General features: G+C 45.7%; 2 protein-coding genes across 7 annotated transcripts; both read right to left on the reverse strand.

The window, feature by feature from the left end:
• Positions 1-11,167: 11,167 nt before the first annotated feature.
• On the reverse strand, positions 11,168-106,410 carry ccdc17 (coiled-coil domain containing 17). 2 transcript variants are annotated; one of them, XM_072510816.1, is made up of 15 exons: positions 106,055-106,407; positions 105,328-105,620; positions 84,984-85,142; positions 70,737-70,799; positions 69,858-69,987; positions 56,171-56,324; positions 53,621-53,737; positions 40,017-40,144; positions 39,740-39,862; positions 29,054-29,259; positions 28,075-28,160; positions 23,509-23,724; positions 17,418-17,640; positions 12,123-12,233; positions 11,168-11,666 (listed from the first exon to the last, which is right to left on the reverse strand). In XM_072510816.1, exons 2-15 carry the CDS (start codon positions 105,544-105,546, stop codon positions 11,511-11,513), a joined length of 2,091 nt encoding a protein of 696 aa, XP_072366917.1. In that variant the 5' UTR covers positions 105,547-105,620; positions 106,055-106,407; the 3' UTR covers positions 11,168-11,510. The 2 variants fall into 2 exon arrangements, with proteins under 2 accessions (XP_072366917.1, XP_072366918.1); XM_072510817.1 differs by lacking the exon at positions 53,621-53,737 and having other exon boundaries at positions 106,055-106,410.
• Positions 106,411-110,958: 4,548 nt separating this feature from the next.
• gpbp1l1 (GC-rich promoter binding protein 1-like 1) lies at positions 110,959-241,686 on the reverse strand. Of its 5 annotated transcripts, none has more exons than XM_072510819.1 (13): positions 241,471-241,686; positions 228,188-228,303; positions 208,394-209,218; positions 201,662-201,780; positions 196,598-196,733; positions 185,985-186,280; positions 185,789-185,861; positions 182,755-182,942; positions 158,445-158,585; positions 151,581-151,736; positions 144,223-144,344; positions 127,889-127,988; positions 110,959-111,814 (listed from the first exon to the last, which is right to left on the reverse strand). In XM_072510819.1, exons 4-13 carry the CDS (start codon positions 201,722-201,724, stop codon positions 111,659-111,661), a joined length of 1,431 nt encoding a protein of 476 aa, XP_072366920.1. In that variant the 5' UTR covers positions 201,725-201,780; positions 208,394-209,218; positions 228,188-228,303; positions 241,471-241,686; the 3' UTR covers positions 110,959-111,658. The 5 variants fall into 5 exon arrangements, with proteins under 5 accessions (XP_072366920.1, XP_072366921.1, XP_072366919.1 ...); XM_072510820.1 differs by lacking the exon at positions 241,471-241,686 and adding an exon at positions 241,324-241,340; XM_072510818.1 differs by lacking the exon at positions 228,188-228,303.
• Between the last annotated feature and the right edge of the window lie 2,107 nt (positions 241,687-243,793).

The following is a 243,793-nucleotide window of genomic DNA, read 5'->3' on the forward strand; positions in this document are numbered from 1 at the left end:
GTCCTGCTCGAGGCTATACCGTTGCTGAGCAGGAACTGGCGCAGCTCGTCACTCATGAAGGAGGACCCCCTGTCGCTGTGGACGTATGCGGGGCAACCGAACAGTGTGAATATGGTGTTCAGGGCTTTAATGACTGTGGCCGCGGTCATGTCAGGGCAGGGGATGGCGAATGGGAAGCGGGAGTACTCGTCCACCACATTAAGGAAGTATGTGTTGCAGTCGGTGGAGGGGAGGGGTCCTTTGAAATCCAGACTAAGGCGTTCAAAGGGGTGGGAAGCCTTAATCAGGTGCGCACCATCCGGCCTGAAAAAATGCGGTTTGCACTCTGCGCAGATGTGGCAGTTCCTTGTGACTGTACGGACCTCCTCCAAAGAGTATGGGAGGTTGCGGGACTTAATAAAGTGGTAGGACCGAGTGACCCCCGGGTGGCAGAGGTCCTCGTGGAGGGTTTGGAGGCGGTTAATTTGTGCGTTGGCACATGTGCCGCGGGATAGGGCATCGGACGGCTCGTTCAGCTTTCCGGGACGATACAAGATCTCGTAGTTGAAGGTGGAGAGCTCGATCCTCCACCTTAAGATCTTGTCGTTTTTGATTTTGCCCCGCTGTGCATTATCGAACATGAAGGCTACCGACCGTTGGTCCGTGAGGAGAGTGAATCTCCTGCCGGCCAGGTAATGCCTCCAATGTCGCACCGCTTCCACTATGGCTTGGGCTTCCTTTTCCACTGAGGAGTGGCGGATTTCTGAAGCGTGGAGGGTTCGGGAGAAAAAGGCCATGGGTCTGCCCGCTTGGTTAAGGGTGGCCGCTAGAGCTACGTCGGAGGCGTCGCTCTCGACCTGGAAGGGGAGGGACTCGTCGATGGCGCACATCGTGGCCTTTGCGATATCCGCTTTGATGCGGCTGAAGGCCTGGCAAGCCTCTGTCGACAGAGGGAAGGTCGTGGTCTGTATTAGGGGGCGGGCCTTGTCTGCATACTGGGGGACCCACTGGGCGTAGTATGAAAAGAACCCCAGGCAGCGCTTTAGGGCTTTTGAGCAGTGCGGGAGGGGAAATTCCATGAGGGAGCGCATACGTTCGGGGTCGGGGCCTATTATCCCATTGCGCACTACGTAGCCCAGGATGGCTAGCCGGTTGCTGCTAAAAACGCACTTGTCCTCGTTGTACGTGAGGTTCAAGGCTTTAGCGGTCTGGAGGAATTTTTGGAGGTTGGCGTCGTGGTCCTGCTGATCGTGGCCGCAGATGGTTACATTGTCGAGATACGGGAATGTGGCCCGCAACCCGTGTTGATCAACCATTCGGTCCATCTCTCGTTGGAAGACCGAGACCCCGTTTGTGACGCCAAATGGGACCCTTTGGAAATGGTATAATCGCCCGTCTGCCTCGAAGGCTGTGTACTTGCGGTCACTTGGGCGGATGGGGAGCTGATGGTAGGCGGACTGGAGGTCCACGGCGGAGAAGACCTGATATTGGGCAATCTGATTGAACATGTCGGATATGCGGGGGAGAGGGTACGCGTCTAGTTGTGTGTACCTGTTGATGGTCTGGCTATAGTCTATGACCATCCTTTGCTTCTCCCCTGTCCTTACTACTATCACCTGTGCTCTCCAGGGACTATTGCTGGCCTGGATTATGCCTTCCTTCAGTAGCCGCTGGACTTCGGACCGAATGAAGGTCCGGTCCTGGGCGCTGTACTGTCTGCTCCTAGTGGCAACGGGTTTGCAATCCGGGGTGAGGTTTGCAAACAAGGATGGGGGCTGAACCTTGAGGGTTGCGAGGCCGCAGATAGTGAGTGGGGGTATTGGGCCGCCGAATTTGAAGGTTAGGCTCTGTAGATTGCACTGGAAGTCTAATCCCAGTAATGTGAGGGTGCAGAGTTGGGGAAGGACGTAGAGCCTATAGTTTTTGAACTCCCTCCCTTGCACCGTTAGGGTAACTATGCAGAAGCCTTTGATCTGTACGGAGTGGGATCCTGCAGCTAGGGAAATCTTTTGTGCGCTGGGACGGATGGGCAAAGAACAGCGTCTTACCGTGTCGGGGTGGATAAAGCTCTCCGTGCTCCCGGAGTCGACCAGGCATGGTGTCTCGTGCCCGTTTATCAGCACCGTTGTCGTTGTCGTCTGGAGCGTCCGGGGCCGTGCTTGGTCCAGCGTCATTGAAGCCAGCCGTGGTTGTAATGGTTGAGCGTCTTCTTCGAACCCCATGGAGCCGTCGACGCTGGGGTCCGTTGTTGCCGTCCAAGATGGTTGTTTCGGCCATGATGTGGAGATGCGCCGGCATCTCCACATCATGGCTACCATCGACACCGCAAACTGCCGGCTCTTAGTGGAGAGGATCTCCAGGAAGATCGCGCATATAGACACTGATATTAAGTTTCTACAAAGATGCAAGAAAGCAGACAAGATCCCGAAAGGGCTACAGATCACAAACCCACTCAAGTCGACAAACAACCACGCAACCTCAAACGATCCATTGTTTGCAGCAAACTACCCAGTCTTCAGAACAGTGACCTCGACACCACACAACCCTGTCATGGCAATCTCTGCAAGACGTGCCAGATCATCGACATGGATACCACTATTACACGTGAGAACACCACCCACCAGGTACGTGGTACATACTCGTGCGACTCGGCCAACGTTGTCTACCTCATACGCTGCAGGAAAGGATGTCCCGAAGCGTGGTACATTGGCGAGACCATGCAGACGCTGCGACAACGAATGAACGGACATCGCGCAACAATCACCAGGCAGGAATGTTCCCTTCCAGTCGGGGAACACTTCAGCAGTCAAGGGCAGTCAGCCTCTGATCTCCGGGTAAGCGTTCTCCAAGGCGGCCTTCAGGACCCGCGACAACACAGAATCGCCGAGCAGAAACTTATAGCCAAGTTCCGCACACATGAGTGCAGCCTCATCCGGGACCTGGGATTCATGTCGCATTACATCCATCCCCCACCATCTGGCCTGCGAAATCCTACCAACTGTCCTGGCTTGGTACAATTCACACCTCTTTAACCTGGGGTTACCCCATCTCTGGATCTGTAAAGATTTAATCACCTGCTAATGGTCGCATTCCAAGCATTGTCTGGCAGCTTTGAATTTGTCTATATATTTGTTTCTGGAACAGACCTCTTCATTCACCTGAGGAAGGAGCAGTGCTCCGAAAGCTAGTGACATCGAAACAAACCTGTTGGACTTTAACCTGGTGTTGTAAGACTTCGTACTGTGCTCACCCCAGTCCAACGCCGGCATCTCCACATCATTAATAAATTGTAGCGCACAAAGACTCCGAGACACGAATAGAGTGAAGTCGATGAGGCTTTATTAAGCGTGACTGTTCCCCCGCAGTTCAGTAGTAGACTGCCTGCGGGGGAGGACTCCTGGTTCTTATACTCCACCTTCAGGGCGGAGCTAGAGGTCAACGGCCAACCAGGACCCGGGATCTGTCAGCCAATGACATCACGGCTTCACAGTCCCACATGACCCCTAATGCATACTACCACAGGCAGATTTTGGTTTGGGGAGGAATTCGTAGGGTGGGTCAAATTGTTGTATCAGGCCCCGGTAGCGAGTGTTTCGATGAACCGGCGGCGGTCGAGGTACTTTAGACTATATCGTGGAACAAGGCAGGGGTGCCCCTTGTGTCCCCCTGCTGTTTGCCCTGGCGATTGAGCTGCTGGCCATGGCGATGAGTGAGTCCAGAAACTGGAGGGGGTTGGTTCGGGGGGGGGAGCACCGTGTTTCACTGTATGCGGATGACCTGCTTCTGTACATTGCGGATCCGGTGGAGGGGATGGAGGAGGTCATGCAGATATTTAGGATTATGGAGACTTCTCGGGATACAAGCTAAATGTGGGAAAAGGCAAACATTTTGTGGTGCATGCGAGGGGCCAGGAAAAGAGGTTGGGAGAGCTACCGCTCAAGATGGTGGAGAGGAGCTTTCGGTATTTGGGCATCCAGGTGGCCAAGAGCTGGGGGGTCTTGCACAAGCTCAATTTAGCGCGGCTGGTGGATCAGATGAAGGGGGACTTTACGAGATGGGACATGCTGCCACTCTCCCTGGCGGGCAGGGTGCAGTCCGTAAAGATGACGGTCCTCCCTAGGTTCTTGTTCGTCTTCCAGTGTCTGCCCATCCTCATCCCCAAGTCCTTTTTCAAGCGGGTAAATAGGAGTATTACGGGATTTGTGTGGGCAAATTTGGATTTGGGGGGGGGGGGTAGGATAGACGGCGGGTTCCTAAGCTGGCACAGGGCGGGAATCAAAAGGATGGGGGACTTGTTTATCGATGGGTCTTTTGCCAGTCTGAGGGCGCTAGAGGAGAAATTTGGGTTGCCCCCGGGGAACATTTTTGAGTACATGCAGGTTCTGGTGTTGGTGAAAAAACAGTTGGGGGAATTCCCGCTGCTACCTGCCCGGTAGATACAGGACAGGGTGGCCTCGGGCGTGTGGGTGGAGGATGGCAAAGTATCGGACATATGCCAGGAGCTGCAAGAGGCGGTGGAGGCCTCGGTGGAAGAGCTGAAGGGCATGTGGGAGGAGGAGCTGGGTGAGGAGCTGGATGAGGGCCTGTGGGCTGACGCCCTGGGCAGAGTCAATTCCTTCTCATCTTGCACCAGGCTGACCCTGATTCAGTTTAATGACAGGGGCGAGAATGAGTAAGTTCTTTGGGGTCGAGGACAGGTGAGTGAGATGTTCAGGGAGCCCAGTGAACCATGCCCATATGTTTTGGACATGCCCGGCACTCACGGAATTTTGGCAAGACTTTGCAAAGGCTATGTCCAAGGTCTTGGACACTCGAGTAAAACCGAGCTGGGGGATAGCGATATTTGGGGTATCGGATGATCCGGAGTGCAGGAGTCGAAAGAGGCGGGAGTTCTGGCCTTTGCCTCCTTGGTAGCCCGGAGAAGGCTCTTGTTAATGTGGAAGGACGCAAAGCCCCCAAGTGTAGAGGCTTGGGTCAGTGACATGGCGGGGTTTCTCAGTTTGTAGAAGATGAAGTTTGCCTTGCGAGGATCCTTTGCAGTGGTTCTCCAAGCGGTGGCAACCGTTCCTTGACTTTCTCGCAAAACGTTAGATGGAGGTCAGCAGCAATCCAGAGGGGGGTGGGGTGGGGGGTTGATTTCATTTTATTTGTAAGGGGCAAATGCCACACCCTGTTTTATTTTGTTTGTTAAATTGTTAATTTGTTAGAGGGTTAAGTTGTTTTTGTTGGCATATTGTTTTGTTCTCTTTGCATTATATTTTCTTTTGTGGTAGTTTGTAAAAATTATTGAAAGATTTTGAATAAAAACATTTTTAAAAAACTGTTGCAAGTTTTCTATTTTACGATAATCGCTATTTTCTGTGCGATTATAATGTGTTGTTCTTAATTGGGTACTGTATAAAATGTCACCCACTTTCTATTTGCACCTCAACAATTAGGAAAGGAAAGAAGGATGAGGGTTGTCACGATCTTGCAATTTGACAATAACACAGAAATATACTAAATGTTTCCATGATGGGAATGACTTAAAGCTACTGTTAATACCAATTGGGGATAATAGTTTAGAACGTTTTATTTATTCTTTAGATCATATATACAAATTAAGATAAAGTAAACGGCAAAGAGCCAAAGGCTTGGCAGTCTTCATAATTGTAATATCCTGAATCGGTTCATTGCCAACTTTTTAAAGTTTTGAATTTCTTCTTTTTGTCTAAGATCTTCCTCCAACTTGTACTATTCCTCAGGCAAGAGGTTGGGGGCATGGGGGGCCTGCGGTGAGTGGTCTACTTTTAGGTCTCTGTGTTGCTTCGCATTTGTTTGCTCGGGGCGACCAAGTGATCTAAGGTGACTTGCCTGCTGATTTTCCTGTACTTTTTGTTAAAATTATGTTTTTATCAAATAACAGAATGACAATATCATGTCTAAGGATTTCTGAATGCAAAGCATTCTATGCCAGAATTTTGCAGCTATTGCTGACGATAGTAATGGGTAGTCACCAGACTCTTTTTGACCTTTCAGGATCATTAAAGCTATGAGCAAGGTCGTGATTCAATCTACGACATTTACTTTCCAGTACCGTAATATCATGTTATTTAACATTTACAATTTTCCCCCTCACACTATTTAAGTATAAAGGTAATTCCAGCCCCATGTCTTATGCTGCAATTACTTTAAAATGTAATGCAAAAGTTGCATATTTATGCGTACTTTATATCTGATAAGTAAATATAAAGAAGTGATTCGGAGGTACTTTATTTCAACAGCAAACATAAAAGAAAAAGAAATGGATACATCATTGTGACTCATGCAGAAACTAATCAAAAAGTAATATGGACCGTCATCATTCCTCTATTTCATTAGCAACATAACTTTAACTCACCCACAGATACACAAATGTGTTATTTGGCTCATTAAGTCTGTTCTACTCATGTGTTAGTGGAGTTATTTCTCTCCAATCCAGCTCTTATATTCTTTAATCCCCCAAAATATACAGGGCTTTGGTTGAAAATGGCAGTGCAAAACAACTTGGGAGACATGTTTTTGTTGTGAGGAATCAGTTCCACCATATCCCTGGCCATTTTTTTTTTCCAGATTCCCAAAAGTTTCCAGTGAATCCTGTGAAAGGTCCCCAGTTGCTCTGCTGCTTATTCTCACAATTGCAATTTTGAAGTCTTGTGAAAATGAGGGAATCCTTCCGTTAGATATCAATTGAAAAATCTGATGAAAAGCAGTGAAAAACATGACTTACCTGCTGTGCTTCCAGATACCTATTACTACATCACATTGCTGCAGGCTTTCAAAGACTGTAACAGGAAGTTTCCTACCACAAATCTCTCTTCTATCCCACAATGATTAATTCACATGTTAGACCCGAGTGGCACTTCTGGCCTCCCAAGACATAGTTAGATATTTTGTCCCAATGAATTTCTCCGGGGTCAGTGGCACAAATCACCACTGGATTTAGTCACAACCAGCTGGAACAACAAAACAGATTTTAGGGTCTAAGTAATTATCTGTCTCCCTTTTAACCAACAAAATGTATTCTTCCATTCATGGCCTTCTGGACAGTATATTGCATATTTTCAAAATCCTTTGTGTGATGTTTTTCTTTGCCAGTTTATTCCTAATTTTAAGATTACGTCTTTTTATTCTGGATTGAATTTAGGGGAAAGAGTCTTTTCCAATCTGGTTTGTCTATTAAAACTCAGTTCTAGTCAGTCTCCAGAGGGGAAATGATAATTTTGTTGCGTCACCTTCAGTAAAGTGTTCATCTTACAATGATGTGCTTCATTTTAAAATGGGGGCTGGATAGTTGGTTTGTGAAGCAAACAGAACAGTTGTGGATAGCACAATTGCTTCACAGCTCCAGGGTCCCAGGTTCGATTCCGGCTTGGGCCACTGTCTGTGCGGAGTCTGCACATCCTCCCCGTGAGTGCGTGGCACTCCTCCCACAGTCCAAAGATGTGCAGGTTAGGTGGATTGGCTATGATAAATTGCCCTTAGTGTCCAAAAGTGCCCTTAGTGTTGGGTGGGGTTACTGGGTTATGGAGATAGGGTGGAGGTGTTGACCTTGGGTAGGGTGCTCTTTCCAAGAGCCGGTGCAGACTCGATGGGCCGAATGGCCTCCTTCTGCACTGTAAATTCTATGAAATAAATTCTATGAAATTCCCATACCAGCTGAGGTTATTCATGAAGACCTCGCCTTCTCAACCTTGCCCTTCGCCTGAGGTATGGCGATTCTCAAAGTTAAATGTTAACTTTACCTTTCTTTAAAAGGAAATTCTCTCAGACGGGGCTCAGAGGTAAAAGTCTAAAGCACTGGCCTGCAGTTGTAGACTTCTATCCCAGATGTGTTAGTATCTTCAGGAGAAGCTGAAAATTAAAGGCCCACAAAAAGCTAGAATAAGATTCCTTTCCCCCCTGAGACATGGAAGAAAAACTGCGTGTTGATATCATTGCTTCCTTCTCATATTAGTAGTATAACCTATATTTAATGTCCGAGTTTTGGAGCCACACAATCCTTAACAGGAATTGATTTGCTGACCCAATTAACCTTATTGGTACTTTAACCCACGTGATGATTTTATCAGAGCACCTGCTAAGGTTGTGGATGTCTTCCCACAATTCTCTCCTGCACTTTCAACTGCGAGGCGTCAAGAAATGGCAAAACAAAAAAAGAAAAACTGCAAATGCTGGAAATCAGAAATAAAAACAGGACAAGTTGGGAATGCAAAGCAGATCAGGCAGGATCTGCAAAGAGAAAAGGCAGTTTATGACAGTTCAGTGATGTACCCTTCAACAGATTAAAAACTAGGAGATTAACAAGCCTTTTATTAAGGTTGGAAAAATAGAGATAAATGGGGGGGGTGAACATTGGAGAACAGAACCAACAGATACATCACTTAGAGTGTGGGAGTTAAGTGTTATCTAACATGAAAAGTTCTTATTAAAAAACAGGTGGCAATATAAATGATCAGTGAGATGACGCTGTCATAGGGAAAGAACAAAAGAATGTGCAGATGCATTGGGTGTGGTGAAATGGCAGCAAAACCATATTTAACTAAATCATAAGAAATTGAGGAAAAAAACATTTAAAAAAAGGTTAAACTTGATAACAATGATTGAAGCTGACAAAAACAGTATGGCAGTTTAATAAATAGCCCACAGTGGGCAAAGATGAGCAGGGAGGACAGGATCAGTACATGTTTCAAGCATATCATTATATTTTAGAGTGTTTTCTATGGTCTTCTGATTAGTCAGGAATAACATAAGACAATGTTCAGCAAACCTTGTGGTAGTCATTTGGCCAAAAGCTATCTTCAAAATTTAAATTGATAACAATCTATCAATATATATCAATGGAAAAAAAACATTTCTGTTGTACCTTGATACATAGAATCACAGATTCACAGAATAATACAGTGCAGAAGAGGCCCTTCAGCCCATCGAGTCTGCACCGACGCATGAAAATCACCTGACCTGCCTACCTAATCCCATTTGCCATCACTTGGCCCAGAGCCTTGAATGTTATGGCAAGACAAGTCCTCATTCAAGTACTTTTTAAAGGATGTGAGGCAACCCGCCTCTACCACCCTCCCAGGCAGTGCATTCCAGACCGTCACCACCCTCTGGGTAAAAAGGTTTTTCCTCAAATCCTCCCAAAACTTCCTGGCCCTTACCTTGAACCTGTGTCCCCTCGTAACTGACCCTTCAACAGTTACTCCCTATCCTCATCCCTCATAATCTTGTTCACCTTGACCAAGTCACCCCTCAGTCTTCTCTGCTACAATGAAAACAACCCAAGCCTCTCCAAACTCGCTTCATAACTTAAATGTTCCATCCCAGAAAACATCCTGGCAAATCGCCTCTGCACCCCCTCCAGTGCAATCACATCCTTACTATAATGTGGCGACCAGAATTGCAAACAGTACTCCAGTTGTGGCGTCACCAAAGTTCTATACAACTCCAACATGACTTCCCTGCTCTTTTAATCTATGCCTCGATTGATAAAGGCAAGTGTGCAGTATGCCTTTTTCACCACCCTATCAACCTGCACTTCTGCCTTCTATGGACAAACACGCCAAGGTCCTTTTGTTCCTCAGAACTTCCCAATGTCAAGACATTCATTGAATACTTCCTTGGCATGTTATTCCTTCCAAAGTGCATCACCCCACATTTTTCGGGGTTAAATTCCATCTGCCATATTTCTGCCCATTTGACCATCCTGTTTATAGCTTCCTGTCAGTTGAGACACTCAATCTTACTTTTAACCACCCAGCCAATCTTTGTGCCATCCGCCAACCTACTGATCCTACCCCGACCCTCGTCCCCCTCATCCCCACATAGTCAACTATGTCATTTACATAAATGACAAATAAGAGGGAACCCAGCACAGATCCCGGTGTTACATCACTGAATGCTGGCTTCCAGTCACTAAAGGAGCAGACTGTCATCACCCTCGAACTCCTACAGCTAAGCCAAGTTTGAACTCACCTTATCAAGTTGCTTTGTGACCCATGTGCATTTGCCTTCTATACAAGTGTCCCATGTGGGACCTTGTCAAAGGTTTTGCTGAATTCCATATAAACTACGTCAACTACACTAACCTCATCTGCACACCTGATTAAATGCTCAAAAAATTTAATCAAATTTGTTAGGCATGACCTCCCTCTGACAAAACCATGCTGACTATTCCTGATCAAACCTTGCCTCTCCAAGTGGAGATAGATTCTCTCCTTCTGAATTTTCTCGAATTGTTTCCCTACCACTGACATGAGACTCACTGGTCTGTCGTTCCCTGGCTTATATCTACAACCCTTCTTAAATAGTGGAACCAAATTAGCTGTTCTCCAGTCTTCTGGCCCTACTCTTCCCCTGGCTATCCTCTTCTCATTGATATACTGAGAAAATGTCTTGGGATTTTCCCGACCAGAGCTTTCTCATATGCCCTCTTAATTGCTTTCTTAAACTCCATCCTGCACTTTCTGTATTCCACTAATGCCTTTGTTGATTTGCTTCCCTTGTACTTGCTAAAAGTCTTTCTTTTCTCCTCATCGAATCCTGAATGTCTCTGGTCAGCCATGGTTCTCTAGGCTTGTTCCTCCTTCCTATCACCTATCATTTTGGGCCGGTATCCTTCCCATTTCCTTTTTGAATGCCCACCACTGCTCTTCTGTAGATTTCCCCAGAAGCAACTCTTTCCAGTCTACCGTGGCCATATCCTGCCTTATTTTATTAAAAGTCCGCTCTCCCCCAATCCACAATCTCAATGTCAGAATAAGAATCTGAGGAAAAATTTCTTAGCTCAAAGGATTGTGAATTTTGGAATTCTCTACTCTCGAGTGCTGTGGATGTTCAGTCACTGAGGGTGTATTGCAGACAGAAGTCGATAGATTTAGATTAGGAAGAGAATGGAGGAATATTGGGATGTTGTGGGAAGATGCAGTTGAGGTGGATGATCAGCCTCTGTAATTATTTTGTTGAATGGTGTAGGAGACCCAAAGTGCCAAATGATCCAGTCCAACTCCTATTTCTTATGTTTAAATGGTGGATTTTACTGTAGAGGGATATCATAGTTAAGGTCTCAGTGGGTTTAAGACATTCAAACAGTTTTTTCCAGAAATATTTGCTTCTTGTTATTTTGTCGATTACAACCACAACATTTTTCATGCAGGTTTTTAAAAACATTTTTTATTAGGACTAAAATCAGATACAATAAATCTGTAGCAACTTCAAACAGGGCAAGGTTTTTCTGAGAGACTACCTTTATAATGCTCTTCAATTTAGTGTAATGAACATCTACAAAATAGATTACTGACGTTCTATATACTCACTGGAAGCACAAAATGTAAGTCGGTCTATCAGTAGATTGTCTCTTATGAGAGTGTCTTATTTGCAATGCTCATGGAAAATGGTTCCTTCATTAAGTCATTTTGATCTTCAATGAAATTAATCTTTCTAGTTTTAGTACTGTCATATGTTTAGATCATGACAGCTCTGTGGGGAGTAGTCAAGGAAAGGATCGATCTCTCTCACCTTTGATTGGGTTTGTGGAGGTCAGCGCGGCCATCATTAGGAGGAAGGTCAATATGAGAAGGAAGTGAGAGATAATGCGCTGTCGGACGATGATAAGAGGGGTGTTGAGGGGGTGGTAGATTTTCAGAAGGAGAAACACTGTGGCCTGCCATCTGCAAATGAAACACAAGGGTTAACATTGACTTTATAAAGAGCACAGTCTTAGTGATGGTCCAATTAGCCTTTCAACACAGATATATGATCTTTACCAATGGACTATTATCTTCAAATGTAAGCTGTGTTACGTAGAATGGAAACTAAAGCTAAAATGGTCCAAATGACCAGATCTACATAACTGTTAACTTTTTGATTAGAACTTGAATTTAAATCCGATTAAGTTAAAACGGAGGACAACAGGAAGTTTAAAATTGTACACACAATTCCATAGGCTACATTTTCCTTTAACCTCCCATATCAGGTCCACGCAGAACCTTCACCCTCTGGTCCAACTCCAATGACATCAAATCAGTTTCCCAGGTTGCAGTCAAATCCAAGACTGGCAGAATTCCTACCAACACTCCTAGCGAAAACACCCAGAAAAATCCATGCTGTGCTGCAGCAGGACTTACCAATGGTGGATATTGATACATGGAAGCATTGTGAGGATCAATAGTAGCCATTGATTGCACATCAGCATCTCTTGCATTTAACACTCTTAAGTAGACTTCAGCACTGCCAACCTAAAATTTGAAAATTAAATCAAATCATCTATTAATTCCTCAAGAACATAAATAATTTTATTCTGCTTATTCCCCTCCATAAAGCACAATAATTGTTGGAAAGTGTATTACTTCAGTACACATGCTCATGTAAGAAATACATGCCCTTCTTCACAATCCCCCATGCCAATACTCATTATGAACTTCTCACAATTATGAATAGCCCATAAACTGATTTAAAAAGTCAGAGATGAATCAATAATAACATTGTTTAGTGGTCTCTTTGGGCCACATTATAACTGAAACTTTCTTAGAAAAGACAACACTTTCCAAAATTGCCATTCAGATGTGCAACATAAATGCATAGAAATATCTCAAATATGGAAATCAAATTGGAGCAATGTCTGGAGTGCTTCTCATGGTAATAGAGATTAGATTATTAGAGGAAGAAGCTGGATTTCTGGTGGGACAAGACCTCAAATTTGCTACATAATGCAACATAAGGAAATTAGACAGTGAAAGATATCTGATGTCAGAAGAGTATAAACTGGTCATATTACATTTTTATTTAACTTATGCACTGGAGTGCTACTTTGGGCTGCAGTAGAGTGCTTAAGTTGGAGTTTTGTGACTGAGGGAAATTAAGGGTTGATTGCAATATAAAGTCTAGTATTTCTTTGATTTAATAATTAACTAAAAATTGCTCTTTGAGTTGGAAGGAGGTGAATTTTAGGCCACCTTTAAAACAGGGCACGGTGGCATGTAAATGCAGTGCTTAGCACTGCTGCCTCACGATGCCAAGGACCCGGGTTTGATCCTGGCCCCGGGTCACTGTCCATGCGGAGTTTATATTCTCCCAGTGTCTAAGTGAGTCTCACCCCCACAGCTCAAAGATGTGCAGGGTAAGTGGATTGACCACCCTAAATTGTCCCTTAATTGAAAAAGAAAGAATTGGGTACTCTAAATTTAATTTTTAAAAAGCTTTCAAACTGGATTCATTCAGACTCTGCTTTCAGCTGCAACTAGTTAATTAGATAACTTTATTTAACCGGTTTACAAAGGCTAGATTCAGGCAGTATAAACCAGGCTATCTTACAGTGCTGACTTTGTTTGCACTGGAGTGCTACTTTGGGCTGCAGTAGGCTGCTTAAGTTGGGGTTTTGTGGCTGAGGGAGTGCAGCGAGGAGGGATTTGATTTGATTTATTGTCACGTGTACCGAGGTACAGTGAAAAGTATTGTTCTGCATACAGTCCAGACAGATTGTTCCATACATGAAAAAACATAATACATAAATACACAATGCAAATACATAGACACAGTTATTGAAAGAGGTGGTCCTTTCATTTTCTACCTGTCCTCAAAGGCAAGTGCCAGCCTTGCAGTGGGAACCATCGGGGCCACAAATAACGGCTTTCAGAGGTGATGTCATGATGTCACAGTTCAAAAAGTGACGTGGTATCAACAGGTGTAGCTGATTGCGGAGTATGGCCTGGTGGGCATTTATCAAACTATATTAAATTGGAAGTAATTTTTTTAGCAAGGGTAGAGACTTAGTTGGTTAAGTTTTTTTTTTAAATATAAAAGTCTTCTAAAGTTTTTAATTTAAAGGGTTTGTCATGGCATGAGAGCTCAAAGCCGTGGTATGCTCTTCCTGCTCTATGTGGGTAGCGGGCACATTTCCAGTCCCCAAGACTAGCATGTGTGCAGGAAGTGTGTCCAGCTCAGCTCCTAGAAGCTTGGGTTTCGGAACTGGAACAGGAACTAGGGACACTGTGGAGCTTCCGCGTGTATGAGAGAATCATAGATAGCACGCTTAGGAAGGTGGTCACACCGCAGCTGAAGGGACTTGAGGAAGGAAGTGAATTGGTGATCACCAGATAGTCCAAGAGAAACAGGCAAATAGTTTAGCAGTCCCGCCAGCAAATCTGTATTCCATTTTGGAGGCTGATCAGGGCATTGGTTCCTCCAGGGAGTGCAGACAGAGTCAAGCTTCTGGCGCCATGATAGTAATCAACTATTTTCTGATAGGTACAAAAAGGCTATTTTAATGTAAATATTAAAGCCCAGTTTTAATACCCATTTTAAAATAAGGATTTCAGCACTCATAACCTCAGGCCATGACAAAACACATAACTTCAACAGAAGTACAAAAACCTGACACATGCATAAACTAATTGTAGATTAAAACAACATTTTAGAACAAGCTATTGTTCTAATAAACAGATTTTCAAAGTCAGTTTGACATTAAGAAATGAGCTGTACCAGTAATCTCGATCAAGGTCGAAGTAAGCACCACAGCAATATGAAGGCACCATTGTTCATAATGTGGATAAAGTAAAGTCAGCAGAAAACCAGTAAAAAACAGTCTTGATAATAACACAAAATTGCATTCCATAGCATGCACAATATTCAAACATGAAATATTCAGAACTTATGTTGCACATTGAGGATTGACAGTTAACCATCTAATCAAATGTATTTGATTCTCACCCAAACCAATTAGGACAACATAGAGGTGTAGACAGATGGTGAAAGACTGATAAAATTTTCCTTAAACATGATGGTCTGTACGGCCATCTTTATCCAGGATCATTCTATACTTTGATCTAACTACTCGCTATCTCTATTTTCATCTTTTCACTTTTCCACTCTGACTCTTGAAGTAGATGCAAGCTGTTTTGCCATAAGCAAGAAACCATTTCTGCATTATTTCAAAAGTAAAATTGTTTATAAGTTACTTCTTTAAGTCCTTTTGCTAGCCGGACTTTATTGAGAATAGATTTAACTTTCTCTTAATTGCAATGAAATAGAGGCAATAAAAAATTCTTGTTTGCATCCGAGAAGTGTAACTCACATTTCTACTGAGTTTCTGACTTCACTAGATCCGCATGGTAGATCTCTACACACCACAAACAGCTTGTCAGATTAATGCGCTGCTTAAGAGTTGGTGCAGGAGGGGAAGATATTAGAATCCTGGATTACTGGGATTGTTTCTGGGGAAGGTGGGACCTATACAAGTGGGATGGTCTACATCTGAACTAGGATGGGACTAACATCTTTGCCAGCAGGTTTGCTAGTGTTGGGAGAAGTTTAACTTGGGAGAAGGCTAATTATCTAAATGGAAAGCAGATTCAAAATGCGTCTGGGCAGAGGGATCTGGGTGTCTTGGTTCATGAATCGCAGAAAGTCAGTATGCAGATACAGCATGTAATTAAAAAGGCAAATGGAATATTAATGTTTATTGCAAAAGGACTGGAGTATAAAAGTAGAGTAATGTTGTTGCAATTGTATAGGGTGTTGGTGAGACCACATCTGGAGTAGTGTGTCCAGTTTTGGTCTCCCTATTTGAGGAAGGATGTGGTGGCATTGGAGGCAGTTCAGAGGAGGTTCACCAGATTGATTCCGGGATGAAAAGATTGACGGATAAGAAGGGATTGAACAGTTTGGGCTTATACTCGCTGGAGTTTAAAAGAATGAGAGGGGATCTGATCGAGGTGTACAAAATACTAAGAAGGATTGATAAAGTAAATGTAATCCAAACGAGAGGTCACAGATATAGGTTGGAAGTTGGTTGATTTCGAACTCAGATGAGGGTGTGTGTGATGAATTTGTGGACGTCGCTGCCCCATAGTGCATTGGAATCTGAATTATTAGTGGTTTCAAGAAGGAGATAGACATATTTTTGATTTTAAAAATGGGTTAAAGGGATATGGGGAACAAGCAGGGAAGTGGATTTGAGACCAGGAAGCTCTCAGCCATGATCTGATTGAATGGCAGCGCAGGCTTGAAGGGCTGAATTGCCTACTTCTGCTCCTAATTCCTTTATTGTAGGTTTAAACCGAGGAGCAAATTTAGAACGGAGGGTGGAATTCAGTCATTTTTAACACAAAATATTATCAACTGGATTTTCAGAGAGAATGGTTTCAAAAGTGGTTTAGAGTCACAGGTGGGAAGGAGGAGGGGTGGATGTTGGGGTGGGGAGAAGAGACATTGCAATCTGGACACATCAACAATGATGGGCTGAATGACCTTCTCCATCTAAATGCATTTTGCAATCACCAGAATTAAACCTGCATTCATCAGCTGTCCCTCGATTTGAGGAGGACGTCAACTGCCTTGAGTCTTCATGTTACTGAACAAACCAGTTCCTATCAGCAGATCTTTGAGCGCAGAGGGCTATAGAATTCTCTCAGCGCAGAAGGAGGCCATTTGGCTCATCGAGTCGGCAACAACCTCAGAAAGAGCACTCTACCAAGGACCACACCCCCATCCTTGAACACTAAGAGGCAATTTAGCATGGCCAATCCACCTAACCTGCCCAGGTTTGGACTGTGGGAGAAAACCCATACAGACATGGCGAGAAATTGCAAATTCCACAGTCACCAAAGGCTGGTATTGAACTTTGGTCCCTAGCGCTGTGAGGCAGCAGTGCTGAGCACTGCGCCACCTTGCTGCCCATTTGGAAAGATGACCTGTGTTGTGAGATCCTTTACTTTGCCTCTCTGCCACTCCTCCCAGTCATCAATTACAAAGCTGGCACACTTCAAGGAGAACTTCTGATGACAGGGAAGCATTTGCTTTTGTCTTGCTCGGGAAAACTGGTCATTTTAGAGTTGAGAAAACTGGACCTGGATCATGGGAGACGCTTTTCACCCATCCTGATAATGTCCAGTCGATCAAAGTTGATTTTGCAGGAGTTTTGCCTGAATGCAAAATCACAAGCATTTATCAACAGTCCTCCCATTGAATCCAGAGGATGCCGTGGTGGTATTGCTTATGGAATTTCACTAGCGCTCTTGTCTGTCTCTGATAAGACAGGTCATATCTCAGGACAGTACAGGAGTGTGTGACGGCAAATGCTCTGTATACTTGGACTCTTGTTGACATATGTTGTCAAACATTTACTTCTGTTGTTTGTAGAAGGCTGAACTGGCGCAGCTGATCCAATGTTAAGATCCCCTAGTTAGCCTGCTGAGGCTAGTTACTGAGTTTAAGAGAGATAGCCACCAAGGCATGTGAGGTTGCTCAATATATTCCAGAGTCTCTCTTTAACATTATATGGGAGATGGAATATTTGGCTGTCCAGGTGTGGGTTGATATTTTGTTTGCACATCATTCAACCTGCAATCCAGACTGTAAAGAGGAAAATATAACCTGTTAAACCTTTGACTTGATAAATGTATCCATGTGTCATTTACATATACCTGTGGAATTCCGTTGAGCTGGCCCATTGTGAGGGATGGTTTAACTGGTAAGGATCGTATCGGAACTTTCCAGCGCCCACTATAAACCTGATTGTGATTATCAAATATATCAATCTTTGCCCAGCCTCTGGAAACCAGGCGCTGAACTTCTTGGCCGTATGGATCAAAGCCCCCTGCAGCTTGAAGTTCAATTACCAGTGAGATTCCAGGGGAAGGGCGGACTCTATCAGCAAATGAAACAAAAAAAGTTAGAAGACATCTTTGATCTTTTACTGTTTACGGTCTTTGAACATATTGTTGTTTTCCATAATCATGTCCATCTCTCCTACAATCCCCATCTGAGCCCTGCCAATTACGTTTCAGCATCTTGTACAGCATTAGAATAACTCTAACCAAAGTAATAAATGAGATTCTCTGTGAATGACCAAAGTGCAGTAGTCCAATTCATCCTCCTCAACCTCTTTGCAACCTTCAACAAAGTCAACACATCATTCTCTTCCAGCTATTTTCCTCTCCTTGCCCAGCCCTATGTGACTTCACTCACTTTCTTCTTCTCCTACCTCTTTAGATGTAGTCAGAACATCATCAGCAATGGTTTATCTTTCCACTGATGGGTGTCACCTCAAGTCTCCCTCAAGGATCTATTCTTGATTCTCTCTTCTTTCTCATCTACATGTCATATCTTGGTGACATCACGGTGGCACAGTGGTCAGCACTACTGCCTCACAGCACCAGAGGCCCATGTTGAAATCCGTCCTGGGGTGACTGCGTAACTGCACACAGACATTCTCCACATGTCTGCACACGTTTCCCCCGGGTGCTCTGGTACACTCCCAAGTCCAAACAAGTGTAGGTTAGGTGGATTGGCCATGCTAAATTGCTCCTTAGTGTCCAAAGATGTGTAGGTTAGGTGGGTTATGAGGTTACGGGGATAGGGCGGGACAGTGGGCCTAGGTAGGCTACTCTTTTAGAGGATCGGTGCAGACTCGGTGAGCCAAATGGCTTCCTTCTGCACTGCAGGAATTCTATGGTTCTATGAGATCAGCATTTGGCTTTAGCTCTGTATTTATATTATGGCCTATAACAGATGCAGGATGTCTTGGGCACAGTGGGTAGCCTTCCTGCCTTAGAGCCAGAAGCTCAGTGTTTGAGGCCCGCCCAGGACTTGATGGCCAAGGAAGTGGTGTTCAAAATGTGGCTGAACAGGTCGCGTGTCAACATATAAATCATCCAACGCATGCCAATGGCAGGCAGCAAGAACAGGAGAAATTCCTGGTCAGCCATGTGATGGAGCCTCTAACATCACACCAGACTACAACAAGCACATAAAAGTGCATGGTGCTACAGAAACCTGAACTCCCTAAGTGAACTGTAAAACACCATACACCATAACAGGTGCAAGAATAACAATATTGCACGACAGATACAGGTGTTCAGGTCACTGATAATCTGGTTTTCGCTTGAATTTATTTTTGATGCCCCTGGTGGATTCCTGAACTGAATTGCAGGAGTCTCATTTTGATGAATTTACTTTCCTGTACTTATTTCAGACCATGATTTCTATATTTATTTGCCCAGTTGGAGCTTGTAATGCATCTTTTCTGGGTCTTGAACAGTTTAACCAGCAGCCCTAAAGACATCCCCCATATATTCAGGTTAGATGGGTTAAATTGTGAGGTGGAGGAAAGTGCATTGTGTAGGCAGACACTACTTGATCAGGAACAGGTATTAATATAGCATTAGATACATGGGCATTCATGGACTGAATGGTCAACCTGTGTGCATTTTACACTCTAAAATGATTCAAAGCTCATATGGTCTGTATTTAAAACAATGCTTTAGCAGCACAGAATAATACAGTAATTGAAGAGTCCCCAATTCTGCCTGCAATTGACAGTAAACAGAGTATTATTTGCATTTGTGCAATGGTCAAGAATAGACTCCCCAACACCACAAACCCTGTCAGAATATATTTTGTGAACATGCATAGTGCTTGTATTATTCCTCGTGTCTGAATAAAACTCGTAGTCTTACAGTTGAAGTAGATGCTTTATTTCTATGAGTTTGTTCTCTCTCCAGCGCTTATACTATGTTACATCTGAGCTGCCCGTCTGTGTCCTGCTCACCAGCTGCCGTTCCTGTGAAGAGTGTATTGACTTCCGGTTTGTTTATGTATATATATATATACACACACACACACACACACATTTCTGGTGCTCCCTCTAGTGGTTACTTAGTTGTAGTGTATTTACATGAACCCCTTGTGTATATACAATGATGCATATAACTATATCCCCACTTTTTTTTTTTTAAAACATATTTTCTGTGCATTGTTCAAGAAAATTGTACAAAACAGGTAGATAGATGATGATATGTACAAGTTGTGATGATATTGATGATTATACAAAGCCAATTAATATTTGAGTCCAATCTTAATTTTAAAAAATGAGTCCAAACTTTATGAATTTGTTCGGTTGAGTTTTTTTTCTGTTGTTGATGTGGTGATATTGATTTTGTAATTTCTTTGTGAATGTCATCAGTGTTCTTGTTTTCAAGTTAGCAACAAATCATCACAGGGGGTCAGAGTTGTCGAACCACTGATGTTGACTGACGTGGACGTTTTTCTGTGCTTGAGGTATCAATTTAGTGTGTCATCTGTCTTGAAAGCTGGTGTGCTCGTTTGTTCTGGAGCAAATGTGAATTTGTGAGATACGTTGTCATGCCATGGTATGTTTGTAGTCTTGTCATTGTTTTGGAGTGTGCTGTTGCATTGTCCTTCATATGCAGAGTTGTACCATGTTGTACAGGTCGTTGTCTCATTGTTGTTGTTTCTTTGTTGTTTTCGTTGTCGTAGTTGTTGTTTTTGTCATGCTTGTTGTTTCTGTTTTTGTTGTTTTTGCTGTTGTTCTTGTTGTTGTCGTGCTTGTTGTTGTCTTTGTTATGCTTCTTGTTGTTGTTTTTGTTGTTGTGCTTGTGCTTCTTGTTGTGCTTCTTGTTGTGCTTCTTGTTGTTACTGTTTCTGTTGTGCTTCTGGTTGTTCTTGTTGCGCTCAATGACTGTTCCATGTGGATAATTTGAGTCATTCTCAAAATTATTGGTGTCAGTGTCCTTTGTGGTATCTGATGTTTCATTGAGCATTTCTTCTTGAGGATTGTGGGAATGATCTGATGTTGCATTGATGTTGCTGTCATCAGTCATTTGTGGTGGATTGGATTCCTCTTCTTTGGTTTCTTGGTGCTCCTCTTCTGGAGTCAAAATCTTCAAGATTTCATTTTCTTGTGGGTAGTTTTGAGTAGATGAGGTTTCAATTGATGTGGTCTCACTAGACTCATGAGTGGTTGTGCTTTTATTGCCAAGTTCTTTTGTACAGACGAGCTGAGATCTATCAGTCTCACTGTGATCTTGCACATCTTGTATGGGAATTGTGATTTCTTCGTCACTTGTCTCACATACAGTGGGGAGACGTACATTTGTCTTCTTGTTGATTATGTGAGCTTGGTAGACATTCATAGTCTGCTTCTGGTTGCTCACATAAGGTTGATAGACCTTCATGGTCTTGTTCATGCATGGACTTCGCTCTGGAGTCTTTAGTTGCTTCCATTTTGGAGTCTGTCAACAAGCTCTCTGTGGAGGCTTGCGTCGCTCTGTGTGTGGAGTCTTTCATCGCTCTGTGTGTGGAGCCGTGCAGTGTTCTCTGTGGAGTCGATCTGTGCTCTCTCAACAGAGTTGTTCAGTACTTTCTGTCTGGCATTGTTTTCTTCTTGGGTATTTGACAGGTTGCTGTGGTCATCCAATGTATTGATGATTTGCCACTGCATCATGGTATTGGATTCATCTACCATGAGTAGAGACGTGTTGAGCTTTTCAACCTTGTCGCTGATGCTATGATTAGCATATATGAATAACTCAGACATGGCTGAGTAGTATTTTTCAATAAACATAGAACATAGATCTTTTTTTGTTTCGGATTTGTTACTGTCCTCTTCATGTTCAATGAACAAATCATCATCTTTGGTTTCAGATTTGGCATTGTGCTTCTTCACTTTGGGTGGTGCAAACTGCTTGTTCCAGGGTGCTGCGAAAGTTATGTTCAATTGCTGGTATAAGTTCAGGCATTGTTGTGCCTTTTGAGGTTAAATTTGTTTATTTTGTGCCTTTAACAGCCTTGTTTGTGATTTTTGGGCATTTCCCCTTTAAGTGGGCATAGTCTGTATTGTCCGACCTCATGACGCTCGTGACGTAAAGCATAGGAATCGATTGCCCATGCTCAAATCGATTTTCCTTTACTGTGCGCTTTTTTGTAAACTGCACATGCGTGACTTGCGCATGAGCAGATCCCTCTTCGAGCTGTGCGCTCTTTTTGTTCAACCCGCGCATGCATAGAACGATCTGCGCCCAAAACTTCTTTTTTCAATTGCGCATGCGGTTTCCTGCGCATGCGCAGACCCAGATTTGCGACTTTTGTTCCCCGGGCAGTTTAAAATGTGCTCAGATGCCATTTTAACTTCTTCAGACCCGTGGAAAAGAACTTTTTTGCCGTTTTCCTTGTTTAAACACTATTTTTTTTCTTGTGATCTGCACTTATCAATCACGATTTCCAGCATTAAACCTTTCTGTTCTGATGATTGTTTGAGTTTCGCAACACTCATTCCCTGTGCAATTTGGTCTCTAAGCATTGAATGTCTTAAAGCAGCATTGTTACTGGTGTTACAGTAATCTTCAAATTTTTTAAGTATTACTTCTACTTTGGTGTTGTCTTCACTTTTCAAGTAATTAAAGCAGTTATAGATTTCTCTAGCTTCATGTCCTGCCAGTAGAAGTGCTATTTTCATTTCTTCTGAGGCCGTGCTCAACTTATTAGCTGTGATATACAGATTGAACGTTTGTTTAAAAATTTTCCATCTATTACTTAAATTACCGATTGTTTTCACCTGCGGTGGAGTTCCAACAAGTTGCATCGAATCAGCGAAGTCTCCCCACATAAGAGTTTTCTTCTGTTTTTGATCATGCTTTGTCTGCATATTGTGTAACCTTCGAGTAAGCGTTCTGAAGTCACCTGGTACCATGTATTATTCCTTGTGTCTGAATAAAGCTCGTAGTCTTACAGTTGAAGTAGATGCTTTATTTCTATGAGTTCGTTCTCTCTCCAGCGCTTATACTATGTTACATCTGAGCTGCCTGTGTCCTGCACACCAGCTGCCGTTCCTGTGAAGAGCGTCTTGGCTTCCTGTTTGTCTATGTATTTATACATCTCTGGTGCTCCCTCTAGTGGTTACTTAGATGTAGTGTATTTACATTAACCCCCTGTGTATAGTGTACAGTGATGCGTATCACTACAGTGCTGTCATTGAAGTCATGTGTTCTAATACGGGTTGGGCTTTTTCCCTTTTGGCTTTGACAGCCCTGAGGATTGGATTGAGAGAACCATGATGTAATGACGTCATGATAGCAAAGAACAGCGCAGCACAGGAACAGGCCCTTTGGCCCTCCAAGCATGCACCGGTCATGATACCACCCTTGGCCAAAACGTACAGCACTTCTGGGTGCAGTATCCCTCTACACCCATCCTATCCATTTATTTGTCAAGATGCCTTTTGAACGCAACCTCCCCTGACTGCGCATTCCAGGCACTCACCACCCTGTGTAAAAAAACCTGCCTTGCACATCGCCTCTAAACATTGCCCCACGGACCTTAAATCTATGCCCCTTAGTGACTGACCTCTCCACCCTGGGAAAGAGTACCTGCCGATCCTTGCCCCTCATAATCCATGCCCCTCATAACCTCTATCGGGTCACTTCTCAAACTCTGTCATTCTAATAAAAACAGTCCGAGACTATTCAGCCTCTCCGCATAGCTAACACCCTCCAGACCATGCAACATCCTGGTAAACCTCCTCTGCACCCTCTCCAAAGCCTCCACATCCTTCTGGTAGTGTGGCAACCAGAATTGTGCGCAATATTCCAAGTGCGGCCTTACCACTTTTCTATACAACTAGCGTGACTTGTCAGTTTTTATACTCGATGCCCCGTCCATTGATTATGGGCAGTACTAGAGCACATACATTCTGTCCGTAATGCATATCGCTATTACCTTGGCACTGGCTGCTTTGCAGATAATATTCCAAAGGTGCCTTTGACTCCTTCAGACATGTAGTGAGGCCCGGCTCCCATTTCACAGTACACTGCAGGTAAGGCAGATGGCTTCCCCATCTCCTGTCCATTATTATACAAACCAGTAACCAAGCGGATAAGGCGATATGTTGGGACAAGGCCAAGGAGAAAATCATAAAAGACAACAAATCCTGCCCTGTAAACAGAAATATTAGTTATGAAACAATGTGTTTTTTTTACATATCAAGTTCAAGAATAGCTTTGGAGCCAAAATACCAATCCTGTGGCAGAAGGAAGGCAATGTATTACATCTGGAGGTGTTATTTTAAAGATTCTGCTTTGTGATGAAAAGTCTCATTTTAAGTGCCCCTAGTGCCTTAATATTCGTTTCCAGTATGCTTTTGAGTTGCCATGATGGCACTTAAGAGATGGTCTTGTCTTTTATTGTGCTGTATAAACAGTATAATAATTTCTTTTATAAAATTATGAAAAAATTTTGAGCAGAAGCAATTTTTGGTCTTTGAATGGATTTATTACTTTAAAATTTTCACACATGCTGCAGCAAAGAATGGGAAAATGCCTCTTTGCTTCAAATCACCGAGCAGAAACTTCTAGCCAAGTTCCGCACACGAGTATGGCCTCAACCGGGACCTTGGATTCATGTCGCATTACATTCATCCCCCACCATTTGGCCCGGGCTTGCAAAATCGTACCAACTGTCCTGCCTTGAGACAATTTACACCTCTTTAACCTGTGATTACCCCTATCTCTGGATCTGTAAAGATTTAATTACCTGCAAATGCTCGCATTCAAAGCATTGTCTTGCATCTTTGGCTTTGTCTATATATATGTTTCTGGAACCTATCTCTTCATTCACCTGAGGAAGGAGCAGTGCTCCAAAAACTAGTGATTCGAAACAAACCTGTTGGACTTTAACCTGGTGTTGTAAGACTTCTTACTCAAATAATTTGGATACTGGAGCCTCTAGTGGATGGCATCATTTATTGCATGCTGCAAAAAAGTTCGATGGGGGATATGTGATGGAACCTTTAACTACACACATGCAATTCAAACACACGTTTATTGAGCTAATCCAATACCAATTTGATCTGAAGATGAACTAACCCCATTTTGTTTTTGTTTTAATTGAATTTTCTCTTTTTTAAAATTGCTGTAAGGGCAACCAAAGCACCCATCAAATTTACTTCCTCGTCTACTTCTCTACATGGCACTCTAAAGTCAATTGATAAAAGGTATGCCAACTTCTCATGCACATATTTCTGTTCCCCGTTAAGAAGCATTGGGCTCAAATACCAAAGTACAAACCAGGAGTAATAGGCCATTCAGCCCCGAGAACCTGCTCCACCATTTAATAGGATCATGGCTAATCTGATAGTAATCTCAAATCTGCAATCGGTTTTCCCTCAATAACCTACCACACCCTTGCTTACCAAGAATCTATCAATCTTAGAATATTCAAAGTCTCTGCTTCTACCACCTTTTTCTGGAAAAGAGTTCCAAACACCTGCTACCCTCAGAAAGAGAATTTCACTTCATCTCCATTTTAAATGGGTGACTTCTTACCTTTAAATGGTGATCTCGAGTTATAGATTCTCCCGAAAAATTAAACATTCTTCCTATATCCACCGTGTCAATACCTGTCAGGACCTTTTATGTTTCAATCAAGTGACCTCCTACTCTTTTAAACTCCAGCAGATACAAGACTAGCCTGTCCAATCTTTCCTCATAAGACAACCCACCCCACTCATTCCAGGCATCAGTCTGGTAAGCCTTCTCTGAACTGCTTCTAATGCATTTACATCCTTCCTTAAATAAGCTGACTAACAGTGTACACAATACTCCAAATGTGGTTGCACTAGTACAACTAAAGTATAACCTCCCTAAATGATAACATTCCATTAGCTTTCCTAATTACTTGCTGTACCTGCATACTAGCCTTTTGCAATTCATGCATTAGGACACCCAGATCCCTCTGCACCACAGAGCTTTGCAATTCCCACCATTTAAATAACATGCTTATTTTTTAAATTATTTCAGCAAAAATGGAGAATTTATCATTTTCCCACATTTTTCTATTTGCCAGATCTTTGCCCACTCACTTAACCTATCTATATCTTTTTGTAGCCTCCTTTTGTCTTCTTCACAACCTACTTTCCTACCTATCTTGGGGTCACCAGCAAATTTAGCAACCATCCCTTCATCCAAGTCATTCATATAAATTGTAAACAGTTGTGGTCCAAGCACTGATCCTGTGGGCACACAGCTGTCAACCTGAAAAATACCTATTTATGCCTACTCTCTGCTTCTTGTTAGCCAAACAATCTTCCATTCATGCCAATATATTATCCCCTATACTATGTGCTTTTATTTTCTGCAATAACCTTTGATGTGGCACTTTATCAAATGCCTTCTGGAAATCGAAGTACCATGGGTGGGATTCTCTGATCCTGAGGCTAAGTGTTGACGCCGTCATAAACGGCATAGCATTTTACAATGGCGTAAACAGGCACACAGGATCAGCGATCCTGCGCCTCACAGGGGGCCAGCACAGCACTGGAGCGACTCATACAGATCCAGCTGCCGATACCGGCGTCAAACGGGCGCCGTGGGTCTGCACATGCGCGCTGCAGCCGGCACGAATTCGCGCATGCGCTTCATGATCTGCGCGAACTCACGCATGCGCGTTTGTTGCCTTCTCCACGCCGGCCCCGACGCAGCACGGCGGAGCGCCCCCCCTCCCCCCCCCCGCAAACCAGGCTGCCCCCCCCACCCCCACAGGATGAACGCCAAGGTCCCGCCGGGTAGGACCACATGTGAACGGCGGCGGCGGGACTCGGCCTATCTCGGCAGCCACTCGGCCCAACGCGCGCGGAGAATCGCCTACGTGGCCCCCGACCGGCGCCGATTCTCCGGTGACTGGAGAAATCGGCAGAGCGGCGTTGCATGAATCGCGCCCCCCCCCCCCCCCCCCCACCCCCCGCCCGACACACACCCAACCGATTCTCCGACCCGGCCCGGGGTTAGAGAATCCCGCTCCATAAATACATCCTCCAGTTTCCCTTTATCGAGAGCACATGTTACTTCTTTAAAGAAATCTAATAAATTGGTTAAACATTATTCCCCTTTCTCAAACCATGTTGCCACTGCCTGATTACCATTAACTTATCCAAGTGCCCTCTATAAATTATTTAACAATAGCATTGAACATTTTCCCTGCGACTAAATGGTAGTTTCCTGCTTTCTGTCTCCCTCTCTTATTGAAACATTGAGCAAATTTGCTACCTTCCAATCTAATGTGACCTCCCCTGGCAATTCAATGCACCAACTATCTCACTGGATCTTTCGTTTAAGATCCTAGGATGAAATCCATTAGGATCCAGGCTCTTGTCAGCCTGCAGCTCCAACAACCTGCTCAATACCATTTCTCTGGTGACTGTAATTTTCGTGAGTTCCTCCCTCCCTTCCAATTCCTGGCTTACAGCTGCTTTTAGGATGTTACTTGAATCCTCCATAGTGGATTAGACAATTAGAATGTTCCTGATGCCATGGCCACTTCAAGAACTTAAAACATTTTTTGCGTGGGAAAGGAGAGGTAGAGAGATATAAAAGCCGAGGTTAGGTGGGGGTTAAGCTGCAAAGCACTCTGCAGCTAACAATATCCAACACCTTACAGGGCAACTTCATGAAAAATCATTGATGCCAATTAAGCTTTTCCTTTCAGGATTTATTGCCCTGTCAGGAGTCAGTAGGCCCATATTCGGCATGTTAAATACAGCAGAGCAATTGAAGCAAAGTAAATTTCACCGTACATGTGAGTTAGAGAGGAGGAGGGAGGGGATTCTGAGGTTGCGCAAGGCAAAGCAGAAAGGTTTAAAAACTTATTAGTTGTCTGTGTTTTCATGGCAGTTAAAGGGAAAAGAGAAGAAAGGTTGAGGGTGAGCAGGAGTTGACCCCAAAGTGGATTGGAAATACAATTCAGTTGAGGCACAGTATGGAAGCAGAGCGGGCTGGCAGGTGGTCAACCACCAAGTCCACAACAATCATAGAAGAAAATACAGATCACTGGGTCATAGGTAGCTCTCAAAACAGAAAATCTTGATCCAGTGGCAGAAGTAGCCATTAATTACTCACAAAGGAAAATTAAAATATACTTCTTTGTTGTAACACAACAGCCTGTAGCTGAAAAATTAACTCCCAAGTGTAAAGTAAAGTTGCCATAGTCGCAGATGACCATAGGCTGCTATTTCTTCGAGTGGGGAGAACTGACTGGAGGTGATTTAACCTGACAGTCACCACACCTCAGGCGAGGGGCAAGGTTGAGAAGGCGGGGCCTTCATGGGTAACCTCAGCCGGCACGGGAATTGAACCCGCGCTGCTGGCCTCGCTCTGCATCATGAACCAGCTGTCTAGCCAAGTGAGCTACAAGTGCAGGACATTAGGTAAAAATGGTGTGCAATGTACTAACTGGGTGCTTCAGGGAATATAAATAATTGAATCTGCAAGATGCAAGAATGTTGGTACTTACGCTGGGTCATAGGGTGCAGGTCCTAAAGCATCTGGAGGATCCAGTAAATGTTTGGCAATCATTGGTGTCTGTGGTCTGACATTGTCCTATAAAACAGTCCGTCAATGGGATTTGTTTAAAGTGTTCACATTTTTTTGTGAATGGTTTAATTTCATCATAGTGTGAAACACGAGCACGGAGACAACCAATTTGGGTATCTAACGCTAGAGCATCAACATTTTTTGTTATGTTTAACACAAATTTGTTACATTGCAAACATGTCTCTCCTTTGTCAGCACCATGTGTCTTAATCCTAACATCCACCTGTTTTTAAAAAAAATTGTATCATAGTAAACCAGGTGGTCGCTGAACAATACTGAAAATATTATGAACTGTGGGCAGTTTTGTGCTGTGTTCCTTTGCCCGGTTGGATGCAGGATATCAGCTGTTGGTGATCAAACTTTCTTTCATAAGGAGAGATTTTCATCCCACCATTCTGGGTTGGGTGTAAATTAAGATTTCTGGTAAAAGTTAGTGGAAAGGACCAAGGTATAGGATAAGTTACAAGGAAGAAAGTACATAATAACTATAATTTTCAGAAAACTTATTTTTTGGGATAGGATGGTGGCTCATGTTCATGCACACACTTCTATGGAAAATATCCACAAATAATGTGCCGCCTTACACAATGGATTATGATTCAATCAAGTAAATTAACAGAAATCAAAAGAACACCAGAACCAATGTGAAAATAGTGTGAACGTTTAGTGAAAATAATAAAAATGTCCCATTATTATTCTAAATGGTGTATTCTGTGAATATCTGATCAACTCCCCTGTTATGAAAAAAGGTTCTTTTAAACGTATGCACAAATTTACTTAAATCATAGCTACTCAAACTCTCTACTGGTTCCACCAAAATCATCAAAGAGGCAGGAAACCTTAAAACTTGACATGAAATTAAACAAATTTTCACCAGCAAAGCGAAGAGCTGCTCTTACCATGTGAGGCACCGGAGTGTGTTGGTTCAGTGCCGGATGTGGGGGAGGGGGTGGGGGTGGAGGTGGGAGCAGATGTGGAGGTGATCTTAACCCTCTTCGCATTCGCCTTCTGTTGGCTTCACTTTTCAGCATCTCAATTTCTCCTTGCAGGTCATTCACTTTGTTTATATGTTCGCGGTGCATCGCTTGCATTTCCTTTTCCAATTCTAAACCAAAACAGAGAAACCTTTTATAAGCATTCAAATACAGTACTCTGGTAAGTGAACTTTCCTACAACAGCATTGGAATTTCTATAGCGCTCCTCTCACATACATGATCATCTTAGAGCACTTGGTGGACAAGGATTGTGACATGTGGGAGAGAGAAACTAAATTTGATCGTCTTAGCTCCTGGAATGCTATACAAATACTTACTAAAAATAAAAATAATTTCCATCATTGTTTGCAAACTCCCCAACAACAAAACAAGTTATTTTAAATAAACTGGATAGATTTGCTCAAAAGCAGAAGTTACCAATTGATTATTTGCTCAATCAGAAACATTAAACAGACAGGAAGACTCAATTTCTTTCTTGAAATTAAATACTTTTTTCCTATAACAGCAATTAGCAGTCCTTACCAATGAGAGACATGCGGGTGTGTTGGTTCAGACCTGTCGTGGTGGCAATGGAGTAAAACATTCAACATCTTATGATTATTAAAAACCTTCACAGCACATCTCCTGAACCTTAATGCTAAATCCTGTTGTCACATTTTTGTCTAAGGTGGAAATGTGTAAAATTGACAGGGAATCTATTGCTCAAGAGGAGATTGGAAGCATATTCAAAAACTTGCAAAAGGGAAGTATAATTTAAAAATGTAAAATTTGCAAGCTATGGCAAAAGAGCAAGGAAGTAGGTGGCCATTCAGCCCATCTTGTCTGCACTGCCCCATGGAAAAACACCCTACTTAAGCCCACACCTCCACCCCATCCTCGTAACCCAACCTAACCTTTTGGACACTAAGGGGCAATTTAGCATGGCCAATCCACCTAACCCGCACATCTTTGGACTGTGGGAGGGAATCGTAGCTCCCGGAGGAAACGCATGCAGACATGGGGAGAATGTGGACCCGAGGCCCAAATTGAACCCGGGGCCCTGGAGCTGTGAGGCAGCAGTGCTAACCACTGTACTAACTGGGTAACTTTGTCAAGGGACCGGAACAGACACAATTGGCTACGTGTCCTCCATCTATATTTACACCATTCCCACCTGCAGTGAAGCTGCAAAGCATCAATTTTGTGCCTCCAAATTCCCCAGCCTGTAGTGTAGACGAGGTCCTATACTTCAGCCAACTCTCCTTCTCAAATTGCTATTTAGCTATAAACAAATAATAATTAGTTGATTCCCTGTGGTATTGTACATGGAGAGTTGAGCCCAAGTGTAGTCTTGGTGCCAAGTGGCGTTAGAAGGCCCAGAATAACTGGACAGATGTAATAGAGACACTATTTTAAAGTCATGTATTCTGTCAATATTGTCAGCTAACAGTTAATGCACTAGATAATCTCGAGTTCAATTTATTTAAGCTGTTGCATAGAAACCCCAGTGTCCCTTATGATCAGTTATTTATCTTAACAGCCCGATAACTAGCCGTACAATAGACCAATGAGGAGAGAGGAGCAATAAGATCCCTCATTCTACATACTGCCCAGATGAGACCAATTCTAAATGAGATTTATTTTATGTACAAATAACCTCCCTTTCTTTCTTCTTGGCCTTTCTTGGTTCATCTCTCTCCTCTCCCCCTTGTCACTTGGCCATGGTATGTTTCTTTTCTCCTCGGGTACTCTGCCATCTTGATCCTTACCCCCAGTTCATTAGTGCTGCTCTGCTTCCTACTTCTGCCATGGTCCCATGAATTAATGTATTAAATTAACCCACATAAACTGTTTCTCTTACCAGTTTCAGGAATGGCAGTAGCACAAACTTTCTTTGTGGATCCAAAAGGAGCACTCCTTCTCTATTGGGCCTCACAAAGATGGGTTTTACACTTGCCTTACAGGACGCTGCTGAGTGCCTTCCAGGTGTCATCAAGCAGTGCATTTTCAGTTTATCTCAGTATTCTCTTGCTGTGTTACAACCTCCAGTACAATCTCCATTCCTCAGATTCCAACCTCTTGAGCAACCCCCCCTACCCGCTTCATTTACTCTCTATTACGATCCATGTTCTGTGACTCCCGAAACTGAATCCTTCTTCCAGAACCTCCTCTGAACCCAGTTCTAAATCAGGTTTTAGTCACCTGATTTAATATCTTCTTCTTTGGCTCTGTCAATGTTTTCTTATAGCCTCTGAAAATTCACCTCGATTGTCGTTTGATAAAGTGCAAGGGGTCCTCATAACTCTACATTTAATTGGTCTCGTAAATTTTACTGGTGCAGGAATGTCATCAGAATCTTGCTTTTGTTACAAGTTAGTATTAGGGGGAACAAAAATAAGAAAGCAATACTTTTAGAAACAGAAGTTTGCACAATGACTGCTCTTTTAAATGGACTTCAGAAATCAAAAATAAAACTACCATAGGGTCAGAACAAGCATCTAAAGTAAAGCCTTGCTGAATTCATGACTCAGCCAGCTACCATCTGCTGTACTGCTATGCAGGTCATTTGTCCTTGAAATTCGTTTAGAGGTAAAGAGAATTCTAGGGAAAAAATACCGGTATCTGGATTTCTTAACAAATATTATTGTTTAAAGGTATCACTATGATACTTATGTTTACCTTTGTTATATTTAATTTAAAACAGACCATATGAAGAATGAATCATGCAATGGACAAAAGAATACCTCAGAAATATATTTTTTAAACAATGTACTTCATGAAGCAATAAATATCTGTTTTGACCTTGAGTAATGAGTGGAATGTGAAAGGGTCAGAAAATGTGAAGTTTAGTCTCAAAGAGAGTTTGCTTCAAAGTGTCGTCACCATTAGTTTCTTGTCTAAAATGAATACCTGTGCGAAGTCTATTCAAGGTGGCACATTTGCACTAATTGTTGGAAAATTGAGTTTCTGGCCTTTGACGCATTTAAGCAGCCAATTCCATGGCGCTGAGGACCCGGGTTCGAATCCCGGCCCTGGGTCACTGTCTGTGTGGAGTTTGCACATTCGCCCCATGTCTGGGTGGGTTTCACCCCCAGAACCCAAAGAACTGCAGTTTAGGTGGATTGGCCACATTAAATTGCCCCTTAATTGGAAAGAAGATAATTGGGTACTCTAAATTTATGAAAAATAAATAAATAAGCAGCCAATTGGCCCCAAGTCTCTGTATCAGAGAGATGAGGCATTTATGGATCAGATCTCCAGAATATAGCTACACAAGGTATGAGGTAACCAATTACACAGATATCAAACATTAACTCCATATCATCACCTCAAAGTGTCCCACATTTGGAGATTGTGAATGATTGTAGAAGTATCCATTGCCAGAGTTTGGCTGGAATATTTGGTTACATAGATACCATGAAATTGGTAGTTTATTCATGCAGATTGCTTTACATACTAATTGAGCATAACCAGTGCCAAGAGGGTTATTGACAAGCAACTTAGAAAAAACAAAATCAGGATGAAGCAGCCTACAGCCAATGTTAGCAGTCGAGCTCTTGTAATTGTAGAAGTTGCTGACCAAATTTCTTAAGACATATGTGAAAAGACTCGGTGGCCCAAAATGATTTCAGGCAGAAGACTTGTTTGGTTAGCTCTGAGCACCAACGTGTGGCGCATCAAATAATTCTAGTGGTTCACAATCCAGGAAAGGCCTATATTGTACAAATTAAATGGGAAGGAGGAAGTGCAGCCAGCGAATCAGCTCAAGAGGATAACATGGTAGGCCATGAGATACACTGCCTGGGGACAGGGTGAGCTGTTCATTGAGCTTGGTCGTTTCTTTTAAGTGGTGAAATGGCAAATCAAAGCAGCCTGTGACAGAACCCAGAAAAAGTGCTCTCGTCACAGTTGCTACACAGGCAACTCATGCCCATCAAGGCACAGATGTACTTCGCCAAACTAGATGTGGAATTGTAATTACTGCAAATAGAGGAACATGTAAGACAAGTTGCACATCTCTCAGGCAGGTATTCATGTAGCTCATGGGCTCCTGGGTTTCAGCAAGTTTGGCAATTATGGTGGTGCAACTGGTGATGAGCATCACAGGTGGGAAAACACATCACATTTTGGGAATTCTTGTCCATTTTCCATGGAAAGGATTTGCAAGAAAAGTTATATTCAAGGATTGTGGTTTAAAGCAAAAGGGTGTACAAAAATAAATACATAAATATCTGAATCAGATGACATAAATAATTAATAAAAACAGAAAATGCTGCAAATACTCAGCAGGTCAGGCAGCAACTGTGGAGAAAGAAACAGAGTTAAAATTTCAGGTTGATCAATTGTTCAAGCACTCTACAGCCTTCTGCATACGTACGAAGTTCAACAATTTTAGTTGATAACCTCTGCCTCCATCTTGTTCCAGGTGATTTTGTATTTTTTTTTGCTGGCTTCTTTTTTTAATCTTTTCATGATGCATTCAGATGGTTGCTATATAACCATTCATTTGTCTCTTTGCTGTACCCATTGCCATTCTCTTTGGCATCATGAACTCTGCTGTTACTTAATTTCTTCTGCCCACCAACCTATCACACACCTCCCCTTTTTTCTTCCTGCCCCCTCCTCCCTTCAAATGGCTTAAAAATTCTTCAATTTCATCTTCCTTCTATTCTGATGAAAGATCATTGACTTGAAATATACTCTGCTTCAGATGCTGCCTTACCTGCTGAGTATTGCCCACATTAATTTGCTTTTGCAGAAATTACAGAATGCTTGTTTGAACATGATCATTCCTCAGTTCAGAGGAGCATGAAAATGTCATGTCATGATGACAACTGACCAAAATAAGTAATATAGAATGCAATTTACCTTAAGGAGAGGGGACAGGGAAACACTTTGTGGAATTTCTCCTTATGAAATTAAATAGTTTGGGTAAAGTCTGATACGGAGGATTGTGCACGGTCTGCAGCGACCTGGGTTCATGGATTGAATGCTATTCTCTCAAACAACGCTTCCTTAAGTCACTGATATTTTTCTTCATATTGAATGAAATATTATCTTATTAACAACAGACAATTTTTCCTATTCCAATTATATTTTTATTAAATGTTTCTAAAATTACAATCATTAGCAACATATAATATATATTTTTTTACATTCTTTTTCTGGATTTACGAACAAGGTTTAAGGTGTGAAAATGACAGTAAATGAAATTACAACATTTAATTTGATGCATTTCCAAGCACAGCACATACACGATTAACAAGCAAGAGTTTTAACATTAAGACCAGTGCATTGACACTCTCAGTAACTGCGCATTCCTAAATTCAGGATCACTCTGTTCAATTATAGGCTTTGTTTTCATGCACAGTTTTTGACTGGAAAGATTTATTTTTTATTTTTTGTAAATACACTGGTGCAAGTATATTTCAGTAACTTCAAAATTTAGTCATTATTTAATCACACCGGACTTCCGGTTGCAGCCATGCCTGAATAGGTCGCACGTTCGAAAGCTCCCGCCAGGAACGGACTTTAGGGCTCTCTAGAGGGGCCCCAATGGCACTTGTTTGACGGCTTCCAGTGTGGGAAGGTGACAGTAGGGTCCCCCCGACAGTATATGGATTGGACCAGGAGTGGAGCAGTGAAAAAAGGGATCTTGGAGCAGTGAAAACTGAGAGGAAGAAAAAGCAAGATGGCGGCGGGTGGAGACCAAGCAGCATGGGTGCAGTGGTCGCAGGAGCAGCAGGAGTTTCTTAAACGCTACTTTGAGGAGCTGAAGACAGAAATGCTGGCGCCAATGAAGGCGGCGATTGAGAAGCTAGAGGAGACCCAGAGGGCGGCGATTCGGGAGGTGCGGCAGAAAGCCTCGGAGAACGAGGATGAGATCTTGGGCCTGGCAGTGAAGGTGGAGGCACACGAGGCGCTGCACAAGAGGTGGGCGGAAAGATTTCAGGACCTGGAGAATAGGTCGAGGAGGAAGAATCTTTGGATTCTGGGTCTCCCTGAAGGAGTTGAGGGGCCCGATACTGGGGCATATGTGAGCACGATGCTCAATTCGGGAGCCTTCCCGAGCCCCCTGGAGCGAGATGGGGTTCATCGGGTCCTGGCAAGGAGACCCAAGGCCAACGAGCCACCAAGGGCTGTAGTGGTGAGGTTTCATCGCTTTATGGATAGAGAGTGTGTCTTGAGATGGGCCAAGAAAGAGCGGAGCAGCAGGTGGGAGAACACGGAGATCCGAATCTACCAGGACTGGAGTGCAGAGGTGGCCAAGAAGAGAGCTGGCTTTAATCGGGCCAAGGCGGTGCTCCATCGGAAGGGGGTGAAGTTCGGTATGCTGCAGCCAGCGCGATTGTGGGTCACATTCCAAGATTGGCACCACTATTTCGAAACGCCTGAGGAGGCTTGGAGCTTTATACAGACTGAAAGGTTGGACTCAAATTGAGGGTCTGTGGTTGTGGGGGGGGATGTCTGTTGTATATATGGTTTTAACTACGTGTAGGGAATGTTCCCTTGGTTGGGTGCTGGATGGGAATGGGTGAAGGGATTTGATTGGGAGGCTGTGGGAGAGTGTGGGCGCCAGTGTTGGAGGGAGGGGAGGCCCGGGGATGGGGGAATTGAGATAAGGCTGCAAAAGGAGCTGCGCCAGAGGGGGGCGGGGCCGGCTCAGGAAAGCGCGGGCTTTCTCCCGCGCTAGGGAAGGACGGCGGTGGGGGTCGGAGAAGCGCACACTGACTGAGGGGGAGGGGGGATTCCCACACTGGGGGAGGGGGGGGGGGGGGTGTCGATGGGAAGGTGGGATGGGCCGGGGGTCAGCAGGAGTCAGCTGACTTACGGGAGTGTTATGGGGGAGCAAAAGAGCTAGATACGGATCTAGCGGGGGAGGGGGGGGGGGGGTATAGGGTTGCTGCTGCATTGGCCAATGGGGAACTGGAAATAGGAGAGGTGGTCGGGGCGGGGGTTCACCGGCTGGGGAACTGGAGTGTGTGGGAGGCGCGGGCACATGACTGGCCTAGAAAAGGAGATGGCTAGTCGGGGGGGGGGGGGGGGGGCAGGGAGGAAGAGAGAAGCCCCCCCAATCCGGCTGATAACGTGGAATGTGAGGGGCCTGAATGGGCCGGTTAAGAGGGCCCGAGTGTTCACGCGCTTAAAGGGACTGAAGGCAGACGTGGTCATGCTTCAGGAGACACATTTGAAGGTGGCAGACCAGGTCAGGTTGAGAAAGGGATGGGTAGGACAGGTATTCCATTCGGGGCTGGATGCGAAGAACAGAGGGGTTGCAATACTGGTGGGGAAGCGGATGTCGTTTGAGGCCAAGAATATAGTAGCGGACAATGGAGGTCGATACGTGATGGTGAGCGGTAGGTTGCAGGGGGTGTGGGTGGTACTGGTAAACGTATATGCCCCGAACTGGGATGATGCCAGATTTATGAAGGGCATTCTGGGTCGTATTCCGGACCTGGAGGCAGGAAGCTTGATAAGGGGGGGGGGGGAGATTTCAACACGGTGCTGGATCCAGCATTAGATCGTTCCAGATCCAAGACGGGAAAGAGGCCGGTTGCGGCCAAGGTGCTTAGGGGGTTTATGGACCAGATTTGGGGGGGGGGGGGGATCCATGGAGGTTTGCTAGGCCCCTGGCCAGGGAATTCTCATTCTTTTCCCATGTACATAGAGCCTACTCCCGGTTAGATTTCTTTGTGTTGAGTAGGGCGCTAATCCCGAAAGTGGAAGGAACGGAGTATTCGGCCATAGCCATCTCAGACCACGCCCCACACTGGGTGGAGCTGGAGTTAGGAGAGGAGAGGGACCAGCGCCCGCTGTGGCGTTTTGATGTGGGATTACTGGCGGATGAGGTGGTGTGCGGGGGTGGTGCATTGAGAGATACTTGGAGGCCAATGACAACGGAGAGGTGCAGGTGGGGGTAGTCTGGGAGGCGTTGAAGGCGGTGGTCAGGGGAGAGTTAATCTCCATTAGGGCCCACAGTGAGGCAAGGGAGGGGGGGACCCTGCCCGCGACAATGTCCGGGGCGCTGATCTCACTGATTCTGAAGCGGGAGAAGGACCCACTGCAATGTGGGTCGTATAGACCGATCTCGCTCCTCAATGTGGATGCTAAATTGCTGGCAAAAGTGCTGGCTACGAGAATTGAGGACTGTGTCCCTGGGGTGATTCATGAGGACCAGACGGGATTTGTAAAGGGCAGGCAGATAAACACTAATGTGTGGAGGCTCCTCAACGTGATTATGATGCCCTCGGTGGAGGGAGGGGCGGAGGTAGTGGCAGCTATGGACGCGGAGAAGGCCTTCGACCGGGTGGAGTGGGAGTATCTTTGGGAACTGTTGCGGAGGTTTGGGTTCAGGGAGGGGTTTATCAGTTGGGTCAGGCTCCTATATAGAGCCCCGGTGGAGAGTGTGGCTACGAATCGGCAGAGGTCGGAGTATTTTCGGCTGTACCGAGGGACGAGGCGGGGTGCCCCCTGTCCCCCTTGTTGTTTGCACTGGCAATCGAGCCTTTGGCCATGGCACTAAGGGAGTCCAGGAAATGGAGCGGGTTGGTCCGAGGGGGTGAGGAACATCGGGTGTCGCTGTAAGCGGACGACCTGTTGCTGTATGTGGCAGATCCAGTGGAGGGGATGGTGGAGGTCATGCGGATCCTAAGGGAGTTTGGGGACTTCTCGGGCTATAAGCTCAACGTAGGGAAAAGTGAGCTCTTTGTGGTGCATCCAGGGGACCAGGAAAGGGGGATAGACGACCTACCATTGAAGAGGGCGGAAAGGAACTTTCGGTACTTGGGGATCCAGGTGGCTGGGAGCTCGGGGGTCCTGCACAAGCTCAATTTGACGCGGTTGGTGGAGCAGATGGAGGAGGATTTCAAAAGATGGGATGTGCTGCCACTCTCGCTAGCGGGCAGAGTACAGTCAATTAAAATGATGTTCCTCCCGAGATTTCTCTTTATGTTCCAGTGCCTTCCCATTATGTTTACCAAGGCCTTTTTTAAACGGGTAGGTAGGAGCATCATGGGTTTTGTGTGGGCAAATAAGACCCCAAGGGTAAAGAGGGTGTTTCTGGAGCGTAGCAGGGACAGGGGAGGGTTGGCGCTGCCGAATCTGTGCGGCTACTATTGGGCAGCCAACGTGGCGATGATCCGTAAGTGGGCAATAGAGGGAGAGGGGGCGGCGTGGAAGAGGTTGGAGATGGCGTCCTGCAGGGGCACGAGCCTGAGGGCGCTGGTGATGGCACCGCTGCCGCTCTCGCCGACAAGGTACACCACGAGTCCGGTGGTGGCGGCAACGTTGAAGATCTGGGGGCAGTGGAGACGGCATAGGGGCGAAATGGGAGCCTCGGTTTGGTCCCCGATTCGGGAGAACCATCGGTTCGTCCCGGGAAGGATGGATGGAGGGTTTCGGAGCTGGCATCGGGCAGGGATCAGAAGAATGGGGGACCTGTTTATAGATGGGACGTTTGCGAGCCTAGAGGCGCTGGAGGAGAAGTTTGGGTTACCCCCGGGAAATGCTTTCAGGTACATGCAAGTGAGGGCGTTTGTGAGGCGGCAGGTGAGGGAATTCCCATTGCTCCCGGCACAGAGGATTGAGGACAGGGTGATTTTGGGTGTATGGGTCAGAAAAGGCAAGGTTTCGGCGATCTATCAAGAGATGAAAGAAGAGGAGGAGGCTTCGGTAGAGGAGCTAAAGGGCAAGTGGGAGGAGGAGCTTGGGGAGGAGATTGATGAGGGCCCGTGGGCTGATGCCCTGAGTAGGGTTAACTCCTCTTCCTCTTGCGTCAGGCTCAGCCTAATACAATTCAAGGTTACTCACAGAGCGCATATGACAGGGGCGAGGTTGTGTAGGTTCTTTGGGGTGGAGGACAGATGTGGGAGGTGCTCGGGAAGCCCGGCAAAACATGTCCACATGTTCTGGTCGTGCCCGGCACTGGATGGGTTTCACGAGGACTATATCCAAGGTGGTGAAAGTCCAGGTCAAGCCGAGTTGGGGGTTGGCATTATTTAGGGTAACGGACGAACCGGGAGTGCAGGAGGCGAAAGAGGCCGGTATTTTGGCCTTTGCGTCCCTGGTAGCCCGGCGGAGGATCTTGCTATTATGGAAAGACGTGAAGCCCCCCCAGTGTGGAAGCCTGGACAAATGACATGGCAGGGTTCATTAAGCTGGAGAGGATAAAGTTTGCTTTGAGAGGGTCTGTGCAGGGGTTCTTCAGGTGGTGGCAACCGTTCCTAGACTATCTCGTGGAGCGCTAGGAGGAGGTCAGCAGCAGCAGCAACCCGGGGGGGGGGGGGTTCCCCCAAGGGTACTTTTGAATATCATATGGGGGGCTTAATATATGCGGGAGAAACCCAATGTATAAGTAGTTTATTATTTTTGATTGTGGGGTTTGTGTTCTTTCTTCTTTTTGTTATGGGGGGGGGGGGGGTTTGTTTGTTACAAAAATGTTGTTGGAAAAATTTAAATAAACATTTAAAAAATATATATATATTTAATCACACCTGCAGTTTTCTGTACAGTAGGCTGTTCATCTATAGCTACTTACTAACATTGTGTTAAAATCCTTTTGTAATGAGTAACCATATGCAGGAGGGTCATCTCTGAGAGCCCAACACCTACCATCATCAGGATTCCTCCTTTCTCGCTGAAGCTTTAGTTTCAAAATGTCATCTTCCAGGCGCTGGTTCTCAAGTTCCACAGCTAAGAGTTCAGCATCCAGTGACCTGTGGGGCGACTCGTGTTCTGTAATGTATGAGCAATGTCACAGATCCCAGTTAGAATGTCTGTATTTTTTTCTCTTTGACAACAAGCATTATTTCTTCTAGAACAGTCACTTTCCAAAAATAGAACAAAACATAGTTCTAGTTCTATAAATTTGATCCTGATCGCTACATACTTTTTTTTTTCTCCTTTGGTGGTCGTGTAGACTTTTCCAGGCGGTGAGCCTCTGCCTGAAGGCCATGTATTTGTGCAAGAATAGTCGGATCATTGCCACCACTCTGAAGATAGACTAGTTTCAGTGCACTGGAAAGAAAGGTAGAAACCATGATATGGACATATAGATTTTACATTAATGTAGCAAGTTAAATCTCCAGCTTTACTATTCCTTAAAGGCCAAGAAAGCGCCAGGGTCCCAGGTTCGATTCCCCGCTGGGTCACTGTGCGGAGTTTGCACGTTCTCCCCTTGACTGCATGGGTTTCCTCCGGGTGCTCCGGTTTCCTCCCACAGTCCAAAGACGTGCAGGTTCGGTGAATCGGCCATGATAAATTGCCTCTAGAGACCCCCCCCCAAAAAAAGGTTAAGAGGGGTTATTGGGTTACGGGGATAGGGTGGAAGTGAGGGTTTAAGTGGGTCGGTGCAGACTCGATGGGCTGAATGGCCTCCTTCTGCACTGTATGTTTTATGTATCTATGTATCCAGAACAACATAATTCATTTTTTTCTCATTACAAAAGCTGATCTGCTATATTTTCAAAATTTTCTGTTTTTATTTCAAAAATAATACAATTAGTAGAATCCTGAAATTTTACAGGGCAGGAGGCCGCGATTGAGCCCACCACACCTCTGCCATCTCTTTCAAAGCTTATTGATTAATTTCCAATTCCCTGCTCTACTCCCAAACCCTTTTACACTTTTCTTCTTCAAATCTTTAGCAATTTGTATGGTAGGGAATTCCATCTTCAAATAAATCTGTGTCAAAAAATATTGCTCTAATCTTTCTCTTTAACTTTCTACTAGTAGTTAATAAGCAATAACATGGTTTCCGGGTGCGGCGATGACCAGCTAAGTCGCACGTTTCGGCAGCTCCCGGTGGAACGGACTTTTGGGCTCTTGATAGGAGCCCCAACGGCAATTTTAACGGCTAAAAACACCGTGCGGTAAACCAGAAGGGTATTCCCCCTGGACACGGATGGAAAAAGGAGGGGAAAGTGGCCGGATTGCAGCGGATCCTTTGGAACAACGGCAAGGAAGGCAAGCAAAAACCAAGATGGCGTCGGAAGGTGGCAGTTTCATATGGGGCCCTGAACAACAAGAGTTCTTGAAATGCTGCGTGGAGGAGATAAAAAAGGAAATGAAGAAAGAGTTGTTGGCCCCGATACTACAGGCGATCGAAGGGCTAAAGGAGGAACAAAAGACCCAGGAGCAGGAGCTTCGGGTCGTGAAGGCGAAAGCAGCCAAGAATGAGAACGATATACAGGGCCTGGTGGTGAAGACGGAGATACAGGAGGCACATCAGAAACGATGTGTGGAGAGGTTGGAGGCACTGGAAAACAACGCAAGGAGGAACAACCTGAGGATTCTTGGCCTTCCTGAAGGTGTGGAGGGGGCGGACGTCGGGGCATATGTGAGCACGATGCTGCACTCGTTAATGGGAGCGGAGGCCCCGACGGGTCCGTTGGAGGTGGAGGGAGCGTACCGAGTTATGGTGCGAGGATCGAGAGCAGGAGAAACTCCCAGAGCCATAGTGGTGAGATTCCTCCGTTTTAAGGATAGAGAAATGGTCCTTAGATGGGCGAAGAAAACTCGGTGCAGTAAATGGGAGAACGCGGTGATCCGCGTTTATCAAGACTGGAGTGCAGAGGTGGCGAGAAGGAGGGCGAGCTTTAATCGGGCCAAGGCGGTGCTTCATAAAAGGAAGATAAAATTTGGAATGCTGCAACCGGCAAGACTGTGGGTCACATATCAAGGGAGGCACCACTACTTTGAGACGGCGGATGAAGCGTGGACTTTTATTGTAGAAGAAAAACTGGAATGAGTGGATTATTAAAAAGAACGTTTGGACAAAGTGGTGGGGCGAATGTGGGGGGCGAAGAGGGGTTTTATGTTCTAATCCTGCGGTATGGTAACTTTTCTTTCTCCCACAGGTGGTGATGGGGGGAGGGGGGGGGGGGGGGAGGGAGAGGAGATGGGGCGTTGGCCATGGGAGGCGGGGCCGAGGGAGAAGCGCGGGCTTGGTTCCCGCGCTATGATAATTATGGCGGGAATAGAGAAGCAGGAAGGAGGGGGCGTCGCACGGTGCGAGCCGTGGTCACGGGGGGAAGCCGAGGTCAGCCAGAGTTTGCTGACTTCTGGGAGCAACATGGGGGGAGTAATTACGCTAGCGGGGGGTCTAGCGGGGGGGGGGGGGGGGGGGGGGGAATTACTGGGTTGCTGCTGCTGGGGAAAGGGGGGAGTGGGTACGGGAGAGGATGGGCGGGGGGGCACCGCCTGGGGGAGATACAGCTGCGTGGGAACTGGGTGAGAAGCTGGAAAAAGATGATGGCTAACCGGCAAGGGGGGGGGGGGGGGGGGGGGGGTGGGAAGCCCCCCAACTCGGCTGATCACGTGGAACGTGAGAGGGCTCAACGGGCCGATAAAGAGGGCACGAGTACTCGCACACCTTAAGAAACTTAAAGCAGATGTGGTTATGTTACAGGAAACGCACCTGAAACTGATAGACCAGGTTAGGCTGCGCAAAGGATGGGTGGGGCAGGTGTTCCATTCGGGGCTGGATGCGAAAAACAGGGGGGTGGCTATATTAGTGGGGAAGCGGGTAATGTTCGAGGCAAAGACTATAGTGGCGGATAACGGGGGCAGATACGTGATGGTGAGTGGCAAATTACAGGGAGAGATGGTGGTTTTGGTAAACGTGTATGCCCCGAACTGGGATGATGCCAACTTTATGAGGCGAATGCTAGGACGCATCCCGGACCTAGAGACGGGAAAGCTGATAATGGGGGGAGACTTTAACACGGTGTTGGAACCAGGGCTGGATAGGTCGAAGTCCAGGACTGGTAGGAGGCCGGCAGCAGCCAAGGTGCTTAAAGATTTTATGGAGCAGATGGGAGGTGTGGACCCGTGGAGATTCAGTAGACCTAGGAGTAAGGAGTTCTCGTTTTTCTCCTATATCCATAAAGTCTATTCGCGCATAGACTTTTTTGTGTTGGGTAGGGCATTGATCCCGAAGGTGAGGGGTACGGAATATACGGCTATAGCCATTTCGGATCATGCCCCACACTGGGTGGACTTGGAGATAGGGGAGGAAACAAGAGGGCGCCCACCATGGAGAATGGACATGGGACTAATGGCGGATGAGGGGGTGTGCCTAAGGGTGAGGGGATGTATTGAAAAGTACTTGGAACTCAATGACAATGGGGAGGTTCAGGTGGGAGTGGTCTGGGAGGCGTTGAAGGCGGTGGTTAGGGGGGGAGCTGATATCAATAAGGGCACATAAAGGGAAGCAGGAGAGTAAGGAACGGGAGCGGTTGCTGCAAGAACTTTTGAGGGTGGACAGACAATATGCGGAAGCACCGGAGGAGGGATTGTACAGGGAAAGGCAAAGGCTGCATGTGGAATTTGACTTGCTGACTACAGGCACTGCAGAGGCACAATGGAGGAAGGCGCAGGGTGTACAGTATGAATATGGGGAGAAGGCGAGCAGATTGCTGGCACACCAATTGAGGAAAAGGGGAGCAGCGAGGGAAATAGGGGGAGTGAGGGACGAGGAAGGAGAGATGGAGCGGGGAGCGGAGAGAGTGAATGAAGTGTTCAAGACATTTTATAAAAAATTATATGAAGCTCAACCCCCGGATGGGAGGGAGAGAATGATGGACTTTTTGGATCGGCTGGAAATTCCCAAGGTGAAAGAGCAGGAAAGGGTGGGACTGGGAGCACAGATCAAGGTAGAAGAAGTGGTGAAAGGAATTAGGAACATGCAGACGGGAAAGGCCCCGGGACCGGACGGATTCCCAGTTGAATTTTACAGAAAATATTTGGACTTGCTCGCCCCGGTAATGACGAGGACCTTTAACGAGGCAAAGGAAAGGGGACAACTGCCCCCGACTATGTCTGAAGCAACGATATCGCTTCTCTTAAAGAAGGAAAAGGACCCGCTACAATGCGGGTCCTACAGACCAATTTCCCTCCTAAATGTGGATGCCAAGGTCCTGGCCAAGGTAATGGCAATGAGAATAGAGGAATGTGTCCCGGGGGTGGTTCACGAGGACCAAACTGGGTTTGTGAAGGGGAGACAGCTGAACACGAATATACGGAGGCTGTTAGGGGTAATGATGATGGCCCCACCAGAAGGTGAAACGGAGATAGTAGTGGCGATGGATGCCGAGAAAGCATTTGATAGAGTGGAATGGGATTATTTGTGGGAGGTGTTGAGGAGATTTGGTTTTGGAGAGGGGTATGTTAGATGGGTGCAGCTATTGTATAGGGCCCCAGTGGCGAGTGTGGTCACGAATGGACGGGGATCGGCATATTTTCGGCTCCATAGAGGGACAAGGCAGGGATGTCCTCTGTCCCCATTACTGTTTGCACTGGCGATTGAGCCCCTGGCGATAGCGCTGAGGGGTTCCAAGAGATGGAGGGGAGTACTTAGGGGAGGAGAAGAACACCGGGTATCTTTATATGCGGATGATTTGCTACTATATGTGGCGGATCCGGCGGAGGGGATGCCAGAAATAATGCGGATACTTGGGGAGTTTGGGGATTTTTCAGGGTATAAATTGAACATGGGGAAGAGTGAGCTGTTTGTGGTGCATCCAGGGGAGCAGAGTAGAGAAATAGAAGACCTACCGTTGAGGAAGGTAACAAGAGACTTTCGTTACCTGGGGATCCAGATAGCTAAGAATTGGGGCACATTGCACAGGCTAAATTTAACGCAGTTGGTGGAACAGATGGAGGAAGATTTCAAGAGATGGGATATGGTAGCACTGTCAATGGCAGGGAGGGTGCAGGCGGTTAAGATGGTGGTCCTCCCGAGATTCCTCTTTGTGTTTCAGTGCCTCCCGGTGGTGATCACGAAGGCTTTTTTTAAAAGGATAGAAAAGAGCATCATGGGTTTTGTTTGGGCCGGGAAGACTCCGAGAGTGAGGAAGGGATTCTTACAGCGTAGTAGGGATAGGGGGGGGGCTGGCACTACCGAGCCTAAGTGAGTACTATTGGGCCGCTAATATTTCAATGGTGAGTAAGTGGATGGGAGAGGAGGAGGGAGCGGCGTGGAAGAGATTAGAGAGGGCGTCCTGTCGGGGGACCAGCCTGCAGGCTATGGTGACAGCGCCATTGCCGTTCTCACCGAGGAACTACACCACGAGCCCGGTGGTGGTAGCTACACTGAAGATCTGGGGACAGTGGAGACGACATAGGGGAAAGACCGGAGCATTGGGGGGGTCCCCGATAAGAAACAACCATAGGTTTGCCCCGGGGGGAATGGATGGGGGATATGGAATGTGGCAAAGAGCAGGAATAACGCAACTGAAAGATCTATTTGTGGATGGGAAGTTCGCAAGTCTGGGAGCGCTGACCGAGAAATATGGGTTGCCCCAAGGGAATGCATTCAGGTACATGCAATTGAGGGCTTTTGCGAGGCAACAGGTGAGGGAATTCCCGCAGCTCCCGACACAAGAGGTGCAGGACAGAGTGATCTCAAAGAAATGGGTGGGGGACGGTAAGGTGTCAGATATATATAGGGAAATGAGGGACGAAGGGGAGACTATGGTGGATGAACTAAAAGGGAAATGGGAAGAAGAGCTAGGGGAGGAGATCGAGGAGGGACTGTGGGCAGATGCCCTAAGCAGGGTAAACTCGTCGTCCTCGTGTGCCAGGCTAAGCCTGATTCAGTTCAAGGTATTACACAGGGCACATATGACTGGAACACGGCTCAGTAAATTTTTTGGGGTGGAGGATAGGTGTGCGAGGTGCTCGAGAAGCCCAGCGAATCATACCCATATGTTTTGGTCATGCCCGGCACTACAGGGGTTTTGGGTGGGGGTGACAAAGGCGCTTTCAAAAGTAGTAGGAGTCCGGGTCGAACCAAGCTGGGGGTTGGCTATATTTGGGGTTGCACAAGAGCCGGGAGTGCAGGAGGCGAGAGAGGCCGATGTTCTGGCCTTTGCGTCCCTAGTAGCCCGGCGCAGGATATTGTTAATGTGGAAAGAAGCCAAGCCCCCGGGGGTGGAGACCTGGATAAATGACATGGCGGGGTTCATAAAGCTAGAGCGGATTAAGTTCGTCCTAAGGGGGTCGGCTCAAGGGTTCACCAGGCGGTGGCAACCGTTCGTCGAATATCTTGCGGAAAGATAGATGGGGGAAAAAAGAAGGCAGCAGCAGCAGCCCAGGATTGGGGGGGGGGGGGGGGGGGGGGGGGGGGGGGGGGGGGAGGGGGGGGAGGGGCGGGGGGGGTGTAGCCTGTGACAAGGCAGTTGCCAATTAGGGCTAGTTTTCATCTTTGTTATTTAATATTTATTTATTTTTTGTTTTTTGTTTATATAAAAAGGGTCATTGTTATCTGTATTGTTATAATGTTGTGTAAAGGATGCACAATGTACTGTGTTGGTTGACCAAAAATTTTCAATAAAATATTTATTTAAAAAAAATAAGCAATAACATATTATTATTAGTTAATGATTAACATTAGTTTATGCTTAACATCCCAGGCCCAAAACACTAATTCCAAGTTAAGCAACGTTTCACTTGCATTTCTTCCAATCTGGCCTATTGCATTCGCTGCTCCCAATGTGGTCTCCTCTATGTCAGAGAGACCAAACGCAGACTGGGTGATCGCTTTGCTGAGCACCTTCGGTCTGTGCGTATTCAGGACCCTGACCTTCCCATTGCTTGCCATTTTAAACAAAAGACCCTGCTCCCATGCCCACATGTCTGTCCTTGGCCTGTTGCAATGTTCCAGTGAAGCTCAATGCAAACTGGAGGAACATCTAATCTCCCGGTTAGGCACGCTACAGCCTTCCAGTCTCAACATCGAATACGATAACTTCAGATGATTAACTCTACCCCACCTCGACCCCTTTGTTTTCATCCCATTTCATTTTAACTTTCCTTTATCATTTCTTTCTTTCTTGTCTTTCTTAATATATATTTAGCCCCCCCCCCCCCCCCAATCTTATCCACCTTTCCTTACCCTTTCTCCCCTTTGCTTCCCCCTTCCCCACATCTACATCTGTCACAGTTTACCCTCTGATGTTAGTTTCTCTGCTGTTTGGCCTTTCACACCTTTTGTCCTCTCTGGGGACTGCCATTAGCACTCTTTCCCCTTGCTTTCTGTGGCTATTAGCACCCCGTTTCCATGGGTTTCTGTGGCTATGACTCATCTTTCATTCTTAGTCCACAGTATAAATATTTTCCACTTTCTCTGTCTGTTAGCTTTGACAAAGAATCATTGGACTCGAAACGTGAGCTCTTTTCTCTCCCTACAGATGCTGCCAGACTTGCTGAGATTTTCCAGCATTTTCTCTTCTGTTTCAGATTCCAGCATCCGCAGTAATTTGCTTTTATCATTAGTTAATTGGTGGTTTGGGGAAATTCATTTACTACCTGTCCTTTCATCTCCTTGGTCGTCTTCTACTGGAAATATGAAAGCAAATTTTCATTGTTTGGCTCCAAATAAACACTAATCCAGGTCCACTGCATTGGCTTAAAGTTCAGCTGTAATTGACAATGCTTCTGTAACCCCCAACGAGAAATTAAAAGTGCACAGAAATCATGCAAGGTGGAATATCAAACTGATGTGACCCAAAGAGTTTCATTACCCACTTGGAAGTTTTAAATTTGCTTTTAGTGCTTTGTTGCAAAGCAAAGTAGGAAAATGAACTCGACAGATTAAATGGCCATCTGCAATTTAGATACCAAACAATTTAAGGCATTTGTCATCAAAAATACTGAAGCAAGATTTTTCTCTCTCTTTCTGCTGATTCCAAATGGATCTGGGACAGACAGAAGACATTATACTAGCTCCTTGCTAACGAACACCCCATCAGGGAATTTGTGCTGGAGCTGACGTGTCTGACAAACAAATCAGAACATTCCAAGAGTGTGGTGTCATAAATCATAGTTTTGCATCATTATAACCACAACATCATTGGATGGCAGCATGTTATTGCTCTGTAGCGCACAATGACTTACGAGAGACGAGAAGTGATGAAGTCGATCCACGCTTTATTAAGCGATGCTTGTCCCCAGCAGCTCAGCAACAGAATGAAGCTGCGGGGAGAGGCTCGGGTTCTTATACTCCGCCTTCAGGGCGGAGCCAGGAGTCGGCAGCCAACCAGGACCCGGGATCTGTCAGCCAATAGCATCTCGGCTTCACAGCCCCACATGACCCCTAATACATACCACCACATTCACCCCTTGTTAAAAATAGAACCCGGCGGGGTGGTGGTTCGCATGGTGGTAGGGGTTTACAAGGCTGGCCCTGGAACAAAATTTCGGACAGTGTTACTACAGCTTTAGCCCTACACTGGGCTATGTACAGGTTTGTGAGAACTATTTACAATATTATCAAAAAAATTTTTTTTTTGTTACAACAACATTCTTGGTGTCACGCGGATTCCACGAGTCGAGCGGGCGGTCTGGTCTTCCTCGTCGATCGCCTCAGCCCCGGTGGTGGGTGCAGGTGCTTGCTCAGGCGATGTCGTCTCCGGGAGCGTTTCGGTATTTGTTCCTGTTTTACTCCTGGGCGGGCACGGGAGGACCACCGATCCCCCCGGGAAGGGGGCGGTCGCGGGGTGCGCCGGTGGCAGGGAGGGGGTGATCGGTGTCGGGGGTCTGTGTGTGTGTTGCCGGCGGGCGCCAGGTCCCGCAGGGAGACCGTGTCCTGTCAGCCGTCGGGGTACGCCACGTAGGCGTACTGCGGGTTCGCGTGGAGAAGGTGAACCCTCTCGACCAACGGGTCCGATTTGTGCACCCGCACATGTTTCCGGAGCAAGATGGGTCCTGGGGCCGCCAGCCAGGTCGGCAGTGACGTTCCGGAGGAGGACTTCCTGGGGAAGACAAGGAAGCGCTCATGAGGCGTTTGGTTAGTGGTGGTACACAGCAGCGATGGAGAGGAGAGCGTCCGGGAGGACCTCCTGCCACCGGGAAACTGGGAGATCCCTGGACCGTAGGGCCAGTAGGACGGTTTTCCAGACCGTGCCGTTCTCCCTCTCTACTTGCCCGTTCCCCCGGGGGTTGTATCTGGTCGTCCTGCTCGAGGCTATGGCCTTGCTGAGCAGGAACTGGCGCAGCTCGTCACTCATGGAGGAGGACCCCCTGTCGCTATGGATATACGCGGGGCAACCGAACAGTGTGAATATGGTGCCAAGGGCTTTAATGACTGTGGCCGCTGTCATGTCGGGGCAGGGGATGGCGAAGGGGAAACAAGAGTACTCTTTCACCACGTTCAGGAAGTATGCGTTGCGGTCGGTGGAGGGGAGGGGCCCTTTGAAATCCAAACTGAGGCGTTCAAAGGGGCGGGAAGCCTTGATCAGGTGCGCTCTATCCGGCCTGAAAAAGTGCGGTTTGCACTCTGCGCAGATGTGGCAGTTCCTGGTGACTGTACGGACCTCCTCCACGGAGTAGGGGAGGTTGCGGGACTTTAGGAAATGGTAGAATTGAGTGACCCCCGGGTGGCAGAGGTCCTCGTGGAGGGCTTGGAGGCGGTCTATTTGTGCGTTGGCACATGTGCCGCGGGATAGGGCATCGGACGGCTCATTCAGCTTTCCGGGATGATACAAGATCTCATAGTTGAAGGTGGAGAGCTCAATCCTCCACCTTAAGATCTTGTCATTCTTAATTTTGCCCCGCTGTGCATTATCGAACATGAAGGCTACCGACCGTTGGTCGGTGAGGAGAGGGAATCTCCTGCCGGCCAGGTAATGCCTCCAATGTCGCACAGCTTCCACTATGGCTTGGGCTTCCTTTTCCACTGAGGAGTGGCGGATTTCTGAGGCGTGGAGGGTCCGGGAGAAAAAGGCCACGGGTCTGCCCGCTTGGTTAAGGGTGGCCGCCAGAGCTACGTCGGATGCGTCGCTCTCAACCTGGAAGGGGAGGGACTAGTCGATGGCGCGCATCGTGGCCTTTGCAATATCCGCTTTGATGCGGCTGAAGGCCTGGCGAGCCTCTGTCGACAGGGAGATGGTAGTGGACTGTATTAGCGGGCGGGCCTTGTCTGCGTACTGGGGAACCCACTGGGCGTAATATGAAAAGAAACCCAGGCAACGTTTCAGGGCTTTGGAGCAGTGGGGAAGGGGGAATTCCATAAGGGGGTGCATGCGTTCGGGGCCTATTATTCCATTGCGCACTACGTATCCCTGGATGGCCAAACGGTTTGTGCTAAAAATGCACTTTTCCTCGTTATATGCGAGGTTCAGGGCGTTGGCGGTCTGGAGGAACCTTTGGAGGTTGGCGTCGTGGTCCTGCTGATCGTGGCCGCAGATAGTTACTTTGTCGAGATACGGGAACGTGGCCTGCAACCCGTGCTGGTCAACCATTCGGTCCATCTCCCGTTGGAAGACCGAGACCCCGTTTGTGACTCCAAATGGGACCCTTAGGAAGTGGTATAGACACCCATCTGCCTCGAAGGCGGTGTACTTGCGGTCACGTGGGCGGATGGGGAGCTGGTAGTAGGCGGACTTGAGGTCCACTGTGGAGAAGACCTTATACTGGGCAATTCGATTGACCATGTCGGATATGCGGGGGAGAGGGTACGCATCTAGCTGCGTGTACCTGTTGATGGTCTGACTATAGTCTATGACCATCCTTTGCTTCTCCCCGGTCTTTACTACTACCACCTGGGCTCTCCAGGGACTATTGCTGGCCTGGATTATGCCTTCCTTCAGCAACCGCTGGACTTCAGACAGAATAAATATCCGGTCCTGGGCGCTGTACCGTCTGCTCCTAGTGGCGACGGGTTTGCAATCCGGGGTGAGGTTTGCAAACAAGGACGGCGGTTCAACCTTGAGAGTTGCGAGGCCGCAGATAGTGAGTGGGGGTATTGGGCCGCCGAATTGGAATGTTAGGCTCTGCAGGTTACACTGGAAATCTAATCCCAGTAATGTGGGCGCGCAGAGTTGGGGAAAGACGTAGAGCCTGTAGTTCTTAAACTCCCTCCCTTGCACCGTTAGGTTCGCGGTGCAGAAACCTTTGATCTCTACGGAATGGGATCCTGCAGCTAGGGAAATCTTTTGCGTGCTTGGATGGATGGTCACAAAACAGCGTCTTACTGTGTCTGGGTGAATAAACCTTTCAGTGCTCCCGGAGTCGATCAGGCATGGCGTCTCGTATCCGTTGACCAGCACCTTTGTTGTCGTCGTCTGGAGCGTCCGGGGCCGCGATTGATCCAGTGTCACCGAAGCCAGTCGTGGTAGTAGTGTCGCGGCGTCTTCTTCAGACCCCGTGGAGCTGTCAATGCTGGGGTCCTTTGTTGTCAACCAAGATGGTGGTGTCCATGAATCGCACGCGGCCGGGGGTGGACAAAATGGCCGCCCCCATGAATCGCACGTGGCTGGGGGGGGGTCACAAGATGGCAGCGCCCATCCTCCTCTCGTGGTGCCCAGGACCCAAAATGGCGGCGCCCGCGGGTCGCTGGGGAGCGTTTGGGATGTGCTGGGCTCGTTCTTCTCCTGGGATTGCGGCGACCCCCCGGGACCGGCACACTGCCGCATAATGGCCCTTCTTGCCGCAGCTTTTACAAATAGCTGCGCGGGCTGGGCAGCGCTGCCGGGGGTGTTTCGCTTGCCCGCAGAAATAGCAGCGGGCCCCCCCGGGATGGTCTGGCGCTTTAACCGCGCAAGCTTGCGAGGGGGGGGGGGTTGTCGCGACGAGGGTCCACGGAGCCCAAGGGGCTGCCGCGCGGTCGGGGCCATAGGCACGGGCGTTTTGCGAGGCCACATCTAGGGCCCATGCCTCTGAGTGTCCTAGCGACTCTCTTTCTAAAAGTCTTTGGCGGATTTGGGGAGAGTTCATACCTGCCACAAATGCATCGCGAATTAGCAGGTCCGTGTGTTCGATCGCGTTTACCGGCGGGCAGCTGCAGCCCCGTCCCAAAATTAGCAGCGCGGCGTAGAATTCCTCTAGCGATTACCCGGGACTTTGCCGTCTCGTCGCGAGTTGGTGGCGCGCGTAGACCTGGTTAACGGGCCGAACGTAGATGCCCTTCAGCAATGCGAGCGCCGTCGGGAAATCCTCTGCGTCTTCTTTGAGAGGGTAAATTTCCGGGCTTACCCTCAAATGCAGGACCTGCATTTTCTGGTCTTCTGTGATCCGGCCGGGGGCTGTTCGGAGGTAGCCTTCAAAGCATGCTTGCCCGTGTTTGAATACTGCTGCCGAGTTCGCTGCGTGGGGGCTGATCCGCAGGCATTCCGGGGCGGTCCGGAGCTCCATAGTCTTTTAAGCTCACTTGATAAATTGTAGCGCACAATGACTTACGAGAGACGAGAAGTGATGAAGTCGATCCACGCTTTATTAAGCAATGCTTGTCCCCAGCAGCTCAGCAACAGAATGAAGCTGCGGGAAGAGGCTCGGGTTCTTATACTCCGCCTGCAGGGTGGAGCCAGGAGTCGGCAGCCAACCAGGACCCGGGATCTGTCAGCCAATAGCATCTCGGCTTCACAGTCCCACATGACCCCTAATACATACCACCACAGTAGGGCCCCCCAACTCCTGGCTATCTGGATCCCCAGATACCGAAAGCTCCCCTCCGCCCTCCTCAGCGGTAGGTCCCCTATCCCTCTTTCTTGGTCCCCTGCCTGTAATATAAAGAGCTCACTCTTCCCTACATTGAGCTTATAGCCCGAAAACTCCCCAAACTCCCTTAGAGTCTGCATGACCTTGGGTGGGGTTACTGGGTTATGGGGATATGGGGGAGGTGTTGACCTTGGGTAGGGTGCTCTTTCCAAGAGCTGGTGCAGACCCGATGGGCTGAATGGCCTCCTTCTGCACTGTAAATTCTATGATAATTGAATCCCCTCCATTGGATCCGCCACGTACAACAACAGGTCATCCGCATATAGCGACACCCGATGCTCTTCACCCCCCTCCATTTATTTGACTCCCTCAATGACATAGCCAAGGGTTCGATCGCCAATGCAAACAACAGGGGAGACAGGGGGCATCCCTGCCTCGTTCCTCGGTACAGTCGAAAGTACTCCAACCTCTGCCGGTTCGTCACTACACTCGCCACCGGGGCTCTGTAAAGGAGCTTAACCCAAATGATAAACCCTCCCCTGAACCCAAACCTACGCAGCACCTCTCAGAGGTACTCCCACTCTACTCGGTCAAAGGCCTTCTCCGCATCCATAGCTGCCACTATCTCCGCCTCTCCCTCCTCCGATGGCATCATTATCACGTTTAAGGGCCGCCGCACATTAGTGTTTAATTGCCTGCCCTTTACGAATCCCGTCTGGTCCTCGTGGATCACCCCCGGGACACAGTCCTCGATCCTCGTGGCCAGCACTTTTGCTAACAACTTAGCATCCACATTGAGGAGCGAGATCGGCCTGTACGATCCACATAGAATTTACGGTAATTACAATATTTCTGATCAGATGTGATGTTAAATCAGAACAAGCTGTGACTTTTAAAAAAGTCATTCAAATAATGGCTAGATCAACACACTCACAAGTATAATGTGTAATTGAATGTATAATAGAAATCTGAATTTGATTCAGGGTAGACACAATTTGGTAATTTACCAATGAGTAATATTATTCTATTTCTATTTTAAAAATATGTTCTGCTCACTCTATTTCAGTAGATAGGCTGTCACCACCAGCAAATGATACAAAAGTTAGTGGCACTTTTTCTTCCTTTTTCTCTGCTGGAGAGTTGTCTGTAACTTTGACGGAATCCTGTTTGGCACTAGGGCAAGGATATATTTACAAGTCAGTAGAATTATTTGGAACTTACAACACCACTGTAATGTATTTTATTCTGGCCAGAATAACAATGGTTAGACTAATAGTCTGGTGTAATGGAATTAGAGCATCCCCCCCCCCCCCTTGCCTCACATACAAAGTTTCAAATTTCAGCATCCTACTCCTTGTTTTCCTAATCAAATATCTTCACAGCTATAGTGATTCAATATCAAAGAAATAACAAATTACATTTGGGCGGCTCAGTTTTGGGGACTAGCTTTAGCCATGACCGGAATTCCAACTGAACTCCTAATGTAGAAAATATAATCTGGCTATCAAACTGGATGACGTGGAAAATGCTTGAATGCTCCAAAATTACCACAAACTAAATTATACGTCATTGACCCCAAGTACTGTGTGACACAGGAAATATTTTTGCCGACAATTGCATTCAAACAGTCCTTCACTTTTTGAAAATTAGTTGAGGATACAATGAATTAGACTGCATTCTCAAGCAATCACACTACTTCTACAGAGCAATATGAAGCAAGTTGTCATCTTCCAATGCTGTAAACTGATTAATGCAACTAGGTCACAATGAAGTTGCAGCATTTGCACGTGCTGCGGCTCTACACTATTCTGGCATGAGACAGTGGCAATCTAACACAAATGTGCCAAAATCTGATACAAGTATATCTTTCAACTTCAGTTTGCTGTCATTGGATTGATTTGTAAATGTAATTTGTTGTTTCTTTGATATTCCGATATTAAAACTGCGAAGCTATTATCATACAGTTACAATCAAAGTCATACCAGCACATAGAATATTCGCAAAGTATTGTATACAACTGATCTTAAAAAACATTCAATCAGTTAATCGATGACAGAAACAGAATATATTTTATTTTAGATATATCTGCTGTCCTTCATGGATACAGTGACATAGTGGTTATCTTACTACATTAGTAATCCAGGAGTCTGGATTAATGATTCAGGTACATCATTTCAAATCCCACCAGAGCAACTGGGTAATTTAACTTAAATTAAATAAATCCGGAATTAAAACATGGTATCAGTAAAGATGGCCTTAAAAATACTGGATTGCAGGGGCAGCACGGTGGTGTAGTGGTTAGCACTGCTGCCTCATGGCTCCGAGGTTCCAGGTTCGATCCTGGCCCTGGGTCACTGTCCGTGTGGAGTTTGCACATTCTCCCCATGTCTGCGTGCGTTTCGCCCCCATAACCCAAAGATGTACAGAGTAAGTGGATTGGCCATTCTAAATTGCTCCTTAATTGGAAAAATGAATTGGTTACTCTAAATTTTAAAAGAATTACTGGATTGTTGTAAAAACAAAAAACACCTGATTCACTAATGTCCTTTAGGGCAGGAAGTCTGCCAACCTTACCTAGTCTAGCCTGTAATGTGGCCCACAACATTGTGGTTCACTTTGAACTTCCCTGTGAAATGGCTTAGCAAACTATTCAAGGGAAATAAAGGCTGACCAGTGACCCCAAATCCAATGAATAAAATTAAGACCATAAGACACAAGTGAAGTAAGCCATTTAGCCCATCGAGTCCGTTCCACCATTCCATAAGATCACGACTGATCTGATATGATCCATAATCCTATATTTCCTTACTGATTAACAATTTGTCTATCTCAGCCTTGAACATACTTAATGACCCAGCCTCCAAAGCTCTTTGCGGTAAAAAACCCCACCACAGATTACACTACCCTCAGAAGAAATTCCTTCTCAACTCTGTCTTAAATCACCGACCCACTACTCTGAGAATATTCCCTTTAGTCCTAGTCTCTCCAACAAGGAGAGACCCCTCTCAGCATCTACCCTGTCAAACCCCTTGAGAATCCTATATGTCTCAACAAGGTCGCCTCTCATTCTTCTCAACTCCAGTGACTACAGGTTCAATCTACTAAATCTCTCCTCATAAGAAAATCCTTCCATATCTGGGAACAACCTAGTGAACTCATTTAACCTGTCTATATCCCTCTGTTGACCCTTTGTGTCATCCGCACTACTTGCCTTCCCACCTATTTTTGTGTTATCCGCAAACCTGGCAACAGTACATTCACTTCCCTCATTCAAGACATTAATACATACTGTAAACTAATTGTGGGCCCTGCACCGATCACTATGGCACTCCATTAGTTACAGACTACCTTCATGAAAATTCCCCTCTTAGCCCAACTCTTCTTCTATCAGTTAACCAATCTCTATCTAATATATTAGCCTGAAACACCTCATCTTATTAAGTAGCCTTTTATGTGGTACCTTATCGAATGCTTTTTGGAAATAATATAAAGGAAGTACTGAGCCCTCCAGAGAAAGCATTCTTTAAATTTATATTAGACTCGCTTCTGTCCAGTTTGCTACGACCTTTCTACTCTTTTATTGGTATTGTATATTTGTATACGTACATGGATTCCATCTGCAGCAGTTCAATTTGTTCTCGGAGTGCATCTAAAGCACGTTGATTCTTCTCCTCCTGTGCCTTAAGTTCCAGCAACATCTGCTCAATATGGGCTGTGAAATGTTCTCTCGATGAAAGCTCCTCTAGACGTAGGCGAATTTCTTAAAAAAAATATAAAGTCCAATGATCCTTGAAAACTTGAATGGCGGTCTAAAAATATGGAACAATCCACCCCAGACATCAGTAAAATGCATTTTAGACCCAAAGTTGCAAAACTCGTAGCATAAAATTGGACAATCAAGGGCCAGGGTTTAGAAACTCCAAAGTGAAGTGTGAAGTTCACCTGACCTACAACCTTTATGTTGAATTTGGCTAAGATGAGCACAAGAGCCTTCACTGCAGGTGTGATTCATCAGACTTCATAGACACTTTAATCAAAACAAGGTTTATTCGAAGAATTTGGTTAATATATATATATATTTTATGTATATAGAACATATAATTTACAGTGCAGAAGGAGGCCATTTGGCCCATCGAGTCTGCACTAACCGTTGGAAAGACCACCCCACTTAGCCCACACAGTAATCTAAGTATATAACACTTAATGAATTCCCCCTTAGCTGTTCCAATTCAGCAACAAAATCCAATTAAACCAAAACCCTTTTTAAAGGGCGTGGCCCAACACACTGTAATCTCACTTGAATGGGACTGGTCCTTCTCCTGAAATACTGATCCAGTTTCAACCAGCAAATTCACATCCTTTCAGAAAGCAACTATATCTTTAAAGTTACCAAGATAGTTAGCCACAACCAATGGGCGTTTTACTGGAACAGCTTTTAAAATGAAAAGAGAAAAAAACAGGGAAAACACTTCTTTCTCCTTCTGCAGTCCAAAGCAGTCAAACTGAAACGGAACCCCCCACCCCCCCCCCCCAAAAAAAAACCCCTCTCACTTGACAGCCACAGCCCAATGTGCTACAAGTCCCGTGGTAAGAGACTAAACCTTTCTTAAAGGGACACGCACATGACATATATCAGACTCAATAGGCTTGATTTACAGAACTTCCAATTTTCTAACTAATAAAATCAGGAAATTGGCAGCCCTGTGAATTGGATGGTCTGACCACCAGGTAATATGCTCCATTCCATGTTTCTGTTGAACAGAGCCTCTGTTTTGGAAATTATGGCCCCAATATTCATGAAGAGAGTAGACCGAACAAAAATGGTGGAAGTTCAAATCAAACTTAACAGCTGAACCCATCGGTTTTTGGATTCATTAACAACCCGGGAGCAACCCGGTTGCCTGCCAAATTCTGGTGTGGTATGTGGGCTTGGCGCAGAGATTATAGAGACCATTGAAGCTGGAGATTCTGCGGGAGTGGGGGGGGGGGGTGAGTAATTAAACCAGGGGGTGGCCAAAGGCTTCCATGTACCTCATGGCCCACAAAGAGCAGAAAAAGGCACTTAAGCTTTGACAAAGTGTCACCCAGACTCAAAACGTTAGCCCCCTTCTCTCTCCATAGATGCTGTCAGACCTGCTGAGATTGTCTAGTATTTTCTGTTTTTGTTACTTAAGCTTGCGGAGCTGGCAATTCGCATCTTCCTTGCAATGCAGCATCAGGTAATTTTAAAATCAGGCACCCAGTTGAAAGTGAGAGTGACTGTACTTGACATCAATGTTGCACTTGACCAAATACAGCATCAGGAGTCTAGCAAAACTAGAGTTAATGGGAATCAGTGGGGAAACCCTCCACTGGTTGGAGCCATACCTAATACAAAGGACGATGGTTGTGGTTGTTGGATCAATCATCATCAAGGTGTCGTCCTAGGCTCCACCATCTTCAGCTGTTTCATTTCCTCCATCATAAGGTCAGAAGTGGGGAAATTCACAGATGATTGAACAATGTTCAGCACCATTCTCGTCTCGTCTCTTCACATACTGAAGCAGTCTGAACCCATATGCAGCGAGACCTGGACAATATTCAGGCTTGGGCTGATAAGTGGTGAGTAACGTTCACGTCACACAAGTGCCAGGAAATGACCATCTCCAACGAGAGGATCTAACCACCCCCCACCCCTATGACATTCAATGGCATTACATTGCTGAATCTGCCAAAAATCAACATCCTGGGGGTTATCACTGACCAGGAACAGAACTGGGCTAGCCATATAAATAACGTGGCTGCAAGAGCAGGTCAGAGGCTAGGAATTCTGCGGTGAGTAACTCACCTCCTGACTCCCCAAAGCCTGCTCACCATTTACAAGGCACAAGTCAGGATTGTGATGGAATACTACTCAATTTCCTGGATGAGTCAGCTCCATAAAAACGCAAGGATCTCAACACCATCCAGGACAAAGCAGCCTGCTTGATTGGCGCCCCATCCATCACTTGCAACATCTACTCTCTTCGCACCCCCCCACCAACGTATAGTGGCAGCTGTGTGTGCCATATACAACTCACCAAGGCTCCTTGGACATCACCTTCCAAACTCGCAACATCTACACCTAGAAGGACAAGGGCAGCAGATGCATAGAAGCACCACAATCTGCATGCTCGCCAACTTTTATTTTTGCAAAAAATATACTGTATTCGTAAAAGAGCTGAAAGAACATTCTAAACATTTCAAAATGACCATCACACAAAAGTGGAAAAATATTCAGTTTCGCTACACAGGGGCACAGTGGTTCCTACAGCACTGAGGACCCAGATTCGAATCCCGGCCCTGGGTCACTGTCTGTGTGGAGTTTGCACATTCTCCCAGTCTCTGCGTGGGTTTCACCCCCACAACCCAAAAATGTGCAGGTTAGGTGGGTTGACCATGCCAAATTGCCCCTTAATTGGAAAAAATAAATTGGGTATTCTTTCAAAAAAAAAAAATCATGTTGCACTCTGAAGTGCTTCAATACACTCAAAGAAACATTTTAGACACTTCAAAATGGTCATTACAAAGGGTGCATCTGGAGATGTTTTCATACAATTGCAATCCATGTTACATTCATTGTACACATTCAAGGTGAGTGAGATGGAATGAAAGGGTAATGCTGAAAAGGTCTTAGACAGTGACCTTCCCCCATTGCACCTCTGCGCTAGCTGCCCCAAGCTTTATTGCATTCCTCAGCACATAGTCCTGGGCTTTGGAATCTGTCAATGTACAATACTCGGTTGGGGACAACTCTTTGCACTGGAAGACCCTCCCCTCAAAACCCCACACCATTCGGACTTGGAACTACATTGCCGTTCTTTTGTGAGGGCCACAAAGAATCCAGCACGAGTTTTAAGGATACAAAGAAATAACATTTATTTACAATAACATATATATACACAGCAGCAGCAGCAACTTCGCTTGCTGCTCACTCCTTCCTGCCGGTTCCAAACTGGCCAGTTTTATTTATGCAGGGAGTCTGCTAATGATTTCCCGGCCCCCCTCATTGGGGAAGCTCATACTCCCACAGGATTGTGGGATTGTCATTAGTCCCCAGCCAGTGGTAAGCAGGCAGGTTATAACATCCCTCCCCCCCAAAGTCCAAGGAATCCACCAAAGACCCGGGAAAAGGAGGGCGTCGGACTAATTTTGCCGCAGGTCGGACACCATTTGCACGAGGCGCTCGATCGGGCGGCGTGTAACGAGACAGAGACCGGCGCATCCGTGATGGACGGCGTAACGGGTGTACATCCACGGCCCATGGGCCCGAGGATTCCCCCTCTGAGGAGTCCTGTGTCTCCATCTCTGAGTCGGAGTCTGCTGCCTCCATCATCTCAGCGTCTCTATCTCCACGCGGTTCTGTAATGACCAGCGCAGGCTTTGAGTGAGGCACCAGAGGAAGATTGTGATGAATACTTTCCATTGTGTCTGGTCTCGGTGACTGTACAAATGAACTCCGGGGGCGGGGAATCTTTGGAAGGGATAGTTTTCTGGATCTACATGTGGTCTACATGTTTGCGCTGGAGACGACCCTGGGCTTGCACCTGGTAAGACATAGGGCCCGTTTGGCAAAAGATTATGCCAGGGACCCACTGGGCACCACCAGCAAAATTCCAAACGAACACTGGGTCACCGGGCGCAAACTGCCGAAGCGGCCGATGCCAAGAAAAAACATGTCCCTGCCGTTCTTGTGTGCGGCGTACTCGTGTCCATCGACCTGGAAGACTGCTTCTTCAGGCCTCGTTTGAATGTCTGCACTGCGCGCTCCGCCAACCCATTTGAAGCCGGGTGGTACGGGGCAGTGCGGATAGGGCAACCTCGCAAACTCCTCACTTGTGAACGAAGTGCCGTTGTCCGTGGCCAGCATCTCGGGGAGGCCATGCGTACTAAAAGACAAACGCATCTTCTCGATTGTTGCGCAGGACGTTGTGCCTACCATCTTATGCACCTCTAGCCATTTAGATTGGGCATCGATTAACAGAAGGAACATGGATCCTTGAAAAGGGCCGGCGAAATCCACATGCAAGCGCGCCCAAGGCCGCCCTGACCATTCACAGTGATGTAGGGGCACGGCCGGCGGAAGCTTCTGATGCTCCTGGCAAATGGAGCAGTTTTGGGCCACCTTCTCAATGTCGGTGTCGAGGCCTGGCCACTAGACATAACTCCGGGCCAACATTTTTATTTTGGTCACACCTGGATGCCCATTGTGCAAGTCTCTTAGTATCAGCTCCTGTCCTTTTTCCGCGTCCCCCACAAGAGGATGCCGTCTTCCACGCTGAATTCTGGCAGCTTGGAGGAAAATGCCCTCAACTCGCCTGGGAGCTGTCTATGCTGCCCACCATACAGGACTATGTGCCGAACCTTTGACAGGACTGGCTCCGTCTGGGTCCACTCATGGATCTGTGATGCCGTGACAGGCAAGGTGTCCATAAAATTTAGGGTTGCAACCACCTCACCGGTCATGGGGGTCGACATGGGGCCGGTCGATAAAGGCAATCGGCTCAGTGCGTCGGCATTCGCTATCTGGGTTCCTGGTTTGTGCTCCAGAGAATACTCGTATGCAGCGAGCAACAAAGCCCAGCGCAGGATCCGTGCGGAAGCAATGAGCGGTATTGGCTTATCCTCTCTGAAAAGTCCCAGCAGAGGCTTACGATCAGTCACGATAGTGAAATGGCGGCCGTACACATACTGGTGGAAGCGTTTCACCGCAAAGACCACCGCCAGGCCCTCCTTCTCGATCTGCGCGTACTTTTTTTCCGCTGCAGTCAATGTGCGGGAGGCGAAAGCTATCGGTCGCTCGGCCCCGTTCTCCATCTTGTGGGACAGGACGGCCCCAATACCATACGGGGATGCATCATGTGACGAACAAAGGCTTTCCAGGATCATCGTGGATTAGTAACCCAGACGACAATTGTTGTTTTACCCGCCGGAAAGCGGTTTCTTGCGGCTGACACCAAACCCAGGTGTGATTCTTCTTTAGCAGAAGGTGCAACGGGGCCAGCGTAGTTGCCAGATTTGGGAGGAACTTCCTGTAATAGTTTAAGAGGCCGAGAAAAGAACGAAGATGCGAAGTGTCAGTCGGGGCGGGGGCCTGTTGAATCGCGTGCACCTTCTCTGCGACGGGGTGCAAACCTTCGCGGTCCACCCGATAACCCAGATAGACTACTTCCTTCGCCAGAAAGACGCACTTTGTGTGACGTAAATGGAATCCAGCCTCCGAAAAGTGTCTAAGGACAGCCACCAAATTTTCCAAATGTTCCTTCTCCGACATCCCTGTGATCAAAACGGCATCTAAGTAGACAGCAACGTGGTAAACTTCTCAAAATGCCCTCCATAACGCATTGAAAAATAGTGCAGGCAGAGGATACTCCAAAGGGCAAACGTGTATATGCATACAGGCGCCTGTGTGTATTAATCGTTACATATGGCCGGGAGGCAGGGTCCAGCTCCAACTGTAGGTAGGCACGACTCGTATCTAATTTTGTGAACGAGAGTCCGCCTGCAAGCTTCGCGTAGAGATCCTCTATGCGAGGAATTGGATATCGGTCGAGTCGGGAAGCCGTATTCACTGTAAGTTTACAGTCGCCACACAAGCGAACTGTGGCATCTGGCTTCATTACAGGTACTATTGGTGCTGCCCAGTTAGCGAAACTAACGGGCCTGATAATACCCAAAGTCTCCAAATGAGTAAGCTCCCCTTCTACCTTCTCGAGCAAGGCGCAAGGCACCGGGTGCACCGGGAAATAGCCGGTTCATGACTTGCCACTGCCTGGACCTGCCTCCACGGGGTAAGTCCGATTGGTTTATGACTTGCCACCATCTCCACCAGCCTCCACTGGTTCATGACTTGCCACTGCCTGGACCTGCCTCCACAGGCTAAGTCCGATTGGGCGTGGCTCCTGGTTAGACTTGGATACGTGCTACGGTCTCTTTTATTTTCCCCAAACCGGGTTGGAATACATCTGAGTATCGTCCTAGCACCTCAGTCAACCCTCCAGAACATGTATGGAGGATGTACTGCCACTGCAACCGCAAATGGCGCAACCAGTCCCAACCCAACAGGCTGGGCCCATGGCCTCGCACCACGATAAGTGGGAAACGCCCCTCCTGTGTCCATAAACAACAGGGGTCATCATAGTTCCTGCAATGTCCAATGGTTCACCCGTGTAGGTGGCCAACCTGGCCTGTGCATCGGTTAATGTAAGGGTCGGTATACCCTGCTTGATGCGGTCAAATGTCCTCTGGGCGATCACGGAAACCGCTGCGCCAGTGTCCAACTCCATCTCAAGCGGGTGACCATTGACCCGTACTGTCACCTTAATGGGGGCCACATGGGGAGCTGCCACACAATGCAGCTGCAGGCAGTCGTCCTCCGTCTCCACGTCCTCGGGAGTAGTCGCCGCAGGTTCATCCACATGGAAGGTACGGCCTCTGCGCTGGCCCCAGTTTCGCCTCTGGCGCCCCCAGGACCGGTGTCCGCGACAGGGAATACAAAAAAGCACGAAAAGACAGAACTCAGGAGAGGTTACGATAGTCCCCATCTCACAAAATATGACAGTGTATGGAAAGACTCAGTAAACCAAGGCCCACCACACTAAGAAAACAAAAAGGGACAGTCAATAAAGAATTAAAGGGGCTATATTTAAATGTGCGCAGTGTACGGAACAAGGTAGATGAGCTTGTGGCCCAGATTGTGACTGGCAGGTATGATGGTAGGCATCACAGAGACGTGGTTGCAGGGAGTTCACGACTGGCATTTAAACATCCAGGGATTCACAACATATTGAAAAGACAGAGAGGTGGGAGAGGGGGCGGGGTTGCCTTGTTAATTAGGAATGAAATTAAATCAATAGCACTAAACGACATAGGGTCAGATGATGTGGAGTCTGTGTGGGTAGAGTTGAGGAACCACAAAGGCAAAAAAAAATAATGGGAGTTATGTACAGGCCTCCTAACAATGGTCAGGACCAGGGGCACAAAATGCACCACGAAATAGAAAGGGCATGTCAGAAAGGCAAGGTCACAGTGATCACGGGGGACTTCAATATGCAGGTGGACTGGGTAAATAATGTTGCCAGTGGACCCAAAGAAAGGGAATTCATTGAATGTTTACAGGAGGGCTTTTTGGAACAGCTTGTGATGGGAGCCCACGAGGGAACAGGCCATTCTGGACTTAGTGTTATGTAATGAGCCAGACTTGATAAAATATCTTAAAGTAAGGGAACACTTAGGAGGCAGTGATCATAATATGGTAGAATTCAGTCTGCAATTTGAAAACAAGAAGGTAGAATCAGATGTAAAGGTGTTACTGTTAAATAAAGGTAACTACAGGGGCATGAGGAAGGAACTGACAAAAATCGACTGGGAGCAGAGCCTAGTGGGAAAGACAGTAGAACAGCAATGGCAGGAGTTTCTGGGAGTGATTGAGGACACAGTACAGAGGTTCATCCCAAAGAAAAGAAAGGCTATCAGAGGGGAGATTAGGCAGCCAGGGCTGACAAAGGAAGTCAGGGAAAGCATCAAAGCAAAAGAGAAAGCCTATAATGTGGCAAAGAGTAGTGGGAAGTCAGAAGATTGGGAAGGCTACAAAAACAAACAGAGGATAACAAAGAGAGAAATAAGGAAAGAGAGGATCAAATATGAAGGTAGGCTAGCCAGTAACATTAGGAATGATAGTAAAAGTTTCTTTAAATACATTAAAAACAAACGGGAGGCAAAAGTAGACATTGGGCCGCTCCAAAATGACACTGGTAATCTAGTGATGGGAGACAAGGAAATAGCTGAGGAACTAAATAAGTACTTTGCGTCAGTCTTCACAGCAGAAGACATGAGTAATATCCCAACAATTCAGGAGAGTCAGGGGCAGAGTTGAATATGGTAGCCATCACAAAGGAGAAAGTGCTAGAGAAACTAAGAGGTCTAAAAATTGATAAATCTCCGGGCCCAGATGGGCTACATCCTAGAGTTCTAAAGGAGATAGCTGAAGAAATAGTGTAGGCGTTAGTTATGATCTTTCAAAAGTCACTGAAGTCAGGGAAAGTCCCAGAGGATTGGAAAATCACTATTGCAACCCCCCTGTTCAAGAAGGGAACAAGAAAAAAGATGGAAAATTATAGGCCAATTAGCCTAACCTCGGTTGTCGGCAAGATTCTAGAATCCATTGTTAAGGATGAGATTTTGAAATTCTTGGAAGTGCAGGGTCGGATTAGGACAAGTCAGCATGGATTTAGGAAGGGGAGGTCGTGCCTGACAAACCTGTTAGAGTTCCTTGAAGCGATAACAAATAGGTTAGACCAAGGAGAGCCAATGGATGTTATCTATCTTGACTTCCAAAAGGCCTATGATAAGGTGCCTCACGGGAGACTGCTGAGTAAAATAAGGGCCCATGGTATTCGAGGCAAGGTACTAACATGGATTGACGATTGGCTGTCAGGCAGAAGGCAGAGAGTTGGGATAAAGGTTCTTTTTCGGAATTGCAACCGGTGACGATTGGTGTCCCGCAGGGTTCAGTGTTGGGGCCACAGCTGTTCTCTTTATATATTAACGATCTAGATGACGGGACTGAGGGCATTCTGGCTAAGTTTGCCGATGATACAAAGATAGGTGGAGGGGCAGGTAGTATTGAGGAGGTGGGGAGGCTGCAGAAAGATTTAGACAGTTTAGGAGAGTGGTCCAAGAAATGGCTGATGAAATTCAACGTGGGCAAGTGCGAGGTCTTGCACTTTGGAAAAAAGAAGTGGGGCATGGACTATTTTCTAAACGGTGCCAAAATTCATAATGCTGAAGTGCAAAGGGACTTGGGAATCTTAGTCCAGGATTCTCTAAAGGTAAACTTGCAGGTTGAGTCCGTAATTAAGAAAGCAAATGCAATGTTGTCATTTATCTCAAGAGGCTTGGAATATAAAAGCAGGGATGTACTTCTGAAGCTTTATAAAGCATTAGTTAGGCCCCATTTAGAATACTGTGAGCAATTTTGGGCCCCACACCTCAGGAAGGACATACTGGCACTGGAGCTGGTCCAGCGGAGATTCACACGGATGATCCCAGGAATGGTAGGCCTAACATACGATGAACATCGGAGGATCCTGGGATTATGTTCATTGGAGTTTAGGAGGTCGAGGGGAGATCTAATAGAAACTTACAAGATAATGAATGGCTTAGATAGGGTGGACGTAGGGAAGTTGTTTCCATTAGCAGGGGAGACTAGGGCCCGGGTGCACAGCCTTAGAATAAAAGGGAGTCACTTTAGAACAGAGATGAGGAGAAATTTCTTCAGCCAGAGAGTGGGGGGTCTGTGGAATTCATTGCCACAGAGGGCGGTGGAGGCCGGGACGTTGAGTGTCTTTAAGACAGAAGTTGATAAATTCTTGATTTCTCGAGGAATTAAGGGCTATGGAGAGAGAGCGGGTAAATGGAGTTGAAATCAGCCATGATTGAATGGTGGAGTGGACTCGATGGGCCAAATGGCCTTACTTCCGCTCCTATGTCTTATGGTCTTATAGCCTACAAGTCTGACACGGACATGCCTCCTCATCCATTGGTTCTGGAGAAGGCTCCCTTCGGGGAGAAATGTCCAACGGCCACTGGCATCGATCCGGACGGCGCCTCGCCCAAGGTACCGCAGGGGTGCCGGGGGACATTTTCGGACAGAAGGGATTGCGCCCCAAGGCATACACCTCCATTCCCTGTAGCTCCTGCACTCCTCGTTCTGCACTCTCTCAGGACAATACTATTTGAATGGCCTGTTGAAAAGTCAATGTTGGCTCAGCTAACAACTTTCTCTGGGTGGCCGCATTGTTAATACCGCAAACCAAACGGTCACGTAACATTTCTGACAAGGTCTCACCATAGTCACAGTCCTCCGCAATCCTGCGTAGCCTGGATAGAAAATCAGCAAGAGATTCTCCTGGGGTCCTCTCAGCGGTATTAAACTGGTAATGTCGGACTATCGTGGACGGGGTTGGGTTAAAATGCTGCCCCACTAAGTTCATCAAACGTTTTGGTGTCCGTCGCAGCTGGGTACGTAAGGCTCCTAATCACCCCAAACGTATGCGGGCCACAGGCGATGAGCAATATGACCACCTGGCGCTCGTTTTTGGTGATGTTGTTTGCCTGGAAATAGTAACGCATCCGTTGTGCGTACTGGTTCCAGCTTTCCAGCGCAGCATCAAAAACATCCAAACGTCCGTACAGAGGCATGGTGTAATAGAAAACAACTTCCAACCTGTATCCAACAAAAATCCAGGGAGGTGGCTTCAGCAGTGTAGACAGCTATTCACTTTAACCCTCGTCGCCAGTTTTGTGAGGGCCACGAAGAATCCAGCACGAGTTTTAAGGATACAAAGAAATAACATTTATTTACAATAACATGTATATACACAACAGCAGCAGCTTCCCTTGCTGCTCACTCCTTCCTGCTGGTTCCAAACTGGCCAGCTTTATTTATACAGGGAGTCTGCTAATGATTTCTCCGCCCCCCTCATTGGGGAAGCTCATACTCCCACAGGATTGTGGGATTGTCATTAGTCCCCAGCCAGTGGTAAGCAGGCAGGTTATAACACGTCCCTTCGCTATTGTTGAGTCAAAAACCTGGAACTCCCTCCCAAACAGCATTGTGGGTATGCCAACAGACATGGACTGAGGTGGTTCAGTGGGTGGCTCACCACCACATTCTCGAGAGCAATTAAGGATGGGCAATAAATGTTGGCCTGTCCACCAACACCTACATCCTTTGAAATAATAAGATAAATTACATTTTGGGTCTCCTATTTAATATGTTAAAGTGGTGTCCTATCTATCCATGCCAGTCAACTCAGATGCCACAAAACTCACTGCTGTAAAAACAGCCATGAGTGTGTTTGCAACTGTTTAAACCATAGCTCTTTCCCACCATCAAGAACTTCTCACACCTGTGCCCTGGATGTTTATACATTATTAGCATTACAGTCAGTACGTGTGCTACTTGTGTGCATACATGAGGGAAGGGTTTTGAACAAATGAGGGAAAAGGGAATTAAGGGATACTGGGACAGAGTCAGAAGGCATAATTAGAGTGCTAGGAGGTCTACCGACTATAGTCCATAAACTATACTTTGTCTCTGCGTTGTAGATCTATGATATGTGTATGCCTTTTCATTTTGAATTTAACTTCAACTACTTGATCATCAATATTAGCATATTTCCAAAAATATTGCTTTTGATAAGTCAGAATGTATTGTTATTTAACAAATTTAGGATCATTAGGCCCTGTAAATATATAGTGTATTTTTCTGTTCAAAAGGCACTACCACCATTATGTAACCTAGCATTTCCCTTTAAAGCAAAATGCTCTAATGGCTGTAAACTTCAGCTCATCTGAAACTCTACTGTCCCTTGCACCAGATACACTTACCCATCACCCTCATGTTTGTTGACCTACATTGGCTCTTAGAGCATGAAAAGAGATTGGGGAACTAAGTCCATCCTTAAAACCCACATCTCTGATCAAACTTTTGGTTACTCTTCCAAGTTGTTACACTTCAGTGATACACTTTGATGTTTCCTACATTATAGAGGTAAATGCAAGCTGATTGTTAATGGCTGTCTTGTGAATTGACATTTCAGTCAATCCTGAAACTTGTGTATGTTCATATGCCCACTAGAGGTGTTAAATATATCTTTCAAATGTACCTTGCTCCAAATTCTAACCACTTTTGGGTAACAAAGTCTCTCCTGAATTCTACATTGGATATATGAATGACTCTCCTTTATTCATGATTGAAACCCACTTTGCACATCTCCAGAATTTCACTAATCCTCAGTTTTTCCCTTAGAAAGTGCTGCCAAGTCTCAGCAACTGCACACTAGAACAATCGCCCAAATTGGCACAGGTGGCTTCAGCAGGAACGGAGCAGCAGGGGAAAACAGCGGAGAAAGGAAAGAAACGTTGTCCCTGGGACAATTTTAGGAACTGCAAAATAGAGGTGCAAACAAGTAAGCAAGCAACACCATCATTTACCTTAAAGGACTTGTGGCAAAGTTTAATTATGGTAGACTGCGCAACAGAGATAGCTACAACAAAAGTGTTACTTCACAGGGAGTATGCAATTATGAAATCAATTTTATTTTATACCAGTAGCTTTCATGTGAGATTGCTCAGGAAGAGTTGCAGACATACTGTTGAACTTCATTCACACCAGCCTTTTCGGCAAATGTTCTTGTGCTATCCACCATAAAGTTGAAGTTATAGACTCGTCTCATTGCATTGATCTGAGAATGCAGTAAGTCAGTAAACTGCAGAAAAGAGCTGGTTGGAGAACCATGTTAAACCTGAAAAGGTGGCAAAGAATTTGGTTTAAAAAAAATGAAAATGACATGTAGACCTGGGGCATGCAACTGAGAAACGTAACAACGCCACCTATAGTTTGTGACAGCTAAGTGACGTCATATATTTTAATATATTTCACATTGTCAGTGTATGTAGATATCAAGCTTGGCTGAAAAACATGACATGCAACATATCATAGTTAAAATTAATTTTTCTGTTATCTAACCGTTGCCCACCTTTCATATTGCCCTACTTCAATTGCCCGACACTACTGGCTAAGGCAATTTTCACCCCAAGTTCACTAAAGAACATGATTGAGTTTTCATACAACCTTCCTGTGCTGTATTGTTCCTTGTTCTTTAGTGTTTTGGCCATGTAGCATCATGACCAGTACAGGCTTGGAGGACTGAAGGACCTGTTCATGTGCTGTATTGTTTTTGTTCTAGCAACAGCAGTTTATGGAGTATTAGTTGGGCCACCGTTACTTTCCTTAAAGCGACGTGTTTCGTGGCAAGCACAATATTTAACATGCCATTTTACGCATCAAGACATAGCAAAAACTCACTTGTATTATTAGCCCAGTCCAAGATTGAAACTGAACCATAGTATGATATTGATTAAACACAACCTTTGTGAATAGGATACTAATTGTGGAACTTTCTTGCTCAATCGGCGGTGGAAATAGAGTTGTTGAATATTTTTACGGCAGAGGTAGATAGATTCTTGATAAGTAAAGAGGTGAAAGGTTATCGGGGGTAGGTGAGAATGTGGAGTTGAGGCTATAATCTGAACTGCCATGATCGTACTGAATGGCAGAGCAGGCTCGAGTGGCCAGCTTCCGTTCCTTATTTAATGTTTGTATGCATCTTCAAATGTACCTTAAGTAACTGAATAACGTAACACATTTTATTAAGGCAAAGTCTCAACCATTGTGCAGTAGAAAACAGGATGATATAAAGCTTCCTACCGTCTCTTTGCTGCTCCAGATCCCTGTTTCGAACTTGAATATCTGCCAGCTGTCGACCATGCACCTCTGCTATTTCTCGCATCCGTTCCTGGTGTTCCCAGTCCCTCTGGATTCGGGGGCTTATCTCAAGCTGTTCAATATTGACAATTCAAAATTTAGTGTGACAAGTATTGACACAGTTTTAAGAAGTGACTTTCAAAGATTAACCCAACTGACATGGCGAATCAAAATTAATTTTCCTCTTCGATTCGGGCTATCTTGATTTAATAAAGGGAAGCATCCACTTTTCCATTAACAATGCAATGGTGGGCACCACTGTGACGCAGTGGGTTAGCCCTGATGCCTTATGGCACCGGTCCCAGGTTCGATCCTGGCTCTGGGTCACTGTCCATGTGAAGTTTGCACATTCTCCCCATGTTTGTGTGGGTTTTTCCCCCACAATCCAAAGATGTGCAGGGTAGGTGGGTGGGCCACGCTAAATTGCCCCTTAATTGGTAAAAATTAATTGGGTACTCTAAATTTATTTTACAAAAAAACAATGCAATGGTATTTGCATAATTTACTCCATGTACCATATCTAACAGATCTCTGCATAAATACCTTCTCTTTTTATTTATTCTCTGTGGTAATTTTAAGTTGATAATGATTTCAACCAAAGGAAGTAGTCGTTCACCTTTCATCAAATAGCTAGGCCTGAACTTTAGGTAACAAAATGGTATGGTATTTTCTTCAGTTTCTGTTTTTAAAAGCCCACATATTGGTGGCTTAACCTGATATAGCTTAGTAAGATAGTCCGTTCGGATCCGGAATACCTAAAACCTGTCACAATATACACTGGTAGTAAGTAACTAACTAGGTAAACTATAAACTTGCACATACCTCTCCTTGCCAGGATTTATATGTGGGTAAACTTTCTTCAATCGACATCCTCAATTTGTGAAACTAAATGAATATAAAAATAAAGAAACCATTAGAATGTAATGTTACAGATCTATTGTTAAAAATTCCCTGCATGGAAAAAGATTTTTTTAAATGACACACACACAACACAATGTCGGGTTGCATCTGTGGAGAGAATTTATATGCTAATGTTTCAGGTGTAGACATTTCATCATTTATCTTCATAGATGCTGACTGATCGCCGGAGTGTCACCAGCATTTTGTTCAAAACAACATATTTTATTTTTCTCCTCACACCAATTTTTCCCCCACCTTTCCCAATTGCGTTTCGTCTTTTCCAGGGTTCCAAAGGCACCAGATGCTCCCCAATCTGTCATCAATGTAACCATTGTTCCTTGACAGTGAATGTCAACACACGCAATCCTGAGAGGCATAATAACCGAGCACAATTCTGCCCTGGTCCACCATCTGGGTAGCTACAGTTGCAGTTAATGGGGTCAATGGATAACAAGCAGGAGCAAGAAATCTAGCCAATTTGCTCCTACCCAACATAGCTGCCACCTGTCTGACAGAAATCAGCTAATTCAGCACAAAACAGGAATTAAGCCCATCTTTCTTGGTTTGCTAAATTCAGCAATGCAATGAATATACTCACAGTATAGTAGCTCTGGATGAAGTTTAAGCTTCTCTATCCTTTGGTCATATTTCTAACTGATCCAGTTGAAAAGGAACTGGATTGTTTGGAATTATACTGGTCCAGTATTTTATAAGAAATTACCATGCAAGAGCTGATTGTCGGCACAGATTTCAATAGTAAAGTGTCCCTGGCACTTTCAGGCAAAGACTCTCCCCTAAAATTCTCCGTGTGAAACCAATGTCTACATCACAAAATTTCCAGAAACTCCAAGGAGCCATTTTCTATGTCATCAAACCACATCCCATTCAGTCTCAAGTAACATTCCAATGGATTAAAGCATACTACATTCATTACCATTTCATGGAATTTCAAAATACCAAGCTACGAATTTTCTGTGCACAGAATTTCAATAAGCATCTTGGCCTGGCTTTTAAATGCCATCTGAAGGCCCAGCAAGTAACTTAGTTATATCAAACCACTAGAAAGACTTGAAAAAAGGAATGAAACCAGATGAACCACCCAGTATTGACCTAGACACTGGAAACAACAACGGCAAACACAGCCCCGTCAACCCTGGGAAGTGTTCCATACTAATATCTGGGAGCTTGTGGCAAAATGGGGAGAGGTGTTGGGAGACCACAGACTAGTCAAACAGCAGTCTGACATAGTCATACTCATGAAATCAGTCCTCATTGAGACAATGCACCATCATTATCTCGAAGGCTGCAACACACTGGAATAGAAGTTGGGAGGTTCTTAATATTGACTCAAAACCCCATGAAATTTCGCATCATCAGGTCAAACCTCCTTGTGATGATTTGGAACAGCCTAGATTTTAGGCCCGATAAAATTGGACACTTTAAATCAAACTGCAGTCAACATCCAGGCAAGCTGATGGGCATTTGAACGTGACCAAAAATTTGAATACATTGAAACCCAGACAAGCTGCCAGGACATGTTTGGACCTGCCCTCTCAATCACCCATTGAAGGCGAACTGGCTCTATTCATATGGTTGAGTGAATCAATCACCTATCAAGATAGTATTGGCTATATTCATGGGTATATTGTTATTAGTCAATAAGGTTACATACAAACAATGCACTAGAAAATGGACCCCCGATATTCTGCTGAGCGGTTATTAGTAACTCCATAGGGTGGTGCCACTCCCACCTGTGACTTCACCGGCAGAGGGCTGAAGAACATTGTGGAAAGGCACAGGGTAGGGTATAAGAATCAAACCCCCGGATCTCCCAGCAGCAAATCTATAAAGATACGTGGATAAAACGTTTGGTTAATAAACTGGTCGAAAGAAGAAAGGGAAGGGTCTTGGATTGGTTTCGGCAGGTCAGGGCAGGTTGAGGAGACAAGATGGCGCTGCAAACAGCTATTTGGAAGGTCCCTAAACAAAGGGAAACCGCAGAGTGCAGGGGCACATCCACGTGCCGGAAGCACAGTTGCCGGCCATGTTGGGAGCCCCTTGGACAAAGGGAAACCCTCAGTGCAGGGCGTGTCCACCAGGTAAGTATGGTTGAACCCGCAGGAAAGTGGGGGGGGGGCCGACAAGGTCTTCTGCCAGAAACATAACAGGCCAGAGGGGAGTATGTTATGAACAACCGGAACGGGGAAGTCTCACCTTCCACGTTCCGGGAGGCACTGAAGGCTGCGATTAGGGAGAGATTATAGCCTACAAGGCACATAGAGACAGGGAAGAGAGGGCGACTGGGCAACAACTGATCGACTCCATCCTGAAGGTCGACAGATGGTACTCCAAGGCTCTGATCGTAGAGCTTCTGGCAGAGAAGAAAAAGCTACTAATGGACTTAAACCTGCTATTCGCCAGGAAGGCAGTACACCAACTCCATCTAACAAAGGGGACCTTGTACGAGCATGGAGACAAGGCTAGTCACCTGCTGGCTCGCCAACTGAGAAAGCAGGCAGCCACGAGGGAAAAAGCACAGATAAAGGATAGCATAGACAGACTGGTAGCCAAACCAAAAAAGATCAACCAAGCATTCGAGGCCTTCTACCAGGGTCTGTATACCTCCGAACCCCCCAACAGGGATTTGGGAATTAAACAGTTCCTCGATGGGTTGGACATGCTAGTCGTGAGGGACAACAGATGGAGGGGGCTGGAAGCACCACTAGGACTGGAGGTCATGGAGAGCATCAACTCCATGCAGGCAGGGAAGGTGCTGGGGCCTGACGGTTTCCCAGTGGACCTTTGCAAAAAATGTGCGATGGCACTGGCCCCGCACCTGCAGGAGATGTTCTCAGGCTCGCTAACTAGGGGCACCCTGCCTCCAACACTAACACAGGCCACAATATCGCTGATACCCAAAAAAGGACAAAGACCCAACGGAACGCGGATTCTACAGACCCATTTCACTGCTCAATGTGGACACGAAAATACTCGCAAAAATTGGCTAAGCGGCTGGAGAATTGTGTACCAGAGGTGGTCGCAGAAGAAGGGGAAGACACCGCACACGTGAGCAGATAACTGCCAATTGTACAATAAGCAACGCGGGAATGGACTCGGAATCAACAAATGAAGGGGGCGGGGGAGGGGACATCGATACAGAGGAAAATGACTTGTACAGTATAACCGACACATATCCTTTTCGAATGTACACTGTGTAAAGTGTAAAAGCTTAAATAAAAACATATTTAAAAAAAGACCTGGACAACATTCAGAGTTGAGTTGATAAACGGTAACAGTCACACGACACAAGTGCCAAGCAATGACCACCTCCAACAAGAGGGAGTCCAACCATCTCCCCATGACATTCAATGGCATTACCATTGCTGAACCTGCCACTGTTTGTAAACTCCTGGAGTTGGCATTGACCAGAAACTGACCTGGAACAGCCAAATAAATACTGTGGCTACAAGGGCAGGTCAGAGGCTGGGAAGTCTGTGCAGAGTAACTCACCTCCTGGCTCCCCAAGTCCCGTCTACCATCGACAATTCAGGAGTGCGATGGAATACTTGCCCCTTTCCTTGATGAGTGCAGCTCCATCAACACGCAGGATCCAGAACAAAGCAGCCCGCTTGATTTGGCACCCCATCCATCCTCTCAAACATCCATTCCCTCCACCACTAAGCAGTGTGGCAGCGGTATGGACCATCTACAAGGTGCATTGCAGCAACTCACCAAGACGTCTCAACAGCACCTTCCAAACACGACCTCTACCACATAGAAAGACACCACTACCTGCAAGTCCCCCTTCTAGTCAAACACCATTCTGACTTGAAACAATATCGCTGTTCCCTTCACTGCCTCTGGGTCAAAGTCCTAGAAGATCCTAACCAGCAGTAGTGTTTGACGTACCTGCACATGGGCTGCAGTGCTCCAGGAAAGTGGCTCGCCACCATCTTCTCATGGGCAATTACTGATGGACAATAAATATTGGCCGAGTCAGCAATTCTCACATGCTGTGTACGAGTAAATTTTTTTAAAATGACATCAAAAAGCACCCATTTGTAGTTATCACAGAAAAAAAGGCATGGTGATAGAATGCAATCGCCAGAACACCAAATTAAGTTCTTAACCATCATGTGCTAAACATGGAATTTGAATTATTCACCAAAAGTAAGAATCCCAGGTGACATCTTATTTATTCTAGACTTGATGTGGAGATGCCAGCGTTGGACTGGGGCGAGCACAGTAAGAAGTCTTACAACACCAGGTTAAAGTCCAACAGGTTTGTTTCGATGTCACTAGCTTTCGGAGCGCTGCTTGCGCTCAGGACGCAGCAGACCAGCTGCAGAACACCGCCAAACAGATGAGACAACAATACTATGCCACCTATATGCACACCAAGAACAGGAAGCTTGAGAAACTCGGCATCACCACCAGCAGCAACCAAGCCACCTCTGGTACCACAGTAGAAAACAATACAGGGAAATCTATTGTCAACTTGTCAGACTACACCCTTCAACCAGACGAAATCGAAGTCCTCAGCAGAGGGCTCAATTTCTGCACTACCACCAAAATGGACCCCATCAGTCTCGCGGCAGACACGGAGGAATTCATCAGGCGAATGAGGCTCCGGGAATTCTTCCACAGACCCCAAGAGGCCAACAGCAAACCCAAGCAGACTATCAATGAACCGGAACAGCAGACCGAGAGATCTGCGGTGCGGCAACCGAAGAGGAAAGAGTCGAATTGGACCCCTCCGGAAGGCCGCTGCCCTAGACTCGACAAGTATGCTCAAGCCATCAGGAGTTGCGACAATGCCAGATTCATCAGTCGCATTCACAAGACAGCCCCGAACGTCACCCAAGCACAACGCAATGCCATCCGCGCTCTCAAGACCAACTGCAGCATCGTCATCAAACCAGCAGACAAAGGAGGGGCCACTGTCGTACTGAACAGAACGGACTACTGCAAAGGAGTATACCGACAACTGAACAACCAAGAACACTACAGACAGTTACCCGCAGATCCGACCAAGGAACCCATCCGCCAACTTAACAGACTGATCAAGACCTTGGATCCAGATCTTCAGACCACCCTACGTGCTCTCATCCCACGTACTCCCCGCATTGGAGATCTCGACTGCCTCCCGAAAATACACAAGGCCAACACACCAGGCCGTCCTATCGTTTCAGGCAATGGGATCCTGGGTGAGAACCTCTCTGGCTACATCGAGGGCATCTTGAAACCCATCGTACAAGGTACGCCCAGCTTCTGTCGCGACACGACGGACTTCCTACAGAAACTCAGCACCCATGGACCAGTTGAACTAGGAACATTCCTCGTCACAATGGACGTCTCGGCACTCTACACCAGCATCCCCCATGACGACGGCATTGCTGCAACAGCCTCAGTACTCAACACCGACAACTGCCAATCTCCAGACGCAATTCTGCAACTCATCCGCTTCATTCTGGATCACAACGTCTTCACCTTCGACAACAAGTTCTTCATCCAGACGCATGGAACAGCCATGGGGACCACATTCGCACCCCAATACGCCAACATCTTCATGCACAAGTTTGAACAAGACCTACCCACCGCACAGGACCTTCAACCGACGTTATACACCAGATACATCAATGACATTTTTTTCCTTTGGACCCACAGCGAAGAATCACTGAAACGACTACACGATGACATCAATAAGTTCCATCCAACCATCAGACTCACCATGGACTACTCTCCAAAATCAGTTGCATTCTTGGACACACTCGTCGCCATCAAGGACGGTCACCTCAGCACTTCGCTTTACCGCAAACCCACGGATAACCTCACGATGCTCCACTTCTCCAGCTTCCACCCTAAACACATTAAAGAAGCCAGCCCCTCTGGACAAGCTCTCCGTAAACACAGGATCTGCTCAGACAAGGAGGAGCGTAACAGACATCTACAGACGTTGAAAGATGCCCTCGCATGAACGGGATATGGCGCTCGACTCATCGATCGACAGTTCCAACGCGCCACAGCAAAAAACCGCACCGACCTCCTCAGAAGACAAACATGGTACACAACCGACAGAATACCCTTCGTCGTCCAGTACTTTCCCGGAGCAGAGAAACTACGACATCTTCTTCACAGCCTTCAACAAGTCATCGACGAAGATGAACATCTTGCCAAGGTCATCCCCACACCCCCACTACTTGCCTTCAAACAACCGCGCAACCTCAAACAAATCATTGTTTGCAGCAAACTACCCAGCCTTCAGAACAGTGACCACGACACCACACAACCCTGCCATGGCAATCTCTGCAAGACGTGCCAGATCATCGACATGGATACCACCACTACACGCGAGAACACCACCCACCAGGTACGCGGTTCATACTTGTGCGACTCAGCCAACGTTGTCTACCTCATACTCTGCAGGAAAGGATGTCCCGAAGCGTGGTACATTGGCGAGACCATGCAGACGCTGCGACAACGAATGAACGGACATCGCGCGACAATCACCAGGCAGGAATGTTCCCTTCCAGTCGGGGAACACTTCAGCAGTCAAGGGCATTCAGCCTCTGATCTCCGGGTAAGCGTTCTTCAAGGCGGCCTTCAGGTCGCGCAACAACGCAGAATCGCCGAGCAGAAGCTTATAGCCAAGTTCCGCACACATGAGTGAGGCCTCTACCGGGACCTGGGATTCATGTCGCATTACATTCATCCCCCACCATCTGGCCTGCGAAATCCTACCAACTGTCCTGGCTTGACACAATTCACACCTCTTTAACCTGGGGTTACCCCATCTCTGGATCTGTAAAGATTTAATCACCTGCTAATGCTCGCATTCCAGACTTCCGGTGACGGCAGGCGGGAGGCAGCCGCACATTGGAGGGGTCCCGTTCGGGAACGGCATTTTCGGGAAGCAACGCCCGGTCCTAGGGCCAGCGATGGCAGTAAAAGTTGGGAGATAGCGCAAGGAGAAGAAGAATGTCGAAAACCACCAAAACAACGGCCGGGAAAAAAGTGGCTGAAAGTCCGTTGGAGAGGGGAAAGGTCACTGCGGGGTCAACAAAGAAAATGGAGGCTGGAGCACCAGGGGAGGCCGCAGTGGTTACGGCTGAAGAAATAACTAAGGTGATGGCTGCGGAATTCCAAAAGCAGTTGGCGCAGACTGAGAAATGTATGGAGATGGTGAGGAAGGAGATGAGGGAGGTTTGGAATGTGCTGGTGGAGGAGGCGGTTTCCCCGGTGAAGACGGCGGTGGCGAACGCAGTGGCGGAGGTGCGAGAGCAAGGGGAGGCACTGAAGGAAGTGGGGGAGATGGTATTGCAGCACGGTGATCAACTTGCCTCGATGGGGAAGGAGATGTGGAAGGTGATGGACACGAACAAGAATCTGCGAGGAAAAATAGAAGATCTGGAAAACAGATCCAGGCGACAGAATTTGAGGATTGTGGGGCTGCCCGAAGGAGTTGAAGGACCGAGGCCAACTTGAGTATTTTGCCGCGATGCTGGCGAAACTATTGGGGGAGGGGGAGGATCCCTCCCGATATGAACTGGATCGGGCTCATCGGTCGTGGAGGCCTGTACCAAAGGCGAGTGAGCCGCCAAGGGCAGTGACTCTGTGCTTCCGTAGGTACAGTGTGAAGGAGAAGGTCCTGAGCTGGGCTAAGCAGAAGCGGGTGGTGCAGTGGGCTGAAGCTGGTATACGTGTATACCAGGACTTTACGGTGGAGATGGCAAGGAGGCGGGCTGCCTTCAACTGGATGAAGAGGGCACTGTACATTAGCAAGGTGCGGTGCGGCATTGTATATCCAGCGAAGCTGAGGGTGACTTACAAGCTCAGGGACTTTTATTTTGGAACGGCGGAAGCAGTGGAGGAGTTTGCTAAGGCAGAAGGACTGTGGCAGAACTGACAAATTGAGGAATGGTCATGTGCCGATGTAACCTCATGACTGTATTTTCTTCTTTTTTTTGTATCACTGCGCGCGGGTGTAGAGGCTAAAGGAGCCAATGTTGCATATATTTGGACAAGGGAAGGGACGGGACTTTCACTCAAAAGGAGGGCTCTTTGGGGTGTAGGTGGATATGCGGGGTTTGTGTGCTAAAAGGGGATCTCTGGGCTTTCCTAGGGCCGGGCAAGGGGGAAGGGGACCCGGGCGGGGGCCTCCACGCTGGCCGGTTTAAGCCGGCCAGTGAATGGGAGTTGTTTCTGGAGCATACCTCTTCATTCACCCGAGGAAGGAGCAGCACTCCGAAAGCTAGTGACATCGAAACAAACCTGTTGGACTTTAACCTGGTGTTGTAAGATTTCTTACTGTTATTCTAGACTGGCACTGGATGAGCAATTATGGGTGTATTAAGTGCATAATTTAAAAATAATCTCCAGGTTCAGGAAATTCTTCACTCTGCCATTCTCTTGGACCTAGAATTACTAGCTGTACCTTTTGTTACCAAAGCTCTGAAATATCCCTTCTGAACCTCTCCATCTCCATCTTTATCTTTACGTTTTTAATTGCCCTTCCAGATATCTTTCTTGGCTTAGCACTGCTTTGGCGACCATCTTCTGTTCTCAATGAATGCAAGTTGTCATCATTGCTACAATTATGAAGTTATGTTAATTACAAGATTATGATGTTTTAGGACTTTAAATTTAGAGTAAATGAAGGGAGTGATGTTACCTGTTCGGAGGTTCATATGACAGTAAACCTAGGTAGTTTGATTGGAAGAGATAATAGGAAGGCTGAGATTGTTTACGAAGAAGGAGGTGTAAGGTATTTATGTTTGGAGATGGCAGAAATCTCTGATCTCACAATAAGTAGACTCCTGAATCTCCCAAAGTGCCAGAAAGGTGATGAAGGTACCGGATTGTGAACAGTTGTGCTGTGTTTTCCATTTACTTCCAATGTGAAAGATAGTTGGACTTTCAAGGAACTAATCAGCATTTCAACCTAGATACAAGGCTAATGTGTTCCACACCAAAGGAAGAGGGCAGACTAGTCTAGAATAACAGAATAACAGAAGCCATTTCTGAGATCAGGTTACAGGCTTCTCTACAAATCAAAGATTATGGCAGACAGCAGTTCATGTGGTCAACAGAGAAGAGAGGCTACTTGGCTTTGAGAGATACCACAATGATAGAAATCAGATTTTGTGGTTAGCTATAGATAAGATCGATAAAAGGTTTAATGAAGAAATCCTGGTTGGAAGAATCCTCTAATCCCTAAGAGTATTTAACTAAAATAAAATATATTAACCATGAGAGTGAGGAAAAAAGCTGACTAGCTGTGAACTGATCAGATAAGACACATCATTCTCACATTTTGCAAGTTGTTTGAAAACTGCTAGCGAGTGCAAGGCCAAATAGCAGGAAAGACCCTTTGTGTTATGGAAAACTGGGCTGACATCCCAGTTCCGTTTCGATGGTAACGGTTGGTCAGCCCATAGTGATAATTTCTTGTGGGAAACGTATTTCGCTCAGACCATCATGGAAAATTACCGCAAATCGTTTAGCTCTTAAATTTGCCAGACAGACACTTTGGTCAAATTACGTGAATTATAAATTAGTTAAAACCAATCACAGCTGTAAAGAGGATGGAACTTTAAAGATACTAATCTCCTTAAAAAGTTCAGTTGTCGGGGTGAGAAACCACCCCTTTTTTCTATTCCTGAATCAATCTATCACTTTCTGAAACCTATGCTCTGCTTACTTCTGCTAAATCGCCAGTTCTTTTTTGTTTAAATCACTCAGTCATTTTAATAGTGTGTATTTGATTTGAAGAATTACCGAGTTGTATTTTAGAACTCAACCACTGTATTTGCTAAAGGCAATCGATCTGACTAGCTTGTTGCTGGGCTAGTTGGAACTTCCTAAATTCTGTATTGAAAAATTAACTTTATCAGTAGCCACTAAAGCTGACGAATAAAGTTTCAAATAACTTTACCAAGAAGCGAAGTCTGGAATCTCTGCTATTTGGGAACTAAGAAGGAATAACGCATATTCAAAATAGACAGCGAGATCAGTCACACACCCAGATATAAGGGGAAAACAGTTCTGAGTTGAAGGGATGCATCCTGCCAACCATCTGACGAATCCAGGAAATTTGTCCTTGCATGGTCGGAGAAAAAAAAAAATCATCGGAACAGGCTTTACTGCTGGTGGTGGGTTTAAGAAAAACTGAGGAAAATACCTGGAGACGGCCAATCAAAGTTGCTACATGGTGAAACGGAGATATGGAAACACAGAAAGCTAGAAACAACGGTGGATTGCTTGCTATAAGGACTGTATTTCCCTGGAGATTGCAATATGCGATATGTATAAAAGGGGACCATTCCTATCTGCCATTTCAAGTGTGAATAACCTACAAAAATGTATTTCGTCAATCGTGCTTTTTGTTGTCTGTTACATTAAAAGTTTTAAAAATGTCAAGTCTTGCCATGTTATTCTTTCAGCTAGGAAACTATGTTCATTTCTGTTTTTCATTAAAGTTATCAGTCTCAACAGAGGTTGTAACATTATTCTTCCTTTTTGTTTTTACACAGAGGTGGTGAGTGCCTGGAATGCGCTACCAGGGGAGGTTTTGGAAGCAGATACATTAACGACATTCAAAAAGCAACTTGACAAATACATGGATAGATGGGTTCAGAGGGATAGAGCACTAGGAAGTGCTGAGGGCTTTCACCAAGAGTGGTATCATGCCCAGTACAGGCTTGGAGGGCTGAAGGACCTGTTCCTATGCTGTATTGTTCTTTGTTACAATTCCAGCTGATGTTACCACTGGACAGACAGATCCCAGAGTAGAACCCTGGCTGAATAGATCATAACTGTTATTTCTTGTTTAGAGATGTGGATGAAGAGAGTTGCAGAACTGTTGATTAACTATTTTTAAAAAAAATAAACATTTTATTGAGGTATTTGTTGGTTTTACAACAACAACAAAATGAACAATGTACATGAATCTATAAACATAGTGCAAATGCCGCCTTCCTCCCTTACAGGTCCCACCTTTATTAACCCCCTACTCAAAGCTAAACTAACCCATCCCACCTTCTGCTGACGATTAATTTTCCACAAAGAAGTCGAGGAATGGTAGCCACCTCCAGGCGAACCCCAACAGTGACCCTCTCAAGACGAACTTGATTTTCTCCAAACAGAGAAAGCGAGCCATGTCAGATAGCCAAGTCTCCGACTTCAGGGGCTTTGAGTTCCTCCAAACTAATAATATCCGCCTCCAGGCTACCAGGGAAGCAAAGGCCAGAACGTCTGCCTCTTTCTCCTCCTGGATTCCCGGATCTTCCGACACCCCGAAAATCTCCACCTCTGGACTCAGCTCCACCCTTGTTTTTCACACTGTGGACGTGACGTCCGCAAACCCCAGCCAAAATCACCTGAGCTTTGGACATGTCCAGAACATGTGGACATGGTTCGCTGGCCCTCCCGCACACCTTACGCGCCTCTCTTCGACCCCAAAGAACCTGCTCATCCGGGCCACTGTCATGTGATCCCGGTGAACGACCCTGAATTGTATCAGGCTGAGCCTGGCACATGTTGCGGACGCGTTGACTCTACTCAACACGTCCGCCCATAGACCATCCTCTATCTCTCCTCCCAACTCTTCTTCCCACTTGCGCTTCAGCTCCTCAGTCTGCGTCTCCGCTGACCCATAAGTTCCTTGTAAATGTCAGAGACCCTCCCTTCACCCACCCACACTCTAGAAACTACCTTGTCCTGTATCCCCCTTGGTGGTAGGAGCGGGAAGGTTGAAACCTGCCTACGTAGGAAGTCCCGCACCTGCAGGTACCTGAAGTAGTTTCACCTCGCCAATCCAAATTTCTCCTCCAGCTCCCTCAAGCTAGGAAAGCTCCCTTCTATGAACATATCCCCCTTCCTCTCAATCCCTGATCTCTTCAACTCCACGTCCATCCTTCCCAGGGCAAACCGGTGATTATTACAGTTTGGAGACCAAACCGATACTCCCTCTGCTCCCACATGCCTCCCCCAGACTCTCAGGGCTGCCACCACCACGGGGCTGGTGGAGTACTGTGTCGGCGGGAACGGCAGATGCGCCGTTATCAACGCCCCTAAGCTGGTGCCCTTACATGAAGCCGCCTCCATAAGCTCCCATGCCGACCCTCCCCTCATCACCCACTTCCTGATAATGGCTGTATTCACCGCCCAATAGTAGTTACTGAAGTTTGGCAGCGCCAGCCCATGCTCTCCCCAACTCCACTCAAGCATCCCTCTCTTCACACGTGGGGTCTTGCCCGTCCATACAAAGTCAATGATCACTTTGTTGACCCGTTTAAAAAAGGACTGCGGAATAAAGATGTGGAGACACTGAAACACAAACAGGAATCTCAGGAGGACCGTCATCTTCACCGTCTGCACCCTTCCAGCTAGTGGCAACGGGAGTGCGTCCCACCTCCGAAAATCACCTTCATTTGGTCTACTAGTCTATATCTTAAACCCGGATGTTCTTAGAAACACGCAGTCCATGTAAACCAACAGGCCAACCGTGGTCAAACACACCACCCTCAGAAACCAAGTAGTAGATGCCACCCAATACGACTTCTGTGGATTTTTCATCAAATACCTCCAGATGCTTATCACACTGAGCCAACTGGTCTCACTGGAACTTTTAGACTTGCCAATGAGTGTTTCAGAACTCCACTCTTGGGGGGGGGGGGGGGGGGGGGGATATTTTTTTTAAAAAATCACACCTTGGAATCTTCTCCCAAACAACACTTTCTCTCGAATGCCTTCACCAAGAATCCACTTTCAATCATTCCTTTCAGTATTCCTGTCCTTGGATTGAAACGTGCATTCAAGCTTCCATACAAGCTCAGGTTCCCAGCCAGGTCAGCAGAACATGACTCCTTCACAGGCTGTATTAATATGTCACCAAATTTTTGATTTACCTCAGATGTCTGGTCTTTCACCTAGCTAACTTTAAACCTGGTTCTTGCATCTGTCTCTTCAACTCATAGCATTTTCTCTGCTTTTTACTTGAATTCTCCTGAACAGGAACTTTATTTCCTGTTATGTGTTCCTTTAATTATATGTCTTCCTGAAACATACTCCGATTGCGGTCCCCCAACTCCGATTGCGGTCCCCCAACTCCGATTGCGGTCCCCCAACTCCGATTTCTGGACTATCTTTTGCTCCTTTGGCAAATCTGCTCCCTGCACCTCTCTTGTCCGGTCCAGCTTCACCTGGTTCAAGCTTAAAAACTAACCCAAAAGTTATTTCTAGCCTAGGATGACTCTTGGTTGCTAAGCAACAGCCTAATTTCTCTTTTATCCATATTTTCTTTCATGCTGTAAACCGTCTTGCATGTATCAAAATTAAACTGAAGTCATTAACATTTTAAAATCAGATACACAAAATTGTAAAACTATACCCTTTTTCTAATACCCACAAATACAAATATAGATTATTTAGAACTCCCTCAGTTTCCTGATACCATTACACCATAAACCACAACAGACTACTTTCATCACCTATACCCAAGAATGCATTATCTTTTCCAATTTACTTAAGATTGCACCACCACCCTTTCTGACGGTGAAATAATACAAATGAATTGACAACAGTTGCACCAATGCTAATAAGGAAACTTAAAGGAACTTCAGACAGATGTCACAAGAGTAAGTTATGCATTCAAAATTACAAGAATGCTGAAGCAGGAGTGCTCAATTGCTACATTTCTAGCATTTTTCAAAAATATTACTGATGAACGTGTTGTGAAATTCAGGATACATGGCAAATTTCATAAGGTGCTTTAAACAGTAACATAAATAGGAGAGAGGATAAGTTAGAAATAGATCTGGAATTTGAAAGCATTTTTCTCAGAGACAGAAGTGCTCATAACAAAAATGTGATTTAAAATAACATATTGGAACCCCACAAGGCCTTAAGAAGAAATTCTCTCTCATGGTACAGGAAATGCTAACTGGAAGAAAGTGGGGGAAGACAATCCTGTTTGCTGTTTGCAGTTCATCAGACCAGGTTTCAAAATAATTAGTGTAGGGACCAAACTGGTGAAAATGATACAGTAGTACCACATCTTCCAGATTGTGTAAACACACTAATCTCCACAGTGCAGACTGCTTCGGTCCCTATTAATTCCCATATCATCCCTCATCCATTTATTGTTTCCCATTCATTCAAATGCCTTACCTCATCAGTTAATCTTCTAAAGGCACGACCGTCAGACAAACTGATTTCAGCTTGCTGGCCCCTCAAGAGATTCCATTCTCTTTCATTCAGTGAATTGACGTAAAGGTGCTTCTGTTCTTCTGGGTGCTGTTGGAATTTTTCCCTCTTACTTTTCTTGTCCTGAATATGAAGCATCCATATCAGAAAACAAATTATGCTCTCCCTTTGTCAGAATACCCACCAAATGAATAAATTAGCAGTGTCTTACTGAACTTCAGTATTTTGCCTATGTCAATTCAAGTGATCTGTTGTTTTTTTTAAGCACACTGCTTTGCAAGATATAGAAGTATACTTTAATGTGGGAGAATCTGGCTGTATAGATTCTTAGCCAGTAAGCAAGACATTAGACTCTCAATTAGTGTTGGATTATAAAACATTTTACAGTATAGATGATCTGAAGTGACCCCAAATTCATCTAGGATTGGGGAGAAAGCTAAAAATTGGGCTTAGCACTCTGAGGAATAATACCTATGGTACACAGAAGACCAGACAGAGTAAGATTAGGCAACTCGGCTCAAAATGTCAGTAAGTAAACCACGAGCATTTCCATTACCTCTACAAATTTCAAAGATTCTACAGGCATTAGAAAAGAGTTGTAAGAATTAATGCAGTTATGTGGATAGATTGGTGAAGCTGCTCTTAGAAAAAAGTTGAGGGGAGATTTGATAGTGGTGTTCTGAACAGAGAAGACAGGGAGAAACTGTTCCTATTGGCAGAAGAGTCAAGAACAGAGATTTAAGGTGATTAGAAAAAGAACCATGAGGAAAAACATTTTTATGGAGCTAGTGGTTAGAATCTGGAATGTCCTGCCCAAATGTGGTTTTTAAAATGGGAATTTGATAAGCTGCTGAAGAGAAAACAAAATTGCAGAGCAACGGGTAAAAGGCAGGAAACAACTGAGCAGCTCTTAATAGAACTGGTAGGGACACAACAGGCACACAGTAATTTACTTTTATGACAGAATTACAATGGTTCATGTAGTTCCAAACCCTGGGCTCATATCCCAGGAAATAGTTTAGAGTTGGATTTGGCTAGGGCAGCACTGTGGCACAGTGGTTAGCATTGCTGCCTATGGCACAGAGGACCCGGGTTCGAATCCCGGCCCTGGGTCACTGTCTGTGTGGAGTTTGCACGTTCTCCCAGTGTCTGCGTGGGTTTCACCCCCACAACCCAAAGATTTGCAAGTTAGGTGGATTGGCCACACTAAATTGCCCCTCAATTGTAAAAAATAATTGGGTATTCTAAATTTATAAAGAAAAAAGAAAAATAAATTGGATTTGGAAAGATCGGAAATATCTGCCCGATCTAAAGGAATGCCTTTTGAAGTCAATTAGTCCACAGTTATGGAAATTTCATGTACACAAATGGCTGGAAGGTTTAAAAATCAATCAATCAATAACCAAGGCAAGGCAACTGGTGCACCTGCAAATGGCAGCTTTGACCCATGTAGTTTTAAAGGGTTAGTCTTGATAGGTTTTAAAGACTGCCACCAGCCATCCTAGTGTTTAACCTGGTTAGTTGCAGTATCATTGACTGCCCCTTCTCCCGAACTAGCCCAAATGGTGCACCCAAGATGGTCATGGATTCATCAGTTTCAAAGTGGTCTTCCACTTTCCTGTTGCCATACCGCCTGGCACACACAGATTTTACATTGCACTTCCCAGCTCAGCAATCCCTTTCTCCTGTCACTGACCCAGAGGAAATCCAATGGTACAACGCAAATTTAATTATGGAACACAGTCTTGGCACCACTGGCCTGACACCAGAGGTACTGTTTAACCCCCTTGCGCCATTATGGCCACTGTGGCCAAATCATTCGCAGAAGCACTTTCTAACGAGTCATTCCTCAAGGAAATTAGACTCAGATCTCCAGAACAAAAGTCTCTCAAAATCAAAAGAAATGCACATTGGGAAATTATTCACCAAGCTAATTCCAGGCCCTTCCCTGTATGTGGCAGCACGTTTATTTCCAGGATACTTTCCCCACTATGGATGGCGCGGAAAATTATTTTCAACTTTGGTTAATTATTTTCCCTCCCTTTACTAAATTCTGCATGTTTTAGTTTATAATTTTCCTGCTTTTTGGTGGAGAAAACCATGTATAGCTGTCCCAATTTTAAAACCAAACTTGTATTGCTGGGTTCAAGCCAAGACTCCAAACTTATCTTCCAGGTGGCTCATACGTGCGCTGCTAGGCCTTCTCGTACAATATGTCCCACGATATACCTGTGTCAACCACGTGCTCTTATAATCATGTCCATGAAAAGGGAAGAGTTGGAGGCTGCACCACCAGAAGACCATGTCGGTCAGGTCATGAACTGTTTTTTCCAGATCCTATTCTAGACTCTGGTCAAAGACGAGGTAGGAATGCGCCAAAAACATTTTCTTGAATCTCACGCTGCACCAAAACATTTAGCAGCATCAGAAGCCAGTAGCATCCAAGTCTTAGAAAATATCATTTCCACAAAACATTGGTAATCGACTGAAGACTGAATCCAGCCACCGAGTATGCATGCCTTCTGGATGGGCAAGACCCTGTGTGGTTTCCAATATCAAAACACAATATTTTCTACCACGTATGAGACATTCTTCTTTATTTTTTGACCACATAGGAAGTACTGAAAACCTTCTTGTCCATTATTTCCTTTGTTACGACACCCTGAGCAAGTGCATGGACAATCCCAGCTCCACTCATCCCGAGTCCCAACACAAGTGAATTAACCAATAATTCTTATAAAAAATATCCGAAGTCTTTGGCCCTTGGCTGCCCAATAACTCCAGTCACCATGTTTATAAATGTAAACACAATTACTGTTTATTTATAACCAAGAACGATGATGAAATACACAGCAGATACATTTGGTTAATGATTAAGTAATACATAACTCCCACATTTGCCCCCCTGCCTCTACAGTCACACATTCCAGGCAGACAAACACAGAGGGGTGGAAAGGGGTAAAAATCATAAGTGAAAGGAAGAGAGACTTTGTTTCAGGTGACAGTTCTTAGCACACTTTTCTCCACAGCAAGCATGCAGATTAAAGTCTTTATTACTGGTTTCTCTGTAGATTCATTCGTTCAGGTTTGCTGTAGTTTAGAAATATAGTACTCACAACATTTCTGGAGAAGCCCCTTACTTCTCATCAAACTTTGCTTTCAATTCATGGTTTGTCTTCAGGCCTCTAGTTCCAGATAGACAGTACCCACAGGCTAGAGGAGAGAGAGTCTCACAGCAGGCTTTCTGGAGTTAGCTGGAATTTTCTGGCGAATTAGCTGGGTCTGTTCGCCGTGCTGCCAGAATCAAAACTGAAATCTCCTTGGGTCTCTGAACCACCCCATTTGGATAAGACCCAATCGCTCACCTGTTACAGGGCAAGGCCACTTCATTGGCTACCAAATCAATCAAATCGGGTGCCATAACATCTCTCTCACTGCTGCCGGCCAGTCTGCAAATCCAGTTTAAACCAGCACAGGCTTCTGGATTCTTCTCCTTGAATTAAAGATACAGACTGCTTGCCTTAAAGACATGTGTCCATTAATCATCCATGGATCAAATATATAATGGGAAAAATAAAAGAAAGGGGAAAATAAGGGAATAAACAGGAAGGGCTCTGACATACACATCTCCCTATGAGAATAAAACTTCAGGGCATCTACGTGGATTATGAGGTATGCAAGACATAAATCAGAGACACATATCAATCCGCATTGTACAAGTTCCCTTCCCAATGTATACATTGGTAACTAGTCAGCCTTTAAGCACATTATCCTTTCCAGAAATGTGCACAATTTGAACATTGAACTGTTGCAATAATAAACTCCGACGGAATAACCTTGCCTTCCAGGTTTTTTAACTTCCAAAAACACAAGCGGAATATGGTCTGTGCAAACTAAACTTTGTTTATTGTCATATCGGACATTTACTTCAAAGTGCAGAAGGGCTAGTATCAAGACAAAGGCTTCCTTTTCAATGGTTGAATACTTCTCTGGCACGGATTTAGTTTTTGAAAAATACCCGATTGGCATTCTATCAATGCATTGTTGTCTTTTAGTAGGCCTTGCCCCTATCCCCAGGTCACTAGCATATGTGGCTACTTTAAATGGTCTGGAAATGTCCGCGGTGGCCACCAACATGGCCTTCAGCCTCAAATTCTACTTAGCGTTCCAGGCACCACAGAAATTTTGCTTGTCTGCAACATGTCCAACATGCACTGTATTTCAGCCTCTAACTGAGCCAGTCACAGTGGTTTTAGTCAAGATGGATGTGGTTTTACTGGTTCAGAGTTTTTTACGTCTACATCAAGAGTGCCCCCTGGTGTTTCCCTACAAATCCTTCGATACTCTTTCTGTCTCTTGTTGTAATGCAGTCAGTCTTTTCCGACTGAATGTTTAGCCAAATTTTGAGGATCTTCTGCAGCCAAGCTGGAAGTAGGTCGTCAATGCAGAGGGAAACATTTGGTTCATTTTTAACCAATAAACACTCCAACTCCTTTAGCTTTACATTATCTCTTTCCCTGCTCATGGTTACCTTCATCAAGTGCAGCTGAGGGTTCAATTCTGAGTTGATTGACTTTATGTGTACCATTCTTTGTGTTACAATCTTCACCACCTCATCGCAGTTTCACAGCCCTCATCTCTATTTGGTAACGTGAACTGAAATAATATGTGCTTTCAAGATTTCAATTTTTCCTCTTTACTTTCAGAATCAGAGGATAGCACTTTATTGGCTCTATGAATTTTCTGTTTTTTATTGACAGAAGCGGTGGCAGAATCACTCCTTGATTCTCCATCCACCTTCTATGTTCCTCTTAATTTTATAAGGAATTGATTACTGATTATTTCATCTCCTTTGCTATTTGCTTATTTTACCTTAAAGGGGCACGGTGACCTTTAAAAGGATGTGGGTTAACTAGCCATTTAGTTGCCGTTACTTTGCCGTCCTTACTCTCCTTGTCCTGACTAATTGATGCCACGCTATCATGTATATTTTCCTTCCATGCAGGCATGCTGTGGGACATATTTGCACCTGAAGTGAATGGAAATGGGTTTACTGCAAGCTGTAACAAATCACTTTTAGAAAAGTCCAAGTTACTTTCTGTTCCAATTTGCTCTTTCCTTCCCTAGCTTTGGAAGAATTACTTGCCATTCATTCATGAGAAGTTAGTGACAGGTCTATTCAGTAACGGCTGTTCATCATTACTTCATAATCAGAACCAAAATCGAATTCAGAATTCTCATCTGACTATTCATCACTGTTATGGGCTTCTCTTTCGTATGGTCATCTTTGGTCTTGGGGGTTCTCAGAATTTGGTTCTCTACTAGATTTTATGTTTGACAGACCATCTAGATGTGATTAATGTCCATCAACATTTCTTTCTTGGAGTTATTTACTACCCAATGAGTTTTCCCAAGTACCACATGCCCTACCGTTGGTATCTCATGTGCCATCTGCAGTACTACGTGTACTACGGGCATCATGGTAGCACAGTGGTTAGCACAGTTGCTTCACAGCTCCAGGGTCCCAGGTTCATTTCCCGGCTTGGTTCACTGTCTGTGCGGAGTCTGCACGTTCTCCCCGTGTCTGTGTGGGTTTCCTCCGGGTGCTCCGGTTTCCTCCCACCGTCCAAAGATGTACAGGTTAGGTGTATTGGCCATGGCAAATTGTCCTTAGTGTCCAAAAAGGTTAGGTAGGGTTAGAGAGATGGGGTGGGCTAAAGTGGGGTTCCTTTTCCAAGGGCCAGTGCAGACTCAATGGGCCAAATGGTCTCCTTCTGCATTGTAAATTCTATGATTCTATTATTTCTTCAGACTCTCTGTAACCATGGATGAAGTTACCACCTTCACTCCTGCCAAATCATTCCCCAAAAGTCTACTCCATCCACTGGGAATTTCGTAACCACTCCAACAACTACTGGACCTCACACTAACTCGCACTCCAATTGTACTTTATACAATGGAACTGGCATACAATCTCCACCTATCCCATTCACTATTTCTTCAGCTTTCATTGAGCTCTGGAGGGGAAACTAAGCCCTTCTGCAGTAACAGTTTGAGCAGCACCGGTGTCCCTTCAGATAGTTACAAGTTTGGCTTCATCATTTCATGAAAATGGGGTAATCTTCCCCTTAGACAAAATCCCTGCACATCCCTCCTCTACCTCACATCAGCTCCCACAACGCAAGGTTACTAAGTCCGTTAAAGTTACAGTCTGCCCTGTAGCATTCTCCACTTTTGCTCCCTTTTCGGAATCCTTCGCATGAACTCCCACAAGTCTAGGACAGCATGGTGGCAGTGGTTAGCACTGCTGCCTCACAGCGCCGAGGTCCCAGGTTCGATCCCAGCCTTGGGTCACTGTCCGTGTGTAGTTGGCACTTTCTCCCCGCGTTTGCGTGGGTTTCACCCCCACAACCCAAAGATGTGCAGGGTAGGTGGATTGACCACGCTAAATTGGCCCTTAATTGGAAAAAATGAATTGGGTACTCTGAATAAAATAAAAATGTACTCCCACAAGATCCATGGGCTTTCTTTGCAACAGGCTGAACAAACGTTTCCCACCATATTACAATGGTAACACCTGGGCTTTCGAGTCCCACCTTCACCCTCAGTACCTTCCTTCTTGGGCTGAGATCATAGATCATAGAATTTACAGTGCAGAAGGAGGCCATTCGGCCCATCGAGTCTGCACCGGCTCTTGGAAAGAGCACCTACCCAAGGTCAACACCTCCACCCTATCCCCATAACCCAGTAACCCCACCCAACACGAAGGACAATTTTGGATACTATGTCATGACCAATCCACCTAACCTGCACATCTTTGGACTGTGGGAGGAAACCGGAGCACCCGGAGGAAACCCACGCACACACGGGGAGGATGTGCAGACTCCGCACAGACAGTGACCCAAGCCGGAATCGAACCTGGGACCCTGGAGCTGTGAAGCAATTGTGCTATCCACAATGCTACCGTGCTGCCCACAGATCTCAGAGCATTCCCAGTTGTCCATTCTTTACCTAGACTAACTGCCTTCCTTTCACTTCTTATCCTTTTCAAAATTATGGAGGTGATGGAAAAAAGGTTTAAATTTAAGTATTAGCTCATAAGGGTCAGCAATAATTGTTGCCCACCTCGTAGTCTTCACCGTCTGGTCTTCAACATGGGTTCTTAATACAGAAGGTAGGGAATTCTTAAATTCCTCTAGAGAATAACCTTTCTCAGAGCCTCATAGGTGTTGCAATTCCCAATGCTCGTACCCACCTATCAAAATTGATCTGCTTAATCCTTGCAAATTAGCATACATCTGTCCCGGCTGTCTCCTTAAATTCAGAAACTTTTGACTATATGCATCGGGGACCAATTCACATACATCCAGGATAGCTCTTTGTTTAAAAAAACCCTGCCATAATCCTTAGACACAGAAGCATAAATGTCCTGTACCCTCCCCATCAATTTACTCTGCATGGGTAATGTCCATTTTTATTTTGGCCACTGAATTTGGGTTGCTATTTTTCCCAAAAGACCTAAATAAATAAAAATGTTTTTACCTTCTCATCAAATTTTGAGAGGATCTGCATAAATTTAAACATATCACCACTGGGTTCTGTTCTAGGATTAAGCCCTCTTCGAATTTGTGGCAGTTCCCTACTAATTTCTAGTGCTTTAATAACAAAGAACAAAGAACAAAGAAATGTACAGCACAGGAACAGGCCCTTCGGCCCTCCAAGCCCGTGCCGACCATACTGCCCGACTAAACTACAATCTTCTACACTTCCTGGGTCCGTATCCTTCTATTCCCATCCTATTCATATATTTGTCAAGATGCCCCTTAAATGTCCCTATCGTCCCTGCCTCCACTACCTCCTCCGGTAGTGAGTTCCAGGCACCCACTACCCTCTGCGTAAAAAACTTGCCTCGTACATCTACTCTAAACTTTGCCCCTCTCACCTTAAACCTATGCCCCCTAGTAATTGACCCCTCTACCCTGGGGAAAAGCCTCTGACTATCCACTCTGTCTATGCCCCTCATAATTTTGTATACCTCTATCAGGTCGCCCCTCAACCTCCTTCGTTCCAGTGAGAACAAACCGAGTTTATTCAATCGCTCCTCATAGCTTATGCCCTCCATACCAGGCAACATTCTGGTAAATCTCTTCTGCACCCTCTCTAAAGCCTCCACATCCTTCTGGTAGTGTGGCGACCAGAATTGAACACTATACTCCAAGTGTGGCCTAACTAAGGTTCTATACAGCTGCAACATGACTTGCCAATTCTTATACTCAATGCCCCGGCCAATGAAGGCAAGCATGCCGTATGCCTTCTTGACTACCTTCTCCACCTGTGTAGCCCCTTTCAGTGATCTGTGGACCTGTACTCCTAGATCTCTTTGACTTTCAATACTCTTGAGGGTTCTACCATTCACTGTATATTCCCTACCTGCATTAGCCCTTCCAAAATGCATTACCTCACATTTGTCCAGGTTAAACTCCATCTGCCATCTCTCCGCCCAAGTCTCCAGACAATCTAAATCCTGCTGTATCCTCAGACAGTCCTCATCGCTATCCGCAATTCCACCAACCTTTGTGTCGTCTGCAAACTTACTAATCAGACCAGTTACATTTTCCTCCAAATCATTTATATATACTACAAAGAGCAAAGGTCCCAGCACTGATCCCTGTGGAACACCACTGGTCACAGCCCTCCAATTAGAAAAGCATCCCTCCATTGCTACCCTCTGCCTTCTATGGCCTAGCCAGTTCTGTATCCACCTTGCCAGTTCACCCCTGATCCCGTGTGACTTCACCTTTTGTACTAGTCTACCATGAGGGACCTTGTCAAAGGCCTTACTGAAGTCCATATAGACAACATCTACTGCCCTACCTGCATCAATCATCTTAGTGACCTCCTCGAAAAACTCTATCAAGTTAGTGAGACACGACCTCCCCTTCACAAAACCGTGCTGCCTCTCACTAATACGTCCATTTGCTTCCAAATGGGAGTAGATCCTGTCTCGAAGAATTCTCTCCAGTAATTTCCCTACCACTGAAGTAAGGCTCACCGGCCTGTAGTTCCCGGGATTATCCCTGCCACCCTTCTTAAACAGAGGAACAACATTGGCTATTCTCCAGTCCTCCGGGACATCCCCTGAAGACAGCGAGGATCCAAAGATTTCTGTCAAGGCCTCAGCAATTTCCTCTCCAGCCTCCTTCAGTATTCTGGGGTAGATCCCATCCGGCCCTGGGGACTTATCTACCTTAATATTTTTTAAGACACCCAACACCTCGTCTTTTTGGATCACAATGTGACCCAGGCTATCTACACCCCCTTCTCCAGACTCAACATCTACCAATTCCTTCTCTTTGGTGAATACTGATGCAAAGTATTCATTTAGTACCTCGCCCATTTCCTCTGGCTCCACACATAGATTCCCTTGCCTATCCTTCAGTGGGCCAACCCTTTCCCTGGCTACCCTCTTGCTTTTTATGTAAGTGTAAAAAGCCTTGGGATTTTCCTTAACCCTATTTGCCAATGACTTTTCATGACCCCTTCTAGCCCTCCTGACTCCCTGCTTAAGTTCCTTCCTACTTTCCTTATATGCCACACAGGCTTCGTCTGTTCCCAGCCTTTTAGCCCTGACAAATGCCTCCTTTTTCTTTTTGACGAGGCCTACAATATCATTCGTCATCCAAGGTTCCCGAAAATTGCCGTATTTGTCTTTCTTCCTCACAGGAACATGCCTGTCCTGTATTCCTATCAACTGACACTTGAAAGCCTCCCACATGTCAGATGTTGATTTGCCCTCAAACATCCGCCCCCAATCTATGCTCTTCAGTTCCCGCCTAATATTGTTATAATTAGCCTTCCCCCAATTTAGCACATTCATCCTCGGACCACTCTTATCCTTGTCCACCAGTACTTTAAAACTTACTGAATTGTGGTCACTGTTACCGAAATGCTCCCCTACTGAAACATCTACCACCTGGCCGGGCTCATTCCCCAATACCAGGTCCAGTACCGCCTCTTCCCTAGTTGGACTGTTTACATATTGTTTTAAGAAGCCCTCCTGGATGCTCCTTACAAACTCTGCCCCGTCTAAGCCTCTGGCACTAAGTGAGTCCCAGTCAATATTGGGGAAGTTGAAGTCTCCCATCACCACAACCCTGTTGTTTTTACTCTTTTCCAAAATCTGTCTACCTATCTGCTCCTCTATCTCCCGCTGGCTGTTGGGAGGCCTGTAGTATACCCCCAAATCTGGAAGTCTTTCTCTAATTCCAACTTTCTCATTTCCATTTATTTTTCCTTGTGCCTCGGCTCCATTTCTTTCTCTTTTTGCTGAATTTCCAATTGTTTCATTTGTGGCTGGATGTTTGCTAATTCTACTGATTGTTGCCCTGACCCAGTCTTTGTTTCTGGCATTTTTCCCCAAGTTTAAATGCTGAGCAATCATGTCAATTATCTCCACCTTCTTAGGTCTAACTGGTACCTTGATTTCTAATTTGCCTACTAATTCAACTAGCTTGTCTTTGCAAAGCTCTTTTAAATAAACTAGTGATAGGTCATCCACCTGAATAAAATACTTAGCAGCTTCCAGATCCATCCCTTTATATCACTACAAACCTAGTGTCTCTTTTTAATTTACACTGTAACCCCAATTTCGCCGTCGACCATTCCAAAGATTCTGGGCGAGCCCCCAAATTGTGTTACGACACCCTCGACAATCCCAGTCCCACTCACAACACAAATTAATTCTTCTATAAAATAATTGAAGTCTTTGGCCCTTGGCTGCCCAATAATTAGTCATCAGGTTTGTAAATGTAAACACAATTACTGTTTATTTATAACAAGATCTATAATGAAATACAGTGGATACAGTTGGTTCATGATTAACTAATACGTAACTCCCACTAACTAACACACACACGTACATAAGTGAAAGAAAGAGTCTGTTTCAGATGATGGTTCCAAGCACACTTCTCTTAACAGCAAGTGATCAGAATAATAGTTATTCTGAAACCTCACTGTATTGCAGGATAGTTTTTAAAAGGCAGTTTTGTACAGACTTTACTGGCCTCTCTGTAGATTCAAGCATTCACATTTTCTGTAGTTTAGAAATACAGCATTCATAACTGTTCTGGTGAGGCCTCTTACTTCTCATCAAACTTTGCTTTCAATTCATGGTTTGTCTTCAGGCCTCTTGTGTTTCCAGGAACATAGCACCCAGGCCACTGGAGAAAGAGACAGCCTCATAGCAGGTTTTTTGGAGAGAGTTAACTGGATCTTCCTATAGAGAAGTAAGCTGTGTCTGTTCACCGTGCTGCCAGAATCAAAACTGCAACCTCTTCAGGTTCCTGAAACATTCCACTGGGGTAAGATCCAATCACCACACATTACCGAGCAAAGTACAGCCTTTTGGGTCAATTCATTGACCACCAGCCAGATCAATCAGAGTCCCAGAACATTTCTCTCACTGGTGCCAGCCAGTCTGCAAACCAGCACAGGCTTCTGAGATTCCTCTGCTTGAATTAAAAGATACAGGCTGCTTGCCTTAAAGACACATACCCATCAATCATCCATGGATCAAAAATAAAAGAAACGGGAAATAAGGGAGTGAACAGAGAATATACAGGACCCTTACACTTCCAAACATCAAACTCAAAAACTAGAACTGTATACCAACCCACTTCCCACCTTTTACGACCACCCGGTCAACAGGAATTTCAGGTTTGAAGCCAAATACCACAGAAGATACAGTATTTCATTGTGTTTCCAAAAGTTGAGAAACAAAAATGGGCGCTAGGTTTTCATTAAGGTGAAAAGTTCACAAATGCATATATATCATTTACCAAGCAGTCAACTATGTAATCACTTGAGTAGATCTCAGAACAAAACAAAACGTTAATCACTTAGCAACATGTTGTTTTCATTCCATATTGGTCGGGAGAAAATCAGGCCTCAAACAACTGTTGCAATTAGAGTTTTCCAAGGTTGGAATGACCAATTATAGTTTAATTTTATTTCCTGAAATCAACCTTTCCTCACACTCACTGAGTGATCAGAATAATAGTTAGTCTGAAACCTCACTGTATTGCAGAATTGTTTTTAAAAGAAGCAGTTTTGTTCACAGGAAGTTGCTGCTGCTGTAAAAGCTTTCATATCACATTTCTGGGTGGATGCAGCAGAGCAAGAATTATGCTTGCACAATCTTGATCATGTGCAACTGACTTGGATTTTTGGTTGCAACTCATTAATGTATCTGGGAGAGGTCTGTACAAGCAAGGAGTACAAGGTAATAATAATAGCTAATTGTCACAAGTAGGCTTCAATGAACCCTAACCCTAATGAAGTTACTGTGAAAAGCCCCTAGTCGCCACATTCCAGCACCTGTTCGGGGAGGCTGGTAGGGGAATTGAACCCGTGCTGCTGGCATTGTTCTGCATTACAAGCCAGCTATTTAGCCCACTGTGCTAAACCAGCCCCGTTGGCCAATATTAATGAGCAGAGTGATATGACCACCCAGCTTGTGTTTATGTGCATGTGCATAAGGGAGAGAGTGTGCGTGTGTGGGGGAATGAGAGATAGAAGAGAATCTGGATTGCCATCAACAGCAGTCGAATTTAGAGGAGATTTGGAGTGATGTGGTGGAGATGTTTAAAATCCCATTTCATCTTTCAAACTCAATTACAAACTCAACTAGACTGATGGGATGCACATCTCCTCGGAGGTAATTAGTGTTCAAGATGCAGAATCTGAGGATTTACTGAGTTTGGCAATGTTCTTCTATCAATCCTGCTAAAAGATATTTCAGTTCACATATCGATTTTCCAAACATTGTGGGAAAACTAATGGCGAAACACACAACATTGTGATGTAATATGAGCATGCGATCCACAAACTGACTTACAATTGGAGCAGCCAGTTTCAAAGGTTGCTCATAAAGAAGTAACATATTGTACTGAATCAATTAGCTACTGTAAGTCAGGTGGGCGCATCCTAGGCCAGGGGGTTCCTTCCCCACAATGCATTCGTAGATATTGACCTATATAGATCAACAGTTTCAACATTTGCTAAGAATTTGAAGAGAGGTGGTTTGATTTTGCTTTCCTATAGATTTACATAGAATTTACAGTGCACAAGGCCATTCAGCCGATCGAGTCTGCCCTTGGAAAGGACACCCTACCCAAGCCCACACTTCCACGCTGTCCCCATAACTGTTAGGTAATTTGGACATTCTGAATTGTCCCTCTGTGTACCCGAACAGGCGCCGGAATGTGCCGACTAGGGGCTTTTCACAGTAACTTCATTGCAGTGTTAATGTATGCCTCGTAACAATAATAATTATTAACCCAGTAACCCCACCTAACCATTTTGGACATCCAAGGGCAATTTAGATGGCCAATCCACCTAACCTGCACATCTTTGGACTGTGGGAGGAAACCGGAGCACACGGAGGAAACCCATGCAGACACGGGAAATTGTGCAGACTCCACAGACAGTGACCCAAGGCGGGAATCAAACCTGGGACCCTGGTGCTGTGAAGCAACAGTGCTAATCACTGTGCTACGGTGCCACCCTTTATATGCTGTGGTGTCTTTCTAAACCCCTCGTTTCAATGTGATCCAACTTCTGTTAATAACTTCACAGCAAACTCATAATTGTCAGTTTTGCACATTTTTGTATATTTGCACACATTGAAATGCGGGGGAGGGGAGTGTTTCCTTTTCAATCATGCAATAATAGAGAGCGACAGAAAAAGATAGATTTACAGAGCAAAGACCACAGGCAAAAAAAAAAAAAATTGTTTCACTGGAGTCCAGAATCGAAATTCAATGGTACATTCTTGAAAACCGATGCTGGATATTTCACTTTTCCACTAGACATAACTTCTACGATGAGATGGGCACACAAAGATGAATTTATTTGTTGGTGATGATACAGAGATTCCAATAGAAAAGGTGTAGATGGGTCCTGGCTTTCACTTTGAACCCCTTTTCTGTGCTGCTGGTTGGTAGATGGAAAGAAGATGAATTGGGCTTTGCAGCTCCACAAGGCAATATCATCCATTCTGCCAGCTAGGGGGTCATGTCACATGACTCCCACCTCCCCATGTTGGCTTTGACAACGGGTGTTTAGTCCTTTAAAAAAAATAAAAAAATTTAGACAACCCAATTCATTTTTTCCAATTAAGGGGCAATTTAGTGTGGCCAATCTACCTACCCTGCACATCTTTGGGTTGTGGGGGCGAAACCCATGCAAACACGGGGAGAATGTGCAAACTCCACACGGACAGTGACCCAGAGTCGGGATCGAACCTGGGACCTCGGCACTGTGAGGCAGCAGTGCTAACCACTGCGTCACCGTGCTGCCACGGGTGTTTAGCCCTTTGTCTGGGTTCCTGAAATTGTTGATGTTCCAACCATCAGGAATTTCAATTAAAAGTTAGAGTTCTTTGTCCTAGAAGACTACTAGGTTCTATTGGTCAGCCTGGGTTCTGAAATGCAGATGGACTTGGTATAGTTCCCTTTGAATTTGGTCTCTGTAGCCCAGAGGCTGTTTGGGTGTCTTCAGAGATAATGAGGTGCAACATTCCCCAATAGAGCCAGATGAGCTCCTATTGTTTGAAGGCCACAAATAGACATAGCTTCATCAGTTTTAAAAGGTCATCATCAAGACTAATATTTTAAATTAGCCATGATTTTTGTTAAAAGCCCTGGTCTTAGTACTGTTACAAACCCCACAAGCCTTCTGTGGCAGATACTATCAATTGGATTTTGAAAATCCAGATGCAAATTTACTGCATTTCCTTTATGGACGGCAGTAACTTTTGACAGAGAAACTAGCCGTTTAGGTATCTTCTATGTCCTTAAAATAAACCATGCTCTTGAAATTATTGTTACTTTCTCTGGCCATTTAGCCTAAAGTAATGGAGTTGATTATCTTTATTTCATGAGATGGGGGTCTTACTAGCTAGGCCAGCAGTTGTTGCCCACCCCGTCCTCTCGAGAAGGTGATGAGTTGCCTTTTTGGCTTGCAGCAATCCATGTGATGGAAGTATACCCACAGTGCTTTCAGTTTGGGGATTTTGACCAGTGAAGGAATGGTGATATAGTTCAAAGTCAGGATGGTATGTAGCTTCGAGGGGAACTTGCAGGTGGTGGTATTCCCATGCATCTGTTGCCCTTGTGCTTATAGGTGGTAAAAGAACTATGTTTAAACAGTGACCTCAAAAGGAGGCTTAGTCGGTTGCTGCAGTGCACCTTGCATATGGTACACACCATTGGGTTGGTGATGGTAGATGGGGATCTGATCAAGCAGGATGCTTTGTCTTGGATGGTGTCCAACTTAAGTATTGTTGGAGCTGCACTCATCCCGACAAGTAGGGAGTATGTCATCACACTTATGACTTGTGCCTTGTTGAAGGTGAGCACAGTAAGAAGTCTTACAACACCAGGTTAAAGTCCAACAGGTTTGTTTCGATGTCACTAGCTTTCGATGTCACCCGAAAGCTAGTGACATCGAAACAAACCTGTTGGACTTTAACCTGGTGTTGTAAGACTTCGTACTGTGCTCACCCCAGTCGAACGCTGGCATCTCCACATCATTGTTGAAGGTGGCTAGACCTTGGGGAGTCAGGAGGAGAGTTACGTGCAGCAGAATTCCCAGTCCATGATCTGCTCTTGCAGCCACAATATATACTTGATTGGTCCAGTTCAGTTTCTTGTCAACGGTGACCTTCAGGATATTGATAGTGGGGCATTCTGTGATGACAATCCCATTGAGTGTCAAGAGGTGATGGTTAGGTTCTAGCTTGTTGAAGATGGTCATTGGTTGAAACTGGTGTGGCACAAACGCTACTCGGCACAAGATGTTATCCAATCTTGTGGCATATGAATATGGTCTATTTCTGTAATTGAGGAGTTGCAAATGGTATTGAATATTGTACAATCACCTCACTTTTGACCTTGCATGGACAAAGGAGTAGGCCATTCGGCCTATCGAACCTGCCTGCTCCCCCATTTGATAAGATCATGGCTGGTCTGCTGGTGGCCTCTACTCTACTTTCCTGCCTGCCCCCTGTAACATCTGACTCCTTGTCAATCAGAAATCTAACTCCGCCTTCAAAATATTCAATGACCCTGCCTCCATGTGGAACAGGACTCCACAACAAACTCGGACAGAAAAAAGTTCTCCTTTCTATCTTAAATTGGACAACTGTTATTGTAAACTGCGTCCCCTAGTTATAATCTTTCCTTAAGGGGAAATACCCTCTCAGAATCAACCTTGTCAAATCCCTTCAGGATTTTACATTACAATAGGATCATTTGTCAATCTTCTAAATCTCAAATGGAAACATGTCCAACTGTTCTTCATAAGACAGGTTTGATTCCCGGCTAAGGTCAGGGTCTGTTCAGAGTCTGCACGTTCTCCCTGTGTCTGCGTGGAATTCCTCCAGGTGCTCCAGTTTCTTCCCAAAAGTCCCGAAAAATGTACTGTCAGGTTCATAGATTATCATAGAATTTACAGTGCAGAAGGAGGCCATTCGGCCCATCGAGTCTGCACCGGCTCTTGGAAAGAGCACCCTACTCAAGGTCAACACCTCCACCCTATCCCCATAACCCCACCCAATACTAAGGGCAATTTTGGACACAGGGCAATTTATCATGGCCAACCCACCTAACCTGCACATCTTTGGACTGTGGGAGGAAACCGGAGCACCCGGAGGAAACCCACGCACACTGGGAGGATGTGCAGACTCCGCACAGACAGTGACCCAAGCCGGAATCGAACCTGGGACCCTGGAGCTGTGAAGCAATTGTGCTATCCACAATGCTACCGTGCTGATGGGAGGAAGGTCATTGATGAAGAAGCTTAAGATGGTTGGGCCTAGGTCACTACTGCAGATATCCTGGGACTGAGATGATTACCTCCAGCAAATAGAACCATCTTCCCTTTGTGCTAAGTACGAGTGGAGTGTGTTCATCCCAATTCCCATTCATTTTGCTAGTGCTCCTTGATGCCACACTTGGTCAAATTCTGCCCTGATGTCAAGGGCAGTCGCTCTCAGCTCACCTCTTGAGGTCAGCTCTATTGGCAATATTTGGATCAAGGCTGCAATGAGGTCAGAAGCTGAGTGACCTTGGCAGAACAAAACTTAGAGTCAGTGACTCGGGGATCACTGTGTAAGCACCACATGATTGCACCGTCGACCACATCTTTCATCTGTTTGGTGATTGAGTAGAATGATGGGGCAATCATTAGCCAGACTGGATTTGTCCTGCTTTTGTGAACAAGACATACCCAACAATGTGGAAGATTGTACAGGTAGGTGAAAGTGGCATAGCCGCACTGGAACAGCGTGGCTTGGGGCACAGCTATTTCTGTAACATGGGTCTTCAGTACTCCTGTTAGGATGTGGTCAGGGCTCATAGCTGTTGCAGTATCCTGTGTTTTCAGCTGTTTCTTGAAATCACTTGGAATGAATAAAACTGGTTGAAGACTGTGATACTGGGGACCTCAGGAGGGTGCCAAGCTGGATAATCCACTCTGCACCTTAGGTTGAAGCTGCTTGCAGATGCTTCAGCATTGTCTTTTGCAGGGATGATTTTAGGTTCCCCCATTTTTGAAAATGGGGATATTTGTGGAGTCGCCGCCTCCTGATTATTATTTAATTGTCCACCACATTCAAGACTGGTTGTGGCAGAACTGCAGAGTTTAGATCGGATAGTTGGCTGTGGGAGCGTTTAGATCAGTCTCTCCCATGCTGCATCAGCTGCTTGTTATGCAAGCAGTCAAATGTTGTAGTCCAGATTGATGCCTAATGTTCTTAAGTATGTCTGGAGCTGTTCCTGGCATACTCCCCAGCATTCTTTATTGAGCTCGAGTTGACCCCTTGGTTTGAGTGAGGGATTAGATGGCATGGTGGCACATTGGTTGGCACTGCTGCCTCACAATGCCAGGTATCCTGGTTTGATTCCAGCCTTGGGTGACTGTGTGGAGATTGCACATTCTCCCAGTGTCTACGTAGGTTTATTTTGAATGCTCTAGTTTCCTCCCACAGTCCAAAGATACCCCCAAGTGTAACAAAGATGTGCAGGCTGGATGGAGCTACAGTGGTAGAATGGGGCTAAGTGGGGTTCTCCTTCGGGGGCGTCGATGCAGACTCGATAGGCCAAATGGGCTCCTTTTGCACTGCAGGAATTCTATGGAGATGCCAGGCCATGGAGGTTACAGGTTGAGGTTGAATACAATGCTGCTGGTGGCCATCCATGAGGCACTATGGGCTAAGTTTTGCATTGCTAGATTTGTTTTGAATCTAGCCTATTTAGCATGCTGTTCATGCCGAACAACACAATGCACGGTATCTTCAGTGTGAATACAAGATTTCAGCTCAACAAGGACTGTGCATTGGTCACTTTTACCAATACTGTTCATTAACGTGCATCTGTGATACAATTGGTGAAGACAAGGTCGAGTGGGTATTTCCCTCTTGTTCATTCCCTCCCCATCTGCCACAGGCCCAATCTGGCAGATGTGCCTTTCAGCACTCATCCAGCTGGGTCAGTAGTGGTGCCACTCAGCCACTCTTGTGATGGACATCAACGTCCCACACACGAGTACATTTTGTGCCCTTGCCACTCAGTGCGTCTTCCAATTGGTGTTCAACATGGAGGGATACTGAAGTACTCCTCAGCAGAGGAACTGGAGGGGGTGGGTGGGCCAAAAAGTGGAAATCAGGAGATTTCCTTGTCAGTGTTTGACCTGGATGTTTTGACACTTCATGAGGCTGAGTCGTTGTTGAGTACTCCCAGGGTAACTCCGGACTGATTCTATACCACTGTGCTGCTACTTCTGATGGGTCTATCCTGCCGATGGAATGGGATGATGGTGATGTGTCTGGGTCATCAGCTGAAATTATTATTTGGTGAGCATTATCTTGCCTGACTAATTAGGGGGGACAGCTCTCCTAATTTTGACATAAGCTCCCAGAGCACTGCAGGAACAGGACTGGGTACATTTGTGCAGTTTCCAGTGCGTGGGTCGATGGTCCATTGGCTTTTATTCCTTCTCAATTTTTCTGTAATAGTTTGATACCATTGATGGTTTGCTCGCCCATTTCAGAAAGCAGTTAAACATTAACTACATTACTGCTGGCCTGGAGTTGCATGTCTGGCCAAATAAGGTAAGAATAGCATCTGGAGTTGCATGTCTGGCCAACTAAGGGAAGAATAGCAGATTTGTTCACTAAAGGATATTAGTGAAACAGATGGGTTTTTAAGACAGTCAATGATAGTTTCACAGTCACAATTACTGAGACTAGATTTTCAATTCCAGATTTATTAACTAATGCAAGTTAAATTCAATCGATAAATTCAATCAACTGCCATGGTGGGATTTTAATCCATGTCCATTGAGCTTGGGCCTCTAGAATAATATGATGCCATTCCCACTACGCCACGTTCTCGGTTCTTGAACAGAAATGTTATATTGATGGCTCCAAGACACCTGACACAATTCCCACATTCTTCAAGGGGTACATCTTAGTTGAACCGACTGAGAAATCACCATGTGAAAGAGCGCCTAATTTTTATAAGCTTAAGTCTTCAAAATAAAAACATAGGTATTGTCACAACACCCTGGGCTAGTAGCGGTCAATTCCAGCCCCACTTGACCTGGGGTTGCAACACAGGTGAAATTAAAATTACTTAAATATCCAATGTCTTTGGTTTGATCCTGATTAAGTACAGGCATTAGGTTTGTAAATTTTAACACAAAAGCCTTTTATTATTTAACAGTACACGCACGCGCGCACACGCTCTACCACCTGGGGTTCCCCTCAAAATCGCTCACCATCCTGACTTGGAAATATACTGCTGTTCCCTCACTGTAGTTAGATCAACATCCTGGAATTTCCTCCACAACAGCACTGCTGGTGCGCCGACACCTCAGGGACTACAGTGCTCAAGAAGGCAGCTCACCACCACATTCTGAAGGGCAACTCGGGAAGGGCAATATTTGCTGGCCTAGCCAGCAATGCCCACATTGCGTAATTTAATTAAAAAGCATTATGGACCAATATGCTCATGGTGCAGTGCCTTGCAGAATGTAGAGGGTAACATGACAGATGTGTAAGATCACTGATGCATGCAAGAGAGGAAATGTGCAGGAAGTCACAATGCCCAAGGAGAAATTGAAAACTAACAGCTAGCATTTACAGGAAAGATTTGGAGGATGCACAAAATTGATAAACAAGCATGTGTAAACCACTGATGAAATCCTTGATGTGTAGCACAAGCATACAGACATATATTATGCTTACCGTTTGATCGGGAGTACTTGTTTCTTTTGGCTCATTTATTCTCCACCTGTTAATTCCGTTTCCAGGATTTTTAGGCAGGCAGTCTCTTAGCTCTGGATTTAACAATGAAGGATCTCCAACATAACTGCCAATGCAGAACTTGTCCTTGTGTTTTTCTAATAATGCTAAAGATCTGAAGTTCATGTTACAAAAGTGACAACGGAAATTTCCAAAATCCATACTTCTGAAGTCAGCGAAGTAATCCTGAGTCTTTCAGTTGACACAAAGGCTTGGAACAATTCAAACTCAGAAACCTGCACACGATCAGATAAGTTTTCAGCTTGCACAACAATTAACATGGCACATTATCATAAGTACTCTCAAAACCTTTTATCTATTTAAAATCTACAACAACTTTTAAAACACTGCCGTTCTTTTTAATTGCCAGAATTTTCACTTTCTTGAAGCACTGAGATTTACATTTCCTCTGCATGTTGTGTTTCCATAACACAAAAAAACCCAAAATACACAATTGAAGTAAATTTAACACATTTAGCAACACAACTGAACACTGCACTCAGTTTAAACAATGAATCTGAACAAGGTGTTACTTTAAATTGTCTTCCGATATCAACTTGACAACGTCAACATTCAAAATCCTTAACAACCATTACATTGCATAAAACTCATACACTACAATTATGCTTCAACACAAGGGGATCAATTCCAATTTTTTCCTGCAACAGACCTGTTACTCAAGTACTCGGAGGCATTCCGTCTTTTACATTTCTTCCAATATATCTCTATTTAGGTAGTTTGCATTTTTTGAAGCACTTGTTTGGTTTGAATGATCGTTTTGATTGTTGCTAGGAAACTGTGGGAGGGAAGGGCACTTTGATATGACAAGTTAATCTCTATAAAAAATGACCGTTGTTAAAGGGACATTGTTATCTTGTTGAATTGTGTGCAACATTTTTTAACCACATTGACATAGCATTTTGCTGAGCCCATTAAGGGAAATAATGCACTGTCTATGGCACTTCAGTTTAGAATTGCGAATCAGTTTTTCTTAATTTGGTTTTCATAAAATATCAATAACAAAATGAGAAAGAAAAAAGAAGCCAACAGGGTTAAGTACAAAATACAATCTAAAAAATCAACCCCCCAAACCCCGATACATAAATAATAAATTAACATCCCGACTTAACACAACAGGTGTATACACCCCCTCAAACCCTCCAGTGTAAATAACATAAACAAAAATGAAGTTAACCCCCCCCCGAGCTGCTGCTGCCATTGGCCAATGTCTATCGTTCTGCCAGAAAGTCTAAGATCGGTTGCCACCGCCTAAAGAACCCTTGTACCGACCCTCTCAAGGTGAATTTCACCCTCTCCAATTTAATGAACCCTGCCATATCGCTGATCCAGGATTCCACGCTTGGGGGCCTCGCATCTTTCCACTGAAGGAGCATCCTTCGCTGGGCTACCAGGGGGACACAGGCCAGAATTCCAGCCTCTTTCGCCTCCTGCACTCCCGGCTCCTCTGCCACTCCAAATATTGCGAGCCCCCAGCCCGGTCTGACCCTGGATCCTACCATCCTCGACACCGTCCTCGCTACGCCCTTCCAAAATTCCTCCAGCGCTGGGCATGCCCAGAACATATGGGTGTGATTTGCTGGGCTCCCTGAACACCTAACACAACTGTCCTCATCCCCAAAGAACCGGCTCATCCTTGTCCCGGTCATGTGTGCCCTGTGCAGCACCTTAAACTGTATGAGGCTGAGCCTCGCGCACTAAGAGGAAGAATTCACCCTCCCTAGGGCATCTGCCCACATTCCCTCTTCGATCTCCTCTCCCAACTCCTCCTCCCACTTACCAGGTGATGCAGGAGGAGGCCTCGGTGGCCACAAATAGGAGGAGGTCCGAGTACTTTTGAGTCCGAGTTGAAAGGTAAGTTTACGAGATCTCTTTCCCCCCCCTCCCCCCGAGAGCACCCTGTCCTGTACTGTGTGTGGCAGTAGCCGCGGGAATTTCACCACCTGCCGTCTGGCAAACACCCTTACCTGCAAGTACCTGAAGGTGTTCCCCGGCAAGGGGGGGAAAGAGCCCGTACTTCTCCTCCAGCTCACGAACTTCCAGTCCACAAACAGGTCCCCCAACCTTCGTATCCCTGCCCTGTACCACCCCGAAAACCCTCCACCTGTTCTTCCTGGGGTAAACCGGTGGTTCCCCCGTAATGGGGTCCACGCCGAGGCCCCAACTTCCCCCCCTATGCCACCTCCACTGCCCCCAAATTTTGAGGGCCACCACCACCACCGGGCTCGTGGTATACCTCCTTGGAGGGAGCGGCAGCGGCGCCGTTGCCAGGGCCCCCAGATTTGTACCCACACAGGACGCCGTCTCCAGGCTCTTCCGTGCAGCCCCACCCCCCCTCCATCACCCACTTGTGCACCATCGTCGCATTACCCACAGAGGTTGGCCAGCGCCAGCGCCTCCCCCCCCTATCTCTACTCCGCTCCAGGAACACCCTTCTCACCCTCTTAGTCCCTCGCGCCCACACAAACCCCATTATACTCCTGTTAACCCGCCTGAAAAAAGCCTTTGGGATAAACACGGGGAGGCACTGGAACAGGAACACAAAATCTTGGGAGCACCGTCATTTTGATTGACTGCACCCTACCCGCCAAGGACAGCGTCAACGCGTCCCACCTATTGAACTCCTCCTCCATTTGCTCCACCAGCCTTGTAAAGTTAAGCCTATACAGGGCCCCCCAGCTCCTGGCCACCTGGACCCCCCAAATACCTGAAGCTCCTCGCCGCCCTTTTTTGTGGGAGCTCGCCAATCCCCCTCTCCTGGTGCCCTAGCTGAACTACGAACAGCTCGCTCTTTCCCCATATTGAGCTTGTAGCCTGAAAAGTCCCCGAATTCCCTGAGGATCCTCATTTACCTCTGGCATTCCTCCCACCGGGTCCGCCACATACAGCAGCAGGTTGTCTGCATAAAGCGACACCCTATGCTCCTCCCCACTCCGCACCAACCCCCTCCAGTTCCTCGACTCCCTCAATGCCATAGCCAGGGGTTCAATCGCCAGTGCAAAGAGCAGGGGGGGGGGACAGGGGACACCCCTGTCTCGTCCCTCGGTGCAACCGAAAGTACTCGGACCTCCTCCTATTTGTGGCCACATTCGCCATCGGGACCTCATACAACAGCCTAACCCACCTGACAAACCCCTCCCCAAACCTGAACCTCTTCAGCACCTCCCACAGGTACCCCCACTCTACCCTATCGAAGGCTTTCTCAGCGTCCATCGCCACCACTATCTCCGCCTCCCCCCTCCCTCGTCGGCATCATGATAACGTTCAAAAGCCTCCGCTCATTCACGTTCAACTGTCTCCCCTTCACAAACCCCGTCTGGTCTTCATGGATGATCTGCGGCACACAATCCTCAAGGCTAAGATCTTCGCCAGCACCGTGGCATCTACATTTAGCAAGGAAATCGGTCTGTAAGACCCACATTGCAGGGAATCCTTGTCCCGCTTCAGGATCAAGGAGATCAGTGCCTGGGACATCGTCAGGGGTAAAGCCCCACCCCCCCCTCCCCTCCCTTGCCTCATTAAAGGTCCTTTCTTTTAGCATTTTAGGTAACACAGGAAAAAAAAGTACCCCAAGGACTTCTGCAGTTGCTTACTCCCAATCATTGATGCAAAAAATTGAGACTACTTGAAAACACTCCAAAGGAGATGCCAGTTCCGTTTAAAGAGATACCATCAAGTATCAAATTATTTTTGAAGATAATCGAATAGATTTTAATTTGTCCATATATAAAACTCAATCTCAAAGTTCAGCTTCAATTACAATGTGAAAGAGACAGTGGATTGTGCACTTACTTCCCATTTCAAACTGTGATGGAAGCTTATAATGCAAGGAAAGGAATCTACCTACAAAGTCTGTTTTTAATTTTAACAGTAGTTATGGCAACACCATTTAGACAGAACAATTTGCTTGATCAGCAGCTCAGCCACTAGATTAATATCCTTAACAATACAGTGGGTATGATCTGCAAGATGCAATACACCATCAGCCTCCTTTGACAGCACCCACGATCTAGAACAATAAGGGTAGCAAAAGCATGGGAACACCATCATCTGCAAACTGCCTTCCCAGTCAAATGCCCTCTGACTTGGGGCTATATTACTGTTCCTTTAGTGTTGATGGGTCAAAACCTGGAACTCCCTTCTCAACAACACTGTGGCTGAACTGCAATGATTCAAGACTGTGGCTCACTGCCACTTTCTGAAGGCCAATTAGGGATGAACAACAAATGCTGGTCCAGCCATCAACACCCACATTCCATAAGACTTTTTAAAAAAAACATACTATGGTTTTTATTAAAAAAAAATCATAGAACATAGAAAAATACAGCACAGAACAGGCCCTTCGGCCCACAATGTTGGGCCGAACCTTTGTCCTAAATTAATCATAGATTATCATAGAATTTACAGTGCAGAAGGAGACCATTCGGCCCATCGAGTCTGCACCTGCTCGTGGAAAGAGCACCCTACCCAAGGTCAACACCTCCACCCTATCCCCATAACCCAGTAACCCCACCCAACACTAAGGGCAATTTTGGACACTAAGGGCAATTTATCATGGCCAATCCACCTAACCTGCACATCTTTGGACTGTGGGAGGAAACCGGAGCACCCGGAGGAAACCCACGCACACACGGGGAGGATGTGCAGACTCTGCACAGACAGTGACCCAAGCCGGAATCGAACCTGGGACCCTGGAGCTGTGAAGCAATTGTGCTATCCACAATGCTACCGTGCTGCCCATCACTACCCTCAACACTACCCTCCCTGCAAACTTTCATATTAAGAACAAAAGCAGCAATGTCACAGGGAAATGTCCACCTCCAAATTTCCCAAGTCTCACACTTTATTTTTCCCAATTAAGGGGCAATTTAGTGTGGCCAATCCACCTAACCTGCACATCTTTGGGTTGTGGGGGTGAAACCCACGCAGGCACGGGGAGAATGTGCAAACTCCACACAGACAGTGATCCGGGCCCGGGATCAACCCCGGGTCCTCAGCGCCATAGGCTGCAGTGCTAACCACTGCACTACCATGCTGCCTTTACACACCATTTGACTTGACATACTATCACTTCATCCATTGTCACTGGTTCAATAATCTAAAAATCCACATCTCACATTATTGTAGGAGAACCGCGATGCAGAAATTCTCAAAGTAGGACCACCATCGCCTTCCCCCGGCAACAAAGATGAGCCACAGGCTCAATATTATCCACATCTCAAGATCAAATAAATAAAATTACAGATTTCCAATGAAAAAGAAACTATTCAGACTATATGTGAACAACATTCAATATTTACAGATAAGAGAATATTTCAATGGAGAAGAGTACAAATAACAGTTTTTGGGCTACTTCTAGAAAATAAGAATTGTTAATTATAACTATTTATACTTCACTTCGATGTTCATTCGTGTTATGCATCTTTGGCTGACTACCAGCATATGCTTATGCTGTTGATTGCTTTTTCTTGCAGTAAATGGTTCAATTATAAAGAAACATTTTATTCAGAAATGATCTTTCAAATCTGAAAGTTCTATCAAAGAATACAACACCAATCATTTTGGCAAACTGATGCAAAATATTTATTCCAAGTTATTTTAATGCAGTAGTTTTCCTCATACAGATATTCATATGTGATAGCCACTTTAAATTTGTAAATAACGTTATCAAAATAATCTTAATCTTTGAAATTTCACAAAATTTATATTTTACAATCCACCCTGAATATCAAGGCTGTTTGAAGAACTCAAAGCTCCTATTGTGAATATTTTACAACTGTACCAAAGAAGTGGAGATAAACCTCTGGTGACAAATCTGGTTTTCTTCCCAAAATGTCACGACATTGAAAAACATGTTAGCATTATTCTTGACAACCTATCATCAGTATTTAGAATTTGTCTCTTACACTGCTTGTTCTATCACACTGCTATTCCTACTAATTGTCTGCAAATGTTTTTTTTCAAGCTTTCAAAAAAAAAAAAAAAAAAACCCATTTTCTCCTTGCAAATGATTACTCAGAATGTGCTTTGCCCCCTTGTCTTCTTTATTGACTCATATTTCATTCTACGAAGCATTCAACAGGACCAGCTGGTCAAAAAAAAAAAAGAAAAAAGCTCAACAAGCAAATTTTCTTCTTTGGGATATGATCAACTCCCTTGTGCATGGAAAAATATAACTCTGTGCCAAAAGAGCTTTAGTAAGTTTAGTCCTCCAGCTATAAGAAAACATATAACGTGAATTCCACTTATACCAAGTTTAGGCATCATCATCAGAATTGGTACTACTGCTGGTTTCAGAATCTGAGTCTTCATGAAGCCCTGTACTGAAAATGCCTCCGCAATGGGCAAAATGTAAAGCTGTACATTGGTTCTTGAACTGAAAACCATTTTTCCTAAAGCCATTTTTCTTGAGCTATAAAGGAGAGAGAAGAGAGAGAGATTATTTTGGGTTAGCCAGTGTTGCTTCCTAACAATCACATTTGAACCTGTACAAAAGTGAATCAAAATCAATGAATGTGTGATACTATTGGACCATTTACTCTATGAACATGACAGCAATTGTTTAATGTTTACTATATACATATATTATATTTAAAAGCTGTTGAGCCAAATTAAGCAGACAGTCCCAGTCCTCAAGATTGAAAAGAAACTATAAACTTCACATACTTGGGACTGAGGTACGGCGCAATGGAGATTGAAGGAGGCTAGGTGTCGGAAAAGAGTTTGGGATTAATGTTGTGCTCGGATAGTTCTAGAGTATAATTGCACGGCAATGGACAGGACACGAACACTGATTGAGCTCACACAAGTCAAATATGGTCTTGGATAGCTATACAGTTGAATATCAGTCATATTGACATTTGTGGCCTTCATATTTGCAGACAAGGGAACCCGAATGGAACCAGATGGACTATTGAAGTGACTTGGTAGGGGGTAAAGTCATGGAACCAAAACCAAACTTTGGGCAGAAAAAAAAAAACTTATATCACAGACAGTGTAACAATTATGATAGAGATTTATATAATAATCTTATTGTCACAAGTAGGCTGGCATTAACACTGCAATGAAGTTACTGTGAAAAGCCCCTAGTCGCCACATTCCGGCCCCTCTTTGGGTACACAGGGAAAATTCAGAATGTCCAAATTACCTAACAACACGGCTTTATAGAACAATAGGTCTTTAGAACAAGCCACCATACTCATTTAAATCTTATTTGAAAATAGGAACCATTGCTATGGATAACAGCAAGCAGCAGATTCAATGTTCTGCCTATTTTTTTCTTGGTTTGCTGGTTTTAAAATAAATTACATTTAAAACACAATAGGAAACCACACAGTCCAAAATAAGTGATTTTTGGAACATAGCAATCTCTTAATGTAACAACGAAAGATGATTTAAATCTGATGAGTCATATTTGATTCAAACATTAACTCTGTTCCTCGCTCCACAGATATTGCCAGGCCTGCTAAATTATTCCGGCATTTTTGATTTTACTTGTAATTTAAACTGAGATTGCGAACTATTTTATATGGCAGTAATCAAAATTGCATCATAAATTATAAGTAACATAAATTGCACTGAATTCTCATGCATTACTGTGCTGAGAATTTTACCCACCACTTTTTCCATAATGGTAACGTTTGTTCAAAAAAAGCTTTTAACCTATATTGAGCCAAGTCACAATTTGACCATAATCATACATCTACACCCATTCCCAGCCGAAGAACGAATCCTCTCAAGTACCAGACAAGTGTTGAATAATACTGAATCCAAAGGGAGCACCAAATATGCTCCATCTGTAAGGTGGCATTGAAACAAGATGCCACATCATCTTTATCTCGGCACCAGAATACTTCTCAGGAGTTTCATGCAAAGTGGACCGGAGGTTAGAGGAAGCCAAACTTGTGATAAGCAAATGACAGGTCTTCATTGATGCTAAGCCTCCCTCCACCCAAGTGTGGGATTCCAGTCCTTTAGTGGAAGGTGTCCCCAAATTAAAAGGGCATGAAATAATGCTCTGTGTCTACTGCTGCAGCATTGGAAGGAGGTTGCAAACTATTTAGCAGAAGCAGAACAATGCCATTGGGAGATTTCCATCAATCAATGTAGGTGCAAACTATGCTGTTGAGAGATCACGAAGAGGTCCTGGCTGGTATATCCAGTACACCCCACACACTGAGCTACCACCCCACTAGCAACGCAACAATGTAGATAGGAAGATGGTTAATGGCTAGAAAAGAAAAAAAGTTGTTAATTTACAACTGCGAATTGGAAAGATTTAAAATGCCCAGTGGGATCACTGTTAAGACTGCTCGACTCGTTAAAGAAAAGTAGTGCAAAGACACGTTTGGAGAGTTCCAGCAGACGAGTCTTTCAAAGTGAGAGCACAAGTTGGTTAAACTTATTTTTTAAATGTATACGATGTACGATGTTTTACAAATGGTGGCCATTGTGTGGCAAAGGAAAGATGCTAAACCTAATCACAATCATTGGCTAGGCTGGAATTAGATTAATGCATCTAGTTTTGGGTGCCATACTTCATGAAAAATATCATGGCACAAGTCAAGAGTACAGAAGACATTCATCACGATGGCTACGAATCTAGAGAAACCTGGATTCTTTCAACAGGAAGAGAGAGAGAGATTAGATTGAGACATGCAAAATTATACAGTGTATTTTGGTAAGGAAAATGGGGGAAAAAAACTGTTGCCACTACTCAACAGTCAAAACATTATTTATGAACTGGACTGGATAAAATTATCAAAAGAACAAGGTGTTTACGGGAATCTTTTGTTTAAGCCAGGGCAATTGTTGCGATCTCAGTAGGGATCGGTAATTTTTTTTTAAAGAATCTGAAAACTCAGATATTTACTAATAGAATGAAGCCACAAGGTTCGCAGTTTAAATCAAAAGATGTTTTCTACACAATAATCAAAGAACACAAACAAATACACTGTCCTAAATTGTCAGATAAGTTTAAAGCATCAAAAGTGCAATTAATGGAGTTACTTCGAATCTAAACCTTCAAATACATTTCCTGCCACACCCGATAGACTTAGACACCAATAACTCAAGTCAGATGCTTAGCAGAAATTGGAATATCAATCACTTGGTTTTGTACGGTTGCAAAAAAATTCATACATATTTTGGAGATTCCTTCTGTTTACTTCTGGCAAGATTGTCCCTTCAAATCTCCTCCAACCATCCTGATTGCAAATACCTCATTCAAAACAGACTTCTGTAACGGATCCCCTACAGTCATAATTCTTCTCGTTAGAATATGCTCTTGAGTCTTGCATCAAAACTCTTTTACTTGCTCACTCCTCAGAGCTTGGCTTTACCAGACGTCCAACACACTGTTGGAATCCTTCAGTTAACAAAACATTTTTAAGCTTTTTAAAAAAATATATATTTTATTCAAGATTTTTTGGGCAAACATAACAGTACATGGTTTTTCTTTTAAACAACAATAAAGCAAAATAAATAACAGTGGCCAGTTTTAAACAAGTAAATAAATAATAAACAGAAACAAAAACAAAACTAAATGGCAACTGCCTTGTCGAAAATAGTTACTCTCCAAAAATACAATCCAACAGTCCAATATACATTACCTATAACAAATGTCTATACATGTACAATGACATCCCTAAGAGCCCGCCCCGATCCTCCACCCCCCCCCCCCCCCCCCACCCTCCCCCCTGGGTTGCTGCTGTTGTCTTTCTTTCTTTTCATTCCCTCTATCGTTCTGTGAGGTAGTTGACGAACGGTTGCCACCGCCTGGTGAACCCTTGAGCCGAACCCCTTAATACGAACTTGATCCGTTCTAACTTTATAAACCCTGCCATGTCGTTTATCCAGGTCTCCACGCCCGGGGGGTTTGGCTTCCTTCCACGTAAGCAATATCCTGCGCCGGGCTACGAGGGACGCAAAGGCCAAAACATCAGCCTCTCTCGCCTCCTGCACTCCCGGCTCTTCTGCAACCCCAAATATAGCCAACCCCCAGCTTGGCTCGGCCCGGACCACCACCACCTTCGAAAGCACCTTCGCCACCCCCACCCAGAACCCCTGTAATGCCAGACATGACCAGAACGTGTGTGTGATTCGCTGGGCTTCTCGAGCATCTCCCACACCTATCCTCTACCCCGAAAAATTTACTGAGCCGTGCTCCAGTCATATGCGCCCTGTGTAGAACCTTGAATTGTATCAGGCTTAGCCTGGCACACGAGGACGATGAGTTTACCCTACGTAGGGCATTAGCCCACAGCCCCTCCTCAATCTCCTCCCCCAGCTCTTCTTCCCATTTCCCTTTCAGCTCATCTACCATGATCTCCCCCTTGTCCCTCATTTCCCCGTATATGTCCGACACCCTACCATCCCCCACCCATGTCTCTGAGATCACTCTATCCTGCACCTCCTGCGTCGGGAGCTGCGGGAATTCCCTCACCTGTTGCCTCGCAAAAGCCCTCAGTTGCATATACCGAAATGCATTCCTTTGGGGCAACCCATATTTTTCCGTCAGCGCTCCCAGACTCGCAAACGTCCCGTCTACGAACAGATCTCAGTTGCACAACCCCAGTTCTCTGCGCCATGCTCCAAATCCCCCATCCATTCTCCCCGCAACAAACCTATGGTTATTTCTTATCGGGGACCGCACCGAGGCTCCCGTCCTTCCCCCATGCCGTCTCCACTGCCCCCAAATTTTTAATGTTGCCACCACCACCGGGCTTGTAGTGTATTTCTTCGGTGAAAACGGCAACGGTGCCGTCACCATTGCTTGTAAACTGGTCCCCTTGCAGGACGCCCTCTCCAATCTCTTCCACGCCGCTCCCTCCCCTTCTCCCATCCACTTACACACCATTGAAATATTGGCGGCCCAGTAATAATCATTTAGGCTCGGTAGTGCCAACCCCCCCCATCCCTACTACGCTGCAAGAACCCCCTCCTCACTCTCGGGGTCTTCCCGGCCCACACAAAACTCAATGCTTTTCTCAATTCTCTTAAAAAAAAAAGCCTTCGTGACCATCACCGGGAGGCACTGAAACACAGAGGATTCTCGGGAGAACCACCATTTTAACCGCCTGCACCCTACCCGCCAGTGACAGGGCACCATGTCCCATCTCTTGAAGTCCTCCTCCATCTGTTCCACCAATCGTGTTAAATTAAGCCGGTGCAAGGTTCCCCAATTCTTGGCTATCTGAATCCCCAAGTATCGGAAGTCTCTTGTTACCTTCCTCAGCGGTAAATCCTCTATTTCCCTGCTCTGCTCCCCCGGATGCACCACAAACAACTCACTTTTCCCCATGTTCAATTTATACCCCGAAAAATCCCCAAACTCCCCCAGTATCCGCATTATCTCTGGCATCCTCTCCACCGGGTCTGCCACATACAACAAATCATCCGCATACAGAGATACCCGGTGTTCTTCTCCTCCCCTAAACACTCCCCTCCACTTCCTGGAACCCCTCAGTGCCATGGCCAGGGGCTCAATCGCCAGTGCAAACAATAACGGAGACAGGGGACATCCCTGCCTCGTCCCTCTGTAAAGCCGGAAATAATCAGACCCCCGTCCATTCGTAACCACACTCGCCATCGGTGCCCTATACAGCAGCTGTACCCATCCGATATATCCATCTCCGAAGCCAAATCTCCTCAGCACCTCCCTCAAATAATCCCACTCCACTCTATCAAATGCTTTCTTGGCATCCATCGCCACCACTATCTCCGCTTCCCCCTCTGGCGGGGGCATCATCATTACCCCGAGCAACCTCTGTATGTTCGTGTTCAGCTGTCTCCCTTTCACAAACCCAGTCTGGTCCTCATGTACCACCCCCGGGACACAGTCCTCTATCCTCGTCGCCATTACTTTGGCCAGAATCTTAGCATCCACATTTAAAAGAGAAATGGGCCTATAGGACCCGCATTGCAGCGGGTCTTTTTCCTTCTTTAGGAGGAGCGATATCTTTGCCTCTGACATAGTCGGGGGCAACTGCCCCCTTTCCCTAGCCTCATTAAAGGTTCTCGTCAGAAGCGGGGCCAGCAAGTCCATATACTTCCTATAAAATTCCACCGGGAATCTGTCTGGTCCCGGGGCCTTCCCCGCCTGCATGCTCCCAATCCCTTTCACTACCTCCTCCATCTCAATCTGTGCTCCCAGTCCCGCCCTCTCCTGCTCCTCCACCTTAGGGAATTCCAGCTGATCCAGAAAGCACATCATTCTCTCCTTCCCTTCCGGGGGCTGAGCTTTATATAATTTTCGTAGAGTACCTTGAACACCCCATTTACTCTCTCCGCTCCATCTCTCCCTCCTCGTCTCTCACCCCCCCCATCTCCCTCGCTGCTCCCCTCTTCCTCAGTTGGTGGGCCAACAACCGGCTCGCCTTCTCCCCATATTCATACTGCACACCTTGTGCCTCCCTCCATTGTGCCTCTGCATTACCCGTAGTCAACAAGTCAAATTCTACATGTAGCCTCTGCCTTTCCCTGTACAGTCCCTCCTCCGGTGCCTCCGCATATTGCCTGTCCACCCTCAAAAGTTCTTTCAGCAACCGCTCCCTTTCCCTACCCTCCTGCTTTCCTTTATGTGCCCTAATAGATATCAGCTCCCCTCTAACCACTGCCTTCAACACCTCCCAGACCACTCCCACCTCAACCTCCCCATTGTCGTTAAGCTCCAAGTACCTTTCAATACACCCCCTCACCCTTAAACATATCCCCTCATCTGCCAATAGTCCCATGTCCATTCTCCAGGGCGGGTGCTGTTCTTTTTCCTCCCCTATCTCCAGGTCCACCCAATGTGGAGCGTGGTCCGAGATAGCTATTGCCGTGTACTCCGTCCCTGTCACCTTCGGGATCAGCGCCCTTCCCAATACAAAAAAGTCTATCCGTGAATATACTTTATGCACATAGGAGAAAAACGAGAACTCCTTACTCCTAGGCCTGCTAAATCTCCAGGGGTCTACTCCTCCCATCTGCTCCATAAAGTCCTCGAGCACCCTAGCTGCAGCCGGCCTCCACCCGGTCATGGACCTCGATCTGTCCACCCCTGGGTCCAGCACCGTATTAAAGTCCCCCCCCATTACCAACCTTCCCGCCTCTAGGTCCGGGATACGTCCCAACATTCGCCTCATAAAATTGGCATCATCCCAGTTCGGGGCATATACGTTCACTAGAACCACCGCCTCCCCTTGCAATCTGCCACTCACCATCACGTATCTACCCCCGCTATGGTCTTTGCCTCAAACAGTACCCGTTTCCCCACTAATATAGCCACCCCCCTGTTCTTTGCGTCTAACCCCAAATGAAACACCTGCCCCACCCATCCTTTGCGTAGTCTGACCTGGTCTATCAGTTTCAAATGCGTCTCCAGCAACATGACCACATCTGCCTTTAATTTCTTTAGGTGTGCTAGTACCCGTGCCCTCTTTATCGGCCCGTTCAGCCCTCTCACGTTCCACGTGATCAGCCGGGTTGGGGGGCTCTTTACTACCCCCCCCCCCCCCCCCCACCCCCTCCTTGTCGACTAGCCATCCCCTTTTTTAATCCAGCTCCTCCTCCGGTTCCCACGTAGCCGTATCTCCCCCCGACGGCACCCTCCCGCCTCGACCACCCCACCCCGTACCAGCTCCCCCTACTCCCCAGCAGCAGCAACCCAGTTAATCATCCCCCCCCCCACTAGATCCTCTTCTAGCGTAATTGCACCCCCCATGTTGCTCCCAGAAGTCAGCAAACTCTGGCTGACCTCGGCTTCCCCCCGTGACCTCGGCTTCCCCGTGACCTCGGCCCCCACTGTGCGAGGCCCCCTCCTTCCTGCTTCCCTGTTCCCGCCATGATTACCATAGCGCGGGAACAAAGCCCGCGTTTCCCACTTGGCCCCACCCCTAATAGCCAGCGCCCACAATTCCTCATCCTCCCCCCCCCCCCCCCCTCCCCCACGACATGGGGAAGAGAGAAAAGTTACAGGGTCGCAAGATTAACAACTTGAGAAATCACCCCTTCCCCCTTTTCCCCCCCCCTCCTTTGTCCCAAACGTTCTTTTTCTGGCCCGCCTATTCCAGCTGCTCCTCCACAATAAATGTCCACGCCTCTTCTGCCGTCTCAAAGTAGTGGTGCTTCCCTTGGTGTGTGACCCACAGTCTTGCCGGTTGCAGCATTCCAAATTTGACCTTCCTTTTGTGAAGCACCGCCTTGGCCCGATTGAAACTCTCCCTCCTTCTCGCCACCTCCGCACTCCAATCTTGATATACGCGGATCACCGCGTTCTCCCACCTACTGTTCAGAGTTTTCTTCGCCCATCTGAGGACCATCTCTGTCATTATATCGGAGAAATCTCACCACTATGGCTCGAGGTATTTCTCCAGCCCTTGGTCTTCGCGCCATAACCCGATAAGCTCCCTCCACCTCCAATGGGCCCATCGGGGCCTCCGATCCCATTAACGAGTGAAGCATCGTGCTCACATATGCCCCGACGTCCGCCCCCTCCGCACCTTTGGGAAGACCAAGAATCCTTAAATTCTTGCTCATCGCATTATTCTCCAACACCTCCAGCCTTTCCACACACCTTTTGTGTTGTGCCTCGTGCATCTCTGTCTTCACCACCAGGCCCTGTATTTCGTCTTCATTATCAGCGGCCTTTGCCTTCACGACCCGAAGCTCCTGCTCCTGGGTCTTTTGTTCCTCCTTGAGCCCTTCAATCGCCTGTAATATTGGGGCCAGCAGCTCCTTCTTCATCTCCTTTTTAAGTTCTTCCACACAGCGCCGCAGGAACTCTTGTTGGTCAGGGCCCCATACTAGACGGCCACCTTCCGACGCCATCTTGCTTTGTGCTTGCTTTCCTTGCCGCTGCTCTCGAGGATCCTCCGCAATCCGGCTACCTTCCTCTCCTTTTTCCATCTGTGTCCAGGGGGAATTCCCTTCTGGTTTACCACACAGTATTTTTAGCTGTTAAAATTGCCGTTGGGGCTCCTATTAAAAGCCCAAAAGTCCGTTCCACCGGGAGCTGCCGAAACGTGCGACTTAGCTGGTCATCGCCGCACCCGGAAGTCCCCATTTTCAAGCTTTTAGCCAACAACAGATTTCAACTAAATAGATTTTCTTCAAAATTAACAAACAAATCTAAAGAAAATCTGCTGGGACACAGAACCATATCCACAATCTACCCACCTTATAATTAACTTGTTGACCCTATTTTTCTATTGTTTGTCTCCCAAGCAACTGCTGGGAAAACAAAGGTAGGTTTAAGGGAATTAGATTTGTATTGGTAAACATCAGAAGGTATAGCTTTAAATGTGCTAAATTTATTGTTTCGGTGTGTGGAAGGGTAAAACCTATAGTTAGATTAATGATAGACAAAGGTGTTTGAAAGTGTGGCGGTTGGTTAAGTTCCAACTGCGTTTCTATTGTGCTTGGAGAGGGCTATGGTGTGAAGAATAAGAGGTATGTGGGTTTGCTTAGTAACCGTCGCCTTGTCAGTGAAGAAGGTTTCAGTTTTAGCTTAGCTAATTTGACTGCAGTTAGAGATACGTAGTGAGAGAGAAGGCAACTAACGCAGTTGGTTGAGAAGGATAGAGGGAACATCACTCTCACCTTTGCCAGAAGAAGTCATACCATGGAGTAATAAATGCAAAGATCTGAAGAGCAGCTAGTTAAGGAAACTAGATAAATGAAGAGAAGTTTCCAGATGTCGGAGGTTAAAGCTACTAGAACAGAGAACTGTTTAACAAAAGCAGACAGAACTGAGAAGAAGGCTGAGATGCCAGAAAGATATCTGAAGTGATTTTCAAGTTGTGAGATTTTACTACAGCCTGTGGAACACGAGTTGAAATAACTATGGAAATTGGTGGCTGGATCGGAGTTTGTGTAAAAGCAGTTAGGAAAGATAATCGGTGTGGGGGGGGGGGGGGGGGTTTAAAATCCTGGGCTGGTTTCACTGTTAAAAGTTGAGCACAGCTTGGGTTAAAGAACTCATTTGTAAAACCTGGACTGGTTTTCTGAATGAAAACTGCTATGGGAAAGCTTTCTTAGGAGAGGTTTTCAAGAGTGTTTTTGGGAGTGGAATTTGGAAACACTCATGTGATTATCACCTGGGAGAATTCAGAGAAATCCACTGACGCCAACTTTGGTTCAGAGTGCAAATGAACACTGCAAAGGAGGAAATTATGGGCGGTCTGGCACTGCCGAATCTACAATACTACCACTGGGGGACTGAGCGAGGGGATGGATAGTGAATCCAACATGGAATGGGTGAGCATGGAGGACTCTTCCTGCATAGAAACTACACTTCGGGTCCTCACCACGGCAGAGCTCCCCCACCCCGGGAACAGCCAGAGCTACATATGGGAAAGGGGGCCTACGCCCTGGCTTTTGCATCCATAAATCGCACAGCGGAGAATCCTGCTTGGCTGATCATCAGCAGCACCACCTACAGCTGCAGACTCTCTCTACCTGGAGAAGATCAAGTACACCATCCGAGGGACAGAAGAGGGCTTCCACAAAGCATGGAGGCCATTCGTCGGCCCGTTCCAAGATCTGTTCGATGCCAACAGCGACTAGGGAAGAAGGGGAGATCAGACAAGAACACACACTACAAGGAGGTACAAAGGGGGTAGGGGATGAGGAAGAAAACCCAGGGGTGACACACAGAGCATGGGATGGGGGGGGGGAAATAAGGGGGAGGAGAGGGGGGAGGAGAGGGGGAACAAAGCCCCCCCCCGAACCCACAAGGCCAACAACAAAAACCGCAGAAGCGGACAGGAGGTCAGCAACAGAACACAGAGGGGCAGAAGAGGAGGACACCAACGAGGACGGGAGAAAAGATATAGCAAGAGATATGTATGTAAATAAAAAACTGTACAAAATGTAAACATCGGACACAAAAGTATTACTGTAAAATTGATAAACGCCAATAGAAAATTTTAAAAAATTTTGGTTCAGAATGGAATGCATTTGTTTGCCCAGTTATGCTTAAAAGGGACTCTGTTAATGAGATCATGGTTGATTAAGATGTACTTTGTAATCAGTGTTAATCCTAAACCCTGTGTGTAATTGTCAAGGGAGGGGTTGGTAGTAAAGGCGTATTGATTAACAGTCCAATTTTAAAAATGTTTGATAACTGTTTTTTTCCATGTTAAGACTAATCAACTGTCCTGTGGCTCTGTTCATCCAGGTTTTATATTTTACAAAGTTACCGTCTTTTTTTAAAAAAAAAAATCTTTTTATTGGTTTTTCTCACAAAGTTACCGTCTTTTGAGTCAGGGTTCAATTCTTGGATCTTCCCATCCATTTATATCAATTGGGATCATAACAGAACCTCGTCACATACTCATTTGCTGAAAGCCAGGTGCTTTACCATTTGATTGAAGGTCAGCTGCACTACCCCTGTGCATGCAGGCTGCTTTGATCATTGTAACGTCTGGTACAGAAGAGCATTTTGCAATCCCCTTTCAGTAAAACTTAGTTCTTAAGGAGACCGTCATCTCAACACAAAATGTCGGCTTTTTCCACCAAAAGCATATGAGCCATTACACAAGGTTGTAGCAGAATCAGTGGTAGAATATTCATATGAATGCGGTTTAATGTTTGAAAACAGGAAACAAAAAAACCATGGGAAAGGGTGGAAAAATGGGCTTGAGTGGACAGGATTTCCAAATAGCTGGCACATAATGGACTGAGTGGCCTTTATCAGAATGCTAAGTTCTATAAATTTCAAGGCAGAAAATACATCAGTGGGTGCAGAATCATTGGACATCAAATGGTCAGCAATGATTACTGCAGAAAATGTTAACATGTTAAGAAATTATCATTGATATGACTAGTTAACGGGGTTTTAAAAAATCTAAACACTAATTAACTGCAGTAAACAAAGGTACCATGCACTAAAAACAAGTAATTTCATGATCAGGGTAAAATAAAAAAAATATTTTAAGAACAGATAATTATTTCAGTAGCTGAAAGTAACTGCCACTGATACATGCAAAGGGTTATCAGTGTGGTATCATATGGGTAAGCAAGGACTAAGCATCAGTGCACAGAAACATTGGCTGGGATTCTCCGACCCGGCGCCGGGCCGGAGACGCTCGCGGGGGGGGGGGGGGGGGGGGGGGGGGGGGGGACACACACGACGACAAAATCCCGCCCCGACGGCCGGGGGCCTTTGATAGCGGCCCCTCCGGCGATTCTCCGGGCCCCAATGGGCCAAGTGGCCGTCAAGTTTTGCCCAGTCCCGCCGGCATGAATTACTCACCTCACACACGGCGGGACCTGGTAGCAAGTGTGCAGGGGCCGTCCTGGGGGGACGGACGGCGGGATCTGGCCCCGGGGTCTACCGATCTGCGGGCGGGCTGGTTCCGTGGGGGCCTTCTTTCCTCCACGCCGGGCCCCTGTAGAGCTCCGCCATATTGCCCGGGGGCCAGCGTGGAGAAGGGGACGCCCGCACATGCGCGGAAATACGCCGGCCTGTGCGCACATGTGCGAGATCACGCTGGCCATTCCGCACCTGCGCAAACTCGCACCGGCCCTTCGTCGCCGGCTGGAGCTGCGTGGACGACTCCGGCAGCAACCTCGCCCCCTAGAAAGGTATGAATTCCTCAGGGGCTGTTGACGCCAGAGTCGTTGGCATCAGTTTTCCTGCTGGCGTGGGACATTAATCATCAAATGGATGATTCCTCCAGAACAACAGGATTCAGTTATATTAATTTAAGCAAATGAAAGCAAAGTTCCAATTATGAATCTATCTCCATGGCATGGAGAGGGAAATGTGATGTAATGGTTTGACCCTTAATTCCATTTGCCTTTATCAATCGAGGCATAGATTACAAAAGCAGGGAGGCCACGTTGGAGTTGCATGGAACTTTGGTGAGGCCACAGCTGGAGTATTGTGTGCAGTCCTGGTCACCACATTCTAGGGAGGAATTGATTGCATTGGAGGGGATGCAGAGGCGATTCACCAGGATGTTGCCAGGAATGGAACATTTAAGTTATGAAGAGAGGTTGGACAGGCTTGGGTTGTTTTCGCTGGAGAAGAGAAGATTGAGGGGCGACCTTATTGAGGTGTACAAGATTATAAGGGGCATGGACAGGGTGGACAGGGAGCAGCTGTTCCCCTTAGTTGAAGGGTCAGTTATGAGGGGGACACAAGTACAAGGTGAAGGACAGACATTTAAGGGGGTTTGAGGAAAGGCTTTTTTACTTAGAGGGTGGTGACGGTCTGGAATGCACTGCCTGGGAGGGTGGTAGAGGTGGGTTGCCTCACATCGTTTAAAAAGAGCCTGAATGTGCACATGGCACATTATTACATTCAAGGCTATGAGCCACGTGCTGGCAAATGGGATTAGGTCGAGAGGGCAGGTGTTTTTCATGCGCCGGTGCAGACTCGATGGGCCACTTCTGCACTGTATAATTCTGTAATCCAATCAATGAAATTAAGATCATACTTGTAAACTCAAAGTCTTAAAAACTGTGCTCGAATGAAAACTCAGCCAAGATTATTGAACAAATTTATTCAGCATAATTTGTAAGATCCTTCTGTTTATTTTCTTTGTTCCCATTTTCTTGTATTATTTTTGGACCGTGGAGCCATATTTGGAATGTGCCTTTAAGTCGAGGACTCAAGCTGAAGCAGCCTACTTGCCAGGGCATTGTGTTCAGAGCTTTTGTATTTTGAGGAGATACAGACTCATTGGTGCCGACTGAATCTTAGGAACCAGCTTTGGAGGAGGTTGGTTCGATTGGATGGCTGACAACCTGTGGGTTGGCCAGGGGCAGTGTTCTGCCTGACAACAGCCAGTGGTTGGTGCCTGCGTGATGCTTTCGGAGAGAAGTGGCCAGCTGTGATTAGACCTTGAAAGTGAAAGGGACAGGCAGTCTTCCTGAATCAACAGAGAAAGTCAATTGGCGAACTCCAAAAAGACATTAACTGGAAACCACCCTCCTGGAATTTTTAGTGCAGGAGGCCATTCGGCGAATCGGGTATACACCAGCCCTTGAAAGAGCAGCCTTCCTAAGCCCACACCTCTACATTTTCCCCGCAAACCAGTAGCCCCACCTAATCTTTGTACACTAAGGAGCAATTTAGCGTGGCCAATCCACTTAACCTGCACATCTTTGGACTGTGGGAGGAAACTGAAGCACCCGGAGGAAACCCATGCAGACACGGAGAGAAAGTGCAAACTCCACACAGTCACCCAAGGGTGGAATTGAACTCGGGTCTCTGGAGCTGTGAGGCAGCAGTGCGAACCACATGCCGCCCTCGTGCAAAAGATTCTTCATCCTTTTATCCTTTAATTTTTTTATTGATATTCTCTTTCCTTCTCCACTAGCCTTCCCCCTCCATTATGTGTGTGAGATATATAGGAGGTGGGTGGTTAGAAAGGGGGAGGGGGTATTAGATTGTCAAGTTATATTTTTTGGTCAGTTTAATTATAATAAGGTGTTAAAGTTAAAAACCTGGTGACTGCAGTTTATTGGGATCAGCCAAGAACCTAATGTATTTAAAATAACATGTAATTTCACTTGTGTGGTAACTCTGGGTCAAGTGGGGCTGAAATTGACCGCACATTAGTCCAGGGTGTCATGACAAATGTTGCACAATGTACTTCATATCCCACCTAGTCTCTGAAGAAAGTAAAGTTTGGAAAATCATTGGTCCAGTTTAAATTATTTTAACTTATTAGAATCCCCACAGTGCAAGAGACCATTCGGCCCATTGAGTCTCCACCGACCCGCTGAAAGAGCACCCCATCTAGGCCCACCCCATCTCCGCAACCATGTAACCCTACCTACCTTTCGATACTAAGGGACAATGTATCATGGCCAATCCACCTAACCTGCACATCTTCCAGAGCACCCAGATGAAACCCGCAGAGAGAATGCAATCCCCTGGTAATATGCATATCTGCATTTGATATTTGTATTGGAGATAAAACTGAAATTAAGGGAATTTTACATCATACAAGCACCAATGCAGAATGTATTCATTTTAACAATATATTTTGGCTTAAAATTAAAGTTAGTCCCATTAAAATTGCAAATTTTAGCGTGCACCTGACAACATCTGAATTTCTTGAATTTTTAGGATAGGGCCACGGTTTTCTAGAAAAGGACAGAAAATAGACTTCTTACAAGTCCAAGAAAATAGGCATTTCCCTTAGGCAATCAGCTGTTTTCAGTTAAAATAGTTCAACATTGAAACTAAAACCAAACCATTGCACCACTTTTAATAGTTCTTATTCAAGATTGCTGTTAGCCAAAGAAAAAAGCAAATATGTTCAATTCCAAGTACTAGTTCGGTTCCTCCCATCACCCCTTCCATTTTCTTTCAGCTGCAGAGCAGAACCAACTAAATCAGATGATAGAATTCTTACATTACCAAACATATTCATTCTTGAGTTTTGAGCATCACTAACATAACATTTATTGCCTATCTCTAATTGCCCTCGAGAATGTGGTGATGAACTATCTTCTTGGACCACTGCAGTCTATGTGGTGCAAACACACCCACAATGCTATTAGAAAAGGAGTTCCAGGATTTTGACCCAGAAATGGAGAAGGAATAGTTCCAAGTCAGGATTTTAGGAGACTTGAAAGGGCATGCAGGAGGTAGTGTTCCCATGCGTTTGCTACCTTCACTCTTCTAGGTGGTAAAGGTCACAGGTTTGAAAGATGCTGTTGAAGATGCCTTCACAAGTTGCTACAGTGCATCTTGTAGATGGTACACATCAGTGCTGGGGGCCGTTTTCGCTCAGTTGGATGGACAGCCGGTTTGTTGTGCAGAACAAGGCCAACAGCGCAGGTTCAGCTCCCGTACCGTCTGGAGGTTATCTATGAAGTTCCCATCTTCTCAACCTTGCCCCTTGCCTGGAGGTGTGCTGAACCTCAGGTTAAATCACCACCAGCCAGGTGTCCCCCTCAAAGGGGAAAGCAGCCTATGGTCACCTGGGACTACGGTGACTTCACATCTTACTGCCACTGTGTGCTAATCTCGTGGGCTCTTTTGTCTTGGATGCATTGAGCGCTCCACACTAATATTTCAGCACAGAATGCAGGCAGTACTAAGGAATTGCTACATTGACAGCAGTGCCATCCTCAAGGTTTAATACTGTTGGCCCAGTACTATTCCAAAGCAGTGATTTTTTTTGGATTTTTTTTATAAATAGGAGTGGGCCAATTAGCCCCAAAAGACTCCACCACACAGTTCAATAAAATCATGGCTGATCTCGTGTGGCCTCAACTCCACTTTCCTGCCTGCCCCCATAATCCTTACCTCCCTTGTTGACCAAAACTCTGTCTAAGTTAGCTTCAATATATTCAATGACCCAGCCTCCACTGCGCTCTATGGAAGAGAATTCCAAAGGAACCTCAGGAGAAAAAGGTTTTTCCTCCTCTTGTTGAGTGATGTTTGAAGTTTAATACATGGCTTGGATAATATATTCAAACAAAACGTAAACCATTGCAATCTTATAGTTTTAAAAGAACTGACAACTGACAGACATACCTGCTCAGTTTTAGCCTGGAACTCCCTGAGCTCATCTTCAGTCAAAGGCAAGAAGTTATCATTCTCCGAGGATTCCTGCCAACCCATTTCTTTCAACAACCTGTGTAGAAATGGACATGAATTCAAAGTTCGATCCTGATCCTACTAAAAATAAATAATTCAAACTGTACAAAAATTTCTTTACATTAGAGCTGTTATTACTGGTCTTGTTTATAATAATTTAAGATGAATATGGTTCAGAGGTTCTAAAAAGTAACAAAACGGTGTCATTTCATGTTTAAAGGGGCTTTTAAAATGCCATGCTTCCATCTGAACAGTATCATTGAAAGATTTTAATAATCAGCTGTTGAATACTCAAATCATTCCCAGACTCAGGCTGAATATACAACCAATGATCGTTCTAAACTTCGCTCCTAGCAAATATCTATTTCCAATGGGCAGGATGCACTGATGTAGACTTGAATCCTTAGAGTATCTAAATATTTTTTTCTTTTTTTTTTTTTAAAAACACTGACACCAGGGATCTACTAATTATTCTCCAGCAGTAACCCGAAACCCCCAGGTCAGCAGCTAGGCATACAGCGGAAATTCATTTTACTCATAGGAGAGCTTGTCCTAGGAGTAAGATACGATTAGACAACCAGGTCAGCCCAGATTAAACACCACCCAGCTCCATATACTTCAAGTAGGCAATGGGGTCCAAGAAAATTAGTTCCAATGCACTTTAGTGACATTAGAGATTGGGATCAAAGAGTGTTAAGAATTTCCTCTTGCATACATACCACACTAACTTTGCATGAATCTGGATAATGCCAAAAATTTCCACCCAATTGCAAAAATACATTTCATAGAAACAACGAACATAACATTTCCTATGAGGGTAAAATTAAGGACCCACTCTGGTACGTAACAGAACAACATCCCAACAAATCTTGCCATTTTCAACTAAAAGCTCATCGTTCCCGGTTTCTTGCAACTTCACATTTTAAGTGCAATGTGTTCTGTCAATTACCTGGTACTGAAGGATGAAAGGCTGATTACTGTAAAAATTGGTCTGAGAATCAGCTCTGCAAATTATTCAAAGATACAAGTCAAATTAAAGTGTAACTGACTGGTGCCAAACACTTAAGAATTATACAGTCCAGCTGAAACATCCTTCAATGTTGGTCAAATCCATTTCTAAAATGTATGTAATTATGAAGGGAGCAATAACAAAGACTGAAACAAACCAGGAAGAAAAATAATCCCTTGAAATTTTTGCTATTTCCCATGCAGCTACCGCATTGCTAATTTGTAGCAATTTTGTCTTGGTAAATTATTTGCTTTTACCACTGACGTTTTTGGTAGTAATCAAGTGCTTCATTTTTTGGCTCAGGGAAAGGAAGACTGATACAGGATATAGAAAATTTAAAAATATGTAGCAGAGATGCTTTAATGTGTTGTATGTCCAGGTGTTGAGAACTATCTGATAGAAACATAAGGGAGACATACATATGCAAACTGTAAATCTATACCAGCTCGCCTGTGTCAGTATCAAGAGCCTTCAGAAATCTACTTTTCACAGTGTGAGAGTCACTCCCTCAACTCCTCCATATTGCTTCATCCCTCCTCATTCTTTAAAACCTACTTCACCCAATTTTTCATCTTAAATCCGGATGTCCAAAAGCTGAATTGTCCAAAAACCAGACAATTTTATCATGTGCCACACTTGGATTGAGTAAAATAAAAAAACTTATCTGGTCAATTCAGCGAGATGATACATTGACAGGGTGTGCTGCCTGTCATGTAAGGGGAGACGATAGCGCAGTGGTAGTATCACTGGACTAATAATCCAGAGAACATGGGCTAATGATTTGGGCTCAAATCATAGAAACCCTACAGTGCAGAAAGCGGCCATTCAACCCATCGAGTTTAAACCGATCCCCTGAAAAGGTGCACCATACCTAGACCACTCCTTCTCCCCACCTTCAATGCCTTCAGGCATGCTTTCTGGAGCAGTGCTCTAGATCCTCCACCTTCAGCCTCTTCTGGTCTCCCACATCACCCCACCTCAGCCACCAACTAGGCCAGCTGCTTCTCTGCTACCCCGCCGTCTCCTCCACTTTCTGGATCGCCCGGCCCAGAGACTCCAGCATCTACTTCACTCTCTCGATACCTGCCTTAACCGGCTCCACCACTTTGGACAGGTCTTCCAAGGCCTCCTCCCTCTGCTGGCTGAATGTAGAATTCAGAAATTCCACCAACTGCTCCGTTGATCACTGGGCAGATAGAATGGGCCCTTGCCTCCCACCATCTTTACCTGTGGCGCACCACAAAGACTCTCCTGCTCCTTTCTTCTCGTCCCATTCCTAGTTTGTGGATCCATCCACAAGCCACAGAGAAGTTTCACCTTTCCCAGGTACTTTAACACCTCCTTCCAACCAAAACTTGCCCTTCAGACGGGGAATGGACCGGAAAAATACCACCTTGAGTAGGAGCCACCAAATGTGCGACCGCTCATTCCACAGCCGCCACCAGACGTCCCCACTCCCCGCCTTATCCCTATAACCCCATCTAACCGTTGGACTCGACAATTTAGAATGGCCGATCCACCCAACATGCACATCTTTGGACTGTGGGAGGAAACCGGAGCATCCGGAGGAAACCCATGCAGACACGGGGAGAATGTGCAAACTCGACACAGACAACACACCAGAGGTTGGAATTGAACCAGGGTCCCTGGCGCTGTGAGGTAGCAATGCTAACCACGGTGCCGCCCTACATTGGCCATCCCCACCCTTGCGGCTAGTAGAATTTAAATTCAAATAATAAATCTGGCTTTAAACGCTGGTGACCATGACAACAACGAAACCAGCCCTGTCGAACCTGCCAGCCCTGTCGACTCTGCAGAGCGTTCTTTATTAACATCTGTGAGCTTTTATGTCAAAATTATCTGTAAGGCATGACTGCATGGGCATCCCGGCCCTGGGTCACTGTCTGTGTGGAGGTTGCACATTCTCCCCATTTCTGCGTGGGTTTCACCCCCACAACCCAAAGTTGTGCTGGGTAGGTGGATTGGCTACACTAAATGGCCCCGTAATTGGAAAATGAAAATAATTGGCTGCTTTAAATTTTTAAAAAAGAAAAAAAATGATTGCATGGACATGGCTTTGTCCCACCAACAGGACAGACCCACCAGAGGTGACAGTACCATGGTATACATTCGGGAGGGAGTTGCCGTGGGAACCCTCAGCAGTGATTCTGGACCCCATGAAGTCTCATGACATCATATCAAACGTAGGCTGTCCACACCTCAGCTGATGAATCAGTACTCCTCCATGTCCTTTCCTTGGATTGTCACCTTGCCGTGGTGGTAAGCTTTGACCATTCCGTTGATCCTAATACCATCGGGAGTCAGTCTCCTGACAGGATAACCCATGATGGTAAAGTCAGAGGGGAACAACCAGACAAAGTGCAAACCAAAATAAGTCCTCAATGGCAAATTAAGTGGAAGATACTTTAATGGCATCACGGCTGCATTGGCAGCAGTGAGTAGATCCCCAATCAGTCAGAGGTTCCCTTACCACTAGAATTAGACAACCTCATACACTTACTACAGTGCAAAGGAGACTATTCAGCCCACCGATCCGGCACCAACCCACCAAAAGAACACCCCAAGTACACCCATTCCCACGTCCTAGCCCCGTAATCCCACCAAGCCTGCATATCTTTGAACACGAAGGGACAATTTAGCATGGTCAATCCACCTAACCTGCACTTCTTTGGACTGTGGGAGGAAACCAGAGCACCGGGAGGAAATTCACGCAGAATCGTGGACAACATGCAAACTCCACACAGTCACAAAAGGCCAGAATCAAACAGTCTCCCTGGTGGTGAGGCAGCAGTGCCTACCACTGTGCCACCATGCCGCCCTCTGTCAAGGAGAGTGTCTCTGATGTGCAACAACATACTCACGTTAAACGATGTCCCGTGCCAGGCGTCTACCTAGAGGAAACTACCACACCCCGCACACAGACAGGCTGCCTGCGCCCAGTCTCTGAAGAAACCCTTCCAGAAAGCCAGTGTGGCTTATGACCAAACCATGGAACAGTGGACTAGATGTTCCGCGGGAGCGGAGTGCAGTGGCTGCCGGTGGGTGAGTATTTAGGTTTGAAACACTTACCTGGTCCAGTTTCTATTCCTCTTTGCTGTTGTATTTTTAAAAAATATATTTTTTTTAAGGCGGGAACCGGAAGTTCGACCCGCGGACTTCTGGGAAGGTTCCCCCCCTCCCCATACCAATAAATTCTGGTGGAGAGGAAACCCGAGACACTACACGTGTAGTGTCTCCCACCCGCCCTCCTCCTCTAACCTAATAATAAAACCCATTGGTGTGAGGTAAGTACCATATTATATTATTATTTTTTTAAATTCATTTGTTAGCCTGATCTTGGTTGAAAGTTAGAGGGATGGCAGGGAAGGGAGTGCAATGTTCCTCCTGCAGGATGTTTGAGGTGAGGGATGCCGTTAGTGTCCCTGCTGATTTTACCTGCAGGAAGTGCTGCCATCTCCAGCTCCTCCAAGACCGAGTTAGGGAGCTGGAGCTGGAGTTGGAAGAACTTTGGATCATTCGGGAGGCAGAAGGAGTCATAGATAGCAGCTCCAGGGAATTAGTTACACCAAAGATTGGAGATAGGTGGGTGACTAAGAGGAACTGGGAAAATGCAGTCAGTGCAGGGATCCCCTGCGGTCGTTCCCCTGAGAAACAAGTATACTGCTTTGGATACTTGTTGGGGGGGGGGGGGGGGAAGAGAGACTTACCAGGGGTAAGCCATGGGGTACGGGCCTCTGGCACGGAGGCTGTCCCTGTTGCTCAGAAGGGAAGGGGGGAAGAGGAGCAGAGCAATAGTAATTGGGGACTCGATAGTCAGGGGCACAGATAGGAGATTTTGTGGGAGCGAGAGAGACTCACGTTTGGTATGTTGCCTCCTAGGTGCAAGGGTACGTGATGTCTCGGATCGTGTTTTCCGGGTCCTTAAGGGGGAGGGGGAGCAGCCCCAAGTCGTGGTCCACATTGGCACTAACGACATAGGTAGGAAAGGGGACAAGGATGTCAGGCAGGCTTTCAGGGAGCTAGGATGGAAGCTCCGAACTAGAACAAACAGAGTTGTTATCTCTGGGTTGTTGCCCGTGCCACGTGATAATGAGATGAGGACTAGGGAGAGAGAGCAATTAAACACGTGGCTACAGAGCTGGTGCAGGCGGGAGGGATTCAGATTTCTGGATAACTGGGGCTCTTTCTGGGGAAGGTGGGACCTCTACAGACAGGATGGTCTACATCTGAACCCGAGGGGCACAAATATCCTGGGGGGGGGGGGGGGGGGGGGGGGGGGATTTGTTAGTGCTCTTTGGGGGGGTTTAAACTAATGCAGCAGGGGCATGGGAACCTGGACAGTAGATTTAGGGTACGGGAGAATGAGAGTATAGAGGTCAGGAGCACAGATTTGACGTCGTAGGAGGGGGCCAGTGTTCAGGTCGGTGGTTTGAAGTGTGTCCACTTCAATGCCAGAGTATACGAAATAAGGTAGGGGAACTGGCTGCATGGGTTGGTACCTGGGACTTCGATGGCAAAAGAGGGGGAGGTGTGGCGCTGCTAGTCAAGAGCAGTATTACGGTGGCGGAGAGGATGCTAGATGGGGACTCATCTTCCGAGGTAGTATGGGCTGAGGTTAGAAACAGGAAAGGAGAGGTCACCCTGTTGGGAGTTTTCTATAGGCCTCCAAATAGTTCTCGGGATGTAGAGGAAAGGATGGCGAGGATGATCCTGGATAAGAGCGAAAGTAACAGGGTAGTTATTATGGGAGACTTCAACTTTCCAAATATTGACTGGAAAAGATATAGTTCGAGTACAGGGGCAGCACGGTAGCATTGTGGATAGCACAATTGCTTCACAGCTCCAGGGTCCCAGGTTCAATTCCGGCTTGGGTCACTGTCTGTGCGGAGTCTGCACATCCTCCCCGTGTGTGCGTGGGTTTCCTCCGGGTGCTCCGGTTTCCTCCCACAGTCCAAAGATGTGCAGGTTAGGTGGATTGGCCATGATAAATTGCCCTTAGTGTCCAAAATTGCACTTAGTGTTGGGTGGGGTTACTGGGTTATGGGGATAGGGGGGAGGTGTTGCCCTTGGGTAGGGTGCTCTTTCCAAGAGCCGGTGCAGACTCGATGGGCCGAATGGCCTCCTTCTGCACTGTAAATTCTATGATAACTATGATACATTAGATGGGTCGTTTTTTGTACACTGTGTGCAGGAGGGTTTCCTGACACAATATGTTGAGAGGCCAATAAGAGGCGAGGCCACGTTGGATTTGGTTTTGGGTAATGAACCAGGCCAGGTGTTGGATTTGGAGGTAGGAGAGCACTTTGGGGACAGTGACCACAATTCGGTGACGTTTACGTTAGTGATGGAAAGGGATAAGTATACACCGCAGGGCAAGAGTTATAGCTGGGGAAGGGCAATTATGATGCCATTAGATGTGACTTGGGGGAAGAGGTTGGAGAAGTAGGCTGCAAGTGTTGGGCACACTGGATAAGTGGAGCTTGTTCAAGGAACAGCTACTGCGTGTTCTTGATAAGTACGTACCGGTCAGGCAGGGAGGAAGGCGTAGAGCGAGGGAACCGTGGTTTACCAAAGAAGTGGAATCTCTTGTTAAGAGGAAGAAGGAGGCCTATGTGAAGATGAGGTGTGAAGTTTCAGTTGGGGCGATGGATAGTTACAAGGTAGCGAGGAAGGATCTAAAGAGAGAGCTAAGACGAGCAAGGAGGGGACATGAGAAGTATTTGGCAGGTAGGATCAAGGAAAACCCAAAAGCTTTCTATAGGTATAAGCGAATGACTAGGGCTAGAGTAGGGCCAGTCAAGGACAGGGATGGGAAGTTGTGTGTGGAGTCTGAAGAGATAGGTGAGATACTAAATGAATATTTTTCATCAGTATTCACTCAGGAAAAAGATAATGCTGTGGAGGAGAATGCTGAGACCCAGGCTATTAGAATAGATGGCATTGAGGTACGTAGGGAAGAGGTGTTGGCAATTCTGGACAGGCTGAAAATAGATAAGCCCCCGGGGCCTGATGGGATTTATCCCAGGATTCTCTGGGAGGCCAGGGAAGAGATTGCTGGGCCTTTGGCTTTGATTTTTATGTCATCATTGACTACAGGAATAGTGCCAGAGGACTGGAGGATAGCAAATGTGGTCCCTTTGTTCAAAAAGGGAAGTAGAGACAACCCCGGCAACTATAGACCGGTGAGCCTCGCGTCTGTAGTGGGTAAAGTCTTGGAGGGGATTATAAGAGACAAGATTTATAATCATCTAGATAGGAATAATATGATCAGGGATAGTCAGCATGGCTTTGTGAAGGGTAGGTCATGCCTCACAAACCTTATCGAGTTCTTTGAGAAGGTGACTGAACAGGTAGACGAGGGTAGAGCAGTTGATGTGGTGTATATGGATTTCAGTAAAGCATTTGATAAGGTTCCCCACGGTAGGCTATTGCAGAAAATACGGAGGCTGGGGATTGAGGGTGATTTAGAGATGTGGATCAGAAATTGGCTAGCTGAAAGAAGACAGAGTGTGGTGGTTGATGGGAAATGTCCAGAATGGAGTTCAGTTACAAGTGGCGTAACACAAGGATCTGTTCTGGGGCCGTTGCTGTTTGTCATTTTTATCAATGACCTAGAGGAGGGCGCAGAAGGGTGGGTGAGTAAATTTGCAGACGACACTAAAGTCGGTGGTGTTGTCGACAGTGGAAGGATGTAGCAGGTTACAGAGGGACATAGATAAGCTGCAGAGCTGGGCTGAGAGGTGGCAAATGGAGTTTAATGGAGAGAAGTGTGAGGTGATTCACTGTAGAAGGAATAACAGGAATGCGGAATATTTGGCTAATGGTAAAGTTTTGGAAGTGTGGATGAGCAGAGGGATCTAGGTGTCCATGTACATAGATCCCTGAAAGTTGCCACCCAGGTTGATAGGGTTGTGAAGAAGGCCTATGGAGTGTTGGCCTTTATTGGTAGAGGGATTGAGTTCCGGAGTCATGAGGTCATGTTGCAGCTGTACAAAACTCTGGTACGGCCGCATTTGGAGTATTGCGTACAGTTCTGGTCACCGCATTATAGGAAGGACGTGGAGGCTTTGGAGCGGGTGCAGAGGAGATTTACCAGGATGTTGCCTGGTATGGAGGGAAAAATCTTATGAGGAAAGGCTGATGGACTTGAGGTTGTTTTCGTTGGAGAGAAGAAGGTTAAGAGGAGACTTAATAGAGGCATACAAAATGATCAGGGGGTTAGATAGGGTGGACAGTGAGAGCCTTCTCCCGCGGATGGAAATGGCTGGCACGAGGGGACATAGCTTTAAACTGAGGGGTAATAGATATAGACAGAGGTCAGAGGTAGGTTCTTTACGCAAAGAGTGGTGAGGCCGTGGAATGCCCTACCTGCAACAGTAGTGAACTCGCCAACATAGAGGGCATTTAAAAGTTTATTGGATAAGCATATGGATGATAAGGGCATAGTGTAGGTTAGATGGCTTTTGTTTCAGTGCAACATCGTGGGCCGAAGGGCCTGTACTGCGCTGTATCGTTCTATGTTCTATGTCACTGCTCGATAACTTTCTCTACATGGCCTCATTGATCTGACAAAGGTTTTTGAATTATTCAATCTGCAAGTACTATGGAACACCCCGTCAAAGGCCACTCTCAGAGAAATTAATCAACATCCTCTGACTTCTCCAAGACAAGGTGTCGATGACAGTCCTCACCAACGGAAATAAGATAGAAACTTTTTGATGTCAAGATTGGAATCAAGCAGGTATGTGCCATGCCCCAACCTTTGTCTTCATCGCCACGATCCTTCACCTTGTCAAGAACAAGTTTCCCAGTGGAGGTAGGAATCCAAGAAAATGACACTGACACAGCGCGTGCAACTTCAGTATGTGGTTGACACGCCAACCCCACTCTCTCATAAGAGAATCGCCAAGCCATACTGGAGACCTTCGCAGAAAAATTACAAGAATTGGTCACAGTCTCAACCTCAAGAAGACGCAAGCCCTTTACCAACCTGTCTGAGGGCATGATCAAGTCTCTCCCTCGATCAATATCAACAGAGAAACCCTACGAAACATGGAACATTTTTCCCACCTCTCATCTAAGACTGGCTTCGATGCAGAGATCCAACATTGTATCCTCTCCGCGAGCACCTCTTTCTGACGCCTAAAGACAGGAGCCTTTGATGACTATGTCATTCGTGCTGACACCAAGATCCTAGTGTAAAAGGCTGCCGTCCTCCCAAGTCTTCTATACAGCTTAGAAACTTGGACTACATGCAGGTGCCACCCAAAGCCCTGGAGGTGTACCATCAACGCGGTTGTGCAATTACGGATAGACAAAGAATGCTGGCCTAGTCAGCAAAGTCAACATCCTGAGAGTGATTCTCCTCGACTTCAAGACAGCATTAAACGGAACTCTGCATCAAGGAGCCCGAGGGAAACTGAAGTAAATGGAAATCAGGAGGAAGACACTCCACTGGTTGGAGTCAACCTAACATAAAGGAAGATGGTTACGGTCGCTGCAAGTAAATAACCTGTCCTGGGACTTTGGTCCAGGAGAGCCTCAGGGTAGTCTTTTAGGTCCAACCATCTACAGCTGTTTCATCAATGGCCTTCCCTCCATCATAAAGTCAGAATTAGGGATGTTGCTGATGATTGCACCACGTTCAGCATCATTTGCGACTCCTCAAATACTGAAGCAGTTTCTATTTACATGCAGCAAGACTTGGATAAAATTCAGGCTTGGATAGATGGAAGTGGCAATTAACATTTGTGCTACGAAACTGCCATCTCCATCCAACAAGAGAGAATCCAACCATCTCCCCATAACATTCAACAGCATTACCATTACTGAATACCCCCACGATCATCGTCTTGGGTGCTAGCATTGACTAGAAACCAAATTGGACCAGCCACATCAATATTGTAGCGACAAGAGCAGTTGGAGGCTGGAAATTCTGCAGAAGTAACACATCTTTAGACTGTTGAAAGCCTGCTCACCATCTACATAACAAATCAAGAGGGTGATGGAATACTCACCACATGCTTGGATGAGTGAGGCTCCAACAACACTCAAGAGCCACTCAGGACAAAGCGGCACACTTGATTCGCAACCCATGCACCACCTAAAACATTTACTCCCTTTAGCACTGATGCACAATGACAGCAGCATGTACCATCTACAAGATGCACTTCAGCAACTCAAGGTTCCTTGGACAGAACTTTCCAAACATGTGACCTCTACCACGAAGAAGGACATGGGCCATAGATGCATGGGAACACCATCACTTGCAAGTTTCCCTCCAAGTCATACACCAACCGGACTTATAATTATATCGCCATTCCTTCACTGGCACTGGATCAAAATCACGTAACAGCACGGAGTGTACCTACACCACATGGATGGCAGTGGCTGAAGAGGGCAGCTTGCCACCACCTTCTCAAAGGCAGAAACGTTATTCTCCTTTGCCGCTTGCACGCCAGTCTGTTCCTGTGCTCCAAGTGGCCTGTAACCGCACTCGACCTGACAAAATGAACTGCCCATGGCCTGAACTGAAATCTGGCAAGATCCAAACTCTAGCACGATCACAGTCCCAAGGTTGCTGGTTTTTGAGACACTGTACCTATAACATGCAAATGTATGCTACTACTTCAGCAAATGTGAGCTATAAAACACCAGGCAGAGCACCAAAACAGTACAAATTGTTGATTGAAGAAACTTAAAAAATGACGACTTCAAAAACTGTTAGAAGTGATATCTTTCTCATGTCACCCATCTTTATGCTTTTTAAAAATAATGCTTATTTTGTGCCAATTAAGGTGAGTTTACAGACATTTTTCTTCTGTGAATTTATGTCCACCAAGATTGTCCGAATTGATTTATACTTGGGAGCTCCAACAATCAGCAGAGAGAAAAGATTTAATCCCATCAGTCTGTACTACGTTTGTCCAGACTGGTACATCAAGTGAAAATAAATTAATCACAAGTGTGATGCTAAATTAAAACTAAATTAAAAAGACTTCCAGTTGCGGCGATGCGGAGCTAAGCCGCACATTTTGGCGGCTCCCGCTAGAACGGACTTTTGGGCTCTCCAGAGGAGCCCCAACGGAAATCTTTAGACGACTTCCTGTGTAGGAAGGTGAGAGCAAGGTCCCCCCTTCCATAGTATATGGAGTGGACCAGAAGTGGAGTAGTAAAAAAAGCGGCTTTGGAGCAGCGAAAGAAACGAGGGAGAAAAAACAAGATGGCGGAGGGCGGAGATCGAGCAGCATGGGGGCCGGAGAAGCAGGAGTTTCTCAGGCGCTGCGTGAGGGAGCTTAAGAAAGGTGCTGGCGCCACGGCTGACCGTGATCGAGGGGCTGAAGGAGACCCAGAAGGCCCAAGGGGTAGAGATCCGAGAGGTGCGGGAAAAAGCCACCGAGAACGAGGACGAGATCTTGGGCCTGGCGGTGACGATGGAGGCGCACGAGGCGCTGCACAAGAGGTGGGCCGAAAGATTAGAGGACCTGGAGAACAGGTCGAGGAGGAAGAATCTTCAGATTCTGGCTCTCCCTGAAGGAGTTGAGGGGCCCGATACTGGGGCATACGTGAGCACGATGCTCCATTCGCTGATGGGTGCGGAGGCCTCTCCGAGTCCCCTGGAGCTAGATGAGGCTCATCGGGTCCTGGCGAGGAGACCCAAGGCCAACGAGCCGCCAAGGGCGGTAGTGGTGAGGTTTGATCGTTTCGTGGACAGAGAGTGTGTCCTGAGATGGGCCAAGAAGGAGCGGAGCAGCAGGTGGGAGAACACAGAGATCCAAATCTACCAGGACTGGAGTGCAGAGGTGGCCAAGAAGAGAGCTGGCTTTAATCGGGCCAAGGCGGTGCTCCATCGGAAGGGAATGAAGTTCGGAATGCTGCAGCCAGCGCGATTGTGGGTCACATTTCAGGATCGACAGCACTACTTCGAAACGCCTGAGGAGGCTTGGACCTTTATACAAACTGAAAAGTTGGACTCAAACGGAGGGTCTATGGTTGTGGGGGGGTGTCGGTTGTATACAGGGTTTTAACTATGCGTAAGGAATGTTCCACGGGTGGGGCGATGGATGGGGATGGGGGAAGAGATCTGATGGGGAGACTGTGGGGAATGTGGGCGCTGGTGCTGTAGGGAGGGGAGGCCCAGGGATGGGGGAATTCGGATAAGGCCGCAACAAGAGCTGCGCCAGAGGGGGCGGGGCTGGCTCAGGAAAGCGCAGGCTTTTTCCCACGTTAGGGAAGGACGGGGGTGGGGGGGGGGGATGGAGGAGCGCACACCGATTGCTGGGAGGAGGAGATGGGGGGGGGGGGGATTTCCAGACTGGGGGGAGGGGGGGGGGGGTCAACGGGGAAGCCGGGGTCAGCAGACTTATGGGAGTGTTATGGGGGGAGCAAAAGAGCTAGATATGGATCTAGCGGGGGGAGGGGGAAGGGGGGGGCAGGGAGGAAGAGAGAAGCCCCCCAATCCAGCTGATAACGTGGAATGTGAGGGGCCTGAATGGGCCGGTTAAGAGGGCCCGAGTGTTCACGCGCTTAAAGGGACTGAAGGCAGACGTGGTCATGCTTCAGGAGACACATGAAGGTGGCAGACTAGGTCAGGTTAAGAAAGGGATGGGTAGGACATGTATTCCATTCGGGGCTGGATGTGAAGAATAGAGGGGTGGCAATACTGGTGGGGAAGCGGGTGTCGTTTGATGCCAAGAATATAGTAGCGGACAATGGAGGTTGATAATACGTGATGGTGAGCGGTAGGCTGCAGGGGGCGTGGGTGGTATTGGTAAACATATATGCCCCGAACTGGGACGATGCTGGATTTATGAAGTGTATGTTGGGGTGCAGGGCGCGAATCCCGAAAGTGGAGGGAACGGAGTATTAGGCCATAGCCTTCTCAGACCACGCTCCGCACTGGGTGGAACTGGAGTTGGGAGAGGAGAGGGACCAACGCCCACTGTGGCATTTGGATGTGGGATTACTGGCAGATGAGGTGGTGTGCGGGAGTGCATTGAAAGGTATTTGGGGGCCACCGAGAACGGGGAGGTGCAGGTGGGGGTAGTATGGGAGGCGCTGAAGGCGGTGGTCAGGGGGGAGTTAATCTCCATCAGGGCTCACAGGGAGAAGAGAGGAGGCAGGGAAAGGGAGAGGTTAGTGGGGGAGATTTTACGGGTGGACACAAGATATGCAGAGGCCCCTGAAGAGGGACTACTTAGGGAGAGGCGAAGTCTCCAGACGGAATTCGACCTGTTGACCACAGGGAAGGCAGAGACACAGTGGAGGAAAGCACAGGGGGCGACGTATGATTATGGGGAGAAGGTGAGCCGGATGCTGGCACATCAGCTCCATAAGAGGATGGCAGCAAGGGAGTTAGGTGGAATCAAGGATGGCAGGGGAACTACGGTGCGGAGTGCGGCGAAAGTAAATGAGGCATTTAAGGCCTTCTATGAGGAGCTGTACAGATCTCAGCCCCCAGCGGGGGAAGAGGGGATGCGACGATTTCTGGACCAACTGAGGTTCCCGAGGGTGGAGGAGCAGGAGGTGGCTGGTTTGGGGGCGCCAATTGGGTTGGAGGAGCTGATTAAAGGACTGGGGAGCATGCAGGTGGGGAAAGCCCCGGGACCAGATGGGTTTCCGGTTGAGTTTTACAGGAAGTACGCGGACCTGGTAGCCCCGTTGCTGGTGAGGACTTTCAATGAGGCAAGGGAGGGGGGGACCCTGCCCCCGACAATGTCCGGTGTGATGATCTCTCTGATCCTGAAGCGGATAAGGACCCACTGCAATGTGGGTCGTATAGGCCGATTTCGCTCCTTAATGTGGATGCTAAGTTGCTGGCAAAAGTGCTGGCTACTGGATTGAGGACGGTGTCCCGAGGGTGATTCACGAGGACCAGGCGGGATTTGTAAAGGGCAGGCAGCTAAACACCAATGTGCAGAGGCTCCTAAACGTGATTATGATGCCATCGGTGGAGGGAGAGGCGGAGAAAGTGGCAGCTTTGGACGCGGAGTAGGCCTTTGACCGAGTAGATTGGGAGTATCTCTGGGAAGTGTTGCGGAGGTTTGGGTTTGGGGAGGGGTTTATCAGTTGGGTTAAGCTCCTATATAGAGCCCCGATGGCGAGTGTGGTTACGAATCGGCGGAGGTCGGAGTATTTTCGGCTGTATCGAGGGACGAGGCAGGGGTGCCCCCAGTCCCCCCTGTTGTTTGCATTAGCAATTGAACCTTTGGCCATGGCATTAAGGGAGTCCAGGAAATGGAGGGGGGTGGTCTGGGGGGGAGAGGAGCATCGAGTGTCGCTGTATGCAGACGACCTGTTGCTGTATGTGGCGGATCCAGTGGAGGGGATGGTGGAGGTCATGCAGATCCTCAGGGAGTTTGGGGACTTCTCGGGCTATAAGCTCAATGTAGGGAAAAGTTAGCTCTTCGTGGTGCATCCAGGGAAGAGGGATAGACGACCTACCGTTGAGGAGGGCGGAAAGGAGCTTTCAGTACTTTGGGATCCAAGTAGCTAGGAGTTGAGGGGCCCTGCATAAAAACTTAATTTGACGCGGCTGGTGGAGCAGATGGAGGAGGACTTCAAACGATGGGATATGTTGCCACTCTCGCTAGTGGGCAGGGTACAGTCGATTAAAATGATGGTCCTCCCGAGGTTTCTTTTTGTGTTCCAGTGCCTTCCTATTATGATCACCAAGGCCTTTTTTTAAGAGGGTAAGCAGGAGCATCATGGGTTTTGTGTGGGCAAACAAGACCCCAAGGGTAAGGAGGGGGTTTCTGGAGCATAGTAGGGACAGAGGAGGGCTGGCGTTGCCGAATCTGGGTGGCTACTATTGGGCAGTCAACATGGCGAAGATCCATAAGTGGGTGATGGACGGAGAGGGGAGGCATGGAAGAGGTTGGAGATGGTGTCCTGCAAAGGAACGAGCCTGGGCACGCTGGTGACGGCACCGCTGCCGCTCTTGCCGACAAGGTACGCCACAAGTCCGGTGGTGGTGGCAATGCTAAAGATCTGGGGGCAGTGGAGATGACACAGGGGTGCGATGGGAGTCTCGGTGTGGTCCCCGATCAGAGATAACCATCGGTTTGTCCCAGGAAGGATGGACGGGAGGTTTCAGAGTTGGTATCGGGCAGGCATTAGAAGAATGGAGGACCTATTCATTGATGGGACGTTTGCAAGCCTAGGGGCGCTGGAGGAGAAGTTTGGGCTACCCCCGCGAAACGCTTTCAGGTACATGCAAGTGAGGGCGTTTGTGAGGCGACAGGTGAGGGAATTCCCGTTGCTCCCGGCACAGGGGATTCAGGACAGGGTGATTTCGGGTGTATGGGTTGGAGAGGGCAAGGTGTCGGCGATATATCAGAAGATGAAAGAAGAGGAGGAGGCTTTGGTAAAGGAGCTGAAGGGCAAATGGGAGGAGTTGGGGGAGGAGATTGAAGAGGGTCTGTGGGTTGATGCCCTTAGTAGGGTTAATTCCTCGTGTGCCAGGCTTAGCCTGATACAGTTTAAGGTTATTCACTGAGCGCATATGACAGGGGTGAGGCTGAGAGAGGTTCTTTGGGGTGGAGGACAGATGTGGGGGGTGCTCAGGAAGCCCGGCGAATCATGCCCATATGTTCTGGTCGTGCCCGGCACTGGATGGGTTCTGGAGGGGTGTTGCGAGGACTATGTCTAAGGTGGTGAAAGTCCAGGTCAAGCCAAGTTGGGGGCTAGCACTATTTGGAGTGACGGACGAGCCGGGAGTGCAGGAGGCGAAAGAGGCCGGTATCCTGGCCTTTGCGTCCCTGGTAGCCCGACGGAGGATCTTGCTATTGTGGAAAGATGCAAAGCCCCCCCAGTGTGGAAGCCTGGATAAACGACTTGGCAGGGTTCATCAAGCTGGAGAGGATAAAGTTTGCCTTGAGAGGGTCTGTGCAGGGGTTCTTCAGGCGGTGTCAACCGTTCCTAGACTATCCCGCGGAGCGTTAGATGGAGGTCGGCCAGCAGCAGCAGCCCAGGGAGGGAGGGGGTTTTACTAGGGGCACTTGAAAAAGGAAAAACATAAACATATGGGAGGGTCAATATGTGCGGGAGGAACCCATTGTACAGGTTCTGTCCTGTGTTGGATTGATATGTTTATGTCTTGTTCTGTTACTTTTCTTTTTTGTTACGGGGGGGGGGGGGGGGGGGGGGGGGGGGGGGGGGCTGAATGGTTGAAAATTGTTGAAAAATTCTGAATAAACATTTTAAAAATTAAAAATTAACTAAATTCAAAAAATAATTATACCTATGTTCCGCTTCAAGAGAACTGGAAAGATAATCTTTTTCCGGGCCACAGAAGGAGAGATGATGCTGATGACCATTTGATTTCCCATTTTCATTTGTTTCTGGAATATTCTGTACACAATCCTGTTGAAAAGTAATTAAAATAAACAAATAAATGGTCAGACAGTCCAGGTAGGAAAAGTGGATAGCACAACTTATGCAACAATGTTCTAAAAATGTGCTGTTTCAATCCCAACTCATATTCCAGATGACTGAAGGATGAAAAACATAATTTTAAATGAGAACTGGCAAGCAGATAATGGGGGCAAGTCAGCAATTATCCAGACATCATACACAAAAGAGCCCCACAAATGAATCACACTGTAATGTGATTGTAAGTAATGATCCATACTTAGGTGAACCAGGGTTTTATTTCACAACATAATAGGAAAATATATTTTAATATGCTCTACTGTAGGCACACGTTTCAATTTGAAGCAGAACAACCTGTGGAACAAATTTCTGACGGATCTGACGGACCGCTCTCAAAGGAGCAGTGTTGCTGCATTCTTGAGCAAAATCAACAACAGCTTCAGTATCATAATGCTGCAGCAAGTCATTAGCAAAACTGACTTCACCAATGGCACTAACGAGATCCTCAAAAATAGGTGACTTTTGAGCAAGTTATGGCCCAGATTTTGCAATGAGGGCAAACGTGGCACTAACAGCAATTTCTAGAATCTCCACCTGTGCAGAATGTAGAAATCCAGAAGCTGCTACATGTTGTTCTATGTTTTTACAGAGGATGACTGTGATGGTGCCTCCCACCCCCCACCAACCCCAGAATGTAATACCCAGGCTATGAATTGAGAGAACCTCCACCTTTACACAGTTAGGCTTGCAGTTAAAAATAATATTTAATGGTAGACTAACTTCACAATTATTACTATCCCTGAAAATCAAATGTAAAATTTACCAATTATGCTCAAAATAAATACTGCACATTTTTAAAATTATATTTATTTTAGCTTTGATCCCAAGTCATTTACTTCTCTATCTAAATTGAAGAAAGTGAAGGGATTCAGTGTTTTCAACTATAAGACAAAAGCAAACTACTATAAATGTTGGACATCTGAAAGAAAATCAGAAACTGCTAGAAATACTCAGCAGGTCAGGCAGCAACTGTGGAGAGAACAGGAGTTAACATTTCAGGTCAATGAATCCTCAGTGCTTTTATCTTCCTGGTTTTCTGCCTGTAAGAATATTTTTAATGTAATTGGCTGCTTATCCTGCTGGCTGCTGGACACATGGTGATCGATTTCGGCGGGAGAACAGCTGGTGAGTCAGTTTCAGCGGGAGCAGTGTGGAAGTGGCTGCTGGGAGGTAAGTCTGTCCTTTAAAAGCACTTGTCTTTGCAGGGGCAGGCCAGTTGATTTCGGCGGGATTGGAGCTGGCTGGTTAGTCAATTTCAGCAGGAGCTGAGAATTTTTTTTTTTTTAAATTAGTGTTTTAGGCGGGAACAGGAAGTCGACCCGCGGACGTCTGGGAAGACCCTCACCAATAAATTCTGGTGGAGAGGAAACCCGAGACACTACACGTGTAGTGTCTCCCACCCGCCCTCCTCCTCTAACCTAATAATAAAACCCATTGGTCGGAGGTAAGTACCATATTTTATTATATTATTATTATTTTTTTATAAAAAATTTAATTTAGTTGTTAGCCAGATCTTGGTAGAAAAAGTTAGAGGAATGGCAGGGAAGGGAGTGCAATGTTCCTCCTGCAGGATGTTTGAGGTGAGGGATGCCGTTAGTGTCCCTGCTGATTTTACCTGCAGGAAGTGCTGCCATCTCCAGCTCCTCCAAGACCGAGTTAGGGAACTGGAGCTGGAGTTGGAAGAACTTTGGATCATTCGGGAGGCAGAAGGGGTCATAGATAGCAGCTCCAGGGAATTAGTTACACCAAAGATTGGAGATAGGTGGGTGACTGTAAGAGGAACTGGGAAAATGCAGTCAGTGCAGGGATCCCCTGCGGTCGTTCCCCTGAGAAACAAGTATACTGCTTTGGATACTTGTTGGGGGGGGCGGGGGGGGGAAAAAGAGAGACTTAGCCATGGGGTACGGGCCTCTGGCACGGAGTCTGTCCCTGTTGCTCAGAAGGGAAGGGGGGAAGAGGAGCAGAGCAATAGTAATTGGGGACTCGATAGTCAGGGGCACAGATAGGAGATTTTGTGGGAGCGAGAGAGACTCACGTTTGGTATGTTGCCTCCCAGGTGCAAGGGTACGTGATGTCTCGGATCGTGTTTTCCGGGTCCTTAAGGGGGAGGGGGAGCAGCCCCAAGTCGTGGTCCACATTGGCACTAACGACATAGGTAGGAAAGGGGACAAGGATGTCAGGCAGGCTTTCAGGGAGCTAGGATGGAAGCTCCGAACTAGAACAAACAGAGTTGTTATCTCTGGGTTGTTGCCCGTGCCACGTGATAATGAGATGAGGACTAGGGAGAGAGAGCAATTAAACACGTGGCTACAGAGCTGGTGCAGGCGGGAGGGATTCAGATTTCTGGATAACTGGGGCTCTTTCTGGGGAAGGTGGGACCTCTACAGACAGGATGGTCTACATCTGAACCTGAGGGGCACAAATATCCTGGGGGGGGGGGGGGGGGGGGGGGGGGGGGGGGATTTGTTAGTGCTCTTTGGGGGGGGTTTAAACTAATGCAGCAGGGGCATGGGAACATGGGTTGTAGTTTTAGGGTAAGGGAGAATGAGAGTATAGAGGTCAGGAGCACAGATTTGACGTCGCTGGAGGGGGCCAGTGTTCAGGTAGGTGGTTTGAAGTGTGTCTACTTCAATGCCAGGAGTATACGAAACAAGGTAGGGGAACTGGCAGCATGGGTTGGTACCTGGGACTTCGATGTTGTGGCCATTTCGGAGACATGGATAGAGCAGGGACAGGAATGGATGTTGCAGGTTCCGGGGTTTAGGTGTTTTAGTAAGCTCAGAGAAGGAGGCAAAAGAGGGGGAGGTGTGGCGCTGCTAGTCAAGAGCAGTATTACGGTGGCGGAGAGGATGCTAGATGGGGACTCTTCTGCCGAGGTAGTATGGGCTGAAGTTAGAAACAGGAAAGGAGAGGTCACCCTGTTGGGAGTTTTTTATAGGCCTCCTAATAGTTCTAGGGATGTAGAGGAAAGGATGGCGAAGATGATTCTGGATAAGAGCGAAAGTAACAGGGTAGTTATTATGGGAGACTTTAACTTTCCAAATATTGACTGGAAAAGATATAGTTCGAGTACAATAGATGGGTCGTTTTTTGTACAGTGTGTGCAGGAGGGTTTCCTGAAACAATATGTTGACAGGCCAACAAGAGGCGAGGCCACGTTGGATTTGGTTTTGGGTAATGAACCAGGCCAGGTGTTGGATTTGGAGGTAGGAGAGCACTTTGGGGACAGTGACCACAATTCGGTGACGTTTACGTTAATGATGGAAAGGGATAAGTATACACCGCAGGGCAAGAGTTATAGCTGGGGGAAGGGCAATTATGATGCCATTAGACGTGACTTAGGGGGGATAAGGTGGAGAAGTAGGCTGCAAGTGTTGGGCACACTGGATAACTGGGGCTTGTTCAAGGATCAGCTACTGCGTGTTCTTGATAAGTATGTACCGGTCAGGCAGGGAAGAAGGCGTCGAGCGAGGGAACCGTGGTTTACCAAGGAAGTGGAATCTCTTGTTAAGAGGAAGAAGGAGGCCTATGTGAAGATGAGGTGTGAAGTTTCAGTTGGGGCGATGGATAGTTACAAGGTAGCGAGGAAGGATCTAAAGAGAGAGCTAAGACGAGCAAGGAGGGGACATGAGAAGTATTTGGCAGGAAGGATCAAGGAAAACCCAAAAGCTTTCTATAGGTATGTCAGGAATAAGCGAATGACTAGGGAAAGAGTAGGACCAGTCAAGGACAGGGATGGGAAATTGTGTGTGGAGTCTGAAGAGATAGACGAGATACTAAATGAATATTTTTCGTCAGTATTCACTCAGGAAAAAGATAATGTTGTGGAGGAGAATGCTGAGCCCCAGGCTAATAGAATAGATGGCATTGAGGTACGTAGGGAAGAGGTGTTGGCAATTCTGGACAGGCTGAAAATAGATAAGTTCCCGGGACCTGATGGGATTTATCCTAGGATTCTCTGGGAGGCCAGGGAAGAGATTGCTGGACCTTTGGCTTTGATTTTTATGTCATCATTGGCTACAGGAATAGTGCCAGAGGACTGGAGGACAGCAAATGTGGTCCCTTTGTTCAAAAAGGGGAGCAGAGACAACCCCAGCAACTATAGACCGGTGAGCGTCTGTAGTGGGTAAAGTCTTGGAGGGGATTATAAGAGACAAGATTTATAATCATCTAGATAGGAATAATATGATCAGGGATAGTCAGCATGGCTTTGTGAAGGGTAGGTCATGCCTCACAAACCTTATCGAGTTCTTTGAGAAGGTGACTGAACAGGTAGATGAGGGTAGAGCAGTTGATGTGGTGTATATGGATTTCAGCAAAGCGTTTGATAAGGTTCCCCACGGTAGGCTATTGCAGAAAATACGGAGGCTGGGGATTGAGGGTGATTTAGAGATGTGGATCAGAAATTGGCTAGCTGAAAGAAGACAGAGGGTGGTGGTTGATGGGAAATGTTCAGAATGGAGTACAGTCACAAGTGGAGTACCACAAGGATCTGTTCTGGGGCCGTTGCTGTTTGTCATTTTTATCAATGACCTAGAGGAAGGCGCAGAAGGGTGGGTGAGTAAATTTGCAGACGATACTAAAGTCGGTGGTGTTGTCGATAGTGTGGAAGGATGTAGCAGGTTACAGAGGGATATAGATAAGCTGCAGAGCTGGGCTGAGAGGTGGCAAATGGAGTTTAATGTAGAGAAGTGTGAGGTGATTCACTTTGGAAGGAATAACAGGAATGCGGAATATTTGGCTAATGGTAAAGTTCTTGAAAGTGTGGATGAGCAGAGGGATCTAGGTGTCCATGTACATAGATCCCTGAAAGTTGCCACCCAGGTTGATAGGGTTGTGAAGAAGGCCTATGGAGTGTTGGCCTTTATTGGTAGAGGGATTGAGTTCCGGAGTCGGGAGGTCATGTTGCAGCTGTACAGAACTCTGGTACGGCCGCATTTGGAGTATTGCGTACAGTTCTGGTCACCGCATTATAGGAAGGACGTGGAGGCTTTGGAGCGGGTGCAGAGGAGATTTACCAGGATGTTGCCTGGTATGGAGGGAAAATCTTATGAGGAAAGGCTGATGGACTCGAGGTTGTTTTCGTTGGAGAGAAGAAGGTTAAGAGGAGACTTAATAGATGCATACAAAATGATCAGGGGGTTAGATAGGGTGGACAGTGAGAGCCTTCTCCCACGGATGGAAATGGCTGGCGCGAGGGGACATAGCTTTAAACTGAGGGGTAATAGATATAGGTCAGAGGTAGGTTCTTTACGCAAAGAGTAGTGAGGCTGTGGAATGCCCTACCTGCTACAGTAGTGAACTCGCCAACATTGAGGGCATTTAAAAGTTTATTGGATAAACGTATGGATGATAATGGCATAGTGTAGGTTAGATGGCTTTTGTTTCGGTGCAACATGGTGGGCCGAAGGGTCTGTACTGTGCTGTATTGTTCTATGTTCTATGATCCCCTTGATTTGGTGCAAGATTTAAAATGCATTCAGAAAAAGGGGAAATCCAGGCTATTGCAATTGCTAGGTCTTTTGTGGGCAGCTTTCTTCTCGATCAGCGACAAGACCACATCTTCACTGCTGACTACAAAATCTAGCTCAGTGAAAAATGGTAATCCAAAATGGTGGATGGGTGATGGAGTTCTTAATTAGAAATCAATTTGCACAGCTCTGTCAAATGTTTTAACAGTTGCTCTCAAATAGATATCATAAAATGGCAATGCTGTTGGGAATAGGTTCCATAACAAAAGATGAAAATGTGGGACTATTACCACTATCAAATCTATCCTCATTGAGATACTCTGAACATTCATAATCAATAAGCTACACTCAGGACACATGTAATAATTAAGCAGACTACATAAACCCATGTAAAATTGATTAATAATTTGTACATATTCTCCAAAATGCATGATGAATTGCTGATGGGTTTTATTCCTATGGCTGAGGAAGCAATTATAATTTGATGTAGAAGTTCACAATCCATTCAACGGCTTCAGCTAACAGTGTGAATGGTTCTGATGCCACCAGGGTTGGATGTTTTAGGGCAGAAGTTAAGTATTTGGTCAATGGTTCATCAGCAATTGTTTGTTTCTTTACCAAACACAGAAATGTACAAAAAAGATGGGGAAAAAACTTGCCATTCATGCTGTGTGATAAATGGTTCACCTTTGACTCCTCAAAAGATTCTCCACCACCTATATAGCTCAAGTAAGGAATGTAATGAAATATTCACTATTTTCCTGGTCGGGTGCAGCCACAATGCTGAAGCAACTCAACAGCATCCAAGACAGAGCTGTTCATTCAACTGGTGTCCTGCCACTGGATTCATTATCCACATCTGCACATATACAATCTAAACAATACACCACAGCAACACAATTCAACTGCACTGCAACTACAAGTCTATTACCACCAAAATGAGCAGCAATTTTTGCAAACGCCATCTCCAAGTCATATAACATTTTAATTTGGATACACATGTTGTGTTTTCATCATCTGGATCATTACACTGAAATCCCCCAAGATTATCTGCTGCCGTGGAGTTTGCACATTCGCCTGGTGTTTGCGTGGGTATCGCCCCCCACAATCCAAAGATGTACAGGGTTGGTGGATTGGCCACGCTAAATTGCCCCTTAATTGAAAAAATGAATTGGGTGCTCTAAATTTATTTTTTAAAAAATATTTGTAATTTTCATCCAATTTTCTATCAAGAATTCATCAGTATCTTTGCTTTTCCAAACAAGAAGCAGAGGAGTAAAATGAGGACACCAGCTTGGTCAGGCAAAACAAAAGAATGAGGGGAAAAATGCACAAACTTTCAGGTGACTTGGAAATAGTATCTGCTGTAAACTGAATTTGACTTGCAGGCAGCAATCACCCTTTTCTGCGTTATTTCAAACTATCACTATTTTCTAATCAGCGGCACATAGACATGTTAACAAGAAACAGATTGCAAAAGTGAGTACTTTCACCTCCTTCCCATCATGCCAGTAATACAGGACAGCAGGATTCCGAAAGGTCTAAGAATCTATAGCTTTCACTCAACTGTCCTAACAATAGTTACCTGTACAATAGTTACTAACTTCCAACAGGAAATAATTTAATTTTCTTTGTATGACTCATTTGCAACCAAACCAACCATAAAGTTGAAAGGTAGATCAATTATTTCACTAACTTCCAATTTGTCGAAATCTCTGTGTTCTGACATTTCATCGTTTCGGTCATCTTTCAGTGCCTTCAGAAACTCACTCTTCTTGTCTGTCTTTACCCGAGTCAGTTTCATTACACGACATGTGCTGATCTCTATTGGAGGAGTGGTACTTGAAGGAATCTGAAAAGAAAAATGGAAGTATGTTTCAGAATTACCAAACTTCAGTGATAGCATTTTCCAAAACTAAAAAATGTGATTGGCCTCCTTGTGTTACATCCTTGAAATTCATAATGATGGGATTCATGAACCAGAATTGTACAAGGAATTTTATTTCAGATTTTTGCCAACTGTTCTAGTGCATGTGAACAGCAAATCAGCACCAGATTTCGGAGACAGATTCTGTAAAACAAGCAGATAAAATATGTAAAGCTGCATCACTGACTATTTATGACATTAGTAGGGAGAAGCAAGGCTTTGGTTTCCAGAGATATATGATCTTGGCTACAAAGTATGTTCAACTAATTTTGTGAATGCAAAGAAACAAATATCAGATTTCATTTTGGGCCTATGAAGACAACGTACAAGCTTTATAACCAGAATAGGTCACTTTATCAATTAATGATTGATAAAGAGTTTCCGAAATAAAAAGCAAACAAATTTGAGGACTTAGACAAGAATCATTTCTGCTCTGCAATTTTTTGTTGGGCATGACAGCTCTTCACTGTTTTAATCTCAACTCCTACCTCTTGTCCAGAAATCTTAATATCATTTGACTTTGTGAAGGGAAATAAAATTGATTTATTAAAAAAAAAAAGAGATTAAAACTAAAGATGCCACTAGTTAAATGCTTACATGGACAGTAAATTCAATACTGGTGAACATTTACGCCCTAGGGGCCCATATCAATAGGATGCTTTGCCTAATGAACTTTGCTTTCCTCACGGGCCTGAGTCAGTGGAAGAACAGTCACCAAGCCAGAACAGATGAAGTTAGCCTCTGGGAGAAAAGGGAAAAGATAGATAGTGTTATGCTTGGTGGATCCTGTACCTGGAACAAAGACACCTGGTCAATGTAAACCTTCTGTGTATGTGATACACAGTGCATAATTCTAATCTCGGAGTTAGCAGAGTGCTCCTTCTGATGTCTCTCCGAGATGGTGCTCTCCCTCCATGCTGGAAGAATAAAACAATCATAACCTGTACCTGAGATAGCCTGTATTTGAGTCTCCGGTGGTCAATTCGTAGAACTTCACCACAACAACTTTATATCAATTGATTTCTGGGGTGATGTATTTCATATTTTCACAATTCATTTATGCAAATATGTTTTTAAACTTACTGAAAGTACATATAGAGCAGGAAACAAAGTAGTTATAGGGGTGACGGCATTGGGGGATGGAAGGAGATGCATTTTCAGGAAAGGAAGCGTCAATGTACAATTGCTTAGATGTGACATTTCAGGCCAGAAAGAACAAGTAAGAAAAAGCATTCCAAGGTCAGAAAAGCAGAGCATAATGATCTAGACTACTCAGATGGAGTGAAGCAATGCTTTGAAAGAGCTTGATGACAAACATCTTAAAGTTAAGTCAGTGTGGCGCAACAAAAAAAAAAAAAACACAACTTGGAAAAGGCAGAGATGATCGGATTGATGTGTGGGACATGGAGCACTGGATTACCTCAAGTTTGTAAAGACACTTTAGGTAATTGAGAAGGGCACAGGAGAAATTAATCACCAAAATGAAAACTATATAGATTAGGTTTGAGCAGCAGTGTGGAGGTCAGAACATAAGTAAATGAAGTGCCAGTTGTGGAAGAATACTATCTTAGCAACAGATAAAGTAGGAGTTAGTATTAGTTTGGTCTGTGATAGCAAATAAGTGAGCAAGTTAAATAACCTGGCTGTCTACAATCCGATAATATTAAGCATTTTCAGGTGAGTTTCAGCTTTTTCATATGAGCAAGAAAACATGTTCCCTACTTTGGTGTATCAATGCTCTTCAATTCCAAGTTCAATGGACCATCCCATTTCCCAATTTTCTGAAAAATAACTTGAATCTCTATAATGACTTGCACATCTTCAAAAGTCCCACACTGCTTCACCACCAAGGAAATATAATTGTTTCATAATGTAAGCAAATATAAGAACCCACTTGCACAGCAAGGTTCAAAATGATTAATTTACGGATGTGGGCATCGCTGGTTCGGCCAGCATTTATTGCCCACCCCTCGGTGCCCTTCAGAAGGTGGTGGTGAGTTGCCTTCTTGAACCTCTGCAGTCCTTGAGGTGCAGGCACACCCACTGTGCTATTAGGGAGGGAGTTCCAGGATTTTGCCCCAGCGACAGCGAAGAAACGGTGATATATTTCCAAGTCAGGGTGGTGAGTGACTTGGAGGAGAACCGCCAGGTGGTGGGGTTCCCAGGTATCTGCTGCTCTTCTAGATGGCAATAGTCGTGGGTTTGGAAGGTACTGTGTAAGTAACCTTGGTGAGTTACTGGAGTGCACCTTGTCGATGGTACACATGGCTGCCACTGTTCGTCAGTGGTGGAGGGTTTGAATGTTTGCGGAAGGATGAGCAACCAAGTGGGTTGCTTTGTCCTGGATAGTGTCACGCCTCGAGTGTTATTGGAGCTGCACTCATCCAAGCAAGTGGAGAGTATTCCATTAACCTCCTGCTGTGTGCCTAGTAGATGGTGGACAGGCTTTTTTTTGCGCGGGGGGGGGGGGGGGGGGAAAGAGGTGAGGCACTCTCCTTTGCCTGATCAATTTAAAGTAGCACATGAAGAATTTCCACGTCAAAACACATGTGCACAGCACAAGAGTTGCAAAATAAAAGTCTGACCCTTCACTCAGTATCTGCTGCAAGCACTGGGAACAGCTTAGAATTCTGTTCTTCTGGCCACAAGGAGGCACCAGAGTGGAAGTTAAAAACAAAAGAGCCAGAGTCAAAGACAGTTCATACAGCTTGTACATTCTTGATGTAAATGTTGTGTCACATTACTACAAACATGTCAGACCGTGGCAGATTTCTAAACTAGCAGAAGACATGCGATTTACCATATTTACATACCAAATCAGCCAAATAAATTAAATTAAAAAATTTAAATGACCCAATTCTTTTTTTCCCCCCAATTAAGGGCAATTTAGCGTGGCCAATCCACCTATTTGCACATCTTTTGGAGGTATGGGGGTGAGACCCATGCATGCAAGGGGAGAATGTGCAAACTCCATGTCAGTGACCCGGGACCGGGATCGAACCCAGGTCCTCGGTGCAGTGAGGCAGCAGTGCTAACCACTGCACTACCCACTAAATAAATAACTTTAACTGAAATAAATTAATCTAGTCAAAAATTGTGAGCATGTCACTCTTTTATAGAAGTAGTGCTTGCCCCAAGATGCTAGTTATTTTCATTAATACTGAAATATACTGTGGCTCTATGTTCTATAGTTCTCCAGACTCCTATTCAAGATCCATGCTTTTGCAGTTAGAATATCCAAAAGCATTTTGTTCAGATAGATTTTTGATTTTCAAACACATCGCTACTTGACTTTTATTTTACATAACTCATTAACATAGTGGAAAAGGGAATTGTGTATGTCATCTACATGAATTTGGTAAGAATATGCACAGGAGGTTTGCAAATAGAAAGAGTGCATATAATTGAAGACCAACTTAATGGGTTGGTAGCTATTTAGGAGGTAGGGACAGAGTCAGGTTGATGGGTTAATCCTTCGATTGGTAAAACAGGACAATATTACCAAAGGATCAGCACTGATCGCAGTTTCTCGCTGTATATATTATTGATCAATGGAGAAAAGAGCATTGCATATCTAGTTCTGCACAAAATGACAATCAACTGTGTGGGTGCAAGCGGGGACTTTTTTTCTGGGTCAGCATTTGTTGCCCTTCCCTAGTTGTCCATGAGAAGGTTGTGGTGAGCTGTCTTCTTGGACCACTGCAGTCCCGGAGGCATAGGTACACCCATAGTGCTTTTCAGGAGGGAGTTCCAGGATTGACCTCGCGACAGTGAAGAATATTTCCAATTCAGGATGGTGAATGGGAACATCACTTCTTGGAGGGGACCCTGCTCTCTTGTCCTTAAGAGATGGTCATGGTCGTGGGTTTGGAAGGTGTTACTTTAGGAGCCTTGGTGAGTTCCTGCAGTGCAGCATGTAGATGGTACACATAGCTGCCACTGTTCATTGGTGGCAGAGGGACTGAATGTTTGTAAAAGGCATACCAATCATCCAGCCACTTTGCCCTGGATGGTGTTGAGCTTCTTCAGTGTTACTTGAGCTGCACTCGTCCAGGCAAGGGAGAGTATTCCATCAGACTCCTGACTTGTGCCTTGCAGATGATGGACATGCTTTAGGGAGACAGGAGGCGAGTTAATTGCCACAGGATTCGGATCCTCTGACCTGCTCTTGTAGCCACAATATGGCTAGTCCAGTTCAGTTTCTGTTCAACGGGAACTCCCAGGATATTAATAGTGGCAGATTCAACAATTGTAATGCCATTGAATCTCATGGGACATTAGTTAGGTCCTCTCCTGTAAGAGATGGTGTGTGGCGTGAATGCAACTTGCCACTTGTTAGCCCAAGGCTGGATATTGTCCAGTTGTGTTGCATTTGGACATGGACTGCTTTATTATTTGAGGAGTTACAAATGGTGCTGAACATTGTGCAGTCATCCATAAACATCTCCACTTCTGACCTGGTGATGGAAGGAAGGTCATTGATGAAGTAGCTGAAGATGGTTAGACCTAATACACTAATGTTTTAATAATCTTTATTGTCACAAGTCGGCATACATTAACACTGCAATGAAGTTACTGTGAAAATCCCCTGGTCGCCACATTCTGGCGCCCGTTCGGGTACACAGAGGGAGAAATCAGAATGTCCAAATTACCCAACAGCAAGTCTTTCGGGACTTGTGGGAGGAAACCCATACAGACACGGGGAGAAAGTGCAGACACCGCACAGACAGACAGTGACCCAAGCAGGAATTGAACCTGGGACCCCGGCGCGGTGAAGCACTAGTGCTAACCACTGTGCTACCGTGCCGCCCAGAGGAACTCCTTCAGTGCTGTCCTGGAGCGGAGATGATTGGCCTCCAACCACCACAACCATCTTCCTTTGTGCCAGGTATGACTCCAACCAGCAGAGAGTTATCTCCCTGATTCCCATTGACTCGTTTTGCTCGCGCTCCTTGATGCAATACTCAGTAAAATGCTGCCTTGATGTCAAGGGCAGTCAGTCATTCTCACCTCACCCATACAAAGAGATACAGATAGACTAAGTAAATGAGCAAAACATATAATTAGTGCTCCGTAATAAGTGTGAGCTTATCCACTTGGAACCCAAGGAAAAACAACTCAAAATTCTCTTAAAGATGACAAAAGTTGTGAAAGATCAGTGAGATTTAAAGTTCTATATACATAAATCACAGGTACAAAAAGGTAATCGAAAAGGCAATTGGAATATTGTCTATACTCAGCAGATCTGGCAGCATGAGGTTGGGGGGGGGGGGCACGGCGCGCGGAGAGAAAGAGGCATGGCCAGCTGCGTACTTCCAGCACCTGCTGTTTTCATTTCAAAATTCCAACAACAGCAGTATTTTGCTTTTATTTTACTGAGATTTTACCTTTATCTCAAGGTAGCCAGAATCCAATAATGAATAAGCAATCCTCAAGTTATAGAGAGCATTGGTGAGACTGTATTTGGATGGTTGCACTCAGTTTTAGGCACCAACTCTAAATAAAATAATATTGCCCAGGGAAGGGGTAGAGCACAGATTCATCAAAATTATACCAGCACTTAAAAACATAGGTACATTGTAGCATAAGTTTGGCTTGCGTTCCCTCAAGTTTATATATTCGAACGATGATCTAAGCACGGTATTGAAAATAGTCATGAGTTCAACATGATAGATACAAATAATCTATTTTCTCTGGGATTTTAACCCTTCATGTGCAAGAACCAGGAAGCCAGAATCTTCAAACTTGTGCAAGCCCATTTAGGAGCAAAAATCAGGAAACAAATCTTCACGCTAAAGATGATGGAAATCTGCAACTCATGACAATGTTGCATCAACTGAAATATTCACGCTCGATATATATTGCATCAAAAGAGATAGAACAGCAGCATGTAAATTGATATGCAGGCGAGATCAGTCATGATCCATTTGAATGGCAGAACAGGAACAAGGACTTGAATGGCTCAACTCCTGTTGCTATGTTCCCTGTATATGAGGCATTGACAAAGAGAACAAAATGGAGTAGCATAGTATCTTAAAACACAACGCCTTTAGATAAACACTTCCTCGTCCATAATCTGCAATGAAAGTAATACCAAAACAAGTTCCACCAATTGACATCATAATCTTTATTGGTGTCACAAGTAGGCTTACATTAACACTGCAATGAAGTTACTGTGAAAATCCCAGTCACCACACTATGGCGCCTGTTCGGGCAAACATAGGTGAATTGGACATTCTGAATTCACCCTAACAACACGTCTTCTGGGACTTGTGGGAGGAAACCGGAGCACCCGGTGGAAAGCCAGACACGGGGAGAACGTGCAGATTCCGCACAAACAGTGACCCTATGCAGGAATCGAACCAGGGTCCCTGGCGCTGTGAAGCAACAGTGCTAAATACTGTGCTACCGTGCCGCCCTTGCACACAACTGTTCTCTCACGGAGTTGTGCACCACAAACAAAAAACGAAACAGTTCTAGATCACTATTGAATATTGAAGTATTTTGGGACCTCAAACAGACTGGCAGTTCCAAAATAACGTTCAGAGCAGATTTTAATTAAGTCATGAAGGAGATAAATGACAATAACATAGAACACAAATTAAAATTGAATTGTATGTATTACAATCTTACCTCTTTTGGAGAGATGTGACAACTACTGCTGAACTGTACTGAAGGTTTGATCATCGCAATGGGACTTGTAAATGCTGAATCTTGGCCAGAGTAAAATAAGCCAGGTTTGTTCTCCCTTCCAGTAGATTTCCATGGTCCTGGCTACATTTGAAAACATATGGGGAAAAGGAAAACTCACATTATTTATTCTCAGAGTTGAAGATTAAGGAGAATCTTTCAGGATCTCAAAACGCATCAGAATCAACAAGACCTTTACGAAGCATGAGTAAACTGATGGGCTACAAAAGTGTGTTAGCAGATCCATTTGGGTTTCAAGTGTAGTTTGCAGTTTATCCTTAAAATAGACAGTATCAGATAGAAAGTATCTTTTTCACATAATTGTGGGTGTGGTCATCTAAAATGGCCACCCGCAAAGAATGGTGGTAATTGTGGTCAGGTTTTGGGACACAGACAAGACACAGTTTGTGTATTTGCAAACAACAGCTCAAACTTATGCAGGAACACACACCTGCTGAAGGCCACTCAAAGGTCCGCCTGGTACAATGGGCTCCAGATAGAAACTAACAATAAGTGGCAGACTCGAGGGCGCCCGTTTGCCTTATTTGGGAAGGCCGATGTGCCTTGGACACTAACGGCCATGGTCAATTAGGACCCGCCCAGCCATCAAGGTACCCACCTCTAATTGGCCAGGATCGATTAGGGTGATCAAAACCCTTTTGATCCATTGGATCCCCACCTGGAACCGCCGAAAAGGGCGCGAAAGATCGGAGGATAAGAAGAACTGCGCAACTAGCATTCAGTCTCTTTTGGACTGGCTCCTGACCACCAACTGCAGCACAGCTATCAACATCAGCCAAGTTCAACGACCCGCGACATCAACCAAAAGACGACCATTCAGCAGACGACCTAGCGGAGTTCCAGCCACAATATGTGAGGAAACAGAAAAGGCCTTATCTACGCTGCACCAAGCCGGTCATTTGGAAGTTAAGTCAAGGTCGTTCAAATCGATAGTCATAGTCTTAGAATGCATGAGCGTGTGATTTCTTAAATATATACTAACCTGGTGTCTAATAAATAGATTGTGATTGAACCGAATACTTGTGTGATCATTTGTCCAATACACGGGGTACACTCACACACTGTGGTCATTATTATTATTAAAAGAGACAGAAGTCAACATGGGTAATTCAATCTCTCCTATAGAAGAGATGCTCAAATCAGATTCTCCATAAAATATGCGGCATTCTAACTACTTCAATGGTTTAACTTTGCAGGCGAAGTGAAAATATGATGAAAATCTTTCTGCTCCTTCCTAAAGAGTTAAAGCCTTGAAATTGCCCTTGATGCCATTAACATACAAAATATGCTCCAGTTTCCTCCCACAAGTCCTGAAAGATGTGTTTGTTCGGTGAATTGGACATTGTAAATTCTCCCTCAGTGTACCCGAACAGGTGCTGGAATGTGGTGACTAGGGGATTTTCACAGTAACTTCATTGCAGTGTTAATGTAAGCCTACAACAACCCAGTTAAAATTCAGGTCAGATGGTTGCCATACAACTCCACCAAGCATCGACACCCTAACACAGGCATTGTCAAACTTGGGGGTGCGATCCACGGGTAGGTCACGGGCGGGTGTCGGGGAGCCATCCGTCACGGTGCTCCCGACCGTGCAAATCTGCACGCAACAGCCGGCTTTTAGCTATGCCGTCTGCAAGCGGCCTTCAAAATGGCCAGGAACATATTAAAAGAAATTCGGCCGCACTGCGCATGCGTGTCCGATCATCGGTGTGCATGCGCAAAACGATGATCGGGCACGCATGCGCAGTGCAGCCGCATTTTTTATTTTTTTTATAATATGGTCACAGCCTTTTTGCTTTTTTTTTTTTTAAAAACAAGTTTGGGGGGGTCAAAGGGACCCAAAACCATTTCCTCCATTTTTGTCAGCAACAAACAAGGTAAGAGAAAATGGTGGGTCGCGCCGGTCAGCCAGCGTGGGCCGCGAAGGTCAGCCGGCGTGGGTCGCGAAGGTCAGCTGGTTGGTAAAAATGGAAAAACACTGCCCTAAGACAATAAATGGTATTTTTGGCATCAAATCATATATACCCCTAGAAATTACAAGAAAATTAAATTAAATGAGTGGGTGGGCAATGTGACGGTGCTGGTTTGGGTGATCTTCAGCTGCTGAGTAGCATGGGAAGTAAGATTGAGTGTGGTGGGAAGTCTTTAAACTGCAGGGGTTTTTTTTATATACACGTCCCTTTTCACAGTCAATACGGCACAGAAATCTGCCCATTAGGCTATACCTACCATTACAAAAAAAAACAAGAATTTAATGAGGCTTCGCAGCTCTTTGCACTCAAGTCATTACCCCACAGCAGCAATTGCTGCCCTGGACCTCCATCCCCAGAATATTGTCTCACAACCCCAGAGGGTCTCAACCAACAATTTTGGAATCCCTATTCTAGAGCCAAATAGCAAGCTATCTTAGACCTGGTAACGTGCATTGAGAAAGGATTACTCAATAATCTCAATGAAGGAGCTCAATGTAGCAGTAATCATAACTGTGTTTTTAACTTAAATAAAGGCAATTGCCAGGGTATGAAGGAAGAGCTGGCTAAAGTGAACTGGGAAATTAGGTTAAGGAGTAGGTCAGCAGTGGCAGACCTTTAAGAAGACATTTCAGAAATCTCAGCCAAGATACACTCCATTGAGAAAGAAAGACAATGAGGAAGCAGCATCTGTGGCTAACTAAAAGTTAAAGATAGTATCAAATTGAAAGAAAAAAAAAAGTGTACGATCCTGTGAAGATTAGTGAAAGGGCAGGAGTTTGGGCAGAATTTTTTTTAAAGCAAAGAATTACTAAAAAAGGAGAAATTAGATTATGAGAGAAAGCTAGTTAGAAATATAAAAACAGATAGTAAGCGATTTGACAAAAATTTTATAAGGAAAAGAGCAATTAAAAAGTGAGCATTGGCCTCCAGAGTGCCAGTCTGAGGAACTAATAATGAGAAATCAAGAAATGGTGGATGCGTTGAGTGGATATTACGGTTCTGAAGATCACTTCAGAAGACGCAAAATCATCTAAAAACTACTTGTAAATCAACAGTTGAAATGGAGAGAGTCAGGGAAAAAAGGTACTCAGAGAACTACTAGAATCAATGGCTAACAGGTCCCCTGGACCTGGAGAACAAGTGGCTGCAAATATAGTAGATACATTCTGTGTAATCTTCCATAATTCCCTAAATTCTGAAAAGGTCCTACCAGATTTGCAAAAGGCAAACACAACTCATCTATTCAAGGGAGGGAGACAGTAAGAAGAAACTACAGGCCATTTAGCCTAACATCTGTCATGGAGAATATACTAAAATCTACTATTGAGGTTATAGCAAGTAACTTGGAAAATCTTGATGCGAATCTGGTTTTGAGAAAGGGAACTCATATTTGACTAATTTCTTAGAGTTCTTTGAGGAAGTAACAAGCGATGTGGATAAAGAAGCACCCGTGGATGCAATGTACTTGGATTTCCATAAGGCATTTTGGCAAAGTGCCATATAAAAAGGTTACTGCACAAAATAAGTGCTTATGGTGTAGGAGTTAAGGTGCTAGCATGGATAAAGGATTGGTTGGCTACCAGGAAGTAGATAGTTGGAATAAAAGGGTAATTTTCAGGTCAGCTAGCTGCAATAGGTGGAGTATCACAGGGATTGGTGCTGGGGTGTCAACTATGTACAGTCTATTACTTGAATGAAGATGCTGAATGTACGGTTGCTAAATGTGCTGATGACACAAAGATAGATAGGAGCGTTAGCCGTCAAGAGGACACGAGGGGCGCGATTCTCCTAAATGGAGACTAAGTGTTTGTGCCATCGTGAACGCCACGAAACGGGCACGGGGACTACACGGGCACGGGGACTACCGATTCTGGCCCCCACGGCGCTGGAGCAGTTCACGGCACTCCAGCCTCCCTTCCCGGCGCCAAATGGGCTCCGCGCCAACCCATGCATGCGTAGCTGGGCCACGCCAACCTGCGCAGGGGACTTCTTCAGCGCGCCGGCCCCGATGCAACATGGCGTAGGGGTTCAGGGGCCGGCCGCGCAACAAATTGGCCGGGGGGGAGAGAAAGAGCGGCCAGCCCGCCGATCAGTGGGCCCCAATCGCGGGCCAGACTCCATCAGAAGCCCCCCCTCCCCCGAGGGAGCACTTTTCCCCGCCCCACAGGCCGCCTCCCCGACCCTTCGCGCAGAGTTCCCGCCAGCAGCGACCAGGGGTGAACGGCACCAGCGGGTCTCTGCCGTTTCCGCGCAGCCGCTCGATTCATCCGGGCACGCGACCGGCGGCGCGCCAAACGCGCCAGCGCAAATGGTGTTGATTCTCCGCACCTCGGAGAATCGCACGCCGGCGTCGTGGCGCAGTTGCAGCGAAATCTCCGGCCCGGTGCTGGAAGAATCGCACCCAAGGAGTCTGCAAAGGGACACAGATAGAAAGCGAGTGGGCAAAATTTGGCAAACGTAATATAATGAAGGAAAATATCAGCTTGCCCAGAGAGATTGTGGTAAAGGGATCTAGGTGTCCTGGTATATGAATCACAAAAAAAAAAAAAAATAGTATGCAGGTACAGTATACAGGTGATTAGGAAGGCAAATGGAATGCTGTCATTTAATGCAAGGAGAATAGAATATACAAGTAAGGAAGTTTTGCTAGTTGTAAGGGCATTGGTGGAACCATGTCTGGAGTATGTGTACAGTTTTGGTCTCCTTACTTAAGAAAGGATATAATTGCATTAGAAGCAGCACAGAGAATGCTTACTTGCAAGCCGGATGCTGGCGCATCAGCTTCGAAAGCAGGACGCAGGTAGGGAGATCGGGGGAGTCAAGGACAGGGGAGGGAGCGTGGTGCGGAGTGGGGTTGGCATCAATGGGGTCTTCAGGGACTTCTACGAGGAATTGTACCGATCCGAGCCCCCACGGGAGGGAGGGAGGGATGGGCCGTTTCCTGAACCAATTGAGGTTTCCAAAGGTGGAAGAGGGACTGGTGGCGGGACTGGGGGCCCCCAATTGGGCTGGAGGAGCTGATCAAAGGGATAGGAAGCATGCAGGCGGGGAAGGCACCGGGGCCGGACGGTTTCCCGGTCGAGTTCTATAAAAAATATATAGACCTGTTGGGGCCGCCGTTAGTTAGGACCTTTAATGGGGCAAGGGAGGGGGTGGCTTTACCCCCAACGATGTCCCGGGCACTGATCGCCTTGATCCTGAAGCAGGACAAGGATCCCCTGCAATGTGGGTCTTACAGACCAATTTCCTTGCTGAATGTAGATGCCAAGATGCTGGCGAAGGTCTTAGCCACGAGGATTGAGGGCCGCAGATCATCCATGAAGATCAGACGGGGTTTGTGAAGGGGAGACAGTTGAACGCGAATGTGCGGAGGCTTTTGAACGGTATCATGATGCCGGCGAGGGAGGCGGAGATAGTGGTGGCGATGGACGCTGAGAAAGCCTTCGATAGGATAGAGTGGGGGTACCTGCGGGAGGTGCTGAAGAGGTTCGGGTTTGGGGAGTGGTTTGTCAGGTGGGTTAGGCTGTTGTATGAGGTCCCGATGGAGAGTGTGGCCACAAATAGGAGGAGGTCAGAGTACTTTTGGTTGCACCGAGGGACGAGACAGGGGTGTCCCCTGTCCCCCCTGCTCTTTGCACTGGCGATTGAACCCCTGGCTATGGCACTGAGAGAGTTGAGGAACTGGAGGGGGTTGGTGCGGGGCAGGGAGGAGCATAGGGTGTCGCTTTATGTGGACGACCTGCTGCTGTATGTGGCGGACCCGGTGGGAGGAATGCCAGAGGTAAATGAGGATCCTCAGGGATTTTGGGGACTTTTCAGGGTACAAGCTCAATATGGGGAAGAGCGAGCTGTTCGTTGTTCAGCTAGGGGACCAGGAGAGGGGGATTGGCGAGCTCCCACTAAAAAGGGCGGAGAGGAGCTTCAGATATTTGGGGGTCCAGGTGGCCAGGAGCTGGGGGGCCCTGCATAGGCTTAACTTTACAAGGCTGGTGGAGCAAATGGAGGAGAAGTTCAAGAGGTGGGACGCGTTGCCGCTGTCCTTGGCGGGTAGGGTGCAGTCAATCAAAACGACGGTGCTCCAAGGTTTTTGAGGAACACCTTCAGGTACTTACAGGTAAGGTAGTTTGCCAGATGGCAGGTGGTGGAATTCCCGCGGCTACTGCCACACACAGTACAGGATGCTCTCGGGGGGGGGCGCGGTGGGAGTGGGGAAGATCTCGGAAACTTACCAGGTGATGCAGGAGGAGGAGGAGGCCTCGGTGGTGGAGTTGAAAGATAAGTGGGAGGAGGAGTTGGGAGAGGAGATCGAAGAGGGGACGTGGGCAGATGCCCTAGGGAGGGTGCATTCTTCCTCTTAGTGCGCGAGGCTCAGCCTCATACAGTTTAAGGTGCTGCACAGGGCACACATGACCGGGACAAGGATGAGCCAGTTCTTTGGGGGTGAGGACAGGTGTGTTAGGTGCTCAGGGAGCCCAGCAAATCACACCCATATGTTCTGGGCATGCCCAGCGCTGGAGGAATTTTGGAAGGGCGTAGCGAGGACGATGTCGAAGGTGGTAGGATCCAGGGTCAGACCGGGATGGGGGCTCGCAATATTTGGAGTGGCAGAGGAGCCGGGAGTGCAGGAGGCGAAAGAGGCCGGAATTCTGGCCTGTGTCCCCCTGGTAGCCCGGCGAAGGATTCTCCTTCAGTGGAAAGATGCGAGGCACCCAAGCGTGGAATCCTGGATCAGCGATATGGCAGGGTTCATTAAATTGGAGAGGGTGAAATTCGCCTCGAGAGGGTCGGTACAAGGGTTCTTTAGGCGGTGGCAACCGTTCTTAGACTTTCTGGCAGAACGATAGACATTGGCCAATGGCAGCAGCAGCTCGGGGGGGGGTTAACTTCATTTTTGTTTATGTTATTTACACTGGAGGGTTTGAGGGGGTGTATACACCTGTTGTGTTAAGTCGGGGTTAATGTTAATTTATTATTTATGTACGGGGGGGGGGGTTGCTTTTTTTAGATTGTGTTTTGTACTTGACCCTGTTGGGTTCCTTTTTCTTTCTCATTTTGTTATTGATATTTTATGAAAACCTTTAATAAAATTTTTTTTTTTTTTTTTTTTAAAGAGAATGCTTACTTGAAAGATTCTTGGGACAATGGAGTTATCTTAAAGGTTGGACAGATTTGGCCTGTATTCACTGGAGAGCTTCGAAGAATGATATGCAATCCTATTAAAACATTTAAAATCCTGAGGGGGTTTGACAGGGTGGATGCTGCAAGGTTGTTTCCCCATATGAAAGATACTAGAACTAGAATAAATGGTTTAAATAATAAGGAATCTCCCATTTAATACGGAGATGGGAAGATTTTCTTCTCCAATGGTTATTAGTCTGTGGAATTGTCTTCGGCAGGGAGCAGTGGAGGTAGGTTCATTTAAGGCCGGGTTAGATAGATTTTTGATTGACAATGAAGTTAAAGGCAATGGGGGGCAGACAGGAAAGTAGAGCTGAGGCCACCATCAGATCGGCCATGATCTTATCAAATGGTGGAGTAGGCTAATGGCCTGCTACTAACCTGTAGGTGCCTCCTCCAACTCAATCTTTCCATCCTGCCCTTATATCCTTCCATGGCCTTCTCTTACACATTATGCGTCTCTCTACCTCTTCAACCACACATGACAATAAGTTCCAGTTCTCTGCATAAAGAAACCGCTCCTCAGTATATCTTTATTTCTTATAAACTTAAGAGTACCGAATTATTATTTTTTTGCCAATTAAGGGCAATTTAGTGTAGCCAATCATCTACCCTGCACATCTTTTGGGTTGTGGGAATGAGACCCACGCAGATACAGGGAGAATGTGCAAACACCACACAGACAGTAACGCAGATCCGGGATCGAACCCAAGTCCTTGCGCCGTGAGGCAGCAGTGTCTCCTCAATAGATCTTTTTTTTTTTTTTTTAAATAGTTTTTATTCTCCTCCTTTTTCACATTTTCTACCAAATTTACACCCACCAACAATAAACAATAATCAGTAACAAATGTCAATCCCCATATCAATAACAACCCCCATCCTCCCACCAAACCCCAAACATTAGCCCGCATGTTGACATAAACAAATGACAAAAAGGAATCAGAAATCACCCATAGTCACCATAAACACACACCGCCTCCTCCCCCCAAACCTCCCAACCAACCCCTCCCACCACCCCCAAACTAATGTTCAATGTTATCCAGTTCTTGAAAGTGCATAATGAATAATGCCCATGAATTGTAGAACCCCTCCATCCTTCCCCTCAGTTCAAACTTGGCGTGGCTCACCTTCTCAAGAGCCACGCCAGGACACAGGGTGGAGAGGTTGTTCTCCAACCCATCAGGATCCTCCTTCGGGCGATCAACGAGGCGAAGGCTACAACATCTGCCTCCGCACCAGTTTCCAACCCTGGTTGGTCCGACACCCCGAATATGGCCACCCGGGTCCAGTTTCATGTGCACCACTTTAGAAATTACCCCGAAAACCTCCTTCCAGTAATCCTCTAGCTTTGGACAGGACCAAAACATACAAACGCGATTAGCGGGCCCCCCCCCCGCCCCCCGCAACATTCACACACATCTTCCACTCCCTCAAAGAATCGGCTCATCCTTGCCCTCGTGAGGTGCGCTCTGTATACCATCTTCAGCTGGATCAGCCCCAACCTCGCGCATGAGGTGGAGGCATTCACTCTCCGGAGCACCTCACCAGAACCCCTCCTCCATATCCTCTACCAACTCTTCCTCCCACTTTGCTTTGATCCCTTCCAGTGGTGCCTTCTCCAAAATAGCCCCGTAAACCGCTGACACTACCCCTTCTCCAGTCCCCCCGTCGTCAGCATCTCCTCCAGCAACGTGGAGGCCAGCTCCCTCGGGAAGCTCAATATCTTTCTGGCAAAATCTTGAACCTGCATGTATCTAAACATTTCCCCCTGCTCCAGCCCATACTTCGCTTCCAGCTCCTTCAGTCGTGCAAATCGACCCCAGAGAAGCAAATGTTTCAGTGTCTTAATCCCCTTCTCCTCCCATTTCCGAAAATTTCCATCCCACCTCCCTGGCTCAAATCGGTGGTTCCCCCGAATCAGCATTTGCATTGACACTGCCCCAAACCCGAAGTGTTGGTGAAACTGCCTCCAAATTCTCAATGAAGTTATTATTACCGGACTCCCCGACTATTTCCCCGGGGCTATTGGGAGCGGCGCTGTTGCTAGTGCTTTCAATCTGACCCCCTGCACAAACTCTCCTCCATTCTGACCCACCGGGAATCAACCTCTCTGACCCAGCTCTGCACCTTCTCCACATTCGCCGCCCAGTAGTAATACATCAGGTTCGGAAGACCCAAACCCCCCGTCTGCCTTCCCCTCTGTAGCAGCACCTTTCTAACTCTGGCCACCGTCCCTCCCCATATGAACAACGTAATCCTTCCCTCAATCTCTCTGAAAAAAGCCTTTGGCAGGAAAATCAGCAGGCATTGAAAAAAAAAACAGAAATCGCGGCAACCCGTTCATTTTAACCGCCTGTACCCGACCCGCCAGTGACAGAGGGAGACCATCTCACCTTGCCAAATCAGCTTTCACTCTCCCCATCAAACTAGAAATGTTGTACCTGCACCCCCAGGTACCTAAAGTGAGTCCCTGCCCTACAGAATGGCAACCCCACCACCCCTGGCCGAGACACCACAAAATACTCACTCTTGTCTAGATTTAGTTTGTAGCCCGAGAAAGACCCAAACACTTGAAGCAGCTCCAATATTCCCCCCATTGACACTCGGTTCCGACACGTATAACAGCAAGTCATCGGCATATAAGGACACCCTATGCTCTATCCCCACCCCGCACTATTTCTTTCCATTACCCCGAACTTCTTAATGCGATGACCAACGGCTCAATCGCGAGAGCAAACAGCAGGGGGGGGGGGGGGGGGAGACATGGGACATCCCTGCCTAGTCCCACGGTATCTCGAGCTGATGTTGTTTGTGCGGACACTCGCCCTCGGCTCCTTGTATAGTAGCTTTACCCAGTTCACAAATCTTGGTCCAATCCCAAATCAATGCCACAACCACCTCAGCTTCCTTCCCCTCTGCTGGTGCCATAACGACATTCAATACCCTTCTAACATTTGAAAAGAGCTGCCTCCCTCTCACGAACCCCGTCTGATCTTCACCTATCATCTTCAGGAGGCACTCCTCCAGCCTACCCGCCAGCACCTTCGCCAATACTTTTGCGTCCACATTCAGAAGCTATATGGGCCTATATGACCCACACTCCGTCGGATCCTTATCTTTTTTTAGCAACAGGGAAATTGACGCCTGCCCCAAAGTTTGTAGCAACACCCCCTTCCCTATCGCCTCTTCAAACATCCCCACCATCAGGGGTGCCAGCTTATCCTTGAATTTTTAATAATATTCCACCGGAAACCCATCCGGACCTGACACCTTCCCCGACTGCATCCTCCCAATCGCATTCTTTATCTCCTGCTCCACTATTGCTCCTTCTAATGTAGCCCCGTCCCCCTCCCCTAACCTCGGGTACTCCAACCCATCTAGAAATTCCTGCATCTCACGGTCTCCCCCAGGTGGCTCTGACCTGTACAATTCCTCAAAAACCTGGTTAATCAGATCCAGAGCCACCACCAACTTCCCTGCCCGATCCCTCACCTGAACAATTTCCTTTGCCACTGCTTCCCTCCAGAGCGGACCTGCTAACATACTTATCTCCATGTTCGCAAACTGCCCCCCTTGCTCATCTCAGTTGGCGCACCGCCTTCCTGGTAGATAGTCGGTCAAAACTCGCCTGCAGTTCCTTCCTCTTTTCCAGCTTTGCTGGGTCCCCATCTTCTGCATAATTCCTATCTACCTCCAACATCCCATCTATTACCCTCTGCCGCTCCGACCTCTCCTCTTTGTCCACCCTTGCCTTAAACAAAATCAACTCCCCCCTCACCACCACCTTTAGAGCCTCCCAAACAACTGCCTTCGACACCTCACCCGTACAGTTGAAACCTATATATTCCTTAATTACCTTTCCAATTTTGTCACAGAACACTTGGTCCCCCAAAAGTCCCACATCTAATTTCCACCCCGGCCTCTGCGCTACCTTCTCCAGTACTATATCCACCCAATGCGGAGCATGATCTGACACTGCAATTGCCTAATATTCCGACCCCTTAACCCCAGCCAGCAAAGCCTTCCCCACCATGAAAAAGTCGATCCGCGAGTACACCTTATGGACTGCTGAGGGAAAAAAAAAAAAGTACTCCCGTTCCCTCGGGTGCAGAAACCTCCAAGGGTCCACCCTTCCCATTTCCACCATTAGCCCAGCCAACGTCTTTGTCCCCCCGATGGGAACAGCGAGTGCGGCCATGACCTGTCCCACCTTGGCTCCTGCACCAAGTTCCAGTCCCCCCCCACCCCACGATCAGTTTGTGTGTCTCCAAGTCGGGGATGGCCCCAAACACCTTCTTTGCGAATCCCACATGGTCCCAATTGGGGCCGTATAAACTTAACAGCACCACTAACCTCCCCTCCAGCGCTCCTGTCACAATCACTTATCCACCCCCCTGATCTGCAGTCTCCTGCAGCATTGCCACATCGGCTTTCAAACTTTTCCTAACCCCCTCACATTCCACGTGACTATCCTAACTGGGGGTCTCTCACCTCACCCCCCCCCCAACCCTTTCTATCCACCATCATACCACCGGGCCCTGCCTCATGAGCCTGAACCACCCCTATCCATTATTATCAAACCACCCCCCCCCCCCTACATTTCCTCTCGAAAAAACATCTCCCAGCATCAATCCCTTCCCTCCCCCTCGCACGCCTCCTCGGCCCATCGAAACCTTCTACTCAAGCTCCAATGTCCGCAACCCTCCTCTCACCTCACCACTGTTCGAGCCGACTTTAGTTAGCAAGCGTGGGTGGCTCCCCCCCGCCAAGATATACCGTCCCCTCCCACCCAGTTCCAAAGAAAAAAAAAAACAACAATCCAACCCATACAATTCACTGAAGATATAACCGTCGCAACACAGAATGCCAATCAAATCAACCAATAACTTCAACTCTGTAACAATGTGAAGAGAAGTAAATTACAATATACGTCAGTAAAAAGAAAGTTATAGCATTTATACATTTTCCAGCTCCCCAATCACAGTCCACAGTCTCTCTTCCAGCTCCGCTCCTCACATCTGTCCCAAGCCTTCTGCCCTCATGAACGCCTCAGCCACCTCCGCTATCTCAAAATAAAAGTCTTTGGCATCATAAGTCACCCTCAGCTTTGCCGGGTATACCATACCAAATCGCACCCCCTTTTTGTACAGCGCCGCCTTCACTTGCCCAAACGCCACTCGTCTTTTTGCCAACTCCACCATCAAGTCCTGGTAGGTCCGAACTCCAGCACCATCCCACTGCACCTCGCGCTTCTGCACCATCCCACTGCACCTTGCACTTCTGCTTCACCCAGCTTAACACCTTCTCCTTCATGCAGTACTTATTGAAGCAGATAATTACTGCTCTTGGCGGCTCATTCACTTTGGGCTTCGGCCTTAATGACCGAGGAGCTCGGTCCAGCTCGTACCGGGAGGGGTTCTCACCCTCCCCTATCAACTCCGCCAACTTCTTAGTGAAGTACTGTGTTGGCCTTGGGTCCTCGGTCCCTTCGGGCAAGACCACAATTCTCAGATCTCAGATTGTGCCACCTCGAACGGTTCTCCAAGTCCTGAGCTTTGCTCGGAGTCCTCTGTTGACCTCCACCACCCTCCGCAGCTCGTCCCCCAACGAGGTGAACTAGTCGCTGTGCTGCGGCGCGGCCTCCTCCACTTCCTTCATCTTCTTGCCCTGCTCTCTCACCTCGGCCGATGTCTTTGCCACAACTACCTTCACCGGGGCGATTGCCTCCTCCACCAATGACTTCAATGCGACAGCCGTCTCCTTCCTCAAAGCCTCCATGTGCCTCGCAAACTGCTTTTCCAGCTCCACCGCCATCACCTCAGTCATCTTCTCCACCGTAAGTAGTGAGGCCCCACCATGCGGTCCGGCAACCGCCATCTTGTCAGCACTTTTGCTCATCTTCCCTTTCAACGGAGAGCCTGCGCTTCCTCCACGCTGCTTTTCGCATCCTTTAATGGCTTATTATTTTTCCTTTTTCCCCACCCTCCTTTCCTTCTTCGATCCTTTCTTTCTTTTTTAATAAAATAGAAAAAACAATAGAAAAATTCTCTTCCTTCAAAAAGAAAAAGGGGGGAAAAAAACTTGCACCAAATTTCTTTAAAACTACTTTCTCTTCCTTTCTGTATTCCTCGAGAATTTCCCTGGGACCATGCGTCAGTCTTCTTACCACGTTCTAGGCGGGAGCCATCCGATGTCGGGCATCGCTCCTACATCACGCCCTGGCTTCGGGCCTGCCGCCTCGGCCCCCGTTTGGCTCCGCCCCTGCTTCTCCTTTCAACTTTTCAGGTCCGGCTTACAGGCTGTCCCGCTCCTCCTCCACGTGCAGCCTCTCCACCGAACCCACCGGGACCAGCTCCATGAAACGGAGCTTTAATGCTTGGGTGAGGGAGGCAGGGCCGACCCCCGAGAAGTTAAATTTTTTTTTTTTTTTTTTTTAAAACAGCGGAGAATCCCCCAAAAAAGACCACGATATCGCTGACCGGCAGGAGCTTCTTCAGTCTCCTCAATATATCCAATAGATAAAATCATGCTCACTTGCTCTGGACTCACCCATGTGGAAACAGGGTAAATGTATAGGAATTAGACGTCTGTCAGATTTCTCAGACTCCCCCCCCCCCAACCTACCCCCGGCCAATCATGGAATAATTAACAAAGGGCTACATAAAGTTCAAAAACACAGACATACATTAGATGAGATTTGGCAGGTTTAAAATATTTACTAGAAAATCAATGTAACTAAATACACAATTAATATCTGTATTCAGACTAGATTCTGTGAAATACAGCTAACATGTGGTTTATAATAAGAATAGTCGCAAGTAGGCATACATTAACACTGCAATGAAGGTACTGTGAAAAGCCCCTACTCACCACATTCAGACGCCTGTTCAGGTACACGGAGGGAGAATTCAGAATATCCAAATTACCTAACAGCAAGTCTTTTGGGACTTGTGGGAGGAAACCGTCAGAGCACCCGGAGGAAACCCATGCAGACTTCACAGTGACCCAAGCCAGGAATCGAACCTGGGACCCTGGCGCTGTGAAGCAATAGTGCTAACCACTGTGCTACTGTGCAGTCATTACAATTCTGCAAGCTAAAATCAAGATGTGGCATTTTATAAAGTTTAGCATAATTTCAGAACAACTTGTATTTATTTAGTGCCTTTAATGTGGTAAAACATCTCAAGACACTTCACAGGAGCATGAGTAAACAAAACTTGACACCCAATCAAATAACATAGGTCAAAGCTTGGTCAAAGAGATTGGTTTTAAGGAGTGTCTTAAAGCAGGAAAGAGAGATAAGAGAGACAGAGGTTTCGGAAGGGAATTGCAGAGCCACGGTCGAGGCAGCCAAAAGCATAGATTAAAATAATTTACAGAAATAAAGGATCAGCATTAATAATTATGAGTCAATGTCTAAACTAAGTTACTAATATACTGAGAAAAGTGTGGAATATTTATAATGTATGCCCATCTTATTCTCTACTGTTAAAAGATGGGACATTCTTGTCTACCAATGAGTATGAAGTTTTTTTGTTTTGACTTCCGGGTGCGGCGATGACCAGCTAAGTCGCACGTTTCGGCAGCTCCCGGTGGAACGGACTTTTGGGCTCTTAATAAGAGCCCCAACAGCAATTTTAACGGCTAAAAGCACTGTGCGGTAAACCAGAAGGAAATCCCCCCTGGATACGGATGGAAAAAGGAGGGGAAAGTGGCCGGATTGCGGTGGATCCTTTAGAGCAGCGGCAAGGAAGGCAAGCAAAAACCAAGATGGCGTCGGAAGGTGGTAGTTTAATATGGGGCCCTGAACAACACGAGTTTTTGAAACGCTGCGTGGAAGAGCTTAAAAAGGAGATGAAGAAGGAGCTGTTGGCCCCGATATTACAGGCGATTGAAGGGCTAAAAGATGAGCAAAAGACCCAGGAGCGGGAGCTTCGGGTCGTGAAGGCAAAGGCTGCCGAGAACGAGGACGATATACAGGGCCTGGTGGTGAAGACGGAGATGCACGAGGCACACCATAAACGATGTGTGGAAAGGCTGGAGGTGCTGGAGAATAATGCGAGGAGGAAGAATTTAAGGATTCTTGGTCTTCCTGAAGGTGCAGAAGGGGCGGACGTCGGGGCATGTGTGAGCACGATGCTGCACTCGTTAATGGGAACGGAGGCCCCGACGGGTCCGTTGGAGGTGGAGGGAGCATACCGAGTGATGGCGCGAGGACCGAGAGCAGGAGAAATTCCCAGAGCCAGTGGTGAGATTCCTCCGTTTTAAGGACAGAGAGATGGTCCTCAGATGGGCAAAGAAAACTCGGAGCAGTAGGTGGGAGAACGCGGTGATCCGCGTATATCAAGACTGGAGTGCGGAGGTGGCGAGAAGGGCGAGCTTTAATCGGGCCAAGGCGGTGCTTCATAAAAAGATGATTAAATTTGGAATGCTGCAGCCGGCAAGACTGTGGGTCACATATCAAGGGAAGCACCACTACTTTGAAACGGCGGATGAGGCGTGGACATTTATTGTTGAAAAGAAATTGGAATAAGCGGGTTATTAAAAAAGAACGTTTGAGACAAAGTGGTGGGGCGAATATGGGGGGGCGAAGAGGGGGGGAAAAAGGGGGGAAGAGATGATTTTGTTGTTAATCCTGCGACCCGGTAACTTTTCTCTCTTCCACAGGTTGTGGGGGAGGGAGGAAGGGAGGTGGAGGAGCTGGGGGCGTTGGCCATTGGGGGCGGGGCCAAAAGGGAAGCGCGGGCTTTGTTCCCGCGCTATGATAATTATGGCGGGAATAGGGAAGCAGGAAGGAGGGGGCGTCGCACGGTGCGAGCCGAGGTCACGGGGGGAAGCCGAGGTCGGCCAGAGTTTGCTGACTTCTGGGAGCAACATGGGGGGTGTAACTACGCTAGTGGGGGATCTAGCGGGGGGGAGGGAGGGGGGAATTATTGGGCTGCTGCTGCTGGGGAGAGGGGGGAGCTGGCATGGGGTGGGGTGGGCACCGCCTGGGGGGGACACAGTTGCGTGGGAACCGGGTGAGGAGCTGGATAAAAGGGGATGGCTAATCGACAAGGGGGGGCGCGGGTAAAGAGCCCCCCAACCCAGCTGATCACGTGGAATGTGAGAGGGCTGAACGGGCCGATAAAGAGGGCACGGGTACTCGCACACCTTAAGAAACTTAAGGCAGATGTGGTTATGTTACAGGAGACGCATTTGAAACTGATAGACCAGGTTAGACTACGCAAAGGATGGGTGGGGCAGGTGTTTCATTCGGGGCTAGATGCGAAAAATAGGGGGGTGGCTATACTAGTGGGGAAGCGGGTAATGTTTGAGGCAAAGACCATAGTGGCAGATAGTGGGGGCAGATACGTGATGGTGAGTGGCAAATTACAGGGGGAGGCGGTGGTCTCAGTGAACGTATATGCCCCGGACTGGGATGATGCCAACTTTATGAGGCGCATGTTAGGACGTATCCCGGACCTAGAGGTGGGGAAGTTGGTAATGGGTGGAGATTTTAACACGGTGCTGGAACCAGGGCTGGACAGATCGAGGTCCAGGACTGGAAGGAGGCCGGCAGCAGCCAAGGTGCTTAAAGACTTTATGGAGCAGATGGGAGGAGTAGACCCATGGAGATTTAGCAGACCTAGGAGTAAGGAGTTTTCGTTTTTCTCCTATGTCCACAAAGTTTATTCGCGAATAGACTTTTGTGTTTTGGGAAGGGCGTTGATCCCGAAGGTGAGGGGGACGGAGTATACGGCTATAGCTATTTCGGATCACGCTCCACACTGGGTGGACTTGGAGATAGGGGAGGAAAAAGAACAGCATCCACCCTGGAGAATGGACATGGGACTAATGGCGGATGAGGGTGTGTGTCTAAGGGTGAGGGGGTGTATTGAAAAGTACTTGGAACTCAATGATAATGGGGAGGTCCAGGTGGGAGTGGTCTGGGAGGCGCTGAAGGCAGTGGTTAGAGGGGAGCTGATATCAATCAGGGCACATAAAGGAAAGCAGGAGAGTAGGGAACGGGAGCGGTTGCTGCAAGAACTTCTGAGGGTGGACAGGCAATATGCAGAGGCACCGGAGGAAGGACTGTACAGGGAAAGGCAAAGGCTACACGTAGAATTTGAGTTGCTGACTACGGGTACTGCAGAGGCACAGTGGAGGAAGGCACAGGGTGTACAGTACGAATATGGGGAGAAGGCGAGCAGGTTGCTGGCCCACCAATTGAGGAAAAGGGGAGCAGCGAGGGAAATAGGGGGAGTGAGGGATGAGGAGGGAGAGATGGAGCGGGGAGCGGAGAGAGTGAATGGAGTGTTCAAGGCATTCTATGAAAGATTATATGAAGCTCAGCCCCCGGATGGGAAGGAGAGAATGATGTGTTTTCTGGACCAGCTGGAATTTCCTAAGGTGGAGGAGCAGGAGAGGGTGGGACTGGGAGCACAGATCGAAATGGAGGAAGTAGTGAAAGGAATTAGGAGCATGCAGGCGGGGAAGGCCCCGGGACCGGATGGATTCCCAGTTGAATTTTACAGGAAATATGTGGACTTGCTCGCCCCGCTACTGATGAGAACCTTTAATGAGGCGAGGGAAAGGGGACAGCTGCCCCCGACTATGTCAGAGGCAACGATATCGCTTCTCCTAAAGAAGGAAAAAGACCCGCTGCAATGCAGGTCCTATAGGCCTATTTCCCTCCTGAACGTAGACGCTAAGATTCTGGCCAAGGTAATGGCAATGAGGATAGAGGATTGTGTCCCGGGGGTGGTCCATGAGGACCAAACTGGGTTTGTGAAGGGGAGACAGCTGAATACGAATATACGGAGGTTGTTAGGGGTAATGATGATGGCCCCACCAGAGGGAGAAACGGAGATAGTAGTGGCGATGGATGCCGAGAAAGCATTTGATAGAGTGGAGTGGGATTATTTGTGGGAGGTGTTGAGGAGATTTGGCTTTGGAGAGGAGTATATTAGATGGGTACAGCTGCTGTATAGGGCCCCGATGGAGAGCGTGGTCACGAATGGACGAGGGTCTGCGTATTTTCGGCTCCATAGAGGGACGAGGCAGGGATGTCCTCGGTCCCCATTATTGTTTGCACTGGCGATTGAGCCCCTGGCAATAGCATTGAGGGGTTCCAGGAAGTGGAGGGGAGTACTCAGGAGAGGAGAAGAACACCGGGTATCTCTGTATGCAGAGGATTTGTTGTTGTATGTGGCGGACCGGGCGGAGGGGATGCCAGAGATAATGCGGATACTTGGGGAGTTGAGAATTTTCAGGATATAAACTGAACATGGGGAAAAGTGAGTTGTTTGTGGTGCATCCAGGGGAGCAGAGCAATAGAGGACTTACCGCTGAGGAAGGTAACAAGGGACTTTCGCTACTTGGGGATCCAGATAGCCAAGAATTGGGGTACATTGCATAGGTTAAATTTAACGCGGTTGGTGGAACAGATGGAGGAGGACTTCAAGAGATGGGACATGGTATCCCCGTCACTGGCAGGGAGGGTGCAGGTGGTTAAAATGGTGGTCCTCCTGAGATTCCTCTTTGTGTTTCAGTGCCTCCCGGTGGTGATCGCGAAGGCTTTTTTCAAAAGGATTGAGAAGAGTATCATGAGTTGTGTGTGGGCCGGGAAGACCCAGAGAGTGAGGAAGGGATTTTTGCAGCGTAGTAGGGATAGGGGGGCGCTGGCACTACCGAGCCTAAGTGAGTACTACTGGGCCGCCAATATCTCAATGGTATGTAAGTGGATGGGAGAAGAGGAGGGAGCGGCGTGGAAGAGACTGGAGAGGGCGTCCTGCAGGGGGACTCGCTACAAGCTATGGTGACGGCGCCGTTGCCGTTCTCACCGAAGAAATACACCACAAGCCCGGTGGTGGTGGCTACTCTGAAAATTTGGGGGCAGTGGAGACGGCATAGGGGAAAGACGGGAGCCTCGGTGTGGTCCCCGATAAGAAATAACCATAGGTTTGCTCCGGGGAGAATGGATGGGGGATTTGGGACATGGCAAAGAGCAGGAGTAACACAATTGAGAGATCTGTTTGTAGATGGGACGTTTGCAAGTCTGGGAGCGCTGACCGAAAAATATGGGTTGCCCCAAGGGAATGCATTCTAGTATATGCAACTGAGGGCTTTTGCGAGGCAACAGGTGAGGGAATTCCCGCAGCTCCCGACGCAGGAGGTGCAGGATAGAGTGATCTCGAAGACATGGGTGGGGGACGGTAAGGTATCAGACATATATAGGGAAATGAGGGACGAGGGGGAGATTATGGTAGATGAGCTGAAAGGGAAATGGGAAGAAGAGCTGGGGGAGGAGATTGAGGAGGGGCTGTGGGCTGATGCCCTAAGTAGGGTAAACTCATCGTCCTCGTGTGCCAGGCTAAGCCTGATTCAATTTAAGGTGTTACACAGGGCGCATATGACTGGAGCACGGCTCAGTACATTTTTTGGAGTAGAGGATAGGTGTGCGAGATGCTTGAGAAGCCCAGCGAATCACACCCACATGTTCTGGTCATGTCCGGCACTACAGGGGTTTTGGGTGGGGGTGACAAAGGTGCTTTCGAAGGTGGTGGGGGTCCAGGTCGAACCAAGCTGGGGGTTGGCTATATTCGGGGTTGCAGAAGAGCCGGGAGTGCAGGAGGCGAAAGAGGCTGATGTTTTGGCCTTTGCGTCCCTAGTAGCCAGGCGCAGGATACTGTTGATGTGGAAGGAAGCCAAGCCCCCGGGTGTGGAGACCTGGATGAATGACATGGCAGGGTTTATAAAGCTGGAACGGATTAAGTTCGCCCCAAGGGGATCGGCTCAAGGGTTCACCAGGCAGTGGCAACCGTTGGTCGAATACCTCACAGAAAGATAGAGGTAATGGAAAAGAAGAAGGCAGCAGCAGCAACCCGGGGGGGTGGGGGGGGGGGGGGAAGAGAGAGAGAGAGAGAGAGAGAGAGAGAGAGAGAGAGAGAGAGAGAGAGGAACCAGAAGGACTCTCAGGGATGTTAGTGTATAAGTATAATATGTATAGGTTGTTGTTATAGGTAATTGTACACTGGACTGCTGAATTGTATTTTTGGAGAGTATTTATTTTGGACAAGGCAGTTGCCATTTAGTTTTGTTTTGTTTTTTAATTTTGATGTTGTTTATATATTATTTATTTCTTGTTTAAAAAACTGGCCATTGTTATTTATATTGTTATATTACTGTGTAAAAGATACACAATGTACTTTTATGGTTGGCCAAAAATTGCGAATAAAATATATTTCTTTTTAAAAAAAGAGTATGAAGTTTTTGGGTTAAACACTGTCACCAACTAGTAAAGTAGCATATGGCATACAGGGGTCACATGGCAGTAGTCTTAAAAGTTAATAGATGTGAAGCAGATTGCCTGACGTTGCTCAATAATTGTCCAGAAGTTGTTGTTACATCAATGAAGTTCAGAATAAATAGAAACTGAAGATTGTAAACCACCTGGCAAGGTTTAAGCTCATATCTCGCCAAGGGGTCTTCTACTGGAGTACATAGATATATGTATTGCTTGCATACACAACTGTATCATCTTTAACTAATAAGTACATCAGTTACATCACACTGATTATTCTAATTATTATTCTCTAATTAACAAATTGAAAAACAGAGGTTTTTTTGCCTTATCCAATATAGTGAAATTGTTCTATATTTGGGCATCTGATATTTTTATTTGCAATTAGAACATGTCCATTTAATTGCATAATTTATCTTTATTGTTTGTCCCAATAGGAATATATGAAAGAGTATGCCATTCTGCCCCTCAAGCCTGCTCAGTCATTCAATAAAATCTTTCTTTTAAAAAAATATATTTTTATTCTCTTCCTTTTTCACATCATCAAAATACACCCATCGACAAACAATTAACAATAACAAATACAATGGCAATCCCCTGGTCAACAACCCCTTTATCCTAACCATCCCCAACATTTTAAATACAGAGCAAGAAAGACAAAAGAATCAAAACGCCACAATAATCCCGCAGCATAATCACCAATAACCTATACATTCCAGTCATTCAATAAAATCATGGCTGATCTATTTGTGTTTCTAATTCTACATTCCCATTTACCCCCAATAATGTTTGATTCCATTACCTGACAAAAATCTATCCATCACCATCTTAAAGATATTCAACAACCTCTGCCGCCGCCACTTTGAAGCAGAGAACCCCAAAGCCTCACAAACCTCAGAAAAAAATTCTCATCTGTCTTAAAAGGGCCACCTCTAATTTTAAAACAGTGGCCCCTAGTTCTGGATAAACTCACAAGAAACATAATTTCCACACCAACCATTTTCAGGATCTTCTACACATCTATCAGATCACAGTATTGAAGGTGTGATCTCACTGATGCCCTGCGTAACTGAAGAGCAACATCCTTACTTTGTTCAATTCCCCTCTTAATAAAGGACAGTATTCTATGAACCTTTTAAAATACTTGTACCATTGTACCTGCATACTAATTTTTAGTGACTCATGCACTCTAACACCTAGATCTCTCTGCACCTCGGAATCCTGCAGTCATTCTCCATTTAAGTAACACTCTATTTTATTCTTTTGCTAAAATGAACTTCGCATTTTCCCACATTATACTCCATCTGCCAGATGTTTGTCCATTCATTCAACTATCTACACCCATCTACAACCTCATGTCCTCTTCACAATATATTTTCTTACCCATCTGTGTGTCATCTGCAATTTAGCTTTCTTGACTTTGTTCCCCTCATCTAAGTCACTGATATAAATTGTGAAAAGTTGAAGTGGCTGCAGGATTCCACTCGTTACATACTGAAAATCAGAAAACAACCCATTTATGCATACTCACTGTTTCCTGTCAACCAGCTAATCTTCCATCCATGCAAATATGTTACCCCCTACACCATGAGCTTTTATCTTCTGTAGTAACCTTTGATGTGACACTTTATCAAGTGCTTTCTGGAAATCCAAGCACAGTACACCTTTACCCACGGTGTACGTTGCACCTACAAAGAACTCCAATTATTTTGTTAAACATGATTTTCCATTCACAAAACCATGCTGACTTTCCCCAATAACCTTGAGTTTTTCCTAAATCCCCAGCTAATGGTTTGTAGCTCCCGGTATTCCGCTTCCCTCCCTTCTTGAACAGTGGAGTTATATTTGCTACTTTCCAGTCATATGGAGCTTTTCCAGAATCTAACTAATTTTGGAAAATTAACAGCAACTACCTCATTAGCCACCTTTCTCAAGATCCTAGGATTAAGTCCATCAGGACCCAGAGACCTATTAGCCTACAGCTCCATCAGTTTGCTCAGTAAGGCTTCCCAAGTGATTGTACTTTCACCAAGTTTCCCTCTCCCTTTCAGCTTTTGATACACAGCTATTACTGGAATGGTTCTCCTCTATAGTCCAACAGAGGGGAAATATATCGTAAATGGCAAAACTCTTTGGAATACAGAAAGTCAGAGAGATCTGGGCATGCAGGTCCACAGACAGTAGAGAGTGGCAACACAAGTGGGCAAGGTAGTCAAGGAAGCATATGGAATGCTAGTCTACATTGGGTGGGACATGGGAGTATAAAAACTGGCAAGTCATGCTACAGTTGTATAGATCCTTGGTAGTGGCACACTTGGAATATTGCGCACAATTCTGGTCGCCACACTACCAGAAGGTTGTGGAGGATTTGGAGAGGGTGCAGAGGAGGTTTACCAGGATGTTGCCTTATTTGGAGGGCGTTAGCTATGCGGAGAGGCTGAATAGACTCGGACTGTTTTCATTGGCATGACGAAGGTGGAGGGATGACCTGATAGAGGTCTACAAGATGAGGGACATGGATAGAGTGGATGGGCAGGCACTCTTTCCCAGGGGGGGGGGGGGGGTCCAGTCACCAGGGGACATAGATTTAAGGTACGTGGGGCAAAGTTTAGAGGAGATGGGCGAGGCAGTTTTTTTTTTTTTTAAACTACACAGAGGTGGCGAGCGCCTGGAACGTGTTGCCCAGGGAGGTTGTGGAAGCAGATACATTAATGGTGTTCGAAAGGCATCTCGACAAATACATGGATATGATGGGTATGGAGGGATACGGCAGTAGGAAGGGCTGAGGGTTTTAGCCAAGGGTCGTGTCATGACCGGTACAGGCATGGAGGGCTAAAGGGCCTGTTCCTGTGCTGTATTGTTCTATAAAGAAAACAGAAGCAAAATATTTGTTCATTTCATCTGCCATTTCCTTATTATCTACTCTTAACTTCCCATCATATTTTTCTAGAGGACCAACACTCAATTGACTTACTCTTTTCCTTTTGAAACATCAAAGAAACATTTGCCATCCATTTTTACATTTCGAGCAACTGTTGTGGTCAAAGATTGAAACCACTCAAGATGCAAGTTGTAAATGCCCGAGACTTGATTCAAAAGCAAATGAGAGACATAGTCCTGCTCCTAATCTTGTCCAACTGGTACCAAGGCTGTGTAACATATTTATATCTTTTGGTTATCACCTTTATACTATAAATCTCATAAGGTGCATTATACTGGCTGCAGCTGTAGTTTAACGGTGCATTATACTGGCTGCAGCTGTAGTTTAACTAACTGAAGGCTGAATTCTGTGCTTATCACACTTTTGCTTACCCATCCTGTGAAGGTCATTAAGTTTGAGATTGCTACTTCCCACACCATGTTGAGAAAGGGCTCTAATAATTTACTTTAAAGCAAAGGTTCAGAACTACATTTGTCTACTTTAAAGCCATCAATGTTGAATTATTTAAATTTCCTCACTTCACAAGCTTCTTCCCATACTCTCATTTATTTCTCCTCCAGCCATTCTCTGCTGCTCTTTATGTTCTGACCAGTCTTCTGGCCTGCCACTCATCTTAGTGCAATTATATGGCTTTCCTCCTCCTGCCACCCCCCCCCCCCCACCGCAACGTTTGATGCTTTCCTTAAGCTCTTCAGTTAATCATGAATGGTGGGTCCTTCACTAAATATCCACGTATCCTCCAAATTCAACATTTTGTTGATTGGTTTCATTTATACCTCACGGTTTCATTTATACCTCACAAAATAAGAATGGTATAAAAACAGTCAAAATAATTCAAACAATGGATTACTATACCTTTGTGAGAGGAGGGGCAGGTTTGGGTATTAGATTTTTGTAAACGCTTGGGCTTGCAGTGTTTTTGTTGCAGTTTGCAAAATGGTTTCCTGAGGAACAAAAGCTAGTTGAGAATATTGGTTCCTCTTTCAAAACTTTTTTGATGACCAGCATCCTGGAAACCGGCTGCTTGGCGCTTGGAGGGTTTTCTGCATTTGGAAAGACAAAGTTGGAGAAATAAAGTTTGCTAGATGATTTAATCTTTCCAAATAGTCCTCAACAGTACATTGGAAACACTTTATATAATCAACACCACATTTCTATGCTCCAGTGTAAAATCTACAGTTCCTGCCAGGCAGAGGTTATTACTATGGTTCAAACCAACAAACACAGTCGTGTTCCAATGAAAGCTGAAATTCAGCCAGCATATCTGCCCCAAGTAACATTATTCAATGCATTTCACTCGTTTTGGCAGATATAAGATAACAATTTATTACCATCTGAAGCCAAAACAAGGTTCCAAACATAGTTTTAAAATAAATGTTTCAAATCCAAAAGAATAATCGGGACCAATTTCTCCCATGTCATTTCTAGATTTGGATTCAGGTCATTAAGAAAGCACAGCATGCTTCAATCTTTTAATTATTTAATGCAGGAGTTCAAATATTTGGACCCATCGTCTCCAGCAAGTGCCCAATGGTGACTTGATTTATGCATTTTAGCCTTTAAAACAATATAAAATGAACTAATTCATATGTGCACTGATTTCTATTAGGTTGTATAAAGTAAAAAAGGAGTTCAATTTGAGAAAATAAGCCATTTTTGCATCGTCTAATATAATCAAGACACTGGTTTCATACTCATGGTCTTCAGGAGCAATTAAACATAGTTTTTCCCTTTTTACAGTTATACTACCAAACTTTTCTTTTCCTCCACAAGGGTTGCAACCTTCTACTACAGACCTCTCCAACATGAGCGAATCTTGTCAATCCTGTTTAGCTCTTCAGTCCTCTCCGGAGAGACATTTCTGCTGATGCAAAGTACTCAGGGCTAAGTGGGAATTGGAAAACTCACATACTGAGGATAGATAAATTCAAGAACCAAGGTTTGGTGCAAATCAAGTTTTCGAAATGTAAGTCTGGCACATTGGCACGAGACACAACTGGCTGCTCAAACGTGATTTTGAATACCTCTCATGATGGTGGGTTGACGACCACTGGCTACAATTGCGGAGGTCATGGGGTCCCCACTTTTGAAATAAAAACTCTCATTAGGAAGAGCTATAATTGTATGTGCTTGGTGAAGACAAACCGAACTTGGCTGCAATTAGTTGAACATGCCCAACATTTAGGTAATTTGTATTGACCAGGGATCAAACAAGAAACATGATTACTGCTCATCTTGTGTGCCCTGCTTGTGTTACATATCCCTCTCAACTTCAGGTGGTGATAAACAGCGAACAGAACCATGGATCAGACAATAAACTGTCAAAACGGTCATTAAATTGTAAATGGATAAGTTAACAGGAGCAATGGCAGCTTGGATTTAAAGTAGTTATGAAGTTCATTGAGTATTACCTTTCAAAGGACCAGTTGCTTCAGACGGTGGTAAAAGCTTCTCTATGGCCTAATTATATCTATCAATAATGGCTTCACTAAGATTACCCAATTTAGTTGATAAAAATATAATTCCTCCAGTATAGTATGTGGCATGGTATTATACAGTATGCCAGAACAATAGCACACTCTTAAACACTTCCCTATTCATGCCTGATTTACAAAAATTGTAAAGGAAGACGATTCAGAAATCTCAACACATAATTAACACACAGAATGACAAAGTTGTGCTCAAGTTTGAAAGAGAAAGGATGATTTATCAGTGATTTTGTTACAACTAATCCATTATGATTTGCAATTGGAGGGGATTGAGGAGATTGACCTGGTAGCTAGGATTTAAATCTTACAGATTCTTAAATGTTGTATCAAACTTCTTTCCAAATGACAGTTGTTGAATCTGGCCCTTGCCAAGTGCCAGGTCTCCATGTAAATTCAATTTGACACCTCTGACCTAGAGCAGTGCTTCCCAAACCTTTTCCTGTTGTGACCCCCATTTTAATGGCTTAGACTTTGTGTAATCCCAGAATGAAAATTTGTTGGCACAAGAGTTGTTGAACAAAGAGGGGTCATGTGGGGAGATGATGTTCTTCAGCTGTGGAGTGGGTTTGAGGTGGGGGGTTTTGACAAAAATAAAAACAGCAGCTTCAATATTTAATTATTAAAGCTTAAACCTTAAACGTGAGAAAATATGAATGCTTTAATTTATACTATTTTGTGAAAATGTTCAGGCCACTCACTGATCTTCAAATCGAGACACCCTTTGGTTGATGGGACCCTGTTATGCATGGGGTAACTTGAATATGCACTGCTCTCCCAACCACTGAGCCAGAAAAGAAAATGAGGCTGTACAAGGCAGACACTGAGTGAGGCTTGTTCACTCCTCTCCCAGCTAACTGCAGGCTGGGAAAATGAAAATTGGACATATGGGGCCTTAAAGCCAGTCTCAGGTCTTTCTGCTCCACAACCACTAATATGGTTGTGGAGTTTGAGGCCCCATTAGGGATTGTGGGCCACAGTTGGAAAGCCCTGCTCTCGAGTATTATTCTTTCTTGCATTAAAAATCCATCATCTAAATTTGGGGTTCAACTTTGACTGGAGACATTGGAGAATTAAAAAAATACATATTTAGAGTACCCAATAATTTTTTTTCCAATTAAGGGGCAATTTAGTGCAGCCAATCCACATAACCTGCACATCTTTGGGTTGTGGGGGTGAGACCCACACAGACACGGGGAGAATGTGCAAACTCCACACAATCAGTGACCCGGGGCCAGGATCGAACCCGGGTCCTCAGCGCCGTAAGCAGCAGAGCTAACCACAGCACCACCCAGACATTGGAGAATATAGAAAGCTAACATGCAGGAAGTTTGTATTGCTGAAAGGTATAAAAATTCCAATGCATATATTTCAATATATGCAACTTTCCGGCCTCTTCTTACCCCATACTCCTGCTGGTGTGCTGACAGGTCTGCTCTGGCTAGTTTGCTTTTCTGCATCAGGATTCAGAGATGGCTGTTGAAAAAGATTTTATCCGAGATATCAGTCAATTTATTATGTTAACTGAGAAAATTCTAATAGCCTAAGTGTATACATCTCAAAAGGGTCATTTATTTAGTTACTAAAAAGGGAACTTACAAAGTCTTCCTCTTCAAACTGAAGTTTTTCATCTTTTTCCTCCTTTTTTTCTTCCTTTACCTCAGCCGGTGGCTTGTCCTGGAATCCGGAATTCTTTCGGTTATGAAAACTGCCATTCCAGTGTCTATGGGCATTACCACCACCACGCTGGTTGACAGAGTCATGGCCTCTAGTTACATTGTGCCAACCAACACTTTCTTTCCCAACCTGACTTCCAACAAGGCTAACTTGAACACCCTTAGAAACACCTGAATCCACAGAATCATGACGAAGCAATGAAGGCTGGTACCAACCATCTGGAAAAATAAATAAATAATTTTTTTTTTTTTTTTTAAACCACAAAATATTAGTCTTTTCATGAATATAAACTAAAAATATTTATTTTGTGGCATGAACTCCCATTTCTGATTTGGCAGCCTTCATTTTACTTTTTTCTTAAAATAATATTTTATTGGCGGTATTTGAAAATTTTTATAACAGTAACAAAAACAATGCCATCAACATGGTAATATAAACATTGCCTCCCCAGCCCAATCTTCACACACCTCAGCCACACAACAAAAATCCACCCCCCCACCCCGCCTTGGAATACTGACATTTTTAAATTTTCCCCGAGAAAGTCGACGAACGGCTGCCACCTCCAGGAGAACCCCAACATCGACCCTCTTGTTATGGGCCAGGGATTAGAGAACCCCAAAGTGTATCATGGAGTTCACCTGACCCACAACTTTTAATAGATTGTGGTATGGGGAGCACACGGCCCACTCTACAGGTGTGGGACAGCAGAAATGGAAAAGTAATTTTTAAAGCAAAACAATGTTTATTCTATGAACTCAAGTTAACCTTTTTGAAACATACAGTAAACATCTTAGCAACCATCAATTCAAATACAAACCCCAAAGAATACAACACTAAGTAATCCTTTAATCTTTCCTTTTAACATCCTGACGACTTACAAACTAAACCTATAACAGAAGCACATCAGGTTAAAGTCACGACTGAAAACATTTATAATTCTGAATTCATCAAATGATCAAGAGATACTCTTTTGATGGCAGAGAGAACAGCAGTACACCTGCTTGGTCTGGCTTCAGCTCCAATGTTTAAAACGAAACTAAAACACACCCTGCAGCAAACAGCCTAAAACTAAAGTAAAAAGCTGACAGACAGCCCAGCTCCACCCACACTCTGGCATCTCTGATAAACACCCATTTCAGAAAGGTACATTTCTTAAACACCCATTTCTTAAAGGTACTCTCACATGTCACTTTTAAGGCAAACTTTATTTTCTCAAGACTGAGAAACCCAGCCATGTCACTGACCCAGGTCTCTACACTCGGGGGGGGGGGGCTACCAGGGAGGCAAAGGCCAGGACGTCGGCCTCTTTCGGCCCCATAACTCCCGGACCTTCCGACACTCCAAAGATCGCTACCTCTGGACACGGCACCACCCGTGTTTTTAGCACCATGGACATTGCCTTAGCAAAACCCTGCAAACTTCGGGCATGCCCAAAACATGTGGACATGATTTGCTGGGCTTCCCGCGCACACCTATCCTCTACCCCGAAAAACTTGCTCATCCTAGTCACGGTTACGTGTGCCTGGTGGACTACCTTATATTGTATCAGGCTAAGACTGGCGCACGATGAGGTAGTAACCCTGCTTAGGGCATCCGCCCATAGACACGCCTCTATCTCTCCTCCTAGCTCGTCCTCCCACTTGCCCGTAAGCTCCTCTACCGGAGTTTCCTCTGCCTCCCAAAACCCCTGGTAATACCTTCCCCTCTCCCACCCAGGTACTGGAAACTAGTCTATCCTGTATCCCCCGTGGCAGCAGCAGCGGAAAGGCTGGCACCTGTTTTCTCAGGAAGCCGCGCACCTGCAAATACCCAAAACCGTTCCCTGCTGGCAATTTAAATTTATCCTCCAAAGCTTTCAAGCTGGGAAAACACGCATCTATAAATAGATCCCCCATCCTTCCAATTCCTGCCCTCTGCCAACTCTGGAACCCGCCATCTAGCCTCCCCGGTACCAACCTGTGGTTGTTATAAATCGGGGTCCAGATCGATGCTCCCTCCACTCTCTTATATCTCCTCCACAGCCCCGCCACTACCACTGGACTTTTGGAGTATCGGGCAGGCGAGAACGGCAGAGGTGCCGTTACCAATGCTCCCAGACTGGTGTCTTTACATGATGCCACTTCCATCCGCTCTCATGCCGACCCCTCCCCACTTCCTAATCATGGCTATATTAGCCGCCCAGTAGTAATTGCAGACATTCGGCAGCGCCAACCCACCTACCCCCCCAACTGCCCTCCAGCAACAATTTTTTCACTCGCGGGGTTTTACTCGCCCACACAAAGCCCAAAATAATCTTAATCACCCGATGAAAAAGGCCTTAGGGATGAAGATGGGGAGGCAATGAAAGACAAACAGAAATCCGGGGATGACTGTCATTATCACGGTCTGCACCCTCCCCGCCAGTGATCGCGGGCGCATGTCCCATCTCTTAAAGTCCCCTTCCCTTTGTTCTACCAACCGGGATAGGTTTAACTTGTGTAGTTCCTCCCATCTCCGGGCCACCTGGATTCACAGATATCGAAAGTTCTTCCCTACCATTCTAAGCGGCAGCTCTCCCAGTTTATTCTCCTGCCCTCTTGCCTGGATCGCAAACATCTCGCTTTTCCCCCCCCCCCCCATGTTCAATTTATACCCCGAAAAATTGCCAAATTCCCCCAAGATTTGCATTACTTTCCCCATCCCCTCCAACGGGTCAGAAATGTACAAGAGCAGGTCATCTGCGTAGAGAGAGACCTGGTGCTCCACCCCCCCCCACCCCGAACCAGCCCTTTCCAGTTCCTAGAGGCTCTTAACACCATGGCCAATGGCTCTATGGCCAGAGCAAACAGTAACGAGGAGAGGGGGCACCCATGCCTCGTCCCTCAGTGTAATTCAAAATACCCCGACCTCAGCTGGTTCGTACGCGCACTCGCTACTGGTGCCTGATAAGAGCAACCGCACCCAGTCAATAAAGCCCTCACCAAACCTTCCCAGCACCTCCCGCCGGCAATTCCACTCCACCCGATCAAAAGCCTTCTCCGCATCCATCACTACGACACTTCCGCCTCCTCTCCTTCTGAGGGCATCATAACAACATTTAGAAGCCTTTGAACATTGGCATGGAGTTGCCTGCCCTGAACAAATCCCATCTGGTCTTCCCCCATCACCCCCGGGTCACAGTCCTCTATCCTGGTGGCCAGTATCTTAGCCAGCAGTTTGGAATCTACATTCAGTAGAGAAATCGGCCTGTATGACCCACATTGCTCCGGATCCTTCCCCCGTTTCAGGTTCAATGAAATAGAGGCCTGCGACATTGTTGGGGGAGGACTCCCTTCTCTCTTGCTTCATTAAATATCCTCACCAGCAGTGGGCTCAATATCTCTGAAAACTTCTTATAGAATTCCACCGGGTAGCCATCAGGCCCAGGGGCCTTGCCGGACTGCATGCCCTCCAGCCCCTTGATTACTTCCTCAATCTCAATTGGGGCTCCCAAGTCCCTCCACCAGGTCCTTCTCCACCCTCGGGAACCTCAACTGATCCAGAAATTGCCTCATCCCCTCCACCCCAGCTGGGGGTTTCGACTCATAATTTACTATAAAAGTCCTTAAACACCTCGTTCACCCCCGTTGGGTCCAGGACAGTATTACCGCCTCTACTCTTTACTTTACCTATCTCCCTGGCTGCCTCTCTTTTCCGGAGCTGGTGCGCCAACATTCTGCTTGCCTTTTCCCCATACTCATAGACCCTTGCCTTCCTCAACTGTTCCACTGCTTTCCGTGCGGTCAACAGCCCAAACTCCACCTGTAACCATCACCGCTCCTTCAGTAGCCCCGCGTCCGGGGCCTCAGAGTATCTCCTGTCCACCTGGAGTATCTCCTCCACTAATCTATCCCTCTCAGCCCATTCCACCTTTTCTCTGTGGGCCCGTATCAAGATTAATTCCCCTCTGACTACTGCCTTCAAAGCTTCCCAGACCGTCGCTGCAGAGACCTCCCCCATATAATTTGTTTCCAGGTAGTTCTGGATGGACTTGTTAACTTGCCCACAGACCGCCTCGTCTGCTAGCAACCCCACATCCAGTCTCCACAGCAGGCGTTGCCCTCTCTCCACACTAACCCGTAGATCTACTGAGTGCGGGGCATGATCCGCCGCTGCAATTGCCGAGTACTCCGTATTCAGCACCTTCAGTATTAGCGCCCTGCTCAGAACAAAAAAAGTCAATGCGAGAGTATACCTTGTGGACATGTGAAAAAAAGGAAAACTCCTTAGTCCTTGGCAGTGTAAACCTCCATGGGTCTACTCACCATCTGTTCCATAAAACCCTTCAATTCCTTTGCTGCAGCCGTCCTGGATTTTGACCGGTCCAATTCCAGATCAACGACTGTGTTGAAGTCCCCTCCCATGATCAGGTTATGTGACTCTAAGTATGGGATCTTACCTAACACCCACCTCAAATTCCACGTCGTCCCAATTCGGAGCATACATGTTCACAAGTACTACTCGCACCCTCTCCACCTTCCCACTCAACATTATGTACCTACCCCCCTTGTCTGACACGATTCTCCCTGCCTCGAATGCCACTCGTTTGCTGATCAAGATCGCTACCTCCATGGTCTGAGTCCAGTCCTGAGTGGAACACTTGGCTAACCCACCCCTTCCTCAATCTCGTCTGGTCTGTAACCTTTAGGTGTGTCTCTTTTGGCATTGCCATGTCCACCTTCAGTTCCCTCAAATGCACGAACCCTCTTGACCGGCCCATTCAGTCCTCTCACGTTCCATGTTATCAGCCTGGGGAGGGGGTTTCCAACCCCTCTCCCCCTGCGGCCATCACCCTTTTTAGGCCAGCCTCGAGCTCGCGCCCTCCGCTTCCTCGAGTCCCCACTCGGGCTGTCGCCGTTCCCGACCTCGCATTTGTTCCCGAGTAGCAGTTCCTCCCCTGTCAGCAAAGCAGCTCCCCTCCACCCTCCGCAACAACACTAAAAACCCAATCCCCCAAGTCAAGCTCCAGCTTAACACCTGTCCACACCCCACTGTGCTTCCGAGAGTCAGCTGACCCATTCTGACTCAATAGCTCCCGCCCCGGCACCAAGCAGTCTCACTATTGTACTCTCCTCCCCCCACGAATAAACATTTTAAAAGCATCACATTCCCCAGTAAACAAACAGAAAAAAAAGTGAAGAAACAATCACTTTAGAAAAAGTCACCAAAAAAGCAGAACTAAATTCAAAGCCCACCCCCCCACCCCTTTAACAAGGTCCCTACAAGACAGACCAACCTTTAACCATCCACACAGCCCATTATTTCACATAGAGCTACTTAAATTTTTACAATCCAGCACCACAAATCGCTGCCACAGTACTTCTCCAAGGCTGAAGTGTCTTTTAATTCGCTTCCAGCTTCATTTCTTTAATAAAGGTCCATATTTCGTCAGGCGTTTCAAAGTAGAAGTCCCGTTCCTCATGTGTGACCCACAGGCGGGCTGGGTACAGCATCCCGAACTTCACCCACTTCTTAAAGAGGGTCGTTTTTGCCCGATTGAACCCAGTTCGCCTCTTGGCCAAATCCGCTCCCAGGTCCTGATAAATGCGCAACTCACAGTTCTCCCACTTGCTGCTGTTCTTTCTTGGCCCACCACAAAACGTGTTCCTTGTCCATGAAATGGTGAAAACATACCACCATGACCTCGGCGGTTCGTTCGCTCTGGGCTTCCTCGAGGGGGCTGTGTCCAATTCCAGAGGCCGAGGGAACGCCCCAACCCCCATCAACTTCTCCAACATGTCCATCACATAGGCCCTCGCATCCGATCCCTCACTGCCTTCAGGGAGGCCAACAATTCTGAGATTCTGCCTCCTGAACCTATTCTCCAGATCCTCCAGCTTCTCCTGCATTCTTTTCTGGCAGTTGTTCATCATCCCCACCTTGCTTTCCAGCACGGGTATATACTCCTCGTGCTCAAGACAACTTTCGTTCGACATCCTGGATCGGTCTCCCATGGGTTTCCTGATTCTGAACCACTTGATCAATCGAAGCCTTAATCGGGTCCAGCGTGTCCTTCTTCAGCTTGGCGAAGCAATCCTCGAAAAACTTTACCAGCTGCTCCGTCAACCACTGTGCCGTCTCCCCGCAGCCCTTGCCCTCCACCATGCTGTCCCGTGTTACCAGCTCTGTTTGCGCCTCCCTTATAGGACTTTGTCGTCTCACATGGCCACTTCTGGTCCAATTCTCCATACACCGGAGGGGGATTCCTCCTTACTGTCTCACTCTTCACTGCTTTATCCCATAAAATCAGGGAAAAAAAGGTCCAAAAGTCCGTTACAGGCGGGAGCTATCAAATGTGCAACCTACCCCTCCATGGCCGACACCGGAAGTCCCTTCATTTTATTTCTTAACATATTACAAAAGATCCAATTCATAGCTTGCTTTATGCATACCCAAAACCAATATTCACTCCGCTTGTATGTGCATTTAACAATTTAATAGATATAATTGATTTGAGAAACAATTTTCTGGAGGTCACTAACTGGAATTAGTTTTCAATGAACAGATATTAGGACCCTAGATGAGAACCCAATTATTTGCAATTTGTAAAATTGTGAGGAAATGTTACTGCACCACAGGAATGATAACACTGACTAATAGGTATCTCTGAAGTTATAAAAAAAACTTCAAATACAGCATTAACTACATTGGCAACAAAGAGATAGCTTTACAGTTAACAGTTCTTAAATAAAAGTGAAAACCTTAACTTACTTGCTAAATCTGCCACTATATTCCAATTAAGCAAACCAATATATTCCAAATGCCATTCATGAAGAGTTAACATCCAGGTTTCTACTTGCTTTTCTCAGTGCCGAATATTTGGAGAGAACGCCTTTCAGGACCAAACTGAAACACCGTTCAGATGAGAGTTCTAGGACCAACTGCCTTTTCAGACAGACCTGGCTCCTCCCATTAACTACATAATCTATACCCAAAGCATAAGGCATTCCTTTGTCTCTGCTTACAAGATGTCCCTTGACTCGTTTTGCAAGGACCAAACACAATATCCCTCATGAATCATCTACACCACTCACTGGCTGTGTGGAGCTTACAGATTCTTCCCATGTTGGTGTGGGTCTCAGCCCCACAACCCAAAGATGTGCAGAGTAGGTGGATTGGCCACGCTAAATTGCCCCTCAATTGGAAAAAAAATTAGTGGGTACTCCAAAATGATTTTTAAAAATGAATCATCTACACCCCAGGGGTCCTTCAAACATAAACAATATTCTACCAGCTAGCTACCTTTGAACAAATAAATGGTTCTATTAGCAGGACACTTCACCTGCAAATCAATTATTACCTCACTTTTACGACACCTAATCACAGCTCCAGCAGTCATACTGTCTGTATCTTAACTCGGGTTTTAATAACATTACTGCTATAAAATATGACCATTTCTTCCATTCATCACATAGGTAACATGTGCTTCAGTTTTACAACTGCACGTAGTTAAGAAGATAGGCTGGCTTATTTGCTTTTATCAAGAATGGATTATTGAAAAATGCACCGTTGACAATCAAATACTTTTAGCTCATTTCAGAAAATAATAAATAATAAAACCGGCAACAGTTTTCAGGGGAAATTAAAACCAGGCCAAAAATTCTAACTGATCAACAGTGCAATTGTTTCTGAATTTACACACGCTACATCGGAAACAACATAATCAGTATTCAGCAGTTTGGTTGTTGGAATGCTTCAATGGGATAAAGGAACTACATAAATGCAAGTTATTGTTAGCTCAATGGTATACCTATTGCATTCTGAATTAAAGCAATTAGTTAACTCCCTTTGGCTTTACCCCGCAGTGTGACATTTTGTATCCACTCACACCGAACAATTTTGTGCCTCTTGACTTTTGTTTATAGGAAGCTTGTTAATGATTGTTATCACTGAAGAATGTGGCCAATGTCAGGATGTTTCCAAAACATAGCCTATCATTTTAAGATTTCCTGGGGCCAGGTATCAACAAACTACTTTGTTAGCAGTGTATGATTTGGAACATGTCAAAGCTGACTGTAAGGACTGTCTTGAAACAAATAAAAGTTACTACTAGAAAGACAATATACATATAAAACACAAAAACCCTCAACGTTTGGCAAAAATAAGACTCATTTCTGCCTCAAGAAGGTGGTAGAATAAAAATATTTGAAACAGCCAATCTACTTGTAGAGTGCTGTATGTTAGAACTTATATTCTTTATCTTCACATTTTTGCTTGTGTAAATTATCTATTTGTAAGTCGACACAATCAGCTGTTTTAGTCCATAGAAAATACGAGTCTTCTCTCATCTCGATGGTCATGGGACGTGGAATTTTATCAAGTTGAGAGACAATTGTCCGAGCATGTACTAATTCAGTGCAGTAAAAGTTTCAGAGCCATAACTGCATGAGTAAAGTTGTTGAAAACCCAGACTCATAACAGACAGCTTTATATAATCACAAATGACCAGTAAAAGCAGCCAATCAGTGACATCCCTCATTGTTTACTTCACAGACAGAAATGCAAAGTGCAACATTGATGCAAATGGTTAACCCACTGCATTGGCTTGACAGAGGGAAGCCAAAATTAAATGGCAATTTCCCCAGTTCTGCACAATCAGCAAGGGTTCAAAGGATCAAGGCTATGGTGTTTTAGCTTTATCTCGAAAACTTGCTCACTTTGAGCACAGCTCCTCATCATATCACAGGACAATATAATTTTATTTTACATGTGGAGTTCATGGTTTGTGAAAACATATTCCTTACATCTCTTCCATGGTTTTGATTACATTTATCCCAGTTAATTGTTCAGTTATTTATTAGTCAAAGCTTTTCTCCGTGAATTTATGTGGAAATCTATTTCAATTAACTCCCTTTAAATGCACACACATTATCACAATTGTAAACATTAACCAGTTACCCACCTACTTAGTATAATTACTAATTTTAATTTCGCCACAAATATCAAAACCATCCCATCTGACTAAATGGGTTCTAGCCAGATAGTGAAGCACAAAGGCACAGATCTTTTCCTTGTTAGTTGGTTTATTCACAGGATGCAGCATTGCCAATCTCTGCCTCTCAACTACTGACACAGTATTCAAGGTGTTCCAAGTCCTTCATCAAACAATATAGTCATGAAAAAGTGGCGTTTGGCGCCTCATATTACTGCAGTGATGTCAGAGTGTGGGTGGAGCTGGGTTGTCGGTCAGTTTTTTTACTTTCGTTTTAGGCTGTTTGCTGCAGGGTGTGTATTAGTTTTGTTTTCAGTGTTGGAGCTGAAGCCAGTCAGAGCAGGTGTACTGTTGATCTCTTTGCCATGAAAAGACTATCTCTTGATCATTTGGTGAATTCAGAATTATAAATGTTCTCTGCAGTGTATGTAAATCTAAAGTGCTTCTGTTAAAAAGGTGTTTCTTTCGTCTTCTGGATCTTGTTTGGAAAGTTATTAAGGATACTTAGTGTTGTATTCTTTGGGGGTTGTATTTGAATTGATGGTTGCTAAGATGTTCACTATGTTTTAAAAAGGTTAACTTGAGTTCATAGAATAAACATTGTTTTGCTTTAAAAATTACTTTTCCATTTCTGCTGTACCACACCTGCAGAGTGGGCCGTGTGCTCCCCATACCACAATCTTTTAAAAGTTGTGGGTCTGGTGAACTCCATGATACACTTTGGGGTTCTCTAAACCCTGGCTCATAACAATGTCCATCATCTGTGTACCTTTAACACCATAATCAACCAACCATTAACATTATAAACTTCAGTGTCATACTACAATTTAAAAGCAGCAACCTCATAACTAAGCACAACCTTTCCATTTTCTTTCAGCCCATCCTCACACCCACATTGTGGAATAGTGAGGCAAGTGGTGGAGGGATTGCTTAACTGATTGTCAGCCTGTTGAACCATGTTATGCACACTCCTTCCATGGCCAACAAGTCCTGCCATTGGACTTGAACCTGGAGCTTCTAGTGTGCCACTTGACCTCTGAACCTTTCAGTTAGTGGGTCAATATAGTTATAGCCAATTTACAGGGAATTATCATGCAGAGGCTGCCAATGGTTGGTGCAGACTCGAGGGCAGAATGGCCTCCTTCTGCACTGTCGGAATTCTATGATGCATGAAACATTTGCTACTTCCACTGTCAGGTGATCATATCATCTGATTATTACTAAATCAGGTACCTTGCCACTGTAAATCATTGTATTTTTATATAATAGTCAAGCCTAAACGAAAGTGCATCTGAATATGTTGGATGATGTAATGTGTACAAATGCATATATCAATCATAAAAATTAGGGTCTTTTGAAGCCAATTGTGTTTGTTAGATTTCTAGCAATGTCATTTTGTTAAATATAGCCACATTTCAAAATGAAATCATACTTACACAATATGTACTCTGGCAAATGTAAAATAGATCAAATAACTTCAGAAAATTATTGATTTAACTGATAGTATTTTGTAACATAGTAACCGATTATGCTTCTCCTAAATTTTCAGCTGGCAAATTAGAATTGGGTGATTGTTAAATTGTACCTTTCCTACCTCCAGCAGCTCGAAGTAGACCATTACTAAAGAAGCCATCTGAAGAGTTGTGCCTTCTACGATTTATGCCAAATCGACCATCACCCCGAGCAAAATGATCATGGTGTTTCTCACTGGTAGAAGATGACTGCATTAAAAAGTTGACAAAAAAGGTAATAAAATTAATTGTACCTTCCACAATAGCATTAAGTCCACCAATAGCGATCAACTTAAGTAATAAGTACAAATTTGAAGTAGATTATTCTGCTGTTATGCAGAAGCTCTGCCCTTTTTAAGTCATTGCTGCAGTAAATTATGGGTGAAATAGCCAAATTAAATTACTTCAGACTTTGTGTATCGTTTCTGTACAATCAAACATCAATAACGTGGCTGCAGCATTATCTCCAATCGATCACTGACAGTGACAAAGATTTGAGTGACACTAAGCGTCGTCAACAGCAAAGCAAAGATGTAACAAATAGAACATGCATGGTCACACCCCCCCCCCCCCCCCCACAAACCCAAAGGTGCGCAGGGTAGGTAGATTCGCCACGCCAAATTACCTCTTAATTTGGGGGGGGGGGGGGCGGGGAAAAGAGAATTGGGTACTTTTAAAATGTTGGACATAAGAACATGCAGGCTGGACATAGCATTTTTATTAACATTAAAAGTGTGACATCTTAAAGGCAACCATTACAGCAGATATGGAGCGTGTAAAGCTGGACATTGTGAAGCTGTTGATCCAACTGAGATAGAATGTATTATCGCAAATAATTTAATTCTACATTAGTTGAGCAGCAGCAAGCTATCAGTAGGTGCAGAGAGACTCAATTCTGACAGTCAATGGGTGGCAGTAAAGTTTGTACCTACTTGTGTTACCCACTGAATAAAGTATTTTGCTCTTGAACATCTAAGATTTCTGGTACTTTGAGGTTGCTTGGGAGGACAAAGTTTAACTTTTTCTTACATGGCCCATGTATAATATCAAATAACGTTTTCCCTTCTAGAATTTTGCAGCCAAGTCAGTTCGTGATATGCACACACATGCTTGTGATGTCAAAGTGCATGTGTCCACATCAAAACGCAGTGGGTGGCGGGAGAGGGGTCGGCATGGGTGCGCATGGAGGCGGCTTCATACAAGGGCACCAGTTTGGGGGCGTTGGTAACTGCGCCTCTGCCGTTCCAGCCGGCACGGTACTCCACCAGTCCAGTGGTGGTGGCCCTGAACATTTGGGGCCAGTGGCAGCATCGGTCTGGGCCCCAATCTGTGATAATCACCGGTTTGCCCCGGGGAGTATGGATGGGGGGTTCCGGTTATGGCGGAGGGCGGAGATGGAGGATGGGGGATGTGTTCATAGAGGGGAGCTTTCAGAGTAAGAGGGCGTTGGAGGAAAAGTTTGGGTTGGCGTTTGGAAACAAATTCAAGTATCTGCAGGTCTGGGGCTCCCTTCGTAAACAGGTGTCAACCTTCCCACTCCTATCGCTAATGGGGATTCAGGACAGGATAGTTTCCAGAGGGTGGGTAGGAGAAAGGAGCGTATCGGACATTTATAAAAGGAGCTTATGGGGTCGGAGGAGACGCAGATCGAGGAGCTGAAGCGCAAGTGTGAGGAGGAGCTGGGAAGGGAGATAGAGGATGGTCTATGGGCAGACGCATTGAGTAGAGTCAACAAGTCCGCAACATTTGCCAGGCTCAGTCTCAATTTAAGGTTGTTCACCGGGCTAACATGACAGTGGCCCGGATCAGCAGATTCTTTGGGGTTGCGGACAAGTGCGCAAAATGTGCAGGAGGACCGGCGAACCATGTCCACATGTTTTGGACATGTCCAAAGCTTGGGGGATTTTGGCAGGGGTTTGCGGAGGTCATGTCCACGGTGTTAAAAACAAGGGTGGCGCTGAGTCCAGAGGTGGCAATTTTCAGGGTGTCAGAAGACCCAGGAATCCAGGAGGAGACTGAGGCAGACATTCTGGCCTTCGCTTTCCTGGTAGCCCAGAGATGGATACTATTAGCATGGAGGGACTCAAAGCTCCCGAAGTCGGAGACCTGGCTATCGGACATGGCTAGCTTTCTCTGTTTGGAGAAAATCAAGTTCGCCTTGAGGGTCACTGTTAGGGTTCACCCAGAGGTGGCAACCGTTCGTTGACTTCTATGCAGGAAATTAATCGTTAGCAGATGGGGGGGGGGGGGGGGGGGGGGGGGGGGGGGTGTAGTTTAGATTAGAGTAGGGAGTCAATAAAGGGTGGGACCTGTACGAGAGGTAAATGGCTTTTGCACTCGGTTTATGGTTTCATGTATATTCTGTTGTTGTTACTATACCGAAAATACCTCAATAAAAATGTTTATTTATTAAAAAAAAAGAATTTTTAAAAATTATTAAATAAAAATAACACATCGCAAAATTGATACCTCAGGATCTGCTGGAATATCGGAACTTATTTTAAAAGAGAAATGAGCACAAGTTGCTTTCGTTGAGCCACATCAGAAAAATCTGAGAATCTCCCAGATAAAATTGGTTTCAACAAAAGTGTATTTTGAGAATTATATATGCAGGAAAAATATATAATGAATTTAAAAAGCAAGAATAGCTGAACATTTTGACTCAAAACAAAATCAGATAAGGCTCAGTCATGTGCGATCAATCCAAATTCAATTGTTTGGAAAAGAGGCAATTAAACACAGCACACTAACTCAGGGTTTTGACCCGCAGGTGGGTCGCGGGCAGATGTCGGGAAGGTTGAGGAACGATCAGTGGCGGCATTCCCACGGTGGTCCCGATCACGGTGGCCGCTATCTGCATTTTAATTGAAAATGTCAGCTGCTGTCTTTCAAATGAGAAGGAAAGGAGGCTGTGTGCAGTCTGCTGGTCAGAAGCTGCAGCAGGGAGGTCACGTGCCTTGCACTTACACTTGACGTCAAACGCACTGTGCGTATGTGCTTTTGGCACCAAATCACAGGAGGAGAGCTTCTTCCATTTTCTAGCTGCTGGCAAGCAAGGCAACAGGACTGTGAAGATGAATCATTCTCGTACAAGAAAGATATGACCAGAGACACAAATAGGCAGTGTACCTACTGGACAGGATCTCACAACTGAATTTGCTGGAGTGCTGCCCAGGAGAGTAGAGGGCAGGGCAGTTCAGAGCTCCAGGACTGGTTAACAGTCTACAAAGAGGAAACCTAACTTGGGAACAAAGCCGTATAAAGAGGAGGTCTGTTTTTGTCAATTGTGTCAATGAAATAAGGATGCAAAGCCATGTATGTTACATGCAGGGAAGTAGTGGCGACTTGAGACCCCAGAATCAATTATTAACTTACAGCTGACTCAAACTGAAAAGACTATGCTGCTGTACCTTGCCTGTAACTGGACATTGAAAATATGCCAAAATCCAATGAGGCTGTCAGCATTCTGGAGTAGCACCTACCAGCAGTATCCAGTGCTGAGAATTTTATTGCTATTGACCTTCATGACGTCCTGCATGTGCACGGTTGGAGTTTACGTTCTCAAAGATGTAGACGGCAGAAAGGAACTGGTTGGAGACTGCATCGGATATGCGCAGTATCCCTTCCTCCTGTGAACGTGATTGGGGACCAAGCAGGCTTTCGCATTAAAGGTAGGCGAATGTGGCATGTGTTGCAGAGGTCGGCTTGTTGGCAAAAGTGGGTCCCGGGAAAAAAAAGTTTGAAAAACACTGCACTGACTAAAGATCAAGGAAAAACACTGCGCAAAAATTAGTCTCATGCATTTCACAAGATCTCTAGCAGTCAGGTGAAATAAAACATGTAATCCATCATTTAGGTAGCATTCTTGCCCAAATCATAAAATTGAGTGTTCCAGCCCCATTCAAAAAGACCTTGAGCGTAAAATCTAAACAGCCCCTTCATTACAGTACTGAAGGACTGCTGCACTGTCAGATGTGCTGCTTTCCAGATGAGATGATAAACCTTCAGGTAGTTGTACATGAGTGAATCGGGCTATTTTAAAGTAAGCGAGGAGTTCTCCCCAGTGCCTTGGCCATGTTTTATTCCTCAACCAACATCATTTAAACAGATTACCTGTTCTCTCATTGGCAGCATCTTTCAATGCTCATGTACGATGGTTCATTTCCTATATTACAACAGTGAGTGCACTTCAAATTAGTTCTTAATTGCCCACACAACATTTTTGGGATGTCCTGAATTTGTGAAAAGCACGTCTTTATTTCATTAGTAGTCAAAAGGTCCAATTTAAGTACTATGATAAAAGGCATTACACATCAAGTACATGTATTCTGGTTCCCAAATAAAATAGCATATCTTTATTAGTTGAAAAGCATAATTATATTGCTGTTTCCTTCCAGCCAGTCATGTCATTCACAGGTTCAAATTAATTCACCTGCTCCCATTAGTCAAAACCACTACTCAGTGTATTCATGGCCTCTGCTTTATAAATATTTAGGCTGAATTAGGTAGATTTTTTGATTGACAGGCGAGTCATAGAGGTTGTGAATGGTCTTCAGACAGCTCCCAGGGCTAGAAAAAGTGGTCATGAAATGAAGGTAATGTCTTCCCAAAACCATATCAATTTGCCTTGACTTCAAAAGAAACCATGCCACGGTTTTGTCACTATAATTAAACTATTTATTAAGCAAAAGATGAGTTTAAAATCAACTTGTGTTTTATTTAGTCCTTTGCCATCATAACATTTCCCAAGGTATTTCAGAATTTGACATCAAGCCATAAAAACAATGTCAGGGCAAACTTGGTCAAAGAGCTAAGTTTCAATAAACAGTTAAGAGGAGGAAAGGTGTAAAGAGGCACAGAAGAGGGAATTACTGAGCTTAGGGCCAAGGTAGCTGAAGGCACAGATTGTGGACAGATTAAAATTGAGCCTGTTCAAGCGACTCAAATTACATGAGCACAGATATATCGAGGGGTGTTGGGCGAGCGGGAATTACAAAAATAGGAAGCAACCCAAAATAAGGTTGAAAATTTAAAAATGAGCGCTTGCTTGACGACTTAAAACAAAAGAAGATCGAGAATGCCAAATATTGTAATATACCTTGGTTGAAAGATCGAGAATGCCAAATATTGTAATATACCTTGGTTGATGACTGAGAAGATGGAAAATTAAGCCAAGCAGGAACAAAGTCATGTTGCGCCATTTAGGTCCAGTGTCTTCTGTCAGCGGAGTGAGGTGTCAAACCTCATGGCCAGGATCCTGCAAAAAAGAAAAAGGGGTGAAAAAATAAAATTTTTAAAAAGTGGTGAAATACCCAGATATTCTGACCTGACCTCACAAAATACACTAACACTAATAAATCTAAATGTCGCCACAGTCCCAGAGGACCATAGGCTGCTCTCCCCTTTGAGTTAACCCAAGGGTGATTTAACCTGATGGTCACCTCACCTCAGGCGAGATAACCTTCATGAATAACCTCAGCTGGTACAGGAATTAAACCCACACAGTTGGCGTCGCTCCTCAGTACAAACCAGATATCCAGCCAACTGACCCCAGTACAGAGTGGGATTATTCCTTTCTAGATCGGAATGATATTTTTCATATTAGTCACTAGTCAGTTCTCCATCTATTTTGTGTTTTTTATTCGTTCATGGGACGTGGGAATCGCAGGCTGTGCTATCATTTATTGCCCATCCCGAATTGCCCTTGAGGGAGCAACTGAGTCAACCACATTGCAGTGGGTCTGGAGTCACATGCAGGCCAGACCAGGCAAGGACAGCAGATTTCCTTCCCAAAAGGACATTAATGAACCAGATGGGTTTTTAATGACAATCAACAATGGGTTCATGGTCACTTTAATTCCAGATTTTTATGGAATTCAAATTTCACCATCTGCAGTGGTGGGATTTGAACCTGGGACCCCAGAGCATTACTCTGGGTCTCTGGTTAACTAGTCCAGTGACAGTACCACTATGCCACCCAAAATCATACAGTAAACGTGCATTATTTAGGCAAAATAAATATTGGGGCAATGAGTACTCATCCCTATAAAGTAAACACCATGATACTTTGTTAATTATTATTATTATTATTGTCACAAGTAAGCTTACATTAACACTGCAGTGAAGTTACTGTGAAAATCCCCCAGTCGCCACACTACTGCACCTGTTCAGGTACACGGAGGCAGAATTCAGAATGTCTAAATTACCTACCAGCTCATCTTTCGGGACTTATGGGAGGAAACCGGAGCAAACATGGGGAGAACGTGCAGACTTTGCAGTGACCCAAGCTGGGAATCGAACCTGGGACCCTGGCGCTGTGAAGCAACTGTGCTAACCACTATGCTACCATGACGCCCATATTTTTCCAAGTGAGTGTTGAATTTTGGAGAAAAAGAAATAAGAGCACACAATTTAGAAGCAGGGGGAGGCCTTTAGGCTCCTCGAGCCTCTTTCGCAATTCAATAAGATCAAGCCTGATCGGATTGTAACTTTTAACCCCACATTCCTGCCTACCCCTGATAATCAACAATCTATCTGGCTCGCCCTTAAAAATATTCAACGACTCGGATTTCACTGCCTTTGGAGGGGAGTGTACCAAAGACTCACAACAGAGAAAACATTTCTCCTGTTTCCAAATACATGAATAGGATGGGAATAGAGGGCTATGGACCCAGGAAGTGTAGAAGATTGTAGTTTAGTCGGGCAGCATGGTCGGCACAGGCTTGGAGGGCCGAAGGGCCTGTTCCTGTGCTGTACATTTCTTTGTTCTTTGTTCTAAACAAGCAACCGCTTATTTTTAAACAGCGACCCCTGAAGTTCTTTTGGGGAGGGTTTAAACGAACCGATGAAGGAAGTTAGAAGGTAGTAAAACAGGGACAGAAACAAAAAGGCAGCAAGGGGGAAAGTGTAAGGCAGAGAAGCCATAGTTAAAAATCAAAAAGGGCGACAGTACAAGGTACAGTGACTGAGGGGAGCTCAGTTAATAGGCCCAGTAAATATTAAAAGGAATAAAACGGGAAGTAAAAACATGAATGGTAAGCGACGCGGCAGGTTGTTCCATGAAGTTATGGGTTCAAAGACAAGGAAAATTAGGAGAAAAGTTCAGAGGAAATATTACTTAGGAGAGGTTACTGATTGAGGTGTTAAGATTCACAAACAGAGGTATAAAAGCCAGCATAAGTGTACTTTACCTGAATGCTCGTAGTATTCGGAATAAGGTAAATGAGTTGATGGCGCAAATCATCGTGAATGACTATGATTTAGTGGCCATTACTGAAACATGGTTAAAGGACGGTCACGACTGGGAGTTAAATATCCACGGGTATCAAACTATTCGGAAGGACAAAGTGGCTGGTAAGGGTGTAGCTCTGTTATTTAAGGATGACATCTGGGCAATAGCAAGGGATGACATTGGTACTATGGAGGGTAAGGTTGAATCCATTTGGGTGGAAATCAGGAATAGTAAGGCGAAAAAGTCACTGATAGGAGTAATCTATAGGCCACCAAATAGTAACATTATGGTGGGGCAGGCAACAAACAAAGAAATAACAGATGCATGTAGAAATGGTCCAGCAGTTATCATGGGGGATTTTAATCTACATGTCGATTGGTTTAACCAGGTCGGTCAAGGCAGCCTTGAGGAGGAGTTTATAGAATGTATCCGCGATAGTTTCCTAGAACAGTAAGTAATGGAACCTACGAGGGAACAAGCAGTCCTAGATCTGGTCCTGTGTAATGAGACAGGATTGATTCAGGATCTCATAGTTAGGGATCCTCTCGGAAGGAGCGATCACAATATGGTGGAATTTAAAATACAGATGGAGGGTGAGAAGGTAAAATCAAGTGTTTTGTGCTTAAACAGAGGAGATTACAATGGGCTGAGAAAAGAACTAGCTAAGGTAGACTGGGAGCAAAGACTTTATGGTGAAACAGTTGAGGAACAGTGGAGAAACTTCCAAGTGATTTTTCACAGTGCCCAGCAAAGGTTTATACCAACGAAAAGAAAGGACGGTAGAAAGAGGGAAACTCGACCGTGGATATCTAAGGAAATAAGGGAGTGTATCAAATTGAAAGAAAAAGCATACAAAGTGGCAAAGATTAGTGGGAGACTAGAGGGCTGGGAAATCTTTAGGGGGCAACAGAAAGCTACTAAAAAAGCTATAAAGAAGAGTAAGATAGATTATGAGAGTAAACTTGCTCAGAATATAAAAACAGATAGCAAAAGTTTCTACAAATATATAAAACAAAAAAGAGTGGCTAAGGTAAATATTGGTCCTTTAGAGGGTGAGAAGGGAGATTTAATAATGGGAGATGAGGAAATGGCTGAGGAACTGAACAGGTTTTTTGGGGTCGGTCTTCACAGTGGAACTCACAAATGACATGCCAGTGACTGATAGAAATGAGGCTGAGGCTATGACAGGTGAGGACCTTGAGATGACTGTTATCACTAAGGAGGTAGTGATGGACAAGCTCATGGGGCTAAAGGTAGACGAGTCTCCTGGCTCTAATGGAATGCATCCCAGAGTGCTAAAAGAGATGGCTAGGGAATTTGCAAATGGCACTAGTAATAATTTACCAAAATTCACTAGACTCTGGGGTGGTCCCGTCGGATTGGAAATTAGCAAACGTGACACCACTGTTTAAAAAAAGGAGGTAGGCAGAAAGCGGGTAATTATAGGCCAGTGAGCTTAACTTCGGTAGTAGGGAAGATGCTGGAATCTATCATCAAGGAAGAAATAGCGAGGCTTCTGGATGGAAATTGTCCCATTGGGCAGGCGCAGCATGGGTTCATAAAGGGCAGGTCGTGCCGAACTAATTTAGTGGAATTTTTTCAGGACGTTACCAGTGCGGTAGATAACAGGGAGCCAATGGATGTGGTATATCTGGATTTCCAGAAAGTCTTTGACAAGGTGCCACACAAAAGGTTGCTGCATAAGATAAAGATGCATGGCGTTGAGAGTAAAATAGTAGCATGGATAGAGGATTGGTTAATTAATAGAAAGCAAAGAGTGGGGATTAATGGGTGTTTCTCTGGTTGGCAATCAGTAGCTAGTGGTGTCCCTCAGGGATCAGTGTTGGGATCACAATTGTTCACAATTTACATAGATGATTTAGAGTTGGGGACCAAGGGCAACGTGTCCAAGTTTGCAGACGACACGAAAATGAATGGTAAAACAAAAAGTGCAGGATACTGGAAGTCTGCAGAGGGATTTGGATAGGTTAAGTGAATGGGCTAGGGGCTGGCAGATGGAATACAATGTTGACAAATGTGAGGTTATCCATTTTGGTAGGAATAACAGCAAAAGGGATTATGTAAATGATAAAATATTAAAACATGAGGAGCGATTGAATAAACTCGGTTTGTTCTCACTGGAACGAAGGAGGTTGAGGGGCGACCTGATAGAGGTATACAAAATTATGAGGGGCATAGACAGAGTGGATAGTCAGAGGCTTTTCCCCAGGGTAGAGGGGTCAATTACTAGGGGGCATAGGTTTAAGGTGAGAGGGGCAAAGTTTAGAGTAGATGTACGAGGCAAGTTTTTTACGCAGAGGGTAGTGGGTGCCTGGAACTCACTACCGGAGGAGGTAGTGGAGGCAGGGACGATAGGGACATTTAAGGGGCATCTTGACAAATATATGAATAGGATGGGAATAGAAGGATACGGACCCAGGAAGTGTAGAAGATTGTAGTTTAGTCGGGCAGTATGGTCGGCACGGGCTTGGAGGGCCAAAGGGCCTGTTCCTGTGCTGTACATTTCTTTGTTCTTTGTTCTTGTTCATGCTGCTGTGCAGAGAGACCTGGGTGTGCTAGTGCATGAGTCACAAAAAGTGGTTTTACAGGTGCAACAGGTGATTAAGAAGGCAAATGGAATTTTGTCCTTCATTGCTAGAGGGATGGAGATTAAGACTAGGGAGGTTCTGCTGCAATTGTATAAGGTGTTAGTGAGGCCACACCTGGAGTATTGTGTTCAGTTTTGGTCTCCTTACCTGGGAAAGGACGTACCGGCACTGGAGGGTGTGCAGAGGAGATTCACTCGGTTAATCCCAGAGCTGAAGGGGGTGGATTACGAGGAGAGGTTGAGTAGACTGGGACTGTATTGGTTGGAATTCAGAAGGATGAGGGGGGGGGGATCTTATAGAAACATATAAAATTATGAAGGGAATAGATAGGATAGATGCAGGTAGGTTGCTTCCACTGGCGGGTGAAAGCAGAACTAGGGGGCAGAGCCTCAAAATAAGGGGAAGTAGATTTAGGACTGAGTTTAGGAAGAACTTCATCCAAAGGGTTGTGAATCTATGGAATTCCTTGCCCAGTGAAGCAGTTGAGGCTCCATTAAATGTTTTTAAGATAAAGATAGATAGTGTTTTGAAGAATAAAGGGATTAAGGGTTATGGTGTTCGGGCCGGAAAGTGGAGCTGAGTCCACAAAAGATCAGCCATGATCTCATTGAATGGCGGAGCAGACTTGAGGGGCCAGATGGCCTACTCCTGCCCCTAGTTCTTATGTTCTAGATTTTCTGAGGAGAATAAACATCCTCTTCACATCCACTGTGTCGAATACCCCAATCTTCATAGGACTCCCTTTATGCAACAATCAAGAGACTAATTCAGGAACAAACTGCCTCTTCATTTATTATAATAATCTTTAGAATAATCTTTGTCACAAGTAGGCTTACATTAACACTGTAATGAAGTTACTGTGAAAAGCCGCGAGTCGCCACATTCCGCCGCCTGTTGGGGTACACAGAGGGAGAATTCAGAATGTCCAAATTACCCAACAGCACGCCTTTCAGGACTTGTGGAAGGAAACTGAAGCACCCGGGAGGAAGCCGACGGAGACACAGGGAGAACGTGCAGACTCCACAGTGACCCAAGCTGGGCATCAATGCAATATCGAACTTATTTATTCATGTGCTAAACTTGATGATTGGTTCGTTTTCTTTGAGCAAGAATAAAGTTTTTTTTTCAGCTTAAAAATCTGATGGGTTTTACTTAGCTCCAACAATTGCAATACAAACAACTTCCCCTGTATGGTATCGGAAGGCTGTTATGAAAAGAATATTCAGGTAATTGTAGTAATTTCTGAAAGCAATAAAGGGGTCAATTAACTGATCTCAGTGAACTGATCTAATCTCAAGTCAGCCCCACAACAGTCCCAAGATAGCAGTTTCTCTAATATGGCCTCTTAATCCTACTGCTGCCAAATGTGGTTAATGTACAAAAAGAGGGTCCTCAATTTTAACTGTTCAACATTAATGGCTGTGCCATCAGTTATCAAAGCTCTGAACTTGGTCATTCTATCCTTTTTAAGATGCACGTTAAAAAATACACCTCCTTTAGGTCTTCAAGCTTCTGGTCATCTGCTGTAATATCTTCTTAAGTGGCTTGGTGCCAAATTTTGCCTTACCATCCTGTGATTCACTTTGGGATTGTTTTATTGCATTAAAGGAGCATTATTGTTGTTGATAAACACAGGTTTTCATGCAAAGGCAAATTACCACTGGTGCTCTTCATCCTGTTAAACATTTTGTGCTTTACAATAACTGATCACACCAATAAGCAGCATTTTACAACCAAACTCTCATATTTAGTTATTTGAATTTACAATCCAAGAACAAATAAAAATCAAATTTGGTACAGGACTCAGCAACTTGCCTTTTCAAAATGTGTAATCATTAGAGCAGAGGAACAGATAAATTCTTATGATGCAAGGATTTTACTATTTCTGCGATATGCTATTATGGATTCGAGATTTACAGCCAATTATGTAATAAAAAACAAATGCACCATTTGAAAATGGCGAAGTAAATTCAATTTTCAGAAGTTCAAACCTCTAAAGTACTTCACAGTCACAAAAACACCCAACTTACCTTCAAGCAGAGCTCTGTGGGCCCTCAGCTTTGATGTTCCCAGCACTGAAGCTTCTTATTCTTCCCAAGGCAGGTTTGCGAACTGTAGGAAGAGCTTGCAGGGCAATCTGGCTGCTAAAGCACCAGAAGCAGCACCCCTGTGCCCACCTACACCTCAATTTCCCTCAGCTGCTCATTTTATTATCACCCTTTCCCAAGTGTACAAAACAGTCATAAAGCTTACTGCAGCTAATTTTTTTAACTGAGCAAAGGAAGAACTACGCTCATCTCATTAATATTCTCAGTGAAATACCCAGGATGGAAAAAAAGATTCCACAAAATAACAAATTAGCTACTCTTTTGTCAACAATGATTTGAGTACAACATTTCCAAAAATAGAGGTGTACTCAGATTTAATGAATTGACTAAATTCTCACATCTACAAATTTAGCTGCTTCATTCTTCCGTTTCTCCCCATATCCATCATTTTTACAGCTGTCTCTAGGATACACGGTGAACTTTTGAGAGTCCTTACAGTGATTTTAAACCCATCAGAGTAGTTGTCGAGCATAAGTGTATCTAACATTTACTTTAGCATCTCCAAATATTCTGTCAACCAAAACAATTTAAAAAATTAAAATGCTTCTCTGCCTTCTTGCAAGAAATTTTTAAAATGTCAATTTGTCCCCACTTTTTCATTAACTTTAGCTTTTATATTTCAGAGCCGACCATACTAAAATTGACAAGCTAAGTAAATAGTCCTATTTCTTTTCATCTTCGGCAGCACAACAAGAATGCTTTTTTCTGGTATGTTCAGTGTAACCACCCTCTCGTTTCCAGTAATACCTGCAATAAAGCAAAACAATGAAATAATTCAGGTGGAGAATTCTCCTGAAACTGCAGTATTAATCAAACATATTTCTGTCAACACTGTACCTGAAAAGCACACCTGAAAAAACAACTAATTTGGAAGATCCAAGTCAACTCATAGCAAAGATGCATGTAGATTTTCCTGCCCAAAATTAATTTCACTTATACTTAAATAAACAGGCGCATTCTGCAACTGAGAATTATTGCTGAAAGCAGCAGCTTGCACCCCACAACACTGCAAAACAGATCACCATTGCTGTCGGTTACTTCTTGTAAAGATAATTTGCAAATTTCACTTGCATTTAAGCCCTTTTATTCTTTCATGAATTGTGGGGGTCGCTGGACAGAGTTAACTTTCATCAGAACTGACAAAAACTCTTGTTTCTCTTCACAGGTGCTTCCTGAACTTTTGCGTATCTCCAGCATTTTTGGTTCTTATTTCAGATTCCCAACACCTGTGGTATGTGGCTTTTAATAAAAATCTGTAGTGGTCTTTCAATACAAAGAAACATGGATGAATTTGTTTTTAGAAATCAGTCATTATTCTGAAAAAGTTGTTTAATCTATCAGTTATCATAGAATCCCTACAGTGCAGAAAGAGGCCACTTGGCCCATCGAGTCTTCACCAACTGTGCGAAGAAGCACCCTAACCGGCCCCACTCTCCCACCCACTATCCCGGTAACCCCACCTAATCTTTGGATACCGGGGGCAATTTAGACTGGCCAATCCACTTGTGTCACCTTGGTATTAATTTATGCAAGTCATTTCAAGCTCACTTATTTCACTTTGTACCCTTACTTCTCACAAGATGATTTGTCTGCCACATTTGCGGCAGAGGAAGATGGTGGGTCAAGATGCACTTTTCCCGAGTGTCAACTTTCACTGGTCCCTTTTCTCGGCCAGCTGAGCTTTGTTTTTGCTCGCTACTTCCTTGACCTTCCAAACAGTCAACTTCTAGAAATTCAGAGCCTTCAGCAATGGCCTCCTATTTTCCAGTGTCAATATCCTTCATATCAAACTTGCAAGTATCCTTGCAATAGAGGTATCGATGTCCAAGAGTGTGACACAGTGGCTAGATCACAAAACAAAAGATCTGAGTGTATGGCTCGCATCCATCTGATGAACGTGACCAAATCAGCACAGACATCCTTTTAAAAAAATAAATTTAAGAGACCCCAATAAATTTTTTCCAATTAAGGGGGAATTTAGCGTGGCCAATCCACTTACCCTGCGCATCTTTGGGTTGTGGGGGTGAAACCCACGCAAACACAGGAAGAATGTGCAAACTCCACACAGACAGTGACCCAGAGCCAGGATCGAACCTGGGACTTCGGCGCCATGAGGCAGCAATGCAAACTACTGCGCCACCGTGCTGCCCAGCGCAGGCAGCCTTGGGCTTAGCAATGGGTGCATGTTGATGGAATTAGACCGTTCCAGGGCCTTGGGAGTTGGTGACCTTGTTCTGCTAAGAGATGCTGAGGATATGTTTGAGACAGTGAGGGTGGAAATTGTTCAACTTTTGCTTACCACTGTAAAATTGTACACAGAAGGCACAAGCTTGGTAGACTAACAATTTGGCGTTCTCAATCGGACTAGTTATTTCACACTAACTTGCTCAGTTTGGACATAGTAGCTGCAGCTTTTGCGACGTGCGCGTTGATTTCAGCACCAAGTGACAGATTCTTGGCGGCAAGGTGCACAGTGGTTAGCACTGCTGCCTTACAGCAGAGGACCTGGGTTCGATCCCGGCCCATTGTCCATGTGGAAATTGCACATTCGCTCCGTGTGGGTATCACTCCACAACCCAAACATATGTAGGGTAGGTGGACAGGCAATGCTAAAATTGCCCCTTAATTGGAAACATTTAAGAAAAAAGTGACAGATTGTGGATTGTAAATTCTATGACACTAAGGGGCAATTGAGCATGGACAACCCACCCAACCTGCACATCGTGGTACTGTGGGAGAAAAGTGGAGCACCTGGAGGAAACCCACACAGACACGGGGAGAAAGTGCAAACCCCACACAGTCACCAAAGGCTGGAGCTGAACCTGGTTCCCTGGAGCTGTGAGGCAGCAGTGCTAACCACTGTACCATAGTGCTGCCCCATAAATAGACCACCTTTGTTCCCATGGTTGAATGCCTTGGTGAGATTGATGAAGGCAATATCCTTTGTTTGGGCTTTTATCCTGCAGCTGCCGGATTGAGTCGATCATGTCAATTGTATTCCTTCCAATTCAGAAACTGGGACTTGGGGTAGATGCGTTCATCTGCAGTCTGACAAGGACACCACAGAAAAATACTTTTCCCAAAATGCTCATCAGGGAGAAGGTGCCTCCACAGTTGTTGCATCACTGCAGTCACCTTTGTGGTAGAGGGCCACAATCTTTTTTTAAAAATAAATTTAGAGTAACCAATTAATTTTTTTCCCCCCCCCCCCCCAATTAAAGGGTCAATTTAGCGTGGCCAATCCATTGGGTTGTGGGGTTGAAACCCATGCAGACACGGGGAGAATGTGCAAACTCCACACGGACAGTGACCCAGGGCCGGGATTCGAACCCGGGTCCTCAGCGCCGTAGTCACAGTGCTAACCACTGCGCCATGTGCCGCCCCGGAGGGCCACAATCTTTTTTTTTTTTTATAAACGTTTTTATTCTTCATTTTCACATTTTCCTTCAAAATTTATACCCCACCCACAGACAGTAAACGGTAACAAATACAAAATCAATCCCCTTAACAATAACAATGATCCCATCCTCCCACCACCCCAAACAACGGACCACCTGTCAATATATGCATCCAATAAAACAAACCCTCCCACGGTGGAAACATAAAACAAAGGAGAAAAAGGAGTCCGGGACCGCACATGGTCACCATTAACCTATAGAGTCCACTCTTTCTCTCTCCCCCCCCCCCCCCCACTCACTGCCATCCAACCTATGAAAGAGTACCATACATGATACCCAAATGTTGTAAACCCCCCCCCCCCCAACTCCTCCCGTCCACTGCCTCTTGTAAAACTCCTCCCCCCAACCTCTGTTCCTTCTCCCCCAACTTTCCACCCTGTCTAGACCACTCGGGCCATGTTCTGCCAGGCTCCGATGGCCGCAGCCCCTCCCCCCACCTCACTCCCATTCACTGGCCGGCTTAAACTGGCCAGCGTGGAGGCCCCCCGCCTGGGTCTCTTTCCCCCTTGCCCGGTCCTAGGAAAGCCCAGAAATCCCCTTTTAGCACACAAACCCCGCATATCCACCTACACCCCAAAGAGCCCTCATTTCAAGTGAAAGTCCCATCACTTCGCTTGTCCAAATATATACAACACTGGCTCTTTTAGCCCATACACTCGCACGCAGTGAAACAAAAAAAAGAAAATACAGTCATGAGGTTCCATCGGCACATGGCCATTTCTCAATTTCTCAGTTCTGCCACAGTCCTTCTGCCTTCGCAAACTCGTCCGCTGCTCCAAAATAAAAGTCCTTGAGCTTGTAAGTCACCCTCAGCTTCGCTGGCTACACAATGCCACACTGCACCTTGCTAATGAATAGTGCCCTCTTCACCCGGTTGAAGGCAGCCCACCTTGTCGCCAGCTCCACTGTAAAGTCCTGGTATACACGTATGCCAGCTCCAGCCCACTGCACCACCCGCTTCTGCTTGGCCCAGCTCAGGACCTTCTCCTTCACCCTGTACCTACGGAAGCACAGAGTCACTGCCCTTGGCGGCTCACTCACCTTTGGTACAGGCCTCCACGACCGATGAGCCCGATCCAGTTCATATCGGGAGGGATCCTCCCCCTCCCCCAATAGTTTTGCCAGCATCGCGGCAAAATACTCAGTCGGCTTCGGTCCTTCAACTCCTTCGGGCAGCCCCACAATCCTCAAATTCTGTCGCCTGGATCAGTTTTCCAGATCTTCTATTTTTCCTCGCAGTTCCTAGTTAATCTCCATCACCTTCCGCATCTCTTTCCCCATTGAGGCAAGTTGATCACCGTGCTGCAATAATGTCTCCTCCACTTCCTTCAGCACCTCCCCTTGCTCCCGCACCTCCACCACTGCGCTCACCACCGCCATAGTCACCGGGGAAATCGCCTCCTCCACCAACACACTCAAAACCTCCCTCATCTCCCTTCCTCATTGTCTCCATGTATTTTGTAAACTGCCTTTCGAATTCCGCAGCCATCACCTTAGTTATTTCTTCAGCTGTAAGCAATGCGGCCTCCCCTCGTGCTCCAGCCTCCATTTTCCTTGGTGACCCCGCGGTGACCTTCCACTCCCCAACGGACCTGCAGCTGTTTTTTTTTTATATAAACGGCCGTTGTTTTGCTCACCCTCGACATTTTCCTTTACTGTGCCTCCTACCTGGACCCTGGGACCGGGCTTAAAGCCCCGGAAATGCCATTCCCGAACGGGAGCCCTCCATTGTGCAGCTGCCTACCCCCCCCCGCCGTCACCAGAAGTGCCGAGTGCCATAATCTTTACATCACTCATATCCTGAGACACTGTCCAGCATAGACAGTGAAGTTTGTGCAGATGCTACAGGAGCTTTGGATTCCAGTGCTTCATGAGTCCAGGTGATGTAGCACCAGCATATGGAGCTCTGTCCATGGCAAGTAGTGTTCCAGACAAGTCCCCAACAGTTTAATGTAGTTGATGACGACCTCCACAGTCTTTATTTCCAATGAAGCGGTTTTCTTTGCTGATGGATCCGTTGCCTTCTTGGATTCCTTCTCACATATCCCTAGCATTCCATGTTAAAGGATATCTGGATGAAGAATAAAGGGATTAAGGGTTATGGTGTTCGGGCCGGAAAGTGGAGCTGAGTCCACAAAAGATCAGCCATGATCTCATTGAATGGTGGAGCAGGCTCGAGGGGCCAGATGGCTTACACCTGCTCCTAGTTCTTATGTTCTTATGTTCTGGCAAAGCTGGAACCAGTAATCACTGCCACGCCACCGAGCAGTCTGTTGGACTTTACTTCAAACTGTTCTTAGTACATTCAGAATGTTCGTGCTCAGACCTCTCGTACTTGAAACCAAGAAGTCTGGTCTCACTGAAGACCGGTTCCATCATAGTGCCGTCAATCAGCATTTTTCACTCTTGCTTCTCATATGTTGAGGATTCAGTACTGCATAAGGTGTCTCAAAGTCTGTTGTGGGAATTCCAGAGAGAATCTGTTCAGTCAAGTCGTGGAACTGTTGGTATAGCTGCCTACTGGCTGACATTGTTAAGACAGCATTTCTGCTTTGATTGGATTTGTTTATTGTCACGTGTACTGAGGTACAGTGGAAAGTATTTTTCTGCGAGCAGCTCAACAGATCATTAAGTACATGAGAAGAAAAGGGAATAAAAGAAAATACATAATAGGGCAACACAACATATACAATGTAACTACATAAGCACTGGCATCGGATGAAGCATACAGGGTGTAGTGTTAATGAAGTCAGTCCATAAGAGGGTCATTTAGGAGTCTGGTGACAGTGGGGAAGAAGCTGTTTTTGAGTCTGTTTGTGCCTGTTCTCAGACTTCTGTATCTCCTGCCCGATGGAAAACTTAAGATGGTTGCATCCTAACCCTGGTGCACACCAGGCAGTGATTAGTTACACACTCAATCATTTTTTCCAATTAAGGGGCGGTGAGGGGGCAGCCGCGTGGCCAGAAGGCTGAGGGGAAGATCAACAGGACGATTCGCCAGCGGTCAGGTTTGGATCCTTCTGACCCGGACAGACCCAGTGCCCCTGGCAACAGACTCGGGTGCAGCAGTTACGCCTCACCCCACAATCACCCAACAACTCCCTCAGCCCGGTGACATTTCGCCATCAGATGCCGGGCCCAGCGATACTTCTGCGTGGGACCCTCTGGGTGGCGGTAGTGAGGTGTGTGACCTCAAACCAGAGGGTGCTCTGTCCCAGCCAGAAATTCTGGAGAGAAGCACGGAGTGACAAGGAGTCAGCCTGGAAGGGCCTCCAGAGATAGAAGTCTCCCCGGTGTGTGACCCTCTCCCCCGCAAACGGCGTCAATCCAGGTTCTTATCCATAGATGTCATGCCCAGTCCCCAAAAGAAAAGACAGGAGGATAGTGAGGAAATCTCAGCAGCTGCCGCTGTCCCCCGACCAGGGTGCTTTGGGGTTGGACAGGACCAGTTCCACCCAGCACAATTTAGCATCCTGGACTTGTTCAATTTCGTAGGGGAGGGGGGTCAGCGATAACCCCCTGCTTCTCAGCGGGTTAGTTTGGAAGACCCTCTGTCCCAACCGCTTCCTTCGGACACCTCTGCCACCATCCCGGACCCGTTTCCGGAGTTATTTTCGGGGCCTTCCAGTGACCAGGCGACGGGGGCGGAGCAGGCATCTGCACCACCACCTCCCGCTGGCACGGGGCCTTGGGAGGAGCCGGAGGAGATCCCATCTGTCGATGATTCCCGTGGCGGGATCAAGGCAGCCCCTGGGTTGGATGGTGGGCCCCCGTGTCGCCCGCCGCACCTCAGTATGATGGTGGATTCGAGCCCGGAGGGCGACTATCCGAAGTCCGTCAGCCGCCTAGGTGACGAGAGCGCAGGGTGCACGAGACACTCTGTAGTGGGGTGCGGGGCTCACTCGTGCCTGACACGGTGTTGCCCCTCACCCCCGTGGGGGACTCCCGGAACCTGGCACATCATAATTGAAAGTTATTTTATTTTTCTGCCTCCGTAGATAGTTCAGGCATTGCCCTATTGGCCCACCCCCCTCCATCAACACCCCAACTCCCTCCCTCCCCAGCACCCTCCTTTCCCCTCTCGCCCCACCATCCTCCTTTCCCCTCTCGCCCCACCATCCTCCTTTCCCCTCTCGCCCCACCACCCTCCTTTCTTTCCCTTCTGTCGGTACAGAGGAGAGGGTATCTGGTCTCTCCAGCGCAAAGTTTAATGCTTGTACCATTTGTTTTTTATAGAAACGTGTTGTGAACTGTTACCGTTTCAATAATCAGAGTATCCACCACCCCCTCCCTGTACATTGGTACAGAGGGGAGGGAAGCCGGTTTCTCCAACACAAAATTAGTGTTTGTACCGTTTGGCCTTGTATATAACTTTTTACTGTTTTAATTAAAAGATATGGACAATCCACCTACCCTGCACATCTTTAGGTTGTGGGGGCGAAACCTACACACACAGGGAGAGAATGTGCAAACTCCACATGGACAGTGACCTGGGGCCGGGATCAAACCCAGGTCCTCGGTGTCGTGAGGCAGCAGTGCTAACCACTGCACCATTGTGCTGCCAGGTCAGCACTTTACTTGTCAGGGGCTGCCTGACTTGTAGTGGGCAGTGGCTGATTGGTGGGACATGACAGTCCCTCCTACTACCGGAGACAGCCCATTGTACCCATTCTCTACTCAAGGCAAGTTGATCTCATCCCTGGTAACTGCTGTCTCCCATGTTGTGTTAATGCCTGACAGTGAAACTGCAATGTCCTCTCTAAGGCACTAGCCTGGGCAATTAATTTATAGAGATCCTGGCCTGCCAAAAGTCAGAGTCCATCTTGCGACCTCCCTGGCTTAATCCAAAGGAATGCAGAATACTAGAGTTGACACTGGTTTAGTTGCAGGAGTTGCTGGGAAATTAGTCCATCTTTGGGCTGCACGCCAGAACTTGTCAGGTTAGATTATACTCCCTGGGTATCCAAAAGGCTGTGGAGCTACTTGCCAAAATTGGGAGTTTGGTTCATGAGTGCCACGATGTGTCTACACCCCAATGGGCCAGCACACTGCATTTCTGGTTGCCAACTCGCCTCAATGTTCCTTTGAAGGTTTCAACCTGGGGCCATGAGCGCATCATCCACCCCTTATTTCAGTGTACTACCACAAGGAGGCACAGTCAGTGGCTTGCAAATGGAGAAGCTGTGAAAGGGTTACACATGACTCTTCTTTTCAATTTACTGAAAGCCAGTGGTCTAGCCTGATAGAAAATAGAAGAAAACTAATACACAAAAGTGGGAAGCATGCTAACTCTCTTCAATCACACTACATGCATTACATCAATCTGTTGGACATCATTTCAACCTAACTCCATGTACAAAGTAGACAACGTCTATTAATATTGTAAAAAGAGTACATATATCAACTGTGCCCAGATATCAGACTTGGTTTACTATTTGGAACAAGCAAAAATATTGAAGTAGTACCCCAAAGTTATCCAGTATATTCCAAATCTCAAATTGCCATACGCAATAAAATGAAACTCACCTGCCCTTGCAACCTTAAATTGTACAAACTGACTTACATGTGTAATGTACACAGATTATATACTGCACAATTCATCCACAGTGTATTACTCTGATCCTCAAAACACTATGGGTCTAACCTACTGCAAACAATGAGCCAACTGTTATCTATAAATTCAGTGAGACTTGCAGTGGCGGCTACGGGGTAAGCAGTCACACATGAAGTGGCTGCAGCCAGGGTGCTTTGTTTTTGGCCCAGTTTATGGGTGACGTTTGGAGAGGGTGGAATTTGAGTAGTTCGATGGGATAAGGTCCCCACACAGCAGTAATCCCCAACAAGTATAATACAAGGCAACAGACAGGACAAGAATCGTCAGATTCAGAAGACCTCGAGCCTCATTGGTGGAGGAGACGGCAGAGGCGCCTGCTGCGACTTTGACCTCTCTGTGGACAGCCGAGATGCTGGCACGTTTCTTGGCGGATGAGTTCATAAAGGAGTGGCAGGCAGTCTCAGAGTACCTTGATAAGGCAATGGAAGGGGCTCCAGCCCCCATCCGTGTGGCCTTGGAGAAGACAGATCGGAAGGGGAAGGAGCAAGGCGAGGTGAGACAAAGGGTAGAGGTTGCACTCTCGGAACGGAGTGGCTGGATTTTTCCCTGGAGGCGGAAATGGCATTGCTGGCTGAAGTGCATAAAGCTTTGAAGGCCAAGGTGGAAAATCTAGAAAACTGCTCCAGGTGGCAAAAAATAAGAATTGTTGGGCTGATGGAGGATCTGGAGGGCCCAAATTCTAAGATGGGGGGGGGGGGGGGGGGGGATTGCGATCCCCTCAAAAATTGGATCGGGCCCATTAGTCGCTAAGACAGAAGCCACAGGCACCAAGACAAGGAAAGGGTCCCGAGGTGGGTGAAAGACGATCAAGAATATAGATGGGAGGGCCACGCCTTCAGGATATAACAAGACGTGGGAGCAGAACTGGCTGGAAGATGTCCGATGTTCAACAAGGCCAAATTACACAAAAGTAACGTGCGATTTGGTGTCGTAGACCCAGCCTCTCGAGTAACTTTTAAAAAGAGAAAGACTATTACTTTGATGCGCCGAAGGATGCGTACAAGTTTGTAAAGCAGCATGGACTGGGGGAAAAATAATTGATAATTGTTAGGTGCATTTGTAGCTGTATTTATTGTGGGATCTTTTGGGAGAGGACATGTGATTATGGGGGATTTGCTGGGGGGGGGGGGGGGTTTCTGGGCAAGTTTGGAGTTCGTATTTTTGGGATTGTTGGTGTTATCTTTTTGCATTAAAATTGGATGTGGGTGGGGGGCTGGTTGTTGGTATGATTATTTTTCTGGTTTTACTGTGTGCAGGGTTACCTTCTTAGCTGTCGTTAGTTAACGGGAGCAGAGGAGTTGGGGTTATCGGCAGCTCATTACTTTAGGATTTTCCTTTTAAGTAATCATAGAATCTATAGTGCAGGAGGCCATTCAGCCCATCAAGTCTGCACTGACCCTTGGAAAGAGCACACTACATAAACCCATGCCTCCACCCTATCCCCATAACCCCACCAAACCTTTTGGACACTCGGGGACAATTTAGCATGGCCAATCCACCTAACCTGCACATTCCTGGACCGTGGGAAGAAACCGGAGCACCCGAAGGAAACTCACGCAGACATGGGGAGAAAGCCCAAACTCCACATGTTGCCTCCTGAGAACCAAAGTGCTTTTCACAAATTTAAGCTATGAGGAGCGATTGAATAAACTCGGTTTGTTCTCACTGGAACGAAGGAGGTTGAGGGGCGACCTGATAGAGGTATACAAAATTATGAGGGGCATAGACAGAGTGGATAGTCAGAGGCTTTTCCCCAGGGTAGAGGGGTCAATTACTAGGGGGCATAGGTTTAAGGTGAGAGGGGCAAAGTTTAGAGTAGATGTACGAGGCAAGTTTTTTACGCAGAGGGTAGTGGGTGCCTGGAACTCACTACCGGAGGAGGTAGTGGAGGCAGGGACGATAGGGACATTTAAGGGGCATCTTGACAAATATATGAATAGGATGGGAATAGAAGGATACGGACCCAGGAAGTGTAGAAGATTGTAGTTTAGTCGGGCAGTATGGTCGGCACGGGCTTGGAGGGCCGAAGGGCCTGTTCCTGTGCTGTACATTTCTTTGTTCTTTGTTCTTTGTTGAAAGCCAAAGAGAACATTGCTGAAACCAAGTGAGAGACAGGGGAAATAAGAGAACTCTCTGTATTTCAGCAAGTCACAGATCAACGTTGCAACCCATTTAGTGTTACATACAGAGGTAGAAGGCCCCCTGTCCGGTTCAGAACTTAGAATGTCAGGGGGTTAAAGGACCAGTAAAATAGTCTTAAAAGCAAATTACTGCAGAAACTGGAATCTGAAATGAAAGAGAAAATGCTGGAAAATCTCAGCAGGTCTGGCAGCATCTGCAGGGAGAGAAAAGAGCTAACGTTGCGAGTCCGATGACTTTGACAAAGAGTCATCGGACTCTAAACGTTAGCTCTTTTCTCTCCCTACAGATGCTGCCAGACCTGATGAGATTTTCCAGCATTTTCTCTTTCATTTCAGTAAAACAGTCACGAATGTTTGCGCACCTGGAAAGTTTGGAGGCTGATGTGGTGTGGTGTTTTCACAGGAGATCAATTTACAGGTTAGGCACCGAACAAAGTTACAGAAGGGCTGAGTGGGACAGGTATACCATTTGTTTTGATGGCAGGGTCCGGAGTCTTCAACGTTGATAAACAAGAGGGTGTCCTTTCAGCTGCTAAAATATTGGTGGACCATAGCTCCAGATCAGATTAACAAGATCTTTAAGGAATTCTATGAGAGGTGTACAAGTCACAGCCACCTAAGGGAGACCGGGAGATACAGGAATTTCTACATGGGCTGGAGTACCTGAAGTTAGGGGAGGGGGACAGGGCTACATTAGAAGGGCAATATTGGAGCAGGAGATAAAAGATGCGATTGGGAGGATGCAGTCCTGGAAGGTATCAGGGCCGGATGGGTTTCCGGTGGAATTTTGTAAAAAATTCAAAGATAAGCTGGTACCGCTCATGGTGGGGATGTCTGAGGAGGCAATAGAGAAGGGAGTGTTACCACAAACTTTGGGGCAGGCATCAATTTCCCTGTGGCTTAAAAGAGATAAGGATCCGACGGAATGTGGGTCATATAGGCCCATATCACTTTTAAAAGTGGACGCAAAGATATTGCGAAGGTACTGGCAGGTAGGCTGGAGGAGTGCCTCCGAAGGTGATAGGGGAAGATCAGCCAGGTTTGAGAGAGGGAGGCAGCAAACATTAGGCGGGTATTGAATGTGGTTATGGCACTGGCGGAGGGGAACGAAACAGAGGTGGTTGTGGCATTGGACACCGAGAAGGTGTTTGACCGGGTGCTGTTTACACTCGCGATTGAGCCATTGGCTATCGCATTAAGAAGTTCAGGGGTATGGCAAGGGATAGAGAGTGGTGGGGTGGGGGGGGTTAAATAGAGTATAGGGTGCCCGTGTATGCAGATGACATAAGTGTCGGAACCGAGTGAGTCAATAGGGGAATACTGGAGCTGCTTCGGTGGTTTCGGTCTTTCTCGGGGTAGAAATTCAATCTGGACAGAGTGAATATTTTGTGGTGTCTCGGCCGGGGGGGGGGCTACCATTCTGTAGGGCAGGGTACTCACTTTAGATACCTGGGGGTGCACCGTAGGTACAACATTTCTAGTTTGGTGGAAAGGGTGAAAGCTGATCTGGCAAGGTGTGATGGTCTCCCTCGGTCACTGGCGGGTCGGGTACATGCGTATAAAATGAACAGGTTGCGGCGATTTCTGTTTATTTTCCAATGCCTGCTGATTTTCATCACAGAATTTACAGTGCAGAAGGAGGCATTCGGCCCACCGAGTCTGCACCAGCCCTTGGAAAGCGCACCCGACCCAAGCCCATACCTCCACCCTATCCCCGTAACCCAGTGACTTCACCCAACCTTTTTGGACACCAAGGGCAATCCACACGAAACCTGCAAATCTTTGGACTGTGGGAGGAAACCGGAGCAACCAGAGGAAATCCACGCAGACACGGGGAGAAAGTGCAAACTCCACTCAGACAGTGACCCAAGCTGAGAATCAACCTGGGACCCTAGAGCTGTGAAGCAACTGTGCCACCATCACTGTGCTACCGTGCCCCCCTGCCAAAAGCATTTTTTAGAGAGATTAAAGGCGGCTACAATTAGAAAGGTGCTACTACAGAAAAGGAAGGCAGGCAGGGGGTTTGGGTCTTCTGAACCTGATGTATTACTACTGGGCGGCGAATGTGGAGAAGGTGCGGAGCTGGGTCAGAGGGGTTGTCTCCCAGTGGGTCAGAATGGAGGAGATTTTGTGTAGGGAGTTGGAATGGAAGGCGCTAGCAACAGCGCCGCTCCAACGGCCCCAGGGAAATACTCAAGAGTCTAGTAATAGCTTTGTTGAGAATTTGAAGGCAGTTTCGCCAGCTCGGTTGGGGGCAGGGTCAAGTAAATGCCGATTCGGGGGAACCATAGATTTGAGCCAGGAAGTGGGATGGAAATTTTGGCGATGGGAGGAGAAAGGAATTAGGACACTAAAAAGATTAGTGTCTTCAGGGTCAGTTTGCAGGATTGAAAGAGCTGGGAGCGAAGTCTGGAGCAGGGGGAAATATTTAGATACATGCAGGTTCAAGACTTTGCCAGAAAGGAGATACAGAGCTTTCCGATAGAGCAGGCCTCCACATTGCTGAAGGAGGTGCTGACGACAGGGGGACTGGAGAAGGGGGGGGTAGTGTCGGCGGTTTATAGGGTTATTTTGGAAGAGGAGAAGGCACCACTGGAAGGGATCAAGGCAAAGTGGGAGGAAGAGTTGGGAGTAGGTGGAAGGGTTCTAGTGCGAGGTGCTCCGGAGGGTGAACGCCTCCACCTGGTGTGCGAGATTGGGGCTGATACAACTGAAGGTGATATATAGAGCGCACCTCACAAGGGCGAGGATGAGCCGGCTCTTTGAAGAGGTAGAATGGGTGTGAGAGTGTTGCGGGGGTGGGAGGGGTGGCCTCGCAAACCACTTTCATATGTTTTGGTCCGGTCTAAAGCTGTAGGATTACTGGAAGGAGGTGGTTACGGTAATCTCTAAAGTGGTGCATGAGAAACTGGATCCGGGCCCTCGGGAGGACATATTTGGGGTGTCGGACTAGCCAGGTTGGAAACGGGTGCGGAGGCAGATGTTGTAGCTTTCGCCTAGTTGATCGCCCATAGGCGGATCCTGTTGGGATGGAGATCAACCTCTCCACCCTGTGCCCTGGCATGGCGGGAGGGGGGAACCTGCTTGAATTCTTGACTCGAGAAGGTCAAATTTGAACTGAGGGGAAAGATGGAGGGATTCTATAATTCATGGGCGTTATTCATTATGCACTTTCGAGAATTGGATTAAATCAATCATTTTGGGGGGGGGGGGGGGGGGGGGGGAAGAGATGGTTGAGTGTGGGGGGCCGGGGGAGGACTACTTCAATTGAGTTTTGAGTCCGAGGTTAGGTCAAGTCCTAAGTCTCTGAGTCCATCAGGGGTTGTGAAGTTGATATTCGTCTTTATGGAACAGATGGGCAGGGGGGCAAGGGCGGACCCGTGGATCGACTTCTTTACGATGGGTAGGTCTCTTTCCTGTGGTGAAAGGGGCTTTCTACTCAGCAATCGCATCTCAGATCATGCTCCATATTTTGTGGATCTGATATTGGAGCAGGACCCCTCTCAACAAACCCCATTCAGGTTGGACAAGGCGTTGTTGGCGGACAAGGCATTCTGTGAGCGTATATGCGCTACAACTTGGGAGTACTAGTTTTAAAGAAGCGAGCGGTCTCACCTCCCACTGTGGGAAGCTTTCAAGGTGGTTGCCAGGAGGGAGATAATCTCTGACAAGGCAATATGGCTAAATCTGTAAAGGTTGAAGGGCAGAAGCTGGTGAATTCCATCCTCAAGGTGGACTGCCAGTCAGTACAGGATTGCCCCAACACTGGAGTTGTTGGCAAATAGGAAGAAACTGCAGAATGATTTTGTGCTGCTCTTAACGGCAAGGTGGTGAACCAGCTGCGCGCTCGAAGGGGACCATCTATGAATATGGGGAGGAGGCCAGTCGTCTTTTGGCACACCAGCTGAAGCAGCAGGTTACCTACAGGTAGGTAGTGCAGATAAGGGATTCGGGTGGTGGGCTAATTTCCACCCCAGGGAAGGTTAATGCAGCGTTTGAAGCCTTTTATCGAGAGCGAGACAAGTCTGAGCCTCCAGAGGAGAGGTTGTAAATTATGCTGTTTTTCGACGGGTTGTCCTTCCCGATGGTAAAGCAGGGGCGAAGGGAGGAGTTGGAGGTGATGATGGGACCGGAGGAGGTTACGAAGTGTATTGGGTTAATGCAGTCGAGTAAAGGACTGCATCCAGATAGTTAGCGGGTCAGTTAGCTTTGGGCCAAAAATTTATTTATTTTGAAATTTATTTAAAACAAATTTGTAACCTTTACAGAGAGAAAAAAGGCCATATGCAAAGAGCCTTAACATAGTGAAAACGAACAGTGGGAAAGAACAAACATGTTAATAAGGCACTTCTCCGGTCAGCTCGGTTTGCCCATGCCACACGTGTTCAACTGAACTAACGTGGCTCTAACCCCCCCCCCCCCCAGAGACCTGACCTGCCAGGTCAACCCTCCACTTGGCCCTAGTTCACCCCTCCTCCTACTCTCCCTGGTGCCACCTGACCTATGCTGACTCCTGCCCTTGGCACCGGTCTGTCTCCCGCCCTCCCCCCACACACCAAGCACCCATTAACCGGATTGTATCTCATCGTGCCCTTTCAAGTCCCTGAACCAGCCCATAGCCCACCCCCCCTATCAGAGGGCCCGATCTCTTGCCAAAAGGTACCAAGTGCAGGCCCCCCCCTCATTGCAAGCTCCCAAAAACACCCTACACAATGCGCTCTCTGTCCAGGCTGAAAACAATCTTGGATAAAACATTACAGTACAGGATAATTTAACAAACCACCGCCACACAAAAGCTCGAGAGCCCAGAGTCCTTTAGTTCAAGTCCAGCTTCTTCTTTTAATAAAAGTCCATTCCTAGTCAGAGCAAGTTAGGTTAACAGGCCGCCGCCACTGTACAGCACTGAAAAAACTAAGTGCCCGTTATTTCAAGTCCAGTTTCTTATCTTTAATGAAAGTCCAAACCGGTTCTGGTGTCTCAAAGTAGTAGTGGAATTCCTCAAATGTTACCCAAAGCTTTGCAGGATACAGCATTACAAACCTCACCTCCTTTTTGTAGAGGGCTGCCTTTACCTTGATGACTCCTGCACGCCTCTTGGCCAGCTCCGTTCCCAAGTCCTGGTAAATGCGCACCTCGCAGTTCTCCCATCTGCTGCTCCTCTCCGCCTTGGCCCATCGCAGCACACGTTCCGTCAGCAAGCCGGTGAAAGCGGACCACCAAGGCCCTCGATCGGTCGTCCGTCCTAGGCTTCCTTGCGGGGGCTCTATGCGCCCCATCCAACTCCAGGGGTCGAGGGAAGGCCTCCGGTCCCATCAGTGCCTCGTGCATACCTTTCACGTATGCACCCACATCCGATCACTTGCAGCCCTCAGGGAGGCCAACGACCCTCAAATTCTGCCTCCTGGCTCTGTTCTCCAGCTCTTCAAGCTGCGCCTGCATCCTCCCGGAAATCCGGCGGGTGTTCAGCTCTTCCACCTCGTGCTCCAGCTCAGTTACCGAATCTGCCTGGCTGGAGAGCTTCACCTCAACCTCCCTGAGCGCCTTCTCTTGGACCGCCTGTGTCTCGACCATTCCCTATCGTCTCCTCCACCGATTCAGGTCGCCAGGTTCCGAAAAAGGTCCGGCCAAAATTTATATAATGGATTTGGCTTTTGTACAGAGCCCTCACCATGAGTGTGTGTGCAAATGCGGAGTTTGGGTTACTTCAATTGAACAGAGGTACATGGCAGGGTTGTCCATTGTTTCCACTCTTGTTTGCTTTGGCAAATCGAGCCTCTGGCCATTGTGTTGAGGTTGTCCACTGGGTGGAGGGGGATAGAGCTGGCAGGGAGGGGGAAGCATAGTTGGTCTTTATATGTCGATGATCTGCTGCTGTATAATCATGGACCCACTCTCTAATATAGAGGAGATATTGAAGCTTAGACCTTTTGGCTCCTTCTTGGGGTATAAGCTGAAACTGGAAAAAAAGTGACCGTCCTCCCTCTAATCTTGGCGGGCAGGGTGCAGACTGTGAAAATGAACATCCTCCTGAGGTTTTTGTTTCAGTGTCTCCCAGTGTTTCTCCCCAAATCTTTCTTTTGTAGTCAATAAAATGGTATCCTCCCTTGTTTGGGTGGGCAAGACCCCACAGATTTGTAAGACGTTGGCACTGCTGGAGAGACTTGGCGCTACCTAATTTGACATTTTGTTATTGGGCTGTAAATATTGAAACGGTGGAGGCGAATCAGGTTGGGTCAGATTTTATATGGGGGTTGATTTAGGCAGACTCGTGTGGAGGTTAGAGTCTAAGGGGCCGGGCCACTGCCCCACCTGTTTTCCCCTGTAGTCCTGTAGCGGTAGCCACTTAAGAGCATTGAGGCAGTTCAGGCATCATTTTCAGCTGGGCTCCATGTCAATGTTGGGCCTCGATTTGCAAGAACTACTTGTTTGTGCTGTCTGGCTTGGACTCGTATGGGGAATGGAGGAGTTGGAGACATATTTATTGAAGGGAGATCCGCCAGCATGGAGGAGTTATTGGAGAAGTTCCAGATCCCGAGAACTAATGTATTTAGTTTCCTGCAGGTTCATGACTTTTTGCCTAAGGAGATTCCTTCATTTCCCTTGGCACTGTTGCCCTCACTCTTGGATAAGGTCCGGTCTCCACCTCCTCTTGAACTGGATCAAGTTGAGCCTAGCACAAGGTGGTCCACAGGGCACACTTGACCAGGGTGTGGATGAGTCGTTTCTTCTTAGGGGTGGAGCATAGGTGTGATTGTTGTGCGAGGGGACCGGCAAATCATTCGCACATGTTTTGGCCTTGCCCGAAACTTGTAAGGTTCTGGGTCTCCTTGATCAGCACCATGTCAGGGATTCAGAGTATTCAACAGGAGCAGTGCCCATTGGTGGCTATTTTTGGTGTATTGGACTCGTCGGTGCTGAAGACGGGGCGAAGGGGGAACATCCTCACCATTGTAGAGTTAATAGTCCAAAGGCGAGTTCATGAGGGGGTCGGTGGAAGGGTTCTACTGGAGGTAGCAGCCTTTCATCGCCTTTTTTCAAGGAATTAGTCACCATCAGTTGCTGGGGAGGGAGAGGGGTTGGTTATTGTTAAACAGGAAATCGGAATGTTTAATGGGCTATTCCCCAGCACCCTTGGACCCTCCAAAAACGCACCAACTCTTGAGTTAGAGGCAGAGACTCAAGATGGTTCTGACTTACCTGGTAGTTACTCAGGAATATTTAGAAAAATCGTAGTCCAACTCCTGGGTAACTGGACAGCTAATCTCCCTCCCCCCCCCCCCCTCCCTCCCCCCCCCCCCCCCCCCCCACCACACACACACACACACACACACACACACTACCTTCCCCACATGACCCAACCCGACTAGCCATCACCACCCCACTAACCTCCGCACCAATCCTTCCAACAACCCCACTGACGCAGCTTGACAGGCCCTCACCCCTCGGACTCCTTCCAGACACCCCAGACCTGATCCCGAGCCCGTCACCGAACTAACCTCCCGACCCATCTTGACCCCATCATCCAATTGCCTGCGCCCACCCCCGACCTGACTAGACCTCACCCCCCGTTTTCCCCCAACCCAACCGCACGTCTTTTCCCAACTACCACCCAACCTGTAATCCACTTGCGTCTCGGAAGCCTTTGATGATCTATTAAAACCCAGTGATCCAGACAGGCTATTGGAAGGGATGGGTAAGACTTTGTGCTCTGGAAATTCTCTCTTCTCCTTGCCAGCTCATTTATTTTCTCCCCGTGATCCACACACACCACAGCAGCATGGTTTAAAGTTGTTCAAGAGGAAATAGAGTGTGACTACGAAGCAATAACAATTTTAAGTAAACTCCGATACTGGTAAAAATCTGTCAGTTGCTGATCATGGTAGGAGATGATGGGTGAACATTCTCACCGGGTGTCCAAGCCTGATAAGACCAGGCAAGGCAATTCAACAGCTCGAGGTATTACACTATTCGTTATGATGTTTTTAATTATCCATAATATTTTAGGCTTAATTATACAGGGCAGATAATATCTGGGGATAGAATGAAGTGTGAAGATATTAGAAAGGAAAAATCTAATCCAAGGACAAAGTGGACGTGACAGAAAAAATATACAATTGACTTTATAGTGACAACTGGAATTGGGATTCTCACAGTGAAGGCATTTCCTTTTAGATCTCCTTTTATAAATTTATTCCAATGCTTTGTGGATATTTATTGTGAATGGATGACCCAGGCAGAAATATAAAAACGGTTTTATGCTAATGACAGCAATCTCCTTTGACCAATATCGTCTCTTTCAATCATCCTCTGGCTCATAATTTTTACAATATCTGAGGCTGGAACGTTAATTGTTTATTTCATAGAGCAGAAATTCAATTAATGTTACCCCATTTTTTGTTATTGCAAGTCTCATGTGACAACTTTGTCACTTTCCATGTATTTGGTAGAGATCACCCCACGCTCCCGATTCACTTAATTACTGGGACATTTAAACTTCACTTGCCAGAATACAGCACTTGGTGCCATAAAATGGGGATGTGGCTCCTGCGCGATTCCCTTCGCTGATGTCTCCAAGATTTGTTGTGCTGAGTCAGTTCCACAGGATACTCGATCGGAAGACTGGCCAATAAATAAAAACAGAGGAATGTAAGCCGGTCATTTTTTCGTCTAGTCAGCGCCAAAAAGAGGGGTACTCCACTGATTGGATGAGTTGGGTCAACATATCAAAATATTATGCGGTGATATAAATTTCAAGCTCACTCCCAAATTACATTTCTTCACATATACTTTTTAATTTTTCCAATTAAAGGGGCAATTTCATATGACCAATCCACCTAGCCTGCACATCTTTGCGTTGTGGGGGTGAGACTAATGCAGACACGGGGAGAATGTGCAAGCTCCACACGGGACAGTGACCCGAGGCCAGCATCGAACCCGGGTCCTCGGCACCGTGAGGCAGCAGTGCTAACCACCGTGCCATCCTTTCTTCATATATTCAATGCAAATAATTATTTTAAAATGATAGCACACTCGCTATGCGTACATCATATTTTGGCTCAAAGTATTCGGAGACAGCAGATTACATGACAGCAATTAACCATGTTTACCATTATGCGCCTCACTTATGCTGTCAATTTTGTTTTGTGATGCAAAAACCTAACAGGGATCAAAGTGAAAAGCATTCATAATTACTTGACCATGAAATAATTCATAGTAAAGAGTAAATGCAGAAACAATAAGAACATTTTAAAATGTTCAGAGAACACCTGGAGCCCTCATATTTTCCAACTGAGAATTTGACAGGCAAACGTTTCATACAGTAAACCTCGGACTTTAATCCCAATCAGCATTACCTCAATACAAGGCATGATAGTTCATGCACACAAAGGATTCATCAAAAGCCCGGAGATGTTCCTATATCAACATGAACACATCAGAAAAACAATCTTTGGGACATGTTATATAATCGAGCCAGTAAGCACAATATTAAACTGACATGTCTAGGATTTCATATGTTGGCACGAAGTAGTTCGATTTATAAAAATAACATCCAGGTACATCGTACAGACCCATCTATACAGACCAATTTCATCACTGTTCATTATCATCAGTGGTCCAGGATATCAGTATGCAGTTGTCCAGTTCAATTTACAATTTCTCAAATAAGAAATAGTTCAGGCTGTATGCAGCAAGATTTGTCCAACATTTGAGGATTGGGTGTTAAGCAGCAAGTAACATTTGCACCATACAAGTAAATCTTCCCTTGACATTTAACCACATTACAATTCCATAAGCTCCACCATCAACATCTTGGTGGACTGGGGTGGTTACCAATGACTAGATAATGGAGATAATAGATTTACCCCTGTATTTCCCAAAGCTTTTCCCCATCTACAATCACAAGTCGGAGTGTGGTGGAATACTCTCCACTTGCCTGGATGAGTACAATACCAAAGAAGCTCAACACTGTCCAGGACAAAGCAGCCTACCATTGGCACCATGTCCACTACCTTAGACATTCACTCCCTCCACCTCTGGTGTACAGCAGAGTATATCATCTACATACAACATGCAGTGCAGCAACCTGCCAAGGCTCCTTCAACAGCACCTTCCAAACCCATGAACTCTACCACCAAAAAGAACAAGAACAGCAGATGTATAGAACACCACCACATGAAAGCTTCTTCAAAGTTCCTCACTGTCCGAACTTGGACTGCAGCTGTTCAAAAAGACAACTCCACTATCACCTTCTCAAAAGGCAATGCAGAATGCAATCCCATTAAAATGATAAGTGATCAAAACTGATAAGGTCCCACCTTCCAAGTTTGACCGAACCCACAAATTTGACCGAACCCACATTTTACGGAGGCAAAATAAGCAGGCCTGTTAAGCCTAATGGTTCTTGCTGGTTGTTAATATTCTTTTCATAATGTCCAATAGCAGTGCTGAATTCTTTTATGTTTTACAAAATTGCTTTACATTTTATGCAGCAGCCTCAAAGTTCCCTACTCTAGAATAAGAGTTTGAAAGAAAGATAATAGCAAATAATAGATGGACAGTCCAAAAGAAGGACTTTTGAAATCCAAATATATTCATGAAGCACAAATCAATCCACATTTGTTGCTAATTATTGGATTTCATTATTTTATCAGTTATTGGACGACAGACAAACATCTGGCTGTTGTGATTTTGTTTCACTATAGATACTGCATTGGGTAATGCAATGTGGTTGATGGTACCATGGAAAAGAGACATTAGAAAATTGGGTCCAGAAATGAGACCCCAATGTAGCAGACAATTTTGGGGTTCAACAGGAGAAAAAAAAAAACCTGTGAGCACAGAGTCAAAGGGATACGGCCACACTTGTTGACATAACATTGTCCCAGTCAGACTTAAACTTGTTACAGGGAATACACAGGATGTCCCAGATCCATTGTTCTTTGGGACCCACCATCTGACAAGCTATTAGCCTCTTTGTCAGTCAATGGGAGGTTAGCTACATATCAATAGCCTCGCTCAGTTTTGTACAAAGCAGCCAAGGTAATGCTGATGTGCTCAAGCCTGGAACCCCTAGCAGAGAACCTTTGTTTGAGGGGATTGAAGGAGCTTGGAGAGAGGCAGAGAAGTAATGCTATTTTGAACAGTTACAGCAGAAGGCTTTGGTCATGAAAGTTGCCACCAAGGCAGGCTTTGGAACAAGGGTTCAGAACAAGGTCCCTACCAGAAGAAAAATTGCTTCGTAAATGCAAGTATTGCCTTTGTCGGTCAGTGAAAGTGGCATGAGAGCTGCATATTCTGTTAGTGTTGTTTAATAGGAACTAGTGTTTTAAGTTTAAGAAACTGCATGTAATTTGTTATTGTTAGAAGTTTAAATATTCTGTTAGTGTTGTTTAATAGGAACTAGTGTTTACATTTAAGAAACTGCATGTAATTTGTTATTGTTAGAAGTTTAAATATTGTATTAATAGGTTGTTTATAAAATAACCATGCCCTGTTTCTCATTATCATTCCTTAATCGTTCCGCACCATATTAAAATTTAAACCTGGTTCAGTCTCTTCGTCACTATTGAGAGCTGACCAGGGGTTCGTAACAATGGTGGATTGGGAGAAATAGCTCCAAAATGACTTCAAGGGAACCAGAAAAAAAAAAAAAAAAAAAAAAAAAAAATCAACCAGCGATGGTTTTGAGCAGGTCTAAAATTATAACTAGATTCCAAGTTGTTCAGATACATTGTAGAGGTGCAACTCATGTTATCCTTATAAATTGAGATGGTGACCAGCAAAATATATATCTAATGATGTATTTTTATACATACAAAAAGACACCTGCAACATGCAAACAGTATGATTGCAAGGCACTTGTTATTCCCCATTAAATGAATTTTGGCAATTACAGTACAAATGTACTTTAGGAAGTAGTTTGGCAGCATTGCCTGATGTCCAATTTTTGTTTCATTTGTTTCAAATGAATACAAAGTTGACCACAGTGCAAACTCTGAGACAGAAGACGGCCACAGATGCTTCATTTAGAATGTTTATTCCCCTCATACGAACCAAAGGCTGACAAAAGCCGCACAGACTTCTTCCTGATAAACGTAGATGCAACTCAAAAATGTGTTTTTTTTTTTAATTATATTTTTTAAAACAAAATCTGCCCTCCATCAAGTTGTCCCACACTCAATGCCTGCAGCATCATGATTAGACAATTTTCAAACACCCTCAGATATATAAACTCTGGGGAAATCAAAAAAAAACACATGCCCATGGCCAGGTTTAGATCATCAAATCTTGAGGCTGTAGCTTTAAATTTAGGGTAAAGAAGAGAGTCATTAGGCCTGTTCGAGATCAAATAATGACTTAGATGGTTTTACTGAGAAGAAGTTTCATGGTATTTTTGATTAGTGACAATGGCAGCAATCTCAGAGTTCAAGATGAAAGGAAGTTGGGGGGTCAAGGATAGCTAATTAGCATTTCTACCTAAATACAAGCTAAAATGTTCCATGCTGCCATGAGGAAGAATCCACTTTTGAGATGAGGTGACAGGTTTCCCTACAAATCAATGAATGTCACAGACAGACAGCAGTTTTGTGTGGTCAGCAGAGAGAAGGTTTGCAAGCTACCACAGTCAGGTATGGGGAGGAAACTGTCTCTAAGTTGATGTATACTGTAGCCTTCTGAGGGTTCCAAGAGATTTGTCCTGGCATGAAAGAGGCAATAATCAAGAATAGGATTTACTGCTGGTGGTAGAGTTTAGAAACTCACCAAGAACTAAAGAAAGCATCTGGAGAAGGTCACTCAAAGTTACTACTCAGAGAAGTAGGGATAAGGGAACCCATTGGAACTGGAATGCAACTCTGGGCTGTTTGCTACACAATCTGTTAATCCATGGAGAGCGTGATGTAATTCCATGGAGAGTGAAATGCGTGCCAAGTATAAAAGAGGGATGTTCCTTTCTGTAGTTTAAAGTACAAGTTGCCTTAAAAAGAAAACAGCTTTCAGTCAATAGAGCTCGTTTAGTCTGTTACTGAACAGGTTTTAATACATGAAATCTTGACAAGTCATTCTTTCAGCTAGTATCTTGAGGTTTGTATCTCTTTTTAAAAGTCGTCAGAGTCTCGATGATAATCTTAACATCTGCAAGTGCAAATACATTTTGGAAAATCATTCACCCACCCCCTCAAGCAATCAAAATCAGTCCAGGGATCAGGAGAAAATTAACCGCCATTTGGAAGAACAAGTGACAGCCAACATGAAAGTTAAAAACAAGATGCATGACAAACTTGTCTAATGAATCTGACCTGATGGAAGGGCAGATCTGAAGCATCCAACTCTATTTTTCACCCCATGGATGTTGTCTGACCTGCTGAATATTTCCAGCATTTTATGCACGACAAACTTGATTTAGTCCTTCAATGAAATAATGCTGAATCTTCCTGCATAGGATGGATGTTTATACAGGATTTCAAACAACATCATTTTCTACAGTGCTACATAATAAATTTATAATGAATATTGGGGCATATGAGGATACAAAATTAGCTAAGAGACAGATAGCAAAGTACATAGATCATACAGTGCAAAAGGAGGTCATTCGGCCCATCGAGTCTGCACCGATCCACTTAAGCCCTCACTTCCACCCTATCCCCGTAGCCCAAATACCCCTCCTAACCTTTTTGTTCACCAAGGACAATTTAGCATGTCCAATCTGTGCCCCCCCGCCCCTAAGTGGTTCCCCTTGCTGCGTGCGACTAGAGGCTTTTCACAGTAACTTCATTTGAAGCCTACTTGTGACAATAAGCGATTTCTTCTTCATGGCGTCGAGGACCCAGGTTTGATCCCAGCCCCAGGTCACATTCAGTGTGGAGTTTGCACAATCTCCCCGTATCTGCGTGGGTCTCACCCCCACAACCCAAAGAGGTGCTGAGTAGATGGATTGGTCATGCTAAATTGCCCTGTAATTGAAAAATATATATTTTAAAACACTTTTTTGAAAAAAAAAGCCTTTCCACTGGCAAGAGGTCCAATAACACCACGAGACATATTTTCAAGATAATTGCCGTATATTTTCAAGATAATTGGCATTGGGGAGATGGTTTTTAAAAAATACTGCAAGTTATAAACTAGAATGTAGTGCCTAGATGGATGTAGAAGCTTTCAAAAGAGAATTGGATATATTCATAGATTTACTTGTATAACTCTTTCAAAGAACTAGCACAGGCATGACAGATCGAGCAGCCTTCTGCATTTTTCTAACATTCAACCTTTGCCACAGCCAACAACCAGTCTAGGTCCCTCTTGACAGCTTGTAGAATCACCACATATCCCACAAGTCACTGAACAGTACTCCAAATATGGCCAAACCAATGATTTTTATAGACAGATTAGCGTCCTTTGATTTGTATTGAATGATTCTCTTTAATACAACCCAATACCCTGCTTACTATGGCTAGAACTTCTCTGCATTGGTTGTGAACTTCAAGCATGATGTGTACAGTAACACAGAGATCCACTTTTCCTTCAAAGCGCTTTCAATATTATTCTTTGTAAATGTTCGACATTAATTACACTGCATAGAACAGTAGGGCAATTTAGCATGTCCAATCCACCTAACCTGCTCGTCTTTGGACTGTGGGAGGAAACCAGAGCACCCGGAGGAAACCCACGCAGACACGGGGAGAACGTGCAGACTCTGCACAGTGACCCAACGAGGAATCGAACCTGGGACCCTGGCGCTGTGAAGCCACAATGCTAGCCACTTGTGCTACCATGCTGCCCTCAATGTATTACGGTTAAATGCTATTTATCATTGTTTAGCCCATTCACCCAGTGCTTCTATTATTTGTTTCTCTCTACACTTCCTCGGAAGTCCTAATTGTTGCAAAAATGTTCATGTCACCATCAAACTTGCTGACCCTATCCTCAATACCACTGTCCAGGTCATAAAGAAACAAGTGAACAGCAGTGGGTCTAACACCAATCCTGGGGTGACACCACTGCCTTTGGGCTGATTCACAACCATTAACTAAAATAAGGGAAAATGTACAATAATTAAATGGAGTGATTGAGGAATACCAGTCAGTCAAATAAATTTAAAAACATTTTTTTTTTTTTTTTTTATTAAAAAAACAGTCGTCTACCAGAAATAATTATTTAAACTTCAATTAGAATCAAAGAATCGTTACAGCACTATGTCACGATTCAGCCCAACGCCGAGTGCTCAGGGAAAGTTAATCCTGAAAAAAAAAGGTCAACCTTCATCAAAACAAATATTCAAGTTACCAGCTGAGATAAGAGCTACAATTAGCCACAAAAGATTCAAATTGTAACAGAAAAGATAACCTATAATTAGAAACCTGGAAAATCTGTTTTGAGACTCGGCTCAAAGTTGGAGAGTGTCATAACTCATCCATTTTTGGTAGTTAGCAAACTGAATTTTGTAGTCCTTGATCTGGCGAGAGCATCTCTCCCTAATTAGATTCAAAAGGTATGGCTCGATCACTTAGCAGTGAAGTTCAGTAGTCACAGAAAATGACACAAAGATGGACCAGAAAATGTTACTGTGAAATTAGTGCTTTCACGATTAAGCAAAGAAACTGTTAAATTACAAAAATTAAATGCAATAGTTCACTAACGCGCACAGCTCTATAAAAGCAAATGAAAAAATGAAATGAAAATCGTTTATTGTCACAATGTATCTTACCATCTGATGGTGATGCTCATAGTATATGGATAGACACAATGCTCAAGGAAAGGGATATTACGCCTCAGTACACACAAGGCAACAGGGGAATTTGCTGTAATTAACCTCAATTTCATATTTGCAGGGTATTTTGTTTTGAAAAGGCTTTCTTCATAAACAAATAGGAAAATACCTTTTGTCCCCCACCTTGCAATGCAATGAGAGACAGTTAAGTTTGATGGACACTTATTGTGGGCAGTAGACAACCACTGGCTTTATTACTAAAGCATTGGGGAACTAACCCACTTCCTGAAGACGTGATTAGAAATTGAAAGTTACAGATATCACATTTACAAGCTATGTAGATGTGAATATTGTAATAGCCAACCCATGAGTGGATATCACCCTATTGTTGCTGGCATTGAAAGATTAAGGAAAGTCTTATAATGCATTAGCCCCACATATAATACAAGCACAAATCTGTGTCAGGCCAAGTGTTTCACAGTTTTTAAATTTTGCAATAGAGTTAGCACAAATTAAAAATGTCTTTGTCACTTGTAGACGTATATCATGATGTATAGTCAAAGTCACACTACAATGTTCACTGCACCATCTTGCAAAGTGTAAAAAATTAAGGAAGGTTTTAGTTGCATGTAGTAGCCTAAATACTGGACAGACATAAGAATACCAGTTTGTGGAATGCAAATACAGGAGCTTTTAATACTCAAAGGAAGGAAGGAAAGAAGAAACTAAGCCACACAAATACAATTGCTTTCATGTTCTGACTACATCACAAAGCACTTCATAATGTGCAGTCAGTCATGTTGCAGGCAAATGCAACAAGCACTGATTACAGGAGGGGGAAAGAGAGTGGGAGAGAGAAAGAAAATAATTCATCTTCAAACCAATACAGCCCCAGAAAATTCAGTTGACTCTTTAAGTAGATCTGTAAGCCACCATCAAGGTTTTGTCTCATAAGTGTCATCAATGAGAATTGGCTTAAGTCTGGAGGGCAACATCTGCCAGACTCAGTCTATTGTGAGATGGTGGGAAAACCAAGTGACTTAGTTGACTTCATCATTCGCACTCACCTACCTGTCATAAACACAGCGGCTTATGTTACTCACTACAAAGTTCAGAGTCTCTGACCTACTCTTCCGTTCACAGTATTTACATAGCTGGTTCACTTTCGGGCAATGGTCCATCCTAAGACGTTGATGGTGGGGATTTAGTGATGGTAATGCCATTGAATGCCAAGCGGAGGTGGCTGGATTCTCTTTTGTTGGAGAGGGTCACTGCCTGCCATTTTTGTGGCGCGAATGTTAACTGCCACTTGTCAGCCCAAAGCCGAATGTGGTTCAGCTCTTTCTGCATATGGACATGGTCTGCTTCAATGTTTTGCGAGTCACAAATAGTACTAAACATAGAGCAATCATTACAGAAATTCCTGACCTTGATGGAAGGACTAATATTGATAAGGAGCTGAATTTCATTGTTTCTGAGGAACTCCTGCTGTGATGTTGTGGGGCTGAGTTTGGAAACCATCTTCCTATGTGCAAGATATGACTCTAATCGATGGAGTATTCCCACTGACCTCAACTTCGCAAGGGCTCATTGACGCCACCAAATGCTGCCTTGATGTCAAGGGCAGCCACTACCTCCTCACATCGAATCCATGTTTGGGCCAAGGCTGTAATGAGGTCAGGAGGCAAACCCAAAATGAGCAACGGTGAGCAGGTTAATATGATGAAGCAGTACTTACACTGCAATGTCAACGACACCTTATCTTCTAATCATTTTGGTGATGATCGAGAATAGAACGATGAGGAGCTATTTGGCCAGACTGGATCTGTCCTGCTTTTTGTGGGCAGGTTGTACCTGGGTAGCTTCCCCACAATATTGGGTAGGTGCCAACATTGCACAGTATTGAAACAACTTGGATTGGAGCATAGCTAGTTCTGCAACACAGGTCTTCAGCACTACGACCATAATGTTGTTTGAACTTACAGCCTTTGCTGATAGCAATGCACTCGGTAGTTTCTTGACAGCTGTAGATGAGAAAGCTTCAGCAAGACCATACTGTTCGACTTCCATAAAGAACTCCAACCACCCCATGCTACTCATCGAAGGTGAGCCCAACAGTATATAATGTCAGTATATTGAAATGCGGAGTTTTGCTTTAAAATGCACAAGACACCCATCACAATTACCACCCGTTACTATCATAATGTTCCCACTTCTACCTTTACAGCACAAGCTACCACAATTGCTTAAACTCACCTCCAGACTCAAACTTTAAGAAGCAAACAAACTCTGTTAAATACCAGACATAAACTTCAGCTTATCCAAAACAGTATTGCAAAACAGTACTGCCATGATCCTCCCCCTCATTTGAGTTCTGCCCTGAAAATTCTCCAAGGCTCTGAAGTTCTCCAAAGCAATTAAATCAAAATGCTCAGTTATTTTCAAAATGAAAGTCTCCACGGATCTGCCCCACTGTACCTTCCCGCACTATATGAATCTTTTACTTTTCCAATACTGGTCTTCTTTATATTGATCTTCCTCCATTCTAACATTGGTGTAAAACTTTGTTGGCAAAATCTGGACATTACTGTTATGATCCCGTGGAGACCAACAAAATGAAAGAACCAAATTTACCAATTGGTCACCAACAAAATAAAATGCTGAAATTTCACTTTATCAACTAAAATCAACACAAGCGAAGCAGGAATTAACAGACAAATCGTGGTCAATGTATACCAGAAATTACATGCTAAATAAGATACAAAAAAAAAAAAACAGATGAATGGAGTCCACGCAACATCGATGGCACCAATTTCAGCCACAAAATCCTTCAAAGTTTTGAACTTCCTCAGGTAAAATTCCAGCTCCTTTTCTTTAACTATTCAACAACCGATTCCCATCCGACAGCAGTTTTTTCCCCGGTTACAATCTTCAACATAATAGCGTATTCTCCAAAACCTTCCCAGCTTTACTGAATCGTTGATTCCCTTATTTCCCATTTCTTTTACTTTGTGGTTATCATTTTTGATCCATGGATGTCGAATGAACCTTTAAGTCAAACAGAGGAAGTGTAAAACTCTGAAGTTTCAAAATGGTACCCTGTGCTATGCAGGTTTAGCTTCTGAACAGAAAGACTGGAACACAAGAAATTGGAGGGGTTCAGTTCGATAATTTGGCTGGTGACCAATGAATTGGCAAAAGGTAGTATTCTGCCCAGCGATAGGATCCTACCCGAGTGGGATGATTTTCAGAGGACACAGGAAATGAGTCGGATCCTGGACGCTGAGAGGAGCAGCTGTGAGTGTGTCAGTCTCTCTCTAGATATACTGCCTATCTGCTGTTTTCTGAAGCTGCAGAGAAGTCTGGATGAATCCACAGTGAAAACCATTAGAGACTGAAAACAAAACCCTCGTACTGAAGGCCTAGATTGAAAACAGATGTACACACAAAGACTCTTATCCTTTTATTTTCATCATTATTTTAAGTCCTTCTTTCAATTATAGGGGCGAATTACAGGGTCAGGAATTAGATAATAATTACCAGTTGTATTTGCTACATATTTAATTATAGTCAATGATTAATTAAAAAAAAGTGAATAATGTTTGAATTTACAAACCTGGTGACTGTATTTATTCGGCAGCCAAAGACTTTGGGTGTTTTTAAAGAATTAATTGATCATTTCAATTGTGTTGCAACCCCTGGTCAAGTGGGGCTGGGACTGACCGCGCACTAGCCCAGGGTTTCACAACACTCTCACAACCATCTTGATGGCTTGGATCCACTAGTATGATCTTATCAAATCCTCAGTGATAACCCTGTGCACTCCATGACCGAGTCTGGTCAGCCAATGAATTGAAGAGTAATAAACAGTAGCACTGTGGATAGCACAATTGCTTCACAGCTCCAGGGTCCCAGGTTCAATTCCGGCTTGGGGTCACTGTCTGTGTGGAGTCTGCACGTCCTCCCAGTGTGTGCGTGGGTTTCCTCTGGGTGCTCCGGTTTCCTCCCAGTGCAAAGATGTGCAGGTTAGGTGGGTTGGCCATGATAAATTGCCCTTAGTGTCCAAAATTGCCCTTAGTGTTTGGTGGGGTTACTGGGTTATGGGGATAGGGTGGGGGTGTTGACCTTGGGTAGGGTGCTCTTTCCACGAGCCGGTGCAGACTCGATGGGCTGAATTCGCCTCCTTCTGCAGTGTAAATTCTAAACAGCTGCAGCATTCATGGATCTGCCTATTGCAAGCTCCTGGATGTCACCCCTATTTCCATCAGCCTGCTTGCACAGCTTGATTATCCGAGCTTGGGTATCAGTGTCTTTTATCTGGTTTCAACCAGTATCAGTTTTCCCAGAAATCCAAAGTTTCACTTTCCCTTTCCATTAGGGTCTGACACTAAAACACAAGCTTTGAAACCACAGTCAGTGTATCCAACAGAACATTTAACAAGACATCTATTCAGACAACTTGCACATGGCGTCTCACTGGTCCCGCAAACCACAGATTCCATCACACTACAACATGGAATGTGTCACAAACACTCTGCTTTGCTACTCCTCCCCTCCATTAAATGTGCATTATAAATCAGTATGTAATATGTACAAACATATTTGCATCCTAAAAGGATTGATCAGATGTCGGTTCTGAAAGACTGTCCTGTTTTCTAATCTCACTACATCCCGTTCTTACACAATGCTGATACTTCATGGTGAGAATCGCTCATAGCAATGTTTGCTCCTACAAAAGGGCCACAATATCAGGTGGGGCAACTAGAAACAGCAGTGAGAGATGAATAAAAGTGCTTGTGTACTTAAATGTGAAGTGACCCTCTTCATACTTGGTTGAGTGGGTTAAAAAGGAAAGAATACCACTGCGATATGAGAGAGTAGTGACAATATGATTGAGAATGAGTTAAAGACTGATTACTCTTTAAACCATCAGAACTGGTTACAGTGACTCCAATGGAACTGACAATTGAGATACATTGAGGAAGTATACTGTTTCCCCATGCTTAAATCCAAATTATTCGAATTTTTCCTGACACCAGTTCAATTGAATTAAAAAAGTATTGGTTCTGGAGTGTAAAACAGGCTTCATTATTTGAATCTACAAATTTTAAATTATCCATTCGCCAGAGGATAATATTCCAAAAATCACAATCCAAAAATACAATTGGTTGGTGTTGTAACAGAGCAAGCAAAACTAAATGTTCTGCCTACGACGTTCACACAAATGCAAGCTGTTGCTAAAAATGAGATGGACATTGAAATTAAATGCAATGGACTAGAAATTGAAAATCCAATTGGCTAAAACTCCTAACAAGTACGATGATTTTTGTGAATATAACTTAAATCCAACCCAAGCAAATGTAAACGAACACGATTGCGTTGCCACTGAATTATGACACCCTATACAATCATCTAATAACATTAGTTTGCACGATTTAGAATCCTTCGCACATGAGGAAAGTGTATCCTTGGGTATGAGATGATATTCCACACGACCAGAAATGGCAGCCGTGGGGTGGGTGGCTCAGCAAACAGAAAATAATCGGCAACCTCATCTCAAGTGTGTTATTCCACACTTCTGGGGCGGAAAAGAGGGAATCCGAAGTGACTTCCTGCCTTTCCTGCAACAACACAATAACACAATCCCAACAAGCAGGTGGTGGGCACAGTTAGCCTCAAAAAGGAAAACAATTATTCAAAAGTAAATTACTGCACTGGACTATTATAACACGTTTAGCACTTGTTTGACGAAGAAAAACATCAATCCACACTGCGGTACATAAATAAGCGATGGACTAATAAGCACAAAATGCAAGTTTAGGCCACAAAACAAATGTCATGACATACAAACAAACAACCCTGCCAAATAACCATAACTCTTTCCCATACGAGACAGGTCACAGGGCAAAAAAAAACGTATGCAATGAACATCTTACATTTGGTTCTGAACTCCAGCAACAACAAATAGTGAGAAGGGGGAGTGTAAGGCGGCTGCTGAAGCCACGATGATGATAATAACAAACGCTGGGGCCAAAATGGCGACAAAGCAGGCTGCAGGGCAATAACATTGGCTGGCCACTTACCTCCACAAGGCGTGGGGCGGGGGGGGACCACTCAGCAGCAATCTCCACTCCACTGCTCTCCTCCTTTTCTTCTTCAGCTCTCCCCTGAGCGTCAACCCAAGGTATTTGCAATAGATTGCTGCTTTTATGTGTAATGTGTGTGTGTATTAATCAGCCTCTCCAATGCTGCCACTGCTCCGCAGTCTTTCCTCCTCCCCCTCTCCGGGTGCTCGCGCTCGACGCTCCTCCCGCTCGATCGCGCGCGCGGGGATTCCACCAAAACACGGAAGGAGGCGTGCGCGTGCGTGCGAGCGGGAGAGTCACGTGCCGTTCGGCCCCATCTGACGTCACAATCAGCTCGCATTGTTTTGTTGCCTCCTGTGTGTGTCAATCATGTCTTCCCATTCTCTGGGAAGGCAAGGCAATGGGGATAGGGCGAGTGTGTCGTTTTACTCTGTGCTGCAAACCGAGGGGCTCCAAAATGTGTAGCATCCACCCCGCCCCCCCCCCCCCCCCCGTGTCTGTACGCCTGACCTGGAACGCATACTGAATATCAACGGTCGCACGAAATTGCATTGAGGCACCTCAAAAGAGGAACGTGCTGCAACGGAGTAAAGTTGGACCCTGTCGCTCTTTCTATCAGTTTTCAATGTGGGATGTTCTCGCCCTCAGCATTTGTGCCTGCCTTGGTGGGATGTATTTTGTAAACATACAATTGCGGAGAAACACTTTTAAGAGTGGAACGTACCGCATCGAGACGTCAAATTTTATTGCACTCCGTGTAATTTTCAAATGTTTTGTCATGTGCTTCGACAATTTTTATGAACGAAGCATATCTTTGGGGGGGAAATAGTTTCACTGCTGCAGCTGCCTGAAAACAAAACGTTTTTAACATTTTGCCCAATTTCCCCCCCACCAAACAACATTGTTTTCTTGCGGCTTCCCGCAAGAGTGGAGGTGGCAAGGATCAATCCTGATGAATGACTCAACCCGTTTCCACAGATGTTGCCTGACTTGCTGAGTATTTCCTTCATGTTTTTATATTTGGCCCGGAACAGTGTAAGTTGAATGTACAGTTGCTGCCTGATCTGCTGAGTGCTTTCAGTTTTTTTGGGGGGTGGGCCTTCTTTGCTGCTCTGCTGCTCTATTTCGAACCTTGTATACAATCCATCACCGGGACAATTCCATCTTTGCAACATTACCCACTTCCATGCGACCCTCACTGTCATCACAAGTTTATAGTTCTATTTTCGCTTCTCATAGGTTACATTTCCAACCGTCTCTCATCTACTGACAATGGATCTTTGTTCCCCAACAAATATAAATTAAAATTTTAATCTGCAAATTTCTCCACAGGCACCTCCAAGCCCATGTCCTTCTCCAGGCTTATATTCCTTGCTGTTTCTCAGATCCTTTCTGCTGTTCTGTTATTCCTTTTCACTCTGTTGTACGTTGAATGAGCTCAACGTCTACATGGTTAGTGCTGGTCTCCCTCCATGACTCCAACATTCTGTTGACCGTTTGTCAAGTAAATTGTTAGAAGCAATCAGACATATTGCCTGTACGTATTTCAACCCAGGGCTTTTAATAACATTAGCACAACAAAATATAAGATATAACAATTTCCGACATTCCTCACAAAAGAAGCTGTCATATTTTATCAGTAGAAAGTATGTTAAATTATATAAATGTTTAGCTTTCAATGGTCTAATTATTCAATCATTCATAGAAGAATAGAATAAAATCCCAACAGTGCAGAAGGAGGCTATTAGGCTCATCGAGTCTGCACTGACCTTCCGAAAGAGTACTCTACCGAGGACCACTCCTTTCAACCCCACCTAACCTGCACATCTTTGGACACTAAGGGACAATTTAACATGGCCAAACCACCTAATCTGCATATTTTTAGTCTGTGGGAGGAAACTGGAGCACCAGGAGGAAACCCGCGCAGACACGGGGAGAACATTCAAACTCCACACAGTCACCCAAGGCCGGAATAGAACCCGGGTCCCTGATGCAGTGAGGCAAAAGTGCTAACCACTGTACCACCCCAATCAGGATTTTGTTTTATCTGTCAAGATAAATCAGGAAGAATCTTTACACAAAACAGTGATTAAATCATTCTCCCACTTTCCACAACTAAAATAATTAAAAATAACCCAGCATACAATTATAAGTAGTGTACAGGGATGGGATTATAATGAAAAGAAGATATCTAGGTTCTAAAATGTGACTTGTTTGACATGATTGAATGATTGGCTGTCAACCAGCCTCCCCCACTCCAATTTTAAATATTTTTTTACATCTGATAAGTGAAATGTTCAAAGAAAATTTTTTTAATCAA

The sequence above is a fragment of the Scyliorhinus torazame genome, chromosome 7 (assembly GCF_047496885.1).
Source record: "Scyliorhinus torazame isolate Kashiwa2021f chromosome 7, sScyTor2.1, whole genome shotgun sequence".
Lineage (NCBI taxonomy): Eukaryota > Metazoa > Chordata > Chondrichthyes > Carcharhiniformes > Scyliorhinidae > Scyliorhinus > Scyliorhinus torazame.

Coding starts and splice junctions, on each gene's coding strand:
- ccdc17 (XM_072510816.1), bottom strand. CDS start 105,546: ATGGATTTTGGAAATTTCCGTTGTCACTTTTGTAACATGAACTTCAGA. Junction 70,800..84,983: donor TTAGAAGATTAACTGATGAG/GTAAGGCATTTG, acceptor ATATTCATTTAG/TTTCACAAATTGAGGATGTC. Junction 28,161..29,053: donor ACACTCCGGTGCCTCACATG/GTAAGAGCAGCT, acceptor ACTGTTTTATAG/GACAATGTCAGACCACAGAC.
- gpbp1l1 (XM_072510818.1), bottom strand. CDS start 201,724: ATGGCGCAACATGACTTTGTTCCTGCTTGGCTTAATTTTCCATCTTCT. Junction 186,281..196,597: donor AGCTGCTGGAGGTAGGAAAG/GTACAATTTAAC, acceptor TTATTTTTCCAG/ATGGTTGGTACCAGCCTTCA. Junction 127,989..144,222: donor TCTCTTGAAGCGGAACATAG/GTATAATTATTT, acceptor ATTTCTACACAG/GTTGTTGAAAGAAATGGGTT.